Source organism: Pseudopipra pipra, chromosome Z (assembly GCF_036250125.1).
Source record: "Pseudopipra pipra isolate bDixPip1 chromosome Z, bDixPip1.hap1, whole genome shotgun sequence".
Taxonomy (NCBI): Eukaryota; Metazoa; Chordata; class Aves; order Passeriformes; family Pipridae; genus Pseudopipra; species Pseudopipra pipra.
In genome coordinates, this window is record NC_087581.1 from 34,273,824 (window position 1) to 34,544,706 (window position 270,883).

General features: G+C 38.4%; 3 protein-coding genes across 16 annotated transcripts; 1 reads left to right on the forward strand and 2 right to left on the reverse strand.

The window, feature by feature from the left end:
- Positions 1–26,502: 26,502 nt before the first annotated feature.
- RFK (riboflavin kinase) lies at positions 26,503–33,475 on the reverse strand. Its single transcript, XM_064641128.1, has 4 exons — positions 33,210–33,475; positions 31,453–31,604; positions 30,062–30,164; positions 26,503–29,515 (listed from the first exon to the last, which is right to left on the reverse strand). Exons 1-4 carry the CDS (start codon positions 33,406–33,408, stop codon positions 29,400–29,402), a joined length of 570 nt encoding a protein of 189 aa, XP_064497198.1. The 5' UTR covers positions 33,409–33,475; the 3' UTR covers positions 26,503–29,399.
- A 21,576-nt stretch (positions 33,476–55,051) lies between these two features.
- On the forward strand, positions 55,052–76,441 carry GCNT1 (glucosaminyl (N-acetyl) transferase 1). Of its 5 annotated transcripts, none has more exons than XM_064641122.1 (3): positions 55,052–55,185; positions 57,898–58,020; positions 64,345–76,441. In XM_064641122.1, exon 3 carries the CDS (start codon positions 64,425–64,427, stop codon positions 65,760–65,762), a length of 1,338 nt encoding a protein of 445 aa, XP_064497192.1. In that variant the 5' UTR covers positions 55,052–55,185; positions 57,898–58,020; positions 64,345–64,424; the 3' UTR covers positions 65,763–76,441. The 5 variants fall into 5 exon arrangements, with proteins under 5 accessions (XP_064497192.1, XP_064497195.1, XP_064497193.1 ...); XM_064641125.1 differs by having other exon boundaries at positions 55,125–55,185; positions 57,902–58,020; XM_064641123.1 differs by lacking the exon at positions 55,052–55,185 and adding an exon at positions 55,714–56,005.
- A 20,573-nt stretch (positions 76,442–97,014) lies between these two features.
- PRUNE2 (prune homolog 2 with BCH domain) lies at positions 97,015–243,446 on the reverse strand. 10 transcript variants are annotated; one of them, XM_064641111.1, is made up of 20 exons: positions 243,323–243,433; positions 199,319–199,423; positions 198,639–198,841; positions 197,043–197,206; positions 190,377–190,529; positions 187,876–187,970; positions 148,332–148,490; positions 140,847–147,351; positions 139,565–140,396; positions 121,074–121,153; positions 119,988–120,188; positions 114,886–115,062; positions 110,550–110,652; positions 107,798–107,929; positions 107,565–107,651; positions 106,286–106,384; positions 104,332–104,367; positions 103,768–103,806; positions 102,186–102,233; positions 97,015–99,954 (listed from the first exon to the last, which is right to left on the reverse strand). In XM_064641111.1, exons 1-20 carry the CDS (start codon positions 243,356–243,358, stop codon positions 99,933–99,935), a joined length of 9,276 nt encoding a protein of 3,091 aa, XP_064497181.1. In that variant the 5' UTR covers positions 243,359–243,433; the 3' UTR covers positions 97,015–99,932. The 10 variants fall into 10 exon arrangements, with proteins under 10 accessions (XP_064497181.1, XP_064497189.1, XP_064497182.1 ...); XM_064641114.1 differs by having other exon boundaries at positions 99,915–99,954; positions 103,773–103,806; XM_064641119.1 differs by lacking the exon at positions 148,332–148,490.
- Positions 243,447–270,883: the final 27,437 nt, after the last annotated feature.

The following is a 270,883-nucleotide window of genomic DNA, read 5'->3' on the forward strand; positions in this document are numbered from 1 at the left end:
TGTTACTGCTCTGAAGACAAGAGGCTTTCATGTTTAAAAAGATAAGAAGAAAAAGTTTGTCTGCAAGTAGCACAAGGGGCATAAGCTTTTACCTTTCACAGGAAAGCCTTGACTAATACAGAAGGATATGTGTAGAGTTGTAGCAAAGTGTGGAGTACCACTGTACTATCAGCAACTGTGTGGTCACCAAGAGCCTCAGTGTCATGATGAAAACATATAAAACATGTTAGGATTTATCAAAAGGTAATCCAATTGATCTGCAATGTGTAAAGGAGTTACAACCCCTTCAGTTTACAACCCATTCCAAGAACATGATGTACAAGTAACCTTTTCCCTTGCAAAGGAAATGTTCTCTTGCCTGAAGCAGGTAGTCATCACCCAAAGGTTAAATAACTTGTTGGAAATCCAATACTATTCTTATTAGGTTTATGCAACAGTAAGTGACTATTACAGCTTCCTTAGCTGATGTCAAGAGACATTGGTCTTGTTGCTGCAAGGTGTTTTGTAACTGCATTGGATTGTCTACTTTGATTCTGTAATTAAGGATTTAATGTAGTTATCACAGAGTAAAATTGTTTTGCGTATCTAATGGGAGATTTGATTAGATCACTGCAGTAATGATTCTGATCTGTCTTGTAAACAGCTAGCTATGTTCTTTACCCATTGCCACGCACAGAAGATATGCTTTGGCTATATCCCACACGAGTCTGCTTCACACTTTGATACAGAATCATTCTACTGTTTAAAATATTGTATTTAATTACTTATTTTAATAAATATTGTATATTATCTCTGTTAAGACACTTTTACCATTTCAGGTTGACTTTTCATTTTCCTACAGAAAAGGAAACATAGTCACAGGAAATAGCCAAATAAGGTAAAATGTTTCATTAGATGATCCCATGATCAAAGCTTTAAGCAACCTATGGCAGTATCATACAGATTATGGTAACAAGTGCTAATGATGTAAAAAAAAATCCAACACAATCAAAGTAAAAGTATTGACATTTTCCCCTGTCACATTGATGATAATAAATCTCATATAGAAAAAGCGGGGGATGTCTGAGAAGAAACAGCTGAATGTCTATTATTAATCAATTTGTTTCAGAATTGTGGTTTGCATTCCACAGGCTTTATCCTTCTCCTTGAAAACCCATGTTGGTTTTTTTTCACTCTGACAAGCACAAGACTTAGTCCCTTGTGACTTTTGTCCCTATTTTCTAATCACTAAGCTGCCTCATGTGTTGAGCAAAGCAGTGCAGTTACACCATTACCCTGCTTAAGTAAACTGTGCAGATAACTGAAACAGAAACTGCTCTGTAAGAAACTGCTGAATTAGTTCCTACTGCTTTCTGTTACAGAAAAAAAAATAATCTCAGATACTTTCATTATCATCACTGGTGTCATGACTGCTGTCATCACTACTTGTCGTTGCAGGAGAATCATTGCTGCAAAGTCATATTACAAGAAGCACGGTGCAGCAAGCTGTTTGACAGTTTAACAGCATGTTTCTTTCTTCTCTCTGACACAGAACAATACAGAACTAGTAGTGCTATTAGTGTAAACACAGCCGTCTCCAACAAAGGCAGCACACTAAGTGCTTAGCAGACCTGCTGCCAAAAGAACTCCAATTTAAGGCACACAAGCAAATAAAGCACAAGCTGGGGAGGCATCTGCTCACAAATGGAGTATGTCCCAGAACAGATACATTTTCAAGACCATCTCAAGGAAGGAAAGGAAACTGGCATAAGCTTTTTTTTACAGTTTCTTTGTAATTGGCATATACAATATTTTTATGAACAGAGGTAAAGTAGGAAATGAACAGCTTTTATAAACCTCTGACAAAGCTGTGAATATGGAAAAAGATGATTAAAATAAACAAGCAGATGTGTGATGGTAAGTTGTCAGGTTCCAGTGAATTCACATGTGAATATGATTAAGCTTCAGCAGTAGCTCTGGATCTTACGCTGCTGGTTTATTTAGTATTCTTCTAGATTCACTCAAATTCTGAAATTGATGGGAAAAACAAACTGTTTCACCGGCTTTAGAGCAAACAAAACTGAAGCTTTGTTTGAGCTTGCTGTAGATCTCCTTTCCTAATGATGGCTGATTGAGTTTCAGGATGCTTCTAACCACTAGTGGATCAGAGAAGATTGTTACTTCCCGCTTTTGTCCTTCTAGTCAGACAAACAGTGAATCTTTCGTTAGTCAACACGAGAAAATAACTTCTCACAGAAAGTTAAAAGGAGTGTGGGAGGTTCATAGCCATTGCAGCATTTAGCTGGGCTGGATGAGCAGAAGTATCCAAGGAGCACTGAAGATGAGGTGGAGCAGTAGCCTGTCTGCCTGTTCATGAGGGCTGTAGGATGGCTGTCCCCGTGGCATGCGTAGTTTAGGAAGAATGGCCCATGCCCTTCTTTCTTTGGGCATTGTGGCAATTTCAGGAAGTAATCCATCTGCCGCCTGCATTGCCCTTCTGCTTCATCACAGCTTGAGATCTTGAAGCAAAAAGCAGCGTGCATGGTTTAGGAAGTGTCATAAATATTTCTATTATTCTTTTTCCTTAGGTGTTGCATTTAAAATATCAGTAGTGTGAAGCAAGCACTACATATCACTAGTATCTACTAAAATGTCACAAAAGATAACTCTGTACTTTATAGTTTAAAATATAGCATTTTGCTAGTATGTTACTTTTGTAGGTATGCTTACTACCTATGGAAAGAAGGGTTCCCTGGAAAACAATTCCCTCCTCAATGTGATGCTGCTTCTGTATTTTATACGCAGTTTAAATCTGGGGAGGGCAAGAGAAAACGTGGGAGAAATGGAATGATTCTGTTTAGTTTGTGGAGGATTTTTCATTGTCTTTTTCAAAAGGCCAGTTGTTCATCACAAATGTGAACTATTTTAAGAAGATATGACTGAAGAGCTCAGCCATTTTTTTTTAAAATCCAAGATGTTTAAATAACATTCATGCTGCTATTGAGTTTTATAGAAACAACCAGCAACAAGTGCTGAGTGGTTAACAAAAGAGTAAATCATTGTACACCAAGGTGAAAACAAAGTTTTTCTACATTTCCTACTGAGTCCTTATCTCATAGCCAATCACACAGACCAAATAAAAATGGAATCTAATTGACATCACTTCACACTAGAATATTAATGTAGCCAGAAAAGATGTTAATGATTTCTGTGATATCTAGGGAAGAATTTTATACTTGCTTCCATCTAATCTGAATAAGTAAAACAAGGGAAAATAAGGAAATAGATTTGGTAATATGTTCCAAATAAATTTTGCTTCATGAAAGCTGTAGGTATAGAGTAAGGAAATTAGCTGCTTTTTCCTAAACAAATATGTGAATGCAAAGGTGGTCATCCTATTTACTGCTTGTCACTATTTTACTGTCCTATTTTACTGCTTTGGCACTATTTTAAACATATTGCATTTGTCATTTTGCTAATGAATGCATTTGTGCTAGTAAGAGCGTTAAGTGCTAATATTGTACAAACACAATAGCTCAGCAGACAGGAATTACAGAATATTCTGAGCTGGAAGGAACTCATAAGGATCATGTGATAAAGTAGCCAGGCTTTCTCCTGTAAAATGTTCAGACCATTCTTTAAGTTTATAATTGCTTTGAAACTAATATGCGATATTATACTGTCATTAGCCCTCATTAGCTCAACAGTGTTTCTTATTTAATAGTTTATTCCTGTGTGCAGTTTTCAATTACAAATCCTCTGGTAATATACAAATGTATTTTACTTTGTAGAGTGCAAACCACAGAAGTCCTCATAGCACCTTCAAAAATCTACACATGATGCCACCTGCTTCATCACTTTTCTCAGGGAAGCGCTGTGTCTTCATGGCAATTCAGGACTGGGAATTAAGGGCTGCTTTGGTTAAGGCACAAATCCATATGAATTTCCAGCCTAGCATTATTTAGATCTGCATTGATGTTCTAATATTTTTCTTTATGTTTTAATTTTGACTTTCTGTTATCCATCAGATCACTCACCGTACTTTCTAGTTTTAGCTGAGAAGCAGAAGTATCATTAGAACTTGAGAAAAGTCTTTTCTGCCTTTTTAGGCTGGATGGGAAGCACAGCCTTATGAGAACAATGAGTCCTATTTTGGTTTGTATCCAAAATCACTTAATTAGGTCAGGAGGAGATACAAACCTATGCACTGCATTTCACAGAATCAGAGAATCACAGAAAAGATATACTGGTTGATACTGGAAGGGATCTCTTGAGATCATCTGATCCAACATGGTTGCCCTAGCAGGGCCACCTAGAGACTGTTGCTCTGGGTCATGTTCAGATTGCTTTTGAATATCTCCAAGGATGGAGGCTTCATACTCTCCCTGAGCAATCTGTGCCAGTGCTTAGTCCCACTCATAGTGTAAAAGTGTTTTCTGACGTTCAGAGGGACTCTTCTGTGTTTCATCTGTGTCATTACCTCTTGGCCTGTCACTGACCATCACTGAAAAGAGCCTGACTCTATCTTCTTTGTACCCTTCCTTCAGATCTTTGTATATACTGATGAGATTCCCCTTCAGCTTTCTTTTCTCCAGGCTGAACAGTCCCAGCTATTTCAGTTTGCACTTCTAGTTGCCATGACCAGAGATTATTGGGAGTGGCATTACAATGACATCTGCCAGTTCCCTCAGCACTTGTGGATGCTTATACATCATGGCACGTGGCTTACGTAAGTTCAGTTTGTTTAGTATTGCCTGACGTGATTCTCTTCCAGCAAGGGTACATATTGCTTGCTCTGGATTTTCCCCATGGTATCTGAGACCTGGGATCTCTGAAGGCCATCCTCGCTAGTAGAGACCAAGTGGCATTCAGTACTTCAGCCTCTTCCATGTCCTACTTAACCAGGTCCTTTAACCATAACCACAATCTCTGAGTAATGGGCCCACATTTCCCCTAGTCTTCTTTTCGTCACCTAGGAACTTTTATATGTGCTTAACCTTCTTGTCTTTGACATCCTTGCTACATCAAACTCTATTTGGTTTTTGCTTTCCTAATTCCCTCCTTGGGTGTTTAGACAGGATTTCTGTATTCCTCCAAGCTAATTTGTTCTTGTTTCCACTTTCTATATGCTTCCTCTTTGTGTTTGAATTTGACCAGAAGCTCCATGGTCATCCATGCAGGCCTCCTGGTATTTTTCCTGGAAATCTACAGTATTTTCTGGACAATCTTTCCATTCAAATGAAGTGTACAAGGCAAAGTAAATACATCAACTGTCAGAAGTACCTGAATGACTTACTTTATTTCAGTTATATGTCTACTATGTCTCTTCATAGAATCATAGACTAGTTTAGGTTGTGAGGAACCTCAAAAGTCATCCAGTTCCAACTCCAATACCCTCTCTGTTTTCTATGTGGCCTGAAATCAAGAACTTTCCAAACCTTATGATAATTTGTAAGGAACATCTTAGGATGTCCTGCCACAACCTGTTGGAGATGTCTGGAAACAGTAATAGTTCTGTGTAAGAGCACATTACTGACATTAACTAGAGGAAGAAGCAGTGGTGGTGTTTCTACTGCATTTTTATGCAGCTGGCTGTATCCATTAGTCTATGTCATTTGACATCTCGGTGCTGAGTAAAGCCCAGCACACCATAGGTCAATGACATATTAAAATCAATATTTTCAGAGCAAATATTATAATATTAAGTAATTTAGTTGATTCATTGTTTTCATAGAGTATAGGAGTTACTGCATAAAGAGGACAAAACCTGTACTCCTGTTTCCTCTGAGTTGAGCAGGTATTTAGGTGGCTTTGCTCCTTGTCCTCCCCGGAGTCAGCTGGGGCAGAGACAAGGTCCTCAGGTTCTTGGAGCACATGCCTCTGTTTCCAGCACATTAAATCTGCAGAGATACCTGGAAGCAACAACAACAACAACAACAACAACAACAACAACAACAAAAAAAAAAAAAAACCAAACCAAACCAAACCAAACAAAACAAAACAAAAACAAAAAACAAAACAAAACAAAAGTACTGATTTCAGAATTGGCTTTCAGAGGAGTATCCTCTTTAAGACTGGAAATCTATAAAATAATGTGTTTGGGTAAAGTTGTTAATTCTCTTAAGGAGGAAAAATTTCAAGGGAAACAGTGATTTCCTTCAGCTTAAAGAAAAGGCATTAGGCTGGAAGAGGGAACAAACCCTGGAAAGCCGAGGGTTTCAGTTTTACAAGCAACCACAAGGTTGCAACTCACACTCTTAAAACTTGTGTGGCTAACATGAGTGAGATCATCTATTTTAGTTTCAAACTGAGAGCTGTGTAGCTGGGCATAAAAATAATGTGACAGGAAAAAAGCACAGAAGCCTCGTTTGTGCCGGCTGTGCTGGACTAACAGGGGCTGCCCTTCGGGTGGTGCTCTGGCCGTTCTGCTGTGCACCGGCGCCTCGGGAGGCTCTGCAGTCCTTCAGGGCACTGCCGCGCCGGTGAGCGAATGGCTCCCTTCCACACATGCCATCAAACAATCTTCACTCTTTTTAGCTTCCTTCTGAGAAACATACAGTCGTCCTCGACACAGACATTTGCCGATTTTTTCCTTTAGGTACCTCTCTTGTTAGCCGCTTTCTACCATGATCAGTGGTTTATTTGATGTGTTTTTATTGCTGCAATAGTGACTTCTCCTCTCCCACTTTCCACATTGATGATGAGTAGAGGAATAAAAGAGTCTGGAGATAAGGAAACTAAAGAAATACCTCTGAGCAATGTGGCGCTGTGCATGACCATTCTCTGAGTTCCTGGTTGAGTTCTGGTACATTGCCCCATCTGTTTGCTTGATGGGAAGGGAGCAAGGAGTGGAAAAGAGAAGGGTAGACATCTATCTTTCATTTCAATGTATTCTCTTCCCAAATTATTGGTAACATATTCTGTGAAAAAATAAATCCTTTTGAGATCACAGTTTTCAAGTTTATCCACTCTTTGCTCTCTCACCTTTTCAGCCTAGAAATTCTTGTGAGTTTAGAGGTAATGTGTGCAATGTTCCCAATGCTTCCTCATACTTTTGTTGCACTGCAAAAGCAGGAAATGTTGTCTGGGTACAAAGGTTGTAAGAATACAGACACAGTTCTCTAAACACTCTTGGACTTGTGAGAACAATAGCATTTCTCAAGACTAACCGATCATACTGTGTGTACACAATGCTTTCTCTCTTTCCTAAACACTTATGATAAGAAAAAGAAGAAGCAGCTTGTCACCTGAGTGTATTAGTGTTAACACAGTCAATTTTTCTTTTTCAGAGCAAAGCTTTAGCTGCCCACACATCAGGGAAACAGCAACTTCTTGGCCCAGAATGTTTTCCAGCACAGAGTATCTACCTGCACTGACCACGCTTGTTTTGTCATATGAGATTCTTCCTTTCTTGATCTTCATCTTGTTTTGTTTATTTGTTTGGTTTTGTTTGTCTTTGGTTTGATTCGGTCTTTGGGGGGGTTTTTTGATTGTTGGTTTGGGTTTTTTATGTGGTATGGCTCTTCTTCATCGCTCCTGAGAGCTTGGATTTTCAGGTGGGACTAGATCCTACTTTTGCTTCATCTTGGTTGCATCAGGAGCCATGCCTCACTGCTGGGCAGTGCATCCCATAGGACAGCTTGGTTGCAACAACTCTGGCTTACTGCAGATCCAGGCATGTGCCACAGTAATTTTCCATTCCTCTTACACAGGTTAACTAAGAAAGGTCTCGGTCCCTTCCTTGCTTCAGCTTCCACATTATTCCTAAGAATTTTGTTTTAAAAATCTAGAGTCTTTTTAAAAGGGAATAGATAAACACCTACAATAATTTGGGAGAATAATTTAACTTCTGTGCAGGACAGATACTCTGGCCTTTCCTCAGCTTCCCAATGTCTAACTCAGCTTTTATCAGTTGTCTCATTGTACAGCTGGTTGCTTTTTTTCTTTATGAATAAGTTGCTAAGTCCTTCTGTTTCCCAATTGAGTTCTGGGTTCCAGAAAACCACAACAGAAGCAACACAGTGCTGCTACATTCCTTGTCCTTTGGGCCTCCACAGAGAACACCTTGGCAGTGTGGGTGAATGGTGGCTGCAGTGAACCTGCTAGTCTCCAAGCCTAGAAAGAGTCAGGAAATCTTTTGCTATACAAACTGAGGGGATCAGTTTTTCAGCTTGATTTTAGGCAAGTCCCTTTGAGACCTTGTCATGACCACTCTGGACTGCCTTTCACAGTTGTTTTTTTCATGGCTTTTCTGACCTTCTAAAATGGCCTGAGATTTTTTTTTCCAAAGACAAGTTCCTACGCTCAAGAAATTATGTGTTTCACTCTTGTCTCAGGAAAAGTTATACTACTCATGCAAAAGACATACTTACTTTGGAAGACTGGTTTAAATATGTCTACCAATAATTACTCCTATATCTCAAATTATAAATGATCTGTCTTTCCATGGGAAGGTCTGGGCATCAGACCTTGCCCCTGACACTTTTCTAGCCATAGGAGACCTGCAATATATTAATATAAATAAAAGAAGAATGAATGAAGAAGAATAGCAGCATTATCTACTTAGTTCTGTCCTTTCCAAACTAACAGGTATGCAATGTTCCTGTCTTATTTTACCATTAAATGTATCACAAGTTTTTTTGTCTGGGAAGCACTATTTTGAATTCAGCCAATTTTGCTAAAGGCTGAAAGTTATCTCCAAGGCATAGGTATTTTATGTCCTTCAAGCCGAGTTGTCATGCGTCTCTATTCCATCACATGCATGACAAAACTCCTCACCAAGCATAGTTCCATTGAGTTCACCACTGGCATTCCTGGAAATGCAGTATGGGCTGTTACAGGATGGGTTGAGCCATGCTGGGAGGCCATGGAGGCATAAGGTAGTAATAGAATATAAAATGAAGTTTTTATTTTCTATCATTCACAATTTAAAGCCTGCTATGAATACCATAGTTTTTAATTGGGTCAATGACTGTGGAAAATAACATGTTCTTGAGCTCTTGATCATACATTGTCCTGCGCCAGTAGCACAAACCTGACTTTTTCATCATCCTGATGAGTTTTTCAGTGTAAGTGAAGTCCCAAAAGGTTGCTGCTCATCTGAGAAAGCTTCTCAGCAACAGGTTTATTGCCTAAAATTAGTTTAGACAATTTCTTTAATACACTGCACTACATTACTTGTGAAAAAACCTTGAGTTGTTTACCTCAGACTTCTAGAAAGTGCTGACAAAACACATTCCTCCTCTTTCTCTGAAATGGCAATTTCCCTTTAATTTCTGCTTTCATACAAAATAATGGTAAGAGTTTTGTTATTATCACTGAATTTCAGACTACGGCTATTGCCTTCATGGTAAAACTGGGTTTCTGATCATAAGCCTGAAATAACAAAAAGTTTCTGTGTACTTACGGCTTTATCTTGCTATCTAAGATTAACAAACTATTTCTTTTTATTTTTTTTCCCACATCCTTCCTTGCTGACTGTGGTAACTTAGATCTTTTGCAAGTTTGAAAACACGGGCTTTTTCAATAGATTGGCAAATAAAGATATCACTCTGACTTTCAAAGATTTGAATGCATTGGGAAGAACACAGATTCAAAATAATGTTCTGTGAAGGACTGAACTATGGAATTAAAACTTTATTTGACATATAAGTGTGAGCCTATTTTTAAACAGTATAAAAGCTGGTGTGGACATGACATCTAAAGACAGAAACAAAAATTAGGGAGAGAAGTAACACCTCATATAAAACCAGAGCAAAATATCAACTGAGAAAATTACCCAGAATTTAAGCTGACACCTACAAACTGATAATCTCTTAAAGAAACTGTACCTGGTATGCGTGAAATAGAGGAAATCTTAATTTGAATAATGCAAAAATTAAAAGGAATTTGCCTTGTCAGAGAAAGAGAAGGAATGTTTCCTACCATATTTAAATTACTCACATAGATGAAGGCATGTGTTGAAGTTATTTGTTTACAGTTGGTTTGTGGCTGGGAGGAAGTTCCACTTCTGCCTAATTATCTTTTTCCTAGGGTTCGCTTCTCTTGAACAAGTACCTCATTATATCGGTCTTACAAGAAGCACTAAGCAAAGTGTGGGGGCAGCAGCTTTGAGAACAGGACTAAACACCTCTCAGACAGCTTGGCTTCAAGATACTGTGAAACTCTGAGAAGGAGCAACAGAAAGAGCCAGGGCCTGGGGGAAAACCTTAATTTGGAGCTCAATAATGAATGAATTGCTTTGCAAAACTGCTTGTTTGCCTGTGTAGTCATTGTGGGGTGCAGCACTTGATGGGGAACAGGTGTTCAGCTACTATGATCATCCCACCTGTCCTGGAGCTGGGGACTGCTCTGTGAAGCACTGCTGGGAAACTGAAGATCTGAACACTGGAATTCAGAGTGATGGTTCTACAGTCTTTCTTTTCCCTGAATACATCTAGATGTATACTAGTGTGCAGAGCTTTTTACTGTTTCTTGTTATGTCTGAGCACAAGAAGAAAAACATTTTATATGGCAGTGAGGATATGTGCTACATGCCCCAGCCCCTGTGCTACATGGACCTGTACTAATGTTAAATCTTACTTTCTCATCCTCTGTGACACTCTGATGCAGGCAGGACAGATTTTCCTCTTTCTGAGCAAATCAGGTTTTTTTTACAACATGTCCTTTGCAGGTCCTTTGCAAAAGGCAGCAGTTTAAATACAGCATTCAAACGTGTCACATGATCTCTCAACCAATGACAATCAAGTATTTCATTGAGCATGCGTGAGAGCCTGGAAAACTACAAATCCCAAGATCCTTTGCTAGATTCTACCTGAAACATGAGCCACTACACAGAGATAAATGAGACACGAAGGCATTTAACTTTTTGGATTTTAATGTCTTAAATAAATTTAGCAGTAGAAATCAGAAGAGAAACAGTACCACAGAATCGGTCAGCTCTCTGCAGAACATCAAGTGTCCTGCACTCTACTGATCTTGTGATGAGCTGCCCTAATGAAAGTTAAGAGAAAATGCATGCTTCAAAACAGCAACCTGCAGTCTTGTGTGTGGCTTTAATAGGCAAATGAATAAGAAATAAAATCTTCATTTAGATTTAATTTTCACTGCACCTGTGAATCAGATAATTTTGTTTAACTGAATAAATTCGATAGTAAAATTGTATTATCTCTTTTATTCAGTAAGTGCATCATATTTTCACTAATATCGGCTGAAATGGAATATTGCAACTCACTGGAATTATTTCTTCTTTAGGATGTTATGAAAATTACTGCAACTTTCAAGCATCAGAAAATGCGTCTGGTGAATGAAGGATTTAATCCAGAAATTATGTCTGAACCTCTGTATTTCTTGCATGAATCTGCACGGTCCTATATTCCTCTGACAAGAGAGATGTACCAGAAGGTAGTTTCTGGTGAAATACATTTACAAAACATACAAATCAAATTACTCTGTATTACAGAAAGTTTGAAATATATTCCTGCAATTATTTCAACAAGAGATGGCATGTAATACTTGTTCTAAAAAATAAGATATTCAAATTAATCTTACTGTGATAGAATTTGTGTCTTTATAAGACACAAATAGTTATGTGTCTTCATAAGACACAAACAGAAAAAATAGTTATGTGCATTGTGTAAGCTGCACTGTATCTTCTCCTATTACTTTCAGGGCTCACATATGCAAATTTTTCTTTTACATTTCTCACTGATTCAAATTATTTCTGTCTAAACCACCGTTATCTTCACTTAGTTGAATATTTTACTCCTTTAGATAATTATTCTGATTCTGCTTTTAGAATGCACAAATGATTAGATGAATAATGTCCTAGGCATTAATAAAATATAAAGTGACCCATCAGGTACATAAGCAAAATACTGCACAAGCACTACACGTAGACTTCAGTTCAATGTTTGATAATTATATGATGCAATATTTAATTGCAATATTTGATGTGATGCTCAATTCAGATTTTTATGTAAAATAAACATTCAGTGGTGAAATACAGTTCTAGTATTTAGTGGACATTACTTTTCACAATTTAAGCCAGAACTAATATAGATTAAATTATTTGCAAAAATTCATCCCCTGCTGGCACACGACCTCTTCTTTTACTTATCACTTGTCATATTCCTGAAGCAGAGTTCTCATGCAAACAGGACAAAATTTACTATAGCTTCTAGCTTTTGCTGGAAGTGAACACTTAGAACCTGTTTAAAGGTTCTATAGTTTCAAAGGCAGAATCAGATCAGCGAATAAAATATTAGCCCACCTGTTGGACGTACTTTCCTTGACTATACATATCTGATTACTTTTTGTAATGGTTTCACTCTAGGCCTTCCTGGAGACCAGCTTGTAACCAGGAAGGAACTAGGAAGGTGATCACAGAAGTATTCCATGCTATTCCTTTACGTAATTTGAGGTATAAATAAAGCCAGCAGGAGGGATCGCTCTCTTCCTTTCCGGCGAGGTTCGAGAACGGTGGGTCCCTGTCTCGGTCTGGCTTATCTGGAGCCAAGCCCTACAGTGACTGCTGTTATCTGCCACGTGTGAGGGGAGAGCGCTGGGCCGTGTCCAGCCATCCTGCCTGTTCAAAGGGAAGTGGTGAGATTTTGCTAATTTACCTTCAGTTGGCTGGTTGACTTGTTTGGTCTTTGTCCCTTTTTGTCCTTTTCCCTTCTCCCTCCCCCTCTTCCCTTTTTGGGGAACTGTTTGGGATTTCTGGAGTTGTGGTGTATAGTATTCTCATTGTATATATCTGTCTCATATGTAAAATATATATATATATATATATATATATTTGCTATAGCCTTGGCTGCTTAAGTCGTTTTTTTTTCTCTTCCCTCTCTGGGAAGCAGGTCCTTGTTGTCAAGTTTTGGGGACTTGGCGGGAAGCCAGCTCAAAACTTGCACACTTTGAAAAGTCAAACAAGTCTGCACTTATGTGAGGGAAAACCTCTCTACTATATAATTCCCTGAGTTCACGTGATCTTTTGACTGGATTAACAAAACAGCTATACTATAAAGCTAATGCTTGTCCCATTTAGAGCCCATTTTACAGACTTGCATGGTTAGCTTTTTCCCAAACATGAGATTTATTTTTCCTTGGTTTTAGTATATGCTATTACTACCATTACTAATACTGCTACTACTGCCATAGTGCATCAAAGCACACTGACTGACCAAAACACTGTTGCAGTATTGTAGAGCACAGGACAGGAGCGGCCGCATCCCACAAATGCTCATCACCTAACATAAGAAACTGTTTGACTAACAAAGCAACTCTATTATGATCATAAAGGTCTATAACCCTTGATGATACCACATATCTCTCAAGACCAGCTGCCATTCCAAGTTATGAGAAGTGTGTGTGACAAGATCAGACACAGCCACTGGAAACAGGCTGCTTGAGATCTAGAAGGTGGTAAATAAGTGTGCAGAAGTAGACAGCACACAATACGCAACACACTACATACACCTGGGGCACACTGACCATCTCCCACGAGACACAAGGTTTCTAAGCTTGGAGTGAGAGAAGCAGACCTGCATGGAAAAAAAAAGAGTCTCCCAAGTTCTTACTCATAAGAATTGTCTATTTGTAGACAGATCTGAGGAGGGCCCAAGGAATTCCAACGGTCTGAATACAATATGTGACTGAATAGCACCCAAAAAATCTTCTTTGACTAAGTCAGTGAACTTCTTATGTCTTACTCAGTTTCTGGCCATCCTGGTGTGAAGAAAGGAAGGGATCAGTTACTCATGACTCAAATATAATGGTTCCTCCAACTACTTCAGCTGTGGTCTTCTAACACACAAAACACTAGTGTTAACTAGAGCTCATTTTATAAACTGGCAGCTTATTTCCAAAATGTCAACAATTTTCAGGTCATGAGATGGTGTTGAGACAGCTCTCAACTGGCTACTGTAAACAAAATATTTGTATTTTTTCTACCATTTCAAAGTTTATATAAATACACACACATATATGCAACCCTTAAATATGTATACCATTAAACTTTTGAGGACTATTTCTATATAACTGCAGTTACCAACACAGTTAATTAAATTTGCAACATTTATAAAGTTCCCAAAACCTCAGAGAAAAGTCCCATCTCCTATCTTTATTTTTATTAAGGAAATGAACATAGACACATAGTGTCTATGTGTCTATTATTTCCTCCTTTCTCCTTCACCCTTTTACTCTCTACATTTAATTCCTTCCCAACATTCATTCTTCAGAAAAGGTTAAAATAGAGCACAAGACAACGATCATGTTTACCAGGATCTAAGTAGAAGATGCTTGAGGAATAAGTCTCTTACACCACAAAATTCCTGTGGTTTCAGGATTCAGAAGAAATGTCCCAAACATGTGGAGAGAAGTAAAAGTACCGGTAACTCTTTTCTCCCTTACCTGTTGTTGTAAATTGCTTCTCAGACTCTCAAGAGAGTAATTTTTCCCTCTCTGTTTCCATACAAAAAAAATTAGGACATGAGGAGGAAACTAAGAAAATGAACAAATGTTTCTGCTACACAAATTAGGTCAATATGTTAGCATATAGCCCAGTTATATATATACCAGATAACAAAGAGGTGTTCCATATAGAAGACACATTCGGAGAAATCAATGAAAGGGAAGACAAAGAGCAACAACATTAAGTGAAATTTGTCTATAATTCTGATCAGGTACTCAAAAGGCTCTCCAAGTCTACAGCTCAGTACTATGAATAGGATAGCTAGTCCTTTCTGGAAGGTCAAACTTTTTTATGTAGAAGTACTGATCAAAAGCTCCGCAAAGCAGAATGTGGATTAAGCCTGCTAGACTCCTATGTTATCCCATTCCAAGTAAGACATACATATTTGATTTCACTTGAAAAATGAATTGGGACACTATACTCTGCATAGTATTTTAAGAATTATAATATTATATACTTACCATACACTATATACTATATATATATATATATATACATGTATAGATACTATATAATACTAAATTGAAATGCATAGCTGACACTTCAGAATCTATGTTTAAATTAAAAATTTGAAATATTTCACTTTGTTGGTGCTTATGCTACTAAAATAGCATTTTAATGCCCTTAGATATATTAGCCAGGTTCAGAGTTAATGCAACTATACATACACATATGTATTGTATTATCTTGACATTAAAAGACATAATATCTCAAAATTATACTACTTTTAACTTTTTTCATATATACTAAAGAAGTATTTCAGTAATTGGTGTATACTTTCTTGCTACAGCAATATGTTACTTTTCTGCAGGGAAATTTTTTAGTTTTTTCACATTTTTTAAAAAAAAAACAACTTCTCCCATCTTAGTTTCACCAGAAGAAAATAAAATTCCTTTATATTTCATCATTGGGTCATATCACACTCTAAGGAATCAAAATGTTTTGAAGGGAAAATGACCATAATAATTACAGCATACTAAATAATTCAGGGCTCAGTGGTTTATCTGTGGTATGAGTTTATGAGTTCTACATATGTCAAGAGTAAAAGAGATTCCAGCTCATGACATGTAACAAGAAGCTGATCAATGGATAAATTTCTTGTTATACTTTTGAGGGGTTATTTACTTAAAAACAAATATCACTACATTTAAAATATAAGAGCTTTTAGTGGCATTTTAGAGTTAACCTTTAGAATTGCCTTAATCAAAGTTTCTTCACAATATGTATTTGCCACTTGCAATTATGTGTTATGTTAGCAATTTCAATCTTGTACTAACATATAATTTTTCCTAGACTTATAGTTTTATTCAATGTACATGGAAACTTGAATTTGCTTAACAGTTCAGTAGCCTGTCTTACACTCATTGACCCATATATACAGTTAATTTTATCTTTACTGATGATATTAACTACTTAACATGAAATAAAGTTATTAATTTCTTTGTGAGTCTTTCAAATCCTATGCTATTTACTTTAAAAATACTAATAAATGTGCATACATCTCCATTGGCTAAAAACCCTGAAACCACAGAGAGCAAAACCACTGAAGGTGAATTTCACCTAACTGCTAAACCATCTCCTGGCTTTAGAGGCTAAACCAGCTACCTAAACTGAGGCATCTAAGTATCACTTGGGATGCATGAGTTGGGCAACTATGACTCGAAAGTCCAGCACCTTCTGCATAGGCATCTATGGTTAGGGAGGCATTTATTGGTAAGGAATCTAGAATAGCACTAGATCTCAGTCATGGGCAATTGATTCAAGCCCAAGGTATAGACACTAAGTTTGGTGGATGTCCTCCTCTTCCAAGGACTCCAACACTGAGCAGCATGCGAATTTTCTTATATATTTTCCTGATGCATTCTTCAGATTTCTGTTGCCATCTGACACATTATCAAGAGACAGTTCTTTAAACAAACTAAATAAAATCCTTAGTAGGTTCAGTCTTCAAGGAAAAACAAACAAAAAAAATGCATGACTTTCTATGTGCCACATTTGAAAAGAATTATAAAATATCCACATAGAGACACCTGTTTTCTTGGGTGCTGAGGTCTGGTTTTATCATATAGGAATTCTAATTCTAACTGCTCAGAGTCATTCTACTGCATTTACAGTGCCAGTGACTCATACGGTGATGTAAGGCCACAGGATTTATTTCCGTGTTGTTTTTCTTTGTTTTGTACTTGTGAGTGGGATAAATCCTACCAACAAGGAAAACAGTGGCATCTATCAAGTGTTTGTATAACCAGAAAATATAGAAAAAAAACCAACCCAAAACTTGCCTTGCTACCCTCATAGGTTGCATTGTGCTTTTTCATGTGTGGATGAAGTGTGCTGCTCACATTCATCCACTCGTGAACTGAGCCTTTAGGAAGAAGAAATGTAGGGGCCACTGACATTATTCTTCTTTTAACTCCCACTGCACAGTTCAGTTTCACTTATTTCAGTGTGAGCACTTCAAAGCAAATGGAGATCAAGGGAAGGACTGTTGTAGGAGCATCACAGAAGTGGGTATTTTATTTGCTGGTTATGAGACATGAGTATAGAATTGCCTGTGTGCTTCCTGAAAATTTCAGCCTTGAGACACATTGAAAGAGATCTATATACAGACAAAAATAGCACTGTTTATGTGTGGACACTGAATTTAGATTAAAACATAGTTGTCAGAGAGTTGAGCACACTGGAAATTATCAGTTACACAAAATTAACACTTAGTCTTGATACTTAATTGAATAGCACGTCAGAAAGAAACAATATTACATCAGAAGTGACAAATGTACTACTTTCTGACACTTAAAAATGAATTATAAGAGTTCTGCTATGAAATGTTTTGGACCGCCATAACATTACTATCTAATTAATAATAATAATAATAATAATATGGCCAGTCTTCGCAAGCGAAGATTTGGGAAAGGTCATAAACCCTTCGAGCCTGCGCAGTGGATTTTTTAGGTGAGACACAGCGTGCGCTGAACTGAGCCCACCCTTTAATCCTGAGGTTCATCTGCCGGGGCCGAGCAAAGCTTGGACAGTGGCAGTGAGGTCCCCAGGACGTAGCTGGATTGCCATACAAGGCTGACGAGCTCCAGCTGCCCAGGGGGCCGGGAATTGAACCCGGGTCGCAGCGGTGCGAGTCCTGCACTCTAACCACTAGACCACCAGAGGCCCCACTATCTAATTATTAATTACTATCTAATTATTAATTACTATCTAATTATTAATTTATAATTTGGTAAACTACAAGGTATATTGCACTTCAGGCACCTAAATAACCTCACGAAACAATCAGGATGTTTTTATGATTTTCTAAAAATTAGTTCTGAATTTTAAGACCTAGATATTTACTTCAAATGAGGTATTTGAAGCAATAAAAATGCAATTTTGTGATATTAACAGTAGCAGATTTTTAAGAATGCTTAGAATGTCAAGATGTGTAGGTTATTGAATGTCATTAAACTATTTGAGTGACCCTCCAAAATATAATAAGTACTTCTATTGTTTCTGCTACATGAAAAGGAAACACATAAAGAAACATCAGCTAAAATGATCACTGAAGTGCTAAAGGTGTGACAGGATATGTGCATGTAGTTAATCATTCATTTCAGTTCTCTTGGTCCACTTACTTTCAAGTCTACTTTGTCCCCTTATAATTTGCCACCCGATGTGGAGATGTTCTTCACAGAGTGGAAAATTTTTCTTCCTTTTTTTCATTGGAATTAATGCTATGTGCAAATTGCCTGTTGAAGGCAAATGGGCCTCTCTCAGAGTAATTAGCTTTATTTTCACTACAATTTGGAGAAAGACAAAGCATGCTACAAATTGTCATGTAGTGCATAGAGGTGCGCAGTGATCCTGTCTCCTTCCTATACCAAGATGTATACAGGTCAAATGCAACTGAGTTTCTACAGTTTTGAACAAAACTAAACCTTCTCACTTCAAAATTATGACAAAATGGAATGCTGCTTTGATGATTTTTCTATTCTATAAATCCAAATCACGGTCTCATATAACTGCTGTGAAAATCGATGAAATTAACTGGAAGAAGAGTTTTAGTTCTTTAGTTCCACTCTTCAGTGTCTTTGTTTCGTTCTTTTTCATGCAGTAGGTGGCCAGACAAAGCGAGTGAGTGAGTGAGTGAGTGAGTGAGTGAGTTTTGGCTGTAGTTTCTTATACTATTTTTGGCTAACAGTGGATTTTTAGAAGACCTTTCATTTCCAGGAAAATAGAAGCCACAGACATATGGAAAGCTGACTTCTGTTTTTTTTGACCTACAGTACTGTAGTCAAGATTATTTTAGAAGCACAACTGATAAACTGTATTAATCCTCCTAGGGTCCTGTAATAGTCTGGAAATATTTTCTTATATTTATTGTGTCTCTTCATACATCCAGTCATTCACTCATGTCATATAAGTCATTCTGAATTCTAGCTCAACATATTGCACACAGAGTCTAAAAAAGAGAATATGTTTCTTATTGATAGAAATAACATTCATTCTTAAAACTGATGGGTAAAACCCATAAAGCAGCAGTACACATCTGAAGCTCCTTTATGAGTGAATTAATAACCATGTGATCCTAGCAGAAAAGGTAAAAAATCTCATAAAATTGGTAAAGGACTGATTGTTGGCTTTACGCCACAACCCCCCCCCAACCTCAGTATTCAGTATATGTAGAGATCCTTCTTTCAGAATACAGGTATTCTATGGATATCTTAACAATTAGCTTCTAATTTCTGTCAAAGTGGAGTTTCAGGCAGTAACAGCTACATGTTTTTTGATTCCTGGACGTAGATTTGGAACAACTCAAGACTGCACCTCCTGTTGAAACTGACAGTGGTGCCAAGCACATGTGGATTCAACCTGTAAAAGAGGGCTAACACCCACCGTGAGTGGTACTCCCTAGATAGAAGAGCATTTTAAGGCAATCAGCTAAACTGGGTGAAAGCCAAGATTCTGCAGAAGATAAAAAATATGGCAGTCCTAGCTTAAAAAGAGCACTGCTGTAGGCACATGAAAGCATAAATGTTTACCCAAAACCACAGAAACCCGACTATGCTATTCTTTTTCTCCCTGTGTCTCACTGTTCTGTGTTCTGTCTCAAAAGTGCCTGCAGGCAAAATACCTTCAGCTGTAACCTCGGCAAATCTGTGCAGCCACTCAAAACTGGCATTCAAGTTGGAGGTTTCAAAGGAAACTGCTGTTGCATAAAGAGGTGGTGATTTCCTCTGCTGGGAATCTATTCTTAGCCTGTGCTGTAGCTCAGTATCAGGAGGTGCTGCTGGTCTGTCAAGATAAAGCAGACCAGCAGCATCCTTTTCTGATATGAAATTAGAATCATCCTGTAAGACATATTCCTGCACAGAAAGAAAACCTGCAACAATAAAGCAACAATGCAAAAAAATTCTACAATTTACAATGCAAGTATCTGAGATCAGACTGTGCTATACCCCAACAGAGTCCAGAAAAAATTCATAGCTGAGGAAACAGCACTGATTAAAGGTATGTTTCATCTGATAGGAGATTAGCACAGGAAGTTTGGGCAGAATTTGGGACTGAGAACTTAATTTTTCCAGTTCAGAACTGCATTAAATTATCTGTGTTTCCATGTAATCCATTTTGTGTTTTCACAGAGATGTCTGCAAAAAAAAGAAGGTAAAAAAAAAAAAGAGTTATAATGCCCTCAGACCAAACCACCTAGATTTTGCAGTAATGAGATCTCTGTGACCTTCTGGAAGGGTGCTGCTGTCTTCCCATTAACAAATTCTCTAATAGTTTTCAGGTTTTGTACCTAAGGTTTCCAAGGACTATGAAATCTTTTAGTGTTGGAATAGACTCAATGGGCAGAGCACTACAGTAGCTTCAGAAATTTATTAAACTTTAGCTCAAGAAGTGGCACAGTGTGATTAGTTTCTGTTTCCAGAAAGGGATACAGGAGACTGAGCTTCACATATGTCAAAGCTGCTGCTTGTTCTGATAAAGATGCAAGAATCGATGTGACATTGAAGCAGTGTCTGGCCTGATTAGGAGTTCTAAATAGAAAGTGTTTTAGTTTAGGTGAGAGAAAACCAAATAAAAAAGCCCAAAGAAACATCATCAACCAACAAGAAAGTACATATATTGATAAAGCCAGCTGAGTAGGTCTGAAAAGACACATTTTTGTCTTTAAAAATCCAGGAGAGTATAACAATACTAAAATAAAGTGCTTTCTCTGGAGTGAATGCCTCATTTATGCATATGGCTCATTTACACTAACCTGTGATCAATGGTTTCATAATTACTTCAGATTCACACATCATACATGACTTTTACATTTAAATGTTTCCCTTGCAACAGAAGAGCTACAAGCTGAACATTTTAAATAGACGCTTATGGATCTCTGCATCGTAGAGATTGGTGCAGAAACAAATACAACAAAACAGTTCAAAAAGAAGACACAAACATTTGTCCATATTTGGGATTTTTTTTTACACAAGGAACAACGAATAATAGGTTGGAATAGAAGAGATGAAGTCTCCAAACTGGCAATCTTCCCGTAAAGGCAAGCAACTATTTAACTAACTAAATAGTTCTCCTGCAGCATTATGCAACATTACCTGTCATACTATCCTGAGTAAAATTTTTACTGAGAACTTAAAGATCTTTCTAGATCTTTAACCGAGTCATTTGCTGTTTTCATTTAGCATTGGTTCAAAGGCCAAGGACAAATATTTTACCTTTTCATGAATGATTTTCTTGGCAACTTTGCAAGGCTGTTCTTGGGAAACCTCTGATTATATTACTGGAAGTAATACCCTTCACAGGTTTCAGTAGGAAAATCTTTTTTATCACAACTGTCCATTCTGCAAACTTTCAGACACCAAAAAAATTAATTTTTTTCTTAATATAAGAAAGTCTTATTCCTCTGCTGCTGGCAAGAGAAGCACACAAGTTAAAGCATTTAAACATTTATATCTGACTGTAAAATTAAAGGCTGCCACTCATGATGAGTATGAACAGAATCTCCAGATTTTGATAAATTCTCCATCAGGAGAAGTTGAGTTAGGTGAAACTGTTGTCAGGTTTCACATTTGTTTTCTTGCTAGTATCTGGTTCTCTTTTCTGCTGAGGCCCATGTTTGCTTTTGGTGATGAAGCAGTGGCATTGGGATATTGTTTCAAAGGTGATGGAGTATTCATATATTCTTACAGATGACACCAAGGAGACTCTATAAGTATTTGCTCAATAACAGAGTCATGAAAAAGTACAAAGCAAGGGAATAGTCTCTCCAAGTCTGGTGACCATGAATTTCTGCATCTCAGAAGAATGGTCACCATCAGGTTAAAGATCACCATCAAGTTACTTTGAGTGTTACTTGTACAAGCAGGCTAAAAATGTTTGTGTGCTAGCATGGTTAGGTACATGTAAACCTTGAGAAAGACTTGGACTGTCCTCTACTCCTAGGGGCATTTAGACAGACTGTATGTTATAACCTGATCTGTAGAAAAATTAATCTTTTTCCGTAAGAATAAAAAGCAAGTATAGACAATATGTCAGTGAGAGAATGAACTCTAGCTAAACTCTTAGGGCCTTGCCACTGCAGGAAGCCTTGCAAAAGCCTTGCACTGGAAAGGACTAAGGAAAGCAGAACAAAATGCTCATTCTCCCCAAGAAAGACAACATTTACAGGAAAAGGAATTTTAAAAAATCTTTGTGTCTCTAGTTCTTCATCCTACTAGTGAAGCTAGTGGAGTATGCAGTGCTATCACCAATCTGGACCAAAATATATAACTAATACATAGATAGGGCAAAGTAGAAAGAATCCTTGTGGGAACAAGTTGAGCCAGCAGCACCTGCATTCAGTTAATTAGGATCAAAAAGGAGTGCTGTGTTCTCAAAGGGGACACCACTTAATGGTCTCTGTGGTCTGCATGTTTTTCCCATGGCTGAAAACAGTCAAACATGATGTGAGTGTGAATGTGTGTGTCATGGGTTTACTTGTTCTAAAAAACCAAAAGGGAATTTTTCTTTCCCCTGCTGCATGTGGGGGAGGGATGCTGAATGGAGAGGACAGTTTTCTGCCTTGGGTGATTACCTACACAAAGGAGCTGGCTGATAGCCTTCCCTGGGGCTGGGTAGGGAGTGGGGAGTTTTTCTCCCCTCCTCTCCTTGGAAAGCGGCACTTGACTTTCTGCCTTAATGGAGGCAAGGGGGGGGGGGGGTGTTGGAAAAGCTTTGAGGCCGTTTTTGCTCTCGACCTGGTCATCTGGCTGCTCTCCAGCCTTGGCTTGCCCGTGTGCTGCCCTGTCTCCAGCCTGAATCTGCTCAGAATTCATCGGAGAGTTTGTGCTCACTGACGAACAAGGGGGGGGTCCTGTCTACAGCCAGCCGCAGACAGCGTGAGCTTACTGGGAAAGAAGCTGCCCTTCTTTCCCCTTTTTTCCCCTCCCCCTCCTCGGTGGGGGGAAAAAATCTCCATTTTCGGCTTCTCCTGCTCCAGGGCCTCACACAGCGACCGCCAGAGCCCAACAGCGCCCCCTGCCGGCCAACGCGGAGCAACTGCAGGCTCTGCTCCTCCAGTGATCCAACAGCGCCCCCTGCCGGCCGTGGTTAGAATCGCGCTAGAGGACAGAGAAGTATCGAACTGTTTCCTTTTTTTTTGAAGGGGACTTTTGGGTTCAGGATTATTGTTTAGTTGTTTTTGTGTTCTGTTGCTGTTTTTGCCAATATACATAAATCCTTTAATAAAGGGTTGTTATTTCTTCCTTTTTCCATACTTCCTCGATTGGAGCCTCTTAATTTTGGATTTACAATTGCTGAGAGAGAGGAGTTTGGTCTACCTCATAACTCATCCTCTTTAGCAAAACACTCCAGTCTCTTTAAACTGAGACAGTGTGGAATCAAAACACTGGTTTAGGATGATCCTGGGAATTTCAGTTAACTAAAAGACAAACACCAGGTGCTGTTTACAAAGGAACCCTAATAAAAGGGGAATGCCAGAAAGATCGGCAGAAAAATCCTGAAATCGAACTCCGTGTGGTGGCAACCTCGTTTCTTTCAGCGCCCATATTTGCCATAGCTCATCAAAGCTTTCTTCAAGAAATCACAGAAGTGTGGTCCCTGTCATCCCTGGAGGGTGGGGATGGGGGGTGGACTCCCTGCGTCTGCACTTGGCTTGAGTTCAGATGGCAGGATAAATTAATGGGACAGACCATACTGAATAGTACTGGCTTTTTTTTCTTTTCCTATCGTAGCAGCAACAATTTTGCTAATAACCTAATTATGATGATTCACTAATCTTGTAGTTGCACTATTATCTCCAGAAATATAGATCTTGAAATTGGTCAGGTTACTGTCCTTCTGTAGCCACTGATTTTCCTCCCCACCACTTGACTTGGCTGAAAAGAGTTTCACCCTCCCCGGACATGAGAAATAGAAAAAATAGCATAGCAGAGTGGGGATAAGGGTGCTAAACTTGTGTGTGCTAGACATACTCCCTCAACCTCAGCCATTTCTAGTGATCCTGATTTCCAACTCTTAGAGAAATTTGCCACCAGCTCATCTTCGCACAGCCCTGAAAATATGCTGCACCTGAACCCAATGACTCGGATTACTGTTCCAATCTCAGGGACATGAATCGCTGCCTTTCCTTCCTCCCCTACCACACCTGCCTCCTCAAGCCAGCATCTTCTGGCTCATGTTGCTCCACTACTTCTGCATGGAGGTGACTCCACTATTGGGTGACCCCTAGGCAGTGCCACTCTCGCTCCTGGATGCTCTTGTTGTTCACTGAAAATGACTTCAAGTTTTAAGTGTCCCAATCCACTCTTCTTCTGCCTCTGACTTTCACTGAGAAAGGCAGACACCTGGTTTGCTTGCCCTAAAGCTCACATCTCCACCACAATTAGCTGTGGGTGCCAGGGGAAACTGGAGCGGGAGAGAAAACAAAAAAGTGGGGTGGTCAGCCTAAGGAGGTTCTATGGACATAACTGGTTAATTTATTGGTTAATTGGTTGATTTATTGTCTTTTCACTTTATTTCCTTTAACAGAAGACCAAGAGCTGAATGAGGCATATCAAAGACAAGTACTGAATGTCTTGTATAGCTTATAGACCAAGAGAACTTTACTCCTCTTAAACTCATTTGCCATTGCTCACTCTTCCTTTTGGATCCTCAATTACCAATTGGGCTGTGCACCACAGGCTGCAACAGCTGACACTTGGCACATTTACTGGTGTCCACAGGGGCTCAGCACTTCAGCTTGGGTTTCATGTCCCACATTTGCTGTGACACTGTGCAGCATTCTTCTGTTATGTGCACTATACCAAGGACCCTGTGGTCCGTGCCTGGACCCTGCAAACAGTCTGGGACTCCTCTTCAGGGCAAATGATAGAATGACAATAAGGAGGATTAAAAAAAAAAAAAAAAAAAAAAAAAAAAGGCAAAAGTCCAGTACAGTCTTTGCAGTTCTTTAAGAGCTTTTCACAGATTTCAAAACACGTAAGAATTATGCTTTGTAGGCACATGAAGTTTCAAGACCAGACTCAGGATTTTTTTTTTTAATACTGACCGCCTCCTGCTGGACTCCTCATGTCTGATTCATTGTGAAGACAAAGGTACTCAGTATATGTTTGAATGGAAGTTAAATGACATTTTTTGCTGTTGTGATATTGCCTTATTTGCTTTTCTAGGGAAGAGAGCATTTGAGTGCTTATCTTGTGTGTAGAGCTAAAGTTTACTGGGGGGAATGTGCAACTCAGACTGTTTTAGAATGAATACAAAGTCCAGGAGACACCAGAATAGAAGGTGCTATTTGGACACATTCTCTCCTGTGATTTGCACACCAAACTTTTAACTACTGAACGCAATTTGAATAATCCAGAATGTTCTTGTTAGAGTTGAAGATGGCTTATCTTGCAACGTCGTTATTTTTGCTCCTCCCTTGTGTCCAGTTAACATGCCACTGTACAGTGAAGAAGGCTGCTGCCCACTCGACCGTAACTCTGACTGGGCAAACAGCCCAGATTGCTCTGACTGCAGCAAAAAACTCAAGGACCTTCCTGAAGAGCAGTACTGGCATTTAAGGGCTTTATGACTGACTAAGCTGACATTTAAAAATGAAAACCAAGAAAGAGCTCAGTGCTGCTGAGCTAAAGGCACATGAAGTACTGTCTCTACTCCATCACCAGAATAGGCAGGGCTTTACTTGCAGTGATACAGATCCCACCTTCTCTCACTTACAAATGCTTTTTTAAACACCCTTGCTTTTTACAAAACAGTCGATTGGAAAGTACCCATTTTAATGGATAGCATTCTGTACCATCATATAAAAATCACCTTGATGACTTTGAAATAGCTAAAGCTACAGAAAAATCCTAAATAATACAGGTGCTTGGGGATTTCTCACTCTTAAATCCATATCTCCAGTATGGGCAGTCTGTTGTCAAAAGCATGTTTTCTGACAGATACCAGTCTACACTGAAAAATCCACATGTGACATAATAAAAGCGATCCTTATCACATATACCACCCCAAAGTGTTACACTCTTTCTTGATGTAACTTCAGCAATGCTACGAAGAGGTTATATAAGGTTTACATATAAACAGTTGCCAAGTGCGGAAGTATGAGAATTTTTTTCCAAAAGTGGCCAGAGCCATCATAATGTGTTTTAAGATACAAGTTTGACTCTCCTTCAGAAGCAGCAGATAAATCTTTGATGAATGTTTGACAGTTGAAGCAGAACATAGAAGAATGCAGCTCCTTCCATCTGAATCCTAAAAGGAACAAACAGCTTTTGAAAAAGCTCTGAAAGAGAGTGTATAGACAAACCAATAAACCAATTCAGGGGTTTCAGGCTGTGAATTCTAAGGCTCTAGCTCCTGCAAGCTCAGACTGAGACAATGAAGTCCCCAGAGTGGGGCCAATTTTCAAAAACAATAAGAAGGTTGAACAATATCCCATTACTCTTCCATCAGTTCAGCATTTTAGGCAGTCACCCCTACAAAGCTTTGCATAAAACCCAGACCACTAACATTGCAAGGAATGGCAAAGGAAAGGAAATCCAAGACAAGAAGGATAATTTTGTCAATTACAGTTCCTTTAGTAATTGGTACAGTGTAGTAACATCAACCAAAATAAATACAATTATTCGTACATAATACAAAAATATAACCCTTCATAAATTTTATATTGTGCTAGGAATTACGCATTGAGCTTAACCAATGATATATAACATTTTCTCTTAAATAATATGGACAGGTATACTTAGCCAAATGAATGTAATAACATTTTCTCAAATTTGAAGACAAACACATAAAGAGCAGTTTATTAGTTCAGTGTATCCATATATGACATCTTAGCTAGGATTTGAGAGCAACCCAAGTCTTTCAAGTTTTCCCCTTGCCACTGTTCTCTATCCATAGCACAGTAGTTCTATAACCAAATGGTGAATTCAATTTTTGATAGTAGCATTTATTAGCAGATACAGAAGAGTATTATTCAGACAACCATCTTAAGGCACCATGGTTTCCACAACTGACACATGACATTACTGGAAAAAAGAATTTTAAAGGCAGCTATGAGTGTTTAACTATAGTACTACAATGAACAACAATCTATTCTTGACAACACACTTGGTTGACTAGTGTGGCTTTTGTTCTCTAAAAAGAGTAGTAAAATATATGACTTTAACATTAATACAATCTGAAGAATGCATAAACTCTTTGCACAAAAAAAATAATTCTCCCTTCATCCCTCCATTTTAAAATGTAAAAAATTCCAACCATCCCCCTTGTAAGACAATTCTTTTACAGACTTTTTGGAAATACAGTTTCCAACACATTATATAGTAGAAGTCCACTAAATCATCTCCATTACCCTTTAAAAGAAAGTATATCTAACTGCTGATAACTGTTGTCCCATGTCCCTCTCCCCCAATTCTGTACTGAATCTATCAACTCTGCAATCACCAGCACTGGTGGACAATTTATTTAAATGAAATCCTGGAGTCCTAAAGAACAAACACAAGTCCTTGACTTCCCTAAGACCTCTTGACCTCTTCCCTAGCAATAGCCCATGACACTGGCTAAAATTTAAAACAATATGAAGTGAAACTATCATCCTGACAGCACCTGCCACAAAGACCCAAAGACCACAAAGACCCAAACAGCTACCTTGTAAAAACTCTCTTAAACCTCAAGTAGGATTCAAACAGAATCATAGAATCAACTGGGTTGGAAAAGACCTCCGTGATATCAAGTCCAACCCTTGATCCAACACCACTGTGGTTACTAGACCATGGCACTAAGTGCCACATCCAGTTTCATCTTAAAAATCTCCAGGGACAGTGAATCCACCACCTCCCTGGGCAGCCCATTCCAATGCCTGATTACCCTCTCTGTAAAAAATTTCTTCCTAATATCGAACTTAAATTTTCCCTGGCAGAGCTTAAGACCATACTAGGATAGGACCGTCATAGGATAGAATAGGATAGGACAAGGAATAAATTCATTAAATTTCACTACAGAAATTGTGCATTCCATACTGTACATGGTAGTTCAAAAAGCACAGCCAAGACACATTCACAGAATCATTTAAAATTTCAGAATATGTTTCAGACACATCACAGGCAGATGTCAAAAGACTATGGTCATGACAAAGTCCCTGCAGCTTACTCGCTTCCATTCCATTTATCAGAGAAAAACAAGAGTAGATTTGGCATCACACATTACATACTTGGAGAAATATTTTCCAAATTACTATCAATTCTGATAGTACTCCCTCCATTTACCTATCACAGAATAGTCAGTGTTGGAAGGGAGCTTCCGAGATCTAGTCAAATCCCCATTTGTATTCCTGCATTTCAGAGTAGCACTGTCTGCAACTACTTGTAATAAATAACGAATATCCACTACAGTGTTGACATATTATGCAATGAATCCCTAACGGCTTTCATTTGTGTACTTGTCTACTTGGTCAGCCAAAACTTTGGCTCTTACCTGCACTTAGTGCAGAGCATTTGTGAGATTTTTCTGTGCCTTACAATAGTGCCAGCCTTGAAGTCAGACATTTTATTGACAGTGCAGAGAAAGACCTCAAGATTTTCCCCATTTTCTCATAACAAATACCAGCAGCATATAAAATGCAGATTTGCCTCTCACTACCTATTTTCCCTTAAGGCCCAATGAGCAGAAATCTTGTTATATTGTTCCTGCATCTTTTGCCCCTGAACTTTTACAGTTTATCGACTTTCACATTCATTTCCTGAAATTAAGTGAAACACCCCCCAGAAATAAACTACACAGGTCATGTACTATCATATGTACAAGCAACTATGAAAAATTATAGCTCAGATTCCAGTAACATAACGAGCAACAGTGATTTCCTCCATTTCAAATAAACTTAAAATAAATAATTTCAATTAAAGCAATATGACAGCAGTATATAAAAAATAAGTCCTATAGAGAATTAATCTTGCTATTGTTACCTGATCATATCTAACCACAGGAAATTTCTGACTCAATCAACAGCAAAATTTCCTAAGCTAAAATCCAGATCTAAGAATGACATAAAACAGAAAAGAAGCTGGAATAACATTCTCTATCTTAAAAACAGACATTCTTCATTAACTGAACTATCCATACCCTAGGTTTACAATTAACTTTGGTCATGTTCTGAATATACTCCACTTTCTGAACAACTGGTAACTTTAGGATACAGAATTTATCTGTAAGGACCTATTACAGCCTTCTAGTCCTTTTGCATGACTGGGTTAATGTTGAATTAACCAAAGAAAACTGAAATCATCTTGTATGATTGGTTTCAATCTCAGTTACCTAACAGACATATGACAAAAAAGCACCTATGAAAGCAGTGCAAATATAAAGGCTCCATGACAGGGAAAGAAAATAAGAAAAAGAAGTTCAAACAAACAAACAAATAAAAAACTGTATTGTTTTTCTCAGTGGTTGTTTACTATTTTCCTTCTGGCAGATGAAAGAAGTTATCTTCTTTGAGTTTAAGATGTTCTGCTAAATCTAGTTGTCTTTTTGCTTCTTCAATGTCTTCCTGAATTGCTGAAATGAGCGCCTCTGAAAAAGATAAGAATATGGGTATTTAAAAGTTGGTCTGAATTTTGAACACAGTATCAAGTGAAAACATGGGGTACCACAAAATATCAAAAAACAATCACAGAAGTAGAATATAATTATGAGGTCTAAAGGCAGAGTTCTTTGGGTTTTCAAACATGACAGAGTTGCATTTTTACTTGTTACAAGCACTACTCTCTTGCTTTTCCAAAAGACTTTAGCAGTTCTGTTTCAATACTAATAGTATTGAAATACTACCAGTATTGAAATACTACTGCATTTAAAAGAGAAATGAACACATTCAACTGATGCTTCTATAACAAGTCCTTGATTTTAAATTACTCCACAGACAAGTGACTGAAAAATAGTTTTCTAGTGGAAGATGTGGGGGTATGGTTTTGGGTTTTTTAGATAATGAAAACGTTTTACTGAAATTTCAAAGGTTAATAGATAAAACATCTCATAATAGAAGGAAAGACAGAGAAGACATAGAACTTGCATGAGTAAGACATAAAAGAGATTAGTTCGAGGGAGACCTCCAATACTGACCTAAGGAATCAAAGTTTTTTTCCGGTCGAATATATCCAACTATGACTATACTAAGAATTTCTCCATAAAAGTCTTCCTTGAAGGTGTGGATAATATGTGTTTCCTAAAGGAAGAGAAATAAGTGGGCATTTATTATGAACTTAAGAGTTTCTTTCCCTCTCTGTAAGCATGTAGACCTAATATCCATCATTCAAATTTTCCTCAACAGAGAACAATAAAAGGGACGTTTAGTTTAGAATGTACAATGGAAGATTAAAACACTAGGCTTTAGTTTATGTCACGAAGAAGAATTGCATTTTGCATGAAATTTAAAAAAACTACTCACTTAAAAAGTATTCTGAGAGCCAAAAGGGAAAAAAAAAAAAACAAACCAGAGAGATGTTACTCAGGAGAAATGCTTCACCACTTCTCAGAGGTAATATTTCCAAGGCAGGAAATCCCAAACAAAGCTTAATGTTTCATCATCAAGTTGATGCATCCAAATAACTATGAAGATTTTGATTGAAGCAGTTGGCTTAAGGTGACCTTTTACAACTAGCTCACATTGGAATTCAATGATAAAATTCAAGAACACAGTTCCACCTTACACTCAAAAACAGTTTGTTCACATATGCCTCTTCAAAATAGGTTGACCCGTAGTATATACCAGCAGAGCTATCATATGGGAAGCTTTGAACTACTTGCTCAGGAAACTTATCTGCAAAAATTTTTAAAAGTATGCATTTGCCTAAGACAAACACTTAATAGCAGAGATTCACGCCCAAACAAAATTGTTTTCAATAAATAAAACAGAGCTCTGCAAGACTCAGGGAAAGCACCAGCACCTGATAGCAAGAAAATCACAGCTAGAGATTTTAATTTCTCCATCCTATTATTACATACCTTCAAATATTTATTCTGTATATAAAGCCACACCACCTCATGTTTGGATTCCATAATATAAGAGAAGTATTAATAAAAAAATCATTAAAAATTAAGATCTCTTATTTGAAAAGCAGATACACTGCAGAAAACCATAGATTATTAGTATGTTGCAGCTCATGCTAGGGCTCTCAAAAGCGGTAAATTCAATGCATTTATCAGCTTATGCTTAACTTGCTATCAGCAACTCGAGCAACCATCATTTCAAGTAGTGTTATACTTTTATTTTAGAAATAATTAAGAAATGGTGGAATAGAAAGAAGAAAATAAATTTTAATCACCTATATGTCTATACTTGGGGGATAGAGAGTATATATTCTTTATAGAATATAAATATGATATAGATACCAAATGCATTTCTAAGAGTAAATTCCTAGATCTCATTCATGAATTAAATTCCGCTTATCTTATTAAAATTCAACATCTGGCTCGTGTTACAATAAAAATCCCACACAAAGCAAAATTCTTACCACTGATTTCTTAGTATTCCTATAGAAAGGGTTCCATCCTATGCTCAAAACCATTTTATGTACATCTCCATTTCCAACACAGGCCCATCCATAGTATATACCAGTAGAGATATCAGGTGGAAAGCTTTCAACCACTTGCTCAGAAAAGTTAGCTGCAAAAATTTTAGAAAGTGTAAAATGGGAGTGAATGTGTAAGTCAAGGACATAACAGGATCTTCAAATACTGAAAAGCCAAACTCTGCCTACGTACTACTTATAAATGTAACACCGGCATTCATGAGAATAATGCAACATGCCATTTGGTAAAGTATAAAACAGCTTCATAAAATTCAGCCCCTGTGGCAACACCAGAGGTATTACATCTATCTTGCACTGGTCTCTTTAGCCACCAGCGCGCTTGTAGCAAATGTGGGTAGAGTCCTTCCCAAATCTTCATTCGTGAAGCCTAGCCATGATGATGACGTCTTTTACACATGCTGTATTTTACAGGTCACTTTCTCTTCTTCAATAATAATTAATAAACATGCCATATATCCAGTCAGGATGCATTTCACCTTTAGGATAACTATCATAGCTTTAATATTGTGAAAGATGAATTAAAAAAATTAAGTTTCTTCTGCACTATAAAGTAGCATCCTAGAACTATTTACTTGTTAGTAAAATACTTACCTATGAAATAAAATATGCAAGAATAAATGCGATTATTATTTAACCACTTGTCAATTTTGTACGAGTTGCCTTTTGGAGACATCTGTGGATTTCTGTGATTTTCTTTGAAAACTACAAAATTATAGCAAAATGAAATTCCCCTCTGATTGAATTTAACATTCTCTCAAAATTAATATCCTACTTCTATTTACCAAGTGGGTAAATGTCTTCATGCAAGATATGAAGTTGATTTAAAATATACATTTACTACATTTTTATCAAAGCTAAAAAACAATGACCCCCCCCTTCCCTGTTCCACACTACCAACGCAGCATTATAAGCAATCAAGGGAAAAACGTGAAATCTTGTCAGAAATTCAGCACCACGAGAATGGTCTCGTAGAGTTTCACAGCTGTTACAATTAGTGCAATATGACTGCTGACTTCAGTGGCTGTTTAAGGCATTCAGACAACTGAGAAAGATAAGGAATAGGCAAATATATTCGCTGTAGGCGAAGCCCACCTACTCGGTTTTAACCTCTGCTTTATTTCCCCTGAACTTTTCTCCTTAAAGCGATTCCCAACACCTACTCCCTTTCTTGTTCTGAGATTTATCAGAACGGTGCCATAGCACCGTGCATGTGATCACTTATCTACATCCTGTAGACCATCATGACTAGACAGAGATCGTTCAGAGAAACCTCTTAACAGACCGAGGGGCGGGGAATAACACAAAGGGAGAACGCAAGACTCTAAGCAATGCAGGAGGGAAAAAAAGCCTCAGGAAAAGGCTGACACGGCACGAGGCAGGGCTGTTTTCGGGAAGCCAAGTCACGACAATAAGGCAGCAGTGCAGGGCAGCTGGGCGGCTCCTGGGCTGAGGCGAGCTTAGTCACGGCGCTCCCGCACCCTGACGGGCAGGAGCACGGTGCGGATGCGGGTCCGGCTGCGCTCGGGGCCGACAGGGACCGGCTGCAGAACCCCCGGCTTGGGCTCTCGCCGGCGGGAGCGCTCCCGGGGCTCCGTGCGGACCCCCCGCCAGGCCCAGCCGAGCCAGGCGGACACCCCTCCCGTGCCCTTCCCGGGAGGTGCCGCCCCCGCCCCGCTCACCGGTGGGGATGCCCAACTCCTTGGATCCTCTGCCGAAGCCCTTCACCACCTCCCCGCGGCAGAAGTACGGCAGGTGCCTCATGGCGCAGGGCAGAGCCGCCAGCCCAGCGCCGCCGCGCCGCTCCGCCGCTACCCCTTCGCACAGGGCGCTACCAGCCGCAGGGGAGGATGGGGCGGGGCGCTCTTGCTCTCTATCCATACGGCTCTCCGGCGGGGCCTGCCCGCCCTCCGGAATGGGCCCGTCCGCCCCGCATGCCCAGTGCGCTTATCCGGCGCCCGGAAGGCGGTCTCGGGCGGAGCGCGAGGGCCGAGCGCGAGGGCCGGCGCTGTGGAGGGCGGCGGGCGCGGTCCCGTGTTCGGTAACAGCCGTGGCCTTCGCCCCTGCCCGCGGGGCTCTCACGCTCCGCGCCCCGGGGACAGCAGGGCCCGGTCCCTCCTGCGGCTTCGTGCCATGGAAACTGAGGAGTGGCAGCTGTGACTGTGCTGCACCAGCTGCCACATCCTGACCCTCTCATCTGAAAGGCTGCGCGTCGCACCCAGGGCCCACGCGATAAGGATCGCCGCTCCCTTGGTAACTCTGGGTTTGCCTTTTCGTTTAGAAAAGGCCAAATGCTTCAGTGCACAGCAGACATTTGTGAAAACTCTGAGAGCAGAACTTTTTGTTATATGGTAGTAACCAACAGTAGTTGCTTGTTTAAGAAAAAAAAGGGTCAAACTGAAACAAAACCAAAAACTCCAAACATTTTTACTCACCTCTGATTTACCATCATGCTCACATTCCTTTTCTGTTATTATCACCGGCAGTGCAGGGATATCCTTTGGACCAAAAAGCACCAAGACAGAAGTGCTCTTTCTGTGTTCACTCTATGTAACTTAAAGAAAAATGAAGGGTGACAGAGCATTTCCTTTCCTTCAATTCCTGTCTCCAGTTGTTCTTTATCTTTTTATGTTGATAAAGCTCTTTAATGTATTTAGGTGATCAAAACTCTTTCCTATGGCCCTCATCTGGCTCAAATTAATTTGAGTTTCTCTAAGTTCAAAATAGTATTAAGTGTGAAAAATGTCTATAATCTTTGTAAATTACAGAGCAGCTAGCCTGCCACCAGACGGTCTGTTTGTATCAGTGATACCTAAGGCCATTTGAGTTCTAGTGTCTCATTCAGCACTGCTGTTCTGCACATAAGCATATTTGTGTTTAAACGCATAAGTATCTAGAAACACCATCAAAATCCCTGAAGTGAATTTGCAGTCTTTTCCCCCTTCTAGAACACAGTTGCTGATTTCACCAGTTTGATACAGGTTTCATTCGCGAAGCCTACCCATGATGACAAGAATATTTCAGGACTTCCTTCTAATTTGGTTAGCTATTTTTTAATGGGGAAAAGCTTGTAAACATCTATGACTTGTGCTAGTATTTAATTGCATTCCAAGTAAATAACTTTTGCAAAACGGGACGTGTTCTGAGAAACTGACTTATATGTCATACTTCTAAAACACTGACTGTTACCACTTCATGGAAGCTGAGGTCACAAGCTATTTTAGATAAGAAGGCAAAAACAAATTTTAAAAGTGATTGTACCTTAAACTTAACTTCTTCAGTTTCTTTTATCTCAATTCCCCACCATCTTTTTTAGGAAAATGTTTAAATTCATTACTTCAGTAGCTTTTGAGTAGCTTTGACTGACTTAGAGAATCACCATATATGTAGCTGTTTCTGAGTAACAGTGGTGGTAGAATATATGAAAGGAGGAAAAATGGAAGAGAAAGATATCCTGAGTATGTACTACCAGATCTATTCTGTTCTGCTGTCTCTGAGCATGTAGAAAATACCGTTACAAAAAGTGTTTTAAGTGGTATTTCATAACGGGAGTGTCTTGAATATTAAGTCCAAATCTTGAAGTCATTGCCTAGTTGCTTAACTAATGACAGACCATTAACAGCTGACAGTGTGACCCATAGCCACTAGTTTATTTCAGCCGAAGCAGAAGAAACAAAAGCAAAAAACCCTTATTTTCCAAAACTTGTTTCTTCCTGATAGTAACGAATAATGCAGCAGGTTCGTATTTAAGGACATACATATTTGTGTTCTTTCCTCTTCTCCCCACGCCTTTTTTTTTTTTTTTTTTTTTGAACGAATCCATCTTTTTAGAACAAATGTTGATGTTCTTGTGACATCCACAAGATGGCATGCGTGGAATTCTTTTTCAGCGTCTATAGGTTTGGGCAAAAGGTTTACAACCTTAGTCACCAAGAAGACCTTGAGAAATACTAAGTCGTGGAACTATTTGTTTAAGAACTACATGGTTAATTAATTTCACAGAAGTCTAAACAACGATTTCTCTCTCATTCTGTCAAATAGTTGAAACATTTTTAATTTTTATCAGTTTTCATGATGGGTAGCTGTGATCCAGCTACATTAGCCCCCCTTGATACTACGTCCTTGTTTTTCTTTTGTTATTAATTATATATAGTTCATATTGGAGAGGGGGGATCTTGAACGAGTAGAATTTAGTTAACTAAAATTTAGAGTACTTAATTCTGCTAAAATTTAGTGGAGTTAGTAGACATGTTTCCTCCAAAAGTGTCATCAAATTTTAGTGATGAGCATGTCTGCTGGCATTGTCAGTCAACAGAAGAACAGTTTGATAGTTCCTACTTGCAGTGAGAAAACTCGTGCTATTTCAGGCAGCTAGGGAGGAACTTCTGTTCCCTGCTTATACTACTGTACCTACAGTTATTGTTGTTAGTGGAAGGCATTTATATTTTTTTCCTAGGATGTATATACAGCCATAGAAACCAGAATAAAGAAAGCAGAGCATGTGTTATGTTTAGGGCCTATGTCAGGGTACCTGATTGAATATAAGCTTTGCGGACTCATCATACTAACCGATATTTATTGCACTGCAGAACATACTCTGTTCCTGTTGGTTTGCAGTAAAATGTAAGACTTGTATCGCATCACAACCCTGTGCCAGAGTCCCGTCTCCTGCTCACATGCTGCGAAAGCCTGCATTTTTATGCAGGGCTTAAGGTGAGAGCAGGAATATCCTGTTTCCTCCATGTGATATGGAAAAATAGCAAAACCATATCTGTTGGATACTGGGATATTCTAGCCAGACTGGAAATTCTGGTTACACTAGGCTCAGTGAAATATTCAGGAGCTGACTCAGAGAAAAAAATGCCATGTAGTAAAACTAGTAGCATTTTATCCAGCTCCTTGGAAGTTTCCATTCCCAGAGTGACAAAACTCTCATTGATTCAGGAGTTCAATTCAAGGACACTCTGGCAATCCTTAATATTAGTATGCTGAAACCAGGTGATGAAATAAAGATATGTACTAAACAGTCATGTAAGAATGTCTAACAAATACCTGCTTTGAAAGTATTTTTTCCTGTATTTTAGTCTGGAATAGGAAACCAGAGAAGTTAATTTTTTCTTCTTTTTTTCTTTTCTTTTTTTTCTTTTTCTTTTTCTTTATTATTTTTAACAGTCTGAAGTTTTGTTCTAGTTAAATAGACCTAGGTATTTCTCTGAGGAGAAATACCTGAACTTTAATGTAATGGCTACCCAAGACTGCATTAGATTACAGTGAAGCAACAGGTATGATTAATGTCTGCATAATAAGGCATAGGTGATATTATCTACTGAACATCTTCTGGTAATGACCAATCATTCTAGCAACTACCATTTGTATGGTACTAAACTATGTATGAGAGACAAAACTTGTTTGATTACTATTGGTTCAATTCAGATATTGCAGAAATATAACATAAAGGCATAAAGCTTCATGCTTTTTGAGAGTTTATATCCATGTGTTCAAAAATTCCTTCAGCCTTTGAATCACTAATTCTCTCTCTACTGCCTTTTCTCCACACTAAACCCTCAACTAGCTTCTTAAAAATGCATAGCATTGCTTTCAACTAGCTTCCCCTTTTCTCTGCACAGCATTGTATTGTGCCATGTGGACCTGCTTCATGTTTAGTGCTCAAAATTCTCGAAATTTTAATCCTGCTGAAGAACCCAAGCTTTGCTTTTTTTTTTTTAACGTCTTTAAATGCATTTTAAATCCCTCCCTAATTTTCCTTTTTCCAAAAATAGTTTAATAGATGTCTTAGATTAAATAACTGTGACCTAACTAGCTCTAATTAAGTTGGATCATAATGATGGTCCTTTGAATGTCAGGTGTGTATCACATATTTTTTTTCCAGCTACAGCTGGCCCAGATCAAAATGTTTGTAACCAGTCAATCCCATATTATAAAAGCAATTAAAACCTTTGACTTAAATTCTAAGTTGCTACGAAAGGAAAGATACAACATAGCCTGATTAATGGTTTGGCACAATCTTCAGGAGAATCCTACCAACAGAGGCTTTGGTAGCACAAGAAAAGTAATACAGGGCAAGGCATCTCAGGCAATTTATTACCTTGAAGATAACTAAATGAGATTCTCATATGTTTGAGAGTCTCTGTTCCAAAATACCTTGAATTTCTCAACAATCAACACAGATTGCTACCAGGAATCCCACAATGAAATGTAGAAGAACAAGACTGGGGATCTCAGTGACATACATTAGGAGATGTTTACTGTATTGTCATGACGTGTGCAATGCCTTGCAGGTGGAAAGATGTTAGACAACCTGGAGGTTCCTGTCAAGCTATTTCTGAACAGTATTTCTGTAGAAATGGTGTGTAAGCAGTAACCATGTGTTACAGGAGGTAGTTAACTGAGATCTGTTAAGAGAGCCACAAACAATAGGACAGATTTTTCAGCTCATTAAATTGAAGAAATATCAGAAATAACTTCATTTCAGATTTTGGTGAGTATGCATAATTTCTGTTTCTGGTAAGTTGGAAAGCAAACAAAAATTATATACCAAAATATTTTCTGACCTAGAACTTAATACTACTGGGCTCTTAATTTCTGCTCTTCATTGGGAAGAATAGAAGGCAGAGATGCTAAAGGCTTACAGAAAAGGTAAGAAATCTGTCAAAAGGAAGAGCCTCTTAGATGTGCATAAGCTTAAATGGGAATTAGTACAGAGATAAAAGGAGCAGATATTTGATGTTTATGAAACTTCATGAGTTTGGGAAGACTTTACAAGAGAAAGTAAACCAGTTTGTCAAAACAGTTGTCTTTACTGCAAGATGACATGAAGAATAAAAAAATGAACCAGTGACCACTGAATTAATTCATGGAAATTCTGTGAATAACAGTACCCTCTCAAAACCACAAGAGATGTATTGCCCCAGTGGGGGCAATAAATTTGCTTTTTTGTGTCCAGAAATAACCTGGATAGGCCCTCACCTTATTCTCCTCGCAGAAAGCTGAAAAGGTTTTGTTAGTGTTCAACCTACATGGGACAAAGCCTTTTTACACATACAGTAACATCAGAAAGAGTAGAAGATGAAAGTTATTGTCCTAGTGACTGACATTGCAGAGAAGAGGCAATGAAGGAAATAGCTGTAATGTTTTTCCCTACATGCTGATTACCAGTTTTTAAGATAATTTTCTTTTTCCTTCCCTGGGCTTGCTTTTCCAGCCTTGATCACACAGTAAGCAATGGCTGAGCAAATAAGAAAGATTCTGGTGAAAATATCTCATTGCTAAAAGGAGCCTGTAGTTTATAATACTCCTGCTGTCACCAATATATGATGCTGGTTCCAAAGCGTGCCTGCGTTTGTGACAGCACTGAAATCTATATAAGGCAACCACTCTTACATTTAGCAATCTTCTTTCTGTTGCCTACTGAAGAAATAGGAGGTGATTGTCCCGCTCTGCTCTGCACAGGTGTGGCCTCACCTTGAACATTGTGTGCAGTTTTGGTCACCCCAATGTAAGAAAGATATTAAGCTCTTAGAGAGTGTCCAAAGGAGGGCAATAAAGGTGGTGAAGGGCCTTAAGGGGAAGCCGTATGAGGAGCAGCTGAGGTCACTTGGTCTGTTCAGCTGGAGAAGAGACTGAGCGGAGATCTCATTGCAGTCACAACTTCCTTGTGAGGGGAAGAGGAGGGGCAGGCACTGATCTCTTCTCTGTGGTGACCAGTGACAGGACACGAGGGAATGGCCTGAAGTTGTGTCAGGGGAGGTTTAGGTTGATATTAGAAAAATGTTCTTCACCCAGAGGGTGGTTGGGCACTGGAACAGACTCCCCAGGGAAATGGTCAATGGCACCAAGCCTGACAGAGTTCAAGGAGCATTTGGATGATACTCTTGGGCACATGCTGTGACTCTTCGTGATTGTCCTGTGCAGGGCTAAGGGTTGGACTTGATGATCCTTGTGGGTCCCTTCCAACTCAGCATATTCTGTGGTTCTGTGAAATAGCGCTAACCATCACTCGTGTCTGCCACTGCAAAGAGATCCTTCTCCATACATGCTATTTGACCACAGCCTTGTGTTTTCTGAACAGAGGAAATATTTGCACAACAATGAAGGTAAGTGTTAGCCATAATTTCCACAGTTGATTTTCAGGCTACATTCCATATGCTGTGCACACATCCTGGTAATCCTGCGAGCAGCCTGTGCCAGACGCATCAGTGCTGTGAGTAGAATGGTTGCTCTGCGTCAGCTTCCCAAAAATTGCCTCACTATGGACAGACTGCAGTCACTTGCCCTTGCCAGTAAGCATGGCTGGGTGCTGCCCTAACCATTTGCTTAGTCAAACTAAAGCTATGAATACAAAAGACATGTACAAAGAAGAATCCCAGAAGCAATACAAGACTTGCTCTGAATAATGCAGCTGGTATGTTTGTTGCTAAATTAATGACATCGTGGAAGCACTGCGTGCTACTTCTTCAATTCTCTCAGTTAAGCTGCACCCATCAGAAATGAAAAACTTGTTTTTCTCATTGGGAATTATAATTGAAAATCACTCCTCCCTCCCCCTCCCCCAAAAAACCCAATAAAAAAAGTCCCAAACCAAACCAAATAAAACTAAACAAAACCCCAAACCTCAAGACTGTTTTAGGGCATCTCCTATTCCACTTACTTTTTGAGGGGTATCCTGAGCTGCAGAGGTTCAAAACAGCTTATCTAACTCCCTGCTGGGTTCATGTGGAGATGTTCTAACTAGTTTTTCTACATTATTAATATCCCTACCTCCTGCACTTGGATTGCGCATTTTGCCCCACACTATTTACCTTGGCAAAGAAATAGCAGTGGGAACCCATAATTTATGCTACAAAACAGGTTGAGCAGAAGATTCAGTAGAGCCTGCTTTACCTTACAGAACTAATTATCTCCCAAACTCAGCATTTTTCACAGCCATCATCACTATAGTATCAGACAGGTTTAATAAAAAGAATCATATATCCCTTTGTTGCCTAAAAAAATAAACCAGAGATTCATGACTGTTGTCAGCCCTGTACTTGCACTTGTACTTCGCAACCAGAATGTACTAGTGTGGAATAAATATTTTGAGATATTGCAAAATATTTACTTATGAGTGAAAAAGAGCATCATATTCTGGGGTGGTTTGAATGATCTTCCACTTCCTTCTTTGACAGAAGAGAAGAAACAGTCTTTTTAGTTTTCAGATTGATATTTTCTCACATCAGACTAGTGAATTCAACTGTAACTAACTGTCTCTAGAGATAAGAAGGTGACACAAAAGCATTCAAACTGTTTTGTCTGATATAGAGAGTATAAAAAACCCTAAGTAAACAAAGATTTTCTTCTTTTAAGGAGAAATCAAGCCATGGAAGAGAATCTGTACAAACATCTGTTTTGAACTGCATATTTTTATGCCAAATATTTAATAAATTTTTACAGCCTGTAAACCAGAATATAGGTTTCTAAACCTGTTGCCTTTTGGAAGAACATAGAATCATATAATAATTTGGGTTGAAAGGGATCTTAAAGATCCTCTAGTTCCAACACCCCCATTATGGGCAGAGACACCTTCCACTAGACCAGGTTACTCAGAGCCCCATCCAACCTGGCACTGAACACTTCCACAGATGGAGCACCCACAACTTCTCTGGGCTACCTGTTCCAGCCCCTCACCAGCCTCACAGTAAAGAATTTCTTTCTTAGTTTGAATATATATTAACAATTTAAAGCCATTACCCCCTGTCCTATCACTACATATCCATGTTAAAAGTCACCCTCCCCCTTTTTTATAAGCCCCCTTTAGGACCTGGAAGGCTGCTATAAGGTCTCCGCAGAGCCTTCTCTTCTCCAGTCTGATCAACACCAACTCTCTCAGCTTCTTATTCATAGGAAAGGTACTGCAGCCCTTTGATCACCTTAGTGGCTGTCCCCTGGATCTGCTCCAACAAGTCCATGTCTTTATGTTGGGGACCCCAGAGCTGGACACAGCCCTCCAGGTGGGGTCTCATAACAGCAGAGTAGAGGGGCAGAATCACCTCCCTCAGTCTGCTGACCTCACTGCTTTTGATGTAGCCCAGGATAGAGTTGGAATTTCTCATGAGCAAACACACCCAAGTCCTCCTCAAGGCTGCTCTCATTCCATTTTCCTCCCAGCCTGTAGGAAAATTCCATTTTCAATCCCAGCTTGGGATTGCCCCGATCCAGGTGCAGCACCTTGGACTTGGCCTGGTTGAACTTCATGAGGTTTGTGCAGGCCCACCTCTCAAGCCTCTTTAAGTCTCTCTGGATGGCATCCCTTCCCTCCAGTGTGGTGACCACACCACAAGCATCGTGCTGTCAGGAAACTTGCTAACCTAATACCAAATGACCTAGCAGTTTGATATATTTGGAAAAATCTTTGAGAAGAGGCTGTGAAATAACATAACATTAGCAAATAGAGTTATGCTTTTTCTAGCCTTCCGGTTCACCACACTGCCCTGTTCCTGGCAGCTCACTCTCCACATCACTCCTCAATAGACAACTCATAATCCTCCAAAATGTCAAATTTAGAAACAAAGGAACAAACAAGGAAACTCCATCAAGCTTGGTGCTGTGATCATTTCCCTGGCGAGCATGTTCCAGTATGCAACCACCACATCGGGCAAAGAACCTTTTTCATAATATCTAACCTAAACCTCCCCTGACACAGACTCATTCTGTTTTCTATGGTTCTATCACTATTCACCACAGAGAAGAGATCAGTGCCTGCCCCTCTGCTTTACCTTGTGAGGAGGCCATAGACTGCTATGAGGTTTCCCCTCAGTCTCCTCTAGGCTGAACACACCAAGTGACCTCAGCTGCTCCTCATACAGCTTCTCCTCAAGGCCCTTCACCATCTTCATTGCCCTCCTGCAGATGCTCTCTAAAAGCTTAATATCTTTCCTATATTGTGGTGCCCAAAACTGCACACAATATTCAAGGTGAGGCCACCCCAGTGCAGAGCAGAGTGGGACAATCTCCTCCCTTGACCAGCTGGTGATGCTTTGCCTGATGCCCCCCAGGACACGGTTGGCCCTCCTGGCTGCCAGGGCACTGCTGACTCATATTCCTTGCCATCAGCCAGGACCAGGTCCCTTTCTGTGGGGCTAGTCTGCAGGCTCTCATTCCCCAGTGTGTCCACCCATCCAGTGTTGCCCCATTCCAGGTGCAGAATCTGGCACTTGCCCTTGTTAAAATTCATATGGTTGGTGATTGCCCAGTCCTCTGATTTGTCAAGTTGTCCATATATATGTTTGCCAGGAATATGGATTATATTAAGTTCTAACTCATAAAAAAAAAACTAAGTGATTTTTATTCAGAAATCCCAAAGTTAAGGTAAATATTTCCTGTGCATTATTTGGTATTATATCTAGTGATTTTTATTCAATCAACTCTTGGTCCTGAACCAATTTCTGAAGAATCATGTCTGATACAGAAAAGGTCCTTTAATGTGTACTTGCTTTATTAGCAAATCCTGAGAATGTTCAGCAATAACCAGTATGATTAACATCTGCTACTTCATTTTATGCCCCTTCACAATTAGAATGTGCAATATTTTGCTGTGGTGGGAATGACTATTTTTTTTAATCTTTTTGACTTCTAACATAGGAGAGAGTTTCTTTCTTTTTGTGAGAACACCAGAGTAGTTTCCCAGAATAGTCTAGCAATACATTACACTTCTTCATACAGAAGGCTGCAGCACTATGCCAGAGAAGCAAAATTGTTGACTGTGGACTTCACTCTGAGCTTTAAGTGAATATGTTTTGGGCCCAGACCGTAAATTGTCTTGAACATATCTTGAAATATTAGTCAGAAGATAGCTGCAAGAAGCAAAGGCTGCAAAAGATTTGGACTGTCATGTCAATGACAGCAGCAATGCAATCTCTACATCTATGCAGAATATTTAATCAGTAAACCTAAAAACACTTAACAGAAGAAATAATTGCCCTAGCTATTTAATTCAGAAACCATAGATACCAGAAAATCTGTACATCAAATCCTCTTTCTTCTCAGTTTGTATTAGAAACACATTTTTGCAAAGGCACATTTTCAAGTTACAATATTAGAAAAACTTCATATTTACTTAAGTGCAGCTTTTCAGTTGAGATAACCTCTGTTTATTTGCCATCCTTTTCTGACTTAGCACTAGAAAATAACAGACTACAGGTCTTCTCACACAACAGCTTTTTTACATCAGATTATTGAGAGAATGGTGATTTGCTTGAATGATTTTCTCTGCTGTATCCATTTATATCACTACAGCTTGCTGGTGTCTGCTTGAATAGAGATTTTTAGCATTGCACTTGCTTATAATCTTCATTTTCCTTACTTTAGACAACATGGGGAAGAACGTGCTGTCTCAGAGTACAGGATGGTTTCTTTGATGGTAAATCAAAACTAAGTTCATTGATTTCCAGGCTGTTTTAAACCCTTCTGGTGAACACCATGCTAAGACACAGCTAGCAGCCAATCAACAGATTAAACAACTTTAAGAGTAAATAGAATGTCAAATAAATTGATTAAATGAAGATATTTGAGCCACGAGGCTTTTGTACTGGACAACAGTCTCTTCAAGGATACAGTTCAAATCCTCATATGTAGATCTTGAAGGAAAAATGGTTTTCTTCAGGGTGGCAACAATCTGACTTCCTAGCTGAGCTACAGAGATGATTTTTAAGTATGTGCCAGCAAACAAAGAATATTTGGTTATAATATTTTTCCCTACTAAACCTTTTTACATTTTAGTGCAAAATTCTGAATTTTGCTTGCAAGTCAGGTTTGTTTGTTTCTTTGTGTGTTTGTTCATTTTACATAAATACACCCCTTTTTATATAGAGTTGTTTCGCAGTTTCAATAGGTTGCCAGCAGCAAAAGATCCCTCTGAACTTCTTACAAGGAAAATGGTGTGCTATTTTTCAACAGTTCCATTCTTTCATTCTTTTGAGGACTGAAAAGCTTTTAAACTATTGTGGACTTAGTATTGATAACAAGAAATTAAACTCTTTCTTTCTCACAAGCTTCTTACCTGTAACTCATCATCAAGAGAAAAATACTTCCTGCTTTTTTAATTGTTTCATTTTTTAAAAATCTGCCATAAAACACCACCACCTATAAACACTACGTGATAAGACAAGGCTTAGAAATAGAAGGACCAATGGAAAAAAAATCAAAGAGATCCAGCAGAAATTTTGTCCCTCAGGAAGGTATAATGGAGCTGCTGGGGAAAAAACCTATAAGAAATGCGCTTCTTCTTTTTCATATTGTATGGGGCTGTGCTTTGGATTTGTGCTGGAGACAGTGTTGATAAGTCAGGGATGCTTTCATTACTGCTGAGCAGCACTTACACAGTGTCAAGACCTTTTCTGCTCCTCACCACACGAGTGATTGGGCTAGGGATGCACAATGATGATTTAGATGAGGGGATTGAGTCATCAGCAAATTTGCAGATGACACTAAGTTGGGGGGGAGTGTCGATCAGCTGGAAGGCAGGAGGGCTCTGCAGAGGGACCTGGACAGGCTGGAGAGTTGGGCTGATTCCATGGGATGAGATTCAACAAGGCCAAGTGCCGGGTCCTGCACTTTGGCCACAACAACCCCCTGCAGTGCTACAGGCTGGGCACAGAGTGGCTGGAGAGCAGCCAGGCAGAGAGGGACCTGGGAGTTTGGGTTGACGGGAAGCTGAACATGAGCCAGCAGTGTGCCCAGGTGGCCAAGAAGGCCAATGGCATCCTGGCCTGGATCAGGAACAGTGTGACCAGCAGATCCAAGGAAGTGATTCTTCCCCTGTACTCAGCGCTGGTGAGGCCACACCTGGAGTACTGTGTCCAGTTCTGGGCCCCTCAGTTCAAAAAGAATATTGAGGTGCTGGAGCAGGTCCAGAGAAGAGCAACGAGGCTGGTGAAGGGACTGGAGCACAAGTCCTATGAGGAGAGGCTGAGGGAGCTGGGGTTGTTTAGTCTGGAGAAGAGGAGGCTCAGGGGAGACCTCATCACTCTCTACAACTCTCTGAAAAGATGTTGTAGCCAGGTGGGGGTTGGTCTCTTCTCCCAGGCAACCAGCAGTAGGACAAGAGGGCATGGTCTTAAGCTCTGCCAGGGGAGGTTTAGGTTAGATATTAGGAATAAATTCTTTACAGAGAGGGTAATCAGGCGTTAGAATGGGCTGCCCAGGGAGGTGGTGGATTCTCTGTCCCTGGAGGTTTTTAAGATGAAACTGGATGCGGCACTTAGTGCCATGGTCTAGTAACCACGGCGGTGTTGGATCAAGGGTTGGACTTGATCTCAGAGGTCCCTTTCAAGCTGGCTGATTCTATGATTCTATGAGTTGGAAGGGGACACAGCTGAGACAGATGAATGCAATTGACTCAAGGGATATCCCAGATCATATGGCATCATGCTTAGCCTAGAAGCAAGGAAAAGAAAATGAATGTTTGGAGTGATGGCATTTGATTTTCTCAAGTCACCATTAGGCATGATGGGGACCTGCTTTCCTGGGGATGCCTGCCGATGGGAAGGAGGGAATGAATTCCTCGTTTTGTTTTGCTTGTATGCACAGTTTTTGCTTTACCTATTAAACTGTCCTTATCTCAACCCACAAGTTTTCTCACTTTTACCCTTCTGATCCTCTCACCCATCTTGCTGTGAGGAAGTAAGCAAGCAGCTGCATGGGAGCTGATTCCCAGCTGGGGTAAAACCACGACAAGAAGAAACTTGGTTTATCCTGCATACTTGAGATTACTTTATTAATTGATATGTAAGTGAAACTACATGTTTATCAGACTGTACTAAGGAAACATACTAAGTATTCTTGACCTAGAAAGTATGAAACTGTTTAAAGGTATCATGTATGAAGAAGAAACTTAAGAAATTCTCCCAAGAGACATCAATTTTATAGGCAGTCTTAAAATCTTAGGGAACCTCTTGTTCAGCATCTATCTGTGACAGACATGAGACACTCAAACCTGAATGAAATGTTTACATAAGACCCAGATTTAAACTTAGGGAAAAAAAAAAAAAAAGGTGTGGTGAATTGCAGAATGTAAATTGACTAGTCTGTAGTTAGGACCCCACATGTACCCTCCAGGGCAGAAAAATAATGGACTATGTGACCAAACCACTAAATCTTGGAAGCATAAAGAAACAAGACAGATTTGGAAACTTAAGTCTGCAAAATCAACAGGACGAGTTTGGAAAGGGCACTGTGAAAGAATGTATAAGGTACAGTAGAATACATAACCCAGCAATATCCATCTTTTTGATAAAATTGCTCCATTTCCATAGTAGAAAAGAACTCCTACAGAAGTACTGGAAAATTCATGTGTTCAGATTTCATACTATTGTGCAGTTTCTCAGGAATCACATATATGGTGTATATGTATGGAGACTGATTGCCCAGAGGGACAGACATTCTGTTGCCAGCAGAGCAAATTTTGTTAAAAAAAAAAAATCCTTAAAATTGAAATCCTTTTGAAAAATTTTCAGCTTATGCCAGCAGAGCAACCCTGCTATAAAACAGGAACCCACAATAACAGATAAGATACAGGGAAAGTCTAACTGAAAGAAAATCCAGAAATAATAAAAGTACTGTCTATTTCAAAGAAATTAGACAAAATGTCATGAAGAAAGCAAAATGAGGAAATTATAAGTAGGTGTTGAAAGCCTGATGATAAAGAAAGAACAAAGTAAGGCAAGAGGTTAATGCTGTACATATAAATAACATCCAAAGGCACTTTATATTCATGGTCCTAAGCTGGCATTAATGTTTGCATATGCCCAAAAAAAAGTGTTGATACAGAATTCGTTTTTAATCCTGTCTACAAGTAGCAACACTGGACAGTATAACATGAAATCGTATTAGCTATATATGCTATACTAACAACCCTGAAGTCTGTGATGTCAGCAAAATGCATATAGGAAGCTTAGCACCAGACTAGCAGTTTGTATAAGAACTAGCAACAAAATACTGTCATTGTAAAAATATTATAACTTAATCAAAGGTGCTGCTCATGTGATATAGGATCACATGAGTTTACCTTTCATAGTGGAAAGAAAATAGATGTTTAACTAGCAAAACATGAGCACAAGAGAATATAAACCAGTTTATTGTGGAATTGTTCTCACAGCTTGTATTGACTTTGCATGGCAAGGTTTTGGTAGCAGGGTGGCTGCAGGAGTGTTTTTTGTGAGAAACTGCTAGAACCTTCCCCCATGTCTGACAGAGCCAGTGCCAGCAGCTCCAAGATGGACCCATTGCTGGCCAAGGCTGAGTCCATCATTGACAGAGACAGTGCCTGTGGGATAGCATATTTGAGAAGAGGAAAAGTTGCTGTGCGGGAGCAATTGCAGTCAGAGAGAGGAGTAAGAGTATGTGAGAGAAACAGCCCTGCAGACACCAAGGTCAGTGGAGAAGGAGGGAGAGGAGGTGCTCAGGCACCGGAGCGGAGGTTCCCCTGCAGCCCTGGTACAGACCATGGTGAGGCAGCTGTGCCCTTGTAACCCATGGAGGGCTATGGTGCAGTCTATGGAGGACCCAATGTCAGAGCAGGTGGATGCCTGAAGAAGGCTGTGGCCCCATGGAAAGGCACCCACTCTGGAGCAGGTTTGCTGGCAGAACTTGTGACCCCACAGTGACCCATGCTGGAGCAGTCTTTTCCTGAAGGACTGCATCCTGTGGAAGGGATGCATACTGGAGCAGTTTGTGAAGGACTGCTGACTGTGCTAAGGACCCAAACTGGAGAAGTTCATGGCAGGGACCATGGCAGGGACCCCCACTGGAGCAGAGAAGAGTGTGAGGAGTCCTCCCCTTGAGAAGGAAGGAATGGCAGAAACAACGCATGATGAACTGAACACAGCCCACATAACCCATCCCCATGTGGCACTTGTGGAGAGGAGGCAGAGAAAATCAGGAGTGAAGCTGATCCTGGGAAAAAGGGAGAGGTGGGACTAAAGGTGTTTTTATGATTTAGTTTTATTTCTCCTTAACTTGAGATTGGTAATAAACTTGTTTCCTCAAGTTGGGTCTGTTTTGCCTGTGACAGTAATTGCTGAGTGACATCCCCCTGCCCTTACCTTGACCCACAAGCTTTTTGTTATATTTTTTTTCTCTCCCCTGTCCAGCTGAGGAAGGGGACTGATGGAGCAGCTCTGGTGGGCACCTGGCATCCAGCCAGGATCAACCCACCAGCAGCTGTAATAACAGACCACCTTCAACAAAGAAAAGGAGAAATGAAACAAACTTTACTGGGAAAGCTGAGTTATGAAACAGTTAACAGACAATCATAGGAAGGGCTTGAGCAGAGCATTGCAGATACACAGTCTGCAGTCCTTTTAGCAGTTTGATCACCTTTTAAGCAATTATGAGACCAGGCTCTGAAATTCATGAAATGTCTCAGAAGTGCAGAGGACAAATGAAACTGACTCAAACATTAGTTCAGAATTCCTGGTGTATACATAGACATACATCTCCATGTATGTATGTATACATGTATGTATGTATGTATGTATTTATTTACATTTGTATACATAATATTGGTATTGATTTATTATTACTTTGGGAAAGGGGAATTTCTAAGACAATTGATACTTTTCATAAATAAAATTTGAAATAGTTAGAAAGCTTCAAGTTTGTGTCTTTTTTTAGTATCTTGGGAGGACTTCAACTGATTCTCCTTATGGTCACAGTACTGGCTTTGCCAGGCTACACCAGGCTGATTTCTCACCACTTTTGCCAAAGCAGCCAGCAGAAGGGGACATTCATTCCTCCAGCAGAAATGTTAACGCCAGGCTTGCTTCTCACATTTTCAGTGCAATCAGCAAGTCACACTTTTTAGCTGGATCAGAGTAACAAAAAATAACATAATTGGTTTGATTCAGTTTACTTGGCAAAGTTGGTGGGGTGAGGTGGTGGGTGCAGGGAGAAGCCTTATACAGGACACAGCTGGTTCCAGACAGCTCCAAGATGGACCCACTGCTGGCCAAAGCTGAGCCTGTCAATGATACTGGTGGCATCTCTGTGATAACGTATTTTAAAAAGTGTAACAACCACTGTATAGCAGCTGTGAGAGAGAAGAGTGAGAAAAACTGAAGAAATAGCCCTGCAGACACCAATGCCAGTGGAGAAAGAAGGGGAGGAGGTGCTCCAGATGCTGGAGCAGAGATTCCCTGCAGCCCTCTGGAGAAGAACACAGTGGAGCAGGTTGTCCCGCTGCACCCCATGGTTGACCACTGTTGAACAGATATCCACACACAGCCAATGGAAGATCCCATTCTGGAGCAGGTGGATGCGTTTTGAAGGAAGCTGCAGGCAGTGGATAGGCCATGCAAGCTCCTGGCAGGAGTAGCTACCTAGGGCAGGAAGCCATGCTGGAGCAGTCTGTCCTGAAGGACAGAACCCTGTGGAAACGACCCACAGTGCAGCAGTTTGTGAAGAACTGTATCCCTTACAGGGACATGGAAAGGAACAGCATCAGGATGAAGGAGTGGCAGAGAGGAGCAGTTATAAACTGATCACAATGCTCTTGCTTCATGCCCCTGCACCACTCAGGGAGGAAGAAGTAGGAGAAGTCAGAAAAGAAGGGGTGAAGTTGAGCCTGAGAAGAAACCAGAGGATCTAAGGGGAAGGTGGTTATAGTTTTGTCTCTTTTTTTTTCTCACCATTCCACTCTATTTTTAATAGACAGTAAATTAATCTTTCCCAAGTTGAGTCTGTTTTGACCATGATGGTAATTGCTAAGTAATGTCCTTGTCTTTATTCCAACCCATAAGCTTTTCCCTCTAATTTTCTCACCCTGTTCCATGAAGGAAGCAAAGCAAGAGAGCTGGGTAGGCATCTGGCAGCAAGTCAAGGTCAAACCCACCACAATGGTACAATGAGAGGCCCCTACTTTACTCAGTATATGTTTTACAGTTAATTTTGTCAACTCAAGGCTCCTATCCACTCCACACAGTTTTCAATTCTGTAATTAGCACTAGCCAGTGCCCAGGAAAGAATTTGTCCCAGGATGTCCTTGATCATACAGTACTGACATAGTTCATTCATACTAAACTTATTTAAACTTACCTGAAAAAATTGTCTTTCAAAAAGTATGGCAATTCCGTGTAAACACGCAACAGCTAAAATAAAAGAATATCTCTAATATATATTACACATGGTCTGAGCAATAAAATATGACCTTCCCTTATTAACTTTAGGCATGAGCCATGCTCATCCCTACAAATTAATACTCACTCATACCAGAAGACACTTTGTTCCAAAGAGAAGAATGCTACAATGTGCTTCAGATGTATTTTTCTTTATTTTCTTAAATGGGTTGAGGTGTCTTCCTTCTGTCAGACAATTTTTTGTGTTAAAGTGGTTTTGGCGGCTGTGATCATCTTCTTAGGACCCTTTTATTTCAGCACACGGTGTTTGCATTTCTCTGGCCCCACCCCTGACTTATGTAGAGGCTCAGCTTTCAGCAGTTCATCTGCAAACTGAAGATCACTTTTTTCCCCTATTCAGGTAAAAAGCCAGAAGTATGGGGAATCTAGGGCAAGAGCATCTCTTAAAATTTACAACAAAAGGAAATGTTACTAGGTATGTTTCCAGAAAAGATAATACGAATTTCTGGATTGTATCAAATCTTTCCTTAGAGAAGGCTAATGTAGTAAGATCACAGTTTCTTTATTTGAGAAACCTTCAAGCCCTAGCAGGATTCAAACCTGAGGTTAAGATCCTCTGTCTATCTGAGGTTATATATATATTAGGATCTTGCATATTCCTAAAGCTAGGTCTGAACTACCACAAGAAACAGATCATCATCATGGCTAGGCTTCGCGAACGAAGATTTGGGAAGGCTCTATCCACATTTGCTACAGGCACGCTGGTGGCTTATGAGGCCAATACATGACAGACATATCCGATTGCAAAAGGCACAGCAGAAAGACTCCTTAGATGGTGTATTCTGCAAGACACGGTTCTTTCTGCATTGCCTTTTCTCCTCAAGGGTGATCCTGCGTGTGTTCTCAAAGGAGACAGCTGCATTATAGATGGTGTGTCTCCAGGCCTCCTGATTGGAGGCCAGAGTAGACCAGTTATGGTGATCAATATGGCCAAGGCTGAGATGTTGTTTCAGGGAGTCCTTGTATCTTTTCTTCGGGGCTCCTCTGTTGCGGCAGCCAGTGGCAAGTTCACCATAAAGCAAGATCTTAGGGAGGTGGTGGTCCTCAAGAAACAGATATTTACAGATATTTATAACAGATATTTATAAGACACAAAAACTCAGTTAACATTACAACATGCTAGACCATGCTACTTTCAGGAAAAGGAAACTTTTACTTCCTTAAAACTGGTAAAATTGAGAAGATACAAGAATTAGCAGTAAACATTAGGCTTAAAAAATTCTTTGCAGCTTAAACTTTTTGACATAGCATTAAAAAAATCTAAGGTATTTAGAAGTGTTTTGTATTCTTTATGTTTTCCAAGAAAAAGCCTAAAAGCCTGAAGGCAGCTGTCAAATTACAAATGAGATCAACTTGGAGAAAGCATAAAGACAGCTGTCCTCTTAGTGGAAATATATTTAAGCTGTATTCTCCTGCACTGTAACTATGTAAGTTTAGCCATGCACAAAAAACTATTCTTGAAACTTTCTCAGTGTTATTTTGTATGCCTTGTTCGCACTGGATTCTTGGTCTTACCACATCTATGAAATACTCCTGTACAAGCTGATTTCATTCCAACCAATCAAAATTCACAGCAAAATCATTTATGTATTTTAAATTTCCTTTATTTGTGACTTGCTTTTTGTTCACTTTTGTCTATATTTTGTCCCTAAGTTCCACTTTTTCTACTGTTTTAATTTCTCTTGTCAGTACTTCCAAAATTGTAAGTGACGTAACCTTTTCACTTTTGCTTTACAGCTGCCATACAGTCACATCTGTCAGTGGTCTGTCACAAAGCAGGAAGGGCAGCTTGTGGACTCTGTCATCTTCATATTCCGGACTCAAGGTTAGAAGAGTGAAAACCAGGTGCAAACCCACTTCATCCATTTTATTTCAGGATCAGTTGACAAAAACTATCCATGAAAGGAACCATAAGTCAAACACTTATGGTCCTTGAAATGTTACAAAGCTGCAATAAACAAATGAGTCTTTGCCAGCATGGTCAGCCAAGGATCACCACCTCTGTAATCATGTCAGTCTATGGAGAACTTCAGTTTCTATCTGTGCAAGAGTTAGAGAATAAAAGACTTCTTAATTTCAGCTACCTGAAAACTACATTCAGTAATAACTTTAATGCTTTTTTTTTTCTCTCACAGGAAGTACTTGTTAGAGGTACTTTCTGTTTCTGCACAAATATTCATCAACTCTGGTTGATGACTTTGCATCACACACTTCTTTGCATCTTTAGCTGTGTAAGTAATTAGCGCAGGGGGGATGGAAAACCATGAGAGCAAACATCTGCCCCCAAAGTTTACCCAATTCACTCTCTTAAGAATACTCAGTGTTCAGCTCTGCTGTTACTTACTTGTACTGCAGTTGCAATTCTGCGATGCATTGCAGGTGGTTTAGCAAGAGAACAAATACTTAAATGTATGCTTTTATTTTTCTAATTTGCAAGAGCAACAGGATACAGTCACTGCTTGTAATCATAGATCATTACTGATGATAAAACATTACTCTTCATGGCAAAAACTAACAGGAAATCTTGCCCCCTCCCCACAGATTTCTCTCTCCTGTTACCAGCCTCTGCTGGGTTTAGAGACAAAAAGCTTTTTTGGCATGGTGCTCCACAAAGAACCAGAAGTTCAGCCCTATAAATAACAGACACACTAGAAGACTCCCTTTCCTCCCCCCGATCTGTTAGGAAAAAGGGACGACTGCCAAAACAGCAAGCAGTTATACGCTACTTCTCTACACATAGGGTATACATACAGTGAAAATTTTCTTGACAACTAACTATGAAGATTTGAGGGTATGCAGTCCATTCCTAAAATAAGGTGTCTGATCCAGGTGGTGACACATGGAGGCAATTCCCCCTTCTTCTAGCAGCTATTTCCTAGTGAAACCCTTGAAGCCCAATCTTCTCATTTTCTTGTCAGTTTCCAGCCTCTTGATCCGTGCAGATGTAGGACCTTTCAGTAGGAGCTCACAGCTGGGATGAAGTAAGGACAGGAGAGTCTATTAGATGTGCCTCCAGCTGCCAAATCATGGTGCACTCCAAATAATGCTGATGTGCAGGGATTTTAGGGGAATCTCCAACACTATTCAAGCTGCTGCAGGCTGCAGCACTTGGGATTTTTTAATGAGGTACACACTTTTATTGAACTTCCTATTTCCTTGAAATTAATTTCCTGTTTTCTTTCTAATTACTTTGGTAAAATAAGAAGCTGCTTGTCTGTAAGCTCCACCTTTATGTTTCACAGCTCTCCAAATCCTGTGGAGTATGTATCATCGGACAGATATCTGATGGGAAAAAGCAAACAAGAAATCAGAGTCTTCTTCAGACTCTGTCCAGGCATGTTTTTACTCTGCACCGCTGTTAAGTTTCACGCACAGCTTCCCAGCCAGGCCAGGTGCCTTCCCACCCCATCCTCTCTTCCATCTCTTGATTCTCCCCCACTGACCCACTTCAAATCCACATTGTGTGCAGAAGGCCAGCTCCGGATAGACTGGGGAGCACTAGCCCCGCTGGGTCCCCCCGCTCACAAACGCCGAGCCCACTCAGCGCCTAAATGGTTGGACTGTTGGGATTAGAGAGCAGTGATAAGTAGCATTGAGCTCTTGGGGACTTCAGGTTGGACATCAGGAGGAATTTCTTCGCTGAAAAGGTAGTCAGGCATTGGAATGGGCTGCCCAGGAAGGTGGTGGAGTGACCATCCCTGGAGGTGTTCAAGGAACTACTGGACGTGGCACTCAGTGCTCTGGTTTAGTTGACATGATGGTGTTTGGTCAAAGGTTGGACTCAATAATCTTGGAGGTCTTTTCCAGCCTCAGTGATTCTGTGAACCTGTGATTCTTCGTGGTGGCTTTCCCCCTTCCCCCGAGGTGGCAGCCGGCCAGCAGCTCCGGTGGGTGCGTGGCCGTCTGGGGCTATGCCCTGCGGGTGTTGTCTCCTCCTGACGGGGAACCGCGAAAAAGCCCTTTGTTGCCTTGAGTCGTACAGGAGTTGTCCCCGTCCTACGTGGGTTCCAACGCTACCGGCATTACCGGGGAAGCGTTAAAAAAAAGTAAAAAAAACACAAACAAGGGCCTCGATCCAGGCGTCCCGATCCAGGTAAAGACGGGGGCAGGGGTGGGGCGGAGAGGCGGGGGCGGGCGGCCCGCGGAGGGTCGGGTCGGACTAGGAGGTGGATGGGTGGGTGGTGTCGTGAGAGGCGCGGGGCCGCCCGGGGGCGGACAGGCCAGTGCAGGGGCCGCAGTCCGGCGCCGGCCGCAGGCGGGACGTGCCGTGTCGCCGGGCTCCCTGCGGGTCCCGGGGCTGCCCCGCCCTGCACCGAGCGCGGCCCCGCAGGTGGGCACTGCCGCCGGACCGGGAACGGCGCGGCCCCGGAGCGGGTGGCGGCTCTGCCGGGCTGGCGCATCGCTCTTCCCGGGCGCCTTACCCTTCGGAGCGGAGCAGCGCAACTCCAGGAGCGGCAGGACCATCGGGCAGGTGCGGACCTGGAGCCCAGGGAGGCGCATTTTTGTGCCTCTCTCCTTATTTTTCTCCTCTCTCCTCCCTCTTCCCTACCCAAGCCTTCCCTCCCCAAACCTTCCCTCCCCTTCTCTCTTTTTTCCCCTTTTTTCTTTCTTTACCCCTCTTGCCCCCTCATCCCTCTTTCTCCGCTTTCCCCCTCCTTTTCTCTCCCTTTATCCCCCTCTCCTCTCTCTCCTTTTCTCTTTGGTTGTAATTATTTTGTTTTTCCAGTCTTCTCCCTTTTCTCCCCGTTTTCCTTCTGCCTTTTTTGTCTGCTTTTACCTCTCCACGCTTCCTTTTTTGTTTGTTTGTTTTGTTTCCCCGCTTTCTGTCTATCTCTCTGTCTTCCCGCCCTCCCTTTGCCTCTCCCCGCGGCAGTGCGTGCAGGGGAGCCTGGGGCAGGCCGTTGCCCTCGGGGAGTGGTGGTTGGGTGTGAAATCTGTTAGCGAGCACAGAATTTGGGGGACATCTGATGCTCGAGGTGTTGCAGTCCTGGGGTGTGGCTTCCCCTCCCCCCCCTAAACACACTGGAACTACCTTTTTCTTTCCTTATTTTTTTTTCTTCAGAATTGAGAAACTGTTTAGAAGGTTGTAAATAGTTTTCTGTGGCCCAGGTTGGGTGAGAGGACTGTGAAAGAAGCCTGACAGGAGTTTCAGTTATATTTTGGCACTTTGCCTCCTTTCAGTGTTACTCAAAAAAGTAGACTTCTTTGTGGGAAAGGGGAGGAGTGGCAGCAGGAGGGAATTGCCATTTTGGAGTCCGCTATTTTAAATTTCATTTTTAATGGAATATGAGGTGGGTGACCACAGAGCTGGCAAGAATAACAGTCAGAAATAGTAGTGAGACAAGAGGGGACAAATATAGCTTTCTTGTCTATTTCAACTTGAAAATCCTTGTGAAAAATAATCCAGTATTTGTAGCTCCAGTTGGAGCTCAGTTAGGATGGTACATTGCTTTTGAAAGTATCTGTATACAAAAGAAAATACTACTTATATTTTGTCTCCTTATTGATTTTCTACTCTGCCTATAATAAATGTTAGTTATCAGCATAATGTCTTTCCTATGAAATCTGAATTGTCTGGGGTAATACTTAATTCCTGAGGCCAGAAGAGCGAAAAGTTACTTAATATAACCCTAATACCTTTGCCAGCTCTACCTTTTTTCTAACATAAACCAAACGCAGAGGCAAACATACAAGCTAAAGGTTTACAGTCTATTTGCTGAGAATATGGTGTTCATGGAACAAAATCCTGCTCTTCGAATTTGTTACCATTGTTACTATGTTGGAAAGCCCACTGCTAGTCTTATGAAAAGATTTAATTTTGTTTTTTTTAATAATCTCCTCTCTGTTTTCCTTTGGCTTTCAACATAATTCAGAAGTTCTCCACCTGCTTTGGTTTATAAGCTCCTGAAACTTGCTCTTGAGAACACCTAACTATCAACCTAGAATTTTGTCTTAGGAATGGTGAAAAAAGGTAGTTTCACAGAAATGCAGCGTGCCCAACAATACAAGTAACTTGTACTATTAAGTTTACTTCATAGCTCCAAGGACACCATTTCTTGCACTGTAAAGCATTATTATATACAGATTAATTGTGTTGCTGTTAGAGGAACTTAATAAAACAAACAGAAACCTCATCTGTGATAGGTTATCCCAGAAAGCTCACTGAGGAACTCTTAAGTGTAGGCATGGCTTTAAAATTATGGCTTCTACATAGGGCTAAAGAATATCTCCTCAGAATATTTTATATGTTGTGCTTGAAGAGGGATCCAAGTAAATTTGACAGCCTCTTCCTTCTGCCATGAGGTTTAGTTCTGTTTTTAGATTAAGTTTCCTACCAGTGTGTCCCATTCTGAAATACAGCATTGTCCCAAGGCAGCAATCAGCAAAATTTTGAAGGTGGGCGTGAGAAGTGCAGTGACTGCTCTTGTTTCTGGTGAAATTATAGTTCCTACTTTAGAATTACATGAAAAAAATAGATACACATTTTACTTTGAAGTAGCCAAATTACCTTGATAAACACCGGGCAGTTTTACTGGGTGTTAAAGAGGATGACATTACTTTAAAGATTTTGTGATTTTTTTGTTTTGGGATTTCTGTGTGATTTCAGTGTTAGTTACCTTAAGGTAAAACGTATCTTTTTGTCCATGCTAAGAGTCACAGAATTCTTGAGGTAGGAACTGGGCACTGAATGACTTTGCCTTAACGTCTTTACTCTCCTTAGTTGAAATTTCTTACCATTAGCTCTGTTGGTGGGGCCTCTAAGGATAGACAGGAATGCAAATAGTAATCAGGCTTTGAACTGTTCTGCATAAGATTTACTTGATACAGTAGTACAAGAGTATACTAGAAAGGCTAGTAACTTTTTTCAGTTTACACAGAGTGTATGTTCATGTGGGTTTTACTAATTTTTTTAAACACAAATATTTTAGTGTGTCAGATTCCTAACATTTGAACATAAGCTCTCAAAAAATAACCCAAGGGTTTGAATTTATTTTCATCCTTTTTTTAATATCTGAAAAAAACCAGCTATCTACTTTTATCTACTCTCACTATTAAATTTCCATGTAGTGCTGAATGTAGCAGTACTAGCCATTTGTGGAGTTTTGTTTAAAAAGGACTAGAAATGTGTGGGGTTTTTTTCTATAAAAAGGGAGTGCATTTTTCTCTTTTATTATTTTCTTAGGCAGCTCTGAAAGAAAAGCCCTGTTCCTGCAGAGTGTTGTCAATTGCAGGCAACTGTACCCACATGAAACCCTGCTGCTGTCTCTGCATGATTTCAAAGTTAAGAGTCCCATAAAGCCTAATGGTAAGCCAACTACTCAGCTTATGGCCAGTTCTCATTTGCACTAAGACTGAAAACTATCTAATGGAACAAACATGAGTTCTTTGATCCAGTTACAGGCATATCTACTTTCAAGATTGTGCTGCTTGATATCATGGAGAGGCTGAGTAAATGTGACTTTGCTCTGTCTGGCAGATCTCTGCCAGTTGCACTGTATCTGTTCAGTCTGTCTGTGCTTAGGCATGTTTGTGTTCATGCAAGGTGCTTACAGCTTTAAAAATCACTTCCTCATCAGAATTAATGTTTTGCATAACTGAATCTGAATGGAAGCAGGCTAATTGTAATAACTGGGATCTGTGGCTTGGAAGCATCCCGGATATGCCTTGGTAAAATTCAGGGGCTTTCCAGCAAATCCACCCTCAGTAGAGGGACTTATTCTGTAGTTTTGAGGAAAAGGTTTGTATCTCAGGTGGAATTTGTGAATGGGGAAAGAGAACAGCAAGGTCAACACCACTTACTGTTCTCAGGGGTAGCTGAAGTTTCCTTATATCTTCCCTTCCTCCAAAATGAGAACAGAGAAAAATAAGTAATTTCTGACTCTCACTCCCCACCCATCAAGATGATTACTTGTCTCCTGGCCCATCCCAACTACCGCTTCGGACATGGATGTACTCAGTACTGTATTTTCCACTTGGCTTTTCTTCAATACATTTCTGTAAAAATAAAAGTCTCATGTTGTCATGCATGGATGTAGGATGTTAGTGCAACTGCCAGGAAGTTTTCAAGTAACTGTTGTAAAGCTTTGATTAAAAGCTGATGTGTCTGTGGACATAAAATAGAGGCCTACGCATAATGTGCATGTTGCTGGGTGCTCTCCACAGTACCTTTATGCCAAAAGTCACTGAAGCAACTACAACACAGCAAACATCACTGTCTGCTTCCTCTGATATTTGTTAGAGGAAGCAGAATAGGAAGAAAAATGAAGGAAACTTTAGTTCAGCAGCCCACAAGGCTGAGAGAGTCATGACACCAGGACATTGCAGCTAGGTCTGCAAGACCTATCAGATCTTCCCTGCTCTTGTTAGAACTTGTTTTGACTTCCTGCCAGCCTCTGTGATGCTTCCTAACTCTAAGGTCTTTCCTGCCTTTTTGCCAGCTTTTAACAAAATGTACAGGCTGCTGAAGTACCCCAGAGTACTTTCTTACCGTGTACCTGCCGCCTTCTGAATTTCTGGTGCTAATACTGGCCCAAGAGGTATTTTGGAGGCTGCAATGCTTCTGCTAAATCAGTGTTTGAAGTGTTGCATCAATCGTTTTTCCACTGATACAAGAGAAGAATGAAGTGCCAAAATTGAAAGATAACTGCTTTTTCTCTTTTATTCCTATGCCACCAGCCCCTAAAGATTTTCATCTTATTGTGACATGGATCTGTGCACCATTTCACTGCAAGCCCTAACTGCTTTTTTGGAGGAAAAATTATACTTTGAGTGAAAATGTATTGGTAATTGATTGAATACAAAAAATATTTACTTAATTTACTATTTCACTCTGCTCTCTAAATTGCTTCAGGCAGGACAGAGGAGGACAATGTGTTTTAGGTGAGCTGGCATGAGGGAGGCCCTGGAGTACCAGGAGTCCCCTTTTCCCAATACTGGTGCTGTAACTCGGGCAGAGTGAATAGCCACCCTAGCGTAAGGCTGGTTAGAGGTTGCTCTTGCTTTTCACCTCATTTAGGAAAAGCTGTATCTCTCACTCCCAGCTATATCAGTCCAAGCAAGAGCCTACAGCCCAGAGCCTGTGTTTTCTGGACTGTGGCATGGCGAGGGGAGATTTCCGTGGCATTGCAGGGCTGGTGGCTCCGCATGTCAGGTCTATCAGGGCCTGGTTAGGAGCAGGGCAGTTGGTGGGCACAGACATGCCCTGACATCAGGCACCTCCCTGGCTTGTCACTGTCTGTGGCCAGATTGTGGGGCTAGAGACTGGCCCTGCAGCAGTGTCACTGGTATGCAATGGGGTCACAGGGGAGTGCAGAGGGGGCTGGTTGGAGCTGTCAGGGGCTCTTGTGGCCCTGCCAGCAGCCAGGAGAGCTGATGTTGGAGAGCTCCCTAGAGCCCAGATGGTTCAGTCTGTTGTTGTACCCCTCCTGGCCTGATGTGTGGTTGGCAGAGATGTGGGGTCATTCCTTTCACCACCAGCACATCATGATGTCAGACCAGTTGCACTGTGAAACTGCAGCTGAAGAGGTCTGCTGTGCTGGCAGCCAAAGGCTGATGTCCACGATGCTGGACTGAGGCTCACACCCGTTGTCAGGGCTGGTGTAGCAGTGCTCTGCTGGCTCTGTGCCCTCACAAGCATCCTTGTTCTTAGGACTGCCAGCTCCAGTCCAGCCTGTCTGCATAAAACCTTCATGTGAACTTTGGTCTCCCTCCAAGTTGTGGTATGATCTTGTAAAAGTTTTTTGTTTAGTTGTCTTTTTTGGGCTTTTTTTTGAAACCTAGGTTTCTTGTGGGATTTTGTATTTGCTTTTAAGGGTGGGTGAAGCCAAACTTATCTAAAATCATATGCTGAGCTGGACTTGGAGGGTGCTGCTCCCTCCTGTTTGTGGCTCCTTTATCATAAATATCCATGTAGTCTACTGCTGACTCATTTCAGTCAGTTCCATGGGCAGATTAGTAATTTAGCATGTAGAGTTAACTCAAATTTATATAGTGACCAGCTAAAGACATTGTTACTGAAATCGGCTGTTTTACACTTGCACCTTTACAGTTAAATAGTATAAAAGTTAAATCAGAACCTACTTTTTACCAAGACTGCTCCCAAACTGCCAGGTGCTTAATACTTGTTCACAAAACAAACTTAAGATGCAAATGAGCCAAGTGATATGCTCTCTGACACCAAAGAGGTGTCAGAAATGGAGATTTAAATTAGGTATAATAATCCTTCTTTCCATAAGGTCTGTTTAAATGGTGAACACCAGTTTCTAGTAGAAATCAAGTTGAAATTATCTTGGATTTGTTTAATCATGCTGTACAGTTTATATACAGCAATGAAGAATAATTTTGGCAGGAAAGAGGGAAGCGGGCAGCTAACTCAGCCTTTGTACTAACTACCCCATCTATCAGCAACTGCTCTAAGTTTCCCCTTTTAATGACTACTGCATCAGAAATACAGACTCTGACTTGAGTAGGAGGCAGTAAAAAAGGAAGTGGGTCAGGTATGTAACTTCTGCAGCTGAATTTCAGTTGAGAGCAAGACAAAAGTTGCCAAATAAAGCCGTTTCTCTGTGGCGGCACAAACGTCTCTCGGCTCTCCCACAGTGCAAAGTGCTGCCTCTGACAGGGTATTCTTGAGTATGCACACTAAAACTACGCAGAGCTAAAGAAAAAGATGTTAAAAGCTTTACTGAATGCAGTCGAATGCTATATTAATGAGTATTCTAGGCTTGTTAAGAATATTAGATGCATTATTAGATGGAAGGTACCAAATCTTACCCTGTAAAGGTCAGCTTCTGTGAATGGGATATGATCAAGTTTTAGGACTTAGAAATTGCAAGTGTAAACAAATAGTAACTTACTGTTAAAATTGGTCAGAGGAGGCAGTGTGTCAGTGAAAAAAAATTTGACTGTGGGGGAAAAATCTCCATGTAAAGATAAGAGCCACGTTAATGTGTAAATGTTTGCAGATCTCTCATTTTGGTATAATGAAAATGCAGGGTCTTATAACAATAGAGGAATTGCACCCAGCTGGATATACAAGGCCTTTCTGAAAGAGATTCTTTATCCTGCTTTCAATTAAGTTTTATTCTGAAACTGGAGCGGGAAAGACTTCTTAGCAAGCTTTATTCTTGGAAAATTTTAGAAGGTGAAGACCACGATGGTCACTTTCAATTAAGACTGTTTCCCTGCATTGTAAAAACAGCGAGGGGGTAGTAATCTTCTTGAGTGTGTGTTACTCTTCAGTGATAGTGGTCCTCTGAAAACTAAGAATAGGATAAAATGGTAGTGCTAACAGCTTAAAGAAAGTATTCCGACTTCTGTTACCTAAAGCGTCACAAATATAAATGTATTTGAAGTACACTTTAAGTTCTAAAAAAGTTTTAAGTTGTTAGGCAGAAAACAGTAATAGACAGTATCACATACACAGCTTGTATCCTTCCTTTGTTAATTTAATATGTGATGAATATTATTTTTATTGGATCAGATCTACCAGTCAAAACTAGCAGGACATCAAGTAAGCAAGTGTGTGATAAAGTTATAAAACATGTTAAAACTTGTTCTGACTTATGTCATTGTGTTCGATGTCACATTGCAAACTGAAAGCTGGAATTGTGGAATTTTTCTTTTAAAATTTTATTTTAATTAAAAGTGTGAATGTACCTCTCTATGTTTTCAGCTGTAATTGCATGCTAGCTCACCTGGCTACTTGTCTTAAGGGTTAAAATTTAAATTTTCTTCCAAACAAACGTCTACCTTCCCTAAGATAAATAAGAAATGCAGGATATAATAATTAGAATTGCAACTCTGAAAACGAAGTACACTTTACAGTAGTTAAGATGTTTATATAATGCTGTTAGTCACAAATTCATGTCTAGTTTGTGGTCTCTGCTTGCTCTTGGCTTGAGTTACAAAATGCTTAATTATAGCACATAGAATACTGCTGATCCTCATGGCTGTGTTAGACATTTTTGCAGTGATCCGCACCTGCCCCCCATCTCCTACACATTTGTCAGCTCCCTCAGTTTGCAGTGCTGTGGGCAAAGTGGTGGACCCAATGTGTAGTGCATCCCAGTGGCAGCATTACTAACAAAAAACTCTGATGCCAGGCCTCAGTTTATTAAATGTACCTATTCTGAGATGTGCAAGTAGCAGGTTAAGAGCCACAGTTGATGAAGTAAAAGCTAAAATGACACTGGGGTAGCTTAAATAAAAGAGGGCCAAAAAAAGGAAATTCTTATGCTAAACAGCCTATAGCAAAACCCAGAAGTGGATGCAGTACCGCTTCTTTTTCTTAAAGTTTCTTACCAGTTTTTCTGAGTAGCTGTTATTCTTAGAGCTGTTCAGAAAGTTATACTGAGGCACTGTTTTTTTCTTGAAAGTAGCAAATATCTCTCAAATACTGGATATTTCATTAACTTACAGATTCAAATTTTAGAAGACATTCTCTGAAAACTGTATAGGCTTTTGCAGTTAGAGGTTGAAATTCAAACCTGCACTAAGTTATTAGGCAGTGAATTTGTGAGTAGAAATGGCACTTGAGTAGCAATGTAAGTTGTTTAAGGATATCCTGTTCTTGATATTCAGGTAAATATCAATTTACCTGCTTAAGGTAGTACTTAGAAAAAAAAAAGATACCCAGTTCTGTAATACGCTTTAGTTTTCTCAACAGCTACAGCTGTAGCAGCTGCATTACTGTGCAGTGATCCCTTCACAGAATATCTGAAACAGAAAAAAGGTGCTTAAGAGGAAGCAAAGCTAACAAACAAAAATGATGTACTGCCTGTGAAGTAAAGATGAAAATAAAATTGTCATATTAGAAATCTTACTGCTACTCAACCTTGCAGCACATTTCCACATAAAAACAAGTGTGTTTAAAAAATGGTAATACAACACTGCTGTGCTCTTAGATTTGTGCATTTGCAGTGACTTCACACAAGTGAGCTTGAGATATAGGTGATAAGTATTATCTTTTACCTTAAAAAAGTATTTCAGCAATTCAGTAACGGTTGTTCTCACAACTCTCTCAAAACTGAGGTGCTCTGCTATACTAATTTCCCCCCCTCTTCTTATCAGCTGTTTACTGCTGATATTTCTAAGCTCATGCACAAGACATTGAAGAGACTGTACCTCACATAAAAATGTTGAAAGGCTTCAGGATCTTCTTTGCCTTTATTGCCTTCTTTTGTTGTGAGAAATAAAGCATGACTACCATCCAGGAAGTGTAAGTTTTAATGATAATGTCAATGTCAAGTGTCTGTCAACACTGAAATGGGTGTAAAGCATTCTCGTCAAACTCTGAAGCATGAATTAACAAGAAATACTTGCTTCTCAGTAATGTATCTGACTTAAATTTTGTTAGATGCAGCTGAATCAGCTCTGTTTTCTTACTGAACTTTGGTTTGTGGTCTTAGTACTGTGGAAATAGGGTTTCACAAAAAACTATCTGCTTCTCCCAGTCTTTTTCTAGAAAAATAAACTAATTTTATTCATTAATTTCTGATTTTCAACAGAATATTTTTGGCTGAACTATTCATCTTTTTACTGTCACTAAATAACAATGTGATTATTAATTAATAATTTTTTTAAGAAATGTTTTAGTCTTTGAATGACATCATATTTCATTTCTTTTTAGGATTTTTCCTTCCATTTTCCTGACAAACTCGCCAAATTCCTGAGAAACACAAACTTGTTTCTGAAGTTGTTGATGCTGATATGAGCAGAAGGGAGGACATTTTTTTTTTAGCCGTGCGAAGCTACCTGGTATTTGAAATGCTGAAGAGGAAATTACGGTTTTGCCATAATTTGCGCTTCAGGCTTTTCTTGGGTCTAACTCTTATTTTAGTAATCATTTCAGTTTTGAAAGTTAACCAGAAAGAAGACTTCTTAAATCAGAGACATCTAGAGCTAACAAAAGAAGATCCTATTAGCAATGTTAACTGCACCAAGATTATTGAGGGGGATATAGAAGAAATACAAAAGGTAAAGCTTGAGACATTGTCAGTGTCATTTAAGAAACGCCCCAGGCTAACAACAAATGATTATATTAACATGACGGCAGACTGTGCCTCCTTCACCAAGACTAGGAAATACATTATGGAACCTCTCAGCAATGAAGAAGCAGAATTTCCGATTGCTTACTCAATAGTGGTTTATCACAAAATTGAGATGCTTGATAGACTTCTAAGATCAATCTATGCTCCACAGAATTTTTACTGCATTCATGTAGACAAAAAATCTCCAGAATCTTTTTTCACTGCTGTGAAGGGAATAGTCTCATGTTTTGATAATGTCTTTATTTCAAGCCAGTTAGAGAGTGTGGTATATGCTTCATGGAGCAGGGTGCAGGCAGACATTAACTGCATGAAAGATCTCTACAGTAGAAGTTCAAACTGGAAATACCTAATAAATCTATGTGGTATGGACTTTCCTATAAAAACCAACCAGGAAATAGTAGAGAAATTAAAAGCCCTTAAAGGTGAAAACAGCTTGGAAACAGAAAAAATGCCTGTTTATAAAGAAGTAAGGTGGAAAAAACACCATGAGATTATTGATGGTAAAATAAAGAACACAGGCACAGACAAACAACTACCACCTCTGAGTACTCCAATTTTTTCTGGTAGTGCCTATTTTATAGTTAGCAGAAGATTTGTCGAATATGTTTTAGAAAGCAGCAAAATACTTAAGTTCATTGAGTGGGCAAAAGATACTTACAGCCCAGATGAGTACCTGTGGGCAACAATTCAGAGAATCCCTGATGTCCCAGGTGCAGTTTCTTCTAGTGACAAGTATGATGTTTCTGACATGAATGCACTGGCCAGGTTTGTCAAGTGGCAGTACTTTGAAGGTGATGTGTCCAAAGGTGCACCGTACCCACCATGCAGCGGAGTTCACATTCGCTCTGTCTGTGTTTTTGGGGTAGGAGACTTGAACTGGATGCTACGAAACCACCACTTCTTTGCTAATAAGTTTGACACTGATGTTGACCCTTTTGCAGTGAAATGTTTGGAAGAATATTTGCGACACAAGGCTTTGTATATGCAAAAGAAGTGAAATACTGTATGCTCCTGTTACAAAACATAGGTACAAATACTATACTGCTAAGTACTTTGACACGTAACAGCAATGGTGGTGATGCTGATGATGGGTATAATAAACCATGTTGGTGTAGTGGTGCTGATGCTGTCCCTGCCTTGTCCATGGACAAGGGGAAGAAAAGACATGTCTGAAGTGAATATGGGGATCCCTGGTATTGCACACTGAGGCTCAGAGCTTTAGGTACAAAATCACAACAGCAACTTTTGGAAGGCCAACTGTTTGGAATATTTATTTTCTAGAAGGTGTAATTAATGGATTTCCTTTGGCTAAACCGTTTGTTTTAGGGCTTGGAAAATGCGTGTTATTCATGGTTATTCATTTTTTTTTTCCCATGAATGCAATGCTAGCTGGAAGAGAAAGATGAAGGGTTGGGGGGAAATGCAGCTGGACTGCACAGACTTTGTTCTGAGTACTGAAAGACTCAGGAATATAACATTAGAAATTATCTGAAAACTATGCAAAAGGGGATATGCAAAGCCAGCTGTCATAATTTAAGTCTGCTTGCTGCAGTTCTGTTACATGTAATTCTTAGTCCTCTTGAAAATTTTGTCTTTAGCATGGAGTATTAAGGAATTGCATTTAAATTTTTGTAGCCAAATCTTGCTTTTGTACTCTCAAAGATATTGTGATATAAAGTGTATACACTAGTTTGCAATTACATCTTCTCAGGGAAATTTCAGTTTTATGCCTGATGAGATTTAGACTTGTAATTTTACACTTCTTAGTGTACTGGGAGTCTTGCTTTTGGATTCAAAATGACTCAAATTTCTCAAAAACTTAACTGCAGTAGTGTCTAAATGTCACTGATGGAACTGCTGGTTTCTGCTTTGTGTCAAGCTCAACTTGCATTCCAGATTATTTTAACACTGAGTACAGAAAAATAAAGTTATTTTTCTAAACGATGTTGCCTCTTCCCACCATAGAAGAACCTCTAAAAGCACCACCAAAAAATCCTAATGATGAAGACTTAAAATGTTTTTACTGTAAGTTTCCATACAGTTGAAGCTGCAGCTGAGGTAAGTCCTACCTTACCTCCATATTACTATTCATTCATGTGTCTGTGCTTGTTTAGGTTTAGCCGGTGTATTTATTTGCATCTTGTTGTGAAAGGGAAAGGAAGACATCAGGATGATTTTTGTTCCAGTTATAGGTCCCTGCTTAGTTTAGCTGCCGCAGTGTGGCACAGAAGTGTGGGGGTGAAATAACAGGATATTGTGAGGGATGATATTATTTCTTTCTATATCAATTCTGGTTTGTCATGCATAGTTACTGCCAGGTGTCTCATCTTACTCTTGAGATGACAGTGGAATTCATTTGAGGCAAAATAGATTAAAATTTTTGTTTTGTGAACTGTTGCTGTAATGGTATCGTGTTTCTTACAAAGGTGGTTTGTCGTGTTTCTCCTAAGGTGTGCCTCAATACTTTAACATAATGAACTGCTTATTGTTCATCATGCAAACAGCTAGGGAGGCAAGCAATTTAATCCAAAGTAGAGCCTATTCTTGCCAACCCCTGCCTTCAAAACCACCTGAAAGCTGTTTAGGGAGACTTCAGAGAGTTTCACATTAAGAGGTAATTAAAGCCTCTTAGAGCTAAGAAATGAGCTAAGGCAGTTGAGAAAAATTCCCTGTCTTCCCCACCCTTTGGCTTTTCTGCAAGAATGTTCTTGTAGACAGTTATGCTCTACCACCTTTGCACAAGCTACAAAAAGGCTTAACTTCACTGCATATAGTATTGGGAAGTTGCAGGAAGTGATGCTATATTTTTAGCAGAAAGGAAGTCGTTTGTTGTTAAGAATTTGCACCTGAAGACAAGCTACATGAATAGCTTCTATGAGACCAGAACTGCTGGTTCAAGTAGACTGAAAAAACTGATGATCTGTGTTCTGTGCATGGGATGGACTGCTGACTCAATTGCTCAAAATCTGCTAGACAGTTAGAGCATCAGCCCCTTTACCTACCTATTTCAGCCTGCTTTTACTCATACAATGAATACTTGTCTGTATCTCTGTCATTAATGATACTGCTACTATAAATAGTGAACACTTGATGTGAAGACTAGTGAAGTGCTTGACTACCTGCTTCAGTTGTTACTGTTTAGATAGTCAAGAGAGATCTTGTGTAGGCTCACTGTATCTTCTGTACAGAAGGAAAAACAGGAGAATATTGCTGTTTAGTGTACATTTTCCATAAGATGAGGAATTTCTTTTTCTTCTGGGGAAAGTGAACTACAAAAATCCCACCTTCTGAAAACTTAGAAAAGAGACACTTTGATCTGTAGAATTTAAATGGTCTAGGAAGATATTTTCTCAAAAGAACTCTTAATTTCTTCAGAAAGTACCAAATGTGCCAAAGGAAATTACTGGATAAATTAAGGGTATTGTAACTACACAAGCAGGAAAACCGCCATCACCAGCTATAATGGGTAAAGAAAGCAATTCAACTTACATTAGTGTTGTCCACACAATCAGATTCATTACCCAGTGTGCAACAAGCTAATAATTACACACCTGAGAGAGACACGGATTGTTTATTCCAGATGTCTGCAAGCCTGGGTGCTCAGTGGTGGTCCACAAATCAAGCGTGACCCTCCAGACTTTTCATGCCATTATTTATACGCAGAAGTTCGGAGTTAGTAACTTTCCAAGTACAGTTCCTCTATTATGATCTGTTAGTAATTTCTATACAAGTTACATAACCCCTATACATGCTTAGGAGAGGGGGTCTTCACGGGGCAGGGGTCTTTTTGACCTGTAGGCACAAGTTTTAGTATTATAATGAACATAGTTCAGCTATAGGATACATGGACCTTGAGTATTTTGCCAAGTTAGCAATGTATACATAGACATACATCAACATCTTGATTTACTACATTCTTAAAACTTGTTAGTTCCTGGATGTCCTTGAGTAAGGGTTGCTAACTGCTGCCTGTTCCATTTCACAGAATATTCTGAGTTGGAAGGGACCTACAAGGATCATCAAGCCCAACTCCTAAGTGAATGGCCCGTACAAGGATCACACCCACAACCTTGGTGTTATTAGCAGCATTCTCTAACCACCTGAGCTAATCTCAGGGTCCACGTTGATTAGGTCTCCTTTCTTGCTGATTAGGCGTGAAAGTTTATGAGTATCTTACATCAAAGAACATCCTGACTTAAGATAATCTTGACATATTCCACATTTTGCAACATTAATTTTCACTGAATCTACCAAGAAACTTAGCCAAAATAATCATAATAGAATCAGGCAGCAATAAAACTTGAAATCTAGATTATATCCCTTACTGATATCTGCAGTTTGTTTTGGTTTTTTTTATAACTTGTCTCAGTTTTCTACTAGATGCTTAGAAGACTGGAGTAAAAGTCTAATACTGACGTGAGTGAACATGAAAGAAAAATGCTTCACTGATACTGCAGCAAGAAGCTGATCTTGATGCTGTGCTGAAGACACTGGGCTCTTGTCAGGAATAGCCAAAAATTAAAAACTTAATAATTACATCAACCCTTCGACCATTAATTCTGAATACAGTAATGCTCTAATTCAAGAAAGCTGCTGGTTTACTCTGATCACCTTCAGGTTCCAAATCGGGAAAGAAGTGAACACATAGACTTGTGGCAAAATGGATTGAATTTGGAAGCTCGCTTGACAGAGGATGGAGCACTAAAAATTAAAACTCTTATGGTGGGTTCAGCTATGGTGCTGCCCAGGGCACTCTAGAGTACCTGCTTTTTCCAGTTCCTGCTGCATGTACCCAGCTTACACCAGCTTTCACACAGTGATCCTGTCATCCTTTGGACAGCCAGGAAGCAAACTGTTTTGCATTCTGCCTGCTGCTTAACCCTTTCTTTTCCTTTTTTTCCCCCGTTTTACTTTTTCTATGTTTCTGTGTTTTCTGTTTCTGTGTTTTAAAGCTGGTTCAGTTTCTCAGTCCAGCTCACCACCATTGCTGGGAAGCAGTGATTAGCCACTGAAATTGTTGAAGTACTATGTATGCTGTTCAAAATCCCCTAACTTTTCATTTAATTTTCAATAAAAGATTTTCCAAAAAGAGCTCAGTGCTTTGAAGACACTGGCCTAGTTCAGCCCCTGCTTAACACATAAGCATTTTGAGTGGCATTAATAACAAAAATTTGCTTGGTTTACTGAAATTACTTGTGGTAACATAGTATCGTCTATCACTAAGGGTCACAGGGCTGAAAGCCTTTTGGGGTCAAAGGCTAATTTGATCCCAGAACTTAATACTTGTGCTTTCATCTCCTTCCTGCCTGAGGTTTGGTTTGACAGGGAGCATGTGTTTGGCTCTCACTCCTTGCTATCTAGCACAAGAGAAAATGACAGAAAAGCTACAAGATGAAGACTGCAGTTATAACTAAGGTCACTAGTCAGATCACCATTACTTGGTGCATTTTCAAGTGGCCTCACAAAAATTGACCTAGGTTATAACTTGAGTGCATTACAAGACAAAAATGAAAGAAGAGGCCATTTGCTTCAACATACTTGTACTGTGCTGATCAGAATGATATAGTTACTATTGCTAGCTCTGAATGGCTGTGACAGTCTTTAAAAATGTTAACGGTGGATTTTTTTTAGTCACAGAATAAATAAAATATTGTAGTGAGTACCTCTTCAATCAATTAAAATGTGGAAAATTGTATTACATAAAATGGCTTCCCAGTTCCAGTTCCTGTTCATCCTTAGCTTAACACTTCAATAATCTAGATAAGTTTCCGTAGTTTTCAAATTCTCTTCTTTCCAATAGATCATTTTAGGGCATTTTAATGCCCTAGACTACAGTGTGGTGAATTAATAGCAACCTGCTTTTGACAGACAAGGAGCCCTCCGTGTGCCTGAGCAGACATAACAAGCACTACCCTTTAGGTTAAGTTCTTTATTCCAAATCAAGCCACTCAACTTTTTCCAGATATACTTACTCAGTTTTCAAGAACCTGCACTAAGTTATTTTCCTCATGTGTATCCCAAATACATAGCCTGAGCTTTTCTGTTTCATAACTGAAATGATTCAGTTTCTTACTCTTTGCATACAAATAACAGTTTGGGGGTTTTTATTCTTTTTTTCCCCTTTATTTTTCATTTTTTTTCTTCTCTTTTTTTTTTCCTTTTTTCTTTTCTGGATCAACCAGTAACCTCACACAGATCCTTTGTATTTGCATTGTCTCCCTTATTTGCCTTGCCTTATGTTTCAGTGTCTTCAAACAGGGGAATATGTTGCTCAGTGCCCTCATTTAAATACTGTGTCTCTCAAAGTGAGTTTTGCTCTTGGAGTCTTAAACATGGTTGCATTCTTCTAGGATCTGCCAGTATTTGTTTTAGTTTGTCTGTCTTCTGTGCCTGTAATGGAGCTTGGCAAGCAAACGATGCAACCAAGTCCTTGAAGTAAACCAGCATATTTAAAAACTATATTCTTTTACTCAAAAAAACTTAACTTTTCTAAGATTCCTCAAAAAAACCCTAAGTTGTGCAAAAGATGAAAACAAATTCCACTAAGCGGAACATGTCAGGATGGGCTTTAAGCAGATGCCACTTGTTAAAATCCATGTCACATACTGCAAAACAGGATGCTGGAACTTTTTGTGACAGATCTAGCTATATTTTTCAAAAATAATTTCCTTTGGATTTAAGAATCTAGGCCTACTGGGAGATCTAGTCACATACAGCTGATGATAATTTATCCTGTACCATGAAATCATACCAATCTTGCCTACCTTAATATTTATTTTTTTTTTATTTTTCAGGGACTTTACCCCCTCATTATCTCATTTAAATAAGCAGTATTTAAGACATCTTTTAGCAGAAAATGTCTAGTTACTAAAATCTTCACTATCTTTATTGAAATAGTTTGTCTACATCAAACACCTTTATTTCTCTTCCTTTCAGCCAACTTGTCTTTGGTACTCAAGAGAATAGGGAGCAGAAATGGTCAGAAGGCTTCAAAGTGTATTTTACCAACTGGTGTGTGATAAGGACAGTGACAGTTGTCGCTTAGCATGAACAGTTACGAGTGAGTCTTTAGTATATTTTGGCACCAGCTGTGTGAATTGCATTAGTGATGCTGGAAACAGGGATTTCCCAGTGTTAATGTGAAATCAGTTTAAAGTAGGAAACATACTGGAAGAGTACACATCACGTATCTGTAGGTAATGCTCATAATCCTGTTTAACCGCAGACTGTTGTTAATTAAACATGTTGCTTTCACCAGGCAATTAAACCTTAATTACCTTTTTGAACCACTACATTATTAGGATGATTTTGTAATACCTCATCTACAAGCAGGAGTTGAAATGCTGTTGACCTTAACTTTGATTTAGTCCCAGCCACCCTTTATGCCTTTTCAAGTTCTGAAAAAATCAGCAAACCTGTTTTTAACAACATACCAAGCAGTGCTGTTGCAGGTACCTGTATGGCATGTCTTTGCCAAGCATACAGAGCAAGGATGTGCTCTTATGAATTAACATACAACACACTTGTAAGCCTTGCATCCTGACACATACAATTTTTGTTGCTACAGGGGCCCCCAGGAGCAGAGGGGATTTGCTTTTCCGTTAGAGCAAACCCAGGTGAACCTACACTGGGGCAGTGAGACTAGCAGCATTTATTCTTTCCTTAGTGCCTTATTTGCTCCATAGCACTGAGCAGCTGTTGCTTGTGAGATACATAAATCCTTAGCAACAATCAGACAGCAATGAAAAACTAAATATCCAGACTATACAACTATTTTATATCTTTAAGCACTTATAATACAAGGTAAAATACAAGCACTACACATACTCTTCCCTTCCTGTCTTCCTCTTCCCTCTCCCTTAAATTTAATTTGAATAGCTGCCATGCCAGGAAACTCAGCAAACAAAATATTTAACTGAGATAATGTCCCTGCTCCCTAGGGCAACAGACCTCTGAAGAGCACTTATTCTTTTCAAATGACCAAAACCAGAAGGGCTGAAGAGAAAGTTAACTGTGTTTTCACAGCAACTAGTCAAACCTTTTTGCCTTTGCTGCTTTTTAACTTTTTCTGCCTGCTTACATAACTGAGCGCACAGTGAAGGAGGTCTATTCCCCAGTATCTCTAGTTTCATAGGCTTTCTCCTTCCTTAGAATACAAGATTTCTCCCACCCTTGCCTCCTCGGTTCATGGTCTTCTGCCTTCTTTTCTCTCCTCCTGCCATGAAGAGAGGGGACATCTGAAAGAAACACCAACAGACCTTGCCAAACATTACTTCAGGTGGCCAAGGTATAGGGAGAAGTGAAGTTTCAGTGAAACTACTTTCAGATGGGTTTACAGATCCTACTCATGGCAAGGGTACTTCACTGGTGTTGTCCTGAAGGCTGTCTTCCCCCCATTCCCAGCTTTCCACCCCAAGGTCCCAGCAATATCTAGACTGAAAATATGGTGTAAGTCTCCTCTACTATGTACATAAGCAGAAGAATCCTTTGGTGGATTATCTGAAAATCTTTCTAAAATGATGCAATAATTATATATTCAGATACACTTGGGGAAAAAAAAAGGTTTTCTTCAGCAACTGAAATCTTTCTGGATACTTCCTAGGACCTAGAGAATGGATTAGATCTTGTATGTAATGGGTGACTTTGTTTCTCAACTTAGTAGCTATTTTTAGCTTATTTTTTTACTAAATCCAACATCTCAAATGCTTTTAAGAATAATTGCTTATGCGTATCTGCCTTTCATTTGTCAGAGAACAATTATTAAAAGATCCGGGATTTTCTTTTAAATGAAAATTCCTTAGCTGCCACTATCAAGGTCAGTTGTCATCAGGATTCTTAAAATAAATACTCTGTGAAAGAGGAGTTGTTCCTAAATGTCCCTGATCTATCCCACATAATCTCAGTATTGTTCAGATCTACAGTATAGAGCTACATACTACTAGGGTTTGGAAGTCACATTGCTTTTACCTATGAATGTATCAAAATCTGCAGTCAATATAGAGTCCTTATGCCCTTCTTGACCTTTGAAGGTTGAATTTTTACTGAAGAGGTACTGAAAGCAGCCTGAAGAACACTCATAAAGTATTAAATCTGCTAGACTGCAGCTCAGCTGTGTAATCCATGCACTTTAGTTGATTTGCATGAAACTATGACAACATGAAACTGTTTTCACCAACTAAGCATCTTTCTAGCACTAAAAATGTTCACATGTAAAAATTTTTTAAATGAGAGGAAAAATCTTCTACAAAGCTACCTTTCAGCATCTTAAGATGAATAGACTAGAACAGTCTCTCAAGAAATTAAAACTATGTTAAGAGCAGAAAACACTGGAAAGTGACAATTGTAGTGGAACAGAATGACAATCAAGATATCAAAATACTTCACATAGCTCTGTCAAAAATGCTATAGTCATGAATTGCTTTTTAGCCAGTGGAGGTTAAACAGCATATTTGGACCAGCTGTTTGATGGAGGGCAGTGATGTAGTGACTGAGTCTGAGGTACTTGATGGCTTTCAGGTGAGCTGTCAACATTCCCATGGCCCTAAGACCAGTTGGTCTATACCCAAGGGTGCTATGGGAGCTGTCTGACATCCTCAAAAGGTTGTTCTCCTTCAGTTCTGACAGGTTGTGGAGATTGGAGAAGGCCCCAAATGACCAAGGCAAAGCAAATGTACCCATCTTTAAGAAAGGGCAAATGGAACAATTGGAGGAACTACAGGCTGGTTGCCTCATTTTCAGTCCCTGGGAAAATCATGTGTTACACAAGAACTCTTGGGCGTATATGGGCACACAAGGCAGAAGATGGAGATGGGCTAAATCATGCCTGATCCGATGGATGATCATCTGTGATAAAATGACTGGCTTTGTGGATGAGAAGAGAGCAGTAGATGATGTTGGCCTGGATGTACATGAGCAAGGCTTCAACAGACACTGTGAGGAAAGGCAGCAAGCTGGACTGGAGGAGGGCAACTTTGAGGTGTCTGCTCTACCTACAAGGAGGTTACCAGGGGCCAGGCATTTTTGTCAGTGGTGGCTTAAGTAGAAACAGGAGACTTTCCAGATAGAGAAAGCCAGCTTGGGGAATTTCCATAGCAGGGTAACTAAGTACTGGGACAGGCTGCCTGGAGAGGCTGTGCCTTCTTTGCCCTTTGTGGAATTCAAACCCTGGCTACATAAAGCCCTGAGCAACTGTGTCTGATCCCACAACTCAGCCTGCCTTGGGCAGGGGTTTGGACTGGAGACTGCTGCACTCCACACCAGTCCATATAACTGTTTTCCTATGTTCTTCCAGCAGTTATACAGTTACAAAACCACTCCAAAGGAATGAGAGCTGAAGAAAAATATTTCCAGAGTCAGATAACCCATTTCTTATAAACCACGTTTTAAATAATACCTATATGTAATACCTGAGGTTTGCTGTAACTCATTTTTCCTGTTGCACACACCCACTTTGACACCCCCCTTTAAATATTAGTCCCCACAAAGTCCCAACATATTGTTCATTTTTCACCTGTTATTTTTAATTTAGTATCCCTTTCCCAAGAAGACTGCCATATCTCTGTGGTGGGGGAAAAAAAGTTTTCCCCCTGAAGTTATAAAATGGTAAACCCCCAGGGGGTGGCTACCCTTGAGGTTGAGCCAATGAGCACTTCTGCAAAATATAAACATATCACCCAGACTGGAAAAGAAGGGTTGTAGTAGCTGTTGTTGTTGAAGTGGCCATGTTTCTGAGGCCACAAGGAGAAGGGGCAGGAGCCCCCCTTGGGGGCTATGGCCCCCCCCCCCCCCCAGCCCCAGGCTGGGGGGCTACAGGGACTTGGAACAGTGTTAAACTGGACTGAGGTCTGTAGCTGAGAAGCTGGGAGTTTTTCTCTTCCACCGGAGCAATGGCAGAGGCAGCAGCATACAGAGGACAGTGGCAGATAGCCAAGAGATAAGAGAGAAGCAGCAGAGACAGCATGCAGCCAAGGAAGACACAGAGTTGTCTGAGAGAGAGAGCCAGCAGCAGAGAGAGAAGTAAGCTCTACAGAGAGAGAGAGAGTTTGGGTAAGAACTGAAACAAACTCCCCAAACCCTTCTGAGACCTCCTAGAAAGGAGGAGGAGACAGACTCTTACTTGAGAAGAGTCTTGGAGTGCTACAGCACTGAAAAGAGAGAGCTGAGAAGCTTGGGCATCCTGGAACTGGAGTGGGATGGCCGAAGGAATGCAGAGGGGGGCTTCGCCCCCCCGCTGCTGTTAAGCAGAGCACAGGAGCTCTGTAAGGGAATTTGAATCCCCTGAGGATAGGGGCCGTCACGAAGACCCCTGCACTTTGTGATATGACGTGGTGAAGTGACCTTTGTCCTGGTGAACACAGCCCACGGAAGAGAAGACCCTCGCTTGGAGTTGAAGGGCCGAGAGGGGCTTGGATACCCCCTCGTGTGTACTGGCAGAGATCGAGCTACAGCTGCTGCATGAAAGAAGAGAGCCTGCTGCCCTAGAGACACTGTTGCTCTGAGAGTAGAAAGGATCTCTTCCTCCTTCCCTCCTGGACTTTTATTTGGAGAGAGAAGAGATTTGATCCATTGTAAATACTGTTTTATCATGGTAAAGATAGTTGAGATTGTGTGTGTAATGTATTATAATATTCATTTGTACAGACTACAGTCATTGTAATATAATCCTTTGCCCCCCCATTTTGAGTCTCGTGTGTTGTCTGGAAAACCCATCTCACACTGAGCTGAGATGAGGGAGGGGGCTTGAACTCAAGAATTGGATTTTGGGGCTCTCAAACCATGACAATCTCTCAGGGATGAAATCTTGTCAAATGTTTGCTTACATGAGTGGCAGTTTCACATGTAGCTGCTTGCTACATGTAGTGTAAAGGTATCTGCTCATTACTGGCAGTTGCATTTCAGAGAATCACTTAGCCCAGTTGAAGCTGGGAATAATGATTATTTGAAAAAAATCTGGAAAATAATGAAGACACTTAGGACTTTCTGGTACTGTTGTGACCACTGTGGCTCTGCCTAATCCATTTGTGAGATACAACAATGAGATGGTAGAAGATGGTTCCTCACTTTTTCTTGGAGTATAGTTAGAAGGAAAATGTACTCTTGTACAAGTTCCCCTTTGGACATAAAGAGGAATCTGCACAATCAAGTCAGTCTTCTCCTATGTGCTGCTCTAAGAATGTATTTGGCTTTTGGCCATTTAAAGATTGGTTAGTAGCTATAATAATGATGTAGCTGCTTCATAAAAGTAGATGTAATGATGGAGGAAAACAAATCTTTTTTGTGTGATTATTTTCATGTGTGCTCTGTCTTGTCAAGGAAAATTTGTGTATCTGGACTTGTATGGTATTTTTAAAACCAACTGTAAAAAAGGCTAGCAGCATTTGTGTTGGTGCAGCTTATAGTCTCTTTGTACAGGAGCTGATACTTAAAATAGTTTAGACTGAGAAATTACATTATGGAGGCCCTTGATGGGAACTTAATACCTAATATATAATCTTAACAATCCCATGCAAAATCTTGTTTTAAAATTTGTACATTAGAATATACCAGTGGTAGTAGTATTCTTTATATAAAGGCATTGGGGTTAGAGTAGTATAGATTATTTTTGACAGAAGAGAGTATTTGGTTAATATTTGTTAAGAGCTACTTTCCTTAAGTGATGGAGAAAAGGCAAAATAATTCCACCAGAATTATTTCACTTTCTACTGAGTGCTCCGTGTCATTTGTTGGCAAAGGTAACAGAAGAAAAAAATATCAGCATCAAAAAGGGAACATTAAACAGTTTTTTAACAGTAACAGCACTGGCTCCAGTTTTCTTTTCCATATTTGATATCGCCCAAACTGCAGTAAAGGACTATGATTCAACTTGTATTTCAAGCTCCTAGCCTTGGCCAATTCTCAAAAAGAACTGAAAGCACCTATATACCACATTGAATAGTTATGTTCAAAATTACATCCATACCCCACTACCCCTCAAGTTAGAGGCATCTTCTTCTATCATAGTCTTACCTTTGGACTTTGATCCTTTGCCTAAACATGTGGATTTACACGTCTCTTTCCATCCAGCTTGGCCCATGCAACATAGCCCAGCACCTAGTTAATTTTTAAGACTGCACAAAGACATATTGCTGCAGACACATCAGAAAGCTTTCCTTTCCTTCCCCTCCCCTCTGTCTCAGACAAACAGCACACACTCTGGTTTTTTTAAAGAATGAGAAATACATGTCTCTGTCCACACAAGAATTTGGTCTCTCTTCTGAAGAAGTCACCAGCTTTGTAGATGCAAGTGGGTTAAAGGTAAACCCTTCTCCATATTATCTATTGCCTTGGCCAGCCCCATGCAGGTAGGGAATGATGCACATACTGCCAACATCTCTCTGGAAAAACCTTTTAAATGCTGCCCACTGTGTACATCTTCACTGATGTTTGAAGATCTCTGTGCAGATATTGCATGCTATTCACACTTGTAACTCCTAAGGAAGAAGTGTCACTCTCTCTGTTGCCAGGTTTCTTTTGTCTTTTTCTGAGGTTGTGGTACAAACCAATCAATATCAGAGGCCCACTACCAAGCTGGAAGGGTAGTTCAGACTGATGGTAAGTCCTAAGAACTGACATCTGAAAAATGCCAGACTGGAGAAGTCAGGAAAACACAATGAAGCAATACAGGGTACAGTAGGCTGGACTTTGCATAGTTTCAGAAAGAAAAGTTTATCAACCTCAAAATGCTTATGCAAATGAATCTTAACTGGAATAAAAAACTCCAGCCTTCACTACCCTGCCTTTTAAATGTCTTGTCTGTTACCAGATAGAAGATTTTCTGTCTTTATTAAAAAAATTGAAGAATAAAATTTCAGCCAAGCTGTTTAATGAGAATCTGCAGGAAAGGATTACACTGTTGGATAAAACATTGTCAAATAACACTTAAGTGTATATCAAGAGGCCCTTTGCATTTTTTCTCACTGAATAGATTCCAGTGCTGAAGTTCAACATGCAAACCCTGGTTTCAGAGCTGCTCAGTGCACATTATCATGTTATTCCTGCCACAGGGAGTCCAGCTGCTGGGCAGATCTAAGGCCCTGTGATGTCAGTGGCTCTACAGTGTATTATATGAGAGTCACACAGTACGTTTTTTGTTAGACAGAGAACATCAGCAGAGGTTTGCAAAGCACAGTGACTTGTAGGGAAATAGAAGTTGTCTACATTAACTTAGAGCCAAAAACAAGTCCTAAAAATAAGCAGTGAAAAGCAGAGCCAGTGATGAGACTCTGCTTAGCACAAGCACTTGCTTTTTTCCACATAGCAGGGAGGTGCTAAGAAGGGACAGAGCATGCAGTGTTACATGTGAAGAAGTAAAGTGGCTAGGGATGCCCATGTAAAGATTGGGAACACAGTAGTATAGAAAAGAAAATGGCATAGATCCATTCACTTTTTGTGGAGTCCTGGCAGTGAACACATACTGAGTGGACACATGGGGGGGGGGGAGGGGGGGAAGAGAAGAAGAAAAGTTAGCTACAGTATGACTTTTACTAGAGTTAAATATTGAATTGTCCAGAGGAAATAAAAGGCAGCAAAATATCACACTGATTTTACTGTAACTTTATCCAAATGCCCTACTGTGGCAAGTATGTAAAATAATAGGAAGAAGAGCACTTCCTCCAAAGGAAATACATCACAAAAATCACAGGGCAGTGCACTAAAAGTCAAGTGAGATTAATATATTTTGTTATACTGAGGAAAACAGAATGAGAAAATAATGTGTAATAAAATAGATTGGAACTGGAAAAATGGACAAAAAGAACCAGAAAACAGGAAAGCTGACAAGAGGGAGCAGAAGGGAGGAACAGAAAAACTAGTAAGGGGGTGACAATCGTAAAATGGCGGAATATGGTGGCAACTGTTGTAATGAAGTTTTGACATCTTAAAAAGTTGTCTGTTCTGTCTGTTCATCTGTAATCATCCTGTTCACCACTACTGTGCTGAAGTGTTACAAATTACTTAAAATTTTACTTGTGGGAAACTACAAGTTTCTGGAAACAGAAGTTGTAATGATCCTGACTGAGAGACCACTGTACATTTAGGAGCCAGTGATTCACACCACAGCTATCCCAGACAGGTGGTATATGCCCAGTCTGGCTTCCATGCTGCACTGAGCGGTGCCATGCCCTGTCATGCCACGCCGTGCCTTGCCATGCTGTGCCATGTCATACCATGCCACACACCTTCCTCTAACACAGCCTTTGCTTGGTGCTGGAGGAGCCTGTGGGCAGCTCCCACTCAGCGCTGTTGATAAAGCCTTGTCTTTAACAGGGCACAAGAAATTCTGTGGAGAATGTCTTTGTCTTTTGACAGTAGAAATTATGAATACAGTTGCATTCTTGTTAGGAGATTCTGTAACAGCTTGAATGACTGGCAGGGGTGACTGGCTTGCTCTTTCTGCCATGAATAGTGTCTGCAGGGTGTCCTTCACGTGTGTTAGCACTAATAATTAGCATTGTGAGTGATACCTTACTACATCTGAGCACTTTTCTTACTGGGATGGCAACAAACCTGCATCTCCAAGGCAAAATGAGAAGTCTAAATGAAAATCACTCTAGGGAGCTAAAACCAGCACATAGTAATAAAACTAAAACAAAATAAAGCTAAAATCTTTACACTATGTTCCTAAGAACAACTAATACAGTCCCCTTCCACCTGCAAAGTAGTATGTATGCATTCTGTATGAATGACATCAGGCAGTGCCAGAAGATTTGACAGTAAATGGAAATAAAATCCTTTCAGAGAGACACCTAGGGCTTTTCCTCCCTGAAAACTTAAATTTCTAGCTTGCCTAAAATGGAACAACTATTTGGGAAAATCTTTCCTGGTGGGAAATTAATTCAATGTAATAATGCCTTGATACTTTTTTAAATTTAATTCTGAAACAAGGCCATTCACACTGACTTTCACTAACCAAAAAAGCCTGAGATAGCTCCATAGATAGAACAGTGCAGATCGGGATGCTCACTTTCATCTGAAAGTTGAAAGAAAGGAAGTTAAGCATCACATATCAATCATCTGCAGCCATATCCTAGTGTTTTCTCACTATGCATCTATTACCTTGCCTAAATCATAGCAGGAAGGCCTCTGGTACCCACTACATAGTACCTTTTCACCTAGTCTGTTTTTTGGACCTAAAAGTACAGTAAATTGAATTTTTAGTTTTATTACTACCAGACAGCTAAGACAGCTTTTCTTCCTTTGGGAACACACACCCTGCTTACTATGGTGATTTATGAGATACTGTAATCCAGACATTTTGTCATGAGAAGTACAGTCATTACAACTAGTATTAAAATATATTCCAGATAGTTCATATGCACTAAATGGAGATCAAACTACATTATGTGCTTATACTGCAAGAAAACCACCTTTTCCTCTGTATCCTCAGCATACAGGTGATTTTGAGATATTGGTCCAATGTTAATGAATTACAAGAGTGCAAACCCAGCATCAGCAAAGACCTGAATCAATGCAAGAGGTCTGCGTCTCAATATTTCTTTCTATTGCATACAGATCAGAAAATGCAGTCATAGCAAGCAGGTCTGACGGAGAGTCATGGACATAGGCAACACTGCTCCAGCCCTCCTGCTACTGCTAGCTCTGCAGATTTAGTTTCAGGTAGCCCTAGGTGAGGGGACTGGTCCCAAGCATGATGGTCTTCTGGGGCTGCACATGTTTGGCAGTGGCCACTCAGGCACTGGGTTCGCCTTGGTCCAGGGGGCAGCCAGAGGTGAAAATAAACAGGAGACAGCTTGTGCGTCCTGCACCTTGACTGAGGCAGGAGGGCACCAGGTTGGGGGACAAGGTGCTTCGCGTTTCTTCTACACTGATGCTGTGTTACGCTTGATGTTGTAGTAAAGATCAATTTCCCCCATCTCCACTCCAAAAAAGGCACATACCTTGTCAGATTTAAAAATCAGAGAATTCTAGATACCATAAGAATTAGTGTAAGTTTTAAAATAGTTTTTATTCACCAGAAATGGAAAAGGTTAACGGTAGAGATGGGTTACAGCCATCTACTGCTGGCAAGCTAAACCACCAAACACATAATATACGTGTTTCAATTTATGTTATCTTTCCTCAGCTAGGCTGCTCATGTTTAACAGTATCATTGCCACAAGGACTGCACAGTATCTGTTCTTAGTTCTGTCACCACAACTAAGGAAACATTAAAACCCACGGAATATTTTTTTAAAGAAGCTGTTAACTGACTCACTTCAACAGAGCCAACTGAGGTGTGTCTAACAGTACCAGAAAATCTTCAAACAGAAGCCTTTTAGCTAACAGTAACCAGCTGGCCCCATCTCACTATTCTTTCACCAGTGAAATATTCTCAAATTCCTCCATTTTATCTTTTTTCCAGTCCTTCCAGGATCATGTAGCATCACATGGAGACATGCAATTTTCGTAATGTCAGCCACTTATAAAAATTAAAAATAAGGCATTTAAAAATCTAATAGTTCATTATTCTCACCACATACTTGAAACAATGAATACAGTTTTATGCCTTCATTCATGTAGACCTTTATGCAGCTAATTAAAAAAACCCCATGCATTTCTAGATGAAAAATTTTTATTTAGACCATTAAATAGCATTACTGTCTTCCTAACAGAGAAATGGAAGAGAAGTACAGCAATTTATGTTTGTGTTTAGATAGACGCATACCTGTGCAAACACAAAAAAAGTTAAAAAACAGGCACAATGTCTTTGCAATAAAGAGAGGTTCTATTGCGCTGCACAATACATAATTTTTCAAATGCCAGAGACGGTCATGCTATTTGTTAAGAAACCCTGGAAAGAACAAAATAACAGGAAGAAGAGAAAACTTTTCCCCATGCCCCTTGCACTGCTTTTTATTTCACATGCAATACCTGATACAACATACAAGACTAACAGAAGAGCAGCCCTGTGCCTAACCTTCTCCCAGTGATGAGGACACTTTCCATGGAAGAGGACATATGAGTCTGAATGCTCAAAGCCTAAGAAGGATATTTGTAGGTGAATATCCTGCTCACAGAGCAGACATTCAAGCTTGCATACTAACAAGGTCCAGTTGTGCCAATGCAAAAGAAAATCTCCTTCAGCCCCATGCCTAAGGATTTACTTGTCTCATCTGTATCTGGATCCTAGTTCAAGCAACATCTAGATAGGTACTAAGCAGCTCAAGATCAGGTAGTTTTGGGTAGCAACTGAGTAGCAGGTTTTATTTTTGAGACCAGGTTGTGGAAAGAAACAGATTGCAGTTTAAGGCTCATCCAACAACAAAGGGACTGAATCCTACTTTACCTGTGTGCATCATTCAGTGGATCTAATTCAAGGTTAAACTGACAGTTCTCTGAAGAAACACAATCCCAAACCTACTAGCATGTCAAGTCCTTTTCCCCTAGTTTACTTTGAATCAGTAAGTGTCATCTACTTGAAACATATTTACCTTTCACATTTCTTCAGTCCTCTGTTCATTAGCCTTGTTCTGAACACAGGAACAAGCTGTCTGGAACAAATTGGTCTCAGACACCATCTCACCCGTCACCTCATCAGGACTGTTGAGGCCACCTGACATGCATTTTTGGCTCCAAAAGTCACAGTACTTGGATGTAGTGTGGTGCACAAGAGGACTTCATGCCAGCCTGGTCTTCTAGTTGCTATTCTACAGGTAATTTTAACTCTAATTGCCTCAACCAGTCTTTAGCTTTGCATCTTCCTGTTTGTCTTTGCAAGGACATACTAACAGCCTTAGAGAACACTACATGGCTTCATTTCATTTTTCAGAGTTGAACATGCACGTATTTTCAGCTCCCTTTCTTTCTCCATCTGGTAATAAATGATGGGAAGTCCTGTCAGCAGTTGCAATACCTTTGGGAAGTTTGGTGCCTATAATTTGTTTCATGTATATTACCCACCTGTAATTTGTTATGTTGACTGATGACTTGTTCAAAGACCTTCTAGGCTCAACACTGACTCTAGCACTGCCAGGAACAGGCTGAACAGAATAAGGATTCACCTCGTCTCCTGTACAGGTATATTAGGTAATCCCAATCTTGTTTATAAATCCAGGGTAAAGAAAGATACCTGCAGATGTCATTATGGCTAGGGTTTGTGAACGAAGATTTGGGAAGGGCTCTACCCACAATTGTTACAAGCACGCTGGTGGCTAAAAAGGCCAATACGAGATAGACACGTCCATTTGCAAAAGGCACAGCAGAAAGACTTCTTAGGTGGAATATTCTGCAAGACACGATTCTTTCTGCATTGTCTTTTCTCCTCAAGAGTGATCCTGCGTGCGTTCTCAAAAGCATCAGCAGCATTATAGATGGTGTGTCTCCAGACCTCCCGATTGGAGGCCAGAGTCGACCAGTGATGTTGGTCAATATGGCCAAGGCTGAGATGTTGTTTCAGGGAGTCCTTGTATCTTCTCTTCAGGGCTCCTCTCTTGCAGCAGCCAGTGGCAAGTTCACCATAAAGCATGATCTTAGAGAGGTGGTAGTCCTGCATCCTTGAGACACCTGCAGATGTATCCTACAGGGAATGAGACCAATGCCTTGACTAGCTCCAGCTGGGTAGCAGTACTTTGTATTCTCAGGGTTTGTTCCATGCCTAGACTGAGAGAATTACTGTGCTAGTTTTGGTCCCTGGAGGTGTTCAAGGCCAGACTGGATTGGGCTTTGAGCAACCTGGTCTAGGGGAAGGTGTCCACTAGTCCACAGCCAGGGGAGTTGGGACTGGATGATCTTTAAGGTCTCTTCCAACACAAACCATTCTATGATTCTATGATATGTTAATGTTTGTTAACTAAACCAAATATGAGACAAATAATTCTTGTTTTTAATTTTTCCATGACTTTGCATCTGGAATTTCATCATCAGTAGATAAGGACAAGTTCTTTATAGTAAAAAAAAAGGTCTTAATAATGCAATGGTCAAGAAGATCTTTATGTCATGAAATATCATGATATTTATATCATGAGCTCACTTCCCATCAATTTTTCCTTGAGGCATCTAACTTTCATATAGCACTTTACAAGATTTATCCCAGATCTGTCTCTATTGAAATCAATCTCATGCTATTTTTATTCTATTGGTGGTTTCATTGTAAATGGAAACTACCAGCAAATCCTGATGTACAATTACAGTGCTGGTTTACCTATATGCAGAAAAGGACCTATTCTGCCTTTAAACTCGTAAATGAAAGCTGAGGTACAATTGTTTTTCTTGGCTGGACATTTGGTTACTAGTTCAGGCTGCACATCATAAAGCGTGTTTGTTTAAGACTCACAGGAGAGCAGAGGTCAAAAAGGAAAGCCAGTAATTCATTTACATTAAAAAAAAATCCTTAAAAGTTTAGACTAATTGTTATGACAGATCAGGTTTTGAAAAAAGAAACAAAACCTGTTTGGTAACTTACAAACCAAGAGTCATCAGGAAATTCCAGTTCCACAGATGTTCTACAAGTACCTTAAGGGTCACTGTTTGCTTTAACTTCCCTGGCTTTAAAAGGGCTATAGTAGCTCTTTACTTTTATTGGCCAATTTACATTTAACTTTTTGAGAGCAGTGGGGAAATCCTAAGGAAATGGGTATACATTCTTTAATATTTTATTGATTTAATTTCTTACAGAGCACCCTTTCTGGGATATTTTTTTCTGTTTTAAATTACTCAGATATATATTCTTGTGGCAATGAATTTGCTTTAGTGATAAACTCAATCTCAGTGCTAGCCATCTGTAATAGGTCATTTTACTCCTTAGTGACTTCACTGACTTCAGTGTTTCTGAATGCTGCTAAACATACTGACTGCAAAAAACCAACTGGATATTTGGATTTAGCCAGGTGTTAAATTTCAAACCACTCTGTTGCTTTATTGTCCTGTTTACAAGCTAGCTCTTTTTCTGTATAAAAAAGGAAAAACAAAACAAAACAAAACATCCCAAATGGTCACTCAACAGTAGCACTTCAGCCACAAAACCACTAAATCGGTGGTGCCTGGTGAAAGGTTGGACTCAATGATCTTGGAAGTCTTTTCCAACCTAAACGATTCTGTGATTCTGTGAAATGACCCCTGATTATCCAACCCTCTCCAGCTGTCCAGAAAGCTGCAGGGCACAGATCTGCCTGCTCTGAGGCTCATCCCAGCCCTTCTGCTGCCACTGCTGCTGCCGTTGCCACGTCTCTTCCCACTCCATCCTCTGCAGGAATAGCAAGCCCAGCTGAGGGCAGTGGCATTGGTGATGCCAGCAACAGCAGAGCTGAGGATCGGAGCAGCAGCAGGGGTGCCCAGAAAGGAATAAAACTGAAGCTAAGTGTGAAATTAATTGCACACAGCATAAAATATTAAAATACTGGTTTCAAATATACTTGTTTATAGCAAATGGCAGCTATTTCTGTCACAACTATAGTAAACAAGAGACAATCATTGTGCCCTTCAAGGACAGGGATGTGCCTTGAACCACCCAGTTGTCTTAGTCACTTGCTGACACACTGGAGTAGCTGAGATTTTCCGTATCTAGATTTGAAACTTTCTTTCATAGATTTCCTAAAAATTGGAACTATGTCTCTGCAGATGCTTTCCTGGGTACTTTATTTTACTTTTAGGTCTAAGCCCTAGGCTGCCCATTATTTTGTCAGCTCAATTCTCAATGAACTGTTACTGCCCAGAGGAAAAATATGGTTTTATTATGTATTATTTTCCCTGTAAGGGATTAGTCAAAGTGAAGATGGTTAGCAATTGTATCCTTTTTAACCATTTTGGCACTCCATCCAGCTGTACTTATATCCAGCACCGTGTCATGCTGGGCTGTTCTGGGCACAGCATCACAAACATTTGCCACATGCTGTGATTGTGAACCCTTCAAGGAAACAGGAGAGGCAAACTGAGAGGCACTACTGTTTGGATGCAGGAAATACCATTTAGCCAACTTTCTGCTCTGGTTGTGGTGGAATACAAGTTCTCCATGTCCCATCCCCTCAGGATGCAAAACAACCACTCCACTGCCTGAATTAGACAAGGTTAGCTTCAGGAAATGTTTATCACATTGAGCGGTGAATTCCTGTTATTGTTTCTTGTCTGTTTTCATGGAATAGATCGGCTTCTAGATCTTTCCTTATAAATATGTCTAACATTTGTAAATACCTCCGCTCTCCCAATTTTAAGACTCTAACCCAGACAGATCACTTCTGTATCCATCCAGATGGAATTTACTGATGTAAAGGGTGTCTCAACTGACTGTGACGTGATCCTAAAGTCACTTCTGTTCACTTCAATCTGGAAATGAGGATTCAAAGCAAAATAATTATACAGGCCTGACTACAATGACACACATTTTCCTTCTGTCTAAAGGAATGTGAACAGTAGTTAAACTGGAGAAAAATAACTGTTCTGTTGAAAAGTTATGAGCACATACCTGTGGAAACTTTCAAGAGATTAGTAAATAAGACCATCTGAGTGAAAGAGGCTTTTATTCTCAGCTTGAGACTGCAGTGGGTGAAACTGATACATAGCCAAATTAATATCAGGCACTCTCAGCAGACCTGAACTCTCTCATTCAGTAGCAGTTACTACTGTTCTGAAGTAAAAGCTTTAGCTAAGCTGTGATTAATATTGTATATTGATTTGGTGTGAGCACAGTGAAAAAGAATTTGGAAAGTAATTATATCTGCCAGTTTGAAGAACTACTTTCCACATTTGATAAACAGAACAGCAAACAGAAGACAGGAAGTCTCTGAAAAGAAAACTGGTTCACATGTGTGGAAATGTATGTATACCGAGAATGTCTGGGGGCAGGTACTGAGATAAGTAAGCCAGCTGAGGTTGCCTTTATGCTCCTGAGCAGCAGCCATCAGTGGGCTCACCCTCCTGCCACAGCCTCCAAGTCAGTGCACTTACCTTTTAAAATATTGCTGGTTCTTAAAAACATATTTATAGCACATCATAATGTGAGGATATCAATACCTTGGCAACACATGGTATCTTTCCTGAGAAAATCTGTGTGGCTGCTCTTACACTGGTTAGTACTTACCAAAAAAATCATCTAGGAATGCAAAGAAACCTGAGCTTGGATTTTTTAATTCTGTGTTGACCCTACTGATCTTACCCTCTGATTATAGCAAAGAACAAAAGCACAGATACAACCTTCTGAAACTTTTACACTGAAATCCATGCAGATACATTTAACCTTCAAAAGGTGTTAGCTAACCATTTCAACACTATTGAAATTAAATTCATGACCAGTGTGCTCACAAATTAAATTTCACTCATTATTTGATCCAAGTCACAAAAAAGAAAGAAGCAGAACCACAAATGTAATCAATGTGTAACATGAAGCAACACTTCATCCTAGCATTCATACAGAGAGCTTCTGCTCACCAATGTAAGCACATTTGAGGAAATGAGAGAGGTTAGCTGGTTGTGTTCAGCTGCATTGACTCATTCTGGAAAGTTTTTGTCAAGATGAGTATCCACGTATTAACTTGTAATACTTATCAGGGTACTCCCCACCTACCCGCAGTAGAAATGCTAATAAAACACTTTGGTCTACTAAAAATAATAATTGTTAGTAGACCAGCTCCTCCTGGTCTTTGAAATGGAGGATTGTTAATAAAAATAATGAGTGAATTGTTAGGGGATTGCAGTAGGACTTGAAAAAAACCCATAAAAATAACAAAATGATTCACCTTTTAGCTAAAGGAGTCTGAGTTCACCGTTCCAGTTAAGCAATCTCTTCTTAAAAAAATACCAAAATAAGTATTCAGATTAGAAGGCAATTTCAAATACAATATTTTTGTTTATCCAGACTACATTTAATCTGGTGCTAAGCACAGAGTTGTGTTACTTAAGTCATCTTTGCTCCTAGATGTAAGCAATGAGTGTTCAGGACTTGATCATGGTGTTGTGCTGGCAAGCACTAAAGGCAGGTAGCCAGTACTGCTGCTTATAAATGTAGTAAAGCATGTGAATGAGCATATTGCTAAGAAAGCTATTACAAGGATTACAAGGTTTTTTATTACATCCTTCCATTCTTTGGCTTTACTTTCTACCTGAACCTTCCCTCCTACATTGTCAAAATGTTACCTTTAGGAAAATAGGAGGATGATACCATACTTCTGAAGGTCTGAGACTGAGGCAAAGGGACAGGCTTTCTAGTTTGTATGGTCTTGTAAGATTTTTTTGTATTTGTAAGGTCTTGGCTTAAGCTGTGCTATTCCACTTGCTGTAGCACTGGAATAGCTACAGACCTACTTAACACACAAAGATCTTTTAAGAATAATACACCTAATGTGTAAGAATAATACACCTAATACAAGATATTCACAGACTGAGTCATGCCAATGGGTTTGGCGATCTATTTCCCCAAACCTTCCTCTTCCCAGAAGTAAAAAAATAAACTACAAGAGGACATTTAATAGAAAAGGTAAGGAAGTAAAAGTGAAGGTAATACACAGAATAATTGGAAAACTATGTAGCCAGTATTGAAATGTTGAGAGTTCTGAAACTGAAAAAGGTCTCAATGGTGAAGTGTGCTAAAATTTGCAACCAGACTTTTCCTGTGGGATTTATATTGTTGCAGAAATTGAGCCAAATTAATATGAATTCAGCAGTGTTGTCAGTAGCTACCACAGATTTGTTACTTGATGTATTTTCCCACCTCACGATGCCTGCTTGTCCCAGAGAGAAATGCTGTTCAGCAAACTGCAAACCTGGAGGAGCTTGGTTAGTTTTATTAAATCTATTTCCTGAGCTAAATACAAGAGCTGATATATACTAGATAACATTTTAAATGAAGTTGTGTAAGAAAGCCTCATAATTAAGTCTTGCATTAATACTTTCATTACGGAGCAGACTATTCCTGTATCATCCAGGCCAGTCCAGAACTAGTTCTATCTGGTAGCAGTTTTCTCCACCATCACAGGAGCATTGCAATAACCTATTACTACAGTGCTCCTTAAGGAGAAAACTAGAAACTAGTCTTTCCTAGATTTCACTACAGTTATGGTAGACTGTTCCATTGTTAATAGAATAGCCAGCAAATGTAGGTGTGTAAGTGTACTGGCCCTACACTGGTATTTTACCTATGCAAATAGTTACAACCTATTACATACACTCTCAGAAATGCGAGAACAGAGGGGAAGAGAGGACTAGAGGAAAGCTCAGGGAGGGGTGTGCCGTGAGGCAGCAGCAGCCAGACTGTGTATAGCCAGAGGTAGGAGTGGATCTGGCAACTGGTAAAGAGGTGATGTTGCTCTGAGCAACAGCCTCCCCGCAGGCTACTTGGGAAGCAGAAATAGCCCAAGCCTGGCTTATGTGAACCAGCGGTGAAAGGAAGGCATTTGCTGCCTGCAAGCTGTGAGCAGAGTAAGTGAGGCTTCTGTGTCTGAGCCACTGCAGGGTCTTAAAGGCCGATTCTTTCAAGAACAGAAAAAAAACTATGTCTTTAGAAATGTATTTAACTTTAAACTGTGATCTGACTATATGGGAAGAAGCTACCAGCAGATAGGCATGGTCAGGTTTTCATTTTTCTCGTCAGTATACTCTGGAAAATCTCGGCTTTTCAACCTGCATCACCAAATTACTAATCTGTATTTTTGACTAACCACATGCACCCAGTTTCTAATTCTTGAGTGATCTTTAGACAGCTGACAGAAATGAATCTGTCTGCTAATGACTGCAGCAGTTCAAGACCAATACTTCCACTTGTGTTTCCCAAGCAGAGGCACTGAACAGGCACCTATGGAATTTCCATGTTATAGAAGTTACATAGTTACTCCTGTGTAACTGTGTAACTTCTACATATTCAAAAGGAGGTGCAATCAAACTCTGTTCAACTTTTTGGATAGAGCTTAATAAACGTAAAAAAAAAATAAATGGAGACTCACAGAATTGTAAACTTATTCATATCAATACTGAATTTAGGAAGGATGTTTAAATAATCTTGGGTTTCCTTTTCTAAATCCACTAAAAATGTTTTCTGGTTCACCTCCTTTTTTAATGAAGTTATTAGACTTGTTTCCTCTCTTCTCCTCTTTCTTCTCTAACACCTGTTGTCAGGGCTACTTGTGTTGACTTCCTTATTTGCGTTTCTTTAATGAAGACAAAATCACCAGGCACCCAAACAAAGTCTTGGGTGAAAGCAACACAATATTAATCAAGACTTTCTCTCACACACACTTGCACATCTCTATCTGCCTTCAGCTGAGCAGTTTTAATCTACTGGACTAAGAACTACTCCATTTGATCATAAACCTTACCAACCATACATGGGGAGACTTGTCTAGCAGATAAGTGGGCCAGCTCCAAAACCAACACCAGTTCTTCCTATTATTTAGGACTCAACTCTTCCATACAGTAACCTCAAAACTTGGTTTATTTATTGAGGTCCCCAAAGTGAAAAAAAAAAAAATCCTCCAACAAATCTTTGAGGTTTTATTACCCCTCTATCAATAGTATATAATGAAAGTGAAAGAATATATGTAGTAGTGAAGCTATTAATCATTATATTTTACTTTACCTATTTAAATATTCTTAATCCCTGTGCATGCAGAGAACATCCCTCATATACACTTTGGATCCTCCACAATATTAAGTACAATATACCTGATTTTAGAAAGACATTTAGCTAAAATACATGGTATAAAAGAATTCTGAAGGGATAGGAACAATAATGATAACATGTTCCTGCCTTGGGTCACAGGCTGCAGCTCACCTTCTGGATTAGGAGGCCACCTAGTATAGTTCAGGATTGTATGGGCACATGGAAGGCCAGAAAAGCCTGAGGAAAATATCAAGGAATATTCTCTCATTTCCCCTCACCAGTAACTCTGAAGGGCTGTCACACATTTGCTCTGCCATGCATGTCACATGGATTAGTGGCATGACAACAACTTCGTTGAACCAGTTGCCAGTATATGGGGTAGGTTCCTTACGGCCTCCATGACAGGAAGAGAAATCCCAGAAATCACGGAGGCAGGCTGTGAGCACTTGCAGCAGCTTGGTGGCCTCCATGCTTCTCCTCCTGTGGGAAGGAGGGAGGTGCTGGAACCAGTTGGGCACTTCATGGACTTCAGATCAGGATGCATGGAAGTGCAAAGTAACTAAAATAGGTAGCCCCTCCAAATATTGTTTCCCTATTCATTTACAAAATCTGCCCACAATTCACACTAAAAATAAATAAGAAAAAAAACCCCAGCAAGTAGCAGTTAGATGTTGTGTTTTCAGATGGTGAATTATCACTGAAATAAAGTTAGAACTAAAACCACTGCATTTTTGCAGTGTACCTAAAGAGATTTATAGATTTATCCTGTTGGTCATAAAAATATTTGTATCCCTGGAACACCTAACTTAATATCCAGCACAGCATCAGGCAGAGCAAGAGCTGCAGATTTTAAAGCTTGAATGCAACATAATCTTTTTCAACTCTGGCTGTGGTCATATGTTTATTCATCTATACAGATGCGTGTATATATATATATATATATATACACATATATATATATATATATGTGTGTGTGTGTGTGCCAGATGCAACGTCATGGCATATCATGTCTGTACACCTAGCTGAGTTGTCACCACTGTCTGTTTCACAGTGAGCTAGTCCAGGAGCTTCAGGCCACTAAAGATCCTAAGAAACCTTGTGCTCTCCTTGAGATTCCCACTGCACCACATTCCTGTTTCAAGAGAAGGCACTTAACAAAATAGTGATGTTTGAATTAGAAATCTGAAAAGACTAAGTGTTTTATCAACAGTAATTATTCATTTGAAGTTGGCATAAAGTTAGGAAGCTTATAAATAGAAAAAGTGCTAGGAAGTAAAAACACGTAGTATGGAGTAGTCTTAGTAAACAAACAAACAAACAAACAACTTATCAAGGTAAACAAGCCAGAGGGAAAAAGAAATCAAGAGTAAGCAATTACGGATAAAAAAGTGTCTCTTCTGGATTCTGTTCAGCATTCACAAAAAACCCCCCACTCCTGCCCTCATTCTGCTCTCTTTCCTGTGCTGTTTCTGCATGCAAGAGAGGGGAATGGAGCACCAGCTTTGCAGAAAAGTGCAGCAGTTGAAATCACAGTGGAAAATGAGAAGGGTGTCTAGACAGCAACAAGAAGGTGATTCTGAGGGGACTTTGCCCTGCTTTGTCCCTATCTGGTTTGGCACAGTGGAGTGCTTTTTTTTCCCCCCCCCAGGACTTGTTAGACCTGGCAAATGAGTTAACAAAACTGGTGACAACATTGTGTGGGTTCATTACACTCATGCTTTTTTGCTCACTTCATATTCTGGTAATTACGAAAACACTCCACAGCAGGTACTGAACCTGCCTGACAATCCTCCCATTAACTGAAAATGTCACAACACCAATAGCATTTAGATCAGTGTCTAGCTGATCACTGCTGTGTGTATGGCAGAACAGGCACCTAAATTCAGGTTTAGCAGGCTAAATTTTGCTTATTAACAGCAGCCTGAGTTTGATCTGGTGTACTGGTTTTGGCTGGGATACAAGTTAATTTTTCTCATAGTAGCTTGTATGGTGCTGTTTCTGATTTGTGACCAAAACAATGTTGATAGCACACAAATCATAGAATCGTAGAATGGCCTGGGTTGGAAGGGACCTGCAAGATCATCTAGTTCCAATCCCTCTGTCAAAGACAGGGACACCATCCACTAGACCAGGTTGCTCAGAGCTCCATCCAACCTGCCCTTAACACTCCCAGGGATGGGGCATCAACAGCTTCTTTGGTCAACCTGTTGCAATGTCTCACCACCCTCACAGTAATGAATTTTTTAGTTATTGCTAAGCAGCACTTACACATAGTCAAGGAACCTTCTGTTTCTCACCCCACCCCACCAGAGAGTGGGCTGTGAGTGCACAAGACATGGGAGGGGACACAGCCAGGACAGCTGAATCCAGCTGACCACAGGGATATCCCAGACCATATGGCATCATGATCAGCATATAAAGCTGGCGAGAAGAAGGAGGAAGGGGGTGTAATTTTTTTTCACAGTTTTTGTCTTCCCAAGTCACTGTTAGGCATGATGGAGCTCTCCTTTCCTGGGGATGGCTGAACACCTCCCTGCCTATGGGGAAGGGTGTATGAATTCCTTGTTTTACTTTGCTTGGATGTGTGGCTTTTGATTTACCTATTACTTATCTCAACCCACAAGATTTCTCATTTTTACCCTTCCAAATCCAGCTGTGGGAAGTGAGCGAGTGAAAGAATGTGGCAGGACTCAGCTGCCTATGGGGGTTAACCCACAACATCTGTGAGGTGCGTAAGGAAAGCAGAAAGCTCCAATGGAAGCTGCAAATGAAGAGACACTTCTTACAGGTACTGTGAGTCACAGCCTGACAGACAGAATAGAGATTCCAAATACCCAATTGCTGAAAACTGAACAAAATGTTATTTGAAAGGAAATTTTTCCAAAGAAAATTGTTTCCAGAGAAAATAGCAGCAGCCGGGATCTACGAATCTTTCCTTCTGGGAGTACAATGATCATCTGGATAGCGTAACTTCATGGGTGGACCAGGTTTTGGGACTTGTGCGTTTAGTAAACATGATCATATCAGTGATGGAATTCCACCAAAGCCAACTCTTCCAGTTAAAGAGTATCAGACCAGCTTTAGTGGATCAGCAAGGTCTAATTTTGCTGCTTTATCCCCAAATCTGCACAATGTTAAATTCAATTGCTTTCACCATACTGGTTTTCTTTCATCTTCCACTGGTAATGCAGTAGGAAGTGAGTCAATGGATAACTTGAGGTCTTTTATTGCTGTATACATCTATACCATCATTTACCACTGAGACACCTTCAAGAGATGGCAGCTTCTCCACTGAGTACTGCTATTGACCCATTAAGTAGCACAGGAATTCTCTTCTGAGGCAATTAGTTTTGAGAGGTTTGTATGTTTGTTCCCTTCCCTTCCCTTCCCTTCCCTTCCCTTCCCTTCCCTTCCCTTCCCTTCCCTTCCCTTCCCTTCCCTTCCCTTCCCTTCCCTTCCCTTCCCTTCCCTTCCCTTCCCTTCCCTTCCCTTCCCTTCCCTTCCCTTCCCTTCCCTTCCCTTCCCTTCCCTTCCCTTCCCTTCCAAACCTTCCCAAACCTTCTCTTCCCAAACCTTCCCTTCCCAAACCTTCCCTTCCCAAACCTTCCCAAACCTTCCCTTCCCAAACCTTCCCTTCCCAAACCTTCCCTTCCCTTCCCAAACCTTCCCTTCTTGTTTTTTACATTGCATCTCTGTTTATCCTCCTTGGCACAGTTCATCTCCTATTCTGTCATTTCTCTCCTACAGTTATTTTCCACTATGAAACACTTTGTTCCACATGCCCCTCCTATTGCATCTTGCTCTTTCTATATTCAGTTTGTTTCCTTATTTACACTTATATGATGTCTTCTGACTCAGGCTTATTCTGTGCAAGTCACTGAGAAATATGTAAAATTTAATTTTCTGAATTTATGCAACATTTCCCATTTTTACAGCTTTCTCTTCTATGATGTCTACACAAGGGCTGAGAGGGTTTTATTCTACACTGAGTGAAAACCAGATTAAGCCATTTATCTCCAGGGATTCCATCATTTCTTTAAATAAGGGGGGAAAAAAGAACATTTGGAACAGAGCTCACATGTGCTTCTTTCAAGTAAAGGCTCCAGGCAAACAGGCCTGCTATGTTTCAGAAGCTCTCCCCAAGGAGAATCAGAATTTGGAAGAAGGCTGGAGCCTAAAGCAGAAAGATGCCTGTAACCCCACCTTCCCCCAGTCATTGGTCATTTCCCTGACCTGTCCTTCCTTCCCCTAGTTTTTCTTTCCCTGACTGATAATTTTAGCTGTGTTCCTTTTTTTTACATCATAAACCCGAAATCTCACATTAATATTCTTTCTGTTCCTTAGGTTGACTGTTTGATGCACCATTGCTCATACTTCAAAGGGATGAAGACAGACATATAATTTTACAGTTTTGATGGCTTAACATTGTCCTAAGAAAGCCAGCACTTTGTTTTCTGAGTCACTCTCTCACTGAGGCCTGCTTTACATACCAGGCCTCAGGGAAGAGCATGGCAAGTACTCTGTGGATTATTTTCCTACCATTGCTGGAGGCTGCTTTGCTTGCTGCCTATTTAAATACATAAAAGAGAGGCAAGCAGATAAGGTTTTGACATCTCTGATTTGAAGTGTCTTTTAACAAAACTGATTCTATTTTAGTAGTAAGTTATGACCTGGCTAAACAGATAATACTGGGAAGCAATTTTACGCTTTTTAATTTTTCACCTGAAATAAAGAAATAAGTTTAATTCCTTTGAACAGTGAGCTTGACAATCCAATAGTTTTTCTGACAGACTAGATACTGTATGAGAGACACAGCACACTTTTTTAATCTGCAGTAGCCCACCACGGAGGTCACATCTCAAACATAAAAGAAACCTCCTTCTCTGGAGTCAGCATTTACTCCCAAGACTGTTCATAGATTACTAGCTAGAGTTAGGAGAGGCACATGGGTCTATTGGTCTTGAGGCATTTAAAAATCATTTAGAAATAGTCCTATGCTGGATTCAAATTACTTGTTCATGATACAGAAATATTAGCTTCAAATGCCATTTCTTCTAACTTTATAATCCAAATATGACACACTATAGTGATAACAGAGTATGGTGCATTCTCACACCTAACATATTTCTGGATTTAAGACCAAAACCTTAGTTACTTAAAGAAGCAGCAGTATAAATTGACCCATTTGAAAGAGACTTAGATTGGGATGTCAGTGGGCACAGGGTACCATGCAGGTGAGAGGACTGAAAGTCCACCAGGTCTGACTCCTTCCTTTGCTGCAGTCAATAAAGTTGTTAATCTGCTCAGGATGGTTTCATAGTCAATCTGCCCCGTAGCTTCTGTTTTCTGCCTACTATATGAGATGGACTGAGACTATCTATGTATTTGACCTTCAGATAATAGCTTGGACAAAAATAGAAAGCAATGTAAAGGGCTCCTTCTGCTTTGTTTCAGGAAAAAATATTCCTAGTATCAACAAAACAAAGATTTGAATACATGGAGACAGAGACTAACAACATGACACACAAAAGTGACTCAGTTTCAATTTCTGGAAGGACAGGTAGGGAATGGAAAGTAAAAGAATATTTGTAACTATGCAAAAAACTGTGATTTAAAAAAATCAAGTGTTTCTACACATCCAGAGAATAAAAAAAACCCACAACTTGGAGCTGAAAGGAAATAGTTCTAGTGGTTGGTTGCAGTTCTTTATTTCTGATTCATATGTGTATATAACCATACAATGATATTAGATATCCTTGTATTGCTTAATCTATAATTTAAGTCAGCATAGGTATTTTAACAAAAAAAATCGCAACTATTCTTTTATATTTGATCTGAGCGCTCTGATACACATTAGAAAAATCCATATATAAAAGCTTTTATCTGTGCAACTATACATACTATATTCCTCTTTCAACAAACTACTGATTTAATAATATTGATACATTATTGTTAGTATAATATAGAATTGCAATATCATAACATTAAAAAACTTTCCAAAATATATTAATAAGCAAAGATAATCACACCTTGATCTTGCAATCATTTTTGAACCATCACATTGAGGCCCCATTTTGTTTTAATGTGACATTTGGCTTAAACAAATTCCTTCCATCTCAGGCTGCCACTACCAGTCCACCCCCATTAATCAGGTTAATTCATATACAGCTTTGCTGTTTAGTAATTTCATACAAAGCCTTTAGAATTAAATTAATCTCTGAACTGACATCCACCACTAAAATCACAAATCTCTTATACCCACTTAAGTCTCAGACAGTGAATAAAGATTTGTGCTGAAGATCTGCTTTGCGCAGAAGTTTGGCAAAAACTTCTCTCACCTACAGCATAACACAAGTCATCGGGCTCATCCTAGGTGGCCTAAGCTACAGGTCTAGAAAAGATGCAATTTCATGCTACTAAATGCTTTTAATAGTTTAGATCCTTGTGAAGCTTAATTAGCATCTGGAAGTCAATACAAATATTAATCTGTACATAAAACATTATCCCCAATGTACTAAGTGACAGCACTTTTATAAGGCAGACACAAGCCAGGATTCAAATATCTGAGAAACGGTGGAAACTACCAGGTCCTAATTTAGGGCAAGGTTATAGAGCAGCAACAATGGTCAGCAGGATTAGGTCCTTCCTCTGAAAATTAACAGGAACTGACAGAGAGATGTAATACACAGCAGACTAGCAAGTATGACAGAGATACCATGCACCACCTGTCAGTACAGAGCAAGGATTGAAGAGGGGCACATATTTCAGTTTTTTATGCTGGGCAATAAGAAAGCCTTCTTTTGCTTTTCTAACAACATTTTCAATTTTCATTGCAATAGCTGAACAACTATGCACACAATGATGGACGCCTGCTTCATTGCTTTCAGGCTATCTTGCAAATACAAGATAGAATCTGACAGAGTAGGAAATGTGCAAACCACAGAACAAAACCATTGAACTTCTAAATGAAGGACAAAAGAGAATTTTCAGTTTAGATCCTACTGAAAAATCAAGGCTCATGCTGTCCTGCCTCTGCTTAAATTTTATTTCCCAAGAAACCTTTCACTTGTTTTCTCCTTCATTAATAATTCCAGACTGAACAAAGGACTAGAGCTAGAGCACACTTAAAAGGTGCAATTTATCTTCAATAGTTATGTCCAAGGACTTATTTACAGACAAAGTAAAGAATCCACAGATGTAATGCTAGGGTATATGAGAATCTTGTGAAGAAAAGAATAATATTTCAGAGAGTATGTAATACTATTATTTGCATTAGGACTTCCCAAAAGGCAGGTGAGTCAGGAGGTTTGAAAAGTGCATGCATGTGTTCATTAGGGAAAGAGAAAGCATTAGTCATATTCTTGACTCTTGTCTTTTTAAAGCAGACAAACAGTATTCACTTGATAATTAATCTGCACTCAATGCAAAAGCATGGTCTGAAAAATTGCAGATATTTTCCAGTAAATATGAGGATTTACCGTAGTGACTTTTATGCCAGTACACAGGACAGCAGCAAACAAGAAATGCTTAGGGCTTTTTTCTTTTTCATGCTTTTACTGCTGTGTACTGTGACACAGACAATAAACTGCATTGTAAGATTTATTTTTACTTATACTTTAACATGTATTCCTAACAAATGACTGTGACTTGCAACTTTAGATTTACATGTTTAACTTTTGGCTGTTAGTAGAAAATACTATGTGATTCATATTCATAGCATTAATAGCCTTTACAATTGGAGACAGAATGTCATTTGAAGGCTCACATCTTAGAAAAACGGTTCTGGAAAAAGCAGATTTAGAAAACAACAATAAAGTAATGCTCCAAGGATTTTAGAATATATGACAATCATTTACAGGATTAGTTGATTCTTCCTCTGGGAGGTCTATTATTTTTCAGTATATCAGTCTTTTCTCTGACCAAATGAAAAAAGTCATTAGGGTTAAATGAAGATAGAAGGGCTTTTCAGATAGCAAGAAACACAAATGCATAGAAGCATGAATGCTTTGAGTTGGAAGGGGCCTTAAAAATCACCTAGTTCCAAAACCCTTGCATTGGGCAGGGACATCTTCCACTAGACCAGGTTGCCCAAAGTCCGATACAACCTGACCTGTCAAATTCAAGGAAGTCCTGCATCATTTCTAGAATTATTTTGAAACAACACAGTTGCTGCTGCTCTGTGACACAAGTAAATTAACATTTATTGTAACAATAACTATTCCACTCAGCTGTGCATAAACACTAATATGCTGAAGACAAAAATTAAAAAATCCCCATCCTCATTGACCCGTTCATGAGGCACACTGTTGGTAAAATGGTATCCTTTGAAACAGAAATTGCACGCACACAGAGAAACCAGTGCTAGATGATATAGCTTTCCTAAAGAAAATCATTTCTGAAAAACAACATAAATAACCAGGCCCCAAAATTCTGCTGTCTCCATGGCAATAGGACTGGCCCTTTTGGTCTTCTTTAATTGCTGAATGACATGGAAAAATTATGAACCAAACACAGTTGACCAAATCACTTATTGTACAGCATGGTGGTGAGTGTCTGGGTGATGAAAATCCAAGTGAACCCTCTTCTTCAAATGCCTGGCAGGGATGCTTTTTATTTCAGGGTCATGTCGATGCTATTTATTAAAGACAGAACAACAAAGAACAACAACAACAAAAAATTAATCAGCGCTATGAAGCATGTGACTAGTCTTTTTCCCAATCCTAAGCTTGAGTGCAAAGTGTTGAGTATCCTCATTTCTCATTTACTTCAATGCAGTGGTGTTCAAAAATTTACACACATCCAGGAAAGTACACACCTTAATAAGTTGCATTACTGTTCTATCGAAATTAATAACTATTTTTCCAGCAATTGCAGTATGAAGTAGACACCAGATGTGGGAAGATCCAGTGCCGGAATGACACAGCAGTGTCACAAGATATGTGTGGCCCTAAAAATGTTTCTAAGAGTACAGTTTTGCTCTTTAGTGCAAAGCACATGTCATCAAAAACTTTGGAAGCATTCTTTAAAGTAAAAAGTTGTCATCATAAACGTTGCCTCAAGACAGAATTTTCCTTAAAGAATACATAACTATTTAAAGTTTCCTTTTTATATTTATAAAAAAATATTTTATATAAATTGTGTAACAGTTTACTTATAAACTGTTACACAATGCACAGGGTTACTTAACAGTGAATTATTTCATAGGGGTTTTTTTAAGTCATGAGGAAGTGCAAGGAGTTGAACAAAATAGAAGACAAGGGAGCATGACAATAGACAAAAGCCTTTGGAATAGGATGAAAAAGACAACAAAAACAAACTAAGAGCTGGGCAGACTCCAGAGACATTCCAGCAGAAAGCAAACAGAAGAAAAATCTGTGTAAAACTGCTGTTCTCAGTGTGGATGGATTTACACGAGAAATTCTTTTTCCTGAAGAAGTGACACAAGAAATAAGGGATATGATCACAGGAAAATTACTGTCACTTCTGATGACAGATTCATATTTATGCAGAGAAAATAAATGGCAGGAAATAACATTAATTTGGCCTCAACTATATTTATTTTAAATAAATATAAATTCTTCTCTCATATTGCTTTTTGCTGCTCAGCTTATCTTTTGAGAAAAACAGGAAAACTGTTCAAGCCACAAAAAGATCAAAGTCGTAAGTAAATAACATGTTATTTTCTGTTCCTATACTTTCAAAAGCAGTCCTCATATTGATTCATTACAGAGTAAAACAGCATCCTAGGAAAAAAAATATGCTCAGAGATATAATGTTAACTGCTCCAGGAATCAGGAATTTAGCTTATGGTTCTAACACATGTATCAGATATGAAAATGTGACAGCTCACTAGAGTACTGTTTTATTCTTAAAAACCAAAGTTACATTTTATTTTGCATCTTTTTGCTACATGTACTTCTAATTATTTGCCTGCTTATCAATACTCATGTTATTGATGGAATCTTACTGAGGAGTCAGGTTTACTATGCGATAGTCCCTGAACAACATTCCAGGGTGAGACACCACTATATTTCTACACACCAACCAGATGGGTAGGGATAGCAAAGTCCTCAGTCACTCCTCCCCTGTACACACCGGCCAGGAAAATACTCTCTGCTGCAATAGCTGGTTCTCCTGACATGCTGTTCTAGCAAGGAACTGTTAGTGCTTGTGTGACACACTACAGCTACGAATACTCTCACTGATGAACAGTAAGAGCAGTGCAAGGTTTTCCATTTTCATGCTTCAGTTACAGTATCAGACAGAGGAGCAGCATACCAGAGGACTGACATATTCCCATTTCCAAGGGAAACAGTGCAGCTTTGAAAGGAAAAGATGTAAAGATGCTTGAGGTTTAATCAGGAAAATAACTATGAAAGAAGCTGAGAAGCAGAAAAGCAAAGAGAAGGCAGATGATGAGAGCGTGGTCCAGAAATCAAAATAAAATACAAGACTTTTTAATCTCTGAATGAGAATGGCAAGCTTACCTCTTTACTTTTAATTGAGGATAAAGCATGGGACCATCTTCACTCTGATCATGCTGCACTTTTTCTACCTGCTTTTCACATAACTTAACCTGAATATCTTCAGGTTAGGAATTATATCTGTCTCTGCTTGGAAATGGTCAAGGACACTTCAAACACATTTGCAATGCAATACAAATATAATAAATATTCAGTATACAATATATAAATTATATAAAATATAAATTTAATAAAGCTTCCTTGCTTTTTTCTGAATATTACCATAAAAGTATTTAGGTCTCTAAAAAGCTTTATGGAGTCTACCCAGCCTCAGTCTACTAGTAGCATGGTTGTAAAATAATGTTAAACTGCAATGACAGTATTAGGCATAAGTTCTTACTCCTGCTCCACTGAAGTCATTTCTGGATCATTTGAGAGGCAGCTAGTTCTGGATGCAAGGAAAAAGAGGAGTAAACATTTATTCTGTGGTTTTTTGTCTCTTTTTAAATATGACATAAAATTTGGGGATGTAATAACTAACTGTAGTGAATATCTTTGACAGCACAACACACAAACGTTGTTAAGAATGTAGTGATCTTAGTGATTGCAACACACATTAGTTTGAGTAATAAATTTTTAAGCTATTTCTTTAAGTCGGGGAAGGGAAATGCACTACAGTGACTTCATACATCCAACAGTAACAACAATCAGTGATGCCTCACATGAATATTTAGTTCCCCTTTCACTTGCTATGCTGCAGCCTCTACTATTTTAAATGGAGTAACAAGAAAGCAGCTTTCTTCCAGAGAGTTTTCACCGTCACATACACAATGCATTTGAAAATGTTTGAATAGAAGAGATAGAAGTTGCATTTCAAGGCTAGGTGGGTTTCTTTGTTTAACAAAATATTCAGGTGATATCAAATAACTACTTATGTGAATGCATTGCTTCTGAGGCAGTTTAACTGCTAGAATCAAAAAGCAGTGGCCAGTGATTTGGATATTTCTCTATGGTTGTTTTAAAAACCAGTCTCGGGAGAACAGGAGGAAAATGTGTACTGCAAAAGAAGAAACAGTAGGAAAAAGTACAGCAAAGCAGAAGCTGTAAGAGGAAAATCCTGAAGTGCATAAGTTGAAGGAAAGAGACTGAAAAGAAACTCCAGACCTCAAAATCTTTGGTTATAAAAAATAAAAATGGGAAAATGTTATACTAGAACCAGCAGACACAGGCTCCTTTTCCAGAATCTTTTCTAAAATACACATATGAAGAAAGTGCACTGGATACTTTCTAAGCTCTTCTCAATGAGTCAAGTCCTTCTAGTTAAGGATTTCTTTGGTACCTTATACCATACTGCCTCAGTGTCAAAGCACAAAAACTCATAACTCATAAGGAGTTATGAATTTAAAGTATCTGAGCATCAGCTGCCACTGATTTATTAAGTGACCACATACAGTACAATATTATTATCAAGTAGTACAATATTATTATCAAGTATTAATTCCCTGGCCTATCCAGCCAATGCTGAAAAAAAGGAGAATTTATGTACCTAACTTAACTGAGAATGAGGTACAAGAGCTAGACCTAATTTAGTAAATTGTAAAAAAAAAAAAAAAAAAAAATTAAAAATAACTACTTTTTTAAAACTGACATAACAGATGAAGGGTAGCAAATGTTTAATGATCCATTTTAATGGAGTAAATAAGTGATTTCAGTCATCCCCATGACTACAGAAACCATATTCAAAAATCAACAAAAAAGTTTTTTATAGCGTAAGGGTGTGATTCCTTCTTACTGAGACCCAGCAGTACAAAAGAAGGCTGCTTTTAGTGAGAGGGGAAGTCAATTTACAAATATGACAACTTACACAGTAATTGAAACTACAAGCTGATTGTTGTACCAAACATATAGCGTACTACTACATTCAAACTATTCCTGTGAAACGAGTAAATATAATGCCAGCATCCAGCTGAAAGCTATCTTACTTAGCTGTTTCTGAAGCTTCCCTCAGCTCTTCATCCAGTCTGCACGAGTAAAAGTTATTGATACAAAGAAACAGAGAAGCAAGCAGAGCATAAGAGAGAAGCAGAGCAATAGCAGAGCAAAGAACAAGTATAGTACATGCTTCTAAAATAGGAACCCAGTATGATTTAGGGCACACTGACCCTAAAGCTCCTCAGTTCAGTATGATACCATTTATCCCTGTGCTCAACCCACCTTAAATTTGTAACTCTTACTGAGCTCATTTGGAGGCAGACAGAGAAGCAGCAGGGGTCTGAGGCATGCCCAGTGGACAAAGCTGAAAGCATTTAGTTGCTCTATCAGATAATATTAAACTAGCTGCAGCCTGGGCCAAGTCAAGGACATTTACAGTTCAGTGAGTTTTATTTGCAAGGGAGGCTGATCTCAACAGCTTGAAGGGGAAAGTAAGATTCCACATCATTGCAAGTCCTCTCTCATTCAGCTGTTGAGGTCGCCTGCAGGTGAAAGGCTGTCACACAGATTCACTCCATTATGAGCGGCAGCAGGGGCTAGAAAGCAGGTTTTACCTCATTCTTCTCTTAATACACTTCTCTTCATCATACCTTACAAGATAAGAGTGGATGAAGGAAAAGATGTAAAATATCATATGATACAGCAAGCATATTGTATCCCACTTCAGTAACTAACCACACAACCCAAATACTATGTACTTTCTACAGGTGGGATTCCTCTTGAGCACAGGTGGTATATTTGTTCTTGCCAATGGAGCAATTATGAAGCCAAAACATTAAATGTAATTTTCTACAGGAACCTTTCTCAACTTGCAGTAGAAGGGAAACTATCAGCTGAACGCTGCTCTCCTCCCTGTGCTATGGGAATAACCACTCATAGTGTCTTGAATGCACAGAGCCACTAAATCTTGTTATCACAGTATCTTGTCATAATTGTCACCTTTCGAGTTCTATCTTTTTCAGCAAAATCATGATCTCTCATCCGGCTGCTGATGACATGAAGTAGGCAGTTCCCTAAAATTTCTTCAGTTTTAAGTACTAAAGTTAATTTAGTACTAATGCTGTGATCTTTTCATCTTTGGTCTGAGAGGTGAATGAACTTCCCCAACACTACAAGGAAGTAAAAATGTGTATAACACAGATGTATGCTGCTGCAGCCTAACAGTAAAGACAGGAAGGAAACAGAGACAGAAACTGAGTATCGCGTTAAGGTTTCTATCAAAAGGAACTATAAGAAATTAAAATTTTTATAGGAATCAAAAGAGGGAGGGAGAGAGGGAGGGAGGGAGGGAGAGAAGGAGGGAGTGAGGGAGGAAGGGAGGGAAGAAGGAAGAGAGGGAGGATGAAAAACTGTTAGGGATGTTAAGACATTATGGACATGTCTTTCTCAGTTGACTAACGGTCTCTGTTCCACATTCTTAGCATCACTCCACCTCTGAAAAAGTTACAGCGGCAAATGAAATTGATTGAAAGTCTCTATGACCTCTGATTTCACAACTGTAATTTGCTGCTTTCACAAGTGCCATTGCCAGAACTGAGCTTCCCACTTGCTCTCTGGAATTACACCATTAGCTTGATGAAGGAAATTATGTTGCTTTGCAGACTAATGTGAGACAGGTATGAAAACTCCTGTCTGGGTCGAAGAGATCTATGACAGCTCCAAAAGCTGTCACTGAAAAACCATAAGGAAAAGACAATCATACTTGTGTATCTGCTCATCAAATTACTTACTAGAACAGAATGTTTCGCTGTTGAAAACCTAAGACATTTGATAAAGAGAACAATTAAAAAAAACCCAAACAAACAACATCCCTGAGCAGGATTGTCTATTTAATAGAAACTATATGAAACCCATGAATTTTTCAATCAGTCATGTTTTCCGTCTTGGTATATGATTCCATTTTGTTGTTTTCAGGTCTGAAAAGAAGTCAGTTGGGATGAGCAATAACAATCAACTTCCTACAATTTTTTAATATATACTTTCCTTACTTTACTTTCCTTTTAATAGATACTGCCCTTTAAATGCCTGCATTTAAAAAACTTCTGGACGTAAGTGGCAAAAACTGAGAAACTGTCTTTCAGTGGTTCTGGATTTAAATATGAAAATCAACAAGATAAGGGAAGGTGAATGTATGGACTTTCAGTGGTCTCCTATTGAACAGGCTATCTTTTAGTTATTGTTTGAGTTCAAAGCCCTATATGACTAAAACTTAAAAACACTTTTGCTTAAAAAGGCATGGAAAAATATGGCATAGATGATACCTGTGGAAAGGTTAAACTATTCTCCTTCTCCCCAAGGAGTATATCTTTATTGTGTTTTGTGTTTCCATTCTACAGTGGCTTCCTGCTTCTGAGTTTGACAATGAAATGTTTGTGGAACAACATATAAGCATTTTTAAGATTATCAGGAAAGTATTTTCTGTTTTTTTTACAGAGTCTTAAACACTATTATTGGTTTGTGGAAATAGTTTCCATTAGAACAAGTACACGCTTACTGTACATCACTTACTTGACAATACTGTCTGGTATTTGCACATATTCCATCGGAATCATCTCATGAAGCTCTGCCAATGTGTTGACATACTGTATCTTACTGCTGAACTTAGAGCTGAAACACAGAAAAAAACGTATTAATTGACTTTGTCCCCCAATCCTTTATGATATATTAAAAATAAATGAAGGCATGTATTAAATAATTAAGCACTTTGATATTCATATTTCAATTACAGAGCTCAGCTAATCATGAGCCTACTTGAATTCTAGTGAGGCTGAAATTGAGTCTAGACCTTTGGCTGTTCCTTTCTTAGGCTGAATCACAGTATTTAGGACATTATAAATTGTAATGCCTACGTGCTAGACAATGCAATTAGCTTTACAGTTTGAAGAAGATGTGTTAAAATTCTGAAAAGAATCTCTTAGAGAATACTTACATGTAAAAAGAGATGGGAAGCATTCACTTAACATGATCATAATCATCACGATGGTTAACAAGTGATCATGATGACTTAGCATTTCTATTTTACACTGATTCTCAATCAAACATAATAAAATTGAACTTCCTCATTTGTTTAGACAAGTACAGATATGATTGTGTCTATTCTTACTGCAGAGCCTTCTTATGATGAAATACCTTTTTTATTTCAGCTGTGCTAAATGACTCATTTATTGTGGTTAAAAATTGATCAGTTGGAAAAAGGCTAAATTGTCCACAAAACACACTTAAAAACAAGGCTATTCACTTGGCTAACCTAAGTTATTTGATATGTATGAGGTTATGAGAAGTCCATCTCATTTGGCTCATAAAGCAAGGCACGCACACTGGAGCAGGCCAATGGTCACATTTAGGATGCAAGCATCACTCACAATCGACCAGTCAAAGCATAATAATACACAGGTAATTCTTAGCATTTTATTCAAAATGTTAATCATAGACTGCAGCATCAGAACGGCCAGCTAAAGTAACTTGGCAAGCTGCAAGCCAATCAGAAGCTTCTAAAGATGGGGGAGGAGGGCAGATTTAAAAAAAATCTTTCAAAGGTTACTTTCAAGAGGCTGAATTCCCAGTTCTCCATAGGCAGCTTACAAAACCATCCCTATGCTGTCTGCAACTAGATACTTATTTAAATCACTTTTTTCCCCCCACTCACTTTAGGAAACTGAACTGTCAAAATCCAAACATAAGCTATACAATGAGCACTCTTCAGTGAAAGATTAACAGCTATGTTTGATGATGTAGGGCACTTATGTATTCTTAGGGACATAGAAAATCACTGGTATTCATTACATACCTTATAAAAGGTCGTGTCACAGCCAGAATTGTCCTGATAAACCATGATGGATGAACAATTATAAATGATTTCAGATTCTTCCGTAATCTAAGTAAAAAAGCAATGGTTTCTTAAAAACAACAGAAAACCCCACAAAAGATACAGAAAGATCATATACAGTGAACACTGGCATACAGGGGAGTAACAGAAATGGACAGTGTTTAAAATAATGGATTAAGGAAAATATTACTGACCGTCGATCAATCATCTGGTAACATTTTTTCATCCAACCCAATCCAGGCATCCTCCTTCTTGGTGTTGCTCCATTCAAGTAGACAATCATATAGTCTTCAGCTACCATCAGCTCCAAGGTACTGATTACATAGCTGGTAAAAGTACACGTGTCAGTGAGCACAAACTGTACATTATCTGCTTAAGCCCAAACTAAATCAATCTACTAGGAATAAATCAAGGCAGACTAAGCAATTTATTACAAGAGAAGCTTTTCTTTTCCTTTAAACCGAAGCAAACATTTAGCACTGGTCACCGTGGTACCTGTAGATGTATAACTAGAAAACCACAGTCTTACCTCTGTCTTCAAAAATATGTGGTTTCCTTACAAAAAATACTGTTTCTTAGTGAGTTTTCAAATCTCACTGGTGACTTTGCTGTTTCTTAAAAAGACATTAAATCACAAGATTTTGTGAGGGAGAACATGGCAGGACCACGTGAAGCCCTAAGAACTTCTAAAATTAACTACTGAGAAACTTCTGTTCACTATTCTAATCATCAAGGTTGATGAAGTTTGTTCAATGCAAAAATAAAAAGTGTCAGGAGAAGACAAGGGTGAACTTGTTTAAAATTTTTGTGATCCTCACACTACTGCCACCGAGTCTGTGACTGCAAACTACAAACACTTTGAAACTCGAGGCTAATAAAACTTGTCCATCAACCTGACTTCTGATGGGAGAGATCACTCCTTGACATAACTTCATTTTGTGAGCAAAACACTCCAAACACTCATTCATCCTACCCAGAAGAGCACACTACTCAGTCAAATGGGAGGACAATTTTAAATTCTTGTCTGGGACGATATGTGCAGATGCTCCACTCAGTAGTCCCTACCTCATTTGGCAGCTGATCATCACAGGAATATTCAAATTGTTTTCTTTACTAAGCAGCCTCAAGGCATGCCTCTGTAAAAACTCGAATGAAAAACCACAAGTCACACCTTAAAAACCTGAATGCCTGAGTGCATTCACTACAAAAGGCAGTTCTATCCCTGAGCACAATGGCACCTTTCACATGTGTGTGGGAATGTTCACGATCTAATCTGACCCTGAAATTCCTTAGGATGCAATGTCTTTAAAAGAATTGTAGGAAATCTAGGACACTATCTATCACACTGAGGACACTTATTAATCAGAAACTAGAGGTGGCCTATACATTGCACGTACATTATTATCCATCAGAAATATGCTGTATTAAAAATGGAAAGAGATTCAGTGATTTGCAGGTCTCTCCAGATTGCTATATAATTCAATAGTGAAGAATTAACAAATGTTTAAATATATGAGTTATTGCACATTTAGTAAACTGTTGCAATCCCTCTACTTCTATGCAATTAAAAGGCCTACAATTGGAAGAAAGGGGCGAACTACTTTTCCCTTTTCTTGTTGTCTCAGAGAGAGCCAAGAGATAAGCCTTAAAATAAGCTGAAGGTTCACAGCCAACCTGAACACTCTCTCATACTACTATTCCAGAGAAAGTTATTTTAAAACTGACTTTGGTAGCAACCTCAAGCCATGTGGAAAAGGCTCTTAGGGCTTTCTCTGCAAAGTCCATTTACCACCAGCTCTATCTGGACAAGGGTCTTGGGTGAAGACAAAGAAGAACTATTGAATGCCAGTCACAGTTATTCTCAGCTTTGTTCCTTACTTATCAAGTTGCAACCACTGTAGTAATTCCTGCCTACCTTTTAAATCACTGGGCATTGTGTATATCAGTTATCAGATATAGATTACATGGGGCTCTTAGAGGCTCTACCAGGCAAATGATTGCAGTTGTTCTGACCAGGAACTAAAGCACCCATTCTTGTTTTTCACTCATAAAGACAACATTAAAGGCATTGGCTATCACCAAGTGCATCTTCAAGGACTGGAACTTTAAGGAGACTTTGGTCTGTGCTCTAGTGCCCTGTAAGCTGCAAATGGCAAAGGCCAGGTCTCCTGCTGGCTTTAGAAATGACTTACTGGGTTTTAGCACAGAAAACACTGGACAGATAGATTTTTTTAGCAGCTGTAAGTGGAAGTAGCTGGAGATACTTGAGGGTAGTGCTGCCTTCCCAATTTTTGGCTGCCAAAACAAATTGCTATTAGGAGTAATTTTCCTGTGATAAATTTGGGTTTTTGTGGCCAAATTTGTGTCCTGCCCAACTGGCCCCTGCCACTTCTAGATTAAGCAGAAGCAGCTGGAGTCAGGAAACATACTTAGAGCTGTTTGTGTCAGTAACTGCCATTTATCCTGTATTTTAAAAACAAGTGTCAAAAATGGCCCTGGGACTTCTGAACACAGCACAGCATATATTAAAAATATATACAGTGATACATCATGATAATATACAATCAACAACACATAGTGAAAAACAGTCTCGTGGTGTAAGTCCTGCTGATTGTTCTCAGTGAGAGATGGAAATCACTAGTGAAACAGTGCAAAGACTGTAGTCCCAAGGAATTGAAGATACTGCATTCCTTGACATTTAGGGAAATACTACAGTCATATTTGGTACTGACAAATACATCTTAATTTTGGAGGGTGAATAGGTAAAAAATAACAAAATAATACTCCAATGAGAAGTTTATCTAAAACTACTGTTTTCCTTGTCATTCAGATCACTCCACTTCTAATGACCAAAATTACCTCTTAATTAAAGACAAGTTTCCTCTCACTGTATAATTATGAGTACTAACTCAAAAGACTCTGCTACATTGCTTACATATCACTCACAGGAAAAGGTTTTCCATGACATAGTTGTAATCAGTTCGACTGCTGTCTGGCAAGAAGCATGCTGCAAACACAATGATAGCATTCACACCATCACCATAATATCCTGTGGAAAAAAATGAAAAGGCATTTTTATCTTTGTCAAAGGCTTTTAACAGAATAAATTTAAAAAGAAATCTCAAAGTCCTGTAATAGAGCTACTGTGTCTAATGCTGAAGCAGACTGAAAATGTATGAACTATCATCAAGTCATAAGGACGTATGAGAGTCAGTTGAATTCTCAAAAAACACACTTAGCACAACTATTAGTAGACTTCTTATAGAGACCAGCAAAAACACCTTCTAAGGCTTCTACTTAAGGTTCATTGCATCTCTGTGGCAATTATGTGCTGAATGCTCACCTCAGATTGAGCAATAAGGAGCTAAAGAAAATCTCCTACATTTGCTGTCTTGCGTTGTTTGAATGATGTTTCGCAAAGTCTTCCAATCCAATATCAGTTGGTTTGTGCAGCTCCAATGGCTTTAGGATATTACAATTATGACTCCATACCACTATACCTTAATTGCTCCTGGGGACCAGTTAAATCCTTTCTTGCAAGTTTTGTGTAAATTACTTTTTTACCTTGGACACTCCAATCATCCAATACTGGCATTCTCTGGACTGCACCACTGCCTAATAACAGCTGTAAACCCTCAAAGCTGTAGCACTACCATTCTGGGGTCCAGGATGTTGCTTGTTACCCAAAATAAAATATTTTCTTCTTGGATGGATTAATGACGGTTAGTCTTCTCCACAATCCTGTATTACTAATGACAAATAAAAAATACTCCTGCATTTCAGTTTTAAGTTTTGCTTAAAGGATACATGCAATCAGGAGGGAATTTATAAAGATGCTGTAGAAATGGTTGTAAACAGATAGCACTAATTACGCAGAGAGACAAAGCTGGATATACTCAGAGAACAACTCAAAAGCTTTTCAAAAGAATCTAGAAGAAACTGACCATGACGGGGAGATGATAATGTTTGTGAAAGAAGGAAACTTTCATTTCCCTCAGAGACAGAAACACATTCCTGACAAAAATTAAAGGATAATACCACGACTTAAACAAGCCTTCTAAAAGGAGATTTTAAGACTTCCACAGTGCTTTTTCGATACCAGAGGACAGCATCTAAGTCTAACTAAAATGCTCATGGAACTCCAGTCCTGTTTTTTTGGCACAAATTATTGTTTCAGATAGATTATTATGGAATTGTGCTGTGTTTGGCTGGGATACACTTAGTTTTCTTCACGGTGGCTAATACAGGGCTATATTTTGGATTTGCACTGAAAACAGTGTTGATAATATAAAAATGTTTTTGTTATTGCTCAGCAATGCTTGCACAGAGTCAAGGCCTTTTTCACTTCTTGTACTGCTCTCCTCCTCAGTGAGTAGGCTGAGGGTGCATAAGAAGTTGGGAGGGGACACTGCCAGGACAGCTGACCCCAATGGACCCAAGGGATATTCTATACCATATGGCATGATGCTCAGCATACAGAGCCATGGGGAGAAGAACGAAGGGGGGAAGTTGGGAGTGATGGTGTTCGTCTTCCCAAGTCACTGCTACTCACAATGGAGCTCTGCTTTCCCGGCGATGGGAAGCAGTGAATGAATTCCTTGTTTTGATTTGATGGAGTGCACAGCTTTTGCTTTACCTATTAAACTGTCCTTATCTCAACCCATAAGCTTATTCACTCTTACCCTTCTGATTCACCATAGGGAGGAGTGAGTGAGTGAGTGAGTGGCTGTGTGGGACTTGGTTGCCAGCTGGGGTTAAACAACAACAGGAATAAAGCAGTATTTCTTTCCTCCTCAGGCTTCAAATAGGGAGGACATTTCTTTCCTTCCATAAAATTAAAAGAAAACTTTAAAAGATTTTATATCATGCTGCCATAAAGTAATCTGCCCAGCTGGCACAGGAGTTTGATAGCAAGAACACATTGTGGCAGGTGTGCCCACTAAAATACACGGAACAGTCCAAAGTTCATGGAAAGCAAAATGATTACGTGCAGATGCTAACTAACAACCCATGGAAGAAAAACCCACAGATAAGTCTAAACCACTTTTCCTCACACATGCTTGAAGAGAAGGAATGTTCATCCAAGGGAGAAGTGCATTTTAATTAACCACTAGAAGGCAGTAAATGCCATTTGCCCACATTCTCAGCCTATGCAAAGAGAAATATGTTGAAGACAACCTCATGCCTACACTGCCAAGTCTACTCTCCCCTTTCCTATTTTGTGGCTACCACATAAATTCTGCATTTGCTGTTATCTGTCATTTGTCAGGGAGGAATATTCAGTAGACCATCAAATCATCAAGATTGCTTGACTTCCAATTAACTAATTTTAGTCAGAATCTATTATTAATCTTGAGGTTAAAGAAAAGATTCTTGGCCCTCTAAACACTCCACTAAAGTATTGCCAAGTGAACTTCATACAGAATAGGCCTAGTTGCCATAATGCAGAAACTGTTAGAGCTGTGCAAAGTCTTCCCACAATCTGTGCAACAAAATGATTTTGGTTTCCACAGCTCCAGTTTGCCGCTTCATTTAATCCAACCTTAACCTACTTTGATTTGGCTAGATATGAGGTAAAATTTCCAATTTAGGCACCGGCAGACTGAAACTTATTGTTCTATCTCACACTGTTTGTCTAATGGCTAACTCCACTGACCAGTACCCTTTCAAAAGTAAAGGAAACTTAATGCTCATTATCTTAGATTTGAGTGATCTAACAAAACAAGGAGTCAGACACATAAAATTTGAATTCAAATTATTTCATACTGAGAGTTGAACTGAGTTACCTAGACTCATGCACATTGATAATTGTGCATTATTATGTACTTCACAATTGCCATCAGAGATGTCTGCCAGAGCTACTTATTCACTCGCTAAAATGGACTAGTATTTATTCTTCACAAATGCTGATATGCACATATACATCAGCATCTACTAGGAAACAGTTTTCACCACAAATGTATATTGACTAGTTTACAGCATAAAAAAAATATAAACACAATTAGCAAGGCCCCAAAGTATTTTGTGTTTGTTTCCTAAATTATGCCATCTGTGTCTGTTTGCTAAACTGTGTCTGAGGTGTCATCATATTCATAAATCTTTGATGGTGGTGTGGTAGTGCACAAATGCTTGGAGGTTTGAACATTATTAATTCTGATTAAACCTTCTGCACACTGGCCACCTTTAATACCTGTAGGCTAGCATTTATCTGCTTTTTAATGTAAATGCACAAATCTGAGAACCCCATCCTCAAGTAATATAATTAACCATAATTTATTTATGTCACTTTTACCAGATAGAGATTCAACACTGAAAATATACTGGAAAAAATGGCTGACCTTTAAATGATGTTACAGATCAACAACACTGTGACAAAAGCATCCTCATATAAACTCACAAATCTCACCTCTGAGAGGCTGAGTTGCCTACCTCAGGTTTTGCAGGAATAGAACAACTCATCCTTACACAACACTTTACTTAACAAAGAGTAAAGAGAGTCCTTGAAAGATAGAGTCCAAAGATAATCTAAACCTGAGACAAATAGGAAAAGGCACTTAGAAAGCTTTGTTTCTCTTTCTTCCGTTAATATCTAGAGTAATATTTAGCCATTTGTATTAATTTATACAGAAGTGTACTAGTAACACCAGAACTACAAATTCTCCAACTCAGCATATTCTGTGATTCTCTGAAGAGGCTGGGGAGCAGATGAGCAAATTAGACAATATAACAAGCATACAAGGTCATTCTCCTACTTTAAATGTTTTTTCGATACGTTATTTGATTTTCATTAACAAATCATGTGAAAAAAAACCATAAACCAGTTCCTGGTGAAATGCTGCCAACAACTATTAATGGCAGAAAAACAGCATAGGGAGCTTAGCCAGATGAATGAAAACCCCAGGGCTTTCTGTATCTTTGCTTTTGCCACTCTACTTCCTCATTCAAAAGTTTTTGTCAAAACCCACAGAATAATGTTTTCAAAATTTTATTTTGCTGTAGGTCAAAAGCTTTTTAACTTGTTCAACACAATTTTAGCCTACAATGACCAAATTGTTCCTGACACATGTATGTCAGTTTGCTGCTCCTGAAATAGCTTTGAATTTAAAACACTTATTAGTCATTGCCACACTGAATTGAAAGCCAAGTTGATTTTCAGCCAAGGCTGAAAAATAAAATTTTCTCTCCCCCTGCCAGTATGATAACAGAACAAAACCAGAAATCATAATCAATAAAGTATGATTTTTTTACATCAATTTAAAAAATACTTATAGGCTTTTCCTACCTCCATGTGAAATGACCTTTTTGTATGGTTCAATGACTTTCATATCAATTCTCTGTTCTTGTTCTCCAATAACGACCGTTCTCCATAACCTGTTGTCCTCTCGCTCCTCTTCAGCAGTGTACTCTGGAATTGATTCAGATTCTTCCTGGGAAGCATCCCTAGTAGCAGTATGCTCTTCTAAAAAACAAAACTGTATATATTACCTCCTCCTGTATATATTGTAGATATTACCTCTAAATACTGTTGCTGTTACATACACTTGAAATGAATGACTGAAATTAACTGGATTCTTACAGTACTGGTATAAGTAAGAGCAGAATGTGATCATCTGACAGCCAGTCAATGAGAAGTTTCCATTTTTTAAGACTTTTCATTATTACAAACACAAAAAGAACAACAGCGACTATCACTGTGAGGAATATTGCCATGGGATTTTTGGTTTTGCATCCACTTGGTAAAACTGAGTAGCTGCTCACTAGTTAATGCACCATAGGCCTTTTAAAATGTTTGTGTTGCAGGTATAAGAACTATGCTGAAAAAAAAAGAGGAACTAAAAGTGAACACAGGAATACCTCCTGTCTAGAGAGGAATTATCAGAGAGCTATAGTTTCTCAACTTTTTCCCAGTTTGTCTCCAATCTCTTCACATTCACCACCAGAAAATATGAAGAATATCCCTCTTCCTCTGCTTCAGTCATGCTGACTCCTCATGTAAGCACAGTAGTTGCCTTCCCCAAGGACTGTGGCTGAGGTTAAATACCAGTTTTCTCACAGATGTGAAGTACAGAGCAGCCATGCAGTCTAACTTGTTCTATGAGCACCCTTGAGAGAACAGGCACATGTAGTCCACAGGCACAATGACCACAGTAAATAAACTGTATGGCTGACAAGTGACTAGGAAGTCTCAAACACAGCCTCTCTGCTGGATACTCTTAGTCTCAGAAAAACTGTGATGTAATTAATAAAATCTACATTTCCATTGCACATGGACGAGATGGTTCTTAACTGCATTCCAGTTTTTCAAATTTAATGGCTGTTTACAGAGAAAGTGACAGGAAAAGTGATTATGTCCACAGCTGGAAATACTTATTTTCCCTTTTTAGTTTTTGTTACAACATACTGTGTTTTCCATGGGGTAAAAAAAATTCCTCTTTTGTACTATTTTGCAATATTCTGTATAGATATTGTTAATTTACCTTCATTATAAAGATTCTGTACGTTTTATGCATTACACATATTTGAAGTAAATTGTTCTTTTTAAAGCATTATGCTGGCTGTGCAGTCATAAGAGCAGAATTTTATTTGCAAATCAATAAGCGAAGTAACAGTAAACAAAGATACATTGAGATACATAATGACATACACGTGTGTACTTTAAAAGCTGTAAACACCCTATTTGAAAATACCAAAGAGATCTATGAGAATTAAGAATAAACTAAAAGAAGCAAGTTTAATTGACAGGAACTAAAGAACACAATGTTTCATAGATGTCCTCAAACCCTTCTATGTATTGGGTTATCTACAGATGCCTCTGGTTAATGCTGCTTCTTGAACTACTCATACAAATTGAAGTATATGATCCTTAAAACACAATAGTTTATTGTAAAAATTAAATCAATTATCTTTATGAAATTAGAAATACAATAGTATACTGTGTTTATACCACATATATCTACACAGAACCTTTAGGCACAAACACATATGTGTACTAACTCTTAAACTGTAAAACTGATTTCTCCGTTAAAACCTATCAATAATTTCACAAAATTTGTTAGAAATACCAAGTTTCTCTAAGTACACACAAAAAAAGCTATTAAAAAATCTATATATTAGTTTGAGTATATATTTTTTTGTTTTGTTACAGTATGACGGGAAGCTGAACACGAGTCAGCAGTGTGCCCAGGTGGCCAAGAAGGCCAATGGCATCCTGGCCTGGATCAGGAACAGTGTGGCCAACAGGTCCAAGGAAGTGATTCTTCCCCTGTACTCAGCACTGGTGAGGCCACAGCTGGAGTACTGGGTCCTGTTCTGGGCCCCTCAGTTCAGGAAGGATATTGAGGAGCTGAAGCAGATCCAGAGAAAAGCAATGAGGCTGGTGAAGGGACTTAAGCACAAGTCCTGTGAGGAGAGGCTGAGGGAGCTGGGGTTGTTCAGACTGGAGAAGAGGAGGCTCAGGGGTGACCTCATCACTCTCTACAACTCCCTGAAAGGAGGTTGTAGCCAGGTGGGGGTTGGTCTCTTTTCCCAGGCAACTATCAGCAAGACAAGAGGGCATGGTCTTAAGCTGTGCCAGGGGAGGTTTACGTTAGATATTAGAAGAAATTTCTTAACAGAGAGGGTAATCAGGCATTGGAATGGGCTGCCTAGGGTGGATTCTCCATCCCTGGAGGTTTTTAAGATGAGACTGGCTGTGGTACTTAGTGCCATGGTCTAGCAACCACAGTGGTAGTGGATCAAGGGTTGGACTTGATGATCTCGGAGGTCCCTTCCAACCCAGCTGATTCTATGATTCTATGACTAACAAAGTCTGAATTTCTACTGCTGCCTGTCTTGTATTTTCTGTCCCTAATATGAAGTATTGTTAGGGAATTATACTGACAGAATATCCCCCTCTATAAAGATCACGACTGAGGCAGAGAACGGTAGCTAGCAAAACAGCTTTAGTGAAAAGAGGCTGGGCTAGGTAACTTGCAGACTAGTGCCAAAATTGTGTTTGGGGTCTGATAATTATTTTTTTTTTTTTGGTTGGTGAAAGCGCAAATGATGAAGAATAACAAAGATCCTGATAAAACTTCTGATGCTGAAATCAGACACATGAATTATTTTTTGATAGAAATTATACAAGACTGCCTCTTCCTGATGAAGTAGCTCTGCTCTACTGCCTGAAGTGTTGATTTTGCAGAGAAAGATGCACTAGTGTGAAATTTAGAAAGGACATAAACATCTGCAGACAAAATAATAAACACTTTTACTTTACAAATAATGCTGATTTGGGGGCAGGCCTTCAATGATATTCATGTATGGTCTTCAGAAATGCAATTCTTATGCCATCTAAAGCAATAATAATAGAAAAATTATTTCAGAAACTAGCATGGGTTCTGAAAAAGAATGTTTAAATGTATGGTATTAGTGACAAAAAGAGAACCACTCTGTGAAACTGATGATCAACCAATCTCTAAACAAGTTTTCTCTGTTGTCTTTCATAGCTTAAAGGGACTTTCAACAGTCTCATCATGACAAGTTAAAAATCACTGCTCTCTATGGTCTCAGCAGCTACGTCTTCTTGTTATTTACTTTCCCGGGTTTGGCATTAGTTGGAAACATTAAACTGTGGGAGACGCCGAGTGCTGCTAACATCAGAGTGCATACTAGTTAATGGCAGAGTACAAAAGTACAAAGACAACAAAGGCTATTTACCATGCAATTAAACCATTCTTCATTTTTCTTAAGACTATAATCTTAGCTATTAGATTCATTTTATTTATAGCTAACTACTTTTTTTATTCTTTTATTATGCTAGCTTCTTTTGATAAAATGTTGACTTTTTTTTCCTTTTCTACTCTCTGTTCATGGCTCTTCTAAGTGGAAGACATTTTTGTTACTAAGTATGTCTTAAACCAAACTACACAACTGCAAAAATGTCACCAAAAACCCAGGGACCTTGAGGTCTTCACACAGGAGTTCAGGAAAACTGGTCCAACTTTAAGAACATCACATTTAGAAAGCAGCAAAAAAAAAAACCACTGGGAAGAAATGCTTGCCAGAAATACAACTGCCACCAAAATCACTAGAGCTGAATTTAATTATTTGAGGGCTTAAAGGCAAAATCTGTTCTACTGCAGGCAGAGATTTCTTTTCTCTCACATGGTAGTCACAACAGTCTAAGCAGGTTAGCTCGTGCGTGTGTGTTAACCTTTGCTATAAAATCTTCTAACCATCAAGCAACTCATCTCTATGCTCTGCATCTACCCATAAGGATATTGGCCTTCTAATGAGAAGTAACATTAGAGATGCTCATGCATGATTGAGTACACAGTAATGCTTCTTTAGCAATATCACTTAAAATGATGAAACTGTTCTTGTATGCTCAAGTGACCTCACTAGCACTAGAGAATGTAAATGCATGGGAAAATTCCGTTTAAACTGATCCAGTTTTTAAAAGTTTCTTTCTGCTGTAGGTTGTAAAATGATCACACTTCTTTTTCCGTCAAATAGCTTATCATCTGTATGATCACATCAGTGATTACAGGTCTTGTATGTTTTATGAGGTACCAGCAAGGAATGAGTGTTACCACCCTATTTTGTACATCGTGAAGGTAAATAAAGTGAGTTAAACAGTGTAAAACACTTTCACATCATATTTCTTTGAGAGAAAATCATTAATATGCAAAGGAAGAGTGAAGGGTCTCACTGTACACTTCGGGGTGTATCTATACTGCATGGCTAGTTCTGCTGAGAAACGATATTTAAATAACTGGAATGAAGAATTCTGTTGTTCCATCACCTGAGCTGGCTTTATCAGGCTATGCACACAACCTTCCACATCTCAGCTTCTCAATCATACATGGGAATAAAAAGTCAACATTTCTTCTTAACAGAAGACCTCTCAGCACATTGTGTCTACCTCACTTATACACTGCAAGATCTTTGGTGCAGCTTATGTCAGTCAACATTTTGCACAAAGTTATATTCCCAAGTACTACTGATGTAACTGTAGGCTAGAGCTGCCCAGCGCTGAGCTAAGCTGCAGTTAGCTACAGCGTTCTCTATAACAAAGATCAATTGCTTTCTTGTTTTCAGACAAGTCCTATAGTACTGGACAAAGACGGGACTCTGAATTTGATTCTCTCTAGGTAGCTGCTCTTACTTTATTAGATCAGCTGTACTATTTTTTTCTGCACTCTAAAAAAGTAGAAGTATACTATTTTACACAGGTGAAAGGTTAAAAAATAGCAGACAGCAAAAATAACCTGGATGCCTAGCATTAACTCTTGAATGCTTTAACCATACTGATAACCTGACAGACATGAGACTGATCATGTAAGCAGTAAAAAAAAAAAAAAAAAAAAAGATGAACTCTGTGTTTACAATTTAAAATATTACCTTGTCCAGTGTATTCAAACGAGTCTGCTTCATCAGGAGTGTCAAGGTCATCTACATTGATGTCAATTTCATCTGGTGTATCCAAATTGTCATCAGAAAGTACAGACCCTTCACTCTGGTCCAAAGAGAGATTGATGTTTGGAGCAGTGAGCTTTATCCTTCGGGGTTGGGAACCATTAAGATCAAGAGAATTGGGAGGTTCTTAAAAAAAAAAGACAAGGAAAAAAGGAATTTTATCTACTCCACACACAATTCACCTCCCATACACTTAAAAACCACTTCAAACACACTGAGACAGATCAATTTTAGTAACACCATGACATTTAAGACCACCTAACACAAAACACAAATATTAACATTGCTATTTAGTGAAATAAAACAAGCATTTACAGGAACAGTCAGTGTAGCTCAGAGTTGCTAAATTACGCAAAATCCAGATTCTGTTTTCTGCAATCATCAGACAAAAATCAGGTATTGAACATGCTCTGACCAAACTGCTTAAGAATTTAAAGAGCAATATACACGTCATTTGAGCTATGAACCAAGACATTGCTGAGTCCTGGGAAAATTCACAGGAGTGAAACCCCCAGTAAATATTTATTGTCTCATGCACTTGGTGCTACTTGAATGGTGCTGATTTGCAAGTAGTTATGTCTTTAATTTAACTATGCAATATTTTAATACAATAATAGAAATAAAAAAACCCTCAGTCTCTTCATCAGTCTTAAATAAAAATAGTCTTCAAAAAGACAAAAGCTAGGTATGCCTTTGCCCCTTGTCTGTATGTTGTGTGGCCCATTTCAAGCTGTTCTAACTTAGTTTGCTTAGACAGTAGTAAATTATAAATTAAATAATACAGATTATTAAAACTTCACAAGGACTAAACAATGCACAAGAGAAAATGTAACATTACAATTATTATTTCTCAAATGAAGAAAATAATTGACTAAATAAAGCAAACTTAACACTTTTTTCTTTTTGACACTGAACTGATTCTTTACCAGCACAGAAATATCTTTCTCACTGCAAAATTAAATGCCTAGGGAATAAGATACAACTAAGAAAATGAGTTAGAGCTTCTCTCACCAGGTCTCATCTCTGTAGAACTGGAGCTTAGTACACCCTCAGATAAGGGGATGTCCATTCCCACATCCTCTTCTACCAACCTGAGAGGTAAAATACAAAGTAAAATCTTAAAGAGATGCATGGCTTGACCTAGGTATCAATACAGCTTATGTGATTACAGGGAACTGAAATATCCTTCAGCATAGCCAGTTCAGAATCTGATCACAAAACTGATGTGAGAAGCAAACACAGCTGTTGTAATTGTACTGTGTCGTTTTTACGCACATTTCTGCAGAGCCTTTGGAGACTACGGGGCACAGATGTCCACTTATACCTGTATCAAGACACAGCACTGAATAATAATAGGTTGACAAACAGCAGTGTTTCTCATTTCATGTAAATGAAGTTGGTCTTTTGTCATCCAGCAAACTAGATACATGATTGCAGGGAGCTTCAGCTTCTCTTTGTAAAACAGTATATTCACAACTGTATATACATTTACTGTATAGCAAAAATGAGATAAGTGGTTTTTTTCATTCTTTTGGTATCAATTGTAATTTAGAACAATTCTGACCCAAATTAGTAGTACTGAAGCAGTTGATGTACTGCACTGAAAGAGTTCAGAAAGTACAAAAATGAGAACCAAAATTACATCACAGATTTTCAAAGACTAAAATGTTGCAAAATATCCTACCTAGATTCCATTTTTAGGACGGTACTAAGAACTTACATTTAACTTTCATACATACATAAGACAAGGAAAAGGCATTACATGGTGCAAACAGCAACAAAGGTGGTTGAATGCTTAAAGAAATCGACTTGAACTGTTTTCATGTCTATTCGCTATTCAAGTATTCTACAAAATACTTGCTGGAAGGATGGTTGGACTGCAAATAGGAAACAATATTTTACATTTTCAGGACACTCTTGACAACTTACAAACCATTTGCAATGAAAATGTATGACTTCAAGAGAGCTTCATTCGCTTTACCAAAATAACTGTATTATTATATAAATTATATTACTATTCCAAAGTGTCTATTCCCACCACCCCAAAATCTGAAGAATAGACCATTTTTACACTTTGACTAACAGAAGTGTGATGAGTTCAAAGAAGGTACTTTTCTCTGCCACAGCATCAGCTAGCTATGTTATGAATGATTCAGCTGAATAGACCTGAATAGGCTTGGCTTGTTGCTCCTGCAGTTTCTTCCTACTCTCATTTTCCCAATGAGAAGGACTATCCTTATTATCCTACTGTGTGCAGACAAGACTCTGCTGGTCAATCATTGTATCAGACTGTGAGTACAGTTTCTGTGATTTCTTATTAATTTCATATAAATTAAAAGTAAATGTGTATATGTAGGCCTGCCAAAGGCTTCACTGTGCTAAAAGCTGAAAAAGATCTTGACCTCAAGTCCCATGCCATCAAATTCCCATACAGACAGGGAAACTAGTGAACTCCCGCATTTCCGTGGGGCCATAAAGAATACAGAAAATTTAACACTATGGTTAAACACCGTTGTGCTGCTCAACTCATAACCAAGCCTTATCTCTCATTAAAAACTTGTTCTACTAATTTTGATTTTATCCCCGCATTCTCTATACTATATCTTTCACAAGTACAGGGATGAACAGCTTAATAATTTTTGCAAAACATGCCAATTCTGGAATATGTTTAATTACTGTAAAATAAGGCTTGAATAATCTTTCTCTTTGGATACACAAAATAACAGTGAAAAAACTTGATCAAAGTATCCTGCTTATGAATAAAATGAATGGCACAAATTGTCTGTAAAGTACCATTTCCTTTTTTTTTTCCTACTCTGTAGAATTATCTGTGTTCAGAAGCACTCAATACCATCACAATTTACTTAGAAAACATAAATAAATCAGTAGAGTATTTGGCTTTTTTCGTGTGTGTCTATTCAATTCATAGTAAAACACATGTAATGAAATATAATTCATTCATCTGAACTTACTATAGAAAAATTTGAATTCTGAAGAAGTTCTGTAAGTAACAGCCAGATAAGGTAAGAAACCACAGTAGTGGAAAGAGTGTGGGGAGAGGATGAATACTTCTAACCCATTTTAAATTCAGAGTAAGATATTATTTGGTGCATTATTAACCTTTCTAAAAATAAAACTATGAAGAATTCTTTGGTTACAGCAGCTCAGAACTAGTCAGACGATGACTTATGGGTACTCAAGGGTTTATGTTTTGGTTGGACAGAACAGGGTTGTGATACAGTCACCTAAACCATTAATTTATAATATTTCTTACAGCCTTATCAGACCAAATGGTAATTCCTTACTGAACAAGCTTTGGAATTTACTGCAGGACATTATTTGAAAGGAAACAGTCAAAGCTGTGTGAAGACTAAGATACAGGAGAATAGTGAATTTTCTGGGTTTCTGTATTAAAGAGAGACACTATTCTCTGCACAAAACGAAAATGTTTGAGCAGAATGAAGATCGTCTCTGTATGACAAGATCATGACTAAATTTTGTATACTCTATCCCTACAGAAACAGTGATAATCATAACATGAAAAGAGCAATTTCACACAAGTCATTAATTCACAAATTTAGAGTTGTCTAAAATTTTTGCAATGCCTGGGACAGAATTTTTCTAAGTCATGACATTTCTAGGAATGCATTAAGACTGTTTTTCTCCTTGTGGTATCTCTATTTGCTGCTTTCTGTAGAGTCTCTTACACTTTTCACAACAAAAATTTGAAATGCTTTTTGGCTTTCACTGGGACCACTACAGCTGACTTATACCAGAATTTTATATCATAGTTGTGTTTAGAAGAAGACTACATTTCTAGGGATTGAAAGATATTTGTGTTTCAATTTCTGCTGAAATACAGCTACAGGCAGTATACTAAAAAATACCCCTCACTTAGGGATTACAGTTAAACAGCATCAGAATTTGTCTGTGAATCTCTAATTTTATTTTGTTGGCACAGTGTTATTAATGTCAATAATCCATATTGTTCATATTTGGTTATTTAATTTGGTCTGTGGTCCTGAAAGCTCTGGACCAAAGCAGGCATTTAAAAATCAGTTTAAGTCCAGTACCAAAAGCATTGCTGACACAAGCTTCTCCATTTTATCTTCAATCACATAAAAGATGTTATCACCTTTCAGAAGATTTTTAGCAGCGATTAAATTCCTGTGGGTTTTTTCTCTGTTTGTTTGGGGATTTTTGGTGTGGGGTTTTTTTGTTTGGTTTTTTTTTTGGGGGGGGGGGGTGTGGGTGGGTGACTTTTTTTGCTTCTTTTTGGTTTTGTTTTTTTAAATTGTGTCAAGTTCTTACTTACTGCCAAATACAGCCAACAGACTTTTTGGAGAAGAGTCTGACTCGGAAGCTAGTCCTATTTTTCCATATTCCCTGTGCTTTGCCCAAACAGATTAAATTGTCCTCGCCAGACATACATGCCTTATTTTCTGTGAAACTTCCTATTTTTTAAATGCAAAGTTAATATTTGTTCAGTCATAAATTAATAGGCAATACAGGCATCTTTCAAATCTCATGGCTTTAGAAAGCCAGTCAGTGAGTATGACTTCTGTGACATTGCCTTGACATATGGCTCCAGAATTGCCATCAGAATGAACAGGATATGGATAAAGGTTGTTTTCTACAGATATAGCTCCTCATTTTCTCAGAAACTGGATTTTTCTCAAAATTGGCTTTTGAGAGCATGTTATGCTGAGCAGCTCAGCACTTTTCAGAGTAATTTCCGGCTATGTAGAAGCTCTTGGCAGAGCTCAGCAAGAACTCTAGTAATGGAAGACAGACTCCAAAAAGTTTAAAATAGGCAACTATCTCCTCTTCCTTTCCCACAGACTACGTCACATACTTCCAAAATCCTGGCCTATAAAATTCCTTGCCTTCTATACATTGCAACTGATGCCATGGATGATATGGCCAACAACATTAGAGAAAGAAAAATATTTTTATTTTTAATCCCATTTTAATAAACGCTCCTTATTGAAGAAATAAATTATGTTACTTTAGAAAGGTTCATTCTAATCAGATATGATTTATTGGATTGATAAAAAAGGCTCTTTTACTTGGAACAGAGGCCAAAGTCAATTAAGGGTTTTTGTGTCATAAATGACTTCTTTTATGTTGTACACAGACAGGTCATTAAGGATCAGCTACACTGGGAACCAAGTTACTGATTATTTGCTCTGATATTCAGGTCAACATACTTGTTCAGAACCAGCTAAAACACCCGTTTCTCAAAGGTGGATCAGAGGTAGACACTAAATTCATATGAAAGGAGGAGAGGCTGGAGGCTGAAACACTTTCCTTGCTGTTTTTGTAAGACATTCTTACAGTTCAATAAATTAATAAGCTTTAAAGAATTCTGAGTGCACTCTCAAATCAGTGTTTCTCCAAATAAAAGTTATCCTTCCTGACTTTTCTAGGTACGGTAGCATTCTGCTATTTTGGAAAGAGCAGCTCTGAATATTCACAGCAATATGTCATAATTCCTATGGGCTGTGCTGCCTCTCTCTTGTGTCATCTGTGATATATATCACCAGTTTCCCAAGGTGCTCTAGAGCAATTACATATCAAGAAGTTAATTTCTTTAGTCTAAAACAAGAAATGTCTACAATGCACTGCTCTGAATGAACATCTACAACCTGCAAAAGAGAACAACATTAATCCAGCGGTGACTGTCACTTCTATAAAGCAAAGTCCTCCACTCCAACCTAGCACAACTTACCAGCCTGACTTTATATTGTACACGTTTTCCCACGTTTCTGTACTCACCATTGCAGAAATTTATTCTGAAGTGAAGCCCACAGCTGCCAACACTTTTCTTAGATAAGTAAATCACATTTCCTCCATGCTGTTCCCTCTATATACAGAAATACTTTTATACTTAATTTTTTACAAGATGTCAAAAGTTTTTTATGAAGTTTCAAAGTACGATGAGTAAAAGGAATGACCTGGATGAAATCTTCTCCGCTCATATTAATACTTGCTTGGTTTGGACATTAAATGGGAGGAGGGGAGATGAAGTACAATGAAAAAGTTATTCAGAGACTAGACATATAGGCTTTTTTCATATTCTCAAATTCCACACATAATGCAGGTATACCCTGGTCTTGGAGGGAAATAAAGTCCTGCTTATAGCCCACTTCCTCACTGGTTTGCAGTGAAAAATTGAGCTGTTTTGAGAATGAATGCACTAATTATGAAATTTTTGGTATGAAAACAAGAAAGGGAACTTTAACTCCTCCTTCAATTACTTTTTTAGCACACAGGCAGCACAAAGTCCTTCTCCTTTGAACCCCTCCTGTCTCCACCCTGTGACACCACCCTTACGCAAGTCCAGAGCCCAGGAAAACAGAAATGAGAACTGGAGGGATTGAACATAGGAGTACAGTATTTTCCTTAGAAGGTATTAAAAAGTATTTATCCAGTAATGCCTGTCCAATGACTCTCAGCACAGCTCCATCTGTAAGTGCCCTTAGGATTAAGGAGTGTTAAGTGTGTTGCTAGGCCAAAGGCCAGTATCTTGTGCAAACCCATCTGTGGCCTTTCTGCTGCCAGAAGCAACCTACTGATGGGTCTCGTGGCATTTTGATTGCTCCACCTGGAAGATGTCTAACCTCTTTCAGACAAAATGAGAATTCTTTCCTACTAAGGAGCAATTAAAAGCCTCAGAAGTGGAGTCTAATGCAAATGTTCAAGCACTCCACAAACTACAATTTACATCAAGAAAGAGTTTACACATGGTGTTTCCTTAATTGTTATATTATTCTTTGTTTACAATTCTGTGCTACAGAAATTCATGTGAATTTAAAGCCAAAATATCTCACCAGATATCTGACTTAGAAGTGGTGCTTCACTATCGCCCATCTCTGTAGCTACTTGTCATGGTTTAGGCTGAGCTGGCAACTAAACACCTTATAGCAACTCGCTCACTTCCCCTCACCCCAGTGGGATGGGGTAGAGAATCAATACTAAGACTTGGTTGAGATAAGAACAATTTAATAATAATAGTAATTAATAACAACAACAGCTTTGTTCTCGAACCATGATTGGTCCCCTTTCTGGATAAATCCGCAGTTAATATACTGGGCAGGATGTTCTATGGTGTGAAATATCCCTTTGGCCAGCTTGGGTCACCTGTTCCAGCTATGCTCCTTCCTGACTTCCTGTGCACCTACTTGCTGATAGGTCATGAGACACTGAAAACATCTTTGACTTAGGGTAAGCACTACTTAGCAGCAATTAAAATATCAGTGTGTTATCAACATTATTCTCATACTGAATCCAAAACACAGCATTGCACCAGCTACTGAGAAAAAATGAACTCTATCCCCACTGAAACCAGGACACTACTCCAACATTCATCTCATTCACCTCACCTCATATAAAAGGTATCAAAACCCACTCTGTTATCACAATTAAACATTTCACACTTCATTTCCTTTTTAGAAACGAAACTGTTTTGTATTTCTATCCAAATAAAACATCTTTCCCTTTCTTTTGTACATTACGTATGTGTGCTCCAAGCTTGTGGCGTGTAATTGCTGTGCCACTTCTGCTCAGAAAAAGATATGAGAAGTTCACAGACCATCACTACAGTAGTATGTATTAAAATAACAACAAATGTCTACTTTCTACTTTCACTACTTTTTCTTGGAGTGCTCAAAAAGAAAGAACATAGTCACTCTGTTCTTCGTTTTAAATAGAGGATGGTTCTTCCAGTTAGAGATGAAACTGCATAAACTATGCTACAACTGAGATATGTTATTTCATAGACCTTTAATGCTAATGGACTCAAAACAAATTCTAATTTAATCTGCATGTGTTTGCATTTTGATACTTATCATCCATGTAAAATGGGAAGCAATGTTCTACAAACTCAGAGAACTGCTGGACATACTTCAATATCAACTGTGTCTATATACAAAAACAGGTGCTCTAGGAAACAGTGTTACTACATACTGTTGAAAATAACACCTGAAAAAATATGGGCTTTAGTGTAAAGAAAGTTTGATGAAAACACACAGAAAAAAAACAGAGAAAGAAGTCAGAAACATTCGTTGCCAAAAACCCAAATGCATTGTGTACTAGAGATGAAGAAACCCATTCGCAATAAACCCAAAATTACTTCCTAGTCCTTTGCTACAAAACTTCTAGACAAAACCCAAAAATTTATACTGATGCCTACTCAGAGATAAGAGACTGTGGTGTGAATTTTTTAGGTTCAGCAGAATTAATGATCCCTAAACTGTAGCAGAGTATGCAACAAATCAAAGTGACATATACTGTGCAAGATTTAGTCAATATCAGTCAGAGACTATGCTTCAACTGTATCTTCATATCAAGAAAATGAGTATATGGGAAGGAATCCACTCCAGGATATCTGAGACTATAAAAAAAGTAATTACTTTTACTCACAGTTGTGTAAAATAATTATACTGTATACAGGTGACTTGTAAAATGGATTAATTTTATAACCTCCCAAGACCTGCATTTAGCAACCATATGTTAGTATACTAAATTAACTGTGTTTCTATTGCTATTTATTTAGAAGCTTTTAATCATAAATTAGTTCAGGAAAAATCTATAGATTGAGTACTAGAATTTATGCATAACACGAGACTTTTATTCCTGTATCTGGATGCAAATCCAAAAAAAAAAAAAAAAAGATGTGGTGATTTGTATGAGCCAAAAGGTTTACTAATCAAATGTCAACTAATCATTGTCATACTCCTTGCTGCATAGTAGATAACATGCTCATAATCCCATTTTACAGAAAAGGATGTCACTTACAACAGGCACAGAACAAACCATTGCTAAAAATTAGTAAAAATCTAAGTTCCTTGGTTTTCATACTTCATTTTTCAGACTTAAGTCTTCTTTTATTGGTTATGCTGTTACTCCATGTTTTCCATGTACTGACATTTTACTTCATTTTCAGCATGACAGTTGGATGAAAAGGTTAGGCATGTCAGCAAGAGATAATATTCTCTCTGTAGAAAAATTCTGTATTCTAGCCACAAGATTTGAGAACATGTTAAAATTCTCACTTTGGGCCATTTTTAACCATTCTTTATGAAAATGTTTCCTATTCTCCAATCAAATTCATTGTTTAGTATTTCTTTACCTACTGATCTTTTTCCTCGTTCCTCTTTTCAAATCAGTACTGTAAGCCTCCTTTTTTCCTCAGGTAGCCAGTCATAGTAGTAGGCTCTACAGGCTGCTTATATCACTTTAAGACTGTTAAAAAATATAAAGCACATGCCTCTGCTTTCACTGCTGCTAGGCAGCCACACACTGTCTGTCCTCACTCCCTGCCAGCTTCCTCCCTGTGCCACAGCACAAGAGAAGCAGGCAAAGCCATGGAGGGACAAATCCACGTAAACAGGCATAATGGAATTCACTAGGCTATTTCAGTAACCTTATGCATATGCCCATGGATGAGGCTGGCTTATGGAAGGAATCCAAGGCTCCAGGCTTCTTCAATTACCTGTGACTTCCAGTCATATGAAATAAAAACATATCTTAATACGGAATGAGGGAAATTTAAAGACCCAAACCTAGATGTCTTGCTGAAATGGGGTCTTAGAAATGCAAGCCAGGCTGATGCTGCCTGCAGGAGACCCCAGAGTCTCCAAAAGTCTCTTTCTAGAGGTTTGTCACCAGCAGGCCATAGGATGCTACAGCAAAGACAGTGCAACCCAATGCACAACTATTTCTTAACTTATCTTGTCCTTTCTGCATCCCCATGCATTATTAACCATGCAACATTCAAACACTGCTCTAGAGACAAGGCCATCATCCCTTCCTGGTGCTTTTCAGAGCTACTAATCACCTAAATAATATTTCAAAAAATAATTTACCATACTTTGGGCAACAGCTTTGTGAGTTAAAGACAATAAATTATTCACTGTTACAGAAGAGAATCAGAGAAATTAACTTCGAGAGTGTCCATTAGTTGTGAGTTCCTGATACATGATGCCTAATAACCTTTGGCTTTTTTTCTGAATATGTAGCATTTTATAACATCTATATGGCATTACTGATCCTCATGACTACGTCCCACCAAAAAAACCTGGTATCATCAGATTCCAATGGCTTCAGTTTGGCATCCAAAAAAACCCAACTCAGTTAACGGTCAGTGGAGAAGGACATTTGCAATTCAAGCAGCTTCTGACTCCTGTGACCTGCCCCACACCTCATAATAACTTCATGGCATAAGCACAGACAGGAGCCAATTCTTTAGGGCAATATTTTCCAACTGTATCCATAAAATAGCACTGTCTCCAACTACATATTTTCCAGTGAAGTGCAGAACCTGCGACTTCCTAATACTACCAATATTATCACTTCAAAAATATTCCCTTAAGTCAATATTCTGTGTGCAAAAACAGGTAGAGGAACAAATGCTAAGACAGAAATAACAGGTCACTAAACATCTATTTCTTTGCTTCGGCATTGCATTCACATACCACCATATAGTCTTGCCCTAAGAGCAGGGTTAGGTGCCTCTGTTAGGTGCCTACATCAGTGCTCCTTAATCTTTACTGAGACGGTGGAAAATTGCCAGGATTAACAACATAAAGGTGGTGAGCATGCGCGATGGGTACTCCTCCATCAATACTGAAAGATCACAAGGTCTGGCAAAGTGCTGTGTAGGTTCGAAGCAGTATTGGCATTTAGAAGGCATGTTTCAACTCATCTGATCTCTCTGCTCTTAATAAATGTTGTGAGTATTCTACAAATAATATTCCACAGATCTAAATGATCTGTTAAGCAATTACAACTGCTGAACAAACATTACAAATATACTGTAACATGATAATGCCAGAAGGGAAAGTAGAAGTTAAATCAATCTGATTCAAAAGATTTTTAGGTGTAACCCAAAAATATATTTTCTTTGAAATTTGTATTTCTAAAATTTATTAGGATGCCAGGCATAATCATATATCTGGGACCTGATTCTGACCTTTTACTTTCACTGAGCAATTAATTATTCCTTTAGAAAACTCTGTTTTAGTTTTCCTCACCTTAAAACCAGTTTTCTTTCCAGAATGTGGAGTTCAAAGTGACCATTTTCCTGCCATACTGTGCTGTTCATCTGACCATTCATCAGAATACCTGCAGCTTCAAATGATGCAACTGGCACATGAACAGCACTTGAAAAAGCAGTGTGCACCTTCTACCCAGTGCAGCCACCTGTACTTTCAGGAAGTATGCTAATGCTTTAAGAGTAGTTAATGGGGTAGAGTTTGCAGGAATAGAAGCTGAAAAATCTCTAGGAAGTTTGAAAATTCTCACTGTACTTGTGTGGGGAACTCCCCTCCAACTATTATTACAATCTACACCTTATCAAAAATGTTTGTTTCCAAAGGAAGACATGCTTAAATAACACAGTCATAACCATTAGTTCTGAAACTGAGGAACATCTGAACTTCCATAGCTATTTCCTCTTCACTACTGGGCTTTTCATAGAATCATAGAATCAACGGGGTTGGAAAAGACCTCTAAGATCATCAAGTCCAACCCTTGATCCACTACCACCATGCTTATAGACCGTGGCACTAAGTGGCACAGCCAGTCTCATCTTAAAAACCTCCAGGGACAGAGAATCCACCCTAGGCAGCCCATTCCAATGTCTGATTACTCTCTCTGTAAGAAATTTCTTCCTAATATCCAACCTAAACCTCCCCTGGCACAGCTTAAGACCATGCCCTCTTCTCCTACTGCTGGTTGCCTGGGAGAAGAGACCAACCCCCACCTGGCTACAACCTCCTTTCAGGGAGTTGTAGAGAGTGAGGAGGTCACCCCTGAGCCTCCTCTTCTCCAGACTAAACAACCCCAGCTCCCTCAGCCTCTCCTCACAGGACTTGTGCTCCAGTCCCTTCACCAGCCTTGTTGCTCTTCTCTGGACCTGCTCCAGCACCTCAATATCCTTCCTGAACTGAGGGGCCCAGAACAGGACACAGTTCTACAGGTGTGGCCTCACCAGCGCTGAGTAGAGGGGAAAAAATCACTTCCCTGGTCCTGCTGGCCACACTGTTCCTGATCCAGGTGAGGATGCCATTGGCCTTCTTGGCCACCTGGGCACACTGCTGGCTCATGGTCAGCAATGTTTCTGTAATACTGTCAACTTCTTGCATTGCTTAATGCATTTGTTTCTCTTTATGTATGAAAGATGACATGTATAATGATGATGACACTTATTACCATCCTATACCAGCTGGAATCAAATGTTTTAACAAAGTATCTAACAATAGGTGACATCTGTCTTGATCATATGATAAAATGTGTAAGGGATGATGTTTACAGCTGCTAATCATAAGAACTCAACATCAAGATGTACAGGTTTTTATTTATCTGTCCATTAAAGCATTAGTATTTTTCTATCACTCCTTCCATCTTTTGATTTCAAGTTCAGCCTTTGCACAACATGCTGATAGACAGGGAAAGATACATGGCAACGGTTTTTTTATACTGTATGACTTCTATCTTTCCTCCCCTCATATTCCCTTTCTCTGGTCCTATGACCTTATTCTCTATTCTTCTCAAACAACTTTCATTCCTTCAATACCTTAAATATTGTTAATTTCTTTTCTGACTTCTGTGCTACTGTACTGCCAAAATTTCCATCCTTCCATCTTTTCCATGGTAATGTAAGCAGGATTTCACAACTTATAATGTTCAGTGTTACTATAATTTAGATTCATATCTCACCTACTATGGCAAACTTACAAAGAGTAACTAACAGCTACATTTTCCCTATCTTGGCTATGGCTGACCTAAAGAAAAGGCTTTAAAAAGGCTTTAATGTTAAACTTTGGTGTTTCTTAAAGCTGCGGTTGCCAGAGATGTAATAAAGAGTAGGGGGATTTAAGTGACAATGCAGAATGTGGAGCGGTAATTTTAAGCAGCAGATTAAAATGGAAATATCCTAATGGGTGTAAACTGGTAACTGAGAAGTTCTTATCCATATTGGGTGACTTGCAGCTTGGGAAAAACATGGGAAAAGCCCCAGTCAGGAGCCAGAGAAGGTTCCTAATCAGGGCACATAAGCTCTACTGAAGCAGTAAAACTGGCACCAAACATGCTATCCTGCAGTTCGCTTGCACTGTCAGGAGGTGTTCAAAGCAGGAAAGACTGTCAGACCCTGCAGTTAGCAGGTCTAAAAGGCATATGCAATGGGAGATGGGAGATGCAGAAAGCCAGAAGCATTTTCAGAAGCAGAACTTTGTCACTGAGCTGGAAGGACCACAGTAGCAGTAGGAAGATAAAAAGCAACTTAAGTGTGAGAAAGAGGATAATGTCGGACATAGCAAAAATGCTGTGAAAGACTCAGAGTGACAGGAAATGCCAGATTGAAGAAGTAAATACAAGAACAAGCTTAGTTATATGCCCTACTGCTTTAGAAACACAAAGGTGTATCCTGCTGGGCTGCTGCCCATCAGACAGCTCTTTTAGAATCTGCTGCAAGTGTTTTCTGCTGAGGAGATTGATCTTATTCTTCTAGGACACAGTTAGCTTTCATCTGTGAGAAATGAGGAAGTCTGATCTGCTGCTATTTTTCATAGGTGCAATGGCTACAGACACCACAAATTACAGGATATACTAAGAACTAATAAGTAATATCTGAATGAGTTAATTCATAAAATCCCATAACACCTAAATGATTGCCTTCAATGTCCAAAGGAAAACAAAGCAGATAAACTATGAAATCTGTCAAGTAACTGGAATGTCACTGTCATCCTCCCCTCTGCCTCTGTATCATTTGTTGCTGCAATAGCACTGTTATTTTCTTGATATTTCATCTGTTAGGAAGTGTCTCCAGCCCTGATGACACTACAGTGATAATAAAACCTTAATCAATATTCACAGATGCTATCAAAATCATATTCTCACCTATTCATTATTTCTAAGTTTGAGAGATGCATCCTTTGCCGGAACAAAGATTGCGGCTTAAAGATGACTTTGTGTTTTCCTACTCTTTTCTTACAGACATATTATAAGCTCTTAAATAACACTGCTCTGCTCTCCCATTACTGCTGAATACTATAAGGAGATGCCACAAAAACACAAAAGACTGCTTGTAGCAGGATCTAAGTTTTTAAAGTAGTGAATTTATGCAAACACTAAGCTTGTCGCTAACTACATGGATTTTCTGTAATATTGTCAAGATTTATGTAATGCCGAATAAAAAACCAGACTCATCAAAGATAGGAAAAAAGAGGGTTATTTTAGATTTTTGTGCACCCCTGCCCCACATAAGATACCAGTGGAAAGCATGGCTGAGAATAGTGGAATGAACACGGCAGCCCTAGTAAAAAGAAATGTTTGGCACGGTAAGGATTGGTGTGTATTGTTCCCCCGGTCTGAGCCTCACAGTTGCTTTAATGCCTCCTCACAGTGCTGCTAGAAGTGTGTGCATCCTCCCTTTCTGAAAACGGCTCTGCTTCCCAGTTGTATTAATTAAGGTAAGTCCAGAAATGACATCTCTGCCTGCCTGTTCCACCCGCCCCCAACTTAGAACAATTCTGGCTAAATGTACCAAACAACCCTGCATACATTTCCTTTCAGTGTTACTCTAAGTAGCCAATATTTAAACATTCTATACATTTCAATGCATCCTGAAAATCACTATGATTTGTTTGCTAACCATACTTAAAACTGAAGAATATTTTAATTCCTTTTCACAGACAGAAAAGCAAGCAAGCAACTGAATGGAGCTGAATCAAGCTCCTATAATTAAATTTAAACAAAAACACTGCCTGTAAAAAACAACTTTTGCAGTAATTTTTCAGTCCTCTTACCACTGAGATTATTGCTGTATCCTTGATCAGTTAACCTTCAAAGATTACATATGCTGTTCACTGCAACATTTTAAGAGGACATTGCAAAAAAAATGCAAAACTCATATGCTTCAATTTATAGGGAAAAAAAGAAAGCTATATTGTCAAGTAGTCTACAATGAGAGCTACCAGAGCCAGGCAAGATACCAGTAATTAAACAGTCTTAAAAGCAAGCTATCCGCTGACAATGCCCTTTCATTCCTTTTTTGTCCACCTTTTTTATCCTTAGAGCTAGGCAAATAAGCTGAAAATAATCCAACACGTTAGGTGACTGTGCAGTGAAGTTTTGTTTCCTAATTATAAATACCATGCCTGTGCTCAGACAAAAGAAATCCCATTGAACTGATGTAAGCTTCTCTCATAAAGAGCTGCAGAATTAAAATACAGCTGCCCTATTTTCAGTAATGAGGTCCTGGGTGCTTTGCATCGTGCTGACTAACATTTACCCTTTTTCTGTCTAAGGTAACTGCAACAATAGAGCCGTTAATCAGAAAACCTTCTGCATATCTGTCTCTCCGAGTAAAGCAATGCTTACCTTCTAAAGACTTGAAAAGGCCTTTCTACTGCAAAAACAGTAAAGATGCGTTACTGCTGCACTTCAACATCCCTTGTTCTATAGCAGTTTACTAGGAATACAGATCCTCCACCATTTTCTTGTCACGTGGCCAGTGGTACTGCTAAATAAGGGTGATCACCTGCCTTCACACAGCCGGCTGTGTGAACCAGCAGCTACTGGGCTTTGGTTAAAGGTGCGCCTAAATAAATGCAGAGCTGTGCTTCAGCCATGAAAATTATTTTTTTTTCCACATTCCCTGTGGAGCTTTGTCAGAGCATCACCAAATTTGACACAGCAAGTCAGCTGCCGGTACTGAAAGGCTCCCTGCTGTTTAATTTCAGTGCCTGAGGAAAGCTTACGATGAGACTGCATGACAGAAGATCCTATGGATTCAATGCATCTCCACCCTCATTTCTGTTTGCATCGATGGTTATAGAGCACATGCATATTCAGACGTGGTTTGCATAATTTTTCGGTTCGCAATTCAGCAATGGGAATGTATGTGTAAACAAAAAAAAAAACCTGTTCCTGCTAAGGAAAAGGATAATCCTTCCCTACAACAAAAGTAAGAGCAAGAATGATCTAGTATACACAACCACTAAAATACTCTGAGAAATGTGCTGGTGGGTAACAGCTAGCATAGTCATCTGCAGTTTCTCCTTCTGCCTCCCGACCACTGCATCACCACCAAGCTTCATATAGCTCTGTAAGAGAAGATAGCTTCTATCAGGAAGAAAATTACCTCCAGTCTTCATAAATTCTACTGCTGCTGCACCTCCAGCCAGCAGCAGCAAAGTATGTTATCCTGCCTACCCAGCATTTATACAGTGCTCCACAAATTCTTCCTTTTTAAAGAAGCTGCTCACATATGCAAAGCTATTTTCTTTCTGGAAAGACTGACATTAGTAATGTCCTCTCAAATATTTTTGTACTTTTTTATGAGACCAAAGAAACCTCTCTGGTTTATTACTTCTGATGTTTGTGTATTTCTGAGAAAGGTTCATATCTTTTCTTCAGCGTTTTAATGCTAGCAAGCATCCTTCTTCTTCTCTTGCTCATGCTGCTTTTCGTTGCAGAAGAAAAGCAGGACAGGATGGAAGAACTTTACCTCCAGTCACAGACTTCCTCAAAACTGACCTTAACAGCCTAGAGAGAGTCTTATGTTTGACACTGGGATGAAGGGGGCAGTGACTAGCAGACATCAAAATTTTAATGCATTTCATTCTAATTTTTGTTTAAGCTTTCCGTTTCAAAATTTCAATTCCCTCTTCTACGTAACAGTAATTTTTCTTAGGCAAAATGACAGACACCTTCTGGATGAAAGCAGAAAATACTGCAAACTGTATCCTTCACTCACCCTTATTCCACTAGTAAAGGAACCTACTTCAGCCCAATATCCAGTAGGAACTTCATTTTTTTTTGTACTAAACAGGGACATACGGATAGAAAAGGGCTTAGAAGACAGTTACTGAGTAAATGCCTCTGTAAACTTTGGACTACTAATTCAGTTGTTTATTGGCTGGGTTTGAGTACAAATGATGAGGTTCTTTTATTCTTCAAAGATGATAGAACCATAGAATGGTTTGGGTTGAAAGGGACCTTAAAGATCATCTAGTTCCAAAGTCCCTGCCGTGGGCGGGGACACCTCCCACTAGACCAGCTTGTTCAAAGCTCCATATAGCCTGGTCTTGAACACTTCCAGGGACGGAACATCTGGAAGCTATTCTAGGCTCTCTTCCAGTGCCTCACCACCTTCACACTAAAGAGTTTCTTTACATCCTCCTTTGATGTAGATCTGTGGCAGACTCAGAGCCTCATACCAGCACCATTGGGTGCCATCCAGAAATTCTATTGCAGTAATAAGAGAAATCTTAGTTTCTTCTCTTATGTGATGACACCAGTGTTTCTAACCTCCTATAGGCTGGCATCTCTGCTGTATCACATTGTTTTAAACTTTGTTGGCCAAGAACAGCAATTCATTTCAGACTTAAAAACTGCACACTGACTTATGTTTTGAGAATGAATTTGTAGTTTTAAAACTGTCAGTGAAATGCATTAGAAAGCACTTCTAATTACACACTTCTACTATGTCAGTTGCTGGTTTTTCAGCTGTTTATGTAAGACGTTTAATGAAATGGGTATATCAGCTAGAAATAATGATTCCTGTGTGTTTCATCATAATGTTTTTTGTGTTTGCTTTCATTTAAAAAGAATCAGGGCCTCTGTGATCATGATGTGGGCATGCATAGGGACGTCTGCATGTGTCTCTGCTATTTCCTAAAAATCATCTAACTGACCAAAGACATAAGCTCATTAGAAGTTTATTGAACATCACCAGCCAAGCATAGGGGAAATGGAGGGGGAAACAGCACCATAAAAGCAATCTCTATTGCATAAGAAATCCTCATACAAGAGAATTAACTAAATACTTTTAATAGCATTAATGCTGGAAAAAACTTCCATTAGATTTTACACCTTATCAATAAAAAAAGTCTAACAAGAAAACATAAACCCAAAGGAAAGTAGATTTTACTGGTTCCATGCTTCCACAAGTAACTGTTAATGTGGAAGCTGAATAACTTCCTTGCTTTTCTTTACTTCTTTGAGCTTCAGTATCACTAATGTAAAGGACAGAATGAACCACTACTGAAAAGGCATTTGATAATAGTAATTTCTAAATGAGATAAGAAAAAGACTAAACTGGAAGCTGTAGTGACCATATATATTCTAGATTCTATATAATCTTAATAAAATGTGAACTGTTTGGGGTGTGGTGAGGTGTAGCAAAAAGCTGTGCTTTTCTATCACAGATTATCTGTATGTGCTGTTATCAGGGTTATACTGTCATACACAGGAATGCCAGGTTTAAGGGATAAAAAAGCCTACTGCTAAAACTGCAAAATTGTTAGGGAAAATTTTTTAAAAAGTAAAGTCTAAAATAAAATGCAAGACAATTAAAAACTGATAATATAAGTTGTGGATGCGATGTGTATTCTATACTGAACTGGCAAGTGCTTGGAAGAAACTTGGGAAAAAAAGTAAAAAGTAACTCTTGCATTTCACACAAACATTATATTTCCACACATTCCATACCACATGCTTTTGGGTAAGTGCAGTTAGAAACCTAGTTTTATTTGTACTGGGAAATTCCATTTCCTCCTCATGAGAGTTTCCCTGTACAGATACAATGCCAGGTTCCTCCATTGTGAAACTGCAACACATCAGATGCAGATGCCCAGGAGAAAGGAGGTCAGACTTCCACACTTGCATCTCTGGCACTGCCTTAGAAGTCTACTATAGTAGTTACAACCTCCTGGTTGTAAAAGAAGAGAAGTCAATAACAGAGGCATTCTCTCCAATATCTTACAATAAATTGAGTCAAGAGGGCCACCTCTCTCTCCATCTGGTGACAGAGCAGAGAGACACCTGGCAGCAGTGATGCTGTCAGCACAGAAGCTGCATGTCCACCCAAAGGGCAGGTCCATATATACTCAAACTGCCTCAATTGCCAGTTCAGTTCAAACAGTCTGAAATGCTGCTCTGACCTGACTACAGCCTGAAAATAATGACAAAGACCACAACTTTCCCTTATGCTTTTCTTTCCTCTGTAAGCACCACCATTTTCTGACTCTGGGCCTTCACTCCCTCCTATCTTCCTTCCCAGCAGTTTTGCATTAGGCAGAGATAGTACTTCACTTTGATCTCTCCATAATCTCATCACTGGCATTGTATCTGGGCTGCCAGTATCACTGATACCTGGTTTTGGCCTGTGTTCCCTGGCCACATCTGTTTTAGATTTAAAGGTAGGTTACACAGTCTATGGGACTTCACAGAAGGAAGACAGACTTATTCCTGCAAGGAAGCGGCCTTCAAAACAATCGCAAAACAATCCTAATTTGGCTTATATGAAGCAACCAAGAATTGAGAATCTGTTTTTAGAAAGGGAGAAATACAGTGATACCTAAATAAGGTAAATATAATGTGTACTTTTGACTTGAAAGTCTTGCCATCTATTCATAACAGCTTACACTTCAATAACATAGATAACAAATAACAGAAGACTTTTGAAAGAAAACAGGTTGATTTTTCCTTACTCTGACTTTTGACTCAGTTCTCCGCCTTTGTTGAGAAGAACCATTTCCTCCTTCATTTCTTGTTCTGTTGCTATGTTATTTCCAAGTTTCTGGTGAGAATTTGCTTCCCATGCACCATCGCCACCAACTACTTGCAAAACACGTGTTCCTGCAATGCCTGAACTCTCATCCTCAAGAGTCAGACTATCTGAAGGAGAACAGACTTCATGTTCAAAACATTTCTGAAGGAGAGTTTCCACCCGAAATTCTGTCCAAGTGTCAAGAATCAATTCCTGTGCTACAACAGCTGCCAGTTCTTCGCCAGGATGTCCAGACACTGATTTTGGCATCTCTGACTTGGCAGAAATTTCTTCAGGTGGTATGTCACTTACGTCATTTTGGCCCAATATAATCCAGCCCTCATCTTGCGCACAGTTTTCCTGTGATCTCCTTTCACCATCCAGCTTTTGAGGCACAACAGAAGAACTTTTCTCTTCTAAGTGACTAGAGTCCCACGGAGTCCCACAAACAGGGTGACCTTTGCTTTCATTTGTAATGGAGATTGGCTGAAAGGTATCCAAGGAGCTCGGTAAAAAGCCTTCATGAGATTCTCTTTGTTCAGCTACATTAGCTTCTTGAACTGCAAAATTACTTTTGCTTCTTTTAAGGGTTTTTTTCATTGAAGGTGTATTTTCTTCCTCAGTAACAAGGATGTAATCCGTCTCCAGTGAAGTTGGATCTTGGACCACCTGCATTCTCACATCTTCCTTACCCTCTGTACTTTTCAGTTCAGGGCTTTCAGAGGAATTTCTCAGCTTATTCTCTTTACAAAGTAGAGAATCAGTGCCAGCTTCTAAAAGAACAAGCAAACAGAAACTCCTTTTAGTTTTTGAATTACTGTTTTAGTCACCACAATTTCCTTAAATCAGTACAGTGAGATAAAGCTCTTCACAGTTTGCTTTGCTCTGTTAATGTGTACTTGAATTTTATAACTTCATTACCATCATCGTTATTAAAGATTATACATTAACATTGCAATCATTCCTAAGGGACAAATGATTCAGTGTCCCATATGCTAGGCCCTGTACAAACAACAGAAATGGTATTCCTACTTCAATGTTTAAAAGCTTCAGAAATGTCTGAGAGAGCGGCACTAGAGGTCTTCCCACAGTACAGTTTTGTACATCAGGGAGACACAAAACCTCCAAACTTCACTCAAAGCCTCCTCATTAAGCAGTAATACTCCAAACACTTCTTCCTTTCTGTGTCCCATGGATTTGCCCTGGAAAGCATGTTTTCTTACCATTGGCTGATCTTCTATCTCCATCTGGCGGTGAGTTGGGATCAGTTGTTTCTGCTTCAGATTTTCCTGGTGAAATATCAGAATCTCCTGGAGTTACTACAGACCTGGAGAGCAAAGATACTGAGGTATGATTTTCCTGAAGGCACTCTATGGATGTTTCAGACACTTGATCTTTAACACTGCTGTCTTTGGTCATTAGGACGCCTTCTGCACTCTCTGGAGGTGCTGGCAGTGGTAAAGGTTTTTCCAAAGAAACACTGTCATAAAATGGCTGCTGTAACAAGAGCTCACCCTTTGCACACTCTCTGCTGCCAAAGGATTCAGCATCAAAAGATGCAGAGGATGGTGGATTACACACCACTGGCGACTGAATACTGGGCATTTCTTTAAACACAGGAACATTATTTTCAATTACAGCTTCATAGGCTTTTGTTGTGTCCTTAAACAGTTGATTATTTGAATCAGAATCATGACATTCATTACTACCAGGTAAAAAGGATTTGAGAAAGAGTATCTCTTTATCCTTTGATTCCTCTTCTGCTGCTTCACTGCCTAGTACTGCCAGTGTGTTCATTCCACCATATGTTTCTGCCAGGACATTAGTCACTGATGCATTTCTGATGTTATGTTCTACTCCTGTCTCAGATTCATCCATACATTCTTCTGACATGTCTAGCTCATTACCAGTTATTGCTGTATGGTCAATATGCAAATATTTTACAACTTCAGCCAAGGCACTAATTTCTTTTAAGCTTTTTTCTTCCCTATCAGGTTGAGTTAAATCGCTGGAAAACAAATGCATTTGGGAGGTTGCTATTAGATCTGTGTCAGTTGGTGTTCCTTGATGGCTTGCATGTGTGAAACTTTCATGGAACATGTCTTTCAGATCTAAGGATGTCACTTCTGTAACTTCACTGGCAATTTCCGTCAACTCAGCTGGGTCAATAACCATTTCGTTTTCTAGACTATATTCTTCTGAAGTTGCAAATTCAGGAGGCTCCTGAGTATTAGAAGAGATGAGCTGATAGAATTCGTTGATCTTTCCTGGTTCATAGTCCTGGAGGCTACCACTTTCAGAGTGCATCTCCACCTTCTGCATTACTAACTGATGTTTTGAATCAAAATCTACCTCTTTACTCATATTTGACCATGTGTGAGTTGAGTGACTGTTCTTGTCCTCAGGATCCACCACAATCTGAGAAGATGGGATAGAGGCATCCTTAGCTCCATACTCCTGGCACACATCAGGACTGTTTGAAGACTCTGAACCATTGTCTTGGTTACAGCTTAAAATATCAGGATTTTCACCATCTGGTTTCAAAGTGACAACCTGCTCTGCATTAATCCACAGGTCAGGTTCCACTGAAAACAGTTGATTACTTTCTTGTGTGTTATCCTGTAAAATATCTGGGATAAGTGCAGTTTGGGGAACTAATATATTCCAACCTGAACTTGACTTTTCTGCAATTTCAAAAGATAAGTCTTCTACAGTGAAAGCATCTGACAGGGAGTTGTGCACATCTAATCTTTCACAGGTGTCCTGCTGCTGTTCTTGAGGAATGAGACTTACATTTCCCTCATTGCCTTTTGGTAGATCCAGTACAGTAATTGCTTGAACTGATGTATTTGGTATAGCTTGTTCCCCTTCTGCAAAAGAATTCTGTGGAGCCAGTTGATTTTCCTTATCTGTAGAACACAACTGCTCTATCACACGCCCTTCTTCTTTATCCAGTATGAAAGCATCAAATTGTTTGAACTGCACAATGTCTTGATTTATCTGACTATCAGGACTATTGATAGGATGTACTAGCCTTTCATTTTCTTTTTCACCAGAGTACAGGGGGGCAGGCTGATTTCCATCATTATCTCCTTTAGTCAAATCTGCTTGTTTTAGACCTTCACCTTGGGAAGGTGAAACACACGAATCCTCCTTACTGTTTGTTAACTGGTTTGTTTCAGAGTGACTTGAAACAGAATACTGATCTTCCAATTGCTTTTCTTCACAAGGTTGTAAATTCCACCATTCTGAACTGTTATCTGGAAAACCAAATGTTCCTACTATGGATTTTGGATCAGTTCGTAAATCAGCTTCCGACGACATACTCCACATAGCCACAGTTTTTGAAGAGTACTCTTCTTTATCACCAACAGCAAAAGTTGGTGTTGCATCTTCATTCATTTGATACAAATATGTGTCTTCTCCACTACCTGTTTTTTCATCGAAAATACTTCTCTGAATTTTTTTCTGAAGTGTTTCACAGTGGCCTAAATATTCAAAAGTCTTGTGATGCTCAATAGAGTCAATAGTCACATCCTCCTGGAGTACCTTCCTGGCTTTAATTGTTTCAGAATTTTCACTGAAGATGCCTACCTGGGCCTCCTCTTTCACCTGAGTCTTTGCACTTAAACTGTCTTCATTTGCTTCAGTACTTGTTGCATTTGACTGAACATAATCCTCTCCAATTTCAGATGCTTTATGCTGTTTGTTTTCACACATTGAATCCTCATGAATCACTTCTGGACATGCCTCTGAATTCTCTGAAACCTCATTTATGTCAGGACTTGATAAAGAAGATACAGTATCAACATCTACATGGGCATTCCAAAAATCTAAGCTTTTAGGAACTTGGTTATGTTCAGCACTTGTTTCAAATCCTTCTTCACATTCATTCTGAAATTCATTCCTTTTACAAGAATCTTCAAGATTTTTATTATTTTTAATCTCCCACATATCTCTACTTCCTTTGTGATGACTGGCAGCTGGAAGGTCTCCCCACACATTCACAGATGCATCACTCAAATCAGGACTTGTTCCGCTTGAGTGTGCATTATCATTTATTGAATTACTCCACATGCTGTCTTCTTCCAAATAACTTTTGATCTGTATATCCTTCGAAAGGCTACTTGTGGTATTTGCCATTTCAAGGACTTCACTTGCCTCAGGACTTGTTCCAGGAGATTGCAAATCTTCACATGGCTGTGAATTCCAAGCACTTTGAGGAAAACTGTCACTAAGCACTGCACATGGCTCTTCACAAAGAGTATTATCAGGTTCTAAATTTTCAGAGTTTTCATTTCTCCCAGAACCTATTTCACGTAAAAATGAATTCTCCATCACAGACATATGTGTAATGTCAGGAACAGTGACATATGCAGAAGAACTTCTAAACTTATCTACGAAAGAATTTTTATCAGTCCCTTTCAATTCTGAGCTATTTGTGAAAGATACTAACTCAGAATTACAAATGCCTAGATGCTTAGGAGCCACTTCATGTAAGCCTTCTTTCTCTTCTCCCAGAGCTTCCTGTGGTTCATTCACTGAAAGAATTGGTGTGCCTATGCCACAACCATTCTTTCCAGAGTCATTCCAGATGTCTGAGGTTCCAGGCACTGTAGAATAACTATTTTCGGGATTATCACTACCCATATCAGAACTTTCAGAGATACTTTCCATCTGGGGACTTGTTGCATCCTCTGTCACTGTAGCCTCTTTTTCAGCTCTCTCGGAAAGCATCTGTGACATTTCACTGTAACTGTAGTTTTGTGGTGTGGCATCATCAAAAGATTCATAATTTCTGCCTTCTTCAGAAGCACTTGAAGAAGATTCTACATTATTCTGCAACAAGTCTTTCCTCTCTTCCTGACTAATTGGATTGCTTTGATTGGAAAATGACTCATTCTCTGTGACTAACAATTCCAAACTAACACTATTCCTCATTTTTTCTGGGGAGGTGGAAACTTCAGTTGACCTATTTTCTTCCAAATCTGCTTTACATGAAGGTTCACTGTCCTCTTGCACTGGTTTATTACAAATGTCACTAATCATCTGTGGTTCACTTATCTCATGTGTCTTCTTACATTCTTTTCCTTCCTGAGAGATGACAATGGCATTGTCCCAGGCTTCCTTACAACCCTGTTCACTTTGTAAACTCCATGAGTTCAGCTGCTGCACTGAAACCTGACTATCCAGCTCTCTGTCAACACCAGCAGTGTTCTGTGCTGCCTTCTTACTAAGCATCTCACTCCCTAAGTCACATATTTTCAGATCTAAACTATTCCCAGTGCCCAAGGTTGTCACAGATGTGTCTGTGTCTTCTACAGGAACACTGTCCACTGTTTCTCTGTTGTCAGCTGCCATCTGTCTAGTACTTAATTCATTTTGTGGTGGTGATAAGTCATTTACTGTCTGACTATATGCCAGTCCTAGTCTTCTGTTTTCAGATACAGAAAAATTATTTTCACTGGTATGTATCCCAGTTGAAAAACACAGATTAGCTGTTTGTTCTGAATTAAGAAGAGGTTTAGCAGTAATTTCAGAATTTCTTTCTTGTAACTGGGTGACATTATTTAGGGGAGTGTTCCAGTTATCTGTATTTCCGGTGCTTGAAAAAGGCACATTGCTAGGAGATGATGGTTCCTTACTTGCTTTCTCAAGTACTTTTGGCTCAGCCAAATATGGGTTCATGAATTTACCAGTAACTGTTTCTTCATCAAAATTTCTGTCCTCATTTTCTCTTCCATCTTCCACATATGTAGGTGATACATATGAATCAGATGTTGAATAATTGGTGTCTAATGGAGAAACAACTAAATCTTCCCCCATATTTGAAGAACTAAGATCTAAGTTTTTATACAAAAAGGAATTTTCCCATGGCACCACTACTTCTGTTACTTCCTTCCTGATGTTTTTATCGTACATGTTCCAGGTATCTATATTTTCAAATTGTTTTGGTCTATGTTTAGGGTCACCAAATAAATTTTTTTCCCCTGTTTCCAGCCTGGAATTATTTTGCATATTATTTAAAACAGAATCTGTACTTTCAGATTTTCCATATTCTTCTACTGCATAATATCTTCCTTTATCCCAGGCTTCTAGATTTTCAGTCTCATTGTCCACTGTGATTTCTGAAGAATCTGATAAACTAGTTTTTGATATGGCCCATTCCTCAGGAACATTCACTGATTTTTTTTCTCTATGCAGTTTGGGCACGTTCCATACATTTTTTGAGGATCTAGCAGCATCTTCTTCATCAAACTTGGTCCAGATTTCATAAGAGTCTCCAGCTAGCGGACTACCTTTTCCTTCATCACTACACCATGCATCTGACGTCACAGGTGTTGGCTGACTGACCTTCCACGGGTCAGTAAATCTCTCCAGTTCTTGCTTTGTCTCATCTAAAGAAGCAGTTTGCAAATGTGGATGTTCGCTGTTTTTCTCTTGATTCTCATGGTTCCAATTATCTTGTTTAAACTGTTTATTCCATAGACCTGCTCTCATGTATTCCATTTGCTTTGGCTGGTTTTGGAGGAACACGGAATCTGAGGCTCTTCTATCAATATGTTCTTGTAGCAAGGGACTTTCTTTAGAATCTTTCCATAAGACAGGACTCTGAAATACAGATTGCTGCTCACTTGAACTCCATGCATCAGCATTTCTGGACTTTAGGTCAAAGGCCTCCCACCAGTTCCCAGATTTAACACAAGACTGAGAATAATTTGTGCCATCTATTTCATTAATTTTTTTTATAACATCTTGCGGGAAAATTAAAGGCTGTCCATTATCTAATGGTGACATTTCTACAAGACTGTTCATAGGAGTGGGTGGAATTCTTGAATCAGCAGATTTCAACATTTCTGGTGAAAAAGAATCACCTTCAACTAAATGAATCAAACTTGAAGTTTTCTGACACATTTGTCCTGGATTCTCATCAAATTCAGCCAAATTGTCATGCTCATTTTTTGTCATAAGTAAACCAGTTGAATAATTTGCTGTATCATTTTCTAACAGGTTTGCCTCATCAAGTTCTTTCTGCACAGTGAGCCGATGCCCTTCTGACGAATCACTATTAAGGAAATAGTCATCTTCTGGGGAACAATCAACAGAATGAGAAGATGACTCAGATGGAGCTGTAACCACAGATGCTAGATCAAAATTGAAAAGATCAAAGTTATCTCTGTTGTTTCCTGACTGAGGCTTTTGTTCTTCAGCTATTGCTCCTTCAGGAATAGGGCTATAGGAATCAAAGCCAAGCAGAAGATTGTGATGAGAAGCAGCACCTTCTGCAACAGGGCTATCATCACTAAGGAAAACAGAACTCTCCTTGGAAGACCGGCTGCTTCTAATGGTAGCCAATCCACTGTCTGGACTCACAAGGTCTACATTAACATCAATGTGGGCTTGCATAGATCCATTTAGGTCTTGAGGATTTTCTATAAAATTGGCAGAACTGGGCTGTGGTTCTACATCAGAACCATATAACTCCATAATACCAGAAGATCCTTGTGAAAGTGGAGCACTTCCAGCAACAGCTTCAGTAGAAGAAGTTCTACTGTTCGATACCATTTCTGGTTGCCTTCTATTTATAACTTCCTTAACTAGAAGAAAAATTTGATCACAGGTCACCAAAGAATTTTCTTGATGATAAATGAGAATTTGGTCACATTCACATTCTAGAGGATCCAGCTCCAAACAAGGATTCTGACATTCTTCTAATTCACAGCAGATCTGTTGAAAAATAAGATATTTCAGAAGTCATTGCAATCATGGACATAAGGGCATATATTGACTACTTCACCACATAACACAGCTATACCTATCTCTTCCTATTAACCTATTTCTTGGTCATTTTGCTGCAGCTTCCTTATTTTAATCCCTAAATAGATGAAGTATTAGAATATGGGTTCTACATACAAAATATGGGTTATAGAATTGGTCAAAAATTATACCATTGACTTTCCAGTTCACTTCTTGTTATAACAGAAAATCCAAATAAATGTTTTCTGCCTTAATAACTCTGAGTAACATAGGTAAAGGTACACTAGAAATGTATTTCCAGAATGGGATAGTGTATTCATAAAATAAATGCATTTATATTGACTTTGAAAACAATGGAGTCATTTAACCACCTATCCCTAAAATTAGAACTGTTTTTAAGACTACGAAACAGGTGCAAAAAGTTGCCACTGAGGTGGTTTCTTCCATATGGGGATAAATATATATTAAAAAAAAAAAAAGGACAGCACCTAGCTTTGGATAAATGAACATCCTAGTAAGAATTTGGTTTCATTTCAGAACTTGAATTCTTTAGGAATAACATACACATATATGAGTTCTGGTCATTACTATTTACAATTTCTTTATCCCTCATTACCAAAGACCCATTTCCGTAGATCACAATATAAACCCAAGCCAAAACTAATGGGGAAAAACAAAAGAACATTTTAGCTCAACTGAAAAATCTTACCTCTTTCGGTATTTCTTATAACCATACACTTTTTTATTTTTAGCTTGGTCAGAAGCAATAATAAATATCACAGTCTTTAATTTTGTATCATATAAATAATGCAGCCATTTTAAATAGCTGCTCAGTTGCTGGCCAACTGTTGCTACTTTTTGACCTCAATTAATCAACACCATATATATTTTTTAAAAAAAAAATGTTTTTCCCAAGAAAAACATTATCTGACTTTTTTCCAGGAACTTACTTGATTGCCTAGCTCTACATTTTCCGAGTACACTGCTATTTGTTGTTTTGTTTGCTTCTTCTCTGACAAACAGTTGGCCAAAATTACAAGTACATCGAACCTGTATTTATCTATGAATGCTTTCAGGTCACCAACAAGACTCCTGTGTAACACGCAGTCCTGAAATAGAGCAAGAAATTGAAAGAAATGTCAGCATCTTTTCCTTGTTCTTTTCATCCAAATCTGTGGTAAAAATAGCAAGAAATGTTAATAAGCATCAGCATCTGTAACAGGCAAAAGAATTCCATTCCATCTGTCAAAACAACTATGTGCCCCCAAAAAAATCAAGAACCTGTCTCACAGCACAGTAGTGGACAATTATTCCTGAAGATCACTAAAATACTAAATGCAGGTTTTGTCTTTTTGAAATTGCTGGTGAAACATAATTCCTACTTTTTCCTGGTATTTGCTTTTGCAAGGTTGCTTAAAAGTATTTCAAGATCAAGACTAGTGTATCCCCATGATCAAGAAATCAGGCAAAGGGGCAAGAGACCTGCATGGATGAGCAGGGAGCTCCTAGTAAATCTCAAATGCAGGAAAGAAACTCATGGGATGTGGAAAAAGGAACATACCACATGGGAGGACTATAGAAACACCATCAGAATATGCAGGGATGCAAAAGGAAGGCCAAGACCCTCTTGGAATTGAGTCTGGCAAAAGACAACAAAGCCAACAAGACGGGTTTCTACAAGTACATCAACAGCAAAAGGAAGATTAGGGAAATTGTGGAGCTGCTGCTGAATAAGATGGATGTCCTGGTAACAGAAGACACAAAGAAGGCAGAATTACTGAATGCCTTCTTTGCCTCAGTCTTTACTGATGAGACTGGCCCTCAGGAACCCCAGATTTCGGAGGAAAGAGAAGAAGGTTGGAGAAAGGAAGACTTCCCCTTGGTTGCAGAGGGCTGGGTTAGAGATTGGCAAGGCAGATTTAACACCATAAATCCACAGGCCCTGATGGGATGCACCCACAGGTGCTGAGGGATCTGGCAGATGTTATTTGCTCTGCTACTCTTCATCATCATTGAAAAACTGTGGAGAACAGGAGAGGTGCCTGATGACTGGAGAAAAGCCAGTGTTACTCCCCTCTTCAAAAAGGGCAAGAAGGAGGACCCAGAAACTATGGGCCAGTCAGTCTCACCCCAGTCCCTGGGAAGGTGATGGAACACATCATTTTGGAGGTCATCACCAAGCTTGTGGAAGACAAAAAGGTCATTGGTAGTAGTCAACATGGACTCACCAATGGGAAATCCTACTTTACCAATCTGATACCTTCTGTGATGGCATGGCAGGATGGGTCGATAAGGGCACGTTGTCTACCTTGACTTCAGCGAGGCTTTTGACACTCCTCTCACAACATCCTCTTAGGTAAGCTCAGGACATGTGTGTTAGATGAATGGACAGCTAGGTGGATCAAGAACTGGCTTAATGGCAGAGCTCAGAGGGTTGTGATCAGCAGAGCAGAATCCAGCTGGAGGCCTGTAGTCAGTGGCATTTCCCAGGGATCAGTACTGGATCCAGACTTACACTTACTTAACCTATTTTTTAACAACCTGAATGAAGGGATACAATGTACCCTCGGCAATTTTGCTAATGATACAAAGCAGGGGGAAGCAGCTGATACACCTGAAGGCTGTGCTGCCATTCAGAGGGACCTTAATAGGCTGAATATTTGGGTGGAGAGAAACCTAATGAGGTTCAACAAGGGCAACTGTAGGGTCCTGCACCTGGGGAGGAATAACCCCAAGTACCAGTGCAGCTGGGGATTGACCAGTCCCAGAGCAGCTCTGCTGAGAAGGACCTGCGAGTCTTGGTGGATGACAGGTTGACCATGAGCCACCAGTGAGCCCTTACAGCCAGGAGGGCCAATGGTATCCTGGGGTGCATTGGGAAGAGTGTGGCCAAAAGGTTGAGGGAAGTGATCCTCCTCCTCTACTTGGCCCTAGTGAGGCCACATGTGGAGTGCTGTGCTCAGTTCTGGGCTTCTTAGTACAAGAAAGACAAGGAGCTTCTGGAGAGAGTCCAGTGGAGGGCCACAATGATGATCAGGGGTCTGAAGCATCTCTCTTATGAGGAGAGACTGAGGGAGCTTGGCCTGTTTGGTTAAAAAAGACTAAGAAGGGATCCCATTAATCACATAAATATATCAAAGGCACGCATTAAGAGAACAGTGCCAGACTCTTTTCAGTGATGCCCAGTGACAGGACATGGAGTAATGGCCATAAACTAAAACACAAGAAGTTTCACCAGAACATGAGGAAGAACTTTATACTGACTATGGCAGAGCAGTGGAACAGGCTGCCCAGGGAGGGTGTGGAGTCTCCTGCTCTGGAGATATTCAAAACTGACCTGGGTGCCTTCCTTTTAATCTGCTCTAGGTGACCCTGCCTTGGCAGTGGTGTTGGACTAAATGATCTCCAAAGATCCCTTCCAAACCTACTAATTCTATGATTCTGTGATAATATAGCTATTGCTATTTCTTGAATAAAACCCCTTTTTTATTAGAAAAATAATTTCTGAAATTTGTCATAAATATATGACAAACATATGCCAATATTTCATCTAAAATAATAGATGTTAAAATAATAGTAAAAAAATCCACTCAAAAGGAATTTGTATGAGCTAACTTAATTTTGCAACCCTTTCTATGTGTGCATGTTGATGTTATGTAATTGTATACAATTTTATCAGGGATTGTTACTGTAGATTATTTTTTCCTGCTCTTTGAATTCTGTGGAAAAAAAAAATCCCTGTACCTGCCCCCCCCCCCCCAAAATAAGGACTAAGTGAGGCAAACTAGTTTTAAACTCCTTGTATCAAAAAAAGTTGCTTACTTTCACACACACCCCACACCAAACACACAAGAGGTAAACATTTGTCTTTCCATTCTCATTTATGCTTGGACTAGCCCAATTTTCCAGATTTTTAAATAAACCATACATATCCACCTTTCTCAACCGGGAATATAATGCACAAAGTATAAATGTCTCTCTTCAGTCCTCAGTTTTGATAATTACCACTGAACAAACACAGAAATTTTATTTTTTCCTTTATGTTTCTGCTGTTTATATCTGAGATATTTTTTTTGTCATCTTCTAGCTAAGACTTCTTTTGTGCTGCCAAGCTACACTAGCCTTGAATAAACAGCAGTTCATCATGAACACAACATACTGTATGCGCAGCTTGGCATGTTATTCCCCTGCATCTGTCTCCTACGTAATAAATTACTGTTTTGGTTACAAATATACAAACATTATTTATTAATCTACTCAAATGTGTCCATAAAATGCATTCCCTCCCTGTAAGTTAAACTTAAACCAAAAAAATCTGTTTGTCAAATGCTTTGGAAAGAGATTCCTTTCTGAGACTAGACATAAAGTTCCACTTTGATGATTGCATAGCACGTAAAAATGAGGCTTATGTGAAATTCACACAGATTAGTGCACATTCAGCTGCCAGTTTACTGGTGTACACTCAGATGTGAAATCTGAATAGGGGGTTATGGTGAGGAATTATTGTGAGTAAGGTTTGAATGTCCAAACCAGTAACATTTTTTCTAAAGACACAAGTATTTTGTAGATTAAAAAAAGTACCAAAATGTCCTTAAGTATGGAAAAGTTAACTGCAGTTAGAGCAATTAAAATCTATTCAAATAAAAAATTTGAACTAGAGCAGATTCAAAACCATCTGAAAATCCCTGATAGCTTCTTATCTTAGTTACCCACTCACACCCAACTCAAGAAAATTGGGGGGTCACAGAGAGGAATATGGGCAAATCTAGGAACTAGTCTGCAAGGTGTGTTATGGTAAATAAAGGTAAAGAAAGGTAAATAAATAAGGTAAATAAATGATCATTCTAAACAATTGCCAATCTTCAAGCTCCACTTTCAGGAAGCATCACCTTATGATGCTTCACCTTCTTGTATCCACTGAAATGCAAGCAATTAGAAATTTTCAGTTAAAATTGTGTGACTGAAATGTAAACCTCATGAAACTGACATTGACTGATAATATCTGCCATCATATCACTCTGCATTTGGTACTGACAAAATGGTAGGTTGAGGAGTGCCAAAAATCCTATTTTCTGCAGTATTTTGAGCAAGGAACCTCTTAGCCTGCCAACATGGCAAAGGAAAACTCCCTTGTCATGTCTACATGAAGAGCCAATATGTACCTGTAGGGCAATCAGAGGTGTATTTCCAGAGTCTAAGGCCAAGAACCACTAGGGCATCATAGAGAAAGACTATGAATAGAATGGAACAAGACACAACATTCACATGCTAGGAGTAGGAATGGTTATAAGACAATGGTTATGGCACAAAATGCCATACATGAAAGGTCAGTTCTTCAAGTCAGAGCAGGAACCAAGGAGGTAAATGGCTGTGGTAAAGCCCCTGAAGGTGATAAAATCTGAATTTGCATTGTGCTCTTTTTTTTGCTAATTTACATCGTACAGTGAGGGAATTGATGTAGCAGCAGATGATCCAGTAGCATGTTGCTGTAAGTGGGGAAGTTGTCAAGTATGTATCCCTGGTGGAGCAATAGGACTGGAAAGCTTCACATTGGGCCACATTAATACTAACAATAATGGACCTATACTACCTACATGATTACCTGATCAAAGTACTTCAGGTTCTCATCATTTCTTCCATGCTCTCAAACTTACTTATTCAGTGTGTATTTCTTAATTCCTGAGGTTCTCAGCTTGTTGATGACTGAGGGAAGTACAAAGATTAACTGAGCAGTCTACCTGTCCCTCTCCATTGGGTACAAATTGAGAAGGAGATCACTCATGTAACTAAGTTTTTCTCTAGCTTGGCCTTCAGACTGTGTTGTTCTAGATATATTCCTTTGGTGCAAAATAAACCTGGCCAGGTAACTGTACCAGAGAAGCCTGCAGACAGCATCCACTTGATACTAGTAATTACTTCACCTGTGAGTCTTTGCCTTTATCTAAAAGCGCAGCAAAAAGTTCTCGTACTAACATTCTTTATATCTGGCAGTAGAAATTAGGAATGGAGTTGTTTCCTTGTAAGAAAATCCTATCATAGCTAAAAGGATAAAAAGGTAGAAATATCTTCTATGACCAGGGTGTCTCCAGCATTCTGGTGCATGGACTGGAGGCTTATTCAATCCTATAGCTCTCAGGGATCCCACAACTTAAAGAGACATACAATTAACTACAGTGTTTTCTCCTTTATAATGCTAGCACTAATAAACAGGGTGTTGGAAGATACTTCACAGAGGCTTTTCCTACTGGGTTCGTAATGGACCAGCACTGCCTGGTGCAAAACACTATCCACTGATGAGAGACTGCTCAGAGCAGCATGAAAATGGGTATAGGTGTGCCAGCACCATACACCTCATTGAAAGAAAGCATTTTTAAAGAAAACATTAATTAGTTGAGGATTTAGAAGTGCAAGAGGACAAGAGATGCTTTACAGTGCCATACAGTTGACACTACTGAGGAAATTATTAAGGCACATCAAGCCACAGCCTAAGAAAAGCAAAATTATGCTGATCACATCCCATTTATTACTTGACTCCATAGCCTGTCAATGAGAAAAACCTTCTGATAAAAAAGTCACTATTCTGCAAATGTATAAAACACAATTCCTCATTCTGTGGCATGAGGAATAACATACAGGCTTCTTACATTACTACTACTAACCAATAATTAATGTTCAAATAATACCTTACAATGTAAGTTACTCAATTTTCCCATAAAAATAATTTTAATAAGCAACAATAAATGTTTCCCATAAACTTTTACTTCATTAAGCACATCCAGAAATTAAACACAAGGCAAATAGAACTTTTTACAAGAATAGGTTAAAGAGTAAGTTTGCTATAAAATGTTGTTATAACTAAACTATCTAAAAAAAGCCAGATCTGATTATGTCTTACACATCATGAGCCTACTTCATCAATTTTTTGTTGACTAGGCTATTAATCAAAACCTAAAATTAATAATTAATTTAAAAATAAACAAAGGTAATTCTGTTATTGTTAGTTAATATTATTAATTTAGGTAATAATTTCTTTTAAGAGTTTAATTCCATCCTACCTCCCAAATATCCTTAAAGTTTACTCTTTTAAACTAGTATCAACACAATTTCAATATTCCCTTCATAAGCATCCAAACATTCAAATAAATAAAGACAGTTGCAAACAAGAAAGCCTTATAAACCACCAAAGAGTATATATTGAAAGACCTGTAGACATATGGACTCTTGCACAAATTTGCTAACCTAAGTAAAAACCATAATGTTGCACATATTATAAATGCTTACAGAAAATAAAACATTTTCTTCAGAAGTGAAAAAATGCAAATCAATTCAACTGTTAAGCTGAAATTACAGTTTAACAAATCCTAAATTAATTACATTCCAAATTAATTACAAGTACTGTAAAATATGCTGTTGATGAATTACTGTAGAAAATACACTGACACAGCCAAATGATGACAAAGGTCAGTCAACTAGTCATGCTTATACTACTTATCTTTACTTTATTAGCATGTACTGGCTTAAGCATTAACTAATAAACAGCATATGTAAACATTATTAGTTGTCATAAGTCAGCTATAACAAAAAATGGATTGTAAGTGTACTTGAAATGTATATACTTGAAATAAATAGAATCTAGTAGTAAATATATTTTGCATAGTTCACACTAATACGACTACTGGAGAACTTCAGTGTCATAACTGTGGCAAGAGAGCCTACCTCCGATAACACCTAAAATCCAATATAATGCAAGCTATCAACAGATGGCTCCAGGTGCTGTCTTGGTGTTAAAGACCATCTGGTGTTAAGACCATCCTGGTTCACCAGACTTTGAATACACATCCTGCTATTGCAACAGGATGTGACAGATAAGCTAGTCTGCTGGCTTGTAGATCTGTGACTAGCAGTCAGTCGCCTTATACTATAAAAGTCCAGTCCCCTCTCATACAGTTTGGTTTTTCTAACATAACCCTTCTTGTGGTGTATGCATAGAGATTCCTCCCTTGGCTGGGGACGCCCACCAAGGATACTCCTCGAGGTTGAGAGAGAGATCTCCCCACCAGTGTTGGTATGAGTGAGTTACATCAAATTTCTACTTAATAATTATTTCTTTTTGCTAGCATCAATATAATTGTTTCTATAATTGCTTCAATATAATGCACTATCCTATCCTATCTTATACCATACTATTAGCAGTTTTAGCTTTTATGCTGTGCAGTAAATAGTTCCAATTAAGATCTTTTGTCTGATCATTTGTATAAAATAAATTATTCATTTTATATAAATATTCTCATTTTGCCAATCATTAAAACCCGTGGGACAAAAGTTGTTCAATAACACCTCTATAATTCCTTAAATTTAAACTGTTGACACACTCCGAGGCTAAGATTGGATTCAGCTGCACCTAGACTCCTCTCTGAAAAGGGGTTTAAAAGCAAAGGAGTCCTTTCTGCACCTTGTGACACAATGGCAGGGCTCTTAAATAAATTTTGTCTAAACCTTCCACTCCCACCCCTGACAATGACATGTAATAAAATGGTGCTTTTTTTTCCTATGTATATAAATAGCTTATGTTGTAACATAACAATATGATGAACATTCTGAAACTTACAAATATTTTTCTTATCAATTAGAGAAACAGTATGAGAAAGTTTAAGAAATCCACAGACTTTTGAAGGATTTTTGAACATGGCCTGTTCAGTTATTATGCATTTTTGTTCAGAAATACCATTTCATCTAGGCAATTTATTGTGAAACTTCTTTCTCTGAAACTTGGTTTTCTTACAGGAATCTCTTTTTAAAATTTAATAGTTTACATAACTATAAACTTGGATAATTCTTTAAAACAAGTAAAATCTCCAAGAAATATTCAAAGAGAATCTGTAAATTCTGTCTCTTGGAATACTTTCTGAGTCATGAAGCCAACAGCCAATTACTGAAGTGATCACTGCAAGTGTACATTACATACACTTCTGACTCTTCTAAGCTAACTGTGTCAATATTAACCTGACCAAATTAAGAACAAACTGTCTCTTTTGTTCTTCACACTCCTCACATGGAGAGCACAATATGGCTTTTGTCAGAGGTGCTCCATCATTTTGGCTCAAGGAAACTGTCAGTACAGTTTGGAATTCGTTATTCATGGGCAGATACCCTGATGGGTCTAATGAAGCCTTTCTGCTGACAACTCATTTGGTAAAAACACCCAACCGTCAGAAAATATAAATGAGGAATATTGTATCCCATTACAATTTTCACAACTGACACAACTATCACAATACAGAAGTCAATACATATTGCTTCACACTGCATTCTCTTAATATTTCATGGTTGGTTCTTCTGCATTCTAGTTTATTTCTATATGATCACTGATAAAACTTTATGACATACTTAAATTGCAATATAATAGGGTAAACACCAATGTTATAGCACACATGCAGAGCTAACAGTCTGTGTGCCATTTGTTGTAAATCCAGCTAATTACAAGGCCCCCCCCTTTTTTTAAAAAAATAGGCAGAAAAATACTCATTTTTTTATAAAAAGTTCTTAAGGTAAGGTCACTAAAAATTGAAAGAACAATATAAACAGTATGATGTTTATGAGACTCCAGAAACACAAACAAGTGTATTTGTTGTTTTACCTCTTTTTTTCTATCAACACAACTGGTGAAAACACTCTACAAAAAATTAACTGTCTTTTCTGTAAGGGAAGACTGCATTTTTCTACTGTGCATTTTGATGACAAAATAGCAGTTCTTCTACACTGATACTTATCAGTCTTCTGAAAAGAACAAAGTAGCAGCTATTCTGATTTCTTTATGTCTAAAGTTTCCAAAGAGAAATTCATATTAGGTCCTAAACAAAAGAGCAGGAGAATGGGCATCTGTGAGCCCTGCTATCTTGCTGTATAACAACCCACACCTTTTGTTTAACTTTAGGCATCTCAAACTTGATTTAGAAAGATTTTGAACAGGCAATACTATAGCACTGTGAATCACTGCATATGGAATAATGCAATGAATGCCTGTTTAGAACTGAGCTCAAACCCCTTACTACTGGTGATGGATGTGCTTTTACAGTCTATTATTTTCATAAAATTCAGATAGCTAAAAAAAAAAAAGCCAAGAAGAAAGAAGGATTTCCCTATAATAATAATTAAAAAATTATTATGCTTTGTTCAATGAAGGCATGTTTAGCTAGACTCATACTGTAAACAGTGCCTTTTGTACAGCACTGGTGCATTTCATCATAGTGTCTTAACAATGATCTGCTCTTTATGAATTCACATTGAAACTAAACAGGTTTTACTTGTATTCCATACAAGTACAAATTCCGCGTATTCAAACTCAGGCTTATCCATTTTAACATGTGATTAACTAGACCTTATACAGATGTCCATGTTTTGTGCGTGTTTAGCACAGCACATCATTTCCAGGAAAGACTGGAAAGACTCAATGCACTCATAAAACTTGAAATATAAAAATGTTGCTCAGCTAAACTGCCAAGCTACAGTTCCATTATTCCCCATTTACAGAACTAGCTGAGGTAGCTTTGAATTTAGTACCTGGGGTATCTTAATGCATCTTAAAGGACATTATGATATCAATGTAATATAAGGATATCATAATGGCCCATTTGGCTTAGAACATTCTTCCTCCAGTTGGAATACCTACACTCAGTGTCCATCACTGCCATCCACCTGAAGGAACACAAGTTCTTATCCATGAACAAGGCAGACTCCCCAGAATGCTGAGGTGTACAAGTAACTGTCTGAAATAAAACCGTCAGAATGCTCCCTGGTGTGGGGGGTGTGCACAAATTGTCGAAAAAGTAACAGATCAGAAGGGCTGGAGATAAAGGCCTGTTAAGGCACTGCCACTAATGCATAAGGTAAGGCCACATTGAGGGCATAGCCTAAAGACATTAACATAGGCAATGGTCTGCATACCGTTGTGTGTGCACTGAAATGACATAAAATGCTGAGAAATTACATTAGATTGCTGTGACTTCAAAATCTAGAAGAAAAAAAGTTTTGCAGCAGCACAGGAATCAAAGAATGGATGTACATCGTCTAGTCTAGTGATACAAACATGAAACTGCTTATTTTTTTCCATCTTTAAAGGAAGAAATTCAAAGTGCTTGTAATTTGTGGATGTCTTCTGTAATAAAAAACCCATGACTGACTAAGACAAAGCTGCCATTTTTGAGCATTTTTGGTAGTTGAAGGGTAAGTAGTTTTGAATTCGTAAAAATGCAAAATATAGCAAAACATATAGCTGTGATTTTTAAGTTTAAAGGTTTAAATGCCACTTCCTTTTTTAAATTTGTCTTTCAAACTCTGCCTCTGTAAAACATTAAAGGGACAAACTAGAAAACTTGCAATCGTAACACTATGACTTTTGCTCCAAGTAGAGAAATACAGGGAAATGTACTTGCACTATGTTGAAATGTACTCTCTCCAGATAATTTTAAAGGTTGAAATAAGTATGTACATATTTTTCTGGAGGAAACTGAATGCAGAGGGAAGTCTCTTATTTTGAAACCATAGGTATCCAACATCCAAAGCAAAGGACCTCCTTATGCACCACATTTATAAGCAAATATGCATAAAATGTGTACAAAGTTAAGAGGAAATATCTCCATACTAAAGTACAATGCAGTATACACAATCTAATACATTATTTACCTCAGAAACTTATATCAGAAAAAGAAGCACTATTTCTTATTAATCAATAGGCTTTGTGGACATAGGCTATGATAGACTTTTTTATTCTCCTTTATATTATCCTGCTTTCTGATTCTAGGTTAAGAACTTCCATTTGATTTTTCCATAGTTGTAAATCAATTAAAAATACTGAAAAAGACACAAAATACCACTTCATTTACAAGGTTCATTTAGTCACACACAATATTTGATTTCACTGTTCAGTGATCAGCAAGTGGCAAGAAGCAAAAGGCTGACTTGCCAGACTGATGAATTAAAACATATGAAACATTACAACCATATATACACTGACCAGGAAGTGTCTCTTTTAGCCAGCTAAGTCTCAGGTGTAAGGTTATATGTAATAATTCATAACTTACAAAAAATCCCAATGCAAACATGGTAATGCAAAAACACATTTCTGCCTGTCAAGAAAATTTCTGGTAAAATTAATCAACCGTTCATCCATTCAGGCTCTTTGCATATCCTTTTGTCAAAGAGGGAATACTAAGAGATTTCTTTCCTCTTCCATACGCTCATTGCAATGGTTTGTAAAATCCATCAAGCCTGAGTTGATTTATTGAACTGTCTCTTTGCTCAGCAGTGTAACTATAGCAAATGAACTGGTAACTTCCTAAAAACCAGCAGTGATTCAAAAAATATCTGGTTTATTTAATTTCTTCTAACTTCAGATTAGCAATTTCTTAAAGGCAATGACTTGCATTGCTTAGGAGTTCTATCTGAAATTTGCCACCAGCATGTTTTGTTTCTATTCCCCCCTTTTTTAACATATGTTTTGACATTTGACAAAGGCATTTTTGATTTACAATTGATGTTAGAATCTACCTAAATCTTCACATCTTCACACTCGCTAGTATGCTTCTATTGCTCGTCAATAGAGCTTTCAAATTTAAATACAATACTGCTGTGTACTGTTATGTGAGTCATCTTACTCATTATGCTATGAATACTGAAAACTAACTACCCACTCAGAGTCCCCACCTATTTCTTTATTTAGATAGACAACTTCGCACGCATATTCAACTATTTTTGTATTTATCTATTCCCATCACTAGTAATGAGCACTGTTATAAAAATTAGTTAAGGCACAAAACCCAGAGATATGCCAAGCCACTTGAAACACTGTTTAAACATGGATTTTATCACTAAGCATCGTCCATTGAACCCCATGAAGCACATTTATCACTCACTAGCTTTGCATTTTTCTTCATAAAGATATATGACCTTTGCCTATTAGATTTCATTAGCAGGGCACCATACAAGGCTCCTCTGCAGATGACAGGATAGAAAGCTAAACAACCTCGCCTGAAGGATTTGTGAGAATAAGCCTATCTTCAATCTTTGTCCCTGGGAGGCACTTCTAACACCTGCCAACCACAGCACTATCATCAGAAAAACATTTAGAGATTTATCTTCAGGCTGGTGATTATAAGAGATAATTTGTTTGGGGTATGGATAAAGTTGGTCTAGCATAAACAAACTACAAGCTCAAATTATATGACGAACCTCATTAACTACTGATTTAACCACTGCAAACCCATGAACAAACGCTGTATCAAAATGTTAATTCTTCAAAAAGATATAATCAAAGAAAAAACAAAATGCCAAGGCAGGATGGCAGGCTACTCTTATGTGCATTTTTAATGCTTGCAGTTTAAATTGGGAATGGAAGCTTGCTTTGTCATAACAATGACATTATACTATTGCCACTTTCCCATGCACAGGAAGTTTTGTCCAGCAAAAAGCACTATATCTCTTTAGCTGCTGTCACTACAGAGGAAAGAAATAATACTTTCTCTCCAACTTTGGGAACACTTTATTTTGGAGACAGCAAGACTAGATGTACCATTAAAAACACTTTCAATAGCAAGAAGCTAGCAATATTGTAAATAGATACCATCACAGGCGGACAGTCTGAAAAATTACATATACATTAATACCTTTCATATTATACATATCACATATATTCTCTGTGTCTGTAACAAGAAATAACTTGCTCGTAAACTTTGAAAATTACTTGCACCCAAGCTAATAATAAACCATCAGTCTTCAGCCAAGAGCATATTTAGAAATAATATAGCTGCATTAGTCCTGAGGTCTTTTTTGGGGCAGGGCTGTTTGTGCTTTTTCCCTTCTTTTCTGATGGAAGCCAGCCCTCTTCAGTAAAGGAGAGAAAAAATGCTGCCATACTTTCTATTGCAATCCAAAGAGAAGAGTCAGCAAATGTTTCCACCCGATGTCATTGGGATATGGCCTAGCAAAGTTTCATTGCACCCCTGTCTCTGACAGCAGCCCTGTTCCTTATTATTACTACTGAGAGGAAAAGCTTATTTCTGTATAGAAAGTAGAAGGAAACCTACAGCTAGTAGGTTTTAGTAGCTAGTAGGAATTAGCTAGATAGTAGCTAATTCCTCCAGTGCAGAATTCTAAACAAATCATTCAGAGCAACTTGATAACAAAATACCAACATTTTTAACACTAATATAGACTGTAGAAACAGCAAAAATCTTTTGGATGGGACTCAAAAACTTGCAGGTAAAACTGGCAAAAGAAGGAGAAGAAATTCTGAAAATATTTTGTGGGATGACATCTCTCATTAATTGCATTAATGCATTAATTGCTTTTAAATGGGAATGGTATTTAATGTGAAATTATTAGTTCATCAATAAAAAAAAAAAGGCAAACCAACAAAATCTGATGAGGAATACAGTTTCTGTTTGATGGTTCAGTTAACAAAATTTTTAGCAATTTATAAGGCCTTAATTTCTCTAAGTTGTTTAAAACTTAAATGGCAATTTTAATATTTTTTTTTTAATTTTTACCATTTTTTCCCCATCACATTTACTTTGCTAATTTATGCAAGCAACTCTCAATCTCACCTCAAGAATGAATAGTTACAAAATTGTTAAAGCTATTTCACCTCATATATATAGATGGAGAAATGACATTGCAAGATAATTGATACAAAACAAAAAATCTTGCTTTGAAAATGATCAGTTGATAATAAATCAAAAGAACCATTCCTGCAGGATTCAGATCTATCACTTTTAATATATTCTAAGTTGTTAATATGCCAGCTTTAGATTGTTACATCAAATTTTAGTAACTGGTGAAGCATTCCGTTTCATCTAGCCACATCTTCTTCTGCCTTTTTAAAGGGGCTGTTTGATTCCTCTCAGTCTTTGAATTACAAACCATTTTTCTCAAAAACATTACTTTTTCTATTCACTCTCCTGACTCCAAAATATTATTTTCTCCTACAAGTTTTCTTCCTCCAGTGCTGCAAATTCTTGACTTACATTACTTTTTATTTGCCCTATCACCTGTCATGAACTCTCTGTTACCAATTTCTCAATCTCCTTCCTATTACAATTAAATTCTTAGCAAGAACCACTGATGCCATTCTAAAAATTTCTCTTTAGCTCGTCTTTTTGTATTGCCTCATATCTCTCTAATTGCAAATACAGTTTCCCATTGAGACAGAATGCTCTTTGATTGTACCTCAGTCTTTTTATATTTTCACCCTTTGGTTCCCAGTACATGTTCTCTTTCAACACCACAGATCCATGGGTTTGAAATACCCCATTCTAAATGGGTTCTCTGCATATTGAAAAATAGAAAAGTAATTATTACCTTCAGGTGTTCATTCTGCAAGCCTGAATGAATAGGCCAATTCAGAATCATGCAAACCAGAAGTTAATGGGAATCCTCTCAGTGAATTCAGAGGACTTGGCACATGCCAGTAATGTACATGTTAAGTATTCTCCAATCAGTTCCAGAATACAAAAAATATTCACACTATGTCTTAGGCACTCAAGCTTCATAAAAGGCCCTTCTAGGAAGTAAAAGATTAAGTCGGTTTTGCACTTTATGCTAAATCATTGGCACTGTGCTTGAACCACCCATAATGACTTGTCAACATGGAGTAACTGGAATGCAACTGGAGATGAAAGAGAATTCATTTTCCATTCAATCAGTTAATTTGTCTGCTAGGGAAGCTGAACATCTTCCTCCAAGACACATAAACAAAAAAGGATCAACGTATTACCAATGGAACTGAGTTAATCTCATCTGCACTGGCTGTTTCTGAACTAGGAACTAGGAATTAGACAGAGGTGGTCAAATACTGTACACTAAACTTTGCCACCAAAAAAATCCCAGTCTTCTTACAAATAAGAGTAGCATTCAGTTTCTTGTAAATCATTTAAGTTTTCCTATGGATTCTTCTAATAAGCACTTACAGTTATGCAAGCAAAATGCCTTTAGCAACTCATTTATTAAAAAGTTAGTTCCCTCCAAAGAGAGAATAGGAGTCACTACCAACACAAGCAAAAACAGGATAAGACAAAGTTCTTTGCAGATGCCTCTCAGGGGACACACACTTGGTTACATGGGACAAAGTTAGCTGTGGCACCCTTGTCTTACATGTACAGTAGCTAAGACAGCAGCTTCTACCATCAAGATGGTTCAGCTTTCTGAGAACCAAATACAAGCTGTATGTAAAGAAGATTTTGGATGAACAGGACTGAGTTCTCCAGAATACATGCTTTCTTCAGGTTGTATCCTTAAGAAAGTTGCACTTTGCTCTCCCATTAGACAAATAAAAGTGACAAATGAAATGCAAAGCAAGATAGTACCCTAAAAATAACTCAAAGTTAACCACTCTGAGGCACAGGACCATTGCTCTGATGACACTGCCATGTAAAGGCAGTTAAGCAACCACAAACCAAAAAAACTGGAATACATTTCATATTATTTTAGTATTACTTGATACTTACATGAAAGGTTCAATGTCTAAAAAAATTATGACTAAGAGAATGTGAAGGAAAAAATTTTTTTTTTTTTTACTAAAGAACAATAATACAGTGATTTTGTTGGGATCAGTAAACAAAAACGTGTTTTAAGATTTTACATTACAGGAAGAGGGGCATGCAAAAATCATTATTTTTCAATATGTTCAGCAGACAGGCCAATTAGTTTCCAAAAATTTCTGTTGATTCTAATTTTTTTAGGTTGGTACCATCCCCAAAGCATAACACAGGTTTACCAACTGCTGGCAATTCCACTGTGTGCACTAGTGACTCCAGCTAGCTCAACTGAGTCTTCTCACACCATTACAGCTTTCTTCCAGGCACTTAAATCGTGAGCCAGTCCTAAACATTTGTTTACTCTCTGCTTCATGAATGCAGACATTCATTGTGACTGAAGCATCTATTTAACACACTAAGGAAAGAAACAAGTACTTCTGAGCAATGTGAAAGCAAAATTTCATCCAATAAAGCAAGCAGCTTATTTACTAAATCTGATAATTTGAGGTTTCAAAACTAAAGTTTTGAATACAATTTTTTATCATTTTGAATTTGTGTTGTCTGAACACTGAAGGTAATGAAGATAAGTTGGTCAATCTGCTACTATACTTCAGGCAAAATGTCCTTAAAATGTATTCAGATCTTACTGAACTCACAGAACTGAAATAATTCATGGAAGTAAAAATTAACCTTATTAATTAGGCCTGTAGTTAAGGCTTTCTATCCTGCTGGCTCATTTTTAGAATTCTCTCACTTCAACCTCTGTGAAATTAATGTCTTTTAATTCAGGGCCTCATTTATTTTCTGAAAATATCATTAAAAACATTAACATGTAAATGAGAAAGCTGGACTCCAAATAGCATCCAGTCTTCTTTGAAAACACTTAAAAAATCCATACGGAATGACACAAGGGCTTTACCTCTGCTACACTTTGCATTACAAGATCATCTATTTCTGAATGCTAGAGAGATGCATACAGTGGAATGCATAATATATTATCAGAACCACATAGTACCTGCTAAGTAGTAAAGTAAAGGCTCTTTTAACAACATGCATGTTAAATAGTGTATCTACTACTTAATCTAGTTTGGGCTTCTTGTAAGTCTGTTAAGACAACACCAGAATAAAGAGCAGTATCACAGACCTACAGCTCCTTTGATGGAGCTGTATCATAATCCTTAACAAAGAGAAAACTTTAAACGCCCAAAATGCAAAAGATAATGAGACACAATGGTCCAGAGCTAAAAGAACATTAAGACACTGACTTACATCTCTTTACGCCAATATGGCAATGTACTTTCTGAGCCCTTTCTAATAAAAAATGGTGTGAAACAAGGCTGCATCCTTGCACCAACTCTATTCACAATCTTTTTCAGCATGATGCTCCAAAGGGCCACGGCAGACCTCGAGGATCAGGACAGTATCTACATTCGATATCGTACTGATGGAAGCCTTTTCAATGTAAGGCGACTGAAGGCCCACACTAAGACCTTAAACCATCTTGTCCGGGAGCTGCTTTATGCTGATGACGCCGCCCTTGTTGCCCACATATAAGCAGCTCTGCAGCGTTTAACATCCTGCTTTGCAGATGCTGCTGAGCTCTTTGGGCTGGAAGTCAGTCTAAAGAAGACAGAAGTTCTCCATCAACCTGCACCTCAGGAAGTCTTCCATCATCCCCATATCACCACTGGTGAATCAGAGCTCAAATCAGTCCAGCAGTTTAATTACGTAGGTAGCCTCATCTCCTCGGATGGTAAGATTGATGGAGAGATAGACAACAGGTTAGCAAAGGCATACAGTGCTTTCGGAAAGCTTCATAAAAGAGTTTGGCGAAATGAACACTTGAAGAAAAGTACAAAGATCAGTGTTTACAGAGCCATAGTGCTGTCCACTCTCTTATACGGGTCTGAATCATGGGTCATCTACCGCCACCACCTGCGACTCCTAAAACACTTCCATCAACGCTGTCTCTGTACAATCTTAAACATCCACTGGTCAGATTATGTGACCAATACATCTGTTCTAGAACAAGCAGCAGTCACAAGTATTGAGGCCATGTTGCTGAGAATACAGCTGTGTTGGGCAGGGCACGTCTCAAGGATGAAAGATCACCGACTCCCTAAGATCTTGCTTTGTGGTGAACTTGCCACTGGTTGCTGCAAGAGAGGAGCTCCAAAAAGATACAAGGACTCTCTGAAACAACATCTCAGCCTTGGCCATATTGATCAACATCATTGGTCTACTCTGGCCTCCAACCAGGAGGTCTGGAGACACACTATCTTCAATGCTGCTGATGCTTTCGAGAAAGCACACAGGATCACTCTTGAGGAGAAAAGACAACACAGAAAGAATCATGCTTTGCAGAATGTACCTCCTAAGGAGTCTTTCTGCTGTGCTTTTGCAAATGGACGTGTCTATCTTGTATTGGCCTTTTTAGCCACCAACGCGCTTGCAACAAACGTGGGTAGAGCCCTTCCCAAATCTTCGTTCGTGAAGCCTAGCCATGATGACATCTCTTTACACTAAACCACAAACACTTCAATTTCTCTCTTTTACAAAGTGAAGTGACCATAGCTCTGCTGTACACTTCAGGAGAACAACATTCTACGTGCAAGGTGTGGTTTACTTCAACCACTTAACATCCACCAGGAATGAGTGGAGAAGTGATGAGAGGGAATAGTACAAGACAAGGCATTCTTTGCCAGACCTTTTAGCAAACAGCTGTTTACAGATATCAGTGAGGAGAAAGAGGATATGACAAAAAAATTGAGAACAGATAAAAGGAACAGGGAGAAAAGAGGTTATCCATAAAATGGGCAGGAGTTTATACCAAAATAATACTTACAAAGAATTCTCTGCTTTGTAGAATTCATTGAATAATTGAATAAAACATTGAAAAACACAAGGTACAGGAAGAAATACGAAACTAAGTATGTACAATAACAAGCATTATGTCATCTGCGTAAGAGCATTACAAAAAAGTCTTGATTAAAAGACATTTAAATCTGATTGCTCTACCAAGCTTTAATGTTTATTATTCACCCACCAGATGGTGCCCTTGCAGCATCCACAAACAAGATAAGCACATCCCTGCTTCTGTCTACAGACACAGACACATTACTCCATGTGTTCTCATACCTGTTTCTGAAGGGACAGTTTAGCTTTATCACTGACACTTGAACTGTTCATAAAAGGAGAGTTTTCAGATAGTTCTTGGCATATAGATTTTTCAAAATCTCATTAGAAGTCTGCCTAATTTTAGTAGCAGCATGATCTACATGCCTTACCTACCCCTATAGCAGCTGGTATCCACTGTGGTATATGGATCTGTGAGCGGAAGAATGACAGTTTGGCATCAATTAGGAGAGCACATAAACTCTTAGAAAACACTGGAGATTTATTTTGTTGCCTGAAACGTGGTTTTTAACCTGGAAACACTTCATCTCTGCAGAGCTGTGTATTTCTCCCACAGTGATGGAGAAAGCTTTGCAGCTGTTCAGGTTAATGTGTTTCTGTTTGTTTGCTGACATTTAAACTGGAGGATACGCAGCATTCTTCAAAGCTTGATTGGCACATGGAAGTAAAATGTGTATTCAGTGTTAATCTCCTAGTCTATTACTACTGTCTTTCATAATCTACATATATTTTACAAAATTGTTTAGAAAGAAGTGCTGTCAGAGCAAATGATGCATCAAATTCAAACAGGCCATCAAGATTGCTAATGGATTTTAATAGCAGCTATTACAGCATAATGGTATTTTCCCAACAGCTGTTTGTTTATAAAATTTTCAGTTTACAAGACCTTTATGTCCAATCCCAGGAGACATCCCTCAATTCATTTATAATCATTTGGTTCAACCTACATGTAAATGCTGTCTTATTCGCATTGGGTGTGATTGTATATGTGTATAAGATATGAGCAACTATCACAGCAATGAAAATTATGGGGAACTTTACAAGCTAAACTAATTAGTGTGCATCTTGTGATTCTAGCAGTAAATAAGTGTTTTTCACGTTTCTTCTCTCTTGAATAGCTCACTGCAACTAAGAAACAGCTGCCTGGATTATAGCCTATTTTATATCTCAAACTGACATATGATTATTTGTTTACTTCCAAGTCTTCTGTTTAAGACTTTAAAGCATAGTACATAACTGGCCAGCAGGCATTCATTTTTTAATGTATAATTAAATATTTTTTGATATCTATTAGATACAAAATCAGGAAGAAATAGGGATCTAGGATCCTGGAATGCTTTTTCCACTGAGTCATGTTCAGAGTTGAACTGTATAAAGAGATTGCTTTTTTTTTAATTATTGAGAAGATAACTAGTAATGGAAGTTAACTACGAACTGAGCAGAGAAATTGTTAATTTCACTGAATGAGTTTTTTAGACCTTGCACACTTGCAGATTGCTGTTTGTCCAGCTCTTTTCCTGATTTTCAGGCTGCCTATGTAATATAAATTTTTCAAAAGCAGTTAATGCTGAAGTCTGGATGAATGCCTTTTAGTATGTACTAATGGATAAGTTTTTTTCCAGAAGCATCTAGACCTAAATAATTTTGCTTCCATGTTGTTAATAAATATCCTACTAACAACAAACACCAGAGAACTTTTGAGGATATAGGACAAGACAGAAAAATCATACACTTCACCTTAAGCAATGCCCTCTTCAGACAGCAGAAGGCTCCAATTTTCCACAGAAGAAGGCTACCACTAAAATTCTCAGCCGAGACTGTCATTTCCATAGGGCAGTTGTTAAGCAGTAAGCAGGATATGGATAAACAAGCTGTTAAGTGGACACTGTTTGTGGGTAGTGTTAGGGAGCCACCTAACAAACAGGCACCCTTCACTCATACTGTAGATATTCTCCTGGGTAATTAGCTTATAGTAAATGTTAACTACAGTCAGGCTCTGGAGGTTCAGATTCTATCTCTCTGCTTGCTAATCTCTGTAGTCTGATAAGCACTGACACATCTCAAGTAATCAGGAAAATTACTAAAAGAACAATCTTTATTTTTTTTCTTGGAATATCTTCAAATTTATGGAGCTTTACATGGAGCTCTTCTTTTCCTAGTCCTTTCAATACCATATTATGAGAAATTGCTCCAAATTTGAGCTTCAAGAACTTATCCATATGTCACAGTATGATTTAATTTTGTTGGATGCCATAAAAACAAATTCTGCCTTAACTTCTCTGAAAAGTGCGCAGTGTATGTGCAGGTACCTACATATGCAAAAAGTTTCCCAGTGCCTTATTTTTCCTTTGTCTCAACTATGATTTTCCCAGAAAGTTTGTTCAAGCACTGTGCAGTAAATTAGACATATTCTGAAATATAGTCATAAGTGGTCTCTGCTTCAGAAAGTTAATAAAGACTAGAGAGTCTTTTGGCTTACTTGTTTTGGGTGTCATGACACTACAATGATTGGTGGATTTTCCACCTTTGGCCAAAAGGAAATTTCAATCTCAGCTAAAAACATGACAAAGAAAGCTTAAGAAATCTAAAATTAGCCTGTGATGGGAGATGAAAGAAGACCAGTCCTCTCCATGAAGCTTTCTTTTAAAATTCTAATAGCTTTTCAAACTAAGAAACTGAAAGTACTTAAAGAATCCACCTAAAAGTTAGTAAAGGCAAAACTCCGACTTGAGGTCTCAACTTTTGTCTACTGATAGACCTGCTTGTGGAAATAAAATGGTTTAAACAAATCTAATGTATATGTATTTTTTACTGTATATGTACCAAATATTTCATATATACTGTATATAACCTGTATATATACTGAATATTCCACATTTCAACAGTGTCTGTATATATTTTTTTTCAAAATAATATATTTGTATATCAACACACATATATACTACTGCTTACACATTTCAATTCAAGTTGATCCAGTACTGCCGAACAGTAAGTACTCAGAAAATAAGGACTTTACAAATACTGTAATTCAGAACACTGTTTATTCAAATAGTAGAAATAAGATATGGGTCAGCAAGTTTATTCAGATTAGAGATGTTACAATGAAATATTCTAAAAGGAAAGATAAGCAACAGAACACCTACTCATTTGTGGTCATTTTTAATTTTAAAAGTCTGGGTAAAGGATGACCAATTATATACTTTAGAGTTTAATACTTCAAACTCACCTAACTGTTATGGGAAAGCACAGTAATAGACACAGAAGTAAATGCTATGCAGACATTCAAAGAAATTCAAAGGTAGATAAATTAGAGAATTTTTATAAAAATACACCTTTGGAGTTATTAAATACTTTCTTTACACTGTTTTCCTCACGAATTTAAAATAAATTAGTAGCTACATTCTCAATTCTGGCAGAGCTCTGTTAAATACAGTATGTGCATCTGTCTTTATAACAAGTATTCCAGTTGTACTTCACTCGGTGTTAAGGTCCCACAATATGGGTTTTAAAGTACAGCCATGCTCTGACGCAGACACAGCAGAAATCAAGTAGTGTTTGCAATAAAAACTGTTTTGCAACCTATTTTTGGGACTTATAATACTCAACCATCTCAATTACTCCAAGAAGTTTAGAAGACTTTTTTTTTAGTTTAAATTGCTATTTAAAGAACTCAGAGTACTTAATTCTCACAATAGTTACATGCTTCCCATAGGATCTCAAACATATCTTGTATTCTTCACCCTGTGTACCATGCTGACCCACAGAAATTTTAGTTGAATGATAAACTAGAGAGATTCCAAGAAGAAATTGAAGATACAAGGTATTTTACAGATTACTACTCAAACGAAAGTCTCAGCAATTCAGTATGTATAACACATCAGCTCACTCTCTGAACAGTTTTCTGTACAATAAATAAAGGGGAGGGAGTGGGCAGCCAATACTCTTTAAGAGTTTTCCTTGCATGTTCCTTGTACTTTCACTGTAGAACAGAACAGTATGCAAATATATCATATTATATATACATATAGGAATGCTATCTCGTCTGTATAGAATACATATTATTAAAATATTGTTCTGAACAGTGCATTATATTTTCTCGTACTACTGAACAAATACTGCATTTCTTGCTGACACTGATGAGTGAAATGGGAATTAAGTGCATCAGATACTCAGAGACGAGAAGATTAAAAGAACACTCTTTTTTTTTTCTCAGTTCATAAATCATTATGTGATCTCTCAATATTCATAATGATCCATAAGAATAACATTTCAAAGAAGTAGCACAAAAATTGCATATTATGTTATACTCCCCCAGAGTTTATATGTCATTCATACATATCTACTCAAATATTTTGCCTCAATAGTAAGAAATTTGTCTATTCCACAATGGGAAATACATGTAAAATAAAATGTAAAGTAAAATTTCTAACAATACCAAATGGATGCAAAGCTGGAGCAGAAAACATAATGCATTACTTGCTATGGCCATGATAAACTGGTAGCCTTTAAAAAGGCACAAACATCTTCAACATTTTTTAGCACAAACCAAATACGTACCCTGTTTTCACCAATCACGTGGAAGTAAAATTCTTTTGTCTCACTGGCAAGAAAGCTAGTAGATATTTCCATGTCTTGGTTTCTGCTAAATTCTCAGTTATTTTTACTGAAAAAATTATGCATTATTTATTTTATTACTAGAAACTCCTCCTCAGTGTTCACAGAACTGTTTAATGAATGGAAGATAATCTACCAATGCTATCATCAAGCTAATAAATTTAGCTGCCTAGTTTTATTGGCACTAAGCATTATTTTAAGAGAGACACAAGTAGAGTTAACTGTAATAACACCTGATAACAATCCTCATCTTCACGAACCTTATAAATACTGAGTAAACATGTTCTGCGTTGTCTCTCAAACGAGTCTACATCCTGTGTTCTCACCAAAAATTACTCCCTTTTATGTATAAATGGAATTTACAACATTGAGTAACTGGCTGTCTACTTACTTAGATCAGATTCTGATTTCAATTATATCTCATAAGATGAGAAAAACTGGCTTCAAATGAGTTACTTCAAATAAGTCACTGGAGACAATTTACATTGGAGTTATACCAATGCCAATGCACTGAAGAGATATCAATATATCTAATCAAGCATCTTTTCAGATAGAATGAGTATTGATGTCTTTCATGCTTCTCCCTTTTTTATTCTACATTATATGGAGAATTGTTAGTATTGATTTACTTCACATAAATCAACACAGAAAATGTTTCTATAGCAAGATATTTCATCAGAGAATGCAAAACAATGTCTAGGATTCTAATAAATACCGTTATGTCTGAAATGAGTTATCTCAGTAGTGACTTGGGCTCAGATTTATTGTACAGTTCATCAACTTCTCAGCATGCTGGATAATGAATGTTTCATTTACATTGCTAATTGCCAAGCCATGGTTCCTTCAACCTTTAACCCTTACGCTTTATCACATTATCACCATATGTCAATATAATTGCATTCAACATTCCAGACAACTAACTTTTTCACGAGGTCAAGAGGTCCTCTTTTTTAAAGCTTTACCAGTGGGATATCTTTAAGACTACCAAGAAAACCGGTAGTATACAGATAGTGGAGAACTAAGGCAATGTTTTCTTCAGGGAAACAGCTTCTAACTTCTGACCCAAAATAATCTCTTTTCTGTTAAAATCAGCATTTGCCTACTATAACTAAATCATTTATATTTCTGTGAAGAGCTTTAACTCTACTGTTTGTAATTATGAAACCCTATTAACTAAGACCTAATATGAGATCTTTTCTGTATCTCCATGAGATTTTTGATCTGTGGAATTATGCCATTATTTCTACATCCTGATCTTCATTCTCATTTGCCAGAAAAATTAAAATATTTTACTGTAGATAAAAGACACTGTCTTAGGCTATGTCTCTGTTATAAAAGCATTGCTACTCATCTGCTTACAATTACGCTTGCCCTCAGTGGAAACTGGACTGTACCTTACCTCTAGAATAACTCACTCTGAACCTGAAAATCCCTCTCTTTCAGTTGACTTTCACCTGGAATGCTTCTTCCATCTCTGAAATCTGCATTGTCAACAGTAAAGTTTAGGCCACACAGAATAAGCTGTTCTGGAAAAGGATTTTACTACTGAGTATAACTGAGTCAGTTTTAGTGCTTGTATATGGTCAAACTTAAGACAGAAATGTAGTTCTAGCTGGTAACAGTACATCAGCAACTCTGGCCTTTCTCCATTTCTTTGGAACAAGAAACTTTGGCAAGGTGCCTTCTCAGAACATTTATGAAATTCAGAAAGATAGAAATTTATTTCTCATTATCTGAGTCAGAAATCTAGATGCACCCTCACACACAGAATTAAGCACCAAATTTCATTAGAATAAAGAAAATGAATAATAAAGATAAAACAGAGTGATCAATATAGAACAGAGTGAGCCTAATTAATTTTCCATGTAGCAAGACTTGCACATTATATGGCAGTTAGACAGCTCATATGTCTCAGATATATGTGGTGCATATATACATATATACACATACATAAATGTACGGTACACTTTTACATGGCAGAAACTTTGCAGAGAGAGCTACAAAATAATAACCACATTTCAAAATTTTAAAGTATAAAGGAGTTACAGACACAAAATACCCAGCATATCTTATGAGGTTCATATATCCTTCCTTGTGACTTTCAAGTTTTAGCATATCCTGCTGTTAGCATGACTCTCTTCCCAACCTGCAGACAATTCCTTTTCAATTCACCTGCAGCATCTACCCAGTAAACATCCATTCATCAACGCTCAACCAATCATCTTCCTGGATGTCACAGAAAAGGACTGTTCTGCTCCCTGCTAGGTTGGACAAGACATAACCTTCTGATTTACCTATCTAAAACATGAGAAAAGGCTGGAATCAGAACCATAAAACCCCTTGGAATAAGATTAGGACCAGAAATGTATGTAGTTTTTTGTTCAAAGTGTTTCAATCCACTAAATTTATTAAAAAAATTTTAAAAAATCAAATTCCATGTTACTGCTGAAAAATGAATATTCCCTTAAGCACACCAGCTGAGACACTAAATAAGTATTTCACTTAGAAGAATTCCTAAATATGAGGAACTTTTAGCAGTATATGCCAAACCAAACCAAGAGATCTAAGTATATTGTGGTTATTCGTTTCCAGCTGCTTCTGCAGAGCCAAACTTTGTTTTTATGTTAACAGTTAACATTATTATCACATTTTGTGAAGAATAGTAACATCAAGCACAGGTACATCACCGATGGTGAAGAAGGCTGTTTGAAAATATGCCTGTTTTTTGAGTCTTTCATATGGATCAAAAGTACAGCCAAATTCATCATCGCTTTAAATATGTTCAGAATATGAGTTCATGATGACTGAGTGTACAGCACACAAAGGATCATTCCTCACTAAATTTACTTGTACAGTAGTACACAAAGGATCACTTTTCACTTAATTTACTTTAATCTCCCAACCACTTCCAGTTGACAGTAGACACTGTAAATTAACATTTTTCTAAAATAGCTGAAGTATAAAAACCAGAGAGTCCTAAATAGTCACTAGTGACAATAGTAACTGACTTCAGCTGTTACTTGTAGAAATTGAAAAGCATAAATAGGAATTAGTAAAATGACTAATTTCATGGTTCTGTCCACCTGAGTATCTTGAAAATCCTATTTTGACTTTTACTGTATGCTGCTAGTATCCGAAGTCCACAGCAAGCAAGGCTAAGGTTTGACTTCTGAGTAAATATTGGTTTATACTACAAAACACAACTCCATTACCTCGTAGGATCTGTGTAAGTGTAACTGACTGGAACACTGTAAACAAATAAGCTAATGATATAGGATGAAGGAAGAATTTGTACTAGATGATAAAACAACCAATATTTTCTATTTATTAATCTACAAATATTTGTGGATTAGTTTGTGGAGAAGAACAACAAGATGCAGCACACTAGAGGAGTATAAAATACCCAATAACATGGAGAGAGACAAAACTGGCCATTTCAATTAATCCCTGTTCAAAAGACTGAAACAAGGGGAAATCAAACATAACTGCAAATACTCCTATACAAGCTAAATAAGCAACCTGTGGATCATACTGGCAGCCTGTAGCGACCATGCTGAGACAAATATTTTGCAGGATCCAATGAAAGACTTCCATATTTATTTGAACTAAATACCTGCAGGTGTTGTAAATTGAATACTTCCTCTTGAAGACTTAGAAAAAATGTTGCCTAAAGGAAATTATATCATGATTGTACAATGCAGGACTATTGCACTTTCCTCTAAATCCAAATCATGAACAATTCTGAATTATCACAGAATCACAGAATGATGTGGGTTGGAAGGAACTTTAAAGATCATCTAGTTCCAACCCCCCTGCCATGGGCAGGGACACCTTCCACTAGACCAGGTTGCTGAGAGCTCCATCCAGCCTGGCCTTGCACAGTTCTAGGAATGGAGCATCCACAACTTCTCTAGGCAACCAGTTCCAGTGCCTCACCAGTCTCACAGTCAGGAATTTCTCCCTAATATCTAATCTAAACCTCTTTCAGTTTGAAGCCATTCCCCCTTGTCCTGTCACTATATCCCCTTGTGAACAGTCTCTGTCAATCTTTCTTGTAGCCTTCCTTCAGATACTGGAAAGCCTCAATTAGGTCATCCTTAAGCCTTCTCCTTCCCAGGCTGAACAACCCCAAATCTCTCAGCCTTTCCTCACAGGAGAGGTGCTCCCTTCCCGCATCTTCGTGGCTTTTCCCCAGACTTGCTCCAACAGGTTAATGTCTTTCCTGCGCTGGTGATCCCAAAACACAGTATTCTAGGTGGGGTCTCACCTGAGAGAGTGAGTAGAGGGAGAGTAGAGTAGAGGGGGCAAATCCCCTCCCTCAACCTGCTGGCCATGCTGGTTTTGATGCAGCCCAGGACATAGGTGGCTTTCTGGGCTGTGAGCATACATTACTAGCTCATGTCCAGCCTCTCATCCACCAGCACCCCCAAGTCCTCGTCTGAATCCAGATCTGGAATGGGAATGTGCAGGTTTCTTGCTGGGTACAGAAAGTACCCAGACAGAAAGGAAAGTATATGCATTACAAAGGTTTACTGTATAACCATAATGCAGAAGGCAGGATGCAAACCACTGCTTTTTAAAAGTATTTCCTTTTGTAGCCATTTCCTTTTCCAATTACAATATCAACTGCAGAACGGCAGCAATTTCTGTTATTCAGAACAATGCATCTGTTTATGCCATGGAGTTTCTTTTGATCAAATATGCCTGCTACTCATTGTAAAACATTTTAGGGTATTTTTTAACGTAGCAATGCAGAACCACCTGTAAAAAAGATTCAGTCTCTGAGCTGGAAGAAGTGACTAAAGAGCGCTCACTTGGGTTGCTGATGCATGCAAGGAGTGGGGATGACCAAGTTCTAGAGTCCTTGAAGGACAGTTAAGAGCAGCGAAGTCCCTAGAGCAAGAAGGCAATCCACAGAGACAAAGAAAGCAACAAGAATTTGTGGGAGATAGGAGATTTTCCAAATATTTATGCTGTGGATTTCCATGGTTGTGAGTCTTGAGAAAAATCCATACCATTATTTATTTTATATTGCTTTCCGTGCCTCATTCAAATGCTGGCAGTGGCCCAGAAGACGAATACATTTATTCAATTGGTGGTCTTCTCGTGGAGGCTCAGAGAAAAGCTAAAGCACGCAAACCACAGCAAGAAAAATAATGTCTTCACCAACTGCCCTTCATGGGGAAAGCACAGCCCTGGGGCAGCAGGCAGCGTGCCAGACTGGAGCAAGGAAGGTATAATTTACACACTGCCATGCAAGCTTCAACAAATCAGTATCGTGGCAAGAAAAGTGCAGCATTTCAGTCTCCACAAACTCCCAGGAGAGTGGCAAATACATACATACTCAGCTAAATGCCACAACTATATGGGTTGAACCTGAATAAGTTCAGCTAGGTTTAAAAAAAAATAGAGTGAGGGGAGAATATTAATATTTTCATTGCCCTTTTTTTTCTGTTCACTCACTGTGTGTTTACCATAAATTAGACCTGCTGAGAGTGTGATGCTGAGCAACCCATATGGCAAATACTCAACCGAGAGATGTGAAAGGAAAATCACTTTTTTCTTTCTGAATTATCTCTAGCCTCTTTATTTAGTCTTGTTTAACAGCAAATGCCAAGAAGCAACCTAGCTAAGATTATTTATGTAGAGAAGATGAGATGATAAACCTTTTAGACCAAAACAATACATTTTCAGTAGAATATGATTCAGTATGTGATGAAATTTGATCAAAAAATTACACTTAAATCAGTGCTCAGTTAAGACTTTTGGTTTTAAAACACAGTTACAGGAGTTCTTGGTTGTACAGTTGCTCATCCTCAAATCTTTCTTCTGATGAAACAATACACAGTCCATGTAAGTCCATGGTGTTCTAGCAACCAAGGAGGGTGACCTAACAGCTCCCATTTGAGGGAACCCATTCTCATTCCAACCTTTTTCCTTTCTAGTCTGTGACTCTGAGAATGAAGCAAGCATACATAGATGTCCACCATCCGTGAAATCTCAAAAAAAAAAAAAAAAAAAAAAAAAAAGAGAAATCAAATTCTGGGTGTGGAATCCAGGCACAGATTGCTGACTATATGTCTCTGGCAATCTTTCAGTGGGGAAAATAAAGAAGATTGGACTGAAGACAATTCTCTGTGGACCTTGTTTACTCTTATCTTTCTTTTTCTGTAAGTCTACGTCTTTTTCTCCCCCCCCCCCCCCCCCCCGAAAGGAGGGAGAGAAATCACGTTTTATAAAAATTCTTTGAAAATGTGACTGCAAAAAAGGCAAGTGCAGCAGCAAGAGAGGAACGATGCAATGCAGTCAGGTTACAATATATCTAGTAGTGAGATTGGTTCTTCTGTAGAAAGTGCCAAAACCAGTAACAAATAACTACCAACTGATACATTTTGTTGTCAAAGGCAGAATCCAAGGAAAACAAGATTTTCTTTAACAGATTTTATTGTTCATGGAAAGGAAGAAGAAAAATCATCTGGCAATTAAGACATAATTCTGCCAGGTTCTCTCTTTCATTTTACCACTAAGTCTATAATCCTGTTTGACCTGAGACACAGAACCAAGCAACATGTATTCAGATTTATTAATTCTTTTTTACAGAACAGATGATAACATCCTCCTAAGTGTGTAAGGGTTGTATATATGCCTCAATTCCCCATCACTGCAATGTAAAAACCATGATTTTTCTTATTTGGGGAAGATAAAATAAGCAGATGCCACAGTTTTCCTCTGGCATAAACTTAGTAGCCTCAATAACTTTTCCCTTAATCAGCATAAGTGGTTTGTTACATCCTGTTCAGAAAGAAAGAGGATTGTAAGAATCCTGGAAGACAGACACTCAACAGGCATAAGAAATTCTGATTGAGAGCTACATGATCATAGCTGAAGAAAGTACCCTGTTCTGCCTTTTTTTTTTAAAACCTAAGCAGTAACAAAAACTCTGTGGATTTGTATAAAATCACAAGAATTATGGTAGCATGAAAAAAAACATCTCTCCATAGCTAAGTTTTCAGTCAAATGATGATTTTGTTATTAACCTATATATGGACAAAGTTATGAAACTCAAAATACTGAGATTTATTCTTCAGATAAAGTAATTAAAAAAAACTCACAGAAGATATAAAACCACAAAATGCTATAATACTTCTGACTCTTTTATTGTAATTAATAAATCCAATCTGTACTTAGCCACTTTTTTTAAAGATATTGTAATCATTTCAGAAACGCACTAATTTCAGGACTAAATGAATATATAGAGTGTCTTATGGAAAAAATAATGTAAGTCTTTATCTCCAGAGCAGTGCAGAAATACAGTGCAGGAATTTTCATTTCATACTTTATTTATCGAGTCCGTATGGAAAAAGAAAAAATTGTCAGAAAGTAAGATGTCGAAGTACTTGCAATATACACAGGAGTTCTGAATGATGGTCTTTCTAGGATCAAAGAGCCTGAAGGTTAGACTTAACCTGTATTCATTTAAACACAAAAATAAAATTTACACAAGCAATTTAGCTATGGAGTTGCAGAAGAAATTATATTTTTTGGTAAATAACATTCATGCAGCACCTCTATGGTGAAAACTACATTTCATTTCAACTACAGTTCATTCACAATAGCTGTGAATAATTCTGAATACAGAAGTGGTGATTTTTCTGAAAAAATTTTATCTCTCCCCTAGAAAGAGAGAAAGCAAAATTGCATTCTTTGGTAGAATTACAGATTTTTTAGCTACTCTGAACCTGAGAACTCATATAAGGGCTGAGGGCTTTCAACTTGAATAATTTTGTATTAATCCCTGTGTTATAAATAAAATATAATAAAATGTATATAAAATTAAATAAACCCTGATGTTTCCAGTCAGACAAAACACTTGAATTTAAGTGAGCCTGAGAGCGTATCCAGTTACACAGAGTCAAAAGAAGAATCTTCACTGTCATCATCTAACCAGAGAACATACATGCTGAAAAATCTTACAGAGCACTTGATCTGTTTAATTCTAAATTCCAAAATGTTTCTACATCTTAAAATACCCAACAGCTTCAAGACTAGGCTTCTGATATGTAGCAGAAGGTATAAAATTCAGTGGTGCATGATAAAAACACAGGTTATTGAAATGTTTACAAGTGATAAGCACTCACAATTCCAGTTCAGAAGGTGTCTTAGGGACATGCTTTGCCAAACAGATGGAACAAATCAATATTTCAAGACATAGCAGATGTATTTTATTGGTTTTCTGCATCAAAATATCACTATTCTACATAAATATTGCATGATTTTAAAAGTTGAGGGATGTTTAAATCTCTAAATTAAAAACACAAAAGGAGTCACCACAGCGAGCATTTGCTTAGAAATACCCTGTATCTCAATTTTCACTTCCTGCAAACAGAATTGCTGACTTTGGCAGTAATGCAATACTACCACTATCAACCCCCAAAATAAGGCCTTTTATTTATAGTTAGAATTATATTCTAATATTGGATCAGCAGTTCAATATTCTAATCAATTTGTTTCCCACACAACAGCAAAGAAATAACTAAATAGCAGAAAATAAAATTTCTGTAATATTCATATAGTCATCCCTAACTATTATCAGTTCTTACATTCTCATCCATTACAGCCAGATCTTAAAATATTAAAAATTCACATTAGATTTTACATTTTTTTTAAAGTGTATTATATCTCACAGAAACAACTCTTTATGCTGAATGTTTCTCAAAACAGCACCTCCCGCTGTCAATGTCTATGCCCCATAAGCAGCTAAGCTGAGTGCCACTGACAAGAACTAGAAGAGTATACAAATGATAAATTAGTCAGCTTCATAGAAGTCAGAAATGCAGTCCAATAATGATACTGTAGATTATAGCATTTTATTTAGCTGGTAGTGCATATTTTACAGCTGTATTTCACTATCTTAATTTATTTAAACACATTTCATATATGATATGAAAGAAAACATAGTTTTTCTTTTTGAAAAATGTACCTTCAAAAACAAGCACATTTTTACTGTGATGTTAGTAGATTAATGTTTATGCTTATTCCTTTAATAATTCTCAGTTATTTTACTTTGTTTATTAACTTTTGAACCAAGATTGAACAAAACCATTAAAGGTAGAATCATCAACAATAGCAGGAGCCAAATTTAGACCAGATGTCACACAAATTATAACTGATGACATTTATCCAATTTCTTCAGATACCAAAATAAACTGAAATCTTAAATACATACCATTGCAGACCTGACACTACTGTATACCTTGTAACTTTTTAAAATGATACTGCAAGTGCAAAAATCTCTGATGCTTCTGGCTTACCATTAGTTATGACAGCAGTATAGAGTAAAATAATCCAATACACCTCACAAAAATGACAGTTGAATAAATCAGCACAGGCTGAGTTGGACAAGCTGATATAAGTATAATGGTCTTGGTCAGTTTTACAACTTTACATTTTTCTCATATCACAAGGGACCACAATGAACACTTTGCCATAGAAGGTGATCAAGATCTTTGTCAAGAACAACTTGCCCTTGGCGAACCGATGCTGTCTTTTCCCAATCATGTGCTTCATCTGACTTATGATAGTTCCCAGGAGGCTTTGTTTCATAATTTTTCCAGATAATGAAGCAAGACTGATGTACTATAATTTCCTAGATCCTCCTTTAAGCCCTTCTTGTAGATGGAGGTGACATCAGCCCTCTTCCAGTCTCCCCATCTCCACAACTTCTCAAAGATTACAGAGAGTGGCCTCACAATGATGTCATCAAGCTCTACCAGCACCCTTGCATGGATATTGTCAGGATCTATTGACTTCCAGGGGCCAAGCTCCTGTAATAGCTCACACAGCAATTTTTCCCTCACTGACACTGGGTCTGTGTTTCCATCAACCTGGATTTTTGTTCCTGGGCCCAAAAGTACTGGTGATGACAGAGGTGAAGGAAATGTTGAGAACTTCTGCCTCTTCAGCTCTCCTGTTTAACAGCAGGCCAATATTTTCCTTCTGTTTCTGCTTATTGTTTACATACCCAAAGAACCCTTTCTTGTCTTCTCACATCCCTTGCTAATTTCCCTTCAAGCAGAGCCTTTGCCTTTCTAACTGCATCTCTGCATGCCCTGGCAATACCCTTGTAGTTCTCAACAGATATTCATTCCCTTTTCATCTCTGGTATGCTTCTCTTTGGTTTTGAACAGACTCAGAAGGTCGCATTTAAGCAAAAGGGGTCTCTTGCTCCACCTCCTTCCCTTCCCTTCCCTTTAAAAAGGAAAAACTGGTTTTCTGCTTCCAGGAGAGCGGTCTTGAAAGACTCCCAGCTCTCGCTAGGTACTCTATTCTCCACGGAAGCTTCCCTCTCAACTGAGCTCTGAGCAAGCTGTAGTTCGCTCTTCCAAAATCTAAAAATTTTGCCTTCAAAAAATCTAAAAACTTTGCATTTTACTAACCTTCAGCATGCACAGCCAGACCTTAAACTTCACAATATAGGGATCACTGCAGCCAAATCCATCACTAACTGAGATATTACAATGCAGGTTTCCTTGGCTTGTGAGTAGCAAGTCCAGCAGTGCCTCATTCCTGGTTGGCACACCTAGCGTCTGTATGAGGAACCATGTATGAGGAACTTGATGGATAATGTAAGCTGCTGTATTGTTCTACCAACAAATCTCTGGGTAGTTGAAGTCACCCATAAGAACCAGGATCTGTTATCTAAAGTTTGCTTAAGTGACCCAGATATTGCTTCTCTGCCCTTATCATCTTGGTTTAGAGGTTGGTAGCAGATGCCTAATCTAAGATCTCCCTTGCAGATGACCCCTCTAATCTTGACCCAGAGGCATTTGATAGGGTTTCCATGGTTGCTGTAGTTGACTTCCATACATTCAAGGTTCACATTAACAAAGTGCAATTCTTCCTCCTCTACTTTCCTGCCTGTCTTTATGAAAGAGCCTATAGCCATCCATCATAATCCTCCAGTCATATGATTTGTCCTATCATGTTTCAGTTATTCCTATAATACCATAACTTTCTGACTGGGTCTAGAGCTCCAGTTCCTCGTATTTGTTCCCCAAGCTGTGTACCTTGGCATACATATTCTTGAGGTGGCTGGTCTCATTCTTATCTTGGGAGACGGCTGAGGAACAGCTGTTGCTGCTCTGGTTGGCCTGGCTTATTCCCCAGTTGGTTGCAAAGGCAACCACTTAAAACAACCATTTAAAAGATTCTCCCCACCAGATTCCTTTCGTATCTTTAGAGACAACTAACTTTAACAGAGAATTCAGCTGGTCTGTCTAATCACTCCACACCTTGGATTGTACTCATTACAACTGGGGTACTTGGCTCATCTGAGGCATCAACTGAACAGCTATTGTCCTCCAGAAGACAGCAGTCTGATGTTTAAACATGAGAATAGTATTTACATTAATGCACATTTGGCTGCACTATTCAGTCATACGAGGTGATGATTTTACCCTCCTAATACTTCTAAAAAGGCAAATGAAAGTATATGCAAGCTTTGTGTATTATATATAAGTTTTCCTAAGGCAGATCTCACACACTGACATTTTAAGACCTTAATTAAGGTTGATTTATTTACAAATGGTATGTTTTCAACTCTCAGAAATGTTGTATTTAATGTTTTATTTTTAAACACAATTAAAAAATAATATATAAATATATACATACTGCAAATGTAATACAGATAACAAATTCATTTAAGCCCATTTATGCACATTAGTGACACACCATGTGGCAGAAAGACTAGGACTACAAGAAGACCCCTTGGCGATTTATTTTATATTAAATCCCTAATGGCCTCTTCTCATCTTTGCAAAAATATGCACAAAAGTCCAGACTATGCAGCCATTGAAATGAATGGTTATTTATTTGCTAAACGAGAACCCTATGTTTAATGTTCCTTAGACATAAGGTAGTCTGCAAAAGTCGCATTCCTACAGCTCCATACATCATTTATTTTACATACCCTAACTTCTCACAACAGGCATCAAAAAAATACTACCAAACCGCATTGCTCTTGTAAGTTGCTGAGAATTTTGTTTCCAATTCCATTACTGGAAGATTAAATGTTAACATGTTTACTTGGGGTTCGCTTCTTGTTTTGTTTTTAGCATTAAAAACAAATTCATGGACCAATCTAATGCTATTTAAAACACATTTACATTTATACTGCAAGAAAGTTCCCAATACATAATATGTACACATAATCATTACAGACAGACAACAAAAGTTCAAACCGTCAAAGAACCATGTTGTAACCTCATTTATTTGGGTGCAACAGTCTACCTAGCACTTGTTTGACATGCTTCAGCTAAGACAGAGGTTCTTGATTTGCTTTACAGAAGTATTAAAAGCATCACTTTTCACAATACAGAAATAAGACTGTCCAAATTTGTAGCATAGTGGCATGCCTTACTAATACTACAAAATAGCCTGAAAATTAAACCATCTCTCTGAGATCAGACTATTATTTCATAACAAGCAGATCCACTGTGCACCCAAACATTTCTAAATCTCCTAAGTTACTTTTGCTGGAACAGCCACTGTGGGTTCCTCTGAGGCACAAAACCACAAAGAGGGAAATTGTTACAAGAGACAGAACTTTCCATTGGTACCATCCTCAATGCATCTGGACTACTGGAGGCTACCTAAGGACAGTCAAGCTTACAGTGGCAGCATGAATTTTCAGGTCACTTTCTTAAAGAAACAGTGCTGGTGGCAGCAGCCTCCATTGAAGCTTTGACATATTCTCTAAACCATTAGCTTGGTACTCCCGTAGAGGTGCCACAGAGATTACACAATCTCTACAACCTGGAAACTGTCTTTATGAGATGTGTGGATGCCATGACCAGAAACATGAACAAAAACCTCAACAGATCAGTCAGCCTTCAGAACACACATTTTCCCTTGTCTATATCAGCCAGTAGCAGACGATCATAGATCTTGTTTTCAACTGACTGACCTGCTTCTTTGTGGACTAACTTGATTTTCTATATTCCTAAGTTATTGCAAGTTCTGTGAAGAGTTAGAAGAAATTTTCATGAATCAAAAGATAAAAGACTTAGTCCAATAAACACATTATTGATCTATATCATGAGCCATTTCAACTAAACTGAACACTCATGAAATCTGGATTGTTCTCCCAGTGCACTACACTTAAGAAAGCAGAGAACAGAGTTCAGTTTACAAAGTATTCCTTTCTCAGGTAAAAAAAAATATTACTTTCACAGAAAGTTATATTGAGAAGATATTTCTTGTTTCCAAGAGAATTCTAGCAGAGGAGAAGCAAAATATACTCTCAGGGTATAATATAATGTAACAGAAATTAACTGTAACACATGCACTGAATTTTGCTACAATATCATATGCGTAATCATTATTATGACTTGGGGAAACTTTCTGACAAAAGCAACAAAAATAAATGTAATTTGGGCAGTGTCACTTTTCTTTTGTGGTTCTCTTGAAAAAAAGTGGCTATGCATGTGAAATCCAAGAAGTATATACTCTGACAGCCAGTCACTGCAGAGACGGGTCTGATTTCAACTTACAGCTTTTATGCCACATAAATCCATGAAGGCCATATCCAAAGGTCTCAAGAAATGCAAAGCTGCATACGGACTCTTACAGAAACCTAAACACATCCACACAAAATGATTTCGCTATAGAAAGCACCCTAATGGAAGATACTTTTGCATATTTGTTGATTACTTTAAAAAAATGACCTTGTGTTACTTCTGAAAAAGCAAATACATTAGAGATTCAATACTTGTTGCCAAACCTGTTCTTTACGTTCCCTTAATATTTAATCAGGTAATGTCTGTGGAGCAATTTGAAGATGAATAGCAAATTGCCATTATTATTGCTGAGAAAATCATGAAGTCATTAAAGTTTGTGTATTCTGAGCTCATAACAGAATTCTAAACTGAACAGACAGATAGGTTTGGACAGGGTTGTTATTAATTCCCTTATATGTATTGTGCTTCTGACACTGGGTGAAGCAAATACACATGATCCCTGGCTCTAATAAGAGCAAGTTAAAAAGGTCTTTTGCTAGTCAAGCACTGTAAATCAAGTGAGTTCAGAACATGTTTGAACAAAGAGCAGTAAATACAGCAAGTGCAAAACTGATCTCCATTCCAATTTTGAAACTGAGTCCTTTTGTTACAAAGCATAACTTTGCAAACGTTATAACTAGAAAAAAAAAAGGCAGTTACATCCCTGAAAAGTTAGCCCTTTCTGATGCAAACTATTCACAGCAGAACAACAGACAGCAAATAGCAGGCGAAGGTATCTGTAATTTCCTGAAAAAAATCCCATTAAAAATACTAGTAATAAAAGTACTTAACAGATTGGGCCTAAAATCCATCCTAACACCAGTAAAACACCGGTCAGTTTGTTCTTACATGCCACTGAATCTCCTTTTTCCTCCACAATGGCCACTAGATATGTCCTAAGAAAAACAATTATGAAACATGTACTGCTTGACCACCAGATCTTGACATGGCTTGACCAAGGTATGTCACCATCAAATGTTACACTATCACTTAAAAAAAAAAATTTAAAATTTGCCTGCTTTGAGGACTACAAAAACCTAATGTTGCTGAATTCAAATTGTGAGTTTCAGCTAAAAAGAAGACACGTTCTGAGTTACAATTCATTTGAGCATATAGAGTAGCAATGTAAAGTCAGCCATACTTAACTGGAGCTTAGATCTGTGGAGCCAAGGTCTGCATTCTACATAATCTATGAAACGCAATTAAAAGAAAAATAAATAAAAAGAAAATGTAATGCTAAAGGTAGCTCCTAATTACTGGCTCTGTCCACCATTCATTGAAAGTAAAGTATAAGAGAAAGATTTAAAACAAAAGAAGAGGAAGATTTTATTAAGAATTTTTTAAAATCCCATTTTCTCTTTTGGGTATTTTACTTAACATAGTCTTTCCTCATCCCTTTTCCTCCCAACCTTGGCACAATTTTCAGGATCAAATGGTTCATAAAGCAGTGCACGTTTGGTGGTAAAGATTGCTTAACACTGAGAAACTAATCAAGAGACTAATAGATTCTGCTTCATTTCTTCAAGCTTTGCTACCCAACTTGCTTTGTGTATTTTAGTATACTAGTAGAAACCTATGGATTATTATTAGCTGGATTGCACCACAAACTTTTTCAACCACAGAAGCACCTTATTTTTTGTAAAATGAATTACAAGAGACATACTGTAAGAAATCCCATAGGACATACAAGGGAATCGCAGAATATTCTGAGTTGGAAGGGACCAACAAGGATTAAGTCCAGCTCTTAAGTGAATGGCCCATACAGGGATCAAACCCACAACCTTGGCACTATTAGCACCATGCTCTAACCAGCAGAGCTAATCTCAGAGTTAAGAACTATCCAAAAGATATTTTTCTTTTTTAGTACCATTTGAGGTAAAAAAAGTTTTGATTAAAATAAACTGCAAAATTACGAGATGACAATTTCTTGTGCATTTCAAATACTTTCATATGGGTGACCTTCGGACAAACGGAGAGATTGAAAATTACAAATATACACTCTATAAAAGTGCTTTTGTTATTGAGATTTTCTTCAGTCTGCTTAGTTTTCTTATTAATCAGTGTATCAGTATGCAAACTTCCATCAGAAATAAGTGTCATGTCATAATTGTTCAGTGATCTAAGCACTAATATTTTTAAATGCCAGTAACATTAATATGTATTTCAGATAGATAGCTACTGACAGCCATAACACAAATTGTCTTGAGATAATGATACAAAACTTATTACACAAGAGTTTTCCCTAAGAAATTACACAATGTTTGGGACTGTTCAAGAAAGAAGATCAAAGCAGTCACTTTCATGCTGTCTCAGGGATACTCATAAAAATAAATCTATAGTTTTGATTCAAAAGATCAAAATTTTACAAACTTCTGCCCCACTGAGGTATTTCTCTTTCTGGCAACAGACATTTAATTTAGGAAATGTGGCAATGGACTTCATTACACTTCATTACACAGTTTCAAGATAGGCTTTTAGAAGGCATGAAGGCATATCCTTCCCTCTCAAAAAGCCTAGAGTGTGTTAGAATGGCTTTATAAATTATATGCCATACTGTAAGTGAAAGGTAGGACAAAGTCCTAGTTAGTAACTACCTACTGAAGTACAAGGGAAAGCTCACAACTGCAATTCACCCAAAGGCTGCAATTTTCTTATGCCACTGTTTGAACACATCATGGTAAAGTCTAATGGGAGGGAACAATCAGATGCATAACAACGTAAGTCAGACAACAAACAGCTACTGCTTCTACCAAAGTTAATTAAATCACTGAAAATTCTGCTCATGTTGAGAAAAAAACTGGTTCAAAATCTTTATTAAAGAACTGCATCCCTATGCAATAAGGCTGTCTACCTACTATGTTGTTTAAGTTTCCTCTTACCTCCAGTGCCACGTACACAGTGCTAATTGCTACTTTGACTTCTCCATCCGAAATCTCCTTGAGATCCTTCAGCATAACCTCCTCAATACTCACACCTGTTTGAGAAGAGACAGGAATTTCAATATATACAAATATCTACAGTTGACAGATGCATCAACACAAATTAAAAACACAGCTTAGACCTTAATGCTGAGGCTTCTGTATTTCAGGACAATCCTATGAGAAAATTAGAACCAATATTAATATTTCAATGCTTAATGTTTGTAGAGGGATTTTTTTAAGAAAGGAAGAGATTTAAGGGAGGGGACACAATGACAACGAAGATGAAGAACTAAGTCTTCTGCAACGCAGCTTGTATTTTTCAAGTCAGCTTTACTCCAGTTGATGATGAATGTATAGACAGAGCATTCCTATGGTCTAATACGAAATCACTAATATAAAATACTTCTGGAATGACCAATATATTGAAAAGCACCTGTGGAATACCATGATGTTTAAAAAATACTCAGAAGCAAAACATTTAAGATATTCTCTAAGCACAAAGTCATTCAACCTTTCTAACCTTTTTCACGAAGAGATAACACCAGTAGGTTTTTCTTATGTACATCAAATCATTAATGTACTGACTAGATGTTAACGTACCATACAAACATTAACATCAGAAACAATTGTGTAAAATTGGAATTATTTCACATTGCAACTAGACATATTGATACGTTTAAGCACAATGTATTGAAAATCGAAGTGACTAAGTTTCCCTAATTGAAGATGTCTGCCTAAATGATGTAAAGATTCTCAAAATAAACACATGTTATATAGAGGAACATAGTCACATCAGACAATAAAAAATAGAGACATGATAGCGAAATGTCTATGTAAAGAATGCTGGAAGCCATGTACCCCAGTGTATGGTGGCATTTAAAATGTCCATTGACTTTTAAAGCTTAGCAGCTTTAAAAGTGTTTGCATGACTGATTTTTAAGAGGGAAAAAAAATACCAACTTAAGCCTAAGAAATTACTCCTTTCATTACTGTTCCTGTACAGAGTCCAGCTACTGCATTCAGTCTACTGACAAGATGAACATTTACTTATCTGTCCTTTAAAAAATACTTGTACATAACTTGTAGACTTTCTGATGGGCTGCAACCTACCGGTTCTCAAATAACAAATGAATTTGTGAATTCAGGCCACTGAATCATTCTTTCTGCATGAAACTGAGAACTTTGTTTTGCTGAAATGTCCTAATACTGCCTCAAATAACAGGTAGATGACGTAAAATATTCAGCAGAGTTTACAACCTTCAAAGGACTTCAGAAACTCAGCAGCACCTTAATAATACAAATGTCATATGAATAAATGCAGCGTTAAATATGTACCTTGTAATATACAGAGAACAGCAGCTATGAGATAAAACAGGGCATGACAGTGCCCACCTTATGCAGCATATATAAATTACTGGCAACTGATACCATGCAGACTAAACCGATCCTATCTACTTTGCATTTGATATTAGGAAAACTACATGAGCCAAGTACTGAAGCATCTTCCTAGGCAACTGGCAGAACTAAGAACAGAACTCCATAAAAGCCACTTTCACTGTGTCTCTCCAATCTAGACTCCATTCAATTAATTTCTGAACTATGATTACTTGACTGGAAGAACTTCAGGGAACTATGTGAAGATTTATTGCCCTGAACTAATCTAGCTTGCAACCTCATTGAAAGAAAGGGCAAAAGAAGCAGCACTTCAAAGTCTGTTGTTATGTACCAGATAGGGCAGCCATCTCAGACTGATGGTCTGAATTCCTATGACTGATTTCTGCAGATGGGTGAACAGAGAATGGTAAAAAAAGACCATGTGTCTGCATGAACCCTGTGCATACATGACATACCTAAGAAAGAAACATCTCACTAATTTAATACTTGCTCTTTGGTAACAACTTGGTAGCAAATGCCAGTAAAAAAATTTAAGAGTTCTTGCAACAATTGTCTTCCGGCTTTTAGAGCATGCCCTGCTACAAAATTTTGGGTTCAAACATTCCAACTTTTGATCACTAAATATTTTAATTTGATATTTCTAGCAGAAGAAAAGAATTGTAATTTTCCCACTGCTTCCTTAATCTTAGTCTGGTGTCAAATTCACTTAATCTATACACAGTCCTTGGTAAAACTGGGAAGGATCTTAGAATAAAATCCACTTCCACACCATGTAGGCAGTTTCAGCACAATTTCTGCATGTGGGCTGACGCATTAATTAATGATAACTTTATCTGTAAAAGCAACATAAGATTATTTATGAGATTAGTAGTTCCTCAACAGAAATCACAATTTCATGATTCAGAATGTAAGCAACTTAATTTAAAATTAAATATAACACATTTAACTGTCATTGAAGATAGCATGCTGCAACTATTTTCACCACACACACTAAGACAATATTCTGATACAGTTACATAAACATATTTGTAACAGGTCTGAAAAATGGAAGCAAGTTGCATTACCTTGTGCATTAAACTGAGTCTCCTGGAGTACAGAGATAATTTCCTCTCGTGGGGGAAGATCTGGAAACTTTTCCTCTAGGATTGACAGCACTTTCTCCTGCTGCTCTGTGATACTGTCAGCTTCCAAAGACATGCACTTGAAAAGAATGCTTCCTGAAACATTGAAGGACAAAAATCAATGCCTCCTGTAAATATCAAAGAGGTACTACAGAATCAAGAATGTTTACTGTATTGCTATCCAAGCCCGTTCTTTCTCGGAGGTTGTTTCCACAGATGTGTTCAATGAATTAGATATTGAGCTCACACAGAAACATCCTCCTAACATGAAACTTCTAAAATCTGAACTGGGTGCCTTTTCAGTGCCTACAGTAGAGCTAACTGGCTGGTCTCAGTGCTGCCACAGTGTGCAGCATGCTTCTGTACACCTACAGTTCTGCAGCATGCCCAGCAGCAAGTGGCGGGACACCAGGGTTTATCCCTCTCTCTAAGCATTAGACCAAGTGCTGGTATACTTTGAAACAGTAAATCCACATTGCCAGTCTTTCTTCTACAGACATGTCAATTAACTGCTATAATGGACAAAAGGAAAGAAATACTTTACTGTGAGGGTGGTGAGATAACGGAACAGGTTGCCCAGAGAAGTGGGTACCATACCACTGGAAGTTTTCAAGACCAAATTGGATGGGGCTTTGAGCAACCTCATCTAGTAGAAGGTGTCCCTGCCCATGGCAGAGGAATGGAACTACGTGATCTTTAAGATCCCTTCCAACCCAAACCATTCTATGATTTTAATTCCATGAACATAGCAAAGAAACACCTATTCAGTCAATCAAAATGATGCACTCAAAATTTAAGAGAAATATAATCCAATAAATAACTTCAACTCTTACAATACAGAGGTGAGAGTAATGTCTTTTCAGACAACTATGTACTTCACCTATTCCATCCTGAATGTAAAACAGTCCTGATTGTTTAGGGTATAAAGTCACCTTTTCATTCCCTGGAGATTGGGATCCCATTTGTTAATATACCCAAAGATAGTGTTCACTTCCAATTACTCACGGTAAATTAAGGATAATAAAATCTTATATTTCAGCATTGAAATTATTTATTACTCTGCTGTGCACAGGAATTTCAAACAAGTGTATGATTGTATTGTATTGTGTTGGGTCAATGAGCAAATCAGTACAATAACATAAGATAGTTACTATAAACCGAAGTGTTTAGTCTTTAGCACAGAGTGAAGCAAGTAAAAGAAAGCCCTGGACACAGCCATCATCAATCTCACTAGATGGACTAGGACACCAAACATCTAGTATGTATCAATTTTTCTCCTATACTGTTATCACATAAAACACCAAAAAGCATTTCTTCAAAATTCACAAAACACTTGCAATTTTGCAATGCTAAGTAAACACCTCCTTATTAGACACATCCTGTGTGAATTAAATAATAAATAATGCTTAACAAGACAAAAACTGTTCCCTGTCAGATATTAGTTTCTGGAAATTAAAATACACGAAGTTCCGTTCTGTGTTTCTGTTACAGATGTTTTAACTGCCAATAATCTTTTAATTCGCAGCAGCTATTTCTTCATGCCAGTCCTACAATCACTTTAAGACAATGCTCCTGCTCTATTTGATAGCATTAAATATATTAAATAAATACAGACTGCATGAAAATCAGGTATACTGACTAACACTGACATTTGTAGATTTAGGTACACAAAATACGGCTCCACAGCAAGCAGATTTCAGATTTCTACAGGTAAATAACTGATATATAAAGGGCCCAGGGTATCTATACCCATTAGCAAAGCCTATTTTTCCTTTCATAGGAAGAAAGTTTCTCAGTCAGAAGCCTCCAAGATAATTCATCTAAAAACACTCCTTTGTCGTTCAACCTCTAACCAGGTAACAGTGTCTGTGCTACATATATACGCTTGAAACATATAGCTGTCCATACCTTGGGAAGGGTGGTGACCAGAACGAGTTAGACATCCCATAGCACACTCCCAGTCAGCACAGAGCTGCACCTCGATAAATGGCAGCTCAGTGACCAGGCTGCATGAATTATTTTAGCAACAGCAAATTTCTGCTTTTTCAGCACTCCTTTTATCCTCCTCCAGGAGCAGAAAGGGAAATTGCTCATGTACACACAAAGGAAATGAAGACTCCAGAAGAAAGTACTGGATTTACAATGCATGCTCAAATTCATCATACAATTACCTACTGGAGGGAGACTGCAGCATATCCCATACAGCCCTCCAGCAGCACTAGGATGAGTTAGGCAATCTATCCATTTGCACAGATCCTCAGATATGCAGTATGTAAAACTTTTATCACAGCTGTGTGTGCTCCAGGGAACAGAGTATTTGGGTAAGACCAAGAAGATAAGATCTTAATACAAACACACAGGAAAAAGTAGTAGAACAAGAGATGTGAGTTGTATATCCAACCAAGCTCAACATTTTGGAAGTCAATATGATGTGAGCTTGACTCACCATAGGCAGAGGGCTGAGATAGTTTTTTAAAAGACTGTTTTTCTCACTTGTCATAGCAATACTGTAGTGTTTGCAATTGCTAACTTCTCTACTAGGATGAAATCAAGAAAAGGATCCTTCTCATATTACTAGGTGTCCGCAAGCCCTAAGATGAACATTTACTCATCCTTTAATACTATGATCATTCTTTAATACTATGCTCATCAGCAGGAAAGAACGGCACATCTCTTCTCTCTCGGGCATCCTCAACATTCCTGTGAGGGCTAAGATTCCAGGTAGTTTAGAAAAACAGTTCACTTAAGGTACTTTTGACCAAAGGTCAGTGGTCTGTTTAGTCATGTGCTGTCTTGGAAGTAACTGCTGTAAAAGCAATACATGGTCTCAGAAGTCTCCTGCAGATTTTACTGAGTGCTTGTGCAACTCCCCCAGGGTTTCTGAAAGCATAATGGAGGCTGCTGTTTGCTGACAACCACAGAAAAAATATATAATAGGCAATACAAGATTCAATATTATTTCTTGTGTACCTCACACCACTCTACATATATTTTTTTCCAAAGAAGAGGCCACTAGAAAATAGGTTAAGGCTCTTAAAAAAATGTGCCTTCTGTTCTTTTTTTGCAAAGTGATTTGGAAGTGAAGCACTAGTTTTGCCAAAAGCAATTGCTGTGCATTAATATTAAACATGATCTAATGAAAGCAGAAGTCATTTTGGGAAACCATTATGAAAAGCACAAGCATCTCCTGAATTATAAGTTTATGGCTGAGAGAAACAGTACAATGAAAATATAGGCATTTCTCCTGTCAAGGAAATATAAAGGACAGAGAAAAGAGGAAAACCAACAGTCCCTCATGGAAAGTAAACTTCAGCACTCTGCACTCCCTCACAGCCTCCACAAACCCAAACTGTAAACAGATCCAAGAAAGCAATCTGCATTGTAATTAACATGAAAAGCCATGAAGCTGCAACACAATGTAATATGGAGGAAGAGAGTAGAAGTACTGTCTCCAAGAAAGCTGCTTTCACACATTAAAAAGAAAGGTATCTGTCCAAGTAAGCGCAGTGCTTGGTGCAGTTAAAAATGATCCTTTCTTTCTGGCCTATACACTAAGGATGCATCAATCCAGGAAGATGTGAATCATCTGATCGATGTACAATACTGAAAAAAAATATTGGCATAATTCCTAGAGTCCTTAGAAGGACATTTCTTAACATTTGTCTGGGTGGCTAGAATAACAAACTAATCTTCTCTAACAAAAGTCAGATTGCCCCAACAGGGTATGAAAAGACCTCAACTATGCAGCCCATAACTAGCAAAAGCAGATACACATAAAAAGATTGCTGATGCTCTTGCTGTAAATCTGTCTGTATTTACATGTTGCAGTTTGCACCTTGTGGCATCCTTCAAGGCCTTATACAAATAAACATAAGGAGGTATTTTTGAGAGTGCACTGATCCAAGCTACTTGACAGTGAGTGCTTGGAATCACATCCTTGCCAGCTGGCTGCAGCAGACAATGTAATGATTCAGCAGTTTAATGGATCTGAGTTTGGCAACAGTCCCCTTCTAAACATCTCTGGGGAAATAAAATAATACAGGCCCAAGACTCTGGCAGGTTCTATAATTGTTTGCTTCTGGCACAAATCCAGGAACAGCACAAGCTCTAACTTAAGGTACCTACGGCTATACAACACTGACTCTCTAAGCAGGCTCTAATCAAAGCCCAAAGGTAGAATTAACTTATACCATGTCTGATGAGGAGACAAAGATACCAGAAAAGCACTCACCTGAAAAAAAAAATCCTTAAATATTAAAATGCCTAAATCAATAATGCTTGGTTTCACACAAAAAGTCTTTCCTCTTGACTTTTTTTTTTTTAACACAGACAAGTAGGTGAAGCTTGTTCAAAGTTGAAATGTAGCAGGTAATAAACATCTGCCCTTGTTACTGAAATTTAAAAGTTGCCAACAGACTTTGAGAAAAAAGAAGTTTGGAAAAGAGGCAGGAAATGGAGCTGTCATGGTCACTACACAATAATTATTAAAATTTTAGATACTTTTATTGTCTTACTCCCTGGAAAGCCAGAAAATGAAAGAGGACTTCCCAGCTCAGACACTCAGATGTTAGCATCTCTCAGCTGTTTTACAAAAATAAAATCGTAATCCTTAGCAATCTGACTTCTACTTTGGCCTTCTCTTCTGAACTTTGCCCAAAATTTAGACGTACTAACTATATACAGATTTACATTGGAAGTAACATAATGAAGCGTCAAAAACACAGTAGAGCCTTTTCACTGCCTCTATGCCTCTGAAGTGTCCCCAGAGAGAGGGGACATCCTGCAAGCCTCTACATACTCAGTAGTGAGAATGAAACAGCCACCCCTCCTTCCAGACCATGGTATTTGGTCCCTTTATTTCCTGGGCTTACAGGTAAAATGGATTTCAGAAGCTATACCTTATGATAAAAGGCCATAATACACACAGAGAAACACAAAATCTATATATCTTAGGCTGTATTTGATATTTTATTTTCAGACTGCTTGTAATTTGATCTGCTATCTACATGCATTTATGTCTATGATTTATATTTTTTTATGAATCTTACCAAAACTAGTAATGGGATTCGCTGGCTTTTCTGAACTTGGCATGGAAGATTCTTAAGCACCAAAACCTTTTTCTATTTTAAGAGACCCACAAGAGGACTTGCTGCATTGCTGGGAGAAGTAGAAAAGCATCAATCACAAGTGCAGCTGTGTTGTGTTCTCTAGGCTTTGCCAGTCACTTCTCATACTATGCAAAAGAAGGTGCGGAGGGACTTCTGTGTCCGATAAGTTCCCCAAACACAATAATGAAAATGTAGTTCCTAGTTGTTAAAAAAACAATTAGCTACTATCTCCCTCCAAACTTGAAGTGCTATCTCTAACACAAACACTAATAAAAGCACTTCATTTTAATTTGGATACCAATTAGAGACACAAAACATGTGGACCTTTACATCCACTTATAGTACTCGATCATGTTCTTGAACATTATTCAGAGCACTCCCTCCTGACTCCTTCAACCAACAAACAAGTATCCTAAGATTCCCCCAATGCCTTTTTTTTTTGGTTCTCCCTCCAAAATCAATTATTATGCTTGGTCCTTTGTCTAGATTCCTGGGGAGCTACTCACAGAAATTTGGAGATTACAAAAATATTTCAAGGTAGGTTTACTAAAGCTTGTTAGCATTGAAAGATACTATAAAAGCAGGCTAAATGCTGTGTTACTGTTAATGCTTATTCTATAGAACATTAAAAAAATAAATTAACTTCTGTAATTTCTCATAACATGCTCATTACATTATTTATCACAGTGATTACTACAATGACAAGCCAAGACTGCAGTAGCTTCTGAAATCAAAGTGTAGACAAGTTTTCATAACCCTCATTAAACATGCCCACACTAATTTCTTAAAAGGGCATTTAACAGTTGCACATCAATCAAAACCTAAAACTACAAAATTTATTAAACACTATTAAAATTCAGTAAATATCTTAAAAGCAGTGATCAGTTGATTTCAACCCTGCTTTTATTTCCAACTGAAGAGTTCTGATGCAGCAAACAAACTGAGAAAATTAATAAAAACAATGAACTATGAAGACAGAGCAGAAAATACTTCTGCTCGCCCCCTCTTTGTACTCTACCAGGCATACAATAAAAGAGAAAGGGAAAGCACAGCAAAGATTTGGTAACAGTGGTTTTAAATAGTAGAAGTTTGGCATCATACCATTAAAAATTATTCTATTAAAAAGTACGACCATTGGGAGGGAGAAGCTTTAACGTGTAAATATTAGATTCCAATCCATATTGTTGTCCACAATGCCCCTGGAATCAACGAACTGCACAGCTTTTCCAGCTACCCAGCTGGTATGTCGACAGCTCCATCTAATATTCTTGTCTAGTGATACAGCAAAGACCTCTCATGCCTATTTTTAAATGCACATTTTTAATATTCAATATAATGTTACTCTTTAACAAACTCTTTACTCCCTGCTTCTTTTATGAAGCTTCCCGTGGTCTTTAAAGGGATTGTTAACCAAAGAATGGATCACACTCTTTCTGCATGAGCAGATTCAGAAACACTCCATTAAACCTTTCAGTATTTAATATAAAGAGTAATCTCTCACCTCTGAGGAGATAAGCCAGTTGCTGAGTGATTAACTCTGGTGCCTTTTGAAGAATCTCTTTTACGACTAAAGAGGAAGAACATGCTTGTAACTCCAGGCTCCTGTCACATTGCTCATCTGGATTGATGACTTTGACAACAGCTGATTCCAAACTTTTATCGTCACTATCAAGCAAATTTAGAAGTTATATATATTTATCTTTCTAGCTGTTTAGACAACCCAGTAAAAAGAGTGAAACCTTTTTCTTAAATTCTGGACTAAAACACTATTCCTATTGCTACTTGAAGTCTGCTATAAAGCTAAAGAATGTCACAAGGCACAGTTCTTTTATTGCTTGATACATTCATCATCATCATCATCATCATGGCCAGGCTTCGCGAACGAATATTTGGGAAGGGCTCTACCCATGTTTGTTACAAGTGCATTGGTGGTTAAAAAGGCCAATATGAGATAGACATGTCCGGTTACAGCTTGATACATTACTAAGACTTAAATGTTTACATTTCCTTCATCAAAATCTATAAAAATTAATAATTTTAAAAAAAATTTCTACATGTGCTGAAAATATCCCTCTTTATATAGAGAAGATCTTGCATTTTCTCCATTGAATATTTTGAAAACCTACAAAAATACTTACAGGTTTTTTTTTGCATTTAGACACTTTACATTTCTGTTTACAATAGCAGTAACAAAGCCAAACTAAGTTTAATAATAAAATGCTAATCATACTTCTTTAGAAAATAGAAACACAGAAAGAAATAGTAATAAACAAAAAGTAAACATTACAGACACTTTTTACTGTGAGAAGTGAATGATGCACCAAACTGATGGCTGGTAAAGAATCAACAGTTATAAGATTTACATTATTTCTCTCTTCAGATTTCCCCTACTTTTATTCTTATCCACAAACCTCTCAGAATAGGATGGAGCCATATCATAACAGGATGTTACTCATCTTCAATGAAGTTCTAAAGGGAGTTGGAAGTAAAAAGAATTCTTCACTCTGGGCAAGACAGGCAGACCATTTTACAAAGGCTTCCTATAGAAGATTCACTATGGACTTGTAAATAGTGCCTCTGAAGAATAGGTATATGGACTACAGTCTCCCACAGAGCAACTCTGAGCCTCTGGCACTGATGGCATTTTGAAAAAAATGTCGTAGTTGGTAAGGACTACAATAATCCATCAGCCATCTTAACAGCACATATGGAAGTGTCTGGGCACCTCCAAATCAACAGAAGAGTTTTAAAGCTAAACTAGCTAAGAAGCAGGAAAAAACCTCTGATCTCTTATTTAATGGTCACATGAAACTTCCAGACTATGTGAACTAAATTAAAAAATCTAATCTAAGTTGTATGAAAATACAAGGTTCTTAAAAATGGAAGTTCCGTTAGAAGTGATGGAAACACAACTATTCAGCTTCTCGCATTCATTGAATGTAAGGAAAGACAAAATATATCTTAACTTCCTTAGCATATCAATATTAATAGCAGAATATCAATATTACAGCAATATAAATATTACTGTAGAAAAAATGTAATTTTTAAATTAGTTCAAAGTCATGTAAGCCATTTTATTGTACATAAACCACAATACCTTGTCAGCATGTTGCTATTTAAAAGTGTTAAAGACAACTTCCCTTCAGCATTCAGCTGGTGCAAATTGATTTCATCTCGGAAGATATGGAATGACTCTGGGATATTCAGCTCTTCCAGTATAAATTGTGTCTCAGTGAAATAGCTAAAGTCTCTTCTTGGTATGTTCAATACAGGTAAGCAAAGAACGTCAGGAGGACTGACCTGTAACACAGGTGCACATTTGTCAGAATTGCATAAAATAAGACCCATTTTAAACAGGAAGATATTTTAACTGAGTGACTAATTAGAAACAGCCTGGATTTTCTGTTTGAGTTTTCCTTCCCCCTTTTACTTAATTAAAAAAAAAAAAATTGCCTTTTTTTTTTCCTTCATCTTCTTCTGTTTGCCTCCTACAGAGTAAGTGGGAAAGCCAGAAGAGAGAAAGTTTAAAGAATGAAGTACAGGGGTGATTTTTTGCTTCTATTCAATAAGTCACCTAACTGCTATTCAAAAAGACATTTTTTTTGTATGGAGGAAAACGTAGATTATTTATATTTTAAAAACGCACCTCTAATAATAACAAAATCATTGTTCAGGATAAAATGTTTTTACAGTAAGTTTTAATTGACTTAACAATAAGATGTCTGTAACAACCTGGAACAAGTGAATTAAGACCACTCAGTCCAATTTTTCCATTACCTTGTCCAGAAAGTAGGCATAGGCCAAGGTAGAAATGAGCGAATCCAAATCACAGGGTTTATTCCCAAGAACAACATGGACTTTTTCCAGGCGTTTGCTCCTTTTCTGTAACAAATTACGAGACAATTGCAATGAGTGACAATGAGAAAAAAAAAGCCAAATCGCCAAGACATTCAAACACAAGTTAAGTATCAGGTGTTGTTTTCAGTTGGAGTACTTTTCAGCACTGGATGAAGGAACAGACTTACTGTAGGATCAGACATTCCTTGCTTTCACAGCTCCCAAGAAAGCCAAGAACTCTTAAGTTTCATAAGAGACCAAACTTTAGAACCCAAATGAGGTCTGACCTGACAGAAGTCCCTTTCGCAGCAAAGTAACAGATAAGCAGCAGCTTCAACGTACATGTGTAAAAGCTTTTCAAAACACCTCACAAATCTAGTAAGAAAAGCAGTCCTAAAGAATATGGAAATACAAACAGTAAAACACACGCATACAATAAGTAGGAAGTCATACTTTTATTTTTACCTTTTTTTCTTTACTCAGCTGAAATCAGCAAACAGACAAAGTAACTGGCTTTAACCCTGAATCTTCAGAAGCTGAACACAGCTGAAGTACCATGGGTTTTGAGTTGTTCTCACTAGCAAAGGAAACTGAGTCTGTTCTGCACTTAATAAAATCAGGAGCCTTCCAAACAAGAGGAAAAGAGAGATCTACTGTGTGAAAGCAAAATATATCAGGGAAGTTTCTACCTTTTCATAATTGCACACGCAAAATATCAGGTGACAATATTCTCTTGTGCACACCATTAATGTCAAGCTAGCTGCACGGAAACATTGCAGTTTATTTTCTTTCAATGAGCTATGCTTCTTAATTGGAGAAATATACCTGACTAAGCTAAGGGAGATGTTTCAGAACCAAACACATGCAACTAAATATTTTTGTTGTTGGCATTTACAGGCTGATGTACTTTTTGCTATCTTGAATTAGGATTCTGGACAGCAAAAAAGATTTCAGTCTTCCAACAGAAACATATAATTGTTTTATTTTCCCCAATAATTACAAATGTGCAATTTTTTTTAAACTAACCTTTTTTCTTTGTGTCTAGCCTTAACTCTACCTGGATATAAGGAATTAATTTAGGTCTCTTTCCCTTTATGGAAAGCAGCCATCAAAAAATACCTTTGGGTAATAAAACCAGGACGTATTTTCTTCATTCCCTGTGTATGGGAAAAGACAGTTAGCTTTCCGAAGAATACAACGACTGGAACAGATATGTTCATTTACGCTCTAAGTCTTCACTAGCAACAAACTGTCTCCATTTTCCTCTTTTCAATATAATTTTTGTAATATATTCTTCTGCAGCATACATTTCTGATTGATCTGCCACCCTAAAGGATGAAAATAAAGTTCATGAGCTCATCCTTTTTTTAGTATTTTTTCAGTGAATAGAAGTCTTTTTCTTCAGGCTCATATTAACTGCGTAGTAAATGACTCAGCTCTAAAAAAGAAGGAAATTGAATGAACTGACAAATTGACTATTAAATCTACAAAGTTACCCACCTCTAGGAATCCAGTGCAAACAACAATTCTATAAACTTTCAAAAATTTGCTATTCTATCTCTACATATTCAGTACCTATAAAATTAATTGCCTCCGATTGCTCAGATTCCCCAAAACACTATCCCATGTTGAACTAGCAACAGTCATATGTGTTTGCGATGAACACCAGACATATTCATGTCATCAGGTACATGAGTATTTTCTCTTGAAAAATGAAGACATTTTTAAATCTGCACACTTGTTTTTACAACTCACATATTAGCTCTAGTCTCATTACGCAGTTATATTGCAGTCCTAAAATCTGTAGAAAATCATGTAGGAGAACTACCGAAGATGGAAAATTGTCTTTGTCTTAAAAGCTGTTTAAAAGAAAAAGAACAATTCACATTCCTAAAAAAAACCCAAAACCCCAAACAAATGACCCAGTATCTTTTACTCATTTGTATGTTTTGGTATGCCTCACGCTCTTTATTGCCTCTTCAGGAATGGGGACAGAACAATTACACAAATATTGAAGAATTCTAAGGCTGAAAGTTTCTCGCTCCTACACTTAACTTCTGAGGAAATGACAAAAGCAGGACAATAAGGAGCAGAATACAAAGAGTATATAGTGGAGCATGAAGGATCTGAAGACCATCTCTTTGTAATCCAAACAGGTTAACTAGCCATCTGAGGACTGATTTTTTTACTCCAACACACCAGAATTTCATCAAACATATAAACCAGGACTGTGGAAGGACAGGCTATCGCCTTGGACTCTTCTCAAGAGCTTAACAAGAACTCCGAGATGGAATTTACTAAACTGAGATTTTAATATGACAGACTAACAGTGAGAGGGTGTATTTCTTGGTCAGGCTGTTAACATACTATCACTCCAAACAACTGCTTTGTTCTTCCAGAATATTTTAGCCCAAGACAAAATATGCAGTCGAGTTAACCCATTAGCTACTGTCGAAGCAATGGGAATGAAAAATAAATTTCTGAAGGCTTTCAGTGGTTTCTGTTGCACACTGCCTTTCTCTGGTCACTCCTGAGAGAATATATTTTTGTTTCATCCACTTCAATTGGTTATTTTAATGACTGTACCTCTCCCTAAGTAAGAATCTGTACATTTGCACAAAATTACTTTGTTTCAGTCACTAATCTCTCATTTTTTACTTTTTGCACAGTGATTTTGCTATGGGGTTTTTCTAATAAAATACGAAAGCTATTCTATTAATGTTAAAATACAAAGTCACCCTGTAGGCTTAATAAGAAATTCACATTTGTATTTTGCAGATTTCAAGACCAAAATTGGCCAGAACAAACAGCAAAGACAGTCTCACATCCTGATGTGCCTCACATCCTGATGATGTAAAACATGCTGATGAGAGAGAAAAGTGATAGTTCACAACTTGTTTTACCAGTCTGAAGAATTTTCTTCATTACAAGAAATGTAATTTTTGAAGGCATGCCTTCCAATATCAAATCACCTATAACCAAATTTATTACTAATGATAAAGTAAAACAATATTTTAAGAGTTGTAGAATACGTTTGGTCAGCTAATTGTTCTTGTGTTCTGGAAACTCATGAAGGGAACAAAACATTAAAAATACAACCTAAAATGCCACTCAATTATTACTAGAAAGCACAAGATGATGTTTGTTACTATAATTGAAACCCTCCGTTTTCTGAACAAATATTCTTATCCACATAAATAATCTCTTCTCCCAAAGACAAGTCTGATTTTATGATCCTTGCAGGTCCCTTTCAAATTCTATGATTCTATGATACCTTCCTAAAAAACTGCATAAATTTGATATAGATAGAAACAGATGAGACCTGCAGACAATCTGCACCAACCACATTTAGAAGTCTCATCCTAGCAAGTCCCATTAGAGGCAAAGTTAACAGGAAGGTTAGAACCATTGGGCTAAGCAGCAACTCCCATAAGCACACAGATGCAACTCCAACCACACATCAGCAGCTATGGTCTGAGAGCCACCACATGCAAAACTGACCAGCTGAAGACATCTCTATAGGGAAGCAACTAAACAGGTACTTGCTATCTCTGACACAGCTCAGTATATTAATACTGAATTATTTATCTTATTCCCCAGTGATAACCACTAAAACAGCTCAGTGACACAAAACCCACACCAACCAATTCATATGGACAATACTTTCTACTCCAAGCATCTTTATTATTTGAACTGTGGTTTTATCTGTTGTCAGAATCATTGACAATATATTTCAATATATTTATATTTTAATAGATTACTCAAGACAGCATCTCCCTCGTTCTATTTTAGCACAGGAAACCTTCTTGTACCAACAATACAGATGCTCAATCTGAAATCTGTGCATCTGGTAAAAGATAACTGCCAAACTGCAGAATGCTACTGCAAACATTCATCTTAGCATAAGCTATCCTAGGCCTATGAAAGTAACATTTTTAACCCTCAATCTGATTTGTAGCATCTTAGAAGTTGTAGAAGTCAGTACCTTCAGCATGACATCACTTCCTCAGATAACCATTACTGGCAAAAAGGCATCGCTATCCATGGGCAAAAATCTTGAAATACTCTTTCAGGAACCACCAGGTCTTGTTGTCTGTAACCACAATGGGGCTTACTACAACTTTTAAAGTAATCAAAACCTAGCAAAAAGGAGAGCACTGATAGATGTGGATTTATGTTATGGGGAATAACTGAATAAATTGTTACAAAACTATTTACGTATTCAATAAAATTATATTTTAAAATCAATGGAGCCCTCAGAACCTTTGTTTTCATCTTTCAAGGCTTATATCTGAACTTATCCTTAATAATATAAACAGAACACTGCACAAAATAAGTGTTCCTTGCGACATACTGCCTTTTTTTGTATATTTGGAACAAACATATGGTATCCCTCAATTCCCACCTCAGACAAAGGTTTTCAAAGAGTATAAAGAAGAAATGGAACTCTAGCTCAGGTGACTCCCTCAGCTCTGACACACTCATATGGGAAGTCTCCCCTGTTAATTTGGTACCACCTCTTCTGAGGCTGGGGAAACTGTCTCCTCAGATTCTATGGCTGCTTATAGTTCAGGAACCAACAGGAATCCAGCATGAGCTACTGTCTGTCATTGTGACTTGATTTCTTATCTATTTTTTCTAGAAGAACAAGACCCAAGGTAAGCCTTCCACTGACAGTCCTCACATGCTGTTTTAAAGATCTTAGAATCACAGAATGGTCTGGGTTGGAAGGGACCTTCAAGATCATCTAGCTTCAACATCCCACCCCTGGGCAGGGACATCTTACATTAGACCATGTTTCTTCCAGCCCCATCCAGCCTGGCCTTGTACACTTACAGGGATGGGGCATCCACAGCTTCTCTGGGCAACCTGTTCTATTGCCTCACCACCCTCACAGTAAAGAATTTCTTCCTAATATCTAATCTAAACCTGCCCTTTTTCAGTTAAGGACCATTCCCCCCTGTCCAATTATTACATGGCCTTGTCAAAAGCCCCTTTCCAGCTTTCTTGAAGGCCTCCTTTACATACTGGAAGGGTGCTCTAAGGTCTTCCTTGAAGCCTTCTCTTCTTCAGCATGAACATCTCCAACTCTCTCAGCCTGTTTTCACAGGACAGGTGTTTCATCCCTGAGATCAATTTAATGGCTCTCCTTAGGACTCACTCCAACAGGTCCACCTCCTTCTTACATTGGGGACCCCAGAGCTCCAGGTGGGGTCTCACCAGTTGAGTAGAGGGGCAGAATCACCTCCCTCGACCTGGTGGCCATGCTGCTTTTGATGCAGTCCAGGATGTAGTTGGTTTTTTGAGCCCCAAGTGCACATTGCTGAGTCATATTGAGCTTTTTGTCCACAAACACTCCCAAGTCTTTTTCCTCAGGGCTGCTCTCAGTCCGTTCTCCACCCAGCCTGTATTTGTGTTTGGGATTGCCACAGCCCAGGTGCAGGAGCTTGCACTTGGCTTTGTTGAACTTCATGAGGTCCACACAGGACCACCTCTCAAGCCCTCTGTGGCAGTGAGAGTCATCAGTGATATCTTTTTTTCCACCCTTCCTGCTCTTCTCTTCACTGAGCAGAATTTTCTTCTGTTCTTCCCCTCTTACAGATCCAATATAGGATTTCACCGACATTTCCTCTCCCCTTATGTAGCTCCTTGAATGGCTTTTTACTATCTTACTCCTACTCAGTAATAATAACCTCCTAAAACTCTCCATATATACTCTCCAAAAATATAACTCTGGAGCATGCCCTCCAAGGGTCAACCAAGCTTACTGCTTATCTTGGAGGTCTAAGGCTGTTTCCTTTTCCACCACCTCATATAGAACTAGTTTGCACAGTCAACTGCTTGCTAATCAGCCAGTTTTGAGAAAAGCAGGCACATGGATGTGAGGCTTCCTCTTACAGGTCTTTCCAAGCAAAGACCCCAGCAGAGAAGCCCACAAACCCAGAAGAAAAAGCTTTAGATCCATAAACTCTATGAGGCTTAGCTGCAATAGGACCAAAATGTGATTAATTCCTACAGCCATCAGAGCTAAACCTAAGAGGAATCATGAACTCTCAATACCTCTAAGAATCAAAAAAATGTAGGAGGTTAATGATGAAACTAGAACTCATAAATTAAACTACATAAGAGACCAGTGACCTCTTAGTGCTGACGCTTTTTTGTTTAGCTAGATTAAACGTAAATTGTAAAACACAAACTCTGGATGCCTGGGATAAAATGAATTAAAGAAATTATGTGTAATTTTCAGATGACATCAGTCAGGATAATTCAATTTAGATCAGACCTACACAGATTAACATTCACTTATTGTGGTCAGAAAAGAGATTTATAAACATTGAGCTACTTCTGGAATCTAGTAAGAGATCTAATTCTTAGATATTTACTACAGAGAAACTCTCATATCTGCTCAGTTTTGTTGTCTATGAACACATAAAAGCCTTAGTATAGCACAACTGCATTTTTATGCAACTGCAGTAAAAATACCATTTCACTGCAAAGATTTTGACTAGGACATATTACCACAGTGATGGATCAAACTACAATATTCCAGTAAAAAATTACATTGTTTCTATTTTTTTTCTTCTGTTAATACAGAATCTGAAATCATCTTACAAAATAATAAATCCTGAAGATTCAAAATCACAGAATATGCTGAGTTGGATGAGATCATCGAGTCCAACCCTTAGACCTGTACAGGATGATCACCAAGAGTCACACCATGTGACTGAGAGTATCATCCAAACACTTCCTGAACTCTGTCACACTTCGTGCTGTGACCACTTCCCTAGGGAGCCTGTTCCAGTGCCCAACCACCCTCTGGATAAAGAACATTTTTCTAATATCCAGCCTAAACCTCCACTGATGCAACTTCAGGCCGTTCCCTCGTATCCTGTCACTGGTCACCACAGAGAAGAGATCAGTGCCTGCCCCTCATCTTCCCTTCATGAGGAAGTTGTGACTGCAATGAGGTCTCCCCTCAGTCTCCTCCAGGCTGAACACACCAAGTGACCTCAGCCACTTCTCATACAGCTTCCCCTCAAGGCCCTTCACCAGGTCTCTAAGAGGTTTATATCTTTCTTATATTGTGGTGCCCAAAACTGCACACAATATTCAAGGTGAGGCCGCCCCAGTGCAGAGCAGAGTGGGACAATCCCCTCCCTTGACCAGCTGGCGATGCTTTGCCTGATGCCCCCCAGGACACGGTTGGCCCTCCTGGCTGCCAGGGCACTGCTGACTCATATTCAACTTGCTGTCGACCAGGACCCACAGATCCCTTTCTGTGGCAATGCTTTCCAGCATCTCATTCTCCATACCTTCTAAGGTAACTCCATCTGGTTGGTGATTGCCCAGTCCTCTCATCTGTCAAGGTCTCTCTGCAGGGCCTCCCTGCCTTCAAGGGAGTCAACAGTTCCTCCCAGCTTTGTCAGCTGCAAACTTGCTTAGTATCCCTTCCAGTCCTGCGTTCAAGTCATTTATGAAGCTGTCAAAGAGCACAGGGCCCAAGACAGAGCCCTGTGGAACTCCACTAGTGACAGATCACCAGTCTGATGTTACCCTATTCACTGTTACCCTCTGTGCTCGACCCGTGAGCCAGTTGCTCACTCACCACACGGTGTGTTTACCCAGCTGTACATTTTGCTGGACATTTTGTCCAGAAGGATCCTGGGAGAGACAGTATCAAAATGAAATCCAAAAAGATTACATCAACTGGTTTCCCTTGATCAACTAGGTTGGTTGTCATAAAACGAAATCAGGTTTGATGAGTAGGACTTTCCTCTCAGGAGGCTGAGCTGGCTGTGATCAATGACTGTTGTATTTCAGCTATTTTTCAATATTTCCCAGAATACTCTTCTCCCTAACTTTACCAGGCACTGAAGTGAGACTAACAGGCCTGTAGTTTCCAGGGTCCTCCTTCTTGGCCTTCTTGAAAATCGAAATAACATTCACCATTCCCAGTCAGCTGGGACCTCTCCAGATTCCCAAAACTCTTTCTAGCATAAACAGGAACACCTACAAAATGCTCCCTGTCTCAAGGCAAAAAAAGTTTACTCCACACACTAACATGCCACAAATGCACACACAGCAGCCACACACAGCCTTGCTTTCTGAGCTTTTTGCCTCTAATTTCACTAGTTCTTCAGTCCATCAACTGCCATGAAATGACTGCATTTTAGTGCATGGGATGGGACAGTATTTGTCAAGCATAGCAATTCTTTCAAGGAAGTAACAATATGGCTCAACAGAAGCCTATTAAAAAGAAGTTGCAGAGTCACATAATAATACAGCATCAGATACAACACTGAAAGCTTTTCCAGCCGTGTGGCTGAAGCACTAATAAGACAGTATAAGCTGCACAGGCATACTTAGCTTTTCTGGAGGTGCACAAGGGAAAAGCCTAATGATTCGGACAAAGGCCAAGATAGTAAAAAAATCTGTGTTGCAATATTTAAAGTCATTTACTCACATGAGAGATGATTTTTGTACCTACTTGGTAGGTCTGGAATTCTACCTCCAAACCGGAGGTGCAATTTAATGAGTAATCATTTTGGAGTGCATCCTGCATTTGTCTTGCCTACTACATTTGCAGTATTATACTTCCATTGGCCTGAGGGCTTTTAAGGTGATTATCCTTCTCTGTTGTCAAAGAAATGGCTTTATGCCAAGACAAAGTTAATTTGTCATGAAAAGTTCAAGTTAGTTAAATATTTCATAAGTCTTTTCAAAAGAAAGCTTTATACTGGCCTGGAAAAAAAGGAAAAAGATGGTCTCTTATCCTGATAAGTCTTTGTTTTCCCCAATTTTTGAGAACAGACAAAAAACTATTACATTTCTTTGCTCCTGTACAGGTACAGTATATAATATATAGTAATTTACGGTACTAGTTGTAAAATACCTGGTTACATAAGGATTATTCCCTAAGGAACACAATTTAGTGGCAAAAACTTCAAGTGTGCCATATTTTAACCATTAGCTGTTGAATATATATTGTGCAATATTGCTTTACTTAAAATAAGATTAAAAAAAGTGGAATAATCAAGAACTCAATACCATTCTTAGAAATGGCTGGATAGGCAGAAAATATCCCCTGATACTTTGCTTTGAATAAGATCTGATGACAAAAGACCATGACTAGTCTATAACAAAGATAAGGAAAAGACCTTCACACCTTAGTCATAGAATTTACCTGGGCCCTAACTGATACATGTAATTTACCCAGTCTTATTTGCACTACTCTCTGTACTTCCCACAGTAGGTTGAACACAGCCTTATGGTTATGTCTGTCTTCTGAAATTAATACTTTAAAAGCTATATTTAAGAGTCAAGCGCTTGATAAAAGGAGTTTTATTTAAAAATGTCACTTCCCAGTTTCACGGTATTCCATAGAATTATACTGTTCCTTCAAAATTAATGATGGAAATGATGCAGGTTAACTATCTAGCATGCCAGACAGACAAGGAAGTCCTATCCCTAGATTGTTCCTGGAATTTCCACAGGACAGGAACTCTTTTTTCCAGTCATTTATAATAAATATTTGGCATGGTCAACTATTGCTGATGAGAATTCAGTTCAATATATCTGCATTATCAATAGGCCCTGATTTGGCATTCCGCAGACAGATAAGCTTAACATTGTTTATCTACAAACATCTACTCTCTTTTCAATTTTAATTAATTTTACAGCCTATAACTACATGCAAGTCTACTCTGCCTGGTTTTGGAATACCTTCTCTCTAACTTATCACATAGATTTATTCACATTGCAAAAAAAACAGAAACAAACAATGACTTCTACAATCAGTTTTTATTTGAAAAAGAATAGTTGGCATAATCAAATAATGCATAAATTCCATTTAAATATGAAAAGAAGCACCACAGAATTGAGAACATAAATCAAAATCTTGTTGGCTCCTTTTAAAATTAGATTTATTCCATCAGTTGGATTGGCATTGATTTTTCATCATGTTTTATAGGCTTTACATGTTCACACTCTCTTGCTTCTCCACATTTTTGCCTTTAGGATCAACACTTGAGAGACCACTTCTACTCAGTCATGGGGTGTATGTATACAGAATACCCGATAGTATGTGGTTTTCAAACTGAATCATACATGGGGTACACATACACGCCCACAATCACACACATTTTGGAAGCTTGACTTCGTCTCCACATGTTTTGATTCCAACTCTGCTGTTAAACTATGGTAAAAAATGCATTAAATCAGACAGACATTAAATATGCTTTTTCTTAGAGAATTAAAGAAATATAAGTTTTTATGATACAACATTAAAAAAGTGATAAAAGGAAATACTTATTTTAACGACCTTAGTCGCAGTAAAGATATCACGTTACTCTTCCTGCCAAGATAAAACAGGATATACTCTGCTGTTGCTGAAAGACGAAAATGTTCCCAGCAGAATGATTATTTAAGTTTGACTCAGCAGTACTTCAACAGCCTGTCAATAGGATTCTCTATCACAGAACTGAAGTAAAAATCCAAGTTCCCTCTTCCTTTTATGCTGCATTAGCTCATTTCTTGTTCAAATTAATGCATTCTGTGGAGGATCAGTGCTCTCGCCTAATAACTGTGTATGAGCAATACAGCATACAGCAATTTAACTCTACAAAAGAACAAGTTATATTCCTGCTCTAGGTCATCTTTAGTATCTAAAGCCAGCCCCATCTTCAAATTTGCAGTTCAACTTACATTACTTCTCTTCCTTCTCTTTCCCCATTTGCCACTTAACATGCAGAGGTGAGACCAGGATACTTATCTAGTTTACAGGACTTGATAATATTCATCTCTTTCAGGAATTGTTTGGCTTACTGTTAGGATCAAAGTGCTATTTGATATATTAGAAACAAACGAGTTAAAAGTAAGGAGCACATTTACCTGAGGAGCAGAGCGATCCCATCATATTAATTGTATCAGTTCTGTGTTTTGTCAGGAGGTGACTGGTGGCCATAAACCCCTACATCATACACTGCAGAGCTGAATGAATTATAGAGAGCAAAGAGAAAGTCTATTGGAGAAAAAAAGCTGTGTTTGTTTTGGTGAAGGTAAGGGAATGCAACTCAAATAATGCGGTTAATTTACCTGCCTCTCACAGACTTAACATCTGACCTTGGAGTGTTTGAGAAGTTTAGCTGCTTCTTTAAAATGAAGGAAGCAACTTGGCAAATGAGAATACGAGTCAGTAGGCACTTGAACACTGTGTTGTACAGGAGTCCTTGGGGTTGAGCTTCATGTTTCTTATGTCAGTGTAACCCTTAGGTGACAGGCACCAAGCTGAACAGGAAACCATACCTTGAAGTGAGCCAACAGACCAGCAGAAATATCATGAATGAGCAAGAAAATCATAGCTGGAGGAGATGATCAGGAGGCCAAAGCCACTTCCACTTTTGCCTTTCTTGTTCAACAGTTTTTATCATACTATAATTCTAAAATGGCTTACTCTCTGATAAGATTGATACAGACAAGATATCTTTTTTTTGTTTGGGTTGGGCAGGGGGTGGGGTTTGACTTCAGTATTATTTTAGTTGCTCTTTCTTCTTCCACACTAAAAATCAGAAACCAGTTAACATGTACTCCTCTGCAGAGTACAGCAGGCAATACTGCTCTGCCTGCTCTAAACACCATTCCCCAAAAACTCCTTTCATATCTTTGGCAGTTTTGTCTTCCATGAAGGAATTCTATTACTGTTTTACTCCTGTTGTCCTTGTGCTGGATAGATGTTTGGTTGATTTGCTGTAAAAGCTGAGCACAGATTAAAAATTGCAATATTGTGCTTGTTGGTAAAATGACAGTGCACTCAGAATGAAACTTGACTTTACAAAACCAATCCTTTTTTTTATTTTGGATGTTATGAGAAGAGAAACATACACTTCATTATGAGAAGGCACTGCCTTTTTACTCATACCATAATTAGTTACGTCTATACCATTCAGATCTCTGAATTGCCCTCACCGTAATACTAGTATCAGAGCCATAGACATATTGCATATGAGCAATAGAAAATCCATAATTACATTCCAGTATTACTTTTAACATGCATATGATTTCAGTGTATGTCTAATAAATCATGTAGCTTTAACGTCTAATACTCTTTTTTACGTAGATGGTACTAAAGCAATAGAAATTTGGAAGTAGTTTATTTAGTATGTTAGGCTGGGTTCAGGCTGGAGACAGAGGAAATATGTTACCTCTTGAACACATATGCAAAGGATATAATCCATACATCAGAAGTCTCCACATATGGAGTAATCCTCTTTCTCTGATCATTTGGGCTGTGTCTGAGTATCCAGTCTGTTCATGAAATCCAAACAGGTCATTAATACAATGACCCACTGAGTACTTCTTGGAACAGTGTGAAACCACCTTGGTCAATTTGCCTCAGCAAAAAATTCAATTCAGCCATTCTCCACCACAACATATCTCCCCTCCAGCACAATCAAAAAGGCATAACCCAACACCTATGCCAATATTGTTGAACTCGGACCTTAACACACGCCGGTGGGATCTTCTCAATCACTCATGGTTCCTGTTGGATTGTCTGTCTTTTGCCACAGCAGAACCAGTGCAAAAATGTAGTGCCAATGTCTCCAAAGTCAGACACATGAAATTTAAGGGCTGATGCTGCATTCCATTTCATCAGCTAATGCCAGTGTATTTCTTCAGAAGTCAGTAATCTAGACATATCATGTATCTTGCCTCTGCAGTCAACGTTCCTACACATCTTCCTCTTATGATGGCAAGAAAACTCCACAGAGCTTTCCAAATTGCTCTCAGGTCACAAAGTATGTTTCAGAATAAACATTAACCAAAACCTTTTCTGAATCAGGCTTCCCCATCTATCCTTGAAGCATTAAGAAGGCATTCAAACATATTTCCTTGATACCATTTGGCTCACTGCAGATTTTTGCTGTGTTTTAAGCACACTATTGACTGCATTAAATAACCTCATAATCACATTTAAAGGCTTAGTGATCTAGTGCCACCAATACACTAAAATATATGATAACAAATGCAGTCAGCATTTTCCATACCATATGCTTGTAAATATTATTCTGCAGGGAACCAATTAAAACTATGGAAAATTTGGAACACAGGCATATGGAACAAAACAAAGCAACTTATCTTGTCACCATGGTGCTTGCTCAGTACATCAATTAGGGAATGGTGATATTATAGGACAAACAAATGTCACTTTAATTAAAGTGTGCTGAAAGGCAATATACAATAGCAATCTAAAACATTCATTTTTGCTGTGCTGATGTTAGTTTTCCTTCTAATGAGATACAACAGGTAAAACATACTCCTGTAAAAACAAAAAATCCACAAATATTCCTATTTGAAGAAATGCAACACTAGTCCTAATTTATTGAAAAAACTGCCTATTTTAACATTCAATGAGAAAAGGGTAGGAAACTGAAATGGAGTATTTGGGTTTCCGGGAAAATATTTAAAATACTGCTAAGGATATAAGATTCTTTCAGGGGGAAAATAGGTTTGAGCAGGGACTTAAATGTTTTTCTCCAAAAATGCAGTGCATCATGGAAAACACTGAATCTAGTTCTTGTATTCGTCCAGTGCAATTGACAATGTAAAAATAGTAAAAGAACTGGAAGAAATATCACTTTAAAGCAAAAAGTTATCAGGAGGTAGAATCATGATTATCTGATCCCTGAGGCAAGCTGGAAAAGACTGTAGGAGGAAAAATGCTCAAATTTGCATTTCCCATTCCTCCTTGTACTTCACAGTTCAGCACCGCAGTAGTTAAAGCCCCACAAAGCACCACAGTGCTCATTAGAGAGATTACCAAAAAGATTAAGAACCTAGAGGTTACATATTTTGGGTAAGACTCCTGCATTATTACTCCTGCATAGTGCCAATGACACCTTGAACTGACATACAGATGATGATGCTGCAAACAATATTTATAATGATGATTATTATTGTCCCTCTGATGCACAACTCCATTTCACATTACTTTGTCTTGACACGGAATATATGTGTAACCAAGCCATGTTTAATTTAATGCACTTGAACAACTGGTACAGAAAAAAAAAAGGGAACCAATTGTGTTAATCCTGTTGGTCATCAAGTAACGTTACAGCACAGCCAAGATCTGTCAAGAAATACAATACAATAAACACCTCTCTCTCATACAGAATTATAACCAGATTGTCACTAGCTACTAAAAAAAACCCACCTTGAATGGAGGTGAAAACTTCAGTAGTAATGGTAAAGCCTATTGATTGCACAGACAGACTTTTATCTATCAAGGTAGTTCAATATCATCTCATAAAAGATACGTTATAGAAAGATGAACCATAGAATTAGAGAGTATAAAGTATTAAAATTACCTTTATGGTAAGCATATCAACTATTGCCTTAAAAGTGCGGAAAACATTAGACAAAATATTTAAAGTGTAATTACAAAGTAAATTCAAGCACTGTTTGTATTATAAAACAATTTCTTTAAAGGTATCACATTAATTTCAATTAAAAAAATGGTAAGCACTAACAGAATATAAAAGCAACAAACACAACTAGCAGAGATTTTTTCATTTCAGATTTGGCTCAGTTTCATTCATTTTGATTAAAGTTTTCACAATGTATTATTTCAAATTTTATTAAGCAGAATGAAACAGTAGATATAAATTGACAAATTCACATATGAAGAGATACTAATGACTGAGTAAGATATCTTCCTCAATGACAGTTTTGCTGAATCCTCTTAACACCAAAATGGGCAATTCATCATCCGTGCCAAATCTGCTGTCCTAGCTAATTCAAAAGACAAGAAATACTTTAGAAAAAGATATGGTTACAACAAATTACATTAACATTTCAACTTTACCCTTCAATATCTTCTAGTTCTATATTGAACATGCTATGATGTATTTTTAATCTATGTAAAACACAGGTAACTATGCCTTCCCCCACACAGGGACTTGCTAGATTTTCCCCAGTAGTAAAGGTCTTGGTTTCCAATTGAAGAGCATACTGTCAGGAAAAGCAATGTTCATTGACTTCTATGCCTCCTGTAGTTAAGTACAAAGAGTACAACGGTAAGGAGAGATACGTAAGCTAGTAAAGAAAATCTGCTTACTCTGAGTTACTTCCACTAAACCACAGAGCTCTGAGCTTGTTTAAATTCTGATTCTGAGGGTAAAAAATATCCGAGAGCACAAGATCTTTCCTAGGTCCAAAATCTCTGGGGGTGACCTCAACCAACCAACCACGACAACAAAAACCACTAAAAAAAACACAAATCAAAGTAAATAAAAAGGACATATACAAACCAAAATATCTAATGCAGAAGGTTGATCACAGCAGCCAGACCCTCACTTTCCTACTGGTAAAGTCTGAGAACACTGGTAGGGCATCTAGAATTGTAATTCAACCCTACCTTGGCAACTAGCAACACAACTTACTCCACCGCATGGACAAGCGTTATGTGCCAATAAGACAATTCCTGTGTCTCCAATTATGAGAATGCTGCAACACATGAACTACAATTTCTCTGTATCCTCAACAAGTTCAAGGTGTTAAAGGGATTCACTGCCCTTGGAGATACTGACCAAGCATCCAGATTAACACCTGTTACCACAGGAACAGTGGTAACATTAGAAACTTTGATGTCATGGCTTTTCAGTGTAAGGTCACTCTCTGTTCTCAATTTGATATTTCTTTAGCTTATTATTTCTGCTTAGTTAATTGCATAAATCTCAACAGATCAGAGGACCACTACACAGCATTTTGTGTAATAAAAGCATTTATCACTGAAAGAACAAAAGGAAAAACTGCACAGTTTTCTTTCCCTTATACGGGAAGCATGTACTGGCCTTGTGATGCTGTTGAAAGGGTATGTGTTCAGCGTTAATGGAATTAGCAAAGTCTATTAAAAATAAACACAGAGTAATTCTTTCCTTTCTTTTAGCAGCTAAGTAGAACAATAATTTCTCTTAGGATCACTCAAAGAGGATATGGTATATTGGCAACATAATTATACACAGTCATATTTGAACATTTAATCTCTAGCTGTAGATAGAGTTTATACGTATAAGCACCAACATGTACTTGCCACTCCTGAATAAAAAAAGCACATAATGTCTTAAAAAAAACATACTGACTTAAGAGAGATTTGAGATTTTCCACTGCATGATTATTCAAATGTTATTAGTAAGACGTTTTCAACCTAAGGCGACTGAAGGCCCACACTAAGACCTTAAACCATCTTGTCTGAGAGTTGCTCTATGCTGATGATGCCGCCCTTGTTGCCCACACAGAAGCAGCTCTGCAGCGTTTAACATCCTGCTTTGCAGACGCTGCTGAGCTCTTTGGGCTGGAAGTCAGTCTAAAGAAGACAGAAGTTCTCCATCAACCTGCACCTCAGGAAGTCCCCCATCATCTCCACATCACCATTGGCCAATCAGAGCTCAAATCAGTCCAGCAGTTTAATTACCTCGGTAGCCTCATCTCCTCAAATGGTAAGATTGATGGAGAGATAGACAACAGATTGGCAAAGGCATATAGTGCCTTCGGAAAGCTTCATAAAAGAGTTTGGCGAAATAAACACTTGAAGAAAAGTACAAAGATCAGTGTTTACAGAGCCATAGTGCTGTCTACTCTTTTATATGGATCCGAATCATGGGTCATCTACTGCCACCACCTGCTGCTCCTAGAACACTTCCATCAACGCTCTCCGTACAATCCTAAACATCCACTGGTCAGATTATGTGACCAATACATCTGTTCTAGAACAAGCAGCAGTCACAAGTATTGAGGCCATGTTACTGAGAACACAGCTGCATTGGGCAGGGCACGTCTCCAGGATGAAGGACCACCACCTCCCTAAGATCTTGCTTTATGGTGAACTTGCCACTGGTTGCCGCAAGAGAGGAGTCCCGAAGAGAAGATACAAGGACTCCCTGAAACAACATCTCAGACTTGGCCATATTGATCAACATAACTGGTCTACTCTGGCCTCAAATCGGGAGGCCTGGAGACACCATCTATAACGCTGCTGCTTCCTTTAAGAAAGCACGCAGGATCACCCTTGAGGAGAAAAGGCAACGCAGAAAGAATTGTGCCTTGCAGAATATACCACCTAAGGACTCTTTCTGCTGTGCCTTCTGCAACCGGACATGCCTGTCTCGTACTGGCCTTTTCAGCCACCAACATGCTTGCAACAAATGTGGGTAGAGCCCTTCCCAAATCTTCGTTCGCAAAGCCCAGTCATGATGAGTAAGACGTTTAAATTTATACAAACCATCAGAGGCTTTGTGATTTGAGTCATCTATTATACAGATGACTATGAGAAGCAAATTTTGAGAATGAGATCTACTTATAAAAATAGAGTGCAATGCCTGGAGATCCATATACACTTGCTGAAATCACATGAATATTGCATTCCTGTAATTTAAAGACCAACCTTACAAATACAGTGTAATGATGTCCAACAATTTGGGGGACAGGAATGCTAATAATTATGCTTGTTAGTGTCACAAATAGGATAAAAATAGAAAGTTTAAATTTTATTTAACTTTTTTCTTTAAAACCAGTCCGTAAGATATACAGATAGCAACATACATACATTTTAACAAAATGCATGACTTAAATTAGCTGTTCTGTTATGAAGGGTATATCATGATGCATTTGGGCTGAGCAACATGCTTAAGATAGCATTAGCAAGAAAACCTGCAGTTCTTGCTCTGCTGACAATTAGTCTGTGAAATCAATTAATGTGACATAAAGTGATAGCTGTACTTAACAATAAGACAAAATCTAACTTTAAGAGCCTTTTAAAAATGCACAACATGGGGAAAGTTAGTAACACACGAAATCTACACTTAACTGGTCATCATGAAGGAATTCTCTTTTCAGGAATGCTTCATCATAAAAATCAACATTCAGAGAATGTAGTAAAAATATTAAATAACAAGAATTTTTAATTAATATGTAACACCTCAGAAAAATTTGCCATCCATTTTGGAAGTCTGAATACTTTGCAAATAGCAGGACACAGAAGACAGATACTACCATTGTCTAAGCACTTCCTTCATCCATCATCAGCCTTGGTTCATACCAATAGCATGACACTACCCAAAAATTAAACTAGCAGAGTCTCAGTATAAACATTCTGAGAGGAAAAGGAAGGGGAAGGGGGAAAAGGGACATTTCAGAAATTCTGTCCTAAGCAAACATAGCAGTATGGTATTTTCCCAGATACAAAGTATTATTGTTCCCAGACACAAAAGTGCCTTTTTTAAACATTATGTAAGTGCAACTGACTCTCCAAATACCAGATTTGACAATATCAATTACAGTTCAAAGTGAACCTCAAATTAAAGCTGCAGAAAGAACATGAACCTTGGCAGCTTTCTACAACAGTATTAGTATGTTTCTCCTATTTCCTCCAAAATATCTTTGGTTTTGCCACATAGTGTCAAGCTGTACTAGTGCTACTTACTTACTTTAGTATAAGTTACTTGACCCTTTTTTCAAGCTTTACTCTACAAATTATAACGTAGCCAAGATCCCATCTCTAAGTTACCAAAAGTTTGACTTCACTTTTCACTCCTAAATGTCTTCCACTTTTTAAAAATACTTCTACATTTTATGTTTTTGATGATTTATACATTTTTATGAAGAAACAATTTAAATGTCTGTGGTGGAATGAAGTTACAGTAACCTCTATGTAGCACAGTTTTACCATCAAAAGGTAAGAGCCTTAAATTATGGATACAGAAGTGCCCACAGGTATGAACTCTGGACATTTTACAAGTTGAGAGTTGGTATGTGCATGTACCAGCATGTAGGCATGCCAGCTATGTTCAGACTATCCTCCTATTTAATAACATGGAACTACTTCTATGTAAATTTCTAATACTTTAAAGATGAGGAATACCTGCTTAGGTATTAACACTCCACATAGGAGTTGTGTACAGAGAGGAATCTTGGTTTCCATCCCCACCTCAAAGGTTATATGGTCAGTCCTTTCCATCATTGCTCCAATGCCCCTCACTACCCGGACTGCCTAACTAGAACTAGTTAGGCCCAACTCCATTCCCACCCTTCTGCTGGTTTCCTGGCATAGCAGCTGTGTGGGTCTGAGGACAGGGACAAAACAGGTATCACAGCTGACTTACTGAGTACATTTACCTTAGAGATTATCATAAGCTTAAAAAAATCATATTGCACTGATGTTCCGTGTCTTCCTTTTTCTTCCCACTGATAGCAAGTCCAATTCCAGGATTTTTAATTAAATAGCAGATGATAAGGAGCTAAAATCAGACCTGTTGATTCTCTCCTTCTGGGACACTGCAAAAGATGCACTTCCAAGAGATGTGTTTTAAGAGAAAGAGACTAGACAGCTTTACTATTAGGTGCTGGATGACAGACTGCCCTGTCAAAAATAGAAATAACACTGTGGCTTAACATGGCCTTCTTCAGAAGGAAGAGAAAAAAACTTTCTTCCCACAGACGATTTAGCAGCAGAAGCTATGAGCACCATAGAGGACAGGGAAGGGAAAACCCATCTCTCTGTGACTGGAAACACCCCACTATTTTCAACTGACATTTGGTTCCCTAGATTAACACTGCTCTCTGGCCTCCCATACAACTATCAAATTTATACAGGTGTTTGTGAAGAAGCAAGATTCATGATGGGAGAGGTTCCAGGCATGGAGAAAGACATACAGCAATTGACAGGACTTTATTATATGGACTTTACCGTTATTATGTGGTTTCAGATATGTGTATTGCATTGTATCCACACTACACAGTGCACAGCCTGGCCATGCCCGGGCTTGCCAGGAGTTTGCCTGCTCCCTGCTTCCCTGTTCCCCTCTCTGATAGGCTGAAGAAGCTGCAGAGAGGAGACAGTTACCATTTGCCCTTTCCTTCCCCGGTTCCTCCCATGTTCCTCCCCCTTTGCCTGTGTCCCTATTCCAATTTGTTCCCCCGTTTGTCTGCCTCATGTTCCACCCCATGTTCTAGCCCTTTCCCCACCTGAACTCATAAAACCCCGGCACGCCTCAATGAAGCATTCCATTTGCACCTTGTTGGGGTTGACAGAGAACCTGTCAGCAGCCTGGCAATTAGTGATGAGGAATGTAAACAACTTTTAGGAAATATTTACTGTAATGCCAGACAGAACAAATGTAATGCAGCCCAGACCAAAGGTCACCAATCAAGATGTGTATAGTGTCACCAAAAGCATGTCACAGCATGGACAGTGTCTTCAGTGTCACCAATAAGAGTGTGTGCAGTGTCTACAGTTTTTTATGCTTGAGACTTTTGACCAACTGTGTTGTGTCACGATAGCGTACAAAGAGTATAAAAGAAACACTTTAGAGCAATAAACAGCTTCCTGTTCACCTTACACCTGGACTACGTCTGATATCTGTGTCGCTCTGGCCGTTCCGACATTAACAGCAACATATGGAGACACCGACGTGATTGCAATGTTGAAGAAGGATTTATCTCCAACTGCGGAGCTGCCGTGACTTCCCTCCTAGAGGGGAAAAGAGGAGAGATTTTCTCTCCTACAGAGAGATTGGACCTGTGGGGCGAGGCACAGGGGGAACAGAGCCCGGTGAAGCTTGAGAGCGGGGTTGTGGTTCCCGCCAAAAGGTCCGGACCTGAACTTTTTTGAACCCTCATTAGTTAAGCTAACGAGGGTGCCAACAGGGACTATATTTTAATGACAGGACAGCATATAACAAAGGAGGAAAGTGTAGTTCTATCTACATGGAAGTCCTCCTTAACCGAAAGAATGTCCAGGTTGCTGAATTTAATTTACGACGTGTGCTGTTATAGTACTGAAAATAAGGCTTTGAAGCTACTACGTTAAGTTGCATTTCGTTTGTTTGCCTAACACTTGCTCCGTGAGACTTTGAAAGATTTAGAAGAGTATGGGAGGCAACAATCTATGCAATAATTCATATAAGAACTAAAACTTTTAAATGCAGTTGCCCAGAAAGATAAGCAGGTTGCCGATGTAACAAATTGTCCTTGAACTACACCTCCAAGAAAAAAAAATGCAGAAAAATTTAATAATTCACTCCCAGAGACAGAAAAGAAGTAAGGAACCCCCCCTCTCCATTGCCACTGCTGCAGAAAAAACAGTTTTTCCACCAGATAACTCCACCGAGAAAATAACTAAGAAAAGAAATCCAAGTCAAGATATATAAGCGAATGGAGAGGGACAGAGATAAATTAGAACAGTGGGGGCCGGCAGAAAACAAGACAGCAAAGCCCATCCCTGTATAAGCCTTCGAACTTAAAAGTCAGCATCTACCTCCTTCTCTTGCTTCTTCACAGCCTGAGTTACCTATTTTTTGTTCATGTACTAATTGGCTGTTTTAGTCTCACAATGTGTGTAAGATAAAACACAGAAAAATATGCAACAAATCAAGTTTGGTGTCATGGAAGCCTGAAGACGACAAGCCCTACCGGGGGGTGGAAAGAAAAGGGGGGCAAAAACTGCCTTCTGATATTTCTTTTAATTCTCGTGTTAACTGTAGTGTCTGTGGAATGTGTTTTTGTGAGCTCACAATATTATTGTTACTCTGTGTGTATGTGAAGAAACAAAGTTCTTTGCCAGGAGAAAAAGGAAAAAGAAAAGTAAAAAGCCTTCCCTTGAAAAGATTCAACCTTGCCAGGGAAAGAAACAGAGTGTATTTCACATGATAGAGATGGTCTGTTGCTTGGTAACTAAGCAAAAACTTTATTCACTCCCTCAGAGCTGGGAGGGGAATGAAAATATCCTGTTTTGTAGAAATTGCAACTTTGTAACCTTCTGATTGGAGAAAGAAATTGTCTTACAATTTCATGGCATAGTCTCACTAACTGTTTTCTGAAGTTGTTCATTAAACTAAGCAAAATTGTTTTAAAATACGTACATAAATGTAATGGAGAAATTTTTAAAGTAACTGCTGGCAACTGCCTGTGATAAGAAAATTCCAGTGTGTGTGGGGGGAGTGATCCTCCAGCAGAGTTCTAAGCACAGCTGCTCTACCTTCCCTCTCCCCCCCTGCTCAAACAGCTCTGTAAACATTCTTTTGTTGCTTCTGTATTTTACAAATAGGTTTTTTGAGATTGTTGAAGAAGCTTTAAGGTAGACTTATTTGGTGGAATACCTTGCTCAAAAATATCTTATTTGACAGAGGCAGTTTTTGCCAGAGAAAAAAGGGAAAAATAAGTAAACTGTTTCTAGCTGGAAGTTTCCACCTTTGCGGAAAAAGATAAAATCTAAAGATATAATACAGGAAACTGCCTAACAATAGAGAGTGTTTCAAGTTTAAACTGCATCTGTCCTAGTCTCTGTGCTAAGCAGCAGAGGTGTGTCCCTGTTATCAGGTGACAAGCTTAAACCAGAACTGTTGCTGCTTTACAAGGTGTGCATTCTGGATCCCCTGGTATACTCTTATGAGCAAAACCCTAGTTTAAAGCAGCCTGAGTGAGTTTTACTGTGGCTTTATGTAAATTGCTAAAGTTGAAAACTACTTTACAAGTGTTAACTTCTTAAATACATGGATGTAAGTTAAACTGTTACATCTATTTTGTTTAAATAAGATGTTTAAAGTTTTCTCGCATATCCCAGAAAAATATATAAATATCAGCAAAATTTCAGAATTAACTGCTTATAAATCCTAGCTGATCATATTGTTTCAGAGGCTGGATGAGACTGCTTAAGTTTTAAAAGGATGTGACTGTTCTCCAGTTTCATTTTTTACATTCATAGGGCAGGAATCTGCCCTATGAATTTGTGAATCCTGGTAAAATCCCAAGCCATGTGTGGCTTGATAAAAGAAAAGTAAAAGATGCAAAACTATATTTAATCCAATTATGCAACTAAGGCCCTTATAAAAATCAGTAATCCCATCCTCTGAAAGATTTCCATATGCTGGGATTTTGAACAGCCAATTGTTTCTTCATAATAAAAGCTGCTATTTGCTTTTATTGAAGTTACAGTGTCCTTCCTGAAATTCAGTGTGTTTTACTTTACAATAGGAGAGAATTTTTCTGCAGTACAACATGATAAAATGCTGCTTAAAATGATAAAAGCAAAGTAAAAGGAAATACAGAAGTTAGAGACCTAAAAAGATGAGCTAAAATTAAATGTGATTGTTCTAACCAATGTTATTTGAGAAGCAGGATTGAAGAATGCTCCAGGAAAAAATTCAAAGAACCAAGTCATGGAACCTATCTCCAACAGAGAGAATTACACTGCAAAGAATCATCCCTAGGCCTTCAGCTTCAAAGAAAAACCGCAAAATTACCCATGATACCCACTTAAAACTACTGAACTATTAATAACAAATTTGTGAGTTTTTTATTAAAGGTGAAGAACAACTAAAAGAAGCAGATGAACAAGAGCTGAGAGTCAATTACGTCCCAGACGTCAGAGATGACTTGGACTGACTTCTCACAGAAGACACTGGAACTAAAAATAAGATCAAGTAGCGTATATTGTTGCGGTCCGAAGGGAAGAGGGGACAGGACACGAGGAAGGGTGCAAGCAAGCTTCTTTATTCAGGCGTGCGCCCAATTCTTAACCATCCCGCCAGGGAAAGGGGGCAGAACATCAGGTGGGCTATCAGACAGACAAATGGGGGAGCAAATCAGAACAGGGCACAGGCAAAAGGGGGAGGAGGAAGCCTGGGCATGTGCAGTTGTGCACTGTGTAGCATGAATACAGTGAAACCACATAATAACAGTAAAGTCCATATGAAAGTCCTGCCAATTGCTGTATGCTTTTCTCCATGCCTGGAACTGTTCCCATCCTGAATCTTGCTTCTCCACAGTATATAATGCATGATGTGTAATTTCTCTTGATGTTCCTTGATCATCTCCTTTAGAATGCTTTGTATCTAATATTGTCTTCTTAACTTCGACTTAACTGGAAGTTAGTACCCAAAATGAAATAGCATTAATAACAAATAATGGTTATAACAGTGGAACCTGGGTTGTGAAACAAATTGGGTGCATTTTGGTTGGAAATTGAAGGTGTACAGGCATTACTTTCTTATATTCTTTTATCTCAAATGACATTGTTTTTATTGTGCTGCGTAGACAAATCAAATTACTGCAAGATACAAATATGCAGAAATTCCTAACTCACTCATAGGACAAATTATTGTCAAGAAAACATTTTACACCACAAATAAACATTTTAAAATATAAAAAGGGGGGAAAGAGACTATGCAGGCGCATAAGCAGATGCTAAATCAGAATAGATCTCATTTAAATTTGTTAGGCCTTATATTCCTTGTATGTATTCCTTTTCAAGCCAGGTACAGTTGTTAAACGTGACTGCCAAAGATGACAAACTGAGAAGTACACAGCCAATAACTTCTTAAAATGTGAAGTGTGTAATTAAAATGTAAAGGTATAATAGAAATTCCAGCTATGTGTGAGTGAAGAGTGACTGAGGTGGCCACCAATGAATGACTGAAGAGAGATTGTGTGAGAGAGAGAGACTGTGTAGATATATATGTGTTACAATATATGTGAGTGCGAACTTAACAATGCTTTTGTATTGGAGTGTTAAGACTTTGGGGGAATGTATTACATGGATCTCTAGGACTGTAGTGAATCCTTGTTTTGAATAGTGGATGAGCTCTCTGGATTCTTTCTTGGTGGGATGTTGTTGCTGTGTTTCTTTTTAGCTTTGGATCAGGAGTTGCCAATGCCGGTGCCTTGCTTGATCAGCCTGTTGCAAAGGGCCCTGCAACAGACTGTCAAAGCCATCTTTATGGTATAAAATAAAAAAAGATGGGGAATTGTCGGGGTTGACAGAGAACCTGTCAGCAGCCTGGCAATTAGTGATGAGGAATGTAAACAACTTTTAGGAAATATTTACTGTAATGCCAGACGGAACAAATGTAATGCAGCCCAGACCAAAGGTCACCAATCAAGATGTGTATAGTGTCACCAAAAGCATGTCACAGCATGGACAGTGTCTTCAGTGTCACCAATAAGAGTGTGTGCAGTGTCTACAGTTTTTTATGCTTGAGACTTCTGACCAGTTGTGTTGTGTCACGATAGCGTACAAAGAATATAAAAGAAACACTTTAGAGCAATAAACAGCTTCCTGCTCACCTTACACCTGGACTACGTCTGATATCTGTGTCGCTCTGGGCGTTCCAACATTAACAGCGACAGCACCTCTGCCTTGCCTCCGTATCTATCCGTGCTGTGTCACGGCCTCATCCCCCCTCGCACCGTGGCACGTGTTTGTATAACGGCTCAACAGGAAAAAGACCTAGTTACTAAAGCTCATTGGGTTTGAGCTATTTTAAATTTTATGCATGTTGATTTATGTACATTAAAGTCCCTCAGAAACATTTGGAATTACGTAAAGCTGGGCCGCTGAAATTAGTATCTCTCTAACAATAGTAACTAAACATTGCAGACAAATAATGTAAGTGTAGAGAAAATAGAAGTTGTCAAGACTCGGGTCAAGTTTGCAAGTTTATTTAGACTTTTGACAGAACCTGGAACTAAATAGGACACTTCTGCATTAAAAAAATATTATCACTCTATTTTCACTTTTCTCTTGAGATTTTGATTTGTTGGGGGATTTTTTGGTTGGTTGGTGTTTCTTTTTTGTGGGGTATTTTTACTGGGGTTTTGCATATTTGGTTTGGGGGGGGTTTTTTTATTCGTTTGGTTTCTGTTTGTTAGGGGGGTGAGGAGAGGCTGTGTGTGTGTATATGATTCTCAGTCCCTGGCCTGGACCCTGTCTTACTCAGCAATCATGTCAAATAAGGTTCTATGATTTCCAGCAATTTATTCATAAATTAAATGTTTCACACCATAGTCTTGTTCAAAACAGTACTCAGTATTAATAGCATGGGGCTTGCAAGTACCCAAGTATTTCTGTAAAGATGCAGAAAGTGCAAGAAAATTCCCTTGCCCAGTGTGTTAGCTACTCCTACAGACTTCTGTTCATTTTTCTTATTACAGAAGTGGTTTCTAACTCCCAGTGCAGACAACATGCTCTTCTATCTAATTCATATCAAATTATCACACAAATTGGGTACTTCCTAAATATTCAGCAGTGAAGGGTTACTCTTCAAAAAAAAAAAAAAAAAAACCAAAAAAAAACCCCAGGCATATTTGAATTAGAAAACATGCCACTCCTTGGTTTCTCTGGACTGTTACAACAGTCTATTGCAAGGGCTAAATCTTTTTAATATGAAGATAAATGGTCTTTCAACTGTAGCTATGTACAGTGTCGGTGACATCCAGTCACATGTTCTGTTTACAGCAGCTGTGTATTCTGCTGAAATCTTGGACTGATGGAGCTTATCCTGTCCTTCCTTTAAAATGACAATGAAAATGACAATGAAAATACCTGCAAGAGCATGTCAAACAATGACCACACAGAAAACAGATCCATTTTAGATTTTGTAGAAAAGCTTGAGGAAAGTTGTTTACTGTATTTCTTCTTGTTTCAAAGGAAGAATTAAAAGCTCTTCATATTTTACAGAATCACAGAATCCTTGAATATCTCAAATTGAAACGTATTCATAGGGATCATCAAGTCCAACTCTCTGATCCTTGTAGGACTTACCTAACACTAAACCAGGTGTGATGACTCAGAGCATCATCCAGACTCTCCTTGAACCCTGACAGGCTTGATGCTGTGACCATTTCCCTGAGGAGCCTGTTCCAGGCCGACCGACCACTCTCTCTCCCAGTGAAAACCTTTTCTAATGTCCAATTTGAACTTCCTCTGATGCAGATTTGTTCCACTACCTTATGTCCTATCACTGCTCACCAGAGAAAGATCAGCAGCTCCCCTTCCACTGCCCCTTCGAGGTCTCTCTTTAGCCTTCTCTTCTCCCAGGCTGAGCAAACCAAGTGACCTCAGACATTCCTTGGAAGTCTTGCCCTCAAGGCCTTCAAATTTTTCCTTCAAATCAATGTGAAAATAGAGTATTAAGAGTACCTTATTTTTTTAACAGTGTTTGTCAGAAAGACAAAATCTTATGCCCATACAATATGGGCATAAGGAAAGCCTAGTTTCCTCTTTCTTTAGAGGTGCAAATTTACGCAAGAGGATAGTATTTCTAATACCCATGAAAGATTCCAACTGAACCAGTCTTATGCAACAAGGTCTCAACGCTTGCCACCTTAGGAATTTTCCTGCCTGTCTCAACAATTTCTACATGCAGACTCCCTAAGGTTTGTGCTTCTCTCTGTGTGTGCGAATGACAGAAAGTGTGAGCGCATAAGCAAGTGAACTAGGTGAAAGTGGTAATTTAATAGTATGGATTAAGTGAAAACTGGTAAGGCTAGGATGCCATGTTGGACAGCTACATTCAGTGTTAACAGCTCCCTTCAGGTTTCTTCTGCCTTGCCTCTTTTTTTTTCCCCCTATAGACTCCTAAAGGATATATATAGTCGCTCAGGAAATGTTAAAATCCAAACCTGTATGTTAAAGCAAGTCCTACATTCTCACAATGCAATAAATAAGTCTGTGACAGACTTTCATGCATTTGAGAGAGATGCTTACACCTTACAATGCCAGGAATGCAACCTATTATGTTACCTTTCATGTTTTCAGATTGCACAGAACATGTCAGATTACTACTCCAACTGTAATTTCTGCTACTGTACTGCAGTTCAAATGATATAAAATATATAAGTATAGCCAATTCTGATTTATGGGAGCAAAGAGCAGATTCTGCTCCTACAGACTGCTGCTAACTCAATATTTGTAATTATGATGAGGTTGTAAGAGAAGCAGCTAGATTCTAATCACTACGTAACATGGCAACTATGTTGCTTTCTCCACAACATCATCAAACAGCACTGATCTAGAGTCTGGAAATTCAAAATAATGTGAAGACTTAAATTCTCACTAGCTCAAAAAGGTAAGTGATTAAGCACTCAGGCAACAATGGAGGACACATGTAAATAAATGGGTCTAGAAAGATGTAGAATGTCTTTCACATCTTGTTTAGCATCCATGCTTATTTTCCAGCACAACAAAATACAAAGAGAAACAACCTCAGAAGCAGACAGGATGACCCCGCTGGTTATCTAGCAAAGGAGAGCATGTTGTAAAGTAGAATAGAAAATGGCAGTTCATAAACAATCATAAGATACTCAAAAGAACAAATCTGTACCTCATTGGTTGGCACAGATGGAAGTGACAAACTACAATATCACAAGCACTGAGGAAGAACCACAAAGTACTTATATTACAGCGCTCCGAAACTGCTGAAATTTACTAGGAGACTGTACTTTTTTGTACACCCCTACTCCTAAAAGCCATATGACAATATCATGGCTCTGCCTATTGAGTAATGTACTGCATGGAAAGGAGAGAGAGAAGAAAGAAGAAAGAGGGAGAGAGAAAAATAAAATAAAATAAATATATAAATAGAGATCTTGTTAGTGCCCTGTCTTTGGAAGCTACAAAGTTGTGGAGAAAAGGACACAAGAAGGTAAGGTCATCTCCTTATTGCTATTTGCATTAAAAGAGAGCATTTTTATATTTAATGTTCCATTTTAGCACACTGGAAGCACTCTCTTCTGTTTTTCTCAGCTAAGAACTAATGCTAAGAACATTGGCATTAATCTGTAGTTTCACTACTTTAACACACAGAACAGAACTTTAATTCCCAACCTAATAGAACGGTTGCAAGGCATTTGACAATAAAATCTCAAATAAGTTCTACAAGAGGCTTGGGGGGAAAAAAATCAATAGTAAGCCTTGAAGTTTTCTCATGCAGTGGTTTCTGCCATCATAGACAATTTGGTAAAGAGACACATTCAGATTATTTTATATCAATACAGATACAGAACACAGAAGTAGCATGTAAACTGTTTCCACAAAAGTAAACTATATACTTTAACTTGTTCTATTTTCAAGAAAATCTCATCATTTCCAGTCAGAGTTCCTAGTCTTCATACTTACCTAAACTTAACTAAAAATATTTCTTTAGATCAGTTCATTTTCTCTATCAACTGTAACTTTTGTTTTACTAGAGAATATGTAAACAAATTATCTTTTCAGACCATGAGACTGTAACTGGTCAGGGGCGAGGGGGTGTGAGGGGTATGTGTTAATGGCTAGTTTGTTTGGTTGGTTTTTTTAAATGAAGGCTCAACACTTTGATATTGAGACAGGCTCATACTATAAAACAACTGTTGTATAAACTTTGCAAAACAGATCAACCAAAATACCTCAAACCCAGCCCCAGAAATCCCTCTTCCACTGTTTAAAAGCTGACAGTTGAAAACTTCAAGAGGTGAGCAAATAGCTGCTAAGATTAGATCACTTAACTCTTTTTCACATGTGATCTAAAACAGGATATAAGTCCATGTCGCTGGAGATGAAAGACTAGAATTCCAATCTGCGCTACTCTCTCATCCATGGAATGAAGGCTTTAACGCATTGTTCTGCCACTTGAATAAATGCAGCCACTGCCTTTGCTTACTCTTAAGACTGTCAGTGCTGAAGTTCTAGAGTGCATCAAATTTTCAAGGGAGGGAAGCAACTTCACATTGTAGCATGGAACTGTTTTGATATAAGTTTATATAGTTAGCCTCTCAGAACATGCAGAGAACAAAGAATTGTACAAAACCATCCCACACCTCTTCCTTTCATATACAAAACAAATTTTATGTAAAAAATAGCCAAGATGCATAATTTTAAATCTGGTTGCAGCAACTGCACACTTTATCTATCATTAGCCTCTACAGTTCCATCATATCACAAATGCAAAAATTTCCCTTTGGGGTGGTAGGGAAGAAGTATATAATCTCTTACACCGACTATGCCTTAGTGATATGATTCAGGCTATAAATGCCTCACAAATTTAATGATTAATTAATTTTGAAGAAAAAAAACAATGTGTAATCCAGATTGTAACTTGATTACAGTATTTTTGTAATTAAGGTAAATTGTAATTAAGGTAAACTTGAATTACAGTATTTTTGCTAGTCAAAACATTACCACACCTACTATTTCGAATAAGTCAAGAGAAAGAACATCTAAGTCCACCTGTGCAAAAAGGGAAAAATTTTTTTTCTGCACTACAGTTATTTCAATTGAATAAGTAATTGCCATTTTCATGCTTGTTCAAATAAAAAAGCAAAAAAAAAAATTGAAGAAATACAGAACCAAATCCAAAAACAAATAGAGGCCAGAAGTGAAACAGTGGGGTTGAAATCATATCTGGTGTTTTAACTTTATAAGGCTATTCACACATGTGTAAAAAACAGGCAGGAACCTGGCAGGCTAACACGTCCATGATTTCATATAGACCTAAACATCCTCTTACAGACACAATATACAGGTACATCACATAAAGCCACTTGTTCTTCTAAGTAATGTGACAGCCCAGGATACAGCTGAAACAGATTTAAACTAAGTAAACATATATGAAACTTACGCAGACTGCATACAGGCATTGTCAAAAAATAGTAGTTAACTTTTCCAGCAAGTTAAACTATCACTGCACTGCATCTGACTTGGCTGTTATATAGCCAGGCCTGCAAATGACTTTGACTGAATATTAAAACACTTATTAAGTCAAAGAAAGGCTGCTGAATCAATCAACTGATTATTTGCCAACTGTCTATATTTAGGACTGGCCCTCCAAGTATTTAAAAGTTTACCACCAAGCAGAATATGCCTGCCTCTGTCAGCTCTCCAGATTTTAAGTCTCCACATATTTCCACAAGTTTTAAAAGTATAGTAGTAGCTGAAGAAACAATTTAGAATTTTCTTCTTCCCAAACAATTCATCTTTGATCAGGATTTTTTAATCACTATTTGTACAAGTGCAAGAAAGTATTTATTAGGAATGATAATTCTTATGCTCTGTATCACAGTGCAGCACAATAAGATTAATCATAAAGGAAAATGTCACTGCAGCTTGATGGTGTGTTGCTCAGTGAAAGGCTACTTTAGCAGCTAATTTAGTTATTTAGCAACAGAGACTGTATATAGAGTCACTTCCACACAGAAGACTAAATCAAAATCAAAACTGTTCCAATTACAAACAGACATGCACACAATTATTGCTATCAAAATGCAGCAAAATCAAAATTTCTTAAATAGGACAAACCGGGTAAATCATTTCAGGTACATGGCAAAATCTCACTGTGCTCTAGACAGAACTTTTAATAAGAAGGCTTAAGACTAATGAATTCAAGCTAGAGGGGAAGGTACCGAAGCAGGTTATGACTGTGCAAGATGGAACTGGGCCAATGCATTAGGTCTATTAGGCCTACTACACATTATTCAGTTACTGTCAAACAATAAAGTAAACAAGGAAGGAGAACTATCTGACGTCATCCAGACATCACCATTTTCTGAAATGTTCCTAACCTTTTCACTGTCCGTCTTCTGTCCTTACTGTGTTGCAATATATTCATATCTCATTAGAACAAGTGGTATCATTCCAGTTATTAGGGACTGTGATTGGTCTTACTGTTGATGGCACCATGCTCCCTTTTGGAGAAAAAGGATGTAACAGGAATGTTATGAAGTCAGTTAAACTTGAAGCCTCATCTCTCTCAGGACTCCAGGCTGGCAAATGGGACTTCCATGCTGTTCCAGTCCTGCCCTTTCCCCAATAAAATCCCACACCTATTCCACACCTCCCCAGCATAAACACTTCATACAGTCCAACTCAGTATGGCTAAAGCTCAGGTTTTGCTCCCTCTCCTTTTATTATACCTCTCACAGAAACATATATAACAAATACATAGGGATTAACAAAACTATCCTACATGCAGATCCAGCCCATAATCTTGGCATCACAATCAGTTTAGACACACACATCTTGCCTATTGCAAAGTCCTGAGGGCTTGTTTAGCTCACCAACTTTTCCTATTTACTTTCACCTCACAGCTAACACTCTGTCTATCATTAGACACAACCATGCTCTGGGAAGCCTCGCTCTAGCCTTTGGCTCTGACTCTGCCATATTGTCTCTGCCCATACAGACCTCTCTCTTCCAGCTCTTCTTGCTCCAACACACAAAAGAGAATGTCTAAACTACATTTTAAAACATTTTCAAATCTTTCTCTGCTTAGTCTATCATTTCCTATTCAATAATGAAATGCTAACTTTTATCTCCAGCCAGTCAATAGCAGAGAAATGGAAAGGGTAATTAGATCATCTCATTTCCTCTGATGTTGCCCCTATACTCAAAGACGTTTCCAAACCTCAGCATCTTCCGTTTTATGTTACTCCTACTCAAAACTGCCCTTTGCCACGATGCCTTTGAATTTTTAGGATTTTTAGCTTTTTGTAGGCTTTAATGTAGCTGTATAGTCTGTCACACTTTAGAATTGTAGTCAAACACTCACCAAACCCTTTCCCCCATTTCATATCAAATTTTCTAAATTCTTTAAGCTTGTTTAGACTTCTTTTCAAGGCAGGCCTTCATGCTGTTTAAGAACATTTGCACCCCAGGCCTGAAAAACAAGATACCACCATAGTCAAAGCAACCTTCAAGCCTGGAAACTTGAAGCCTACAAAAACAATACAGGCTGTGAAGAAGAGGAAGATGAGGAAGAAAGGGGTCTTAGGACCTCGACCTCCAACCCAACTTCCATGGAGGCGTGCCTGGAGGGCAGATCTGGGGGCAGGTGGTTCTCGGATAGGACCATAAATTGTGGACATGGGGGTGTGCACCATTCATACTCCTTGCTCCTGAAGGCCTTCATTAAAGAGCTGCTCTTATCTAATCTCTATTAAATTTGCCTGGAGAGTCTTTTCTGGCTCCTGATTTTAAGGCAATAGCCAAAATTCTAACAAACAGATTAGGAAATATAAATGTTACCACACCTACCTATTACCACCATACTACTACTTTGGATTTATCTGCTTCCTCCACTATGTTTTTCAGCTTACTTAATGGACTCTTCAAGACAGGCATTGAACAGATTTTTTAATGTAGTATATAATCTAGCACAACAGAATTCCGGCCACACTTAAGTAATAGTATGGATAGTATGATGTCTTAGTAAATACCCTACTATACCGCACTGAAATGCTTATTGAATTTATTTCTGTGTAGAACAATGTACAAAGTATGTCAGCTACATATGCAATGACTCAACACCCCAAAAGTTAATCGGGATAGAATTTGGCTTAATCATGATTAATATGATGTGCTTCACCTCCCCCAATGGAAAATGTACAAATGTGTGCTTTACTCCTCTGTTTACACTCTTTTTTTTTTTTTAAAAAGGAAAAAATATCATTGCGCCAGAGACTGATGAAAGGCAAGGTATGCAGGTTATTGTTTAAAAATGCTATTTCTGTCCTCCAAAATGATGAAAATTCGGGAGGGGGAAGCATTTTAATTCTCAGCTTCTGCTACATGTTTGTAGTCTGTATGGCTTTAGTGGAACTGTATGAGGTTATTAAATCCTTAAGGTTATTAAATATTTTCCTTACAACTACAGATTGCTTTTTAAAGTAGTTTAACATATGTTCATCCAATTCAGGTTTTATTTTGGTTTCCTTATATGGAGAGGCTTCCTCTCCTTCCTTGGGAAACTTCCTTCCTAGCTAAAAGACCCCATTTTCAGGAAATATTTTCTTTATTAATTGTTTTGCAATTATTTATTTATACCTATGTACATGAATGAATGATTCCTTCCTTTCTTTGCATTGCTTTTAGTAACCCCATAGATCCAGACTGCTCTCATGTCTCAGTGCAGCAGTAATTTAATCAAGTTTTATATTTAGTTCATTTTTATTTTTCTTGGAAGTCAAATAATTTTGCTATGATTTGCTGAATTCTTCCTCCAGTTAAGAAATACTTATAGTTATATGGTAGCCATAAGAGGCTGAAGTATTCCACTTTAAACTGTATAACAATGATGAAAAACAGAGAGAGAAAGTCTAAGGGACATAACTTTACCTAATAAAGATGTGTGTGTGTGTGTGTGTGTGTGCATAAACATATAAATGTCTACTACTGTCTTGCTATGTGATATGAAGACTGTATCTCCAAATGGCATTTTTAAGACATCTTTCACCATTCATGCATCTCTTATTTGCATTGAAGTGGCCCCTGCATCTATCTCCTTCTTCCTACTTCATGCTCTCTGTTTTTCTTCCACATATTGAATGTATATTTGGCATTACTCTTCAACAGAATTTCACAAAAATTTATCTAATCATTTCACTCAACTCTGTAAGCCCTGTAATAGCAGTGTAACTGCTCAGCATGTTTCACAACTATTCTTTGGTTAAATATTTACCTCAAAATTATATTGGTGCAATGTTTACACTTTTTTTCCGCATTACTAATGAATGCTGACTCTGTAGTTCACACTGCATGGTTTCTTCTGATAGATTTAATTAACAAAAGGTTAATCAGCTCTAAGACTGATTCTACAACATTTCTAGGTGTATATACAATTTACACGTGAGTTTTCCAACTGAAGTCAATATCATTACTCATACTCTTTATTTCTGTACATACTGTAAGTGCCCTGCTAAGTGGAGTCAAGTCCCCTGTGTGCTGCTGGATTAATGCAAAGAAGATACATGAGAGGGTAAGACTTGATTCCTTCTCTTAGTGCTTGAAAGCCTTTTTTCTCCTTGGCTTGGAGAGTTTAGCAATTTCTGGAAAATAACTTCTGCTTCGCTTCTGTAACATCTCTCACTTCCCATAAAGCCACAACTTTATTCCAGCTAAATCAAATATTATTTTCAAAGCAACCACTGCCTATCACTGATAAGAAAACTCCAGACAGGAAAATAAAAGGTAATATGAATAATTATCTAAGTGACTTGACTTGTTTTAAAACTGTGGTCACATAAATCTACTCATGTCATGCCATCACTACTAACTGTTCTTTGAACTTCTTTGCCTCAGAAACAAATACAACATTCATTTTTTGTATCTATCGAACCAATGCCTTGAAGGCCTTTTTTACTATTCTCAAGGGCATCTCCCTGCTGGAGGGCTTCCCCCTCAGTCTCGAAAATGTCCAGTCATGCAGTACAGTATTTCCCTGTCTAGGGGCTTAACTCCCCATTTGTCCAGTGTGTTATCCTGTTAGGCTTAACACTGGCCTAGAATTATAGTCTCTTTTCTTATATCAGCAAGGGATTAAGAGAACTCAAGTTTTAGAGAGTTTGGGTTCTTTTTTCCAAATGCTGTTAACTGCTAAAGATGACACAGCATTTAGAAAGATCATTTCCCCACCTAATCTGCTATTCTCTGCAGGAGAAGGACCATCTTTCAATTATTAGTTTGAAGCAGTTTTCTGTAATATGTGGATCAGTATTATCTACGCATTAAGCCCTTCCCAGGGCTAATTCTGTTCTTTCTGATTTCCCTGAAGCCAGCATACAAAGCATTAGGCTCTCCATTAAGCACAGACCTAAAGTCAGGGGAAAAGCACGGTCTGGCAGCCTTTGGTCTCAGCATCTCACGGGGGAATTTTGATTTTTTTTTCTTTTTTTATTCCTACAGCTATTTTCTTGGGAGACTCCCTTGATTCAACTTATCACAGTCATTCAGCTTCACTGCAACAGCCTGAAGAACATGAGATTACTTGAAAAATACCAAACTACCTCCTGCAGTACACAGTATTTCACAAGAGAGAATTACTAAATAAATACTTTCTGAATGTTTAGTTCTCTATTTAATTGACTAACCTTTTGATAATCAGTCTGATAATCATTCTGAAGTTACACCACTGAAGACTTAAACATTTGATTTATTTTCCTAAAAAATTATACAAAATTATGTATTGACTGATCAGTCACTCTTCTCCAACCTAAGAGCTTAGCTGCACCTGAAAGAGTGTAATCCAGAGAGATCAGTAACATAATATACTGGGGAAAATACAGCCAGTGTTTGTGAAGTATGACATTTTTGTAGAAAATTGTTTAGATTTCATTCTTGAATAATTCAACAAACTTGCAGAGAAGGACAAGCAAGTCAATGCATTGTATTTGAGTCTTCAAAAACATTATTGAAAAGTCTAGAGGCCAGTAAAGAAACTAAATCACTAAAGAAAAAAGGGGTGCAATGTTCTCATGACATAGTACACAATTAAAATTAAGAAAAAAAGGACAAGAACAAATGGTCAGTTTTTACAATGATAAAATAACAATGAAGGATTCTCCACGAGGATATGTGCTGGGATATGTGCTGTACCTCATATCCATAAATAATAAATAATATTACTTCCAGTTGGACACGCAGGCAAATAATGAGGTGAAAAAAGCTGCAGACAATACCAGATTATTTAGGAGAGTCAAATCTAAAACTGGCTACAAGAACTGCAGAAAGGACTCACAGCACTGAGGGACTAGGTCATAAAACAGTAAACAGAAACAAGGGCCAAGAAGTGTAGACTAGGGAAAACGTCACATGTCCCTTTTTTAACTGTATTGAGGTACTGTAGACTGTCAGATGAGCTTTAAAATGGGTACTACACAGAGAAAATATCTTGTATTCGTTTTACCTGATACTCCAAAAGCATCAGAAAACTGCTTTCTGACAGTAAAACAGAGTAAGTACAACAGCAAGAACTCTTAAGAAAATGGAAAAAAATAAGATGTTGTTATACTACTGTCAGTCTCTTATGCTGTCATGACTTAAATCTGACAGGCAGTTCTGGGTTCCACGACTTTCAAAGGGTTAATAGAATTATAAAATCTTCAGAAAGAGGTCACAAGAATGAGCAGAGTGATAGAATTATGCTCATGTATGAAGGAGCAATAGAAAACCTTAGCTTGGAAATGTCAGAGAAGACAAGGAGGGTACGGTAATATTTAACTAAAGAAAGAAAACAAAGAAAAAAATATTCAGATAGAAGAATTGTGGAAGACACACTAAAATTGTCAGATAATTTAAAGCAAACAAACAGGGATACTGGCCCACTCAGACAGAGTACCTGACAAAACTGTAAATCATAGAATCATAGAACCAAGAGGGTTGGAAAAGACCTCTAAGATCATCAAGTCCAACCCTTGATCTGCTACCACCATGGTTATAGACTGTGGCACTAAGTGGCACAGCCAGTCTCATCTTAAAAACCTCCAGGGACAGAGAATCCACCCTAGGCAGCCCATTCCAATGTCTGATTACTCTCTCTGTAAGAAATTTCTTCCTAATATCCAACCTAAACCTCCCCTGGCACAGCTTAAGACCATGCCCTCTTCTCCTACTGCTGGTTGCCTGGGAGAAGAGACCGACCCCCACCTGGCTACAACATCTTTTCAGGGAGTTGTAGAGAGTGATGAGGTCTCCCCTGAGCCTCCTCTTTTTCAGGCTGAACAACCCCAGCTCCCTCAGCCTCTCCTCACAGGACTTGTGCTCCAGTCCCTTCACCAGCCTTGTTGCTCTCAATATCCTTCCTGAACTGAGGGGCCCAGAACAGGACACAGTTCTACAGGTGTGGCCTCACCAACGCTGAGCAGAGGGGAAGAATCACTTCCTTGGATCTGCTGGTCATGCTGTTCCTGATCCAGGCCAGGATGCCATTGGCCTTCTTGGCCACCTGGGCACACAGCTGGCTCGTGTTCAGCTTCCTGTCCATCCACACTCCCAGGTCCCTTTCTGTCTGGCTGCTCTCCAGCCACTCTGTGCCCAGCCTGTAGCGCTGCATGGGGTTGTTGTGGCCAAAGTGCAGGATCCGGCACTTAGCCTTGTTGAACCTCATCCTGTTGGAATCAGACCATCTCTCCAGCTTGTCCAGGTCCCTCTGCAGAGTGCTCCTGCCTTCTAGCAGATCAACACTCCCCCCCCCCAGCTTGGTGTCATCTGCAAATTTGCTAATGGTACACTCAATGCCCTCATCCAGATCATCAATAAAGATATTAAAGAGGACTGGGCCCAACACTGATCCCTGGGGGACACCACTGGTGGCCGGATGCCAACTGGATGCAGCACTGTTCACCACCACTCTCTGGGCCCGGCCCTCCAGCCAGTTCCCAACCCAGCACAGAGTGCCCCTGTCCAAGCTGTGGGCTGCAGCTTTTTCAGGAGTATGGTATGGGAGACAGTGTCAAAGGCTTTGCTGAAGTCCAGACAGACCACATCCACAGCCTTCCCCTCATCCAACAGGTGGGTCAAGTTGGTCAGACAGAACCTGCTCTTCCTAAACCTCTGCTGGTTGAGTCTGATCCCTTGTCCATCCTGTAGGTGTTGTGTAATTGCACTTAAAATTATCTACTCCATAACCTTGCCAGGCACTGAGGTCAGGCCTGTAGTTTCCTGGATCCTCCTTGCAGCCCTTTTTGTGGATAGACGTGACATTCACCAACTTCCAATCATCTGAGACCTCCCCAGTGAGCCAGGACTGTTGGTAAATGATGGAGAGTGGCTTGGCGAGCTCTTCTACCAGCTTCCCCATCACCCTTGGATGGATCCTATCTGGTCTCATAGACTTGTGAGGATCCAGGTGGTTCAGCAGGTCAGTAACTGTTTCCTCCTGGATTACAGGGGGGCTATTCAGCTTCCTGTCTCTGTCTACGAGCTCCAGAGGCCAGTTGTCCTGAGGACAACCTGTCTTACTGTTGAAAACTGAGGCAAAGAAGGTGTTAAATACCTCAGCCTTTTCCTCATCTTTGGTGACTATGTTCCTCCCCATGTCCAGCAAAGAATGGAGGTTTTCTTCCTTGCCCCTCCTTTTGCTACTGATGTATTTGTAGAAGTGCTTCTTGTTACCCCTAACAGAAGTGGCTAGATTGAGTTCAAAATGTGCCTTTATCTCTCTAATTTTCTTTCTACATGACCTAACTATAGTCCTAAACTCTTCATGAGTAGCCAGCCCTTTTTTCCATAGTCAGTACGCTCTCTTTTTTACCCTAATTTTCTTCAAAATCTCCCTGTTCAGCCAGACCGGTCATCTTCCCTGACAGGTCACCTTTTGGCACACTGGGACAGCCTGCTCCTGGGCATTCAAGACTTGCTTCTTGAAGCATTTCCATCCCTCCTGGACCCCTTTGTTTTCAGGGGCTGTTTTCCCAGGTACCCTCTGAACCAGTCTTCTGAGTAGGCTGAAATCTGCCCTGGGGAAGACCAGGACAGAAGTTTTATTGAGGGCCCTCTTTGCATCCCTGAGCATTGAAAACTATTATTTCATGGCCACTGTGCCCTAGACAGCCTCTGACCACCACATCTCCCACCAGCCCCTCTCTATTTGTGAACAACAGGTCTAGCAGGACCCCACCCCTGGTAGGTTCATTTACCAGCTGGAGCAGGAAATTATCCTCTATACACTCTAGGAATCTCCCGGACTGCCTCTTCTCTGCTGTGTTGAGTTTCCAGCAGACATCCAGCAGGTTAAAAGTCGCCCACAAGAACAAGGGCTGGCGATTTTGAGATATCCACCAGCTGCTTGCAGAATAATTCATCACCCTCATCATCCTGGTTGGGTGGTCTGTAACAGACTCCCACCAGGATGTCACCTTGTTGGCCTTCCCTCTGATTCTGATCCACACGTACTCAACCTTATTGTTACTGACTTCAAGTTCCACAGAGTCGAGAGACTCTCCAACATATAGAACCACCCCTCCACTACTCCTACCTCACCTGTCCCTCCTGAAGAGCTTGTAGCCACTCATGGCAGCACTCCAGTCATGTGAGTCATCCCACCACGTTTCCGTGATGGTGACTACAGCACAGCTTTCCTGCTGCACGATGGCTTCCAGCTCCTCTTGTTTGTTACCCATGCTGTGTGCATTGGTGTACATGCACTTGAGCTGGGCTGCTGATTTCAGTTCTAACCCTAACCCTAACCCTAACCCTAACCCTAACCCTAATGGCTTTCCACCTTCAGGCTCATCTCTGGAGAGCCTGGTTTCAACTCCTTCCCCCTTCAAACCTAGTTTAAAGCCCTTCTGATCAGCCCCACCAACTTAGGGGCTAGAGTCCTTTTGCCCTTGCTAGACAGATGAAGCCCATCTGACTCTGGCAGGCTTGGTACCATAGAATTTGCCCCATGGTCAAAAGAACAAAATTCTGCCAGTGGCACCAATCCTTTAGCCATCTATTGATAACATGGGTTTTCCTACTCCTCTCCTCATTCATCCCAGCTACTGCAGGAACTGAGGCAAACACCACCTGTGCTCCTGTCCCATTAACTAATCAACTCAGTGCCTTGAAGTCCTTTTCAATTACCCTGCCACGTCTTTCATTAATATGCTGCTGCCAGCCTGGACCATCAGCAGTGGATTATAATCACAGGGCTGGATTAGCTCAGGGAGTCTCCTACTAATATCCCTCACCTGGGCCCCAGGAAGGCAGCAGACTTCCCTGTGGGATGAGTCCATTCGGCACATAGGGCCCTCAGTTCCCCTCAGAAGGGAGTCACCAACTGCAACTACCCTTCTTTTTTTCTTTATAGCTGTGGTTGTAATCCGTCTGGTAGACGGGGTGCAACCGGAAAACCCTCCAGACAGATCCTCTTCTTGACTGCCCTCTGCCTGGCTCTCCGGGTCCAGGGCCTCATACCTGCTTTTTAAGGTCATTGTGGGAGGTGATGGGGGTCAGGAGGAGATTCCTTTACCTCTCTGATCAGGAGGTTCCGTTCCTCCCCACCTACTTGGTTTGCTCCATCTGCCTGATGGCAGGAGGGGCAGGGCTTCACCGTCTCCTCCTGGACTTCTTTTGGGGTTGAAAGGGTATGACTCCACCAGTCTATTTCCCTTTCACTCTCCCTAAAGCTTCTTAGCCTCTCCACTTCTTCCTTGAGCTCTGCCACCAGGCACAGGAAATCATTCACCTGCTTGCGCTGTATGCGGGTGTCTCTCACGCTGTCCTCTGGGATTTTGTTGAAGGCAAAGCACAAAAAACCAAACATATAACATAGCCAAATATGTGGAAGATGGTTCTAGCTGCGGCTAACATAGTAGTTGAGCTATACATTTTGAACCAAGCTTTCAGCACTTGTTCAGCAGGCCTGTGTATTCTATGGCTTATAAACCCCCACTAGACAAGACAGAACGCTGGTTTAGAAGCACCTTTGGCCTCATGTAATCTCACCTATTCTCACATTATTACTAGACTTAAGAAAAAAATGGGGAAAAACCTGCAGGACTGAACCATACACATCAAAAAAATGTCAGTAGGGCATCTTTTACATTCTGTCATGTTTTGCCTTGTAACACTTTCCTTCCTTGGTTTTACATGGATTACATGTAACAATTTTAAAGATTGTTAGTGAAGATTGCTGAGGATGTTTTACCACTACAGGACAAGCCACAAAAGCAAAATTCATTGTTCTTTAAGAAAGAATAGTCTAGTGGAGACTTTATTATTAATAGATAATACGCAGAGAATTTTCCTCTGTAACGATCAATGAAGGTACATAATACAAGAGTCTTAGAAAACGAAAAAAAAGTGCATGTCCTTTGTGCAGCACACTCTGAGGCTAAAATTTCCTCCATGTAGAAAAACAGCCTTGAATAATGTTGTGGCTGGATCCAGACCCAAACGAATGACGAAGCACTTGCAGTAATAGGTTCTCCTGCACCGTCTGGAGCAATTGTTCTTCTAGAGCTATTGTTCATGAGTAAAGAAAATTTTCCTTTACTCATGCTGAATAAGTAACTATATAACCAGTGCACTGTTATCAGTTTAACCTAAGAAAATTACCTATGCTGTGAAATACTAGCACTGTAAGACTGGCATCATCAGGCCTCTGAGATACAACTGTAGGGGTTTTAGCATCTTCCACAGACACAGCTGTAGTAGCATAACAAACAGCAGCTCACTCATTCTGAGCCATTAACCCATTTACCTGGGCAGCTTTAACTTCCATCAGTGGCAAAACAAAGATAGCCTGTTGTTTGTCCTCAACTCAGTCTATGGCTACCTTGTACCAGCTGAGAAAGATTCCCCACAATAGGCTTGACCAAGCCAGAAAACACATCATCAACCCTCCATGTAGCAGAATGCAAATCCTGAATTACTTTGGGTTATCATTTTCAGGCTACTGTAGTACAAACTAAACTGGCAAATTGAAGTCAACCTATAAGATTTATAGATCTCCTTTGAACTGAATACACCAGTGCTCAGATGCTTCTTCCCCAGCCATGCTCAGCTGACATGACCATACAATGAAACATCACAGTCAGAAAGACACTTGCCCTGACAATACTAAGCTCCAAAACATGGCTTTCCCTCCAATGATTCAGAAGGTACAAAGAGAATTCTGCACTTTTTTGAAAACCCCCATTGCAGGAATTAAAAGGGCTGTGCTCTTGTGTGTTCAGTTAATCAATTAATTATTTAATAATTATCTAATTAATATTATCTACATATTATATAATATCCATTCTCCTCGGGCCTCTTCAGACTAATAGTTTTCTAGACAACACCTTTTTGACTATCAACAGATATTCAGAAAGATTAATGCACTACTTGCTTTTAGAGGCAAAATCAAGTTGGTTTTAATGCTTGGTACTTATTAGTGGGAACCGCTATCATTGCATAAGTAATGTCTATTAAGTAATATCACCTACGGTGTACTTGAGCAGAAAGTTTGTCAAAACCAAATCTCCAGCTCAAATTTCACAATACATGAAATGCTGATGAAAAAACATACTAAGTATTTGTAACTGCACTATGCACTATCTTCTAAGAGGGCTACCAAAATTCAGACTGTGTATACAAAAACATAAGGGACATACTTTATAAACTCTTAAAAATACATTGTATAGCAACTTAGTTGGCACGTGACCAGGATGACATACTTCATGTTTACCCTTGGCATTTGCCAGTTAAATATTAAGGGAGCCATTAAGGAATTAATTTTCTCTTCTATTCTGCCAGTCCTCTAAAAAACTATTTAATTCTCTGATTTCCAGCAATGCATGACAAAAAAAATGATAGTATAACAAATCATCCTTTACAAATCATTACATATAGAGAACCATGTTAGTCAAAGAAAGAACATGTTAGGTTTAGGATTGCTCATCCTCCACATATTCATAACAGGTCTACAAAACGGGGAAGGGCCTACACTTTAAATTATCAACAACGAAGTTCACATTTAGTTATCTACAACAATCTCAAAAGGGTGGGGCGGGAACCCTGTAAGCACATAGGTTCCAAGTACGCAAAAATACAGGACAAAACTAGCAGCTGTGGGATTTTATTTACAACCCATTATTACCCCTATAATTGAACACACTTAGAGCTGGGATAGCTAGCGGGAACACAGGCTACACATGAAAGGTAACAACTCGATAAAACTGAGTTTTGCAGAGAAAATCAACCCTCTTTATTGTAAACAAGCTGGCCTAAGACCAGTTTGCACTGCGCATAAGAGGGAAAAGAGCACTAATTACTTGGGGCTAGATTATCAGGCAAGGTAATAAAAATAAATGCACTGCGGTTTTAGCTCAGCCCGACCATCAAGTCCTTTGAGAACAGGACCTATATATATCTGAGATTCCTAACACAGTGTTGAATACCTATGGCAAATAAGACACAATTATGAAGCTGGACCTTGATAATCTTTCTATTTTTCTCAGTTATTTTATGTCTTGCTTATGGAAACTTATGCCCTATTGCTAGTGAAATTTAGACCACACAAATAACAGACTGTCACTGACTTCTCATAAAACTATTCCTCCATTCAGCTATGAAACTTGATGCATCTGAAAGTCTCTACAAATGTGCAAATGATCCCAAAACGACATGCTGCCATTCCCTACGTGCCTGCCAGATATGGGTTCGTATATTCGTACAGCAGAGCATTATTCAGCAATAACCAGATGGCAGAGAAGGTGCGAAAAGATAACGCATCCCCAAAACACACCCCAGCCGATGCTAAGCTCACTAGCCCCATTACTAGCCCAACGGGGACTAGAGCACTGTTGGAGCTCTCCTAGAAGTTTCGGGGAGCACCCGCGGGGCCACAGTTACCGCAAGTCGGGCGAAGTTCCGCGCCCGCTGCCCCCGCCGTGACTCACCAGCTTGGACTGGGCGCGCTGCAGGAACTCCTCCATGGCGCCGGGCGGCCGCGAGCAGGGCAGGGCACAGCAGAGCAGAAGCGCCGCCGCCGCCCCGCTCGGCTCCGCGACTCCCGCGCCCTCCGCAGCGGAGCAGCCCCGCCCAGCCCTGCCCGCGGGCCGTGACGTCAGGCCGTGCTGCAGGGGCCGCGCGGAGCTCCGCGCGTCCAGGGATCCGCGCGTCCTGGGATCCGCCCGTCCTGTCATCCGCGCGTCCCCCGGTCTGCGCGTGCATCAGGCCCCGGAAAGCAGCGGTTTGCTCTGTGACAAGAGTTCGTGACCGAAGTACAGAGGGCGCCCAGACCCGCCTCGGGGTCTCAAAGCAACAGGCAGCAGTTGGTGTCTGTTGGGGGCCCTTGAACAGGAATGACTCAGTTTTCTATTTCACATCTGCTAAAACTCAACAATGGAAAGCTCGAGGGCATCAGTGAAAGGCAGCGAACATTTCGGGGTCCTCTTTCCATAGTGGCACAAGGTCTGGAGGGAACCAAGCAGTGGGTTCAAATCGAAAAAGACTAGGATTAGATTAAATAGTAGGAAAAAAACTCTTTAGTGCAAGGGTGGAGAGGCACTGGAACACATTGCACAGGGAACTTGTGGCTGCCCCATCCCTGGAAGTGTTCAAGGCCAGGTTGGATGGGGCTCTGAGCAACCTGATCTAGTGAAAGGTGTCCCTGCCCATGGCAGGGGGGTTGAAACTAGATAATCTTTAAGGTCCCCTTCCAACTCAAACCATTTTATCATAACTCCAAGATTCACAGTCAAGCCTTCAGAAACCCTGCCCTCTACCTCAGACCTAGGATCCTTTCTAAGTATAGTGCCCACAGTCACATTTCATTTATATTTTCAGTTGCACAGCTCGAAAAGGAGTCTCCTAGACTAGCGTCCACTTTATAGAGAAATAAAGAGAAATGTCTAAGAGCTGGAGTCTGGAAATACAGAAGTCGATGGAAAGTCACGTGATGAGTGTAGAGTAGACCAGGAAATAAACTGTAGGATTTGCAGCTTCTCTGATGCTATCACACCACTAGGATTCACTGGTGTGGGATTTTTTTTCCCCCACTATAAATAACTACCCTGGATAGTACAAATTTATTATTCCAGTGAAGCTGGGCCTCACTGAGGAGCTAGTGATGGCTAATTGTTAATAAATTCAGTGCTGTGAGATCTGGGATTTTTCTCTCTTGTGTATTATTTTACAGCTCATTGAAGATATTACTGTAAAAGCTAAAAGCTCTTGCTTCCTTGTTAACAAACTTTTTTTTATTAGCATGATCTACTCTCATTTGATTTGTTGATTCTTTCATGATATCCTGCAGATCCTATTACTGTGTTTCCTGTCATGATCAATTTGCTGTGCTCAGTCATATGTTCCTATTACAAATTGTTCTGGAGATCAGAAAAAAAACCCCTAACCTGTATCATAACTATTTAAAACTGAAAGGTAAATCTTCGTTAAAACATTAGAGTGGACAAATTACATGAAACAAAGTACTCTAAATGACAGTGTTCTAAGCAGATAAAAAGAATTCTCTTACATTTACTGGAACATTTCTTCTTCTGAAATACATTAGTGTGTTATTGTGTTTTAGTACTCTATCTGAATTTTGGTTTTCTGGTTGCTCTATAGAAAAGCAGCTCTCTTGAAAGAGTGCAGGTTTTGCACAACATATTCTAATATTTGTAACTTAAAATTGAAACTGAATATTACAACACAGAAATTGCTATATAATTTGAGATGCAGAGTTGAGGTCTATTGAAAATGTATTGCTCAATAAGAAAAATATATGAGCTCCAGAAAAAGGAGTAGTTTGTATTTCACCTCAGCAAAGTTTGCAAAACAAGTAGAAAAAAAAATCCAGCTTGCTACGTGAGCTAAACTGAAGTTTGAGAAACTGATGCTCAAGGAGGTCATTTTTGCTGCATAGGTATTTAAAAAAAAAATAAAGCCAGAAGGCAGACTCTGGTCAGCAAATAGTTGAAGAATAAGAAGCTGAATTTGCTAAATAGACAGCGAAGTTGTATTTTTATGCCTCATACCAATAAGCACTCTTATTCCCATACACTGTAAATATAGTGTGTTGACTAATTAGTTCTTTGTACATCCACTTAATAGGTCTGCGTATGTGAATATAGCCTTACATAATGTGCCCTTACCCTTAGCCAAGTGGTCTTTCACTGAATATAGAGGAACTATGTGGACTCTGTGATCCACGTGCTCAAATTCCAGAGATGGCCTCAGTACAGCTGCATTGGAAACAAAACAGAGTGCACCTGAGCTCCTGAAAACATGGGCATTAGATAGCTTTTGAAACTGTTTTTTAAGTAACTTGTTTGCCTCCATAATTATTGTATGAGTTAGATATTGAGGACTTAATTATTCACATCCTATTGGGCAAAACCATGAACAGAGAACTAGTCTTTATGTCTGCTTAATATTTAATAGAAAGTCCTTAGCCTTATTCTTCTCTTTTGTACTCTACTTACACCCACTAAATTACTTTCACTTTACCGAAGCTTAAATTAGAGATCGATCAGGACCCAAGTAATTTTTTTATCCATCTGTCTAAAGTACCTAAGCCAAACCAGTTCACAGTGATCCAGGAGCTCTTCCTAAGCGGTGTTCTTCACTTGTGTATAAATGTAGTTCCTTATGAAATCAGTGGGAATCATGTATGTGTCCCAAAGTGAGAATTTGCTCCATATCTCATTCATAGAATCTAGTTATTAAAAAATAGACTTGTTGAGCATTGCTGGTTTTTTTGCTTGTTCATAAGCGCTTCTGCAATATGTCTTGTCACACTGAATAGATTTAGACTGTGAATTATGAGTTCTGATTTCTATGTCTTGGAATTTGTTTGTTGTTTGGAAAATATAAATACAAATAGTGTCATACTTCTGCAAGATAGTATGGTTTGGATGTGAATGCTGCTCTATTCAAGTGACAATGGAAAAGTTCATTTTTTAATGTCAGCCATTGCTGAAGCATATGTGAATATATGATTATTTTGCTGTGTCTTTTTACTGTATCCTAAAAAACCCCGTAACTCTACAGTGAGAAGTGCTGAAATGCATTGAATGATGAGGAAAAAGAATGTCTTATGCTATAGGACCTTCTAAAACCTCTCTCATCTTCACTGTGGCCATCCAGGAAAAAGTAATTTATATCATATACAAACTATCCTAGTAAAACCTTATATCCTCGTACGTACTATGTGCTACCAAACAATGCAGACTTTTTGATATGCCATAGTTTCTGTAGTTCTCATCCATTTTTTTATTCTCCAGGCATGCAGTTGAGATTGTTTTACTCCATATGATGGAGAAGCAAAACCAGAGATTACACGTCTCGGAACAACTCAGTTATGAACTCTGTAGCTCATCTTTACTATTTAGCAAGGAATTTGCAGAGCTGTCATGATACAGCTGCCCAGTGGTTTAGCATTTCTGTCATAGTGGTGACAGAATCTATTCACTTTGATAGAATATTAGCAATCATTTTCCTGTTACATAAGGCTGAGGTTCTCATTGCAAGAATTTCTATACTACCACAGTAAGAATAAAAATAGTTTCTGCCCCATAGAATAAGTATGTAATATAATCATTTCAATAAAATAAGAAGAAAAAATTCACAGCCGTTAGGTCTTGTAAGAGGATATTATTTAAAACTTTGAAAGGAAAAATTAGTGAAAAAATAATTCTTTAGTCAGCCATCCAAAGAAACAAAAAATAATAAAGTTGCATGTAGCAACAGCAGATTGACAGGCATTGACAATGGCATTCAAGCTATTTTGCCCTCAGAGTCTCTGAATGATTCCCACATACACTTAAGAAAGCTACTACTTTTTTCTTACAGGTTTTACCAACAGGACCTGTCTTTGGAGTCACCAGTTACCCAGTCTTCTATATCAAGCATCTTCACTTCCTATGGGGAGCTTTTCCACAGTTTTACATATTTCAGTTACACTGGTCATAGAATCATAGAATCATTAAGGTTGGAAAAGACCTCTACAATCATCAAGCCCAACCATTAACCCAACACCACTGTGTTCACCAAAAAATTGTGTGCCTAACTGCCACATCCACCACGTCTTTTCTCCAGATTAAACAACCTCAGCTGCCTCAGCCACTCCTGATAAGAGTTGTACTCCAGACCCTTCATCATCTCCATTGCCCTACTATGGACACTCTCCAGCACCTCAGTGTCTTCCTTGTAGTGCGTGAGGGACCCCAAACTGAACACAGAGTTTGAGGTGAGGCCTCAACAGGGTACAGGGGAATGATCCCTTCTCTAGTCCTGCTGGCCACACTATTGCTGATACAGACCAGGACGCCACTGGCCTTCTTTGGCCATCTGGGCACACTGCTGGCTCATGTTCAGCCACTGTCAACCAGCATTCCCAGGTCCTTTTCTGCGAGGCAGCTTTCCAGCCACGCTGCCAAAATCCTGTGACACTGCACGGGGTTTTTGTGACCCAAGAGAAGGACCTGTCACTTTGCCTTATTGAACCTCATCCCTCTGGCCTTTACCCCTGGATCCAGCCTGTCCAGACCCCTCTGCAGAACCTTCCTGCCCTCAGCAGATCAACAGTCCAACCCAACTTGGTGTCATCTGTAAATTGACTGAGGGGACACTCAGTCCCCTCATCCATATCATTGATTAAGATATTAAATGGGACTAGTCCCACTACTGAGCCCTGGGGAACATCACTTGTGACTGGTTGTTGGTCACTCTATAATGATAGAAAGAAATAGTCTCAAATATCAGAAGATTCTTCTCCTCCAAATGTGAGGACTGTCCATCAACAATTCATAAAACTTTTACACTGTGAATGCCTCCTGTCTTTCTTTACAGAAGATGGGGATGAAAATTAAGTCAATAAACTCAGTGTCCCTGTTGGATTCCTACTAAGGTACGATTAAGAAATTATGTTCTCCAAGGGACCACTGTTGCTTGCTTGATTACTTATTCTCAGCCATAAATTTCAAGGTGAAATTTTGTAACAGTCTCTATTGCTTTTATGGAATATTAGGTATGGAAAATGTAATTGCCGTTGCTTTTTCTGAGGGGTAGAGGAAGAGAAGGGGAAGCTATGCCTCATTAGGACATGACTCATAATAGTCTTATACAAATATCTGTTGAGGTTTTCAAAGACTGAACGCATTAGTCTCACTTTAGCAGTGAATAGCACATAATCCTGTGTTACCATAATTGTCTATTTTGTTGCCCCTTGCAAAACTGCATGAGATACCAGAGTCCGTGTTTTTGAGCCAAAGCTAGCTACTAATTCAAAGCCAAAAAACACCACTAAATCAGTACCAAATGTACTTGGAGGTATCCCAAACAATGGATGATGAATGGCTTTCTCTGTGGAAAAGTACAGGCTGAAGGCAAACAATAGAACTGCAGGTTTAGTCCCCTCCCAAACTCCAACTTGTACCAAATAAACATGAAATTAAGAGTATGAGAAGCTAGAATTCAAATTCATCTCCCATCAGCACTATGGCCATGGTAACCGACTTTCCAGTTTGTTCATCGAATTTCAACACAACAAATTCTAAGGCAGGTTATTATAGAAGTTAACCTTCTTTGCTACTGCCTCTTTCTTATTCCACTTATGCTGAAAATTTAGGCAAATTACATGCCCCATGTGAATACATCCCTAACTGTACAAATGATCAATCTACTAGGAGTCAAGAGATGGTATTTCATTTGCACAGCCTGAATACGGACTACTTGAATGAAACTAATCCCAAGTCGAAGAAATAATTCTGGTAGAGGTGCTCAGCTTTGCAGGTTTAAACTGTTACCAAAACTCCTGTCAACCTACCCCTCACTTGGAAATTAGTTGAAGGAAGTTTATTCCCATTATCCTGCCATGTATTAGTAGCCATTAGTTAGCCATTTAAACCAGGCAGAAAATATGTTTCCAAGGAATGGTAATCTCTGTCAAAATACAGAGAAAGGATTTAAGACATTTAACTTAAATCACTAGCACTGTTTCCATCCCATGTACATGGGTCAAAGTCCTTGAACACAGAACTCTTTCTCAGCAGTATCTAATCTCATGCCTTTGACAGTAAGGTTTTATGCTGCAGTGAGCTCAAGGTATTTCCAAGTTAATTATAAGAAAATTATAGTAAATAGTACGTAAAACTTCTTCTGTTTTATAGATTACCATTAATCAACTGCAAATAGTAAATTATTATTTTTGGAGTTGTTTAGCAAAAGTGCACAAGGGAACATTCTTACAGATAAAAAAAGAAATAAAAATTACCCCCAAATTTCAAATTATAGAATATAATGTGAACACAATATTGGTTCTGTGATAATAATTCTAAAACATATTGTGCTGAATAATATACTAGTTACTCTTTGAAATCCAAAGAGTAATACAAGAACTTCTCATTTTGCAAGCTGACCAGAGTATGCAATTACTCATAATAGACCAGGTAAAAGTAATTTGTAGGTTAAAAATTACTTAATTAGTAGAATACATATTATAATTTTTAGACAAGTGTTCTCATTCCTCTGTCAAGTAACATGGCTACAGTTTCTTTCCTGAAATACCATATTTGTACATTGAGTACAATTCTTAAATTGACCTTTGAAATTCATACATACTCAACAAACTCAACAAATTCATAGGACCTCTGCATTGCAGAAAATATTAAATGTTTAGTAGACATGCTGAGAATAAAATGAAGGCTTGTGGATTGTAAGTTTCTTTATCCTGACCATGGCAGGGGAGTTGGGACTAGATCTTTAAGATCTTCCAACCCAGGCCATTCTATGATTCTATGATATTATGAAGGTCCCAAATACAAATAAAAATATCCTATGTGATTAATAAAGTTCAATAAAGAACATTGTGTCAATGATATCTCAATGTTTTAACGAGAGAAAGATATTTATGAATTTTTTCATTTCATTTTATGGATTTATGATATTTAAGAAAATTACCCCTGACTTTTTTTCTTTTTTAAAGGAAATACAGTTCTTCTAATGACACACAAATGTAAGAATAGAATTACAAAAGCCATAGTGATCTGAAGGTGCAAGTGAATGGAATTCATGCGTAGGTAATCGTGGTTTGGATGAAAAAAAGATTATGCCAGAAGAGCGTAGAACTTGCAAAATACAGTCTTTCCTTTAAGTCTGAATTACATTTGCTGATTCTGTATACCTGTCATACTTTTGGCCAGTATCCAGAGGTTGTTATATATCACCTCATGTCATTGCTAGCTCAGTCAGTAGAACATGAAACTCTTAATTCCCAGGTTGTTGGTTTAAGTCCCACATTGGGAGACAGATAAGACTTTCATGGTTTCAGAATGGTACTCCCCAATTCAGTGCCCCCACCGAGACTCTCCCAAACCAGACACTGTGGAGCAACAGTAGCAGCAACAGTATTAATAAGAAAAGTGTGCAGAAGAGAGACTGATTCACACACAAAAAGGCTCAGTGCAGAGCTCAAGACAATGAACACTGGCGGATGGCTTCTCCCCTCTGGCTATGAGTATTTCAATGAGAAGCCACGCCCTTCTCAGAAGCGAGACCCCCTCCCTCCCACCCCTACAATGGTGTGAGGTGCTATAGAATAACCTCCAGGTCCTAGCCAAAACTAGGACAACACTTCAAAAATTGTCCAATTTAGGTGCATCATATTTTACATGCAAGTATTGTGAAACACTTACCCACAGCTTTGCTGTGTTATGATTACTCTGTGCACAGTTTCAAAATAAGTAAAAAATTGCTGGCATTTAGACAACTCTTTTACACTAGGCACAGAAACACAAAGTATTACCCAAACAAGGCCAGGGAAGTGAAATTGCAGTTTATCAGCTATTTGAAAAATGAATGCAATAGTCCAATGTTTCAAAAAGTAATTAAAATCTTCTGTATTGGCAAAGCAAATGTTTGTGACAGATTAGCTGAGGACTGGCCTGTTTACAGGCTATAACAGTATACTGGTACTAAATGGTACTAAGATAACCCATTTAAAGGTAGAAACTTTGAAACTCATGGAAGGAGGTAACATATACAATGTACTCCTCTGTGCAGTGACTACTATTGCTGCAAAAGACTGTTTTTACTAAGACTGTGGCTATTAACTTTTCTACTAACTCCTTCCTAAACCACTGCAGCACATTTCCTCTTTTATATAGATACTCAAATAATAACTGTTTCTATGGAACTCAAATGTGTAATATTAAAATGTCCTCATTTTGGAACACTAAGGGAATAACTACTGTGTGGCACGCAAAGTAAGGTATGCGTACTAAGTTTAATCTAACCTTTACATTGGTGCTAAACTTCATCATGTCAATGGCAAATTTTGTAAAAAATCCCAGGGAGCTTTAATATCATTAGATAAACTGTGGCTAAATGGAAGATACTGGCAACATTTCAATACATGGTTCACTCGCAATATATATGGTTGTTAGTTGAAAAAGAGGAGTATTAAATTGAAGCACATACAGAATATATGAAGATCATTCGAAAAGGATGTCATCAGATACTGAAGATAATACTAAAGAATACTTTTGAATCCACAGATCCCCATTCTAGATGGGTTGTATTCTGTATGACTGTAATGCAGTGTAGATGTTGAAAATGATCACTATTGAAGCATAGAGTTCCTGAACAGATTTCAAGTCACTACAGAATTCAGTTAATTTCTAAAGGGTTTCAATTTTTTACAAAGAGAAATGGTCTCAAATATGTCTCATCATCTTTTTATCCTTTCCTATGGAAAGTCTTATTCATTTATTCCATCACACTTTCCCATTATAAGTGAGAATAAGTCCTACAACGCAAAATTGCAAATACACTGCCTTCCTATAAGCTGACAGAAGGTGGTTTATATGGCAGAGCTGGAAGTCTTCTTACAGATTTATTACAGCCCTCTCACTGAGGAACTAATAAGCTGAAAAAAGACAGCAAACCTGGAGATGGTGATGTTTCTTTATGAGGGTCTGTGATTCTCTCTATGTTGTGAGCACAGCACATTATGCATTATGTATACCTCTTGCAAAACAAAGCACAACCAATCTCACATAGCACCAACAGTGTGCTGTACATCCCTGTTCCTACTAGACATTTCAGGTGTCATTCTAATACTCCATGGCTGGATAATTTTGTTCATGAAAAAGTCCAGAAAGCACATTGTTACACATTTTTTTCATAAAGTATCTGTAAATCATTATCCAAAGAGAATCTTCTGTAATATACTTCATCTGTAGAATGCTGTGTATTTAATGATTTTAATTGCATTTTAATGACCAAAATATCTTTTTATATTCAAGGGGAGGAATACAGAAAAAAGCAAATAACTCTGCAGCACAGAGGAGCAGACAAACAAAGTGTCTTCTAAGAAGAGGTATGTTTCCTTTGTAGCATTTTCTGGTATTTAAATGAGAATTCTGTAGACTTTTGATGGCTGATATACTCTTTGTATGGCCTCCTCAATGCATAATCTTACATTAATCAAGAAAAATTAATCTCCAGCCTTTAACTCCAAGCTCCAAGTTAAATATATTGAAAATTCTTTCAAATATGCTTGAAACTGATCAATGCTGTAGAAGTTATGGCTGTAAAACAGTAACAGACACACAAGTAACCATTTTCAAATGAAAATATGTCTAAAACAGACATTTTTCTGCCAAAAGTGTTGTTAAGGCCAGCAAATACTTTAATCAATAGCTCACAAGAGGGGAAAACGTCTAATTGTCATTATAGCTTTAAATGTCCTGCCCCAAGGAATACATGCCACTGTACATGACTGAGCTGTCTGAAGACAGCATTTAGTACAAATCTTTGGGAAACTGTCTCTTTTACTTGCACTACCTGAAGTCTGTATTATTAAGGCTGAAAAACATACCTTTGGAAAAGTGTGGAACTTCTTCTGGTACTTGCTGTGTGTTGTTTAGAAACCTGAGAGAGCTTGAGCACAAGGGTAGCTAGGCTGCATATAGTGAGTAAACATGGTTATATGGAATACAGCTGTGTCCACACAGCCTCCTATTACTTTTGCATGAAAATCAAGGGGGAAAAAGGGTTTGGAGCGTTTTCTGTTATTTCTGTCTTATATTTTTGAGGATTATCTTAGACCAATGATTAATGCCAAGGATTTGCATTTATTTTCTCTTTCAAAAATAGTAAGTCTTGTATTCAAGACTTAGGCTTTTCAGTTAAGAATTCGTGCTGTAAAGATAACAGGCTTGGCCATTAATGATCATTAGTGTCACCACTAAGAAGAGATTCATGTTGGTCTTATTTAATAAAGCAATAAAAATGTGCTATTATATTCCTAAGTATGATATTTATTCAAACTCCCCTACTTACCCACAGTATGAACACAGTGCAGGCAGCTGTTGTAGAAGCTTTTCTTTTGACTAAGGACACTCTTGCTCTTGAAAGGAAAGAATAGAATAAATGTGGATCTTAGAACTGTGAGGCAAACACTGGTTTTGGATGCATGAAGTTGTATTAGGGATAAAAACTGCAGAAGCAGAGAAGTGGCTAAGAACTGTAGTAGATCAAAAAAATGGTCTGTTCAAGCTTCTGCCTCTGGACACAAGCATGTAATTTAAAAAAAATTAAAAGCAGTCAAACAAGCAAACGAAACTTTGTCACTTGTAATGTAAATCACCCACAAGAAAAAAAAAATATTTCAAAATAATACAGAGTATTTTATTTATTCACTTCCCTTTAGAAGATAAAGAACATCAGTATCAGAATTTACTAGCAGAGATTTGGTATAATAAAGACCTCTGCTGAGAGCTGAAATGAGAGGCTTGCCTCACTGCTATGCAGCACAGTGGCAGAAATAAACACAAATTATAAAACTGGGGTTATCATAAACTCTATCACACAAAATATCAAGAAGCAAAAATGTTTGATAATTTATTTGAAGAACTTCTATTTAGAATGTTTTAAAAACCTCTTTACATTAATTCAGTGTCTATTGATAGTGTCTATTTTTTGCTGAGGTGTGAGCAATGTGTTTATTAAGTATTATCGATTTCAAACATTGTTAAGCAGAGACCACTAAGACAGCTAAAAAGGTAGCATTCTACCCTCCTCATATGAAGCCAACCCATCCAAAACAAAGAATTATATGGATCCTAATATGGATTATCAGCATTATTTGCTCCTTTTGTTTTTAGGAAATACAATTTGAACATATACTTTTTCTGAAGCCATCCCAAAGTAAAAAACACAGTTTAAAGACACAATTAATGTCTTGATAAATAACCTAAATTATTGTTTGTTTGAAAAGATTAATGTTCTAAATATCCAAAAACACTTCAAAAATATAAATCATTGTTTAGGCTACTTGCCTGAGGGGGATTTGTAGCTGTGAATGGACTTGCAGTTAGTGATATTTTTGAATGGACAGGATACATTTTGCTAGCAATGTTGGTCTATGCTCTTATGTACATTCTCCTATTTAGATCTATTCCTCTAGATTATCTCTATTTGGATGTTTACTTGCTTCTGAAAACAGGGAGAGAATCCAGGATGCTCTCATGACACCCCATCTCCCCGATAAGCCATATACTCAGATACAGTGAAATATATTTGTTAGTTATTGGAACATTATCTCAGAAATACAGGATAAAGAAGTAAAATTTATTTGGCAAATCAGTACAAATCTGTGGTGGGATAAGATTGCCCTAATTTTTTTGAGAAAGCATTTTTCATGGAAGTAAGAAAAGAGACGTTATGTAGTTAAGGGGATTATGAACGAGTAACGCAGTATTTAGGATCCTCTATATCCTCACTCCTAGTATGTATAATAAAAATAGAGCGAAAGTTCAGATTAGAAGCTGTGCCCCTCTCATCTGCTAACTGTATATAAACAGTGACTTCATAGTCGCAAGATAAGGTTAACATGCAAGACAGTTAAATATATACCTCAACAGGCTTTTGTGAGTGCTGAATTCAGTCTATTTACTTACTCAGTGAGCAGTTCTATTCACTTTAGTAGGAACGTGGTTTTGGGGTTTTTTTGAGAAATACTTACAGCCTGGAGAAAACTGTAAAATGCATGTAAATCACATTTTAAAAAATGTTACTTGCAGTAACTAGTGGAGCCAACACTAAGCCTGAAAAGAATCTTGTTGGCAAACTGCACTGTTGTAGAATAAATAACCATTGAGAGTGATGTGTATGGGAGGAATAGACTAAGCAGTCAGTGTACGAGGCTCTCAGAACTAATTAATCTTTGAAATAAGAAACATAAGCAGCATAAACAAAAATACTTTTACCATGAGCCCCTGAATATGACAGTCACATCTATGCTTCTACATAGATATCCCTTTCATTCTAAAAAGGGAAAATGGTGTTTTATATTACATTTCTTTTCTCCCTTGAATGGCAGAGAATTTTGTTGTATCACCTGAAGGTGAATTTACTGATCATGCCCAAATGGCAGTGCTTCCTCAACAATGATTTAGCTATTCTTTTTTTTTTAAGAAGAGATGGAAGACTGCATCTCCTGTTGATGAGAAGGTTCTCCACCCCAATTAGTGGGGGCAAGATTTCCTCCTTCTTACTTATCTTCATTTTCTCTTCAATCTTAAAATTGTCTAATCCACAAGTATTACGTTTCTATAGAGCAAGGAGGAAGAGAATACAGGACCAGCCAAGTGCTCACTTTCAGCTGAATTTGAAGATATTGTAGTGCTTCATGACAGCCACAATTCCTGTGTTTGGAATTAAACTAAAACTTGACATTTGGTATTGTATTGTTCTCATAGGGTCTCAAAATTTAGCTATTTATACTAATTTTCTTTGTTAGCATTATTCTATCATGTCATGTTTATAGGTATATATTTGCATGACACTATTAATATAGTGATACAAATTGCCTCCTTTATAGTTACTATCATTATAGTGCTTTCTTATACTTCCCTTTGGGATCCTTTCTTTTGGCAGTACACAGCTAATCTAATTGTACATTTCTATAGTCACTTTACTTCTTAAAGAGCTCATATTTATCCAGAACATGTGGAATGATTGAGGAGAAGAGATATTAGAACTGTGTTATTACAGGCAGAACAATAAGATTTTGTTATATAGCCCAAAGCTTCTGCAAGCAGAAGCAGAGAAAGATAGTTCTTAGAAGATGGCACTCAGGCACCTTCATGCCTCTCATTTCTTATAGTCCAGAAACTTCCTATAGGAAAATAACTGCAGTCTGAGTAGTAGTCTACTATTACTCAAACTGATCATTTTATGAGGGCAGAACTTCTTTGAAGCTGTTCAACTTTGCAAGAATATCAGCAACACATTTTTTCTCAAGACTAATTACTGAGTTACTATTATTTGCTTCAAATAGGAAAGAGTATATATAGAAAAAAAGAATACACTATTGATTTTTACAGCAAATTCTCAAGACACCCAGAAATTATATGCTTGGCGGGAAAGTGACTTATCCACTTGTCGTGCTAGACTGTCCTTCTACTTCTCCTCTAGCTGTCCTTCAGATGGGTAAGTCCAAGGTGGGGATGAAGGATAACAGGCTATGGGATCTGTCTATATAGAATTGTTTTCTACCTTGGAAAGCCAATTAAACAAAAACTGCCTAGGGCTTTTAAGTGCCTTCAGAACTCCAAAGCTAATGACCTCTTCCATATCATTCATAATTTTAATACTCAACAAAAGTATTTTAGTTCACAAAACCACAGAATACGTTGAGTTGAAAGGGACCCACAGGGATCCCTTGTGTGGACCCTAAGTCCAAGACTTAGACCCAAGAGTCACACCATGTGCCTGAGAGTATCATCCAAATGCTCCTTGAACTCTGTCAGGCTTGGGGCTGTGATCACTGCCCTAGGGAGCCTGTTCGAGTGCCCAACCACCCTCTGGGTAAAGAACATTTTTCTAATATCCAATCTAAACTTCCACTGACACAACTTCAGGCCATTCCCTCGAATTCTGTCACTGGTCATCGCGCAGAAAAGATCAATGTCTGCCCCTTCTCTGCCACACACAAGGAAGTTGTAACTGCAATGAGGTCTCCCCTCAATCTCCTCTTCTCCAGGCTGAACACACCAAGTGACCTCAACCACTCCTCACACAGCTTCTCCTCAAGGCCCTTCACCATCTTTATTGCCCTCCTTTGGACACTCTCTAAGAGCTTAATATCTTTCTTCTATTGTGGCACCCAAAACTGCACACAGTATTCAAGGTGAGGCCGCCCCAGTGCAGAGCAGAGCAGGACAATCCCCTCCCTTGACCGACTGGTGATGTTTTGCCTGATGACCCCAAGGACACGGTTGGCCCTCCTGGCTGCCAGGGCACTGCTGACTCCAAATTGACCAGGACCCCCAGGTCCCTTTCCATGGCACTGCTTTCCACCGTCTCATTCCATTGAATAAGTTTTATTTCTGTAAATAGTAGCTGTTCAGAAATGTTTCTGATTTAGCTGACAAAGTAACCAATTTTAACATATGGTGATCTCCCTCTTTTGCTTGTATTATAGATAACAGTAGTCACAAAATAAATTAAAAAACTATATATCTATATATATCTGGCAATTGTTACTCTTTTCCCCCTTACCTGCACCGAGGTCTGAGAAAAGCTTTTCTGATTTCCTTCCATTGACTTTAATACATGAGTACCAATGCTGTCTCAAACCATTTGTAAGGCCACAAGGCTCACAAGCATACAAACACACCAACATTTACATAAGTCCAGTGAATACGTGAGTTAGATTGTAAGTTCTTGTAAGTGATTCAAACAAATACTTCAATTCCCAGGACTGCTTAATGAAGTTACTCTTTTATTTAAACTCTTCCTCTTTTATTTAAAAAGGTTCAACCAGGCTAAGAAATTATGTCAGAACATCCTGCTAATGTGTTTTTCTCTTCCTTTTCATATAGAAAAATAGTAATAGCAATAGCACTGATTTTCAGTACAAATTGTATCATACTTATCTAAGTTTATAATATTATTTGACTGTGATTCTCTTTCCTTTCAAATACAAGAAAAACATCAGTCTTGGTATTTTTTAATTACTCATGCTTTGTTCATATTTTTGTCTCAGAATTTCTAAAATCTGTAGAAATAGCAATGCCATGCACAATGGAAGTCCACGTAAACTAAGTGAGAAGCATATTTGTTTTAGAAATATGCCAGTTGATAACAATGAAATAATTTTTCAGTTAGGGGTGGTAGACTGAAGGACTCATTGCCTCTTCAGCTGAAGGACATGCTGCTTGTCTGTATCTTCCCACACTAGTGGTGCACATCATAGACCTTTGAGATATACCTTTGAGATATACAGGCTATTTCATGGGATTCTGCTGTGGCCACCAGTGGATTAATTAACAAAAGTGATGAAAGTTAAATTCTGCTCCAAGGCTTAAAAGAAAGACTGAGATTTTGATGGAAAAAATAAAATAAATGTTCTTCATATTAATTTCAACTTTCAGAATCAATTAGCATTGACTTCTCTGTTAACTGTTTCATCTTGTAAACTGTGATAGAACACAATCAATTCCTTAGTTTGATTCTCAGGTCCTATTGCAACTAAATCATTACAGAAAGATCATTTCATGAATAATGATCTAGTAAATCTAGATAAAATGGAAACCTAAATTATTTAAGTAAATTTAACTGAAGGCATCTGAGAAAACCACAGTCAGGTCATGTGTATGTATAGGCAGATAGAAAATTACAATAAGAATATTTATCTGATTACTGAGTGCCCTTCTTTACATTCCAATTCTGTGTCTCAGTGATCACATTAGGGATCACTAGTGATCACACTAGTGATCACTGAGAGGTTGGTGATGCATCTATGATTTACCATGGGACACTAACAGGAACTTTACTGCTGATTTCTGCTAGAATGTCTTCTGGTCTTTACTGGCTTTTGGCAAGATTTCGGTAGTGAGGAGTGGCTTCTGTGAGAACATGCCAGAAGCTTCCTCCATGTTTGACAGAGCCAGTTTCAGCTAGCTCAAAGAGCCAAGTCCATCAGCAATGGTGGTAGTGTCTCTGGGATAACCTATTTAAGAAGGGGAGAAAAGAAGTGACGTAGAAAAAAGATGAACCAAAAATGAGGACTGAGAATATGTGAGAGAAACAGTCCTTCAGTCACTGAGGTCAGTGGAGAAGGAGGGAGAGGAGGTGGTCCAGACGTCTCTGCTCTCTGCTTTGGAGCAGATGTTCCCCTGCAGCCTGTGGTGAAGACCATGGTGATGTGAGCTCTTCCCCTGCAGCCAGTGGAGGCTGTGGCTGTGGGGTCGTGCTGTGGACCCACTCTGAAGCAGTCTGCTCCTAAGGGACTGCACCCTGTGGAAAGAATGCACACATGAGCAGTTTGTGAAGCACCACAGGCTGTGGTTATGAGAAGGACCCACATCAGATAAGTTCATGGAGAGCTGTCTCCTGCTAGAGGAACTGCCCCTGGAGCAGGGAACAGTGTGAGGAGGAAGGAGCAGCAGAAAATACATATAATGAACTGACTGCAGCACCTATTCTCCATCCACCTAAGCCACTGTGGGAATGAGGTGGAGAATTTGGGAGTGAAGTTGATCCTGGGGAGAAGGGAGGGGTGGGGTGAAGCTGTTTTAACATTTGGTTTTATTTCTCATAATTGTACTCTGATTTGATAGGCAATAAATTAAATTGAATTAATTTCCCTTAGTTGAGTCAGTTTTGGTGAGTAATCTCTCCCTGTCCTTATTGTACAACCCTTTCATTGTATTTTCTTTCCCCCTGCCCAGCTGCGGAAGGGAGGGATAAAGTGGCTCTGGTGGGCATCTGGTGTCCAGATGGGGGCAACTCACCCCACAGCCATAACCATCAACATAGTAAGAAATTATCAGCCCGAACAATTTAAACCACATTGACCGTCTGTGCTGGTTTAAAGGTAGACCAGCAGGGGAAATGAACTTAACTCAAAGGAGAGATTATAAGTCAGAATAACAATTTAATAAAATAATACAATAAGTGCGATTATACAGACAAACAATTGGTTTTAACCCACAAAACCCAAATGTATAACCCAGCACCCTGGGGCATGAACAGAGTGGTGTTCTTTGGGCCCCCTGAGTCCAAAGGAAAAGGAGAGGGGAAAACCTGTTGGTGAGAGTGGTGATTGCAGTCTGGTCAAGAGTGGTGGTTGCAGTCTGGTTGAAAAGTGGTGATTGCAGTCCAGTCGAGAGTGGTGGTCTGCAGTCTGGTTGAGAGCGGTGAGCTGCAGTCTTCCTATGGATCCCACGAGTGGTTAAAAAAGTCCCAAGACTCCAAGATTATATATCTTCCAGTTCAGGCAGGAATGCTCAGTACCTCCCTCAGGGTGGGGGGTTCCTTAATAGGTGTGAGGACAAGAGCATCCTCCTATCTCGCAGGCCTCTTAACACCTAGTTTATAGCCTGAGGAGTCAGGCTTTATGTGCAGATAGTGTAAATGGTTCATTGATAACAGTTTCTGGGAAATGGCATGGAAGGCTATAGAATACACAGTTTTGGATTACACCCATCCAGTGATGAACTGGTCTCAGCTGTCCTAACTAGGACACTATCCTACAGTCAGAGTAGGTTTCTTCCTATGTATTTAGTTCCATCTATATTTCCATAGCAGGACCTGAAAGGAGGTAGCAAATCAAAAGCTCTTTCTGCCTGTCTCATAGAGGCATACGAAAAGAAGAGGGGAAAAATACAACCTGCTTAGGTTTTGCAAACTTTAGACAATTTTTACAGCAGGAGCCTGTGCTGGCAATTCCTATGTGTTTAAAGCTAACCAAATTACAATACAAAATCATGAAAAATCTCTCCTCTGAACCTATTGAGATCCCATCATAAGTACTGTAAGTGTTTATGTATGTATGTAAGTATATATGTAAGTACTATTCACCCATAATGAAAAACAAATTGAGAGAGGTGTGGACACTGATTGTTTTGAGCAGAAAAGAACAGCAGAGAGCTCTGCTTTCAAGTCTATAGCTATAATATAGCAGATATAATAGGAATTTTTTAAGATCTTGTAAAATAACAATGTAGTTCAGTGAGGTATTAAGTGCCAGAAAAAGCTGTGCTCTAATAGGAAAAAAGGAACAGTTTGTTCTCAGGGCTATTTCATGCAGGACATTCATGAAGGGAAGCAACATAGCATCATTCTATTATGCTGATTAATGTTCTTAATGTACCATTGCCTTTAAAAAGTTAACAGCCTGGAAGGCTTTTTTTTTTTTAATTATTTATTTTGAGGGATTATTTGAGATGATGTTGGGAAAGGAGGAGAGTATGTGTGCCTCCTTTGGGAGAACAGTTCAAAGCTAAGACTAGATGAAGCCTATTCTAGTAAATTTCTAGAAGTTCAAAAGGTTCTAGAATTAAAAACAGTTATAAAACACAGCAACCATGTTTTCAAACTAGGAAAAATGTAGTCTTATTCTCCTAAAAGTTGGGGGTTTTTAACCGGAATTCAGTGATGGGACAGATCTTTCCTAACTCAGCAGTAGAATATATATATATAAGCAAGTTAACATCAGGAATTCCTTATTTTCTCAATGTGTTCTATGAGCTATGAGTTTATTTGGGAAAGAAAACTGTTTTTACACATGAAAATCGTTGTGTTAACCTCCTCCTGCTATAGCACTTCAACTCTGAAAACACAAATTCCTGCAATGATGCCATGTGTACACTATGTCATGCAAACCAAACAGGTGTCTTTTGCCCAGAAATTACTGTTTCAAGTTTTATCATAAACTTCATGTTCTGCTTATTGAACAACTAACTATTTCACAAGTAGCCTCAAAGCTAGCTAGAGGCAGGACATTTCCATGTTAATTTTGCCGAATGAAAGAAATTCCTACTTTCAAACATGCTGCCATTTACATTTGTAGCTTTTTGGAGGTAGAATGTCCTAGTACTTTGCCAGGTGGAGAAGGGTCTGTATTTTGAAAATAGTCTTACAATAATAAACTATCATACAAATTTGCCTGCCAGTATCAACAAGAGAACTCTACAATAACTTCTTGACTGAATACTTCCCTATAAAAATACACTACCATTTGTGAATAGCTACAGCTACACAGTTTGCTGTTCTGGTTTTCTGAAACATTCATTTCCTTAGTGTTAGAGGTAAGTCATGTCACAAGTTAGGGCACTCATTTCCTTTCAATGAAATTTTTAAAGATTAAAAGGTTATATCCTTCAACCATTTCCCAAAATTAAGATGTTTTTAAAAATCCCAGGCTCCCTGTTTCTTCCAAGAATTATTTGTGATTAATTATGTCCTATCTGGAAGCTGCAGTTTTGCTTTATAATGCTGCCCTTTCCTTTCATTGCAACTGATACTCTGACTGCTGAACTCTTTGCACTACTTTTACATTTGCACAGAAACAAATAAAGATATTTCTTTGTTAATTGGCTTATTAAAAATTATGGTGCACTTTAATATTTAATATTTAAACACGATGTTTAATGTTTTCTATTGCTACTTTTTCCTGAAAAGAGAAATCAAATATCATAGGTAATGCAGTCCTTTTCAAGACAATTACAGAGATTTCATTGTGAGTTAATATTCAGGATAGATAATATTATTACTTCAGCATTAAAAGTCTAAGATCACACAAGTCCCAAGACAGCCAGCCTTGATATACTACAGTAGTGAAAAGCAATCTGTTTTTTCTTTTCCATTTCTTCTCAGGACTGCTGCTGACATCAGCTACCTGAGGGGAGTCTATATTTCCTGAAGGGAACCTACAAGAAGGATGGTGAGAGACTTGTAAAAAGTCCCTCTCATAGTGGCAGGACAATGGGGAATGGCTTCAAACTGAAAGAGAGCAGGTTTAGATTAGAAACTAAGAAAAAATTCTTTACTGTGAGGGTGGTGAGGCACTCGAACAGGTCACCCAGAGAAGCTGTGGATGCTCCATCCCTGGAAGTATTCAAGGTGAGGTCGGACAGGGCTCTAAGCAACCTGGTCTAGAGAAAGGTATCCCTGCACATCCCATAAAAGGGATCTTTTAGGTCCCTTCCAACCCAACCCATTCTATGATTCTATTATATACATCATAAACATTAGACTTGAAAATATTTTATTCAGAGAACTTTCCATTTCCTAATTAGTCTGTTAAATTCTTTTCACCCAAAACTTTGAGTCTACTGAGCACTAAATTCACTGGTGAAGCAGCAAAATGCACAGCCAAGATTTCAATCTTCCTGCTTTAAAGTAAAAAGCAGTATGTGACAGTTTAAACTGAGACAGACTAGTGTTTAAAGCAGAATATGAAGAACCTGGGACACTTGCATTAAATTGCCTTCTCACCCCAACTTCTTCTCTGTTTTTAAGCAAATCAACTGCAGCCCGCTGACTTTCATGGACCAATCTTGAAGCTAAATTCTCCTATCTATGTACAAATCAAAAAATGCAAGTACTAAAGGAATCATGTTAACTTATTTCTCAACTTCCTAGGGATCTTTGGAAGCACTGAGAAAACTGCCTACAAAACTGTTTCACTAAAGTATAGAACTGCCAAGGCTGAGTAATGAGGTATTAGAACTTGCCAAGACCCATAAATGTTGCATTCTTTTATCTAATGCACCTGTGGCTCAGCCAATCCAGTAACTCGTCTAAAGATCTTTCTATGCTCCCTAGCTTTTTTCCACTTACCTGGGACTGAAGTCATAGGATGAAGCCTTACCAATCCATATTCCAGAGGATGAGTCAGATGACCCACCTCACAGCTCTTCACTTTGCAGAGATTCCGTTTTCTCTTGTCTCACCAATACTTCTTGCTTTGTACTCCCATCACCTTTCTTTGCACCAGAAGTGCTTATTGGGCCTTTTCAGTTGACTAATTCTAAGCATAATTCCTCCTCTCCATGGGGAAAAAAAAAAAAAAAAAGGTTGATTTGGGGTTTTCTCAAGTTATTTCTCCACAGAAAGCCCTTTTTTTTATTTCAAGTCTGGGAACCGCTCTTTGCAAACATGTTAATATGAAAGAAAAAATGTAGGGCAGATATTCTAGCTAAACCACAAACAATAAAATTTCCAGTCTCAAAACAATCTTCACAATTCCACAGCCGAAGGAAGCTGTGATATTTACTTTTCAAGATTATTTTATTATTTTATTCTTTTACATGTAATTAGAGTCTGGATGTGCCCAAATTCACTTGTATTCTGCTCAGTCATCCTCAGAAACAATAAGGGTTGTTTTGCAGAGTTAGATTCCTGAATCTAATAAGGTTATGCAAACAAAAGGTGTTTACTTAAAATCAAAATAGGCAGGAAATATTATGTGAATCAGTAACTCAATGACTTGAGAAAGTGTTCTATTTGCAGACATTATCTTAAGTGACTATTTTGAAGGTTTGTAATACCAGAGGAACTATTAGTCAACTGAAGAGGCATTACATTCTGGACTTACCCCTTTCCAAGGAACAAAAGCTTTTTTTCATCATTCATAACCAATTGTTATTTTTTACTAATAAACAATAGTGTGTTTTGTTTGGTTGAGGTCTTTTTAAAGCAAACAAATATCATGCATAAAACCACTTTTACCAAGTTGAAGAAAATTCCTGAAACAGAGATCAAAAATTTTTTTCTAAGAAGGATCTGGCAGGAGTGCTATACAGAAAGAAAGCAGTTGGTACGATTCTGAAGCAAAATTTGTGCAGAATTAAAACAATAACTCATCAAATATCAAATTAAATCACATGTCATAAGTAAAGCAGTGATATATCAGATTACATTCTGTTATTTGGCTCTTCTGGCTTCTTCTTACATTGTCAATTATTATTACTCCCATGGTGTTTCTTTTTAGCATACAGTCAGTTTATGCAGTATTGATGGCAGGCAACATCAGAGAAAAATTATAAGATAGCAGATGTGAATCAGTAGGCAAATGCCCTGCAAAGGAGTTTTATTTTAACATGTTTAGCTGCAACATCATGAATGTAACTGCAATAGGCAGCCTCAAATTTAAAATGTAAACATTTTAATATCTGGTATCAGTATTTTTGTTTTGCCAATGTTATTAAAGTGCATATAGACAGAAATATTTCATTGTCTGTGCTGTTTCATACCTCACTTATGATTCTGCACAACCCAGTGACACAGAAGATGCTAGACTCACTAAGACAACCATCTTCTGAAATGAAATCCAGAGTATGATGGATCTGTCTATGCCTAATATCCACATTTAAAAACCATTTAGTCATGTCGGTTTCACCTCAATTTAAAAGACAGAAAAAGCCTTCAATATCCTCACAACAGAGGAACACTTAAAAACATACCTTTGAAGTATCCCACATGTGTCAGTTCTTGGGTAAGAGGAAAACAGCATTCAACAGCACCAGAAAGGTAATCCATGCCCACTGCCAACTTTTGCTCTGGAGGCACAGCCCCCATACTTCTATCTAATGTGGGGCTCTGACTGGACAGTCTCCAGACAACTGAATGGAGAAGTTCCAAAATTTGAATGGGAGGGGTCTAGTCCTCAATGTTGATTTTCCCCAGAAAAGGTAGCATTTTCCAAGTGGAAGAGGAAGACACCACACTAAACTTAATTTCAAACAAGGCTAGGTTAAGGATATCAAAACCCATTAAAAATAATACACCCGTTGGAATTTTAATAAGGTTCCCAACAACTCCATTTCAGTATTTCTGATCTCAAAATACCTATCTAGCTGGTATATATACACTTTGCTCCAAGTACTATTAAACATGCTCTTGTTAAGATAATTAATTGATTATACCAAACTTAGAGATAACTGAATTTATGACGAATGCTGCAGAGAGAATAGGAATAAGTATATAAACTTTCATTTATCCAAAAATATGAAATAATTAAAAACATATACAATTTTAGTAATTCAATACTCAACCTTAAGCAATATATTGCACATTTGAGGTAAGAATTTATCCCTTTATCCTATTTCCAGTATCTACATGTGAATGGCCTACATTTAAAGAGAAAAAAGAACCAAGAACACCAACCTGCTAAATAAAATACTAGTCTTTTAAAGGAACTAATGCCATCTCCTAAAGAAAGAATGCCCTCTACTGCTTGGTTAGAGAGCTGCTCCGTAGTAAAAGAAACAACGGCTCAAAACCAAGTTTCATATGGACTGAAACCTTTGAAAAAGAGCTATAACAACAATAAGTAGTAGTAGTAATAGTATTAATAGTAGTAGTAGTAGTAATTATAATTGTTATTGTTGTTGTTTGTTATTGTTGTTGTTTATTTTTGTTATTGCTATTATTATTCCTCTGAAATGTTAGATGTGAAATGCATGTATAAAATCAAATGTTCCTGAAAAGCAGCATTTCTATCTGATCTACTGCTCATTTTTTGTTATGCACCTGCATAACACAGCCCCAAACATCTCACTCTAAATATATAAAATCATGAAGAATATTTTCTTCATAATACTCTAGTGCATAAATTTTAAAGTGGCTAATGTTGTTACTTTCAGTAATTGTTTTGCCATGCATTTTCCTTAAACTTCATATATTTGATGCCTGTTCTTGAACTTAATACACCCCACCTTATTAGTGTATACCGCCTCCTTTAGAGACATGTATATTGTTTGTCTTCAGTGGTTTGCCTTTGAAAAACAACCAGCTGAAATTCTTACATCTCTAGAAGTTACATTCACAGCACGCAATTTTGCAGCATGCTACCACAAAGAAGTGCTCTAAAGCGTCGTCAAGAAACAGCAGAGACATGCATGCTGATTTATTTTACATCAGCAAAGAGACACATGAATGCTATTCTAGAAAAGTTTCTTCAGACTTGATTCTGTTTTATATCAAATTTGTTCCTAAGGAAACCCTGCATTTTCTTAAAATAAAAGACAATTTTCTGAAGTGGGCCTTAAACAGTCACCAGTTAGTACCTCCAACAGCAGATAGTTATCTTTTTACTGCCGTTTTACTCCTCACTTATTTGGCTGTCCAAGTAAGTAGAGAGAGAATCTAGGGATCTTCAGAGCAGGCTCACTTTTGTTTCTCTAATAAGGGCTTTTTTAGTTGTACAACACCTAAAAATGTAAACTAAAAGACAGTTTAGCTCAAACTTGAAGACTATTTAAAAGCACACAAACAATGAATTTCTGGAATACACAATCCTTTCTGTTTTGTTCTTGACAGTAATTAACATGGTCCATTCTCATGGCATGAGCTCCTAAGCACTGTGGGAATGAAAAAAAGTTAATGTTAAAAAAAAAAGGGTTTGTACCCCCAGCAAATATATTGAAAACTAAAGCTTTATCTCACCTGGCCTCGAATGTGGAAAAGCAAAGAGATTTGTGATCTTGAAATAATTCTTTTTCTTCCAAATATTAATTTGAATTTTCCTTCTTTTCCAATGTCACACTAGCAGTATCTGGAGAACTACATGACCTGGAAGGAAGATATTATATTCTCAACTGGAAAAATGTAGAGAAAGTCAGATCTAAGACCAGACTGTTAAATCAGGTAATTCTACATTAGCTGAGAGAAACTGACAACACGTACTGTAAGAGAAAATATGAGAAAAAGAATTTCACATCAGATATGGCATGACCCAGCATTCTCCAAGCACTTTCAGGTCTCTACCAATGAGAACACAATTTCTAGGAAAATAAATTATGTTTTAACAATTCAAAAATATAACAGAAACTTTTGTATTTACAGAAAGAATAGCAGGCATGTATAACTTATACACAGAACTTCATTCCATTCAACTGAACAAAACCAGAAAAGCCCACAGTTTTATACCAAACATAGAGAGAACCTCAAAAAAGGACAACCTATTTAGAGTGATCTCAGGAATTTCCCAGTCTCTCTGTTTAGAAAATTACTTTATTTTGAGAAGGAAGGAATTACTAACTACCTTGCATCCATGTGTTGGCCAGTGTTGTTTTAGTGCATGTATAGAAGGACCAACACTTGATTTTGGACTTATTCTACATTATTCTTAATCTTTAACGAGCAATGGCACGTGGAGCTACCACCAAGGGTATTCACTGATGCTCATATGTATTTTTTGTAATTGTTCTTATGTTCTAGCCATGAACTGACCTGACAATTTCAAGGAAACACTTCCCTGAGCTGGCATAGCAGAAACAATCACAGTAAGAATGACTACAGAGGGTACCAAACTTTCTTGTTATTCTTCAGCTTTTCCCATTATACTCACAAATGGATAAATGTTTGAGATAGCCTTGCTGGTAATAATATTGAACTTTACAGAATAAGAAACACTCCCAAGATTTTACAAATCTAATAACAAGTTGCATTTTTACCTTTATGTGAGGAAAAACTGAATGTTCAATTTTCATCAGAAATAAATAAAAATCTTATAAAAATACTGTCCCAAATAAAACACAGCATCTCCCAAATAGAATACAGTATCAAATACCTTTTCCTTTCCAATAATATATACAAACTCTGTGTGCATTTCCCCACAAATACTATCCATTACCTACCAACATATGTATGTGTGTGTATATACGCGTACCAACATATTTATGGATGGATGGATAGATGGATGGATGAATGGATGATTTTTCCATTTTGAGAACCAAGGATTTAGACGTACATTGATGTAGCATGGAAATTTAAAACAAGATTAAAGATTTAAAATCAGATTCATTGTTGCCAGGACCAAATCTACAGGAATAATGATTGCTATCCAACCTCTGTTTCCTCTGCTAGATGTATCGAGGACATCAGTTGCTCCAGAAAGGACTGTAACTCAATATAGTCAGGCATGTTTGACCAACAAGAATTTTTTGTCCTCATACAAAATAATGGATCATTGAAAACGTTTTTCCTTAAATCAGAAAAAATATTTTTATTACAGAAATTTTTTAAATTATGTTTTTATTTAAAGTTTATTTTTAAGCACATCCTCCAGTACAAATGAATTGCCCCATTTCCACAAAAATCACGTCAGCGGTAATGATAAGCTAATTTCTCTTAAAGCTATCCCCAACAAAACCTCAAAGGCAGTAAGAGTGATTTAAGGTAATGAAATACACATTAATATGACCCATAACAGTGGAAGATCCCTACTATAAAAGAGAAGTTATTTTTTCTGAAATCATTCAGATATGAAAGGCTCTTTATTGAATTCTTTAGGAGCAGAACAACAATTCAACAAAAAAAATAGGAGAAGACTGGCAGTGAAACTAATCAGCAGCATAATGGAAGTGACATAAAAAGATTTTTCATCCTTGTACATTTTGCTATCCTGTCTTATGAAAGGGGGCATAACAAACATCTCCAAATATCTGAAGGCCATAAACTCCAAAATTAAAATAATTACTTAGCATTACACATAGAGTATAATTAGGAATAGTGAGATTATCATAAACAAAGTGGGAAAAGCTTCTTGACCATGAAATTTGTGCAAAATTGAAACAGTTTCCTTAACAGGGAGATTTGTTGCTCAAGTATTTTAAATTAGAATGCAGAGAGCACATGAAAATGCCCTATAGGGAGTACTTTGCATTGCTTTGGCAATAAACCTAGTATGTCTTTTGGCTATAATTTGTATGATTCCTTGGGTTTGGATATAAAACACATGGGAACTCAAGTCAAGAGTTCATGTAACTATTGTTTTTGCTTGAGCTGAGTACCATATGGTGCAATACACACAAGCTGATGAACTGATTTGAAGTTAATGTTAAGTTATGGAGAGGCATGTATTCCTGTCAATATTTTAGTTTTTAAAAAAACCAACAATGTATAGAGACATTAGATATAAAATAAATTTAAAATAAAATAAAATACACTGGCAGAATCTTCTTCACATATTAATCACATCAAAACATTCATATTTCTGTCACTGTCAGAACTAGCCTTCAAACTATCTGTAAGCAGTTCTGTGAAGGCATACTAGAAAAAAACCAAGAGACTTCTTACACAGATGTTGCATCCATGTGCTTTGCATAAAATACTGACTGCACTGTGTTTTTAACCAAAGTAAGCATTCTAGGTCTCCATGGCATCTCCACAGGCTCATTTATGACAGTACTTCTTGTGGGCTACTTATTTCAATATGTCTTCTAAAGGAAGAAGGGAAAGTCAACTGTCTCCATGTCTGTATTTCTCACCTTCCCTTTTGTCTTTAATAATAAAAACAGGACACACAACTATAACCCGGCAATAATTGAGTGTCCTAAATAAGTGACTTAAGGCAGGCCAAGGTCTTTTTCCTTTCTGATCCCATCTTCCTCATCAATTATTGTGGAAAAAATCAAAGGCACATAAACAAGACAAACTTAGGTACATATTCCGGAGGAAATATTATTTAGTAAAGTACTAAACAAACAAAGCTAAAAAGTTACGCACAGAATTTTTCAGTCTTCTATAGTAACAATGTCATAAGCTGTAGTTCTTAACACACAAGTCCTACATACATTGTCAACATACAAAAGTTAAATATTGTCTAGTGATCAGCAGAGATCACATCCTGCAAGGGAGCAATTTTTCCAAACACAACTGTTTGTTACAAAATTTCCCTCATCTTGTTTCATTTTTATACATGGCTGAAGTTTTAT

Coding starts and splice junctions, on each gene's coding strand:
- RFK (XM_064641128.1), bottom strand. CDS start 33,408: ATGGATAGAGAGCAAGAGCGCCCCGCCCCATCCTCCCCTGCGGCTGGT. Junction 31,605..33,209: donor GGAGTTGGGCATCCCCACCG/GTGAGCGGGGCG, acceptor AAATTTTTGCAG/CTAACTTTTCTGAGCAAGTG. Junction 29,516..30,061: donor AAAAAACTTTGATTCCTTAG/GTCAGTATTGGA, acceptor TATCTTTTTCAG/AGGCGCTCATTTCAGCAATT.
- GCNT1 (XM_064641122.1), top strand. CDS start 64,425: ATGAGCAGAAGGGAGGACATTTTTTTTTTAGCCGTGCGAAGCTACCTG.
- PRUNE2 (XM_064641111.1), bottom strand. CDS start 243,358: ATGGAGGAGTTCCTGCAGCGCGCCCAGTCCAAGCTG. Junction 110,653..114,885: donor AAAGGTCATTTCACATGGAG/GTAGGAAAAGCC, acceptor TTTTTTCCACAG/GATATTATGGTGATGGTGTG. Junction 106,385..107,564: donor GTGACACGACCTTTTATAAG/GTATGTAATGAA, acceptor TCTGTGTTTCAG/CTCTAAGTTCAGCAGTAAGA.